The 288,358-nt window shown below is 42.5% G+C and overlaps 1 protein-coding gene across 2 annotated transcripts; it reads right to left on the minus strand.

Annotated features, from left to right (window-relative positions):
• Positions 1-9,107: 9,107 nt before the first annotated feature.
• LOC134351044 (histone acetyltransferase KAT6A-like) lies at positions 9,108-207,118 on the minus strand. Of its 2 annotated transcripts, none has more exons than XM_063057046.1 (17): positions 207,030-207,118; positions 204,803-205,759; positions 110,793-110,901; positions 105,845-105,960; positions 99,439-99,520; positions 95,128-95,260; positions 88,791-89,650; positions 86,593-86,711; positions 65,465-65,580; positions 55,175-55,316; positions 54,050-54,211; positions 48,621-48,714; positions 44,131-44,362; positions 39,888-40,068; positions 27,495-27,770; positions 18,152-18,452; positions 9,108-14,340 (listed from the first exon to the last, which is right to left on the minus strand). In XM_063057046.1, the coding sequence occupies exons 2-17, from the start codon at positions 205,400-205,402 to the stop codon at positions 11,741-11,743; spliced, it is 6,123 nt and encodes a 2,040-aa protein (XP_062913116.1). In that variant the 5' UTR covers positions 205,403-205,759; positions 207,030-207,118; the 3' UTR covers positions 9,108-11,740. The 2 variants fall into 2 exon arrangements, with proteins under 2 accessions (XP_062913116.1, XP_062913117.1); XM_063057047.1 differs by having other exon boundaries at positions 9,111-14,340; positions 89,331-89,650.
• Positions 207,119-288,358: the final 81,240 nt, after the last annotated feature.

The following is a 288,358-nucleotide window of genomic DNA, read 5'->3' on the forward strand; positions in this document are numbered from 1 at the left end:
TAAAGGATGTAATGCCAAGACTTTAAAGGACGTTGGTCAGAATGCCCTTGGAGTATTGTGAGCAAATTTGGGCCCCATATTTTAGAAAAGATGTGTTGACAGAGGAGGTTCATGATCATGGTTCCAAGAATGAAAGGTTTAATGTATGAGTGCTTGCTAACTCTGGACCTGTACTCGCTGAAGTTTAGAAAAATGAAGGGGATCTCATTGAAAGCTGCCGAGTTTTAAAAGGCCTAGATAGAGAGGATGTCCGACACGGCCTCAGAATAGAGGGACATCCATGAAGAACAGAGGTAAGGAATTTTTTTAACCAGAGTACAGTGAATCTAGGCCTGTCCCCTAAAACCCTCACTAATTTTTATAGATGCACTGTAGAAAGCATTCTTCTAGGGTGTATCACAACCTGGTATGGAAGTTGTCCTGTCCAAGACCAGAAGAAGCTGCAGAAGATCGTGAACATGGCGCAGCACATCACACAAACCAATCTTCCGTCCTTGGACTCACTTTACAGTGCACACTGTCAGAGCAGTGCTGCCAGGATAATCAAGGACACAACCCACCCAGCCAACACACTTCTCGTCCCTCTTCCCTCCAGGAGAAGGCTCAGGAGCTTGAAGACTCACACGGCCAGATTTGGGAACAACTTCTTTCCAACTGTGATAAGGCTGCTGAATGGATCCTGACCTGGATCTGGGCCGTACCCTCCAAATATCCCGACCTGCTTCTAGGTTTTTTTGCACTACCTTACATTCCCTTTTCTATTTATGATTTATAATTTAAATTTTTAATATTTACTATCGATTTGTACTCCAGGGAGCACGAAGCGCAGAATCTAATATCACTGTGATGATTGTACGCTCTAATATCAATTGTTTGGCGACAATAAAGTATAAAGTATCTGTGGAATTCATTGCCACAGGTGGCTGTGGAGGCCAAGTCATTGGGTATATTTAAAGCAGAGGTTGATAGGTTCTTGATTAGACAGAGCTTCACAGGTTATGGGGAGGAGGCAGGAGAATAGGGTTGAAAGGGATAATAAACCAGCTATGATGAAATGTTTGAATAGGTTCGATGGGCCAAATGGCCTAATTTCCCACTATGTCTTATTTGACTGTTAACCAATTTATCAACTTTTCTGTGCTTTCAACTATCCCTTCTTAATTATATTTAAGTTTGTTCTGGAGCACAAGTTTCTGATCCTTATTAAATGTACTTTTTATGAAAAGTTTTAGTTATGTGCACTTCAGTACATACATTTTGCTACATTAAAGACAAAGGCACTTCACTGAAAAGATATTAATTTATTAGTAGTAAAAGTATGATTTACTCAATAGATAAAAGTTATGAAAAAAGTTTGGACAGTCTTGATATATCCACTGGAGTTCAGAACAGCAGGGACATACAAAACTTTGATGGGATAGATATGGAGAATTCGAGGATCAGAGGTCATTACAGTATTTTTAAATTAGGGGGTTTCCTACTGAACACAGAGATCTCTATAGCTTCTATCCTATGTTATGCAACCTTGTCTAAGTTAAAGATGAACTCTTGACCTCACAATCAACCTCATCATAGACTTTGGACCATTGCATTTTCACTGTAACTGTGACACTATATTCGGCATTGTGATTGCTTTTCCCTCTAATCACCTCAAAGTACTTGTGTGTTGAAATGATCTCTATGAATGACTTGCTTTTAGTCACTCTATCTCAGTACATGTGACAATAAGCCAATACCAGGTGAGATTATATCTTTTTCTCAAGAAATTATGAGTGTTTGCAACATTCCCTCAAAGGCATGAGATAGGAGCTTGCCCAGGTGGATTGGAGGAGCATACTGGCAGAGATGACGGCAGAGCAGAAATGGCTGAAGATGCTGGGAATAGTTCACAAGGCACAGGGCAGATATGTGCCACAGAGGAAGTTGTTCTCAAATGGCAGGGGTCGGCAACCATGGCTGAAAAAGAAAGTTAAGGACTGAGTGAAAGCCAGGGAAAGGGCATATAAGGTAGCAAAAGTGAGTGAGAAGTTGGATAATTGGGAAGCTTTTAAAATCCAACAAAAGGCAACTAAAAAAGCTATAAGGGAAAAGATTAAATATGAAGGCAGCCCAGCCAATAATATAAAACAGGATAGCAAAAGTTTTTTTCAATTATATATAGAGTAAAAGGGAGGTGAGAATTGATTTGGACCACTGGAAAATAATTCTGGTGAGGTAGTAATGGGGGACAAAGAAATTGCAGATGAATTTAATGGGTACTTTGAATCTGTGTTCACTGTGGTGGACCCTAGCAGTTTGCCAGAGGTCCATGAGTGTTAGGGAGCAGGAGTGAGTGCCATTGGTATTACAAAGGAAAACGTGCTAGGCAAACTCAAAGGTCTTAAGGTGGATAAATCACCTGGTCCAGATAGACTACATCCCAGAGTCCTGAGAGAGGTTGCTGAAGAGATAACGGATGCATTGGTCAGGGTCTTTCAAGAATCACTTGATTCTGGCATGGTCCCGGAGGACTGGAAGATTGCAAATATAACTTCACTCTTTAGAAGGAAGGCAAAAGGCAGGAAATTATAGGCCAGTTAGTCTAATGTCAGTGGATGGGAAAGTGTTGGAGTCTATTATTAAGGATGAGGTTTCCAGGTGCTTGGAGACAAATGATAAAATAAGTCAAAATGAGCATGGTATCTGTAAAGAAATTCTTGCCTGACTAATCTGAGTTCTTTGAGGAAGTTACAAGCAGGGTGGACAAAGGAGAGGTAGTAGGTGTCATTTACTTGGATTTTCAGAAGGTGTTTGATAAGGTGCCACACATGAGGCTGCCTAACAAGATAAAACCCTATGGCGTTACAGGAAAGATACTGGCAATGGATAGAGGAATGGCTGACAGGCAGGAGGCAGTGAGTGGGAATAAAGAGGGCCTTTTCTGATTGGCTGCCGGTGACTAGTGGTGTTCCTCAGGAGTCAGTATTGGGACCGCTGCTTTTCACATTGTCAGTGATTTAGATAATGGAATTGATGGCTTTGTGGCAAAGTTTGTGGATGATACGAAGATAGGTGGAGGGGCAGGTAGTGCTGAGGAAGCAATGTGATGGCAGCAGGACTTGGAAGAATGGGCAAAAAAGTGGCAGATGGAATACAGCGCTGGGAAATGTATGATTATGCATTTTGGTGAAAGGAACAATAGTGCAGAAGATTATCTAAATGGGGAGAAGGTTCAAACATCAAAGTTGCAGAGGGTCTTAGGAGTCCTCGTGCAAGACTCCCAGATGGTTAATTCACAGGTTGAGTCTGTGGTAAAGGCGGCAAATGCAATGTTGGCATTTATTTCAAGGACAGTAGAATACAAAAGCAAGGAGATAATGCTGAGCCTTTATAAGAGAATAGTCAGGCTGCAGTTGGAGTATTGTCAACAGTTTTGGGCCCCATATCTCAGAAAGGATGTGCTGTCTTTGGAGGAGGTTCACGAGGATGATTCTGGGAATGAAGACGTTAACATATGAGGGCGTTTGGCGGCTTTGGGCCTGTACTCACTGGAATTTAGAAGAATGCGCGAGGATCACATTGAAAACTACTGAATGTTAATGTTATAAGAACTAGATAAGGTGGATGTGGAGAAGATGTTTCCTGTGGTGGAGGTATCCAGAACTAGAGGGCACAGCCTCAAATTGAGGGGTCACCCTTTAGAACAGAGGTAACGAGCTTTTTGTTTTAGCCGGAGAGTAGTAAATCTGTGGAATACTCTGCCACAGATTGCGGTGGAGGCAAGTCTGTGCAAATATTTAAGGCAAAGTTAATAGTTTCCTGATCGGTCAGGGTATCAGGATATGGCAAGAAGGCAGGTGTATGGAATTCAGTGGAATCTGGGATCAGCCATGATGAAATGGCAGAGTAGACTCGATGGGCTGAATGACCTAATTCTGCTCCTATGTCTAACGGTCATTGGAAGCTGAGCCTTTGAATATTTCTTAAGGAGAGGGAGACATGTTTGGGATGAAAGATGAGGTTATAGTTAGAGTAATCATGATACTATAGAACAAGCTCGAGGAGATGAGTGGCCTGCTCCTAGGATGTATGGTGCTCTGTTTTACTGACTTTGAGAAGGGGGTGAAACTTTTCAGGACACGACTAATCTTCTGAGTGGTGCATAATGTGCATGATCTTCCATGGATTAGTAACAGGCAATGAGGCTGGTTCAGTATGGGGATTTGTGAAGGCATTTTCTTAATGCTGATAGACTAGGAACTCTGTAGCAGCTTGTCTCAATGTTTATAAATGACAAAACAAAACATTCAAAAAGCCTAATGGAATCTGTAGTAAGGCAATTATTAAATTATAGATAATTTTAATATTGCTATAACACTAATGCTATTGGTTGTCAATTCAAGATGTTAATATTGTGTGGGAATTATACTTTAGTTGCACAGAGCTCTGGTCAGACTCCATCAAATGCAGCTTGTTCAGTTCCAGGCACTGCATCTCGTTAACAATATATTGGTCTGAGAGAAGATGCAACAGAGAATCCCTTGAATTACACAAGAACTTGAATGGTTAAAATAAAAGGACAAGTGGTATACAACAGTTTAGAAACCACTGAGTTTTGAACATTGAGAGAGCTTTAAGACATAACAAATTTGAACTAAAGTCAGGCAATTGATTCCCCCAGGAACTAGAAACACATTCTTAGAGTCTGCTCATTTTGCACTGAGATCCAGAAACAGCTTATTACACTGTGGCAATCTGTGATTTCATCCCCAAAGCAAGGCTGTAGCTGAAGGGTCAAAGTACAATGTCCAATCTGAAGATTGATTAGATTTGTATTTGGTAAGGGTCTCATGAGAAATGCAGGATACAAGTTCAAATGGTTCCATTTTATATGAGAATTCTTGCTCTTTGCAGACATCGATGAAAAACAAGAGTACCCCAAAGAATGCACACAGAAAAAACGTTAGAACCCCAAAGCCCCTGGAACAAATTACCTCCGTGGACTCAAAGAGTGAAAGTTGCAGAAAGGCAAGGGTTAACAATGTCCATGCAAGGATAGATTATCGATAGAGTGCAGAAAGCCAAGGCAAGAAAGGCCTTTGAAGAGCAGAGCTTCCCTTTGCACACCAGGAGTCTGAGGATGAGATAAATACAGGGAACACAAACCAACTAAAAGACAATTTCTTTACAAACTTCAAAATATCATTGGTTGTTAGCTTGTAGTTTCTATTGACTTTTAACACCTCTATTGTGAACAGTGATTGATCTTGCAACTAAGGAATTCGAACATAACAGTTTACCCAATGGTCAACATCCGTAACTGCCAGTCAATTCTGTATAAGAATGGCTTTTCTCTATTCAGACTTAAGAACAGTGTGGTGACAGGGGCCACACAGTTCTCCTTGAGCATAAGTCTAAAAAAATGTATAATTGAGGAATGACAGTGAGTTTTCGGAGTCCAGTTAATTGGAGGTGCTAAAAGGGTGAATTATCTCACACCTGCTCTTCCACTCCAAGCCCCAGCAGATGAAGGTAACTGACTGCAATATGGCAACTATCCTTTGCCCTTCCATACCTTGGGGATACCTTCCACTTCTAGTAGCTTGTCCTGATCCACTTAACATATTTGCACAATGCAAGCCTATTCTTCTACAGAGGCACAAAGAAATCTGTACTTGAATTATGACAGAAAAATTCTAGTTGAAGGCATGCTTCCCAAACTATGCTGAAATGGTTATACATTGTGAGTGACATTGCCAGAGTGGACAGGGGGCATCAGTTAGCAAGAGCAGATCAAGTGGAATGGAATGTGGGGTAAGTGTGAGATCACCAACTTCAGTGCATAGAGTGGGAAAACAGAGTAATTTAAAATGTTGAGAGACTGGGTAATGTTGATTTTCTTGGTGTGCTTACATATACAGTGCCTACAAAAATATTCACACCCCTTTGAAGTTTTCATGTTTTACAACATTGAATCACTGGGGATTGTGGTTTTTTTTTTAACACTGATCAATAGAGAAAGACTCCTTTGTGTCAAAGTGATCTCTACAAAGTGATCTAAATTAATTACAAATATAAACCTCAAAATAATTGATCGCACAAGTATTCACCCCCTTTAAGCCAGTATTTAGTAGAATTTGCTTAGGCCACAATTACAGCTCAAGGTTTTGCACATCTAGACGCTGCAATTTTTCCTCATCCTTCTTTACAAATCTACTGAAGCTGTCAGATTGCATGGGGATTGTGAGTGAACAGCCCTTTTCAAGCCCAGCCACAAATTCTCAATTGGACTGAGGTCTGGACTCTGACTTGGCTACCCCAGGACATTAACTTTGTTGTTTTTAAGCTACTGTATTCCTGTGTAGTTTTGGCTTTATGTTTGGGACCATTTGCTGGAAAACAAATCTTCTCCCAGGTCGCAGTTCTCTTGCAGACTGCATCAGGTTTTCCTCCAGTATTTCCCTGTATTTTGCTGCATTCATTTTACCCTCTACTTTCAAAAGCCTTCCAGGGCCTGCTGCAGTGAAGCATCCCCACAGCATGATGCAGACACCACCATGCTTGGAGTGTTCTTTCGTCTTCATGGTGTAGTTTTTGCGAGGACACAGTTTCACTGTCCAGACATAGGTGTATTTTTTTACTACCAATCAATTGAAACACTTTGACTGCACATGGTGATCTCCAATTTTGTGATTTCTAAAACCAAATGGCTGCACCAGTGATAATTTGGTGCGTCAGATTAAAGGGGGGTGAGTACTTAATGCAATTATTTTGTTTTATATTTGTAATTAATTTAGATCACTTTGTAGAGATCAGTTTTCATTTTGACACAAAAGAGCTTTCTGCATTCACCAGCAACTTTTATGTGTGTTGCTTGAAATTCCAGCATCTGCAGATTTCCTCGTGTTTGCGTTTTTCTGTTGATCAGTGTCAAAAAAGCCAGATTAATCCACTGGGATTCGATGTTGTAAAACAATAAAACTTTGGGGGGTGGGGTGAATGAATACTTCTTATAGGTGTTGCAGATCATTGAAATCCAACATGCAGGTGCAGCTAGCAATTAGGAAGATGTTAGTCTTTATTACGAGAGGTCCTGAATACATGAGTAAATAAATATTACAAATACATTGCACCTTGGCCGAGACCACACTTCGAATACTGTATGCATCGTTGGTCATTTTACTTAGAAGATAAAACGTACCTATCTCAGGGCAATGAAGATTCATCAGTCTAGTTCCAGAAGCATCAGGTCTGTCATATGAATGCTGGAGGAGACTTAGCCAGTTTTCGCTAGGGCTGGGGTTCCCAACTTTTTTATGCCATGAAGCCTTACCATTAACTGAAGGGTCTGTGGACCCCAGGTTGGCAGCTCTGCTCTGGAAGAATTACATAGTGATCTTGTGGAACGGAAAAAAAAATTCAGCAAAGTTTGATGCAGGGAAATGAGGGAGTTCACAGCTAAGGCGACCCATTATTTAAAAAAAAAATTAGGAATTTAGGATTGAGATGAGGGAAGATTTCTTCCACTTGGAGTGTGACGGATCTATGGAATTCACTCTGAAGCTGCGCAGGTTCAGTCATTGAGGTCATTCAAAACAGAGATTGATATCTTCAGAGTATTAAGGGAATCATGGAACATGAGGAGTGTGCAGGAAAATGGCACTGTGAAGGATCTGTCCGCTCATGGCAATATCTAGAGAAGCTGTTCATAACATAGAAGAGGGAAGATATTTTATTTTGGTTCAAGAAGAGATGCAGAATGTGGGTGAGAGCATGGCCTTAAGTGATAATTTGTGGATAGATTCTGAGGGGCAATCCTGAAGTCTCAGATGCTGGTCACTTAGCCTTTGGACCAAAGAATGACAACCAAATAAATGTTGTCCCTGGGCAACGTAGTTCCAATTTTAAAAGGTCCATGAGTCATTTCTGTACAAAAGTCATCCAATATGGTGAAGAAAGATATCAAAAGATCGTAACAGAAAATGGAATTACTAAAAGTCAAGAGAGGAAACAGGTACTGCTGTTTGAAGGAATGAGCATATGTAAGTATATTGGACGTTTCAATTTAATAATATTATGGCTCGTTTGAATGTAAACGTATCCACAAGTCAAGATCTCATAAACTGGAGGAGAACTCTACCAATAAAGCAAAACATTTTCAGAGCTACCAGTGGTGAACTTTAACAGTGGAATTAATTAATACTGAAAACCACACTGCCTTTTTAATGCTATAGCAAACCGGTTGGTCCCTTGAGTGTGTTGTAATATGGAACATTGCTGACTGTATGTACGAGCAAAACATAAACAGATCTAATGGTTAATTGGATTCAGACAGAGCAAAACTAGGCAGTGGTGGATGCAACACAATAAATTGATCATGTGCAGGACAGGTAGATTAACATCAAGATATTTGGCAGCGGCTGCCCTTTCATTCAACCAAACTAAAATTGTGTTGAACTTAATGCTTTTATAGGAGAGGATAAAAGTACAAATGCACACTCAGTGTCCACTTTATTCAGTAGAGGAATGGAACCCAGTGTAGTTTTCCGCTGCAGTAGCCCATCCACTTCAAGGTCCAACATGTTGCATGTTCAGAGGTGCTCTTCCACACGCCATTGTTGTTACGCGTGGTTATTTGAGATTCTGTCACCTTCCTGTCAGCTTGAACCAATCTGGCCATTCTCCTCTGACTTCTCACGTTAGCAAGGCATTTTAACCCACAGAACTGCCGCTCACTGGATATTTTTTGTACTATTCTTTGTAAATTCTAGAGCAGGGGTTCCCAGCAAACCACTTGGTTATTGGTAGGGGTCTATAGCACAAAAAAGGTTGGGAACCCCTGTTCTAGAGTCTGTTGTGCATGAAAATCCCAGGAGATCAGCAGTTTCTGAGATACTAAAACCACTCTGTTTGGCACCAGTGATCTTTTCACAGTCAAAGTCACTTAGATCACATTTCTTCCCCATTCTGTTGGTTGGTGCAAACAGCAACTGAACTTCTTGACCGTGTCCGCATGCGTTTATGCAAGTGCTGCTGCCACATGATTGGCTGATTAGATATTTGAATTAACCAGCAGGTGTGCAGATGTATCTAATAAAGTGGTCACTGAGTGTATATCTGCAAACTTTTAATGAAACAAAATTATTGCCGCCTGACACTGTTTCAAGAACACTTGATTTTCCAGTCGTACCTTTGGTGAAAATACTGTTGGGTCAGCTCAAAAGACAGACATCCAAAATGGCTCAACATAATTTATTTATGTTAAAATGTACAGAGGTCTTTGAAAGTACTTGCTAGAAAGAAAAATGATATTACATACAAGGGAGATGAAGAGGGAGTGTGGCCAGTGCTTGGCGTCTGAATACACAAGCCATGTTGTTCCCTCCTCTTAGCTTACAGTCACCATGTACAATTACAAAGGCTACAAAAATGAAAGCAATATAAACAGACATGAATATTCAGCTTTTTACATGCGGCTTGGAGGCTGGAGGAGGTCTATTCACACACACTATAAGTCTGGAGAATTTATTTTCTTAAAATAGCTTCAATATTCTACAACAAAGATAGAAAAACTCTAGAGATGGAATGAAATGTGAGTTGTTTAAAAGGCATCTGAGAATCACTACCAGTGAGCTTCAGTTAAGATTACCCAAGTTTAGCTGCTAAAAATACCTCTTAACAGAATTGAAAAATGACAAGTACCAATATTATGTAGGATAAATTCATTTTTAATATAGAAAAACATTTTCTATAATAATCCTAAAGTCAAAATGAGCCAGTTTAGCTTTCAAAAAAGGAAGCTGCCTGATCCAACAAAACCAAGAGCACCAGAAACAATGAAAAGGGGGAAAAAGAAAAACTCTTCTTTGTCTATCTTTAATATATCTGGTGCTCTGGGCTAAAACTGGTTTGTTTTTTTTTCTCTTTTCTTTTTTAAAAACATCTTCCCTTCTCCCTCCCACCCCACCCCAAATCAACAGTATTCCAACAAACACACTTGAAGGCCAGCCCAGAAGTGTGGAGTGGTTTTGATGGACATTAATTCCGACAATGGGACACACTATGAATAAAAGTAAGCCATCAAGTGACATTAGGTCACAGGACATACATGTGGCTTGTGCCAAATATGCATGTTTTCAAAACTCCTGCCCACCAACTGCGGAAACATTTTACGTCACATTCTCTTTACGTTAACGCATGAAGTTACTCTGACGGTGGGCAGAGAGAATGGTGTGATTGGTGACGGACTGCGTGCTGTGGGCCTGCAAAGTGCACTGGTGACATCCGTCTCTGAGCTGGCGTGGACGGCCAGCCTCAATCCAACACCTCCTATTCCTCCCCTCCCCCTCCAGTATCGTACCACTCGATCTGACACGGGTTACCTGGTGGTAGGCATCAGAACAGAGAGCCCGTTGCTTGTGATAACCTGACTGCACATCTCTCTGACAGTTCAGTACCATTCACTACGGCTCACCTCTTCTCCCTTCTCACGCTCAACGTGTCCTCCGCTAGATGACGATTTTCCTTTTCGATACCCACAGCTCTGGGATTTGGGGTGGCAGGGCTTATCTTCGTTCTGTACCTTCCCTCACTCTGTCATGTTGATGCATATACTCTTACAACCCATTCTCTGCTTCCACTGGGAAGAAACCCAAGGATTCCTGAACAGCGTCAAGTGGTAGCAAGCAAGAGACAAGATGCTCCTCTCCTTAGTTAAGTGACTCCTGAGCTAATCTTGCCACTTAGTGAGCTAATTGAAACTTGATTTGGAAGCAATTAAAATACATGTGATTATAAGGGGAGTGGGGCAAGTGAGGGGGAGGGTGAAAATATTAACTTAGCTTGCAAACATAGCAGTCTTTTGCATTTGATAAATACTCTTACAAGGGAACCAAATATACACAGTCTGACAAATCTGAATAGGCTTCTCATGATTGAGAAATTTATGTAAGAAAAATAAATTGGAAATTAAATGTTTTAAGCCTCAAATGTTTCAGGACCCTGGGCTGTCCTTCGAAAGTGCCAGAACAAATACTGTCAATTCTCATAAAAAAATAAAGGCGTACGAGTGAAATGGCTTGCAGTGACACAAGAAGCAATGTTTAAAACATAGTTATAACATACGTGAAAATGCTCTTGGGCCTGTTGCATGCTGCGCTAGAGTCAAACTCAATACCAACGGGGGAAAAGGGTGCCCTCAGCATTAAGGTCCGAAGTCCACAAGCGCACAAGCGATCCGGTTTCACCTACTGGCACGGGGTACAGTGAGATCAATAAATTACAGCCACACCTGCAACAATATCACCAAGGCAGAGTATGAGATAAGTGCCTCCTGCCCTGTGCCAAGTCAATGAATGGGGACCATGGATAGTCCTCACTCTGGGCTCACATATCTATGGACTCTATAAAAATGTGGACTGCACACACAAACTGAAAGATTAAAAAAATTAAAAATATAAAAAGCAGATAGTCTTTCATTTCTACAATTCATTAAGTAAGGCTTCTTTTAATTAAAAGATTTCTTGTGCATGGTTCCTTAAACCATTTTTTTCTTTTATTGAATTCTGTTGCAGAATTTCTTTTCTCTTCCTTTTTTTTTTCTCTCTTGGGATTGGGAAATTAAGGCCAAGGTGCTCCGAACATGGCCCTAAGCAGTTCATGAAATTCCTATGTCTACAGCAACCGTTCTATTCGAAATTTCCATTATTTCGGCTGTCGTCAGTATAAACAGTGGCTCCTATGGCGCCTGCAGAATCTCCCCTCATCTTCTCATGTACGGGCTGTTCAGTGATTGCTTGGACATACCGGTGTTCATGTAACTGTGGTGAGAGGGGCCTGTGTACATTACGTTGCCATGGGAATTGGACTGCATGTGCTGCTGGCCATATGGCTGGCTCCCCATCATGCCCATTTGCATCTGCATAGGGTACTGGGCCGTCTGGTTCATGTAGGCCGCGTTGCCGTGGTAACTGCTGTTCATCATCGGCTGGCTCATGCGGTAGCTCCCCATGGGGTTCAGCGGGTTCATGTTCATGGAGTTGACGTTGTAGGCAGGGGCGGGCATCAGGTTGACACCCATGTTCATGCCCCGCTGCACCGTGATAGCGCGCTGGGCCAGCGCCGGTGTGTTGCGGCCGTAGATCTGTTGCTGGTGTGCGGCCGTGGCAGCTGGCAGGGGCGCCGACTTGGAGCGGTTGGAGAGGTGGCCCTTGGCGGGCATCTGGCCCTGCAGCCGCTGCGCGTGGGGGATGCCCAGGTTGGACGCCGGCATGTTGCACTGGAGGAGGGGCGAGGTCAGGTTCATGGACGGGGGCGTGGTCAGGTTGGGAGGCGGGGTCATGGTGGCCTGCGCCTGGGGCGCCGCGGCCAGGGCGTGGGGTGCGGGGGCGAGCTGGGCCAGACCCGGGTTCGACAGCGACACGCTGGTGGCATAGGAGGTGACGGCGGCCGAGTGGCTGTAAGGCATCGCATGATGGTCCATGATGGTGTTGGTGAGCTGCTGGAGCCGGGCCAGGCTGAAGTTGGCCGAAGGCTGCGGGTAGCCGCCCGTGCCGAAGTCCCCCTGGCCCATCCTGTCATACAGGCTCATGGTGGTGGTGTTGGAGGACTCGGGGATCTCCATCAGGGCCATGGGGGGCGTGGTGAAGCTGTTGCTCATGCTGCACTGGGACAGCGGCTGCTGCTGCTGCTGGGGCTGGCCTTGGGCTTGGGGCTGGGGCTGGGGCTGGGGTTGCGGCTGGGGCTGGGGCTGGGGCTGGGGCGGCGGGGGCTGCGGCTGCTGCTGGTTGTTGCTGGGGGGCCTCTCGATGGCGCAGCTCTGGGGCGACTTCAGGTTGCAGTTGGCCGGAGGGGCCACGGTGCTCTGTTGCATCATGCTGCAGCTGCTGTTCATGCTGGTCATCTGCTGGGTCACCACACAGCTGTTTTGTGTCAGACTGCCCGAGGAGGAGAGGCCGCTGTACGAGCAGCTAGTCTGGGAGGTGTTGTTCCCGCATATGCTGCCCCCCATGGTAGAGTCGTAGCTGCTGGGGTTTTCATAGTTTTCTGTGGTGCTCTCAATGCTGCCCAGGTCGCTGAAACCACTGTCGACCACCTGCTGCGAGTGGTCGGACACGGAAGGCACATCCATCATAGGGCTCGTCTCCATGTTCTGCATCGAGGGAGCCGAGAGGGAGCCCTGCTCGGGGCTTATCTGCGTGTAGCTGCTCTCCAGGGCCGGCATGCTCGGGCTGTTGACTGAGCGGACTGACTGGCTGGGGTGGGACTGCACTGAAGAGATGGGGCTGTTGTGCCCCGACTGTTGGCAGTCCTCCACCATGGTGATCTGCGGGCTTTCCTCAGCTTGGTTGTAACTCTGCAGGTTCTGGCAGGCTTCCAAAGTCTCGGCACAGTCCTGGTAGGCACCGTCCTGCTCGCTGTTTGTTTCCTGTGTCAAGGACTGCACAGCCTGCACTGTTTCTAGATCAAGTTCACTATGCGATATGTCCTCCTCTTCCTCCTCCTCCTCCTCTTCGTCCTCCTCCTCTTCTTCCTCCTCTTCCTTGAACTCTGGGATTAATGTCTCCTTATTGTCTGGATCATCAACACGATCTTCATCTGAAGGTGGCACAATCTCAGAGTCCAGCGACGTGTCATTTACTTGTTCCTCTTCAGAGTCCGCATCTATCACATTTTCACACTCGATATTTTTATCTGGTGAGGTTGTCTCTAAAAAACGTTCTTGGATTGGAGATTCCTCTTTCATGTTCTCTTTTGCACTTTCCTCTACTTTCTTGTCTTCAGGGTCCAAATGCCCTTCATCTTCATCGTCAGCATCATGGTCATCGTTCTGGTTGAGCTCTTCCTCCTCTTCCTCTTCCTGCTCGTGCTCTTCGTCAGTGTGCGCCTCTTGCTCCACAGATTCGGGTTTCTCGTCGTTCTCGTGGTCAGCCTCCTGTTCCTCGACTTTGGGTGCTGGACTGTGAGAATCGTGGGGCGTCCTCTGCACGTCGCACGACACCTCTTCCTCCAGCTCCTCCTCATCCTCTTCTTCCTCCTCATCCTCCTTTTTGTATGCCAGAGGCAGATCTGCTACTTTCGGCTCCACGACCGAATTTCCCCGCTCCTCACCGCGGTTTGGACGGCCTTGCTTCAGAACACCACTGCCTGATGGGGTGCAAGCGTTCTCGAGTGCAGTATTGGATCGGGCAACCTTGAATCCCGGCTTACGGCCTGGCTTTTTCTTCCATTTGATTGTCCCCCGCTTCACACCTTTTGGCCATCCTCTCTTGCGCTTCAACACCACGGGTGGGGATTTGGGTAGGGAAGGCTCCTTGACTTTCCCTTCCCTTACAGAGACCAAGGATTCAAGTGCATTCTCTCCTGAAAAATGAAGGAAACAGGAATCAGAATTCAGATTTAGCCAGGCTGAAATGCAAGTGAAGCGGTAAATGATCTAAAACTGAGATAATCTTAATGGAATATTAATAACATTCCACTGTACTTCAACAGTTATACAGCCTAGTCTCTCAAACAATCAATAACATCAATCATTTCCCCTGTGTATTGACAAAATGAGATTGCCCTTGCTAACACAGAAAATGCTGGAAAAATTCAGGAAATCAAGCAACATCTGGGCCATGCCATTTTTCACACAGCTACCATCAGACAGAAGGTACAGAAGTCTGAAATGCAATGTAACCATGTTCAAGGACAGCTATTTACCCCTTCGACCATAAGATACTTGAACCAACCAGCACAACGTTAATCACCTCAGCATACAGCAAACTGTGACTACCTTGATAGCTTGCACTACAAAGGACTTTGTTTTATTTTTGTTCTAAACGTGTTCTTTCTGGGAAAAAGTGTGTACAGTTTATGCTTATGTTTTACGTTTTGAAAATGTTGCTTATCTGATGCTATGTCTGTAATGTTGCTGCAAGATTTTCATTGCTCCTGTGCCCACATGTACTTGTGTATCTGACAATAACCCTTGACTTTGACTTTAAGCATGTGTGTAAAGAGAAGCAAAGTCAGGAACTCAGTGGAGGCTTGCACTAAAATGCCGAATTTATCGTTTGCAGTAAGGCAGGATGAAGGGAAAATAGGAAGGCAAGTAGTGCCTTAGAGGGCTCAAGCATCAGTGGCCACTTTATTAGGTACACCTGCTCGTTTATGCAAATATCTAATCAGCCAATCACGTGGCAGCAACTCAACGCATAAAAGCATGCAGACATGGTCAAGAGGTTCTGCTGTTGTTCAGACCAAACATCAGAATGAGGAAGAAATGTGATCTAAGTGACTTCGACCGTACAATGACAGGGTGGTTTGAGTATCTCAGAATCAGATGGTCTCCTGGGATATTCACACACAAGCGTCTCTAGACTTTACAGAGGATGCTGCAAAAAAACAAAAACCATCCAGTGTGTGGCAGTTCTGTGAGCGAAAATGCCTTGTCTATGAGAGGGGTCAGGAGAGAATAGCCAATTTGGTTCAAGCTGACAAGAAGGTGACAGTAACTCATGATGAGAGGAATTGATCGTGTGGATCAATAGGCTTTTTCCCAGGGCTGAAATGGCTAGCACGAGAGGGCATGGTTTTAAGGTGCTTTGAAGTAGCTACAGAGGAGATGTCAGGGGTAAGTTTTTTTACGCAGAGAATGGTGAGGGCGTGGAATGGGCTGCCGGCGACGGTGATGGAGGCAGATACGACAGGGTCTTTTAACAGACTCCTGGACAGCTACGTGGAGCTTAGAAAAATAGAGGGTGATGGGTAACCCTAGGTAATTTCTAAGCTAAGGACATGTTCGGCACAGTTTTGTGGGCCGAAGAGCCCGTAGGTTTTCTGTGTTTCTAACTCCATTAACTATGCCTTACAACGTACAGAGAAGTGGATGGGCTACAACAGCAGTATCCAGAAGTAGAGAAGTGTACCTAATAAAGTGGGCACTGAGTGTAAATGGCTTGGACTCAAATATTAGTCAGCCCAGAAGAGTATTAAATTTCTTTCCTTGGAAGATATTTGTGAAACATACAGCTTTACATAAGCTGTAAAATGTACTTTTGCTCTTCCCCTCCCCACCAGTGCCCAGTGTAAGGCCCATAATCACTGGATTAAATTACAACTTCTCATTAAATTTTGACTTTTAGTTCAGTAGTTGGTCCATTATAACTACCTCACATATTCACTATCAGCTCACAAATCTGGAAAACCAAGTGGCATTTAAATGTCCCTTCCGGTTTGAAGTGCGTAAATATTATTCATAGGAATCTCATTGAGGGAAGATCTCATTGAAACCTATCGATTATTGAAAGGCCTAGGTAGAGTGGATGCAGAGGCGATGTTTCCTTCAGTGGGGGTGTCAAGGACCAAGCGCACGACATCAGAATAGAAGAATGTCCGTTTAGAACAGAAGTGAAGAGACAATTTTTTTTTCAGCCAGAGGTTTGTGAATCTGTGGAATTCATTGCCATGGCTGTGGAGGCCATGCTATTGGGTATATTTAAAGCAAAGGTTGATATGTTCTCGATTGGTAAGGGTGTCAAAGGTTACAGGGAAAATGAAAGAGAATGTGGTTGAGAAGGACAATAAATCAACCTTGATGCATGGCAGACTCGATAGGCTTAATTTTGTTCCTATGCCTTATGGTCTTATGGAAATAAAGCCATGAAGATCCAGAGATTATGTAAATAACTTCAGACTTTACAGATGGTGTTAACATCAAACTACCATAAGCAATTATTAAACTACCTTAGGTTAACATTAACCTAAGACTAGCTAATAAGAACTTCAACAAAAGATGATGGTCTTGCTCTTAGTAAGAGCAGGAATACGATTTTAAACAAGGTGGGACAGCAGAAACCTGATTGGTTGAGGACTGAGACTAACCAATCAGGAGGGTCAGACGATGGGAGTTGAGTATATATGTCACTGCAATTAGACATGCCTCACCATCATCTCTGATTAAGATAGCAGAGTCTGTCATTGAAATGCCAGTTAAAATCAACAACTGGGCCCGGTTGGAAGCCCAGGAAGAGTTTATGCGTTATATATGTTGGGAAAGCACTAGATCCTTTTTTATTAAACTACCATGTCCGAAGAAAGGTTACCACAAATCTCCTGTAGCCCATATGGTGTGCCTTGTACTGCAGCACAATTCTAGTCTGCATGACCTTGGCCTTCTTTAAATGATGTTTAGTGTGATGGTTCTTAACCTGTCTTGATTCAATGCTACCAAGTCACAGTGAAGTGAAAGGGGCCAATACTCAGTCTCCTGCTTACTTCAGTTTAAGTAATTGTAAATAAGTGAAGAACGCTCAGCACCTATGCTCTTGTTATGATACATCATATAGACTTAGATTCCCAATGATCTTTACCTAACACAACCTCTATAAATATCCTCTGATCACACTGGTGATGGTTTATTTCCAACGCCCACATACAGAGTGCTACCTTGTATACGCTACACATTCAGGTGATCAATGATGTGCATAATATAGGTGCATTACAACCAATCCTGGGTAGTATTTTCAATGTACATTGATGATATTTTGTGTACTGAGAAACTTTCCTGCTGCTTCTTGCCTGCTGAATTTCAGAAGCACGACAACGTTTCTGGCATGATGACAAGTGTGGGAACAGAGTTCCTGAGCAATCTTGTGATTTAAGCTAATGAGAACACCACTCAAGTCTGACCTTCTTACCAACCTTTTAGATACCAACATGTTTGATTAACCAGTACCTTTTTTTTTGCACAGAGATCAAACAATTTCCTCTTTCCAGGTCCCACCTTGATCTATAATCCTTGATTTCTTTCTTGTCCAAAAAATCCATCCATCCCAATAATTGATTAAATTAATCCAGACTATTAATTCCATCTTGCTCCTAATATCTTTTTACATCCATTATCACAAAATTTCTCTTTTACGGCATTTGTACTGACTGAGCTATCTTTTCCTTTCCAAGGAATATGCTTAGTTCACCTCAAATTTGGTCATCCTCAAATGTCTTCCATTCCTGTGTTAATAGTTTATCTTGCAGTCAGCTTTTCCAATCTACTAGTTTTGAATCTTTCTTGAGATCAATTCTTCCTCATTTCAGAATCTTCATTTTTGATATTTTTGATATCTTTCCACAATAATTTAAAAGGTAATTCAAATGTTGTCAGTGAAATGATAATGCAGTGGTCAAATACCTTGAACTTCACTGGCATCATCTTCTTCTTCTGCAGTCTTTCTCTTGGAGGAAGTGCGTTTTCGGATTCCATCACCCGGTTCCAAGCTCCTGAAGATACGACCACCCCGATGCTCCTTGTCGTTCCTCTCATCCTCTTCCAACTCGAAGGTTGGTTCCAGGTGTGGCATTGGCGGCTCTGTGTCGGAATCATCAAATGGTTCATCCAGCACCTCGGTCGTCTCAGAGATGGTCTCTGTAACGACACTGCTGTTGTGCTGTTTGCGCTTCCGCCCACGTTTCTTCCGGTGAATTACCACTCGCTAGAGAGAGAGAAACAGATTGTTCAATGGGTGACATCAATTAAGTTATGATTTAAAAACATCACTACCTACTGGAACATGTGTGATTGCAAGGTAAATTATGTCTGAATTTTTAAACCAAATCTTAGTTGGAAAATACTGGAAACACCCAGCAGGTCAGGAAGCATCTTTGAGAAGACAACAGGAGTTACCGTTGATGACCACTCAGCAGAACATTCTGGAAAACGTGAAGTGTTAATACCATCTCTAACACATTTGATTTTGGTGTTTCCTGCAAGTTCTTATTTCTACCACTTGCAATATTTTGTTTCCCGATTACACAAGAACTCAGAAACGTGAAAAACAATCAAACATGTTGCATCATGACTGTGTCGTACTTCAAGATTAAGGCCGAATTTCAACTTAGAGTCACCTTTCAGTGCCGTCCCCACATTGCTCTCGAATGAACTCAACAGATAAGCTTCTAAGGACCTTTGGGGTAGATAATTCCAAAGATCCTCCACCTTAAGGGTGAAGCAATTCTCATCTAATTCCTAAACAGTTCGCCTCTTAGTCAAAGGACCCGGCTGGTGGCGTAGTGGCTTTCCATCCGTGCTGGATTACGAGCTGGCGATCTCTTTGGAAAACTCACCCGGCAGAAGGCAATGGCAAACCACTGCTGTAACTTGCGTCTTAAATGGCTCCCCACTACGTCAGAGAGGCGTGGAGGGAAATCATCCACTAACCGGAGAAACTCCGGATGCAACATACCTTTCCTTTTCCTTAGTCAAAGACTGTAGCCCCTCATATTAGAACAACAAATTCCCTACATCCAACCTGTTAGCTCTGTAAGAACATTGCAATTTTGAAGAGATATCCCATGAACTCGAGATTTCTGTATTAAGTTTACTTAATCTCCCCTCACAGAGTAAAGCTACAATCGCTGGCACTAGGCTAGCGAGTCTTTGCTATATTCCTGCAATAGCAATTACTTCCTTTCTTAGGCAAGGAGACCAAGCTATACACTGTCCTCTAAGTACCTATCCAATTGTGATACAGCATTCTTAATCCTGTATGTTTTAATAATGAAAATAAATACACTATTTGCCCAATCAATAATCTGCTGCAACTCTACGTTGGCTTCTGCTGACTTATCTACAAGAATGCCTAAGGCCCCACTGAATATGCTACACAGTCCTGAGACTCTTAGAAAATACACTGTCTATTTTGTGCACAAAATGAAGGACTCTACATTTTACCATATTACATTCCATCTACACTGCTCTCACCTACCTACTCTCATGGTTCAATTCCCCCTGAATGCTATGTTTCTCTCCTACCTGCTCTCATAGTCCATATCCTCTTGAAGCCTACATTTCTCACCTAGACGCTTCACTTGGTCCATATCCCCTTGAAGCCTCCATACATTCTCCTCCAGACACTCAAACCCACCTACCTTCAGTATTACCAGAAACATTTAGTTCCCTCAGCCAAATTGTTAATACAGAAAGTGAATAGCTGTGGTCGGTTAACTGCAATATCTCACTAGTCACAGCCCACTAATCTGTGAAGGCTTTATTTACATTCTTTGCTTTCTGTCCAACAACTAATTCTCAATCACTGCAAATACATTATCCTCACTTCCTGCACATCGAACTGTCCTTCATTTATTATGTTAGTTACCTCTTTAAAAATTTCACAATAATAGTCACAGATAAGTCTCATAAATGTATGCTGATGTGTTTATTTTTTGTACCATTTTACACCAGTTTATGTTATTCTAAGTGCTACAGATGAACCTTTACCTACCTCTCCCAATTCTACACCTTACCATGGAACTTCTGGTTAAATGACTTCTAAAGCAGGGAAGGGAAAAACTTCCAAAAGTACAAACTCTGTAAATTCTCCCTTCTCTGCTATAATGGTGCCGAATAGTACAATACCCGACATAAACCAACTCACAACTTCAGGTGAAACACAGCAGTGCCCATGCTGTTTATAACCAGCAAAATCAAAATTATTTTACCAGCTTGTGACAGTGGAGTAAGGTGAACAAAGGATTAAATTTCTTTTCATCCAATAAACTCACTCAGCACCAAAATGTGGCAAACACTGCCACCTAGTGTCATTCAAAAATATGAAAAAACTTCTGATAATTCTTTTCATTTGGTAACAAAGATGATTCTCCATGACCTTACAAGCTAGGTAGCTGGTATTTCTTTGATATTTCACATTCTTACGTTCGCAGAGGTCCCAAATGACAACAAGGAGGAAGTGAAGAGGATGTTTCCTCTTATGGGGGTCACTATTCAAAACCAGAGAGTCACCTTATTACCTAGAACTATACAGCACAGGATGCCTGTGCCAAGCATGATGACAAATTAACTTCAGTCTCCACCTGCACGTGATCCATTCTCCATATATTCATATGCCTATCTAAAAACCTCTATAATTTCTGCTTCCATTGCTATCCCTCGCAGTGACCTCCAGACACCCACCACTCTGTGTACATAAAAATGGTCCCACATATCTCCTGTAAATTTTACTTGTCTTAAAGGTTCCCAACTTTCTTTATGCCATGAACCAATACCATTAAGCAAGGGGTCTGTGGGCCCCAGGTTGCAAACCCCTGCCTTAAAGATATTTCTCCCTGGGATAAAGATAAGATGAAATTTCTTTGCTCAAAGGGCTGGGAATCTTTGGAAAGCTCTTGTTGAAAGGCCAATGTATATAGAACCGTTCAATTTTTTTAAGGCAGACCAAGATTTATCTGTTTTTGTTTATTCATGGTTTATCGGTGATTCTATTATATTTCTTTACTGTAATTTTCCCTGTATACAGTGCCTATAAAAGTTTTCACCCTCCCTTCAAAGTTTTCATGTTTTATTGTTTTACATTTAATTTGACTTTTTTGACACTGATCAACAGAAAAAGACTCGTGTCAAAGTGAAAACATATCTTTAAAAAGTGATCCAAATTACTTACACAAAACACAAAATAATTGCTTATGTATTCGCTCCCCATTAATATGACACACCAAATCATCACTGGTGCAGCCAATTAGTTTTAGAAGTCACATAATTAGTTAAATGAAGATCTGTTTTTGGAGAACTGTGTGCAATCAAAGTGCTTCAATTGACTGTAGTAAAAATACACCTGTGCCTGGAAGGTCCAGCTGCTGGTGAGTCAGTAGCCTGGCAAAAACTACACCATGAAGACAAAAGACCACTCCAACTGAAAAGGTCATTGAAAAGCACAAGTCAGGAGATGGATACAAGAAAATTTCCAAGTCACTGAATATCTGTTGGAGTGCAGTTAAGTCAATCATCAAGAAATGGAAAGAATATGGCACAACCATAAATCTGCCTAGAGCAGGCCATCCTCAAAAACTGAGTGACTATGCAAGAAGGGAACTAGTGAGGGAGGCCACCAAGAGATCTCTGGAGAGTTACAAGCTTCAGTGATTGAGATGGGAGAGACTGCGCATACAACAACTGTTGCCCTGGTGCTTCACCAGTCACAGCTTTATGGGAGAATGGCAAAGAGAAAGCCACTGTTGGAAAAAACTCACATGAAATCTCAGCTAGAGGTGCCAGAAGGCATGTGGGAGACTTTGAAGTCAGCTGGAAGAAGGCTCTATGGTCTGATGAAACCAAAATGGAGTCTTTTAGCAATCAGACTAAATGCTATGTTTGGCTGCATCATGCTGTGGGGATGCTTCACTGCAACAGGCCCTGGAAGGCTTGTGAAGGTAGAGGGTAAAAAGAATGCAGCAAAATACAGGGAAATTCTGGAGGAAAACCTGATGCTGTCTGCAAGAGAACTGCAACTTGCGAAAAGATTTGCTTTCCAGCAAGACAATGACCCCCAAGCATAAAGCCAAACCTTCACAGGAATGGCTTAAGAAACAACAAAGTTAATGTCCCGGAGTGGCCAACTCAGAGTCCAGACCTCAATCCCGTTGAGAATTTGTGGCTGGACTTGAAAAGGGCTGTTCACTCACAATCCCCATGCAATCTGACAGAGCTTGAGCAGTTTTGTAAAGAAGAATGGGGAAAAATTGCAGTGTCCAGGTGTACAAAGCTGTTGCAGACCTATCCACACAGATTTAAGGCTGTAATTGCTGCCAAAACTACATCTACTAAGTACTAACATGAAGAGGGTGAAAACTTATGCAATCAATTATTTTCTGTTTTACATTTGTAATTAATTTAGACCACTTGATAAAAATGTGTTTTCGCTTTGACACGAGAGTCTTTTGCTGTTGATTAACGTCAAAAAAATCTAAATTAAATCCACTGTAATTCAGTGTTGTAAAACAATAAACATGAAAATTTCCAAGGGGTTGATTAGTTTTTATAAACCTTGTATGCCTGCAAGAGAATGAATCTGAATCTTGGGTATGGTAACAAATAATAAAATTTACTTTGAACTTTGAAATCCACAGAGGGTGGTGAGTTATCTGCCAGAAAAACTGGCTGAGATAGCTACAATAATATCATTCCAAAAGCACTGGGATGAGTACATGGAGGGGCAGGGCTTAGAAAGATATGGGTTGAACACAGGAAATTGGGATTAGCTGGGTGGGCACTCAGTGAACAAAGGGGCTGTATCTCTGCTATAGAGCCATGCTCTATAACTCTTTAAGTTAGGTTCTTGACAAGCAGAGGGGTTAAAAGTTCACTGGAAAAGACAGTAATCTGTAATTTAGATTACAATCATGACCTCATTAGATGGTGAAGTAAATTCAAGAGATTGAGTTGCTTCTTCCTGCACCTGTTCCAATAAATTCAGAAATTTTGACTGGATGGTGTAGGGGATACCTTTTTAATTCTCCTTATCACAAAATGTTTGCAATTTGGAAGAGGGCCACTTGGCCCATTGAGCCTGTAATATTTCTATGCAAAAGCAGTCCAACAAGTTTTACTCCCCATCTCATCTGCACAGCTCTAAAAATTATTTCTGTTCAGATAATTATCCAGCTCTCTTTGGAATGTAATAATTCAATCTGCCTCCACTATTCACCCTGGTAATGTAGTCCAGAACCAAATGGCTCACTTATATATAAAAGACATTTTCTTTATTTTTGTCACAGAAAACTATTTGTGAATTAACCCATTAACCTGCTGTAATTCCATCAGGTATCAATAATGTACAATTCACTATCATGAAAGGCTAATACTAAAGATGTCAAAAGACCAGAAGAAGCTGCAGAAGATCGTGAACACGGCGCAGCACATCACACAAACCAATCTTCCGTCCTTGGACTCACTTTACACCGCACGCTGTTTGAGCAGTGCTGCCAGGATAATCAAGGACACGACCCACCCAGCCAACACACTTTTCGTCCCTCTTCCCTCCGGGAGAAGGCTCAGGAGCTTAAAGACTTGTACGGCCAGATTTGGGAACAGCTTCTTTCCAACTGTGATAAGACTGCTGAACGGATCCTGACCCAGATCTGGGCCATACCCTCCAAATATCCGGACCTACCTCGCGGTTTTTTTGCACTGCCTTACTTCCCATTTTTCTATTTTCTATTTATGATTTATAATTTAAATTTTTTATATTTACTAATTTTAACTATTTTTAATATTTTTAATATTTAATATTTGTAATCCAGGGAGTGTGAAGCACAGAATCAAATATCGCTGTGATGAATGTACGTTCTAGTACCAATTGTTTGGCGACAATAAAGTATAAAGTATAAATCGAGTGGCATATATGAGGTGGATGATGACAACCTTTTATCCAGGGTGGGGGTATCTGAAACTAGAGGGCATAAGAGGGGAAAGATTTATAGGGCACCTGAGGGACAACATTTTCCACACAGAGGATGGTGTAGAAAGAGTTGTCAAGAGGAAGTGGTAGAGGCAGGTATCATTACAATGTTTAGAATATATTTGTATAGAAAAGGCTCAGAGGGTATGGGCCAAATGAGACTATTTCAGCTATGCAACTTGGTTGGCATGGTCAAGTTGGCTGCCAAGGCTGGTATCCCTACGAACATCTCTGAAAGTGATATCTCTGAAATTGTAAATTTTTTTCTTGTATTTTCCTTGTAGTCTAACTTTCCTCGGCTTTCTTGCAGTTTTATATAATCACCTCCACACTGTACATGTAATTATTCAGTGAATTTTCTAGTAACTGCGGTATAGTTGCTTCTGCATTTTTCTAAAAGCTTCTCAGTTTTTCTGCAGTAAGGGTCACAACATTTGAACCTGACTATTTTATATGTTAATTGTTATCACTGGAATTTTCTGATCTCTAGTCTGAGCATGAGATGACCATGACTTTCTTTTCTTTGTTCTCTTGGTTCTTCCTTTTGTTCTCGTAACACTTAATGAAATGGCCAAAAGGAACAGGTTTTATGCCTCATTCTTGACTTCTGAGCCTCTGGATCACAAAAAAAACCACCAGGATTCAACATTGGGATTGGATGAAATAACTAAAGCTGTAAATTTAAGACAGGAGAAGTAATGGGTGATGCTGATGTCTGTGTTGTACTTCGGTAGAACCAACCAGGGTAGGTAGTACACAGTAACTGTTAGGACACTGAGGAGTGTTGTAGAACAAAGGAATCTGGGGATACAGGCCCCTTAGGCACTGAACGTGGTGTCACTGGTAGAGAGGATCATAAAGAAAGCTTTTGACACATTGGCCTGTATCAATCAAAGTACTGAATACAGGAGATGGGATGTTACGTTGAAGTTGTATAAGACATCGGTGAGGTTTGGGTATGCATTTTGGTCATCTGCCTACAGAAAAGACGTAAATACGGTTGAAAGAATACAGAGAAAATTTACAAGGATGTTGCCAGGGCTGGAGAACCTGAGTTATAAGGAAAGATTGAACAGCTTAGGACTCGGAACATAGATTAAGGGGAGATTTGATAAAGATTTTCAAAATTATGATGGGGTATAGGTAGAGTACATTCAAGCAGGCTTTTTCCACTGAGGTTGGGTGGGACTACAACTAGTGGTCATGAGTTAAGGGTGAAAGGTGAGAAATTTAAGGGGAACCTTCTTCACTCAGAGTGTGGTGAGTGTGTGGAACGAGTGGTCAGCACAAGTGGTGTATGTGATCTCGATTTCAACGTTTAAGAGAAGCTTAAATAGGTACATGGATGGTAGAGGTATGGAGAGCTATGGTCTGGCTGCAGGTCGATGGGACTAGGCAGTTTAAATGGTTCAGCAGGGACTAGATGGGCTGAAGAGCCTCCTCTTGTGCTGTGTTGTCTATGACTCCATGTAAGATATTTATGAAAGTGTTAAACCAAGTGTTTAACAGTATGGCTGTAAATATCAGCACTCATGAGACCATCTGGATTGGCATTTAACTAGTTTGGCATGATCTCTTTGCAAATTATTTGCTGTATTTAATGTGCAGAAACTGTAATCAGGTTTCACTTTTTGTGAAGACAAAGGCTTATTACTGGTGACGTATCTGACAATCCCTGACCTTTCTCACCAAGGAAAGGAATAACAGAAAACATAAGGAGATGCAAGGTTGTACCTCCATCCCTGTCCTACTGTAATTCTCCCATGAAACCACTTATTCATGTTTCTGGATGTCCAACTCCATGGTAGCAGCCCTGCCTTACAGGGGTTTGAAAACTATTTGCTGCCACTGTAGATTTGCCACTTCTTGTAAGGTTCTGCAACCATCTAATATTGCTGTGTACCTATAAAGATTAGCTTTATTTGTTTCAGGAACATTGAAACGTACAGTAAAATGCACTGTATGTGTCCACCACCACAGGCTGAGGATGTTATGGGGCAGGCAAGTGTCGTCTTGCTTCTGGCGCAAATATAGCATGCCCACAACTTACTAACCCTAACCTGTGTATCTTTGGAGTGTGGGAGGAAACCAGAGCACCTGCAGGAAAACCACATGGTCATGGGGAGAGCATACAAGCTCCTCACAGATTTCAGCCCCAATTGCTGGTGATGTGAAGCCTTATGTTAACTGCTACCCTGCTGTACTTCACAAGTTTTCCCCATTCTATCCTTTCAGTTAAGAGTCCTCCATTGTGACCATGAGGACAAACCTATAAATTGGAGGAGATTTTCCTAAATAGAATGACCAGATAAATAATTCTTTCCCGAACAACAAAACATAGAGCCTTGTTCAAAATGGCCAGGCTACTAAGAAGCACAGCATTCGAACCAAATGAATAGTTGGCATTTTTGTTAATAGTCTGTGGACTTTGCTATGCAAGGAAGCAGTAGAGGTTATCCATTTAAATATATTTAAGATATAGTTAAACAGAACTTTGCATAGTAGGAGAATTAAGGGTATGGAGAAAAGGAAGGTAAATGGAGCTGAGACCATTACCGGATTAGTCATAATCTGACTGAACGATGCAACAGGCTCGACAGGTCAGATGGTCCACTGCTGCTTCTACTTCCTATGTTCAAGTCTATGCTTAGGACAGCAGAAAGGATACGAAGAATATTGCTCAGGTTTAAGGGGAGCTGGCCGAGTATCCTGCAGAATACTCACACACAGATTAGCCTTTTGAACTACTATTAAACTATAGGCCAGTCAGAACTGATTTTTTTTTTAAAGAAGGCAACACGAATAGTCGGAGGATGCCATTTGGCAAATTTTTGAAGACAGGTAAGTATAGCACTGGACCACTGTACCTGCAGGAGGAGATTTACTAATCATTTGTACAAGTTAAAACTAATTCCTTTGTTTTACTCTTTCACACAATCATTAATTCCCCTTTGCTTGAAGTATTTATCCAGTTTTCCCCTAAAAATGCAACTTTCTACCTTGAACACTGTAAACACTGTTAAGCATTCTAGACTCCAGCAATCAACTGTGTAAGTAATGCTGTTAAACTTCACTCTCCAAGTGGCATTCATGACATGATGATCTCTAAAAAACATTACATTTATTCCATCTGTATAATGGTTACTACCTTACGCAGTTATCAAGAAAACAACCGAAGTTTCATGTGAATTCTTAGACACATTTTGTGCCATTGGACAAAAAAAAAGAGTACAAAGTAGAATCCTTTTACTCTGGAAAACAAAAAGCAACTTTTCACCACCTTACCTTCCTCTTTACGCCACGCAGTGCAGGTTTGGTGAGTACAGGTGGAGAACTTGGCCTCGCCTCATCACCTTCTTCATCCTCACCATCTTCCTCCTCCTCTTCACTGCTTTCAGTGAAATGCTTCCTTTTGTTTTCACCATTAGGCACAGGGCCTTCCGGGGAGACATCCTGCCGAGTTTTGCAGCTTGTGGCACATGATGCCATCTGCCTACCATTCTGGACTGGCGCATAACCATTGGGTTCCTTCTTGTCCCACAAATCGCCCGCGTTTTCATCCTGTTGCAAATAAATCATATTTAGGGAATGAATTCACTTTCATATCTGGGTTTTCCTCTTAACTCTTGAATCACTACCAGCCCCCATTAAAGAGTGTAAAACTAATAGAATGGGTGCCTTGATTGAGACACAAGTGCATATCAAGTGACTCACTTGTTCTGTTCCTTAGTAAGGCATGACCTGAATCTCTGCCGACAGCAAAATCTCGGTATAATTACATTAGTTGGAGGGAAGATAATACTTTCATCTTACCTTTTGAAAGCCAGTGAAATGGAGCCCAAGTAGAGGGAAAGTGTTAGATGGTCTGCTACAGAAAATTAGATCTTTACTTGTGATTACTTTGTTCAATATACCACAGAACTGAGTGATGAACCGTGACTTCATTCAATTTTCAGAACCCAACCCTTCTCTGCGTTGTGTCTGGGCAACAGCATCAGCTTATCTTTCATAAGGAGTAAAGCACTAGGGGTAGCTTTAGGATGCACCTGAGCAACCTTTTTAAGGATGGGGTGTTGTGTCCTGTACATTTCCTGGCCTGTGCTTTCACTTTAACCTGTGTTGCAGTTCCCTGGGACACCTGCAATGACCCTTCCGCTGTCAGTACCTGCTGGTAGATCATTCCCACTCCCTATCTCCCACCCTGCAGCCAGCACTACCACACCACACAACATCCTTTTTCCCTTTACCTTAACTTTAATTTAATAAATATCTTTTGTTTGCAATTCCTGTTGTGGGCCGACTCCTTGGTGTTACTTCCTGAGAACCCAGGCTGTAACAAAGATCAACTGGCTGGAGTGTTCACTGAGACCTTCAACCTCTCGCTTTGGCTGTCTGAGGAACCCACCTGCTTCAAGCAGGCTTCAATTATACTGGTGCTTAAGAAGAGCATGGTAACCTGCCTCAGTGACTATTGTCCAGTAGCACTTACATCCACGGTGATGAAATGATGAAACATATCAACTCCCGTCTGAACAACGACTTGCGTCTGCTACAACTGACCCAGAGCAGATGCCATTTCATTGGCTCTTCACTCAACTCTGGATAGCAAAGGTACACACATTACAATCTTCTTGATTAATTATAGCTTGGCATTCAATATTATCATCTGCTCAAAACTAATCAATAAGCTTCAAGACCGTGGCCTCAGTACCTCCTTGTGCAATTAGATCCTCGATTTCCTTGCAGACCCCAGTCAGTTCGGAATGGCAACAACATTTCTTCACAACCTCCATCAGCACAGGTGTGCCTAGCCCCCATCTCGACTCACTTTACACTTACGGCTGTGTGGCGAGGCACAGCTCCAATGCCATATTTAAGTTTGCAGACACCTCTGCGGTAGGCCGAATCAAAGATGGTGAAGAATCAGCATATAAGAGAGAGACTGAAACTCTGGCTGAATGGTGCCACAAATCTTACTCAATTTCAGCAAGACATGGAACTGATTACTGACTTCAGGTGGAGAAAACTAGAGGTCTATGAGCTAGCCCTCACGGGGGATCAGAGGTGGAGAGGGTCAGCAACTTTAAATTCATTGGTGTCATCGTTTCAGAGGATCTGTCCTAGGCCCAGCACGCAAGTGCAATTATGAAGAAAGCACAGCAGCACCTCTCCTTCCTTAGGAGTTTGTGAAGATTCAGAATGACATCAAAACATTGATAAATTTCCACCGATGTGTGGTGCAGAGTATATTGACTGCTGCATCACAGCTCGGTATGGAAACAGCAATGTCCTTGAATGGAAAATCCTACAAAAAGTAGTGAATATGGCCCAGTCCATCACGGGTAAAGCCCTCCCCACCATTGAGCAGAACTACATGAAGCGTTGTCACAGGAAAGCACCATCCTTCATCAGGGACCCAGACCACCCAGGTCATGTTCTCTTCTCGCTGTTGCCATCAGGAGTCTCAGGGCTCACATCACCAGGTTTAGGTATAGTTATTACCCCTCAACCATCAGGGCCCTGAACCAGAAAGGATAACTTCATTTGCCCCATGACTGAACAGCTCCCACAACCAATGGACTAACTTTCAAGCACCCTTCATCTCATGTTCTCATTGTTTGTTTGTGTTTATTCATTTATTAATTCGTTCCTTCTTTCTTTTTGTATTTTTACAGTTTGTTTTCTTTTTCACCATGGTTGTCCACACTGTTGGTGCAGTCTTTCATTGATTCTATTATGGTCATTGGATTTATAAAACCATATGATATAGGAGCAGAATTAGGCCATCTGGCCCATCAAGTCTGCTCTGCCATTTTATCATGTCTGATCCAATTTTTTTTCTCAGTCTCAATCTCCTGCCTTCCTCCCGTATCCCTTCATGCTTGACCAGCGAAGAATTTATCAACCTCTGCCTTAAATAGATGTAATGATTCGGCCTCCAGCTGCCTGTGGCAATGAATTCCACAGATTCACCACTCTCTGGCTAAAGGAATTCTGCACTTCCATTCTAAAAGGACAACCCTATATTCTGACACTGTGGCCTCTGGTCTTAGACTCTCCCACCATAGGAAACATCCTTTCCACATCCACTCTATCAAGGCCTTTCACCATTCAATAGGATTCACTGACGTCACCCTTCATTCTTCTGAATTCTAGTGAATACAGTCCCAGAACCATCAGATGCTCTTCATATGACAAGCTGTTCAATTCTGATATCATTTCTGTGAACCTCCTTTGAACCCTCTCCAGTTTCAGTACATCCTTCCAAAACTGCTCACAATACTCCAAATGAGGCCTTGCCAGTGCTTTACAAAGTCTCAACATTACATCCTTGCTTTTATATTCTAGTCCCTTTGAAATGAATGCTAACACTGAATTTGCCTCCCAAGATCCTTTGCATCTCAATTGTTTGCATTTTCTCTCCATTTAGAAAATAGCCTTCCCTTTTACTTTCTCTATGAAAGTGCTTGATTATACACTTCCCACCAGTGTATTCCATATACCACTTCTTTGCTCATTCTCCTATAATGTCAAAGTCCTCTGTAGCCTCTCTACTTCCTCAAAACTACATGACCTCCACTTATCTTTGTACTGTATGCAAACTTCGCAAAAAAGCCATCAATTTGATCATCCAAATCATTGATATGTGGCGTGAAAAGAATCGGTCTCAACACAGACCCCTGTAGAACACCACGAGTCACTAGCAGCCAACCAGAAAAGGCTCCCTTTATTCCCACTCTTTGTCTCCTGCAAATAAGCCACTGGTTATCCATGCTAGAATCTTTCCTGTAATACCATAAGCTTGCAGCCTTGTCAAGCAGCCTCATGTGTGGCACCTTGTCAAAGGCCTTCTGAAAATCCAAGTATACAACATCAACCAATTCCCCTTTGTCTATCCTGCTTATTATTTCTTCAAAGAATTCCAACAGATTTGTCAGGCAAGATTTTCCCTTGAGGAATCCAAGGGACTAAAGCCTATCTTATCATGTGCCTCCAAATATCCCGAAACCACATCCACTCCAGCATCTTCCCAACCACTGAGGTCAGACTAGAAGAAGAAGAAGAAAGTCCTTAACTCCCAGTGCAGTCATCGGGACGCCGTCATGACAGCGTTATTTTTTTAGCAGGCTTTCTTATTTTTACGAGGCCAAGTTGCTAGCTCAACGCTCAACCCAGCACGGATGGAAAGCGTGCGAGGAAGCTGGCTGGATTCGAACTCGGGAGCCTTCACTTTGAAGTCCAGCGCTGATGCCACTACGCCACCAGCCAGCGAGGTCAGACTAACTGGCCTGTAATTTTCTTTCTTCTGCCTCTCTCCCTTCTTGAAGAGTGGAGTGACACTAGCAATTTTCCAGTCTTCGGGAACCATTCCAGAATCGAATAATTCTTTTAAGATCATTACTAATGCCTGCACAATCTCTTCAGCTACCTTGTTCAGAACCCTGGGGTGTACACCATCTGGTCCAGATGACTTACAGTATCTACCTTCAGACCTTTCACTTCTCTCTAGTAATGGTAACTTCACACATTTCATAACCCCTGACACCTGGAACTTCCATCATACTGCTAGCATCTTCCACAGTGAAAACTGATGCAAAATACTTATTCAGTTCATCTGCCATTTCCTTGTCCCCTATTACTACCTCTGCAGCATTGCTTTCCAGTGGTCCCATATCCACTCTCACTTCTCTTTTACACTTTATGTATCTGAGGAAACTTTTGATATCCTCTTTAATATTATTGGCTAGCTTACTTTTATATTCCATCTTTACCTCTTTAATGACTTTTTTAGTTGCTTTCTGTTGATTTAAAAAAATTTTTTTTGCTCTATTATATGCCCTCTCTTAGGCTTTTATGTTTGCTTTGACTTCTCTTGTTAGCCAAAGTTGTGTCATCTTGCTTTAGCATGTTTTTTTCCTTTTTGGGATGCATATAACTTGTGCCTTCCGAATTGCTTCCAGAAATTCCAGCCATTACTGCTCTGCAGTCATCCCCCACCAGTGTTACTTTCCAATCAATTCTGGCCAACTCCTCTCTCATGCCTCTGTAATTCCCTTTACTCCACTGTAATGCTGACTTTAGCTTCTCCTCCTTAAATTTCAGGGTGAATCCAATCATATTATGATCACTTGCCCCTAAGGGTTCATTTACCTTAAGCTCTCTTATCAATTGTGTTTCATTGCACAACATCCAATCCAGAATAGCTGATCCCCTAGTGAGCTCAACCACGAGCTGCTCTAAAAAGCCATCTCATAGGCATTCCAGAAATTCCCACTCTTGAAATCCAGCACCAACCTGATTTTCCCAATCTACTTGCATATTGAAATCCCCATGATTATTGTAACATTTCACTTTGGGATGCATTTTCTATGTCCCGTTGGATGCATTTTCTATGACCACATCTTTCCGACTGTTTGGGAGTTTGCATCTAACTCCCATCAGGGATTTTTATAGAGTATACCTGCAAGAAAATTAATCTCAGGGTTGCACATGTTGACCTGTATGTACTTTGATAATAAATTTATTTTGAACTTTGCACTCTACATCAGCAAAAACAAGGAAATGATTGTGGACTTCAGGAAGGGGAAGTTGGGAGAACAAACGTAAGTTCTCATTGAGGGAGTCAGTGGTGGAAAAGGTAATCAGCTTGAATTTCCGGGTGTCAGCATCTCAGAGGGTCTGTCCTGGGCCCAACACTTTGATTCAATCACAAGAAAGCATGCCAACAGCTCTACTTCATTTGGAGTTTGAGGAGATTTGGTTTAGGACCATAACACAACCCCATTCTCCTGCCTTACCATACCCCCTCATAACCTTTGCTACCCTTGCTAATCAAGAACCTATCAACCTCTGCTTTACATATACCCAATGATTTGGCCTCCACAGCTAGAGGTGGCAATGAATTCCACAGATTCACCAACATCTGGTTTAAGAAATACTCCTTATGTCTGCTCTAAAGGGGCATCCTTCTATTCTGAGGCTGTGCTCTCTGGTCCTAGACTCTCCCACTATAGGAAAGCACCTTTCCACATCCACTCTATCTAAATCTTTCAATATTTCATAGGCTTCATTGAGATCCCTCCGCCCCTGCCCCATTCTAATAAACTTAAGTACAGGCCCAGAGCCATCAAATGCTCCTCATACATTAAGCCCTTCATTCCTGGGATCATTCTCATAAACCTCCTCTCAATCCTCTCCAATGCCAGCACATCCTTTCTTAGATGAGGGACGCAAAACTGTCCACAATATCCCAAGTGCAGACTGACCAATGCCTTATAAAGAGAGGGGAACGTGTTTGTGTCCTTGAGCAAGGCACTTAACCACACATTGCTCTTGTGTCTGTGCGAGGAGTGGCGCCCCACACAGACTTCCAATCTGCGCCTTGTAAGGCATGAGAATGCCCGACACAGGCCTCTCATGGTCTGAGTGGACGTTCCCCCTTATAAAGCTTCAGCGTTACATCCCTGCTTTTATATTCTAATCCTCTTAAAATGAATGTTAGCATTGCATTTGCCTTTCTTAAAATTGGTTCAACCTGCAAGTTAACCTTTAGGGAATCCTGCACAAGTCTCTTTGTACCTCTTGGGTTTTGGATTTTCTCACCGTTCAGCAAATAGTCTATGTCTTTATTCCCTTTATCAAGGTGCATGACCATACACTTCCCTACGTTGTCACTCATCTGCCACTTCTTTGCCCATTCTCCTAATCTGTCTAAATCCTTCTGCAAACTCCCTGCTTCCTCAACACAACCTGCCCCTCCACCTATTTTTGTATCGTCTGCAAACTTAGCCAGAAAGTCATCAATTCTGTCATCCAAATCATTGACATGTAATGTGAAAAGAAGCGGTCCTAACACTGACAGTCACCGGCAGAACATTACTAGTCACTGGCACCCAACCAGAAAACATCCTCTTATTCGTCTCCTGCCAATGAGCCAATCTTCAATCCAGGCTGGTATCTTTCCTGTAATACCATGGGTTCTTGTTGAGCAGTCTCCTGTGCATCAGCTTGTCAAAGGGGTTTTGAAAATCCAAGTAAACAACATCCACTGACTCTCCTTTGTCTATCCTGCCAGTTATTGCCTCCAAGAATTTCAACAGCTTTGTCAGGCAATATTTCCCCTTAAGGAAACCATGCTGACTTTGGCCTATTTTACCAAGTACTCTTAAACCTCATCCTTAATAAAGTCACCACTCTTGCAAATGTCTGCAGATGTATGGTCGAGAGCATTCTGACTGGCTTATCACAGACTCACAAGAGGCTGCCAAGGGTTGTAGACTCATTCATCTCCATCACAGGCACAACACTCCTTACCATCGAAGACATCATAGAAACATAGAAAAACTACAGCACAATACAGTTCTTCGTACCACAATGCTATGCTGAACATGTACTTACTTTAGAAATTACCTAGGGTTACCCATAGCCCTCTATTTTTCTAAGCTTCACGTATCTGTCCAGGAGTTTCTTGAAAGACCCTATTGTATCCACCTCCACCACCGTAGCTGGCAGTCCATTCCACACACTCACCACTCTCTGCATAGAAAACTTACCGCTGACATCTCCTATGTACCTATTTCCAAGCACCTTAAAACTATGCCCTCTCGTGATAGCCATTTCAGCCCTGGGAAAAAGCCTCTGACTATCCACATGATCAATACCTCTCATCATCTTATACACCTCTATCAAGTCACCTCTCATCCTCCGCCGCTCCACGGAGAAAAGGCCAAGTTCACTCAACCTACTCTCGTAATCCAGGCAACATCCTTGTAAATCTCCTCTGCACCCTTTCGAAAGTTTCCACATCCTTCCTGTAGTGAGGTGACTAGAATTGAGCACAGTACTCCAAGTGGGGTCTGAACAGGGTCCTATACAGCTGTAACATTACCACTCGTCTCTTACACTCAATCCCATGGTTGATGAAGGCCAATGTACCGTATGCCTTCTTAACCACAGAGTCAACCTGCACAGCAGCTTTGAGTGTCCTATGGACTCAGACCCCAAGATCCCTCTGCTCCTCCACAATGACAGAGTCTTACCATCAATACTATATTCTGCCTTCATATTTGACCTACTAAAATGAACCACCTCACACTTATCTGGGTTGAACTCCATCTGCCACTTCTCAGCCCATTTTGGCATCCTATCAATGTCCTGCTGTAACCTCTGACAGCCCTCCACACTATCCACAACACCCCGAACCTTTGTGTCATCAGCAAATTTACTAACCCATCCCTCCACTTCCTCATCCAGGTCATTTATAAAAATCACGAAGAGAAGGCGTCCCAGAACAGATCCCTGAGGCACACCACTGGTCACCGACCTCTATACAGAATATAACCTGTCTACAACCACTTTTTGCCTTCTGTGGGCAAGCCAATTCTGGATCCACAAAGCAAGATCCCTTTGGATCCCATTTCTCCTTACTTTCTCAATAAGCCTTGCATGGGGTACCTTATCAAGTGCCTTGCTGAAATCCATATACACTATATCTACTGCTCTACCTTCATCAACGTGTTTTGTCACATCCTCAAAAAATTCAATCAGGCTCATAAGGCACCACCTACCTCTGACAAAGCCATGCTGACTATTCCTAATCATATTATGCTTCTCTAAATGTTCATAAATCCTGCCTCTCAGGATCTTTTCCATCAACTTACAAATCACTGAAGAAAGACTCACTGGTCTATAATTTCTATCTCTATCTCTACTCCCTTTCTTGAAGAAGGGAATAACATCTGCAACACTCCAATCCACCTGAACCTCCGTCATTCCCATTGATCATCGCCAGAGGCTCAGCAATCTCCTCCCTCGCCTCCCACGGTAGCCTAGGATACATCCCATCCGGTCCCGAAGACTTATACAACTTTATGCTTTCTAAAAGCTCCAGGACATCCTTTTTTTTTAATGTCTATATGCTCAAGCTTTTAAATCCACTGCAAGTCATCCCTACAATATCCCAGATCCTTTTCCGTAGTGAATACTGAAGCAAAGTATTCATTAAGTACCTCGGCTCTCTGCTCCGGTTCCACACTTTTTCACTGTCACACTTGATTGGTCCCATTCTCTCAGGTCTTATCCTCTTGCTCGTCACATAATTGTCGAATGCCTTGGGGTATTCTTTAATCCTGCTCTGGATTTCATGGCCCTTTCCATCTCTCCTAATTTCATTCTTAAACTCCTTCCAGCTAGCTTTATAATCTTCTAGATCTCTATCATTACCCAGTTTTTTGAACCTTTTGTAAGCTTTTCTTTTCTTTAACTAGATTTTAACAGCCTTTGTACACTACGGTTCCTGTACCCTACCATCCATTCCCTGTCTCATTGGAAAGTACCTATGCAGAACGCCATGCAAACATCCCCTGAACATTCGCCACATTTCTGTCATACATTTCCCTGAGGGCATCTGTTCCCAATCTATGCTTCCAAGCTACTGCCTGATAGCTTCATATTTCCCCTTACTCCAATTAAACACTTTCCTAACTTGTCTGTTCCTATCCCTCTCCAATGCTACGGTAAAGGAGATAGAATTGTGATCACTATCTCCAAAATGCTCTCCTACTGAGAGACCTGACACCTGACCAGGTTCATTTCCTAATACCAGATCAAGAATAGCCTCTCCTCTTGTAGGCTTATCTACATATTGTGTCAGGAAACCTTCCTGAACACACCTAACAAAATCCACCCCATCTAAACCCCTTGCTCTAGGGACATGCCAATCAATATTTGGGAAATTATAATCTCCCACCACAACAACCCTGTTATTATCACACCTTTCCAGAATCTGTCTCCCTATCTGCTCCTCGATGCCCCTGTTACTATTGGGTGGTCTATAAAAAACACCCAGTTGAGTTATTGACCCCTTCCTGTTTCCAACTTCCACCCACAGAGACTCTGTAGACAACCCCTCCATGACTTCCTCCTTCTCTGCAGCCGTGATACTATCTCTCATCAGCAGTGCCACACCCCCACCTCTTTTGCCTCCCTCCCTGTCCTTTCTGAAACATCTAAAGCCTGGCACTCTAAGTAACCATTCCTGCCCCTACGCCATTCAAATCTCTGCAATGGCCACAACATTGTAGCTCCAAGTATTGATCCATGCTCTAAGCTCATCCACTTTGTTCATGACACTTCTTGCATTAAAATACACATCTCAAACCATTGGTCTGAGCGCATCCCTTCTCTATCACCTGCCTATCCTCCTTCTCACACTGTCTCCAAGCTTTCTCTATTTGTGAGCCAACCGCTCCTTCCTCCGTCTCTTCAGTTTGGTTCCCACCCCCCAGCAATTCTAGTTTAAACTCTCCCCAACAGCCTTAGCAAACCTCCCTGCCAGGATATTGGTCCCCCTTGGATTTAAGTGCAACCGGTCCTTTTTGTACAGGTCACACCCGCCCCAAGGGGTCCCAATGATCCAGAAATCTGAATCCCTGCCCCCTGCTCCAATCCCTCAGCCATGCATTTATCCTCCACCTCACTCTATTCCTATACTCACTGTCACGTGGCACAGGAAGTAATTACGAGATTACTACCTTTGAGGTCCTACTTCTCAACTTCCTTCCTAACTCCCTGTAGTCTGCTTTCAGGACCTCCTCCCTTTTCCTACCCATGTTGTTGGTACCAATACGTACCACGGCCTCTGGCTGTTCACCTTCCCACAGGATATCATGGACGTGATTAGAAACATCCCCGACCATGGCACCAGGGAGGCAAACTACCATCCATGTTTCTTTCCTGCGTCCACAGCATCACCTGTCTGTCCCCCTAACTATAGAGTCCCTTATTACTGCGGCCTTCTTCTTTTCCCTATCCTTCTGAGCCACATCAAGAAGCAGTGCTTCAAGAAGGTTGCTCCCATCATTAAAGATCCTCAGGACATTCCCCTTATTTGTTATTACCACTGGGGAGTAAGTACAAGAGCCTCTACGCCCACCTTCAATGTTTAAATTACAGCTTCTTTCTCAGCACCATCTAATTCCTGAATGATCCCTGAACCCATGAATACTACCTCGTTATTTGTCTTTTGCACTATGTATTTTGTAACATAATTTTTTGTCATGTACTGTACTATTGCTACAAAATTGCAAATTTCATTAAATATCAGTGACAGTAAATCTGATTCTGATGGAACAGCCAAAGACTTGACAGGAACCAATTGTACTCAAAATGTTAAATACTCTGGTAAGATCCACAAAAGCTCAGCATATTGGAGAACTTACCAAAGCCGTTCGTGTTTCTTGGAGATTATATTAGAAGAACATCATGTCTGTCATACTCTGAAGCAACACTGTGCCAACATATTATACTGTCAGCCAATGGTAAACCTTTAAACTCACTCTGGCAAAGGTTTTTTAACTGACGCTAAAATGTTGCGGTCTCCTCGATCACCCTTGGTTTGTTTGGAACACAATGATGTTTGCACATCTCTTGGGAGAGAGTCACCTTTTCAGCAAAAGTTTTGGTGGTTGGCACAGAGGAGATTTACTGTGCTTAATGAGTTCAGATGAAATTCCACTCTTGCTGCATGCTTTATAGTCCAGGTGCAGGGCACTGGTACTAAGCAGAACAATTGTTCAGCATGGAATAGATTGTCTAAAGGGCCTACTTCTGTGCTGTAGATTCTGAATAGAACTGATTACAGAACAAAGTCAATTTAGTTTTCCAGTGATGCCTTGAAAAGTGTCAGGAGGTCAAATCCATCAAAATGTACTCAACACTATGATTCAACTGCTTGGACAAGAGCATATTTGACCCATCCTTTACAAATTACAAATCTGAATAGTGTTACATTTACATTCAACTCCCACACAAGTGAGGACCATGTAAAATATCATTGTGTCTGCTGCCATCTGATGACAATGCAGCGCACTTACACATGCAGAGGGGATAAAATTAAACCCTATTTTTGCTAGATTCAGAGGAAATTACTGGAGTATTATGGTTCTGTATTGCAACATATTTAATGTTAGGACAAGCACAACTGTGTGATAACTGAGGCCAAATTAAGTGGATTAAAGTTTAGGATGATAACAAGTAAATGTACAACATCTGCTTATTTAATGTGCAATTAAATAACCATGTCCTCCAAGAGGACCACAACCTTATCATGGTTTGGAAACTTGCATGCATCAATGACATGGAGGGCTATGTTGGCTGGAGTCAGGCCTTTAAGCTTTGGCTCTTTGTAGGGTCACCCATACCAAACAGATCAAAGACTTGAGGCCAGACTAAGAGTGGTCCACTAGTTCTCCAGGTTCGGGGGTTTAGGTCAGGGCTAACAACCCTGACTGGTAAAACAAAATAGTTACGGAAACAGCAATAGAGAAGCCTTCTAAATCTGAGTACAACGGTTTTCCTGAGTCTGCACCTAGGACTTGCATGACTCACAGTAGTCAAAACTGAGAGGAAGCGACTGACATGATGGAGGGAGCCCTGAACATCACCAGAGATGGAGGACCTTCATTGCCACCCTAAACACCAGTGGCGTAACGGGCAGCAAGTAAGTAAATAAATAAGTCACAGTTTACTCTCTCTGACAATTATGATGCTAGTTTTATATCTGGTAACACTTGGCTCAGATGGTGTATATTAGCTGTCTGATGCATCAATGAGAAAGAGAATCAGAGAGCCTTTTTCCACTGCTTGACAAGAACACTGACTTCTCCTTTGAACAGTTACCTTTAATGCCGGAGTCTCTTCTTCCTCCTCTTCATCCTCCTCTTCCTCTGACACTACCGTGTTTGAAAAGATTAAAGGCGTCCATCGTAAGCTCTCAGGATCAACTTCAATCTGACGTGGATTAGCTTTGAGCTTTGCCATGTGCTCCTGGATCAGTTTTTCTCGACGGATGACCAGAAACCTTTAACGATTTAAGAAGAAACACATCAAAGGGCATTGTGCAGCAGATGCACAATGAATTTCAGAATGCACCAGAGGACCACAGCAGCAGGAGTATAGGTATGTAACTATGCTTTTGGGTGTTGGCTATTTAGTCCAACAACATTTGCTTCAATTAATAAAAATATAAGCCATTAGCTGTTATTTATTTCTACCTCTGACAAGAAGGCTGAAGGAGGACATGATTGAGGTTTATAAATTACAAGGGGATTAGATGTATAGTAGGCAATAGGTAACTTTTCACCAACAGAGAGGGATTTTAAAATTAGAGGGGATAAGTTTGAAAGTGTAAAAGTTCAGAAGGGATCCAAGAAGAAATATTTCGCCCGAAGTATGACAGGAATATGAAAAACATGCCAGAGCGGGTGGTGGAGCTATGCACACTCAGTTTCTAAACAAGTATTTAAAAACACAATTACGGAAAGATGTTTGAAAGAAGGGCAGAACTGGCAGCTTAGTGTCGAGGGTTAGTACCATGCTTTACCGTACCAGAAACCCGGATTCAATTCCTGCTGCCGTCTGTAAAGAGTTTGCACATTCTCCCCGTGATCGCGTGGGTTTCCTCCGTGTGCTCCGGTTTCTTCCCACAGTCCAAAGACCTACCGGTTGGTAGGTTCATTGGTCATTGTAAACTGCCACATGATTAGGCTAAGGTTGAATTGGGAGGTTGCTGGGCGGCACGCTCTCGAAGGGCCAGAAGGGCCTATTCCGCGCTGTATCAAAAATAAAAATAAGCATTCCAGGGTATACAAGTTTCAGGCCTGATAAGGGGGATTGCAAAAGGTGAGGGGAGATGCACTGCTCATTTGGGGTAACATAATGGAAGAGGATATCCTGAACTCATACCTGTTTCAACTGATAGGATATACTCATATCAAATCATCTCTTTGACAAGAGCAGAATCAATGGGCCAAATGGACTAATTCTGCTCTCATGTCTTATGGTCTAATTAAAGAATGATATTACTTTGCAAACTCGCCAACAGTCAGTGGGAATTAGAGAAATAGACATGTAATCAAGTTGTTGAAAATCTAAAAGCAATAGGGTTCTGAGAGTGGGGATTTAAATTTTCCCGAAATAACCGGAGTAGGTTAAAGTGGCAAATGAAATACAATGTTGGAAAATGCATCGTCATGCACTTTGGTAGTAGAAATAAACGTACAGACTATTTTCTAAACGGGGAGAAAATCCAAAATTTGAGATGCAAAGGGACTTAGGAGTCTCTGTGCAGAACACCCTAAAGGTTAACTTGCAGGTTGAGTCAGTGGTGAAGAAGGCAAATGCAATGTTAGCAGTCATTTCAAGAGATTGAGAATATAAGAGCAGGGATGTGATGCTGAGGCTTTATAAGGCACTGGTGAGGAATCGCCTTGAGTATTGTGAACAGTGAACAGTTTGGGACCTTTATGTAAGAAAAGATATGGTGGCATTGGAGAGGGTTCAGAGGAGGTTCACAAGGATAATTCTGGAAATGAAAGGGTTATTAAACAAGGAACGTATGATGGCTCTGGGTCTGTACATGTTGGAATTCAGAAGGATGGGGGGGGACCTCATTGTAACTTTTCGAATGTGGAAAGGCCTAGACAATGGGGGGGGGGGGGTGAGGGGAGAGTCCAGGACAAGAGGGCACAGCCTCAGGATAGCGGGATATCGATTTAAAAAAGAGATGTGGAGAAATTATTTTAGCCAGAGGGTGGTGAATTTGTGGAATTTGTTATCAAATGCAGAAATGGAGTTCAAGTCTTTTGGTGTTTTTAAGGCAGAGATTGACATGTTCTTGATTAGGCACGGCATCAAATGTTACACAGAGGAAGCTGGGGAGTGGGGGTCAGCAAGGGAAAAAAGGATCAATCATGACTGAGTGGCAGAGCAGATTCTATGGGCCAATTGGCCTAATTCTGCTCTTATCTCTTATGGTCAGCACAACATCATGGGCCAAAGGTCTGTACAGCGCTGTACTGTTCTACTGTATATGCTGTGACTAAGATCACCTTAATGTAATAGGGTCAGATGGCGTGGAATTTGACAAGAGCATCTTAGAAAGTTTTTGAAACAGTACTTCTAGATATTTGGGTGGTGGGATGGAGATACATCTCTACCAAATGAGATGCAAGGTACCGCTTCTCTCCATTAGCCTGCAGGCCACCCCTGGGCAAAGTGTAGCACCTACTTAGCAATCCCCACCCCCGACGCGATCAGGGTCACGTGAAGCCATGGGAGCAGGAGGCGGATGGCTGTATGAGTGGCTGGTGTATATCACAAGTCCTGGTTATGTGACCACAGATGCCAGGCTGACAACCTCTGAAGAGTACTGATAATGATTGGAGTCACCCACCTTCTAAAGACACTGCTCAGAAGGCGGCAATAGCAAACCACTTCTGCAGAAAATTTTACCAATAACAGTCATGGTCAAAGACCATAATTGCCTATGCCATACGACAGGTCACGTAATGATGATGACTACTAGGGCTGGGGCAGGACTCAACCTTATCTCAGGAAATTGAAACTGGGAAGGTGATGAAAGTGTTGGTAAGGAAACACTTTGGGAATAGTAACCATAATACCGCAAGTTATGGAAAGGGGTAGGGCTGTTCCTCTTATTAACGTCTAGAATTGGGGGGGAGAAGCATAAGAGAGCACCTAGTGAAAGTAGATTAGGAGCAGAAGCTTGCAGATAAAATGACAGTTGGCAAGAGGGGGTTGGTTAAAAGAAAGTTAATATGAGTTGAGGGCAAGCATATGCTGGTAACTGTAAAAGACAAAGATAGAAAGATAAGAGAACCTTGACTGACAAAATATTTTGAGGATTTCATTCAGAAAAAATAGGGAATAAACGGCAGGACCATAAAATGTGCAGTAGACAAATTAAAAGAGGAATCAAAGGAGGAAGAAAGGTTGGAAGGAATATCCTAGGCAAGTAAGAGTAAGGAAAATCCTAAGATGTTATTTTTTTAAAAAATTTATTTAGATACAGCAGAGTAACAGAACCTTTTGGCCCAGTGAGTCTATGCCACCCAATTACACCCCCATGTGACCAATTAACCTACTAACCCATAGGTCATTGGAATATGGGAGGAAACCAGAGCACCAGGAGGAATCCCACAGGGAGAATGTACAACAACAGGGGATTGAACCCAGGTTGCTGGCACTGTAATTGTGTTATACTAACTGTTACACTACGGCGCCGCCCCTAATACTATTCTGCCAGTATTTCAGAAGCAAGAGAGTGGAACAGGCTTCCTAATAGACCACAGGGCTAATCTGTGTATGGAGTTAGGGGATGTGCGCAAGGTCCTAAAAATTATTATTCACACTATTCACATTAAAATATTATTCACCAAGGAGAAAGGCATAAAGAATAGTGAGTTCAGAAAGAGATGTGTGGTTAATCTGGAAGGAGTCAGTATTAAAAAGCAGGAGATGTCATCAGATACGAGGGTTAATAAATCTCCAGGGTCAGATGAGATCTATCCTAGGCTGTTTTTCAGTGCAAGGGAAAAGACTGCTGTGACACTGTTGGAGAATTATCCTTCTGTTAAACCCAACTGACCTGCCAGAAGACTGAAGGATAGTTATTTATTCTAGTTTAGAGAGACAGTAGATGAGCAAAAAGCCAGCATGGACATGGTGGTCCAAAGAGCCCAACTCTATGCTGTACAACTCAATGATGGCATAGAAGGCTACGGACCAAGTGCTGGTAAACAGGATTGGTATACGTATTAATGGACACTGTGGGGCAAACAGCCAGTCTCTGTACAATATGACTCTATAACAACTTTTATTTACTTACAACCTTAAGAAAACCAGCATAAGACACTCTGCAAGTGCATCATTAAACAAAAATGCACTGGACTACAAAGGGAGATAAGAGGGTTGAGAACCACAGGCTTGGTCAGACAGAGCACTTAATCCACCACAAGCCAAAAATTGCTTGGTTTTACTACTCACAGTATACTTTGTAGAAGGGGAGCAAGAAAAATCAATGGAAGTAAAGTCACTGACGAGCAACGGGGCACCGACATACCGGTCATTGCGGAACTGTAACATCTTTAGATGGTGGAGGATTGTGGTGATGTCCTGGGGGCAGATCCCCGTTAGTTTGCTGAGCTTCTTGATGCTAAGTAGCTTGTCATGGCATTGGTGAAGGCACTCCAAGATCACACTCTTCCAGTAGGCCATGTAAGAGAGTCGGCCCAGGTCAGATAGGGGCTTCTCTGGGGACCCAGCCTGGCCTTCCCGCTTCGAAAGCAAATAACCTGAATACACAAAAGTTTCACGTCGGTCAGTTTTCAAAAACAATTGTCAGACCTCAAACAAGAGCAGAAAAGCTGAGCCAAATTTGACATTCAAAGAATCTAGCTTAATACGTCAGCATTTTGCACACAAGGGATTCTGCACCACGGAAGGAAGGAAATGTGCTTTTTAATGACCACAGAGTTACAGCGAGTTGAAGAGGCCAATCCTGCCTCAGACTTTAGTAAATTGAATTCAACTATGACTTAGGTGCTGCAAAGTGAACCACAGGCAATAGAAATAAAGCATTCAATGAGTTAACACACAGTACATCCATTACCCACAGCTGGTTTACAATATGGCCCTGGCAAAAGACTGGGAACTAACTGTCCAACAGTCTCAGCTGCAAGTTCTACACACAGGGAATTGAATTGAATTGAAATAATAGGTCTGGTTGGTGTATTAGCTCCTGAATGAATAGCAGACAGGTGGAGGAGTAAGGAGCGATGTGTGATGGAAGTGAGTGAGTCGTGGAAAATGGGATGAGGTCACCATATGCGGGGAGTGGAAGAATAACTGCAATGATGAGGAAAGTGATATCAGGCAGAGGAAAAGAAACAATAGGAGACAGAGATGGTAAAATCTGCCGATGCTGGAAATCCAAGCAACGCACACAAAATGCTGGAGGAGCTCAGTCCAGGCAGCATCTATGGAAAAGAGTAAACAGTCCACATTTCGGGCCGAGACCCTTCACCAGGACTCAAAAAAGTCTGAGGGCAACAGAGATCCCAGAGGGGGAAAAGTGAGAGAAGGTTTCACTGAACTCCCATTGAAGGGAAGATTTAAACTTTATCAGGGTAGGCATCCCTGGAAGAGACTTCTCAGTAAGAGTAGTAACACAAACATGATAAAACCTGCAGATGCTGGAAATCCATACATAAAATTCTGGAGGAAATCAGCAGGCTAGGCAGCATCAATGGAAAAAGAGCAAACAGTCGACGTTTCAGGCCGAGACTCTTCATCAGGACTGATGGCCCTTCCGGATAAAGGGTCTTGGCCCGAAACGTCAACTGTTTACTCTTTTCCATTGATGCTGCCTGGCCTGTTGAGTTCCTCGAGCATTTTGTGTATGTTGTCAGTAGAAGAGAGAAGTGGAAGTGGATCAGAGAAAAGTCAGCAAAAGGTAGAGAACAACAAAAGTAGGTTATGAACTAGGGAGGGCTGAACAAGGGGTGGGAAAACAGAAGACAGATAAATGAAGATGTGGGAGGGTGGGTTTTTTTGGTCTGTGAAAAATCACTATTGTATTCATTTATTTAATTTTTTTCCCCCTTTTTTTACACTACAAGCTGTTTTGCAGTCTGGAGATATGGTGAAGCTGTCACAACCAGCAGTCTAACATGTTAAGACACTTTCACAAGACAAGCGCTCCATTCTGAATAACTGTTAGAAAGTGGGCTGTTTGTGAATATTGTTATAATTCGGCCACTGTTTCCAGTACAGAGCAACCTGTGAAAGGAAAACCAGTGTCAATGTGCATTGCCCTCATACCTTCCAACTGCAAGATAGCATATGCCACTTATAAAATGCCAACTTTCCAAAGCATTTACTGGATGAAATTTGATGAAGACTCCACAGAAATTGTGGGAAGCCAGTAATTACATTTCATCTTTATTCCCTGAAAAACCTGACTGTTCAATTCAGTGATAAATAAATTCAGGTCACTTTTGTCCTGTTTTATCATAGTCTGGGGGGGAGAATATTTTTCTCCATATTGTTTTGATGGTGCTCCTTCATTCTAGCTTGGATTTTGCACCCAGTTTCTTTGCTGGTGACAGTTAACTGTTGTTAAAGAAAATTAGTCAACCTTCTCCTATCATCCCAAGGGTTTAAGCATGTTTAAAATCTATGTGTGTAATCTTATCAGGCTCCATTTGCATTTCCTGTACAGCTGTGCTGCAGTACAGTAAGTGAGGTTTGAGGTAAAGATTTCATTCTAGGCAAAGGTCGTTTACTGGATGTTCACACATGGGCAACAGTCCTCCAGTAACATTTAATCTTGTTACACATAACCTTAGAGGAGATTTTGCAATACTTTGTCAGAAAGCGTGCAGCTGAACCAGATCATTCTGTGGCTGCAAAAAAATGGAGAAATAAAAGACAGCAAATGTTGGAAATCTGGAGCAACAAACAAAGGCAGTTGAAGACTACAGAGGGTCAGGCAGCATCTATGAAGGGAAATGGGCAGTCAATATTTCATCTGTAAGGGTCTTGATCAGGGGTTCCCAACCTTTTTTTATACCATGGACCAACATCATTCTTGATCCAAAACATCCATAGATGCTGCCTGACCTGCTGAGTTCCTCCAGTGCACTGATGCGTTGACAGAAAAATCAGTTTATGCTTTGAATCATGCTTATGTAGCCTGTCACATGGCACGTGTGTATCCAACTCTTCCTTTTCACCATTTTTAAGGGTCTGCTTTATCTGGATCTCCACATAAGGTACGGCATTAAGAATGTGCCTTACACTCAGTATTTGTGCAGATGGTAAACATTTCAAAAGAGGACTTTCACACAATTTTTGTCTCTGGAGGGAAAGGTACGTTTTGCTGGACATAAGCAGGCATCCATGGAAATAAGAAAATGGTTTAAGGAGTGAGGACTATTACTGAATTTGGCATGTATTTTCTGCAATTGCTTGTAACTCAAAAAGAAGATTTAATTAAATCTAATGGACTTGATCGCCTATAGCAGGGGTCCACGGACCCTTCGCTTAATTGTATTTATCTATGGCATAAAAAAGGTTGAAAACCCCGGCCTATTGGATAAACCAAAGTTCTGTCATTGTAATCTGGTCTAACAGTACGAATGATGCAAGTAAACAGAACATATATAAGATAGAACATGCAAGGTCAAGACTCAAGCATAAAATAAAATGTTTTTAAATTTAATTATGATTGTGCCTATTGCTCCAAGTTCAAGAGTATAGTCATAGAAAAGTACAGCACAGGGACAGGCCCTTTGGCTCACCTAATCAATAGCGAACTATTTAAACTGCTTACTCCCTTCAACTTGCACAAGGACCATAGCCTACCATTCCCTTGCCATCCAAACTTCTCTTAAATGCTGAAATCAAAATTGCATGCACCACTTGCACTGGCAACTTATTCCACACTCTCACAGCCTTCTGAGTGAAGAAGTTTCCCCTCATGCTTCCCTTAAACCTTTCACCCTTAACCCATGACCTTTGGTTGCAGTCCCACACAACCAGAGTAGAAAAAGCCTGCTTGTATTTACCCCTCATAATTTTGTATACCTCTACCAAATCTCCCCTCAGTCTTCTATATTCTAGGGAATAAAGTTCTAACCTATTCAATCTTTCCTTATAACTCAAGTCCTCCAGTGCCAGCAACATCCTTGTAAATTATCTCCTGACTCTTTCAATCTTATTTACATCTTTCCTGCAGGTCAGTGACCAAAGCCGCACACAGCACTCCAAATTAGGCCTTACCAATGCCTTATACAACATCAACATAACATCTCAACTCCTGTATTTAATACATTGATCTATGAAGACCAATGTGTTAAAAGCTTTCTTTGCGACCCTACCTACCTGTAATGCCACCTTTAATGAACCCTGGACCTGTATTCCCAGATCTCTTTGTTCTACCACACTCCTCAGTGCTCTACGGCTCACTGTGTAAGACCTACTCTGATTGGTCATCCCAAAGTGCAATATCTCACACTTGTCTGCATTAAATTCCATCTGCCATTTTTCAGCCCATTTGTCCAGCTGGTCCAGATCCTGCTGCAAGCTTTGATAGTCTTCCTCGCTGTCCACTACACCTCAAATCTTGGTGTCATCCATCATCCAGATCATTGATATGGATGACAAACAACGATAGACCCAGCACTGATGCCTGCGGCACTGCACTAGTCACAGGCCACCAGTCAGAGAAGCAACCATCTACTATCAATCTCTGGCTTCTCCCACAAAGCCAATGTCTAATATGGTTTTGGGTTTGTAGGAATCTAAAAACCTTAAAATGCCACTAATCAAAAAAATCTAACAAATGTCAGCTAGCTGTATTCTGGGAAATATTATTGAAGTTAAGGCTGTTGCTCAGATTTATTCCAATTGCTTGGAATGGAACTGTATTCAATACTTCAAACACTGCCTTGTGCATGGGGATACACATCACTTGTTACTCATTCAGGATTTGATCACAGCTCTTTATAAAGAAAATGTTTTCATAAATTTGCTACAATATTCACTTACTGAAGTCGATGAGAAACCTTCCATATCCCTTCCTCTGGTACTGGGGAAGAATCATGATACAGGACACATTGTATTTCTGCTGGCAATGCTTCTCCTGAAATGAAAGGGAGAAGTAATGGGGGAAAAAGAGAACATTAGCAAAAAAAAACAAATATAGAGTGCACATTAACAGATACTAACACTCCAGGTTAATTCCCAAGTTTTATTGGATATGAGTTCAAAGTTTGCCATAAAATTATCAGCTTTCTACCCCCAACTATCCTCCAAATGGTTTGTGGTATTTTACAATGTAACATCTTTGCCAGAAAAGCAACATGTACAGATAATTTATTACAGAATTCACCAGGTCCAGGAATAATGAATGTTCTTTCTGGGTTTACATAAATTAGAAACAAACATTTCCTTTTCTAAAAATAATTACTGAGTGCAACCTCTAGTTTTGGCCCAGTAGATTTCTAAGTAGTTCTGTGCACCCAAAGGCTCATGGACAGCAACAATAACTGGCAGCATTAATGAGCATCCTGTTGTGACCTAACTTGCATAATTTCCCTGCTCTGATGTTCTTTGTGTCGACTAAAAAAGAAAAAGCATCCTGCAATGTACCTTTAACCACCTCATTATTGTGCCCTGCTATCTTTTAGGATATGTGAACAGTTCTTCTGTTTCCCTACACTCTCAGTAATCTCCTATTTATTATATACACACATTGGTCACTGTATTCTGTACACCTGAATATCTGTTTGCTAATGCAAATATCTAATCAGCCAATCATGTGGCAGCAACAATGCATAAAAGCATGCAGACATGGTCAAGAGGTTCAGTGGTTGTCTAGACCAAAGATTAAAATGGGATAGAAATGTGATCTAAGTGACTTTGACTGCAGAATGATTGTTGGCACCAGGCAGGGTGGTTTGTGTATCTCAGAACTGCTAAATCACCCAGGGTTTTTCTAGTGTTTACAGGAAATTATGTGAAAAACAAGAAAAAAAAACAATGAGCAGCAGTTCTGTGGGTGAAAACACCTCATTAATGAGAGGGGTCAGAGGAGAATGGTTGGACTGGTTCAAGCTGACATGAAGGTGACAGCAACTCAAATAACCACGTATTACAGAATGTCAAACCTTGAAGTGGATGGACTACAGCAGCAGAAGACCAAACTAGGTTCAAATGCTGTACCTGATAAAGTGGCCACTGAGTGTATATTCCCATATTATATAATCCCGAGGGTTGACGCATGAGGAGCATTTGATGGCTCTGGGCCTGTACTTGCTGGAATTTAGAAAAAAAGAGGGGGATATCCCATTTAAACCCATAGAATATTGAAAGGCCTATACAGGGTGGACATGGGGATACATTTCCAATAGTCATGGAGTCAAACACCATGGGGCACATTTCTGAATAGAAGGACATTGCTTTAGAAAAGAGATGACAAGGAATTTCTTTAGCCAAAGGGTGGTGAATCTGTGGAATTCTTTGCCACATACAGCTGTGGAGACCAAGTCTCTCCACCTCTATTTAAAACAGAGGTTGATAGGTGCTTTATTAGTAAGGGTGCCAAAGGTTAAGGGGAGAAGATAGGAGAATGAGGTTGAGAGGGAAAATAAAGCAGCCATGATCCATTGGTGGAGGAGACTCAATGGGCCAAATGGCCTCCTAATTCTGCTCCTATGTCTTACGGTCCTGTCATGTTCCAACTTACACAATACATCACCTCACACTTCTCAGAGTTAAATTTTATTTGACACTCATCTAACTACTGACTATATGATCTATATCTCGTTACAATCCACAGCTTTCCTCCTCATTGCCAACAACAAAGCCAAATTTGTACCATGTGTAAACTTCCTTATGCCTGTGCATTGAAATCTAACTTATTAATCCTCCCGGGAGGGGAGAGAAGATGGTGGCACAACGGCAGTGCGTGCAGCCACTTCGGTGATGAATATCTGTTATCTGTCAAGCAGGGGACCGTGCACAATTCTGATTTGATGGAGACAGATGTGAGAGCACAGCAGAACATCTGGAAAACTTCTGAAATGCCCGCTTCGCTGCCGCTGCTACTGTGTGGTAACTGGAATCTCCGGAGCTGAAAGCCTCGAAATCCTCGGCTTTGCGTGTTTCAGCGGCCAAGGAGAGGTCGAAGGCGCTTGGCAGAGGATGGCGCTCGGGAGGTTGTATCGGAGAGACCGGTCGGAAGCTCGAAGTTTTCAGACGGATGGACTCAGTGTCGGCTGGGGTCGGCTGCTTCCAAGGTATCGGCAAGTTGACGGTGCCTGGAGGTTTATGGCAGGGAGTTTCTCCCTTTTGCCACCTGCTATCTGGGACTCGGGAGTCGATCGACTCAGGACTTTGAGACTTTTTTTTACTGCGCCCAAGGTCTGTTCTTTATCAAATTATGGTATTGCTTTGCACTGCTGTAACTATATGTTATAATTATGTGGTTCTGTCAGAGTTAGTCTTTGGTCTGTCTTGTTTTCTGTGATATCACTCCGGAGAAACATTGCATCATTTCTTAATGCATGTATGCATTTCTAAATGACAATAAAAGAGGACTGAGTGTTCTCATAATCTAATATCTAATTCAAAGAGTAAGGGGCTAAGCATTGGGGTTTATCCCAATACTAACAGCACCCAGTGACAAAAGTTTCCTTTGCTTCCTGTCACTGGGCCAGCTCTGGATCCAATTTGCTATGCTCTGGAACCCAAGGGTTGTTATCCTATATAACAATTTGCCATGTGGAACCCTGTCAACAGTCTCACTAAAATCCAAGGAGACTACATCACACATTACTCTTGTTGAACTTTCCTTGTTAGTTTAACAACAAATTCAATCAGATCAGCAGGCCTTTAGTACCCTAGCTTCATTTATGTCTTTCTAAATTTAGCTTTATACAGCTTTAATAATGTGCCCAAAAATGAAGTTAAACTAAGTAGCCTGTAGTTAATTGATTATCCCTTCTTTCTTTTCTAAATAAAAGAACAGTCTTCTAATACTCTGGAAACACTCCTATACTGAGTAAAGATTGAAAAGATAAAGAACCTCTTCAATTTTCTCCTCTTAATCACTTTAATAGCTTGGCATAGATTCATTTCAACTGGGTGTGATGACTTATACATTATTAAAGACCCTGAACGTGTTAATACTTTCTATCTTACTATATGAATCCCTTCCAATATTTTGTCCACTTTCTCCTAACAGTGATAGACTGCCTTCTTCTTAAAGCAAACACCATGGTATGGTAGCATAGCGGTTAACACAACACTTCACAACACCAACTCTGTAAGGAGTCTGTACATTCTCCCTGTGACTATGTGGGTTTTGCCCAGGTGGTCGGGTTTCCTCTCATATTCCGAAGATGTACCTTTAGGGTCAGTGAGTTGTGAGCAAGCTATGCTGGTGCTGAAAGCATGACCACACTTGTGGGCTTGCTCAGCATAATCCTGGCAGATTTGATTTTACGCAAATGATGCGTATCACTATATTTTGACGTATATGTGACAAATAAAGCTAATCCAGATTATTTAATCATATACGACTTCTTTTGGTTCCTGTGAGCATCTATTCTTACTTTAGTCACACTATTGCTTTCTAAACTCATTTCTTTTTATGCCATGCTTCAATAAGAGCTGAAACAATTTATTAGCTTCTGTTTGTGCCTTCAACCTATCTGCCTCCTTCACTTCAGCACAGTTTGGGTCCATTTTTGTCATACTTTCCAATTTTTGTTTGTTCTGCCTTCCATTCCCAGGTCTGCTTTGCCCTTTCTGGATCTATGCTAAGCTGTACCATTCCATTGCCCATGCTAATTTAAATCTCCTCAACAATACTGACAAGTTAGGTTGCAACCGTAGAAAGAGTTAAGTGCACCAAGTTCCTGGGAGTTCACAACACAGATGACCTCACCTGGTCCCTCAATATCAGCTTCCTGAATAAGAAGGCACAGCAATGCCTCCACTTCCTGAAGAGATTGAGCAAGTGAGGCTCCCCTTCTCCACCCCACCCCCATTATAACTGAATTTTCCAGGAGCACAACTGAAAGTGTCCTGACAAGATGCAACTCCATATGGTATGGGAGCAGCAAAGCATCAGACCGGTAGTCCCTACAAACAATTGTGAGAGCGGCTGAGAGGATCATAGGGGTCTCCCTACCATCCACTGGGGACATTTATCAGGAGCACTGTGTACGCAGGACCCTTAGTATTATCAAGGATCCCACCCATCCTTCCAGCATCCACTTTGACATTCTACCATCAGGCAGGAGACTCCGAAGCTTAAAGACAAGAACGGTCAAGATGGGAAACAGCTTCTTCCCTCAGGCCATTAGGCTTTTGAGCTTCCTGCTACCTCACATTTGAATGTCACCAGATAATTTGTACTGAACCCTACAGTATTTAATTTATGCACTTTACTTTGTATATCTATACGTAATTCATTTGTAGATCTAATTCTTACTTTCGAATTTAGTGTGTGTTACATGTGTATTAATGAGTACCACTGTGATTTACACCCTGGTTTGGGAAAACGTTGTTTCGTTTGGCGGAATACGTGCATGTAGTTAAATGACAATAAACTTGGTTTGACTTGTTGAGATATAATGAGCCTGGCTGTGGAGGTCTCACCCTCCGAAGGATGAGTGGAGAAAGACCGTGTCACTCACAATGTGTCGGAAGCTGCAAAGAGGTAACCCCAGGAAGTCAAGGTTGAGATAATGAATAACTTTGACCTGATTGCCTCAGAAGCCACAACAGAGCAGAAGGCCAGCCAGATGGAATTGCGAGCAATGGGAAAGGAAGATTGGAAAGGGATACTGGAGATGCAGAAGTCAATGAAACTAAGTGAAGTCTTTTTTTTTTAAATGGTAGGGGATTAAAGATCATAAAGCTCATCACCCAAGGTAAGAACTAGTAGATCTCCAATGGTTGTTTTCAGGTCCGGTCTGGGGCAAGGCATGAGCTTGAAAAACATTTGAAGGGGCCAGTGGAACTGTTGTGGGCTATGGTAGACATACTGGAAGCCTAATACTGGAATCAGCTAGAACTCTTGCCACTGCCTTGGACATGACAACGGTGGTCACAGAACAATGAGTTCAGCAACCAACTGACAAAATGAGCTAGGTTATGTTACCTAACACAGGACTGGTTTCAGAAAGTTGTGGAGCTCAATGCCAGAAGTTCTACCAACAAGCTCAAGACAATAACTAGAATCAAAAACATGTTGTGAAGATTAAGTGATGTAATCATGAGAAAAATGGAAGGCCATTTGGGAGGGAAGGGTTACATTGATCTTACAGTAAGTTAAAAGGTCAGCACAGCATGGTGGGCCAAAGGGCCAGTACTGTGCTACAATGTCCTATGTTCTAATCATGACAATTGCCTGTTGTCTTGCACTGTCCACTTATTAGCTTCCAGTAAAAACAGCAGGGACTCACCTTGGAGAAGTAGCCCACAAGATGACAGCCCTTGGTGTCGTTCTGAGTCAGCACATAGAACAGGAAGGGCTCAACATCATAATACAAGGTCTTGTGGTCAAGGAAGAGCTTGGCCAGTAGACAAAGGTTCTGACAGTATATGGTACTGATGTTCCCATCCACCTATAATTAAAAGACAATTGATGGAAAAATTATTTTAGATTAGGTCGGTTCCTCTTTAAGGAGGAAGAGCACTTGATTATCAAAGACACTTTTAGAAACAATTGTCATTCAAAAGACTCATTTTGGGTGACAAGGTTGAAAATTTTAACTTACTGAAATTAACTCACTAAAATTGTCTCTACAAAGAAAGGAACCATTAAAGTTATTTCCACAGAACAGATCCTGAATTTTAATTGATTTCCAATGAAAAACAAACCAAACTGAAGCTCTCATTGAATTCAAAAGCATTCAGCAACTTAATAGTAGTTTCAAATTTATAGTACAACGATGCAATGTCACTCAAGTTTTGAAGATAGTTGACGCTGATTAGATTACATACATTGTGGAGGGAAAACCATGTGTTATGTAGAAGGTGAGGAAAGAGTGTAATTTGCAGTGAGCAGAAGGTAGAGAGAGGAAAGAAAGTAGAGAGGTTGGGGAAAGATTGTGGCTAAAGGGGGGAGGAGAGATGGGCTTGTGGGGACAGGACTGGGGAGTACAAGAGCTTGTTTTAGGGAGATTGAAGGGACAATCAAAAGGAGATTGACAGAAAGACTACCGTGGCAGATGGAGTTTGTGAAGGGTGCGTTTCTTTGTATGCTTGCACGTGGACTTGTGGTTTGTGTGAATTAACGTGCAGGACTTTTGCACACTTGTACATTTGTGGCATATGTATGCTTGCCTTTGGGGGGGTAGGTGTGAGACTGAGATACAGATGTATACTTGTGTGTGGGTGTATGGTGGTTTTTGCTTTAAATGGACAGTTACAAGTACCATTGCCTGGAACCACAGAAACAGTACCCAAAGACTGTTTGGAATATGGTTATCTTGAGTGTTAATCTGCGTCACAGTCTGACCTCTGCATTATAATTCAGTAGCTCCATGGCGGACCCATTTCATGGAAGTCAAAACCATGAAACTTACTTCAAACACGGAGATGTTGTCTTTCCTGTAAATCTCATTTGCTGGTGGGTGAAACCAATTGCATTTCTTCATGTGTTGCTGCAAAATGCTTTTGCTCTTCATGTACTTGAGGCAAAATTCACACAAGTATAACTTCGGCAGCCTGCGAGAAATAGATGCAGAGATAAGGACACTGTCAGAAAAAAATACGCTCCAAAATCCAACCTGATATCATGCTACTCATCCTCCCATAACACTAATTATTTTATGTGTAGATCCATGGAGAACATTCAAACACACATCTCCTGCCTACTCATAAACACAAGAGATTCTGCAGATGCTGAAAATCCAGAGTAACCCACACAAAATGTTAGAGGAACTCAGCAGGTAAGGCAGCATTTATGGAGAGAATAAACAGTCGATGTTTTGGGCTGAGAACCTCCAAAAGGACTACCTATTTCATTATCCCGCCTACTCATGGATGTTTTGTTTTGTACTTGAAGGTCAACTACTCATGATCAGCTATGTTACAGGATATTAACTGCAATATAAGGTAGAATATTGGGGTGGCAGGAAATGCAGGAGGTATTGTGGTACAGGTGAATTATAGATTCTTAAGCAAGCAATCTAAGATTCTTGAGCAAAAAAAAACAACTGGAGGAACTCAGTGGGTCAAGTTGAGACATTTCATCTGGATCCCTGTACAGTTCTTTAAGTTACAGGCAGACACCCAGTTATACCTGAACTAGAGTACATTCTCTGAGAAGCAGGCAGGGGCCATGGCCTCATGGAGGATGGGCAGGGGCCGTGTGCTCCGAGGGGCGGGCAGGGGCGTGTGCTCCGAGGGGCGGGCAGGGGCGTGTGCTCCTAGGGGCGGGCAGGGGCGTGTGCTCCGAGGGGCGGGCAGGGGCGTGTGCTCCGAGGGGCGGGCAGGGGCGTGTGCTCCGAGGGGCGGGCAGGGGCCTGTGCTCCGAGAGACGAGAAGGGAGATAGCCTGTAAGAGATGGGAAAGGTATATACCCTCTGGGAGATGAAAGGGACATTGAGAGATAGGAAGAAGGATACCCTCTGGGGAGAAGAGACTAGCTTAAAATTAATTTCAGGTTTGCTGTCAACAATGTGTTAATTCCCCAGATTAAGTAAGCACTATAATCTTATTATTTAGTCCTGTAGCAAGTATGATTAAAATCTCAGAGAGCAAAACTGGGAAAAAAACAAAGGGTAGAAAGGTGACTTGGCATTCAGACAAACTGCATCAATAGTTAAATGAATGGTCAAAGCATGTAGAGGCCTCAAGATTCCTATAGATACTACCATATTCTCAGTGGGCTGTGGTATCAGCTCTCCCCTGCAACCCGGAGTTAAAAGTTACTTATAGCCCTAATGCATGTAAGATTACAATAAGTTAAATAAAAATGGAAATGTGCAAAAATGTTCCTTAATACCACTGTCAATTAGCTTACAAAATGCCTCCAGCCATTCATCCACTAACTTCTTCACAGTCCAAAGGAATGTGAACAAAATGTAAAATTATACAATACAGTTTTCGGTTCGTGTATTAGAATTTCAAAGTAAAAACGATGATATAATAGGCACATGTCGAATAGTTTAATTTAAAACCCTAAAGTGATGCCTTTCAATGCAATGTACTTGCTCCTTTCTAGGTACAAGCTGTTTCATCACACAAATGCATCCAGAGAGAAACCGCACCAATGTTCCAAATTGCTCAGAACCAACTGTTTTAAGCCCACAAAACCAGTACATCTTAGCAGGATTATATTTGTACCCTACCTGGTGCAGCCTCAGTTATTTACTCTTGTGTCCTCAGTTCATATACCCCATTGAATTTAAAAAGAAAATCCTGCTCCAATTGCGTGGGCTGGGAACCTCCCCAGTGTATACGTTGGGATACGAGTGATCTGGAATCCTGGCAAAGAACTGCTGTTGGCACTTGGACAGCAATCAATTGTCCAGTAGTTCAATGTGGAGATGCTGTTTGTAAGGGCTTGGTGCTGGGCATATGAAGACCACCTGTGCAATGCTTCAGTTCCAAGACATGGGGTTCAGAGCTATACCAAGGCAGGCACACTGTATGTTTCCATCACTGGGGACTGACAGTGCCACAGAGAATTCTCTGGACTGGGTTAAGCTTTGGAGGCAAACAAAGAGATGGGGAGAGACAGCAGACCCATCGCATCCAGTGCTGTCATAACTAGGGAATTAGTCAATGTGTGGAGCAACTGCTTCAGGCCCCCCAGTAATGGCCCTTGTTCACCATGCTGGCAAGGGTGCAACCTCAAGCCCCACATCTCAGTGTTGAGCAGACACACTGCTCTCCCTGGCCTGCTCTACACTAGCCCGCACTGACAGGCTTTCCACCCAGAGCCAGTGGCAATGCGTTACACTGGGAGCACCAGTGGAAAGCAGTGATTCATGCCTGGTTCCCACTACTGCAGTGAGGAGAACATCCAGTTCATAATGTGAGCATGATCCCTTTTCAGCAGATGCCAATAGTGCTCTCATTCCTGGAAGCACAAAGCGATACAGTCTTAAGATCCTTTTGTGTATGCAGATCAATGGGAAGGAGGTATTGCTATTGATTAAGCGTTACACTACTGTCATATACACCCAGTGGCCACTTTATTACGTTACTCCTGTACCTACTAAAGTGACCACTGAGTGTACATTTGTGGTCCTCTGCAGCTGTAGTCCATCCATCTTAAGGTTCGACATGTGCCTTCAGAGACGCTCTTTCGCACACCACTGTTGTAGCGCACAGTTTATTTGAGTTACTGTTGCCTTCCTGTCAGCTTGAACCAGTTTGGCCATTTTCCTGACATCTCTCATTAGCAAGCTGTTTTCACACACCGAACTGCTGCTCACTGTTTTTTTTTTGTTTATAGCAACTCTAGAGACTGTTGTGTGTGAAAATCCCAGGAGATCAGCAGTTTCTGAGGTACTCAAACCACCCCATCTGGCACCAACAATCATTCCATGATCAAAGTCACATAGGTCACAATTTGTACCCATTCTGATGTTTGGTCTTAACAAAAACTGAACCTCTTGACCATGTCTGCATACTTTTATGCATTGAGTTGCTGCCGCATGATTGGCTGATTTTCATTAATGTGCAGGAGTACAGGTGTACCTAATAGTGGCCACTAAGTGTACTCTAGGGCTCAAATGTCACATACTCATAATATCTGGGTTTACTGGATTTACTCTATGTACTTCATTCTCATTATTTTTCCTTACAACAGGGAAGGCCATGTAGTACACTTCATCTCTGTTGGTTCTCAGAATAACACTATCAATCCCATTCCCCCCTATTTCCCTTAATCTCTCTAAAATATTCAACAACTCCCTCCCAATTCTCCAACCATCCACCTGCCCTAGAATCAGTGTACAGTGACCAATTAACCAGTCAACCTGCAGGTCATCTGGGATTTGAAAGTAAATCAGAGTAATTGGGAAGCCCATGAGGTCTCAGACAGAACATGCTAACCCCACACAGAGAGCACCCAAAGATCAAACCTTGGTCACTGGAATCATGAGACAGTAACATGAACTGGTGAGCCACTGGGCCAAAATTGGGGTGACTGAATTTAATGGAAGTGCACATAGACATTGCTGACACGCAGGAAGCCAGTTGACCTCAAAGATAACAACCTCGTATTCGATAAATAGGATTTAACAGGTGTCTACTGTAGACAATACACAGAATCCTACAATACATGAACAGATTTTTCTTAGCTGCTGTTAATTTTGTTATATTGTGGAATGTGACTTCAGGCACCCAAAATACTAGTTCTTTACTTTACAAACTCAACTCCTATTTACAGTTTGTCAGCTCAGAGCCACTGAAGTTTCCAATAATGTGATACATCTCTGGCAGTAAACACTTTCAGTAACTGTGAGACTAAATACATTGTTATCTATGTACTGATATCAAGAATAAACTCGTTTACATAAAGATAAATCCAACTGTATATGGAATCATTACCTAACAAAACAGCTTGAACTTAGTCAATAACATCCGATTCTCAATATTCATCATCATGTGTCAAGTTATTTGAGGAAGACTATCATGGTCCCATGACTATGATAGTTCTTGGCAAATTTTTTGACAGAAGTGGTTTGCCACTGCCTTCTTCTGGGCAGGGTCTTTACAAGATGAGTCATCCCAGCCATTATCAACACTCTTGAGAAATTGTCTGCCTGGCATCAGTGGTCACACAACCAGGGCCAGTGAAATGCACCAGCCTCTCATACAACCATCCACCTCCTGCTTCCATGCTTCCTTCACTTGACTGTGATTGAGAGGGCTAAGCAAGTGCTACACCTTGATCAAGGGCAACCTGCAGGCTAGTGGAGGAAGGAATACCTTACACCACCTTTGGTAGAGATATATCTCCGCCCCGCCACCTTAGCCAATAAATATGCGAGAAGAAGTGACTGAATCCATTCAGCTAAAGAGACACAAGCAGAACCACAGTTCCATTGCAAAACATCCTTCAGGACAGCTAAACAATCACCTAACTCTCCACCTTCTATTTTCTTTCTCTGCTTCACAATTCAATCTTGCTGCATGTTGACCATCTGTGCGTCTGTTTCAGTCAACATTCTGAGGTAGGCTGAAAACCGGTGCCTCCCTCCGTTTATTGCTACTTGAGGCTGGCAGGGACTGTGATTCTATTTCCTCAGCTCAGGATTGCAAACACCGGATACTGGTGTATGCCTGGTGCTCAGAACTGCAAAGAGCCAATACTCTGAGGAATAAATTGAGGGGATTAAATCGAGAAGAAAATCATACCACATTAAAGAGATTTTTTTTATTTTCCCAAAACAAATTGGTTCAATTTAATTAAATACACCAACTGACAACACTTTAAAGTACTGATATCAAGGACAATAGACAGTACTTGCTTTGACAATATCAGCAAGGGTATGGCCATTTTTGCATGTTAAAGGCTTGATTTGCTGTAATAAGGCTGGGAGCTGCAATTCATTAGTTATACCACTATCTACTAATGGGCACAATCAGTGTTGCAGCATACTTCAATACTGATAAAGGAGATCGCAACCTAATTTAACCACTCGGTTGTGTCTCTTTGATTTAATGAGCTCTTTATACCTTATTTCAACATAAAATGCATTGGAGCGCTGATGATGAGCCTCATTAAAGCACATTGCAATGGACAAACAGAAAATGTGTGACAAGGGATTGGCGTATAATGAGCTAAATGCTCAGTGTTCAGGGTAATGAAAACCATCAGTATTGTATGTTTAAGTGGTAAGATCATGAATTCCTGAGAGCAGGATTTAATTTGAAGTAGTGAGATCCAATATTGAGTGAATAAGTGGCAAGCGGCTCTATGTAAGCACAATACAAGTGACAGGGAAAGGATTTGGTCCATTGTGCACACCTAGAAACTGCTGCGGTTTGAATAGTTAAGGCTACAGAGGGAATCGGCAGCCAGCACTGGTAAACAAGCTGCTCTCTGCCCAATCAGAAATAGCTTGCCTGCTAGGGCAATGGCTTGTAAGATTACTTGGAGCTGAACAATTAAATATCCCAGCCCTCGGCAAGGTTTCATTTGTAAAAAAATCAGTTCACAGTGCCCAGAGGATCACTAAGTCTCCCGCAGGGGGTTGATTTGCTTCCTGTAGAGCAACCATCATTTTTGATTCAAGATTACTGCACTAAGACCATCATCTCCCCCGACCCCTCCCCCAAGCTCTCCCTCTCACCCTAGTTTACACCCTGCTTCTGAAACAAATTTCATTACATATGCCAGTGATATTAAATATGATTCTGATTCTGAGCAGATATTTTATTTCATGATACAGCGCAGAGTACGCCTTTCCAGCCCTTCGAGACACGCCGCCTCAGCAGACTCCAACACAATTAATCCTAACCTAATCACGGGACAATTTACAATGACCAATTAACGTACCCGGCGGTACGTCTTTGGATTGGGGGTAATTGAAGCACTCAGAGAAAAACCCATGCATTCCATGGGCAGGACATACAGACTCCTCACAGTGGGTACCAGAAGTGAACTTTGAACTCCAGAACACCCCCAAATGCAGTATCATCGCACTAACTGCTACGCTACAATGGCAAGCATATTAAGGCAGCAAGTTAACACCACTGGACTGGAACAATCTAATGTCCTGAGGGCTGAACCAATCACTACTGTAACTGAAGAGGGAGTCTCATTCTGATTTTATACACTGAAACAAAAGTTAAAAATGTATATATTTTAAAGGAATCAATATAATTTAATGGAGAAAATTAACAAGAGTTATCTTCTGAGGAAGGCATTGTGTGTGCAAGACAATATTTTCTGAAGACGACTACTGAGACACTGCTGCATGATGTCATTTAGCTTAATAACAAGGACAAAGTGTAATCACCATCTGGAGGTTTTCACCCTGTGGTGAGGCTTTAACAATAACCTTCCACATGAGGCATGTGATTAATAATCCTCATTCTGTAAAGTAATTCTGAGCAATCATTGAGTCATGAGTCATACAGCACGGAAACAGGCTCTTTGACCCATGCTGACCAATGTGCCCTTTTCAGTTAGTCCCTCTTTGCCTACATTTGACATATATCCCTGTAATAATTTTCTTATCCATTTGTACCTATTCAAATTTCTTTCAAATGTTGTTGACGTACCTGCCCCAACTACTTCCCCAGGCAGCTCATTCCATGTACGCACCACCTTCTGTATGAAGAAGTTGCCCTCAGATCCCCTCAATTCTGTCAAGTACTATAAACACTGCATTTAAAATCAATCTGGAACATTGCACATATTCCTGTTCTCCCACGCCCATTATTCAGTAGGTTATTGGTGATGCACAGTATGAACCACATTCCAAATGAACTTTTAATTCCACGTTAAAACAAACAATTCCCTCTATTTTTTACTCGCTAGCAGGTCACCCTTGGGCAAGGTGTAGCACCTGCTTAGCACCCTCCCCCCCAGTCAGTATCACATGAAGCCATGGGAGCAGGTGGTGGATGGTCGTATGAGCAGCTGGTGCATATCACAAGTCCTGGTTATGCGACCACTGATGCCAGGTAGACAATCTCTGAAGGGTATTGATAAAGGCTGGGGTCACCCAGCGACACTGTTCAGAAGGCAATGGCAAACCATTTCTGTAGAAAAATTTGTCAAGAACTATCATGGTCATGGAAAGACCATGTTCACCTATGTCATATGACATGGCACATAATGAACGAACAAACAAACATTGAAGTATGTAATGCAATTTTGATACTGATTTTACCTTTTAATGTGTTGTCTACATTACAAAGAGAACAGGCCAAATGATCAGACATTCCCTTTTGCTCCTTCCCCCCTCACCCAACCCAACTCCACCCCTTCCCAACATTAAAGAAAAATCAACAAACTAAATATTAAGGTAAATTTTTAAAAAGACAAATGCTGAACATCTGAAAATGCTGGAAACTATTCAGCAGGGCAGGCTGTATTTATGGATAGAGAAACAAGAGATCTTTTTTTTTTTAGATAGCCAGGAAGGTTGATGAGGGCAGGGCGGTAGCTAACTGGATACAGAATTGGCTTGAGGGTAGGAAGTGAAGTGTAATAATGGCAAGTTATTTTTCAGACTGCAAGCCTGTGATGGTGGTGGCTCAGTGCTATCCCACTGCCATTTGTCATCTATGTCAACAATCTGGAAGAGAATGTACAAGTTTTGGTCAGTAAGTTTGCAGATGACACTAAAATAGGTGGTGTCACAGACAATAATGTCAGGATTTAGAGAGGGATCTTGATCAAGTGGGCCAAGAAATGGCAAACGTAGTTTAATTCAGAAAAGTGTAAGATGTTGCATTTGGAAAGTTAAATCAGGGTAAGACATTCACAATGAATGGCAGGGCCCTGGCAGTGTTGTAGAACAGAGGACCTAGGGTTAACTGGTTCCCTGAAAGAGGGTTCACAGGTAGACGAGGCTGGTGAAAATGGCACATTGGCACTTGGTGAGTACAGAAGTTAGGATGCTATGTTGCAGTTGTAGAAGACATTTGGGAGACCGCATTTGGAATATTGTCTTCAGTTTTGGTCGCCCTTCTATAGGAAAGATGCCGTTAAGTTGGAAAGAATGCAGAGGACATTTATGAGGATGTTGCCGGGACTCATGGGAATGAGAAGCTGAGCAAGTTGGGACTTTTTTACTGGAGCATTAGGAGAACAAAGTCTAATCTTATAGAGATGTATAACATCATGAGGATCATTGATAGGGTGAACGCACATAACCCTTTTCCCAAAGCTGGGGAGTCAAGAACTGAAGAGCATAGGTTTAAGGTGAGAGGAGAAAAATTTAATAGAAACTTGAGGGACAACCTTTTTACCCAGACAGTGGTAAGTATATGAAATGAGCTGCCAGGGGAGATGGTTGAGGCAGATAAATTAACATTTAAAAGGAATTTTGACAGGTATATAGAGATGAAAGGTTTAGAGCTGAAATTCACAAGCTGGGGTCCATGGACCCCTTGCTTAATGATATTGGTCCATGGCATAAAAAAGAGAGATATGGAACAAACATAGGCAAATGAGACCAGCTTAGTTGAGAATTCTGTTTGGCATAACCAGTTGGTCCAAAGAGGTCTGTCTCCGTGCTGTATGACTGTAAGAGCTCTGATTTTATTTGGATGAATAAAGTGTCTTTGACCAGAAACATGATTTGTTTCTCTTCCTACATCGTGGCCTGATCTGCTGAGTACTTCAGCACTTTCTGTATTTAAATTAACCTAAAGCATTAACTCTTTCCATCTCACTAAAGGAACTATCTTTAATGGGATGGAAAGAGTTGCTGCTATTGTGCCTTCGCCATAATAGGTCTACGGCAGATGTAACCTCACTGGCCCTCCACTCAGCCTTGGTTCTACTGGACAATAGTAATACCCAAGTCAGGCTGCTCTTTATTAAATACAGTTCAGCATTCGATACAATCATACCCTCAGTTCTAATCAACAAGCTCTGAATCCTGGGCCTCTGTAACTGGATCTTTGACTTACTCACTGGGAGGCCACAGTCTGTGCTGGTTGGAAATAACATATCCCTCGCACTGACAACCAACACTGGCACACCTCAAGGATGCATGATTAGCCCACTGCTCTACTCTCTCTACACCCATGATTGTGTGGCTATGCACAGCTCAAAAGCCATCTATAATTTTACCAACGACACAACTATTGTTGACAGTATTTCAGATGGTGATGAGGAGGCAAACAGGAGGAAGACTGATCAGGTGGTTGAGTGGTGTCGCAGGCTAACCTTGCACTCAACATCAGTAAGACCAAGGAACTGATTGTGGACTTCAGGAAAGGGAAATCAAGGAAACAAATACCAGTCCTCATCGAGCGATCAAAAGTTGAAAGGGTGAGCAGTTTCAAGCTCCTGAAGATCTATCCTAGGCCTAAAATATTGATTTAATTACCAAGAATACAGGATAGCAGCTATATATCATAAGAAGTTTGAGGAGAATTGGTATGTTACCAAAGATACTCTCAAATTTCTACAAATGTACCATGGAGAGTGTTCTAACTGGTTGCATATCTGTCTGGTATGGAGAGGCCACTGCACAGGATCAGAAAAAGCTGCAGAAAGTTGTAAGCTCAGCCAGCTCCAACATGGGCACTAGCTTTCCCAGCATCCAGGGCACCTTCAAACAGGTGATGCCTCAAAAAGGTGGCATCCATCATTAGTGACCCCACCCCCCCCCCATCACCCAGGACGTAACCTCTTCTCATTGCTACCACAAAGGTGGAGGTACAGGAGCCTGAAGACACACGGACAACATTTCAGGAACAGCTTCTTCCCTTCCACCATCAGTATTTTTCCCTCTCTTTCTGCACTACTTAGTTAATTTCATTTGTAAATATAAATAAATGTACTTAATTAGATAAATAGAAGCATATATATGTGTACGTATTCGTTATTGTAATTTATAGTTTAAATTATTACATATTGCAATGTACTGCTGCCACAAAACAACAGATTTCACAATGTACGACAGTGATATTAAACCTGATTCTGATTCTATCTGATATGACTAGCATAACCAACATTTTCATCTTTTATTTATCATGGAAAGAACTCAATTTGACATAGTGTTCCACTGCTTTAATTGGAAATGTTGTTGGCATCAAACCAAGGTCACTGAGGTCAGGCCCCTGGACAAAATTCAGTGACAGCTGCCTCTCCATTATAGCAACTGGTCTATTTAATCAGTTTCAAATAATCAACAAGAAAATGAGAATGCTCGCACATACTGTACCTGGTATATTCCTGGGGATATGGAGAGGAATACCAGGTCTGGATCTCATATTTTCCAAATTCAATAACAGACGGTGAGCGGACCTGTGGATCTGGTGGGCCAGTGACTCCAACTTTCTGTTAAAGAAGAAATTATGCATATCAAATATTAGAGTTTTTGATTTTTTTTAAATCCTGGAAGTATTTTTCTACAGTAAATATAGGTTATTAGAAAAAATTACACAGGAAATATAATTATTAATTCTTCAGTAAAGAGACAACCAGCACATCACTGTTTATCTAGTGTTTGGCCTACAATTGTTTTCCACAGAAAAATACCATCACCATGACTCATTCTATTAATAGGCATTGCTTAACTTTCACTCAGTATGCACTTGCATGAATAACCAGCACTGCTGCCCTTTTGCTCTTTCCTGCCCTTAAATAAAGAAAATGCTGTTATTATGTTCACTTCTGGAGCATTAAAACATCTTTGCAAGATTTTCCAGTGTTGATTTGGCTCAACAAGCATGAAGAAATGTGTTTATGCTGGCAGCCTTTCCATTACAGAATGTAATGTAATCACCAATTGTTTGGCAGTTAGCTTTTTGCCGTGACAAGCAGTTGGCCATGCAACAATCTATGACAGGGCTTCACCACTTTATCAAACACTCCCCAATGTAGTGAGGCAGCAGCAAGAAACTATAGCTGCCATGGAAGAGAAGTATAAAAAGGGAGAGTGCTCCAATCTTTACAGACAGGATATTTAAATCCTGGTATATGAGTCAATGCCACAGAGGGTGCTCTGTGCCCAGTGGTCCAGAAAACCATTCAAGAATAGCCAAATCAAAACAGAAGCAACAGTTAACAACTCGAGAACTGTCCAGCCAAATTTCATGATTTCTCATTACTACCAGTATGTAGCCTAAAGACCCACACTCAATGTTGTAGTAACAGGTTCTTCTCCTCTGCCATCAATTTTCTGAATGGTCCATGAACACTACCTCACTATTCTTCTTTTGTACTCTTTAATTTGATTTTAACTTATAGTATTTGTTTTTTTAAGGTCTTGCACTGTACTGCTGCCACTAAACAACAAATTTCACAGGATTTGTTGCAATGGGACCTGGCAGCATTCTTACTCTGGGTCAGACACACAGCAATGATAATATGATGGAATTTCTAGGCATTAATTTGCTCCAAATCCATCCCTGTTAGAACCTTACCTGCTACTCTTTGTTTTGAACACAAGTGATTCTGCAGATGCTAGAAATCCTTTCCCCACTTCTCCGCCAGAAGTGGGGAAAGGAGTTGCAAGAATAGCAGTGGCTCAGGAGAAGACAAGTCAGCTCTTACCTATGAACGGTGGTGGACAAGATTGAGAGGATCTAAGGAAAGGCTAGGAGAACAAAGCAGTAGAAGAGGATATCCATGAATTCCATCAATGGCCAAATGGACAAACGCACCCTGATAAATTAAGCCATAACTGTCAAGCTGAGCTTGAGCTCCTAGACTGTACTGAAGTAGCATTCGGAACACAATTTCTCTCAGAAAACTGAGTTAAGTGGGATGGAGAAATAAAATTTAGTGTGCTTGTTCAAGAAGCTTGTACATGGAGATCAGGTTTGGGATTTGACCATGTCATCTTCAACAACCAAATAGCCTACAAATATAGAACATCTAGGGTTACAGTTAAGCAGGACATAAAGGTATCAACTGAAACCAGAATCATCTCTTTACCACTAACAGAAATTTGACATCAAAAATCCATTCATCAAACATATGGGCTGTTTTAGAGATTCCAGCAGATTTAATCCTTATTCTTATATTTCTGTATATTGTACAAGCAGGAACATCTCAATAAATACAGGGAACCAGTGGAAATATTAAGATTAATAATTGCTTTAAGAGCATATTCATGCTCATAGACACTCATGTGCATGTAACATCCATATCTAAAGGTAGATAAGTTAAGGCTGATTTATACTTGTGCGTCAACTCGACGCCGTAACCTACGCAAGTGGCCTACGCGTGTTGTGAGCATTTATACCTGTGCATTGGTGTGTCTGCGTCGCTGTGCAATTCGGGCACGTCACGCATGGGCACACACCTGCCCGTGCAAGACTTCATGGTCATGGCAGTCTTTCTCGGGGTAAACAAGTTTACAGCGAGCGTCTTTTTTCGTAAAAGCGAAATGTGTCCTCCATAATTTCCGAGGTCTGTAAAGCTTTATGGAAAGCATTGCAGTCAGAGTTCCTTCCCTGCCCTTCAGTCAGCCAATGGGAAGCTATTGCAGCGTAGGAGGAAATGCGATGCTACCAAGCGGACCAATCACAGTTGTTGCGGTCTGCGTTGCTGCGACACATAGTTACATTTTGGGAGGTGCGTGTCAGGCTATGGCATAGGGATCCGCGTAGGCTCTGCGTAGGGTTTGCGCTGACACCGTACCTACAGCGTCCAGTTGGCGCACAAGTATAAATCAGCCTTTAGACAGCATTAAATAACTCGTGGCCATGGAGTAAGACAAACTTTTTCAGAAGTACTGCAACACAAAGACTGTGTGTAATTTCCCTAATGTTTATAATACAAATTCAAGTTCATCAAACGAGAATACAAGTTTGACTTTTCAGAATTACTGTGACTTAGTAAACAGAACTATTAAATATACATTACAATCAGTGATTTTGATCAATTTAACTGAGAATTTATATTTGTGAATCACATTCTCCCTTCTTCACAGTAGAGACCAAAAAAAACAGGGAAAATTGTAAAGCATGAAAAAAAATCAAAAACTGAAATATCAGCACTTCAAAAGTATTCATCCCCCTTTGTTCAGTACTTAGTTGAACCACCTCCCACAGACATTACAACCAGTAGCCCTTTTAGAATAGGGTCTATTAGCTTTGCACAATGTGATGGAACAAGATTGCGCATTCAAAAGGTTCAAAGATTCAAAGGTTCATTTTATTATTAAAGTATGTATGCAGAATACAACTGAGATTTGTCTTCTCCAGACAGCCATAAAATACAGAAAACCAGAGAAGTAGTTGAAAGAAAGCCATCAATTCTACACCCCTCACAAGAAAAGAAAAATAAGCAAAAATTTGCAAATCCCTAACACCCCCACACAAAAACTAATAGATCAATCCAACCTCCAGTCCATCAATCAGCAACAAGAAAGAACGGGTGAGAACACGAAAGAAACAGAACTGTTGGCCATGGCGGAAGGGTCAACAGAACTGATAGAGGTGAACATGAACTACAGTCCAATCCATCAATCTCAGAATTTCAATAACATCTCCGAGAGCATCGGGACCCAGCACCCGCTCCAATTGCATTGGGAACTTGTTGTAATATTGCTTAAGCTGTGCCAGGTTAGTTGGGGATCAGCAGTGAACAGCAATCTGAGGTCTTGCCAGAGATGCTCAGTCGGGTAAAGGTCAGGACTCTGACTGGGCCACTCAAGAACATCAATTTTCTTCAGTTGAAGCCACTCGTGGTTGCTTTGGCAGCGTGCATTGGGTCATTGTCTGGCTGAAAGACAAGCTTCCTCCCCAGTTTAAGCTTTCTGGCAGAGGATAGCAGGTTTTTATCCAGGATCTCTCTGCATTTAGCAGCTTTCATCTTCCCATCAATCCTGACCAGATTTCCAGTCCCTACTACTGAAAAGCAGGGTGTTACCTTCACCATACTTTACAGTAGGGATGGTGTGACCTGGCAGATGTGCAGTAATAGATTTACACCACATATACTGCTTAAAAAAAAGCATATCCTTGCCCATAAACATTACATAGAAGATACTACAACACTAAGCGGTATGTGTGGCATAAATCTAATACTGTGCATCAGTTTTTGAATTTTTAATTTTTCATGCTTTAAATTTTTTCCTTTTTTTTAGCTCTATTGAAAAAAGGGAGCATGTGATTCATAAATAAAATTCTCAGTTGAATTGATCAAAATCTATGGTTGTAATGCTCATTTCTGTGAACAAAGGTTGGGGGGGGCGGGGTGCTGAATACTTTTTCAAGCCACCATACGCTAGTAAACCAAAAATAAAAGTTGGCGAAATAACCTTGTATCTGGAAGTACACGATATTGAAGGTCTACTCAGCTCTGAAGTCTTGATTAAGACCTGAATTCCCTGTTGTATAGGCCACTTGTGTAAACTACCTGCCAAATCTTGTAGTTTTAATAGTGTGCACTGCCAAGAACACTCGTTTGCTCTTTTAGCTTTTTTTTAAATGACATCTGTTAAGCATATTTTAATTTTACAAGAAGAAAAATAATCTGAATCAAATCCACCCTTTAGATTTAATCTGTCCTTCATGTAACTTGAGGCCTAAGGCACCTAGATTCAAATTTCAGAAAATGCACAAGCTCCTTCCAGAAAATACAACTATATTACAGAAACAAGGACATAGAACCTGGAAATCCTCAAAACACAGTGAAGTGATGTCCAAATTATTTCTTTGAATGTAGAAGATGGAGTGATCTTATGGAGCTGTACAAAATCAAGGGGGATATAGATAGGGTGCCCTCAGGGTTGAGGGTTCCAGAACTAGAGGGCATAGGTTTAAGGTCAGAAGGGAAAGATTTAATAGGAACTTCAGGGGCAACTTTTGTTTTAACACAAAAGTGGTTTGTCAAATGATCTGCTAGGTATATGGGTAAGAAAAGTTTAGATGGTATAGACCAAATCCCAACAAATGGGACAAGCTTGGATGGGGCATCTTGGTTGGTATGGACCAGCTTGGGGCAAAGGGAGTATTTCAATGCTATCTGACTGAGTCAAAGACAGAGATAGAGTGTATGTGCCAGGGAACAAGAACAAAAGGATATAGGTTTAAGTTGAGAGGGGAATAATTTAAGAGGAGCTTGAGGGGCAACTTTGCCACCCAAAGGGTGTCAATACATGGAATGAGCTGGCAGAGAAGGTGGTTGAGACAGGTACATTTTCAACATCTAAAACAGGGATTCTCAACCTTTTTTACACCATCAACCAATAAAATGAAGCAAGGGATCCATGGACCCCAGGTTGGGAATCCCTGATCCAAAAGATACTTCAACAGGTACCTGCACATAGATATGAAAAGCTTAGAGCAGGAGTTCCCAACTTTTTTTTATGCATGGGCCCTTACCATTAATTGAGGGTCCATGGGCCCCAGGATGAGATCCCCTGGTTTAGAGGGATATGGGTCAAATATGGGCAAAAGGGACTAGCTTAGATGTGACTCTTGGTTGGCATATACCTCTAAGGTCCCATTGCCATGTTGAATGACTATAATACAGTAGAACAAACAGTTATAACAATACTTTTAATGTACTCCAACTGCTCAAGGTGTTGTTTAGAATTATCATACAAAATTCAAGACTAAACCACACAAGAGGAAATTACAGCTTTTGACCAAAAACTTAAGTCACAAAACTGGCTTTTAAGGCAACTCTTCAGAAGACTTGGAGAAGTTCCTCCAAGGCTTGAGGCAGTTGATGGTGGAGTGAAAAATATTAAGGAATTATTTCTATTTCTTAAGTAAAGTCATGCTCCCAGTGACAGATGCCCTACCAAAATAAAGTAGTAATACTTCCGTCAATAGCAGCTTTGCAACGTAGAAGGTTGAGGGGGAACTTGATGGAGGTATTTAAAATTATGAGGGGGATAGATAGAGTTGACGTGGATAGGCTTTTTCCATTGAGAGTAGGGGAGATTCAAACAAGAGGACATGAGTTGAGAGTTAAAGGGCAAAAGTTTAGGGGTAACATGAGGGGGAACTTCCTTACTCAGAGAGTGGTAGCTGTGTGGAACGAGCTTCTGGCAGAAGTGGTTGAGGCAGGTTCGATGTTGTCATTTAAAGTTAAATTGGATAGATATATGGACAGGAAAGGAATGGAGGGTTATGGACTGAGTGCAGGTCGGTGGGACTAGGTGAGAGTAAGAGTTCGGCACAGACTAGAAGGGCCGAGATGGCTTGTTTCCGTGCTGTAATTGTTATATGGTTATATATGGTTATAACATCTCATAAACCTCTCTTACCAACTTCTGTTAATTATAGCTTCCTCTTATCATGCATCATGCTGACAAAGTTAGTTGATTTTGACTTCCTAATTGTTTCTTCTTTTCAAACCTCAGTTGTCCTTTCCTCTGCCTATCCACTAAGAACAAGCTCTTCTCAGTTGCAATTGTGCTTGTATTTATGAATGTAGCTTGCAAATGTTTTACAAAAGGGCACAACACATTACTTTTAAGCTTTATTTTCACCACTGCTGCTTTATTCTCACTCAAATAAATACTGGAAAAAGAAGTTTATTCCAATTTGTTACTTTGGTCTTTGACATAAATGAGTTCTTCACAATCCTAATCCATGATCGGGTGCTTTCCAGTTTGCACACACACTATTCTCTGTCTTAAAGGCCTGCCAATGCACCTTTCCATTTTTCCTGGCTAATCTTTCTTTCTATTCTATCAAACTGATGTGGCACCTTAGATCAATAAAAATGACTCATTTCCCATTAGGTATATTCACCTTCTGATTTTTCTTTGTCCATTTATATAACTACTTCAAACCCAGTTACATTCTGCTCAGTTTCATCCTAATGCTTTCATTCTGCAACACCCTAATTAGCCCAACTTTGTTTCACAATACTAGGTTCAACATTGCTTGCTTTCTTGTTGGTCAGAAGCAAACAGGTTGAGAAAATTCTCAAGAGTACATTTAGGGACTCCTCACCACCCGTCATTCTTCACTTTCCTGGTATACATTTGCAGAACTGAAGTAAAGGCAGGAGGAGAAGATGGCAGCGCGACGCAGTGCGCACAGCTCTCCGGTGAAATGATATTGTATTTGTTAAATAGGGTACCGTGCACAATTCTGATTTAATGGAAACAGCCGTGAGAAGCACGGAGGAACATCTGGAGAAACTTCTGAAATGCCCAGTTCGCTGCCGCTGTTACTGTGCGATCGAGAATCTCCGGAGGGGAAGGCCCCAAAATCCTCGGCTTTGCCTGCTGCTGGCGGCCGGGGCTGGGGTTGAAGCACTTGGCAGAGATGGTGCTCGGTGTTGGAGGGCTGGTCAGAGGCTCTAAGTTTTCGGACGACTCAGGTTGGGCATGGCAGGGAGAGTCTTCTTCCTTCTCCCGTCTGTGTGAGATGTGGGACATTTGAGAGACTTTGAACTTTTTTTTACTGCGCCCATGGCCTGTTCTTCATCAAGTTATGGTATTGTTGCACTGTTGTAACTATATGTTATAATTATGTGGTTTCTGTTAGTTTTTCAGTCTTGGTCTGTCCTGTGTTTCTGTGCTATCGCACCGGAGGAATATTGTATCATTTCTTAATCATGCATTACTAAATGAAAATAAAAGAGGACTGCGTGTCCTCACAATCTAATCTAATAACTTAATCCAACTATAAGTGTAAATTTCACACTGTTATATGAAATTTACCAGAGTGGCTTCTCAATTGTCCGTGATGAAACAATCTATGGTAAACATCTAAAGCAGGGGTTCCCAACTTTTTTTTATGGACCCCTACCATTAACCAAGTGGCTCGTGGAGCCCAGGTTGGGATAATCTGATATAAAGGGATTTTACTTCTTGCTTCTAGGGCTAGGTAGTGTTGGAACGTTCCTCATCCAAACAAAGCCATATTTTCAGTGAACTTCTTTTATACCCTTTCTCCTCCCTTAGAATTTTTTCGTGGTTATCTTCAAGTGGGAGTCTTGTCAGCTTTCCTGATGTGTCACAGAAACGTTCATAGACATTATCATGAGTGACCACAATGAATACAAGGCAGCATCACAAGAGATATCAGAAATAAGTGCCCATAGGTGCTCTTGAGATAATCTGAACTTTCCTTAGGGATAATCCTATATATACAAACCTAGCTATACAAAGATAACTCACTAATAGTTTATACCAAAGGCACATGTTTGAACATGAATGCCATTAGTCATTCCCTTAATGTTGGAGCCTTAAGTAATGCTTTAGCATGAAATGGTATACTGCATGATTCAGTTATTTTGGGGCAGGTACTGCAACAGGTGTGCCAACCGGTGGTGTAGTGGTATCAACACCGGTCTTCGAGACAAGTGGTCCTGGGTTTGAACCTGGTTGGCTCCCTGCACACTTTCCATCCATCCATCCGTGCTGGGTTGAGTGTCGAACTAGCAACTCGGCCTCATAAAAAACAAACAACTGCTAAAGAAACAGCAAGGTTGCTGCCTGTTGCGCCAAAAGTCGTGGAGAGGAACAACACTGCAACAGGTGAGTTACGCCATTTATAGTTTTAATACAGGAGGAAATTTTTTTTGACGACAAAACACAGTGACGAGGAGTATGGGTGTGGGACATGCTCCTTAAAGATAAAGGTTCATTCAGCATCCTTACATTCTGGCAATATTCACCATGTAACATCATAAAATTAAAAACAGGGACATTGTCTTATTGAAAAGAACAAGTTGCAAGTTTCTGCATTAACATACAGCCCCTAAAGAAGTTGAAGTTTTGAGCAGAAAGAATGCATTTGCAGTTGTGAGGACAGCTCCACTTTAAAGCAAGGCAAAGAGTTGCAGTCACTGGAAATCCAAAGTAAAAGCAGAAATTCCTGTACTTCGCTAGCCTAACAACATCTGTGGAAAGAGAAACAGAATAGACTGACTACTTCCAGCATTTTCTGTTTTAATTCTACTGCTGGGAGCTGTAATTTCTTTTCAGGTTGCACTTTCTCAGAATCATATTCCATGTTATGAAAAGTATAAATTTATATTTGAAATTTTCTTTTGTTATCACACAACTGGTCAGGGGATCATCTGATGGCAATATTTAAAAAAGTTAAAGAACAGGACAGGCCATGACAGGGACTAAAAACTTTCATGAGGTTCCCATACTGAGGAGTTACTGAAAGACCACAAAAAAATTCACAAAAATACTTCTTACATATGGCTGAGAGAGCTGAGTTCATTTATAAGTTTAGAAGATAGTGCAGAAAATGTGTTAACAATCAAGTTCAGATCAGTTCAGCAAAAGAAAGAAAGGGGGATGTTTGGAGATGGGAAAATGGTGGGTGATGATTAGATCGATAAGCTATGCAAATTGGCACTGCAGTGTAGTGGTTAGCACAATCACTTTAGAGCGCCAGCAATCACCAATAGTTGTGTGATTTCTGCTGCTTTCTGTAAGGAGATGTACATTTTCCCGTGAGCACATGGGTTTCCTCCCACATTCTAAAGATGTATAGGTTGAGGATAGTAAATTGTGAGCATGCTATGTTGGTGTGGGAAGTGTGGCGACACTTGCGGCCTGCCCTAGCATAAATCCTCGGACTGTGTTGGTTGTTGACACAAACCATCACATTTTACTGTTATGTTTGGATGTATGTGGGACAAATAAAGCCAATCTTTAGAAATAAAAGACTGATTAGATTGAATCAACCATTCTCTTGCTTCACAACAGGAATTCTGCAGATGCTGGAAATTCAAGCAACACACACCAAAGTTGCTGGTGAACGCAGCAGGCCAGGCAGCATCTCTAGGAAGAGGTACAGTCGACGTTTTGGGCCGAGACCCTTCGTCAGGACTAACTGAAGGAAGAGTTAGTAGGAGATTTGAAAGTGGGAGGGGGAGGGGGAGGGGGAGATACAAAATGATAGGAGAAGACAGGAGGGGGAGGGATGGAGCCAAGAGCTGGACAGGTGATTGGCAAAGGGGATATGAGAGGATCATGGGACAGGAGGTCCGGGGAGAAAGACGGGGGGGGGGGGAACCAGAGGATGGGCAAGGGGTATAGTCAGAGGGACAGAGGGAGAAAAAGGAGAATGAGAGAAAGAATGTGTGTATAAAAATAAATAACGGATGGGGTACAAGGGGGAGGTGGGGCATTAGCGGAAGTTAGAGAAGTCGATGTTCATGCCATCAGGTTGGAGGCTACCCAGACGGAATATAAGGTGTTGTTCCTCTAACCTGAGTGTGGCTTATCTTTACAGTAGAGGAGGCCGGGGATAGACATGTCAGAATGGGAATGCTTCTCTTGCTTCTTTGTTTTCCCACTAAGTCAGCTCCATCATGAGCACCAGCCCTCAGGACATCGTCAATTTTAGCCATTCCTCAAAAAGGCAGCATCCGTCAATAAGGACCCCCCTCACCCGGGACATGCCCTCTTGTCATTGCTATCGTCAGGAAGGAGGTACAGAAACCTGAAGGCACACATTCAACAATTGAGGAATAGCTCCTTCCCCTCTACCATCTGATTTCTGAATGGACATTGAACCCACTACTTTTTAAAATTTTTATACGATTTTAACTACTGTAATTCACGCTTTTTTTCTCTATTATTATGTATTGCATTATACTGCTACTGCAAAGACAATAAGCTTCACGAAATATCTCAGTGTTACTAAACCTGATTCTGATTACTCTGCAAAACAGTTTTAGTTTGAAGTTCAGACTAAAAGAATTATATATTCTTATTTCAGTCAATTATTCAGATAGCAGAACACTGACACAAGTACAAAATAAATGAAGAAATTTTAATATGCACAAACAACTGCAGCGCCAGTGACCACCGCCAGGGGTTCGATTCCCGCCGCTGTCTATAGGGAATTGCACACTTTCCCCATGATTGCATGGGTTCTTCCCACATTTTAAAGGAGGAGGGTGAGGGTTAGGGTTAGTGAGCTGTGGGCATACTATGTTGGCATCAGAAGCTTGGCACCGCTTTTGCAAGCTGCCCCAATCCTCCGGCTGTTAGTCATTGACGCAACTGATGTATTTCATTGTATGTTCTGATGCTTTGATGTATATTTGACAAATAAAGATAATCTTTATAAATAAAACATAAAGCCATTTAAGAACGAGAGGAATAACAACAAAAAAAAAGCAAGAAAAATCAAGACAGACTGTATGGAATTAAATGGACAGCATGTGTTAAATCCTCGATAGGGATATAAAACAATACAAAGGAGCACTTTTCTCCACATGGGCCGTCATGATGCAGTTATTTCATTCTGAATTAGGTGATAATTTAAGAAAAAGAGACCATCATTACCACATGCGTCTGTGGAAACAAAGGAAAATGCTTCATCTCTGGGGGAAAGCTGATCATGAATACTGAGCAAAACCCTGCAATCGTGCTACTTCTAATCACAAGCACAAACGTCTTGATAATTTAAAGACATTGGCTCTCTTTCTGCTGGCCCTAGTCATTTCTAAACCATAAAATTTATATCACATGTACACACTGATCTAAACCATAACTGGTTTAATTTTCTAGGAGGAAGAGCTCGTCGTCACACAGATCATTACAAAAAAGCACATCTTCAAGCTGAAGGGAGATTTATGATACAATTTATGTGCGGAAACTGCATTCAGATTTCATGGCTTTTGCATCACAGTAAGAAAGATTATTGAAGGTACAGTAAATACATCAAATTACCCACACTGACTTCTAGACTACTGCTTCCTGAAGGTTTAGTTTTCTCTAATGTACAATAATATTGCAAAGGCCATGTAGCCCATCTAGGTCAATTACCTTGCCAATCTATCTTCTCCTCGTTAATGAATGAATGTGGTGGAGTTAATTTTGGTAAACAATCCAATATGTTTGATTTTGTGTAATCATGCACCACAGAAAAACATTAAGAACAAGAACAATGTCATTTAGGGAAAGGATTTCTCATCTTCACTCACTCTGGGAATGTGCTTCATTCCCAATTAATACCTAAAATCAGAGGGAGGTCAGGAAATCCTATTTATTTATTTAGTGATGCAGCATGGTGTAGGCCTTTCCGGCTATTCAAGCAACACCGCACCAGCAACCCTCAGCAACCCCAATTAACCCTAACCTAATCTTGGAACAATTAACCTACCTGGTATGTCTTTGGACTGTGGGTGAAACTGGATGTACCCAGAAAAACTCCACACATTCCACGGAGAGAACGTAGAGGTACTCCTTACAGAATAAAATCAGAATTGAATTCCGAACTCCAGAACGCCCTCAGCATCACGCTACTGTGGTGCCCCCAAGCCCTTATCCAGAGTTGGAAACACCCCGTGTATACTTTAGTTTGCAACTACTGAAGAGTTAACACATGAATAGCTCAATACCATGTGGCTAAAGAGATCAACACTGGTGCTTACAGAGCCATGAAACTCCTTGTTCCTCTTCAGGACTAATAATCCAAAGATAAGGAATAGGTCATGTAGGACTGAGATGAAGAGGACTTTTCTATCTTTGGTATGGGTCTGCGGAATTCTCTTCCCAAAGGACTTCGACTGCTCATCAGTTAAACATGTTCTAGAGAGAGACTACTGCACATAGAATATGAGGAGGTCAAAGCTCAAAGTAAATTTATTATCAAAGTACATATATTTCACTATATAGTCCCGAGATTCATTTTCTTGCAGGCATGGTCTTATGGAACGAGTGTGGCTCTCTCCTGTTTTTAGTTAATTTATTACCTAACTCATCAATATCCACATTATTCTTCTCTTCCTCGTGTGTTAGTGTTGGATACATGAGAACAATATGCTTAAAGTCCTCCAGAGGTTTCTCCTGAATTCCCCATTTCATGCTAACTTAATGCTGCCCTCCCACAAAAGCAGTAAAATCTACATCAAGGATATGTGAAAGTTTAATATGATATCACTAAGATCTCTAACTCTGTTTTATCTTTTCTGGAGAAAAGCCATGGCTATTCTTCTCTCATAGCTATAATCTCTTCATTCTGGTGTTCCCTCAAGCTAATTCTTACTTTTGGCATTTTTCATAATTGTTTAATGCTGCAAGATGAACAAAACTTTCCAATGCAACACACACAAAATGCTTAAGGAACTCAGCAGGTAAACAGCATCTATGGAAGTGTCGGGCTGAAACCCTTTTTCAGGACTAAGAAGGAAATAGGAAGACACCAGAAAAGGTGTCCAGAAAAAGGTGGTGGAAGGGGAAAGAGGCTAGCTGGAACGTGAAAGGGAAGCCAGGTGGGTGGGAAAGGTGGGAAATGAAAGAATCTGATAGGAGAAGAGAGTGGACCATAGGAGAAAGGGAAGGAAGAGGGGATGCAGAGCAAGTGATAAACAGGTAAGAAGAGGTAAAAGGCCTGAGTGGGGAATAGAGGGAGCAGAAGAGAAAATATGTTCATGCCATCAAGTTGGAGGCTATCCAAATGGAATATAAGGTGTTGCTCCTCTACCCTGAGGGTGGCCTCATCAACTTTCCAATCTTGTTGCGCCAGTACTGAACCCCAATCTCGTTTGCTTCTTTTGTGGCTTATTTGTGGTTAGTTTTAGTAATTTGTGCATCTACATCTTCTGATCCCTGAACTTCATTTTCTACAGAATTTATCCAGCTTATTCTTTACATCAGAACATACTAATCCACACCTACCAAAATTACATAAAAACATAAATGCCATCATCAGCATGTTTTCTAGAAACCCACATTGAGTCATAGTAGTTGGAGGACAATAGGTAGAACTCGGCGTCCTCTCAGAATTCAGCAAGTCATTGTGTAGTACCCCAAAACTACACCAAGTAATATGGACTAACCTTTCAACAAATGTGATTGAGTGAGACACAAGGCTGAAACAGACCTGTATCTAAAAAACTGCAAAGCCCTGGGAATTTGATCCAGTGCCTGCTTACTCCATTCTCAGTTACTTCACAGAGAATAAATTACAGAAGGTATAGATCGCCAAGGGCTGATTAACCAATGACAGAATCTCATGAGCCAATAACGACGCTGTAAAAGCAAAGACCTGTTCATCAATACTACCTTTTCAAAGAAAACAAACTGTATGAACTTACATAAACATAAATCTGAGTACAAAAGTTTGAAATAAAGTTCCTAGGAGCACCATTAATCTTCAGTTTGAATTACTTTGTTTATAGCATTCAGGCTTCAATAAAATTTTTTTGTCTTGACACCACTCTGAGGGCATATGAGCAGAAACAAAAGAAGACCATGGTTCAAGACAAAATGAAAGTCACTGAGTGATCAAGTGCAAGAACAAATTTTCTAAGCAAGACATATTTATACAATTGAGAAATGTAGATGAATAATGGCTAGTACAAAGAGGTGAGAGGGCAGGGTGAGAACCAGAATCAGATCTATTATCGCTGACACACAGTATTGTGCAAATGTCAAAAATATATATTGTGGAGGGGGATGAGGGGGGAGGGGGAGAGAGAGCGTGCACTAGGGTGGCTAAGACCTTTGCACAGTACTGTATTTGTATTATGCATTGCACTGTACTGCAGCCACAAAAAAAAACAAATTTCAAGACACATGAGTGAGGGACGATAAACCTGATTCTGACACAGATCTCTACTGTGGACTGAGAGTGGGAAGGAATCAGGAAGCACCAGAGAGAGAGACATTCTGTAATGCTCAATAAGCCAAATGTCTGGAATCAAATTACTTTGCCTGGAGTCTCAAGACTGGGTGTGTATGCGCCTGTGCCACCACCCCACCCCACCCCGCCCATGGCATCCTTTTTTGGTGCCTGTCCCACACCCCTCCCATGGCACTCCACCCACGCTATTCCCAACATCCTTTGCTCCCGCCGGATTAACAAACTTGCTCTCCGCTCCAAGTTGACAAATAAGAGTACTGTGTAAAAATCTTAGGCACCCCAGCTATATAAATGTGCCTAAGACTTTCGCAGAGTACTATCTGCTGTGAAGTTTGTTATTTTGTGAGGCAGGTGATAGATAGAAGGATGCAAGATGGGGGGGCTGATGAGCAGATGGAGCCGAGTGGGGGCGGGCAGAGGGGGGAGTTTAGAGACAGAGGCAGGTGGATGATGTGGAATCAGATAAGGAAGGATGATAGGTATCTGCCCATCATCCCTCCTTTATCTGCTCCCACATCACTTTCTAGCCTCCATCTCTCCTTCCCCCCCCCACCTGGCTCTTCTCCAAAATGTTCATCGTATCTGTTTCTACCCATCAGCTTCTATCTCCACCCCACCCCCACCACCCACCTTCCACACTTGGTTCCATCTACCCATTATCGCCTCGCTCTACCTTTCAGCCCAGGGCTCTCCTCTCTCTCGCCTCTTTATACTGGTCATCTGCCCTCTGCAATCTTTGCCCTCGTGCCTCCTCGAACCTAATTTCCTACAGTAGTTTATCTTTGCTCCCAATTCCAGCACCTGAAGCTTTTCTTCACCACCTTATTTTTTAAAGATTATTATTATTATTATAATACAATCGGGGTATGGCTAAGTACTTCTTTTTGCAAGCGCTTATTCTTTATTCCAAACCAAAGTAGAGCATCAACATTCAGGGAACGATTCTGAGCACTGAACACTGTGTTTTCCTCCTTCAAAATGCCAGGAGTTTCTTGGTGAGAGTGGCAAGGTGAAACTGTTCTTAGAAATACATGAAGATTCACAACCGATTTCAGGAAGTGTGCTTTTCTGTACAATTGTAGTCAAATGTCCACCTCAACGGATCCTTAAAAATCCTTGGATAAAAGTTCAAAGTAAATTTATTATCTATCTATCTAAAAGTATGTACACTGTACATCACCATATACTACCCTGAGTTTTATTTTCTTGAGTGCATTCATAGTAGAACAAAGAAATATAACAGAATCAATGAAAAACTACAAAGGCTTACAAGCAACCAATGTGCAAAAGAAGGCAAACTGCAAATACAAAAAAAAACTAAATAATATTGAGAACATGAGCTGTGGAGTCCTTGGAAGGGTGCATGGGTTGTGGAATCAGTTCAGAGTCGAGATGAGTGAAGTTATCCACGCAGGTTCAGGAGCCTGACGGTTGAATGGTAAAATCATGCTATTAATCACTGCAGGTCTTACAAAAACCATTTCAGAAATCCAGAGGCCTACAGAGTTTAATAGACTAACAAGTCAGTAATTTATTTCTTCATCATGTTAGAAACTTCCAAATGCATGGACTTAACTTCAATTCAGCTAATTTAAGATTAACAGCAATTGACAACCTGGTAACTGTATCTTCCTTGTCAACTCACAAGGGAGCTGGAGGAATGCAGCCGGTCAGGTAGCGTCTATGGAGGAAAATAGTTAATTGACATTTTGTATCGAGACCTCAGCGGGCCTGGGGAAGCACTAGATTAAAGAAATGGGAAGCAGCAGAGACCACAGAGGGGGACCAGTGAGATTGGGTCTCGGAAGAGTGGGAAAAAACCTCTTCTGGACAGGCATAACCTCGAGGAGATTTTGCAGTGGTACAATAAACTATATCTTTCTGCCCACAATGAAACAATACATCATTCAATAAAGACTGACAATTGAAAGAATGTGTCTTCCTGAGCCAATGCACATGTTATCAGACTATTTCCTATGTGTCTTCACCTCTCTTCCAAACTGAATTCCATGCGGGAATGCTGACATTTGGCTCCAATACAACTGCTTAAACATGAATATGCGAACACAGGAAAAGAACAAAAATTTGAAACGTTACCAGTTTTACTGAACTTTATCGCGAATAAAAAAGCCTTTCCTTCTGAGGAGGAAAGAAACGCAAAGATTTACACTCTCATCTATTTGCAAAGGAAATGTGAGTTAACTTGCTGGCCACTGAAACGCCACAGCAGCTGTGACACTGATCATGTGATCAGTGCGCAGCATATGATTTCAACGAAGCAAACACACTGGGCACACAGAACAATACTGGCAGTCTGCCTTAATCCTTTGAGGATCCAAAGCATTTGTTTATTTCAGTTTTCTCCACAGTACACATTAGCCTATAATCAATAGTGGTAGACTATATATTGCTAAACATGCTGGGAGAAGTACTTACAAATTTGGGTTAAACTTCGTATTTCCCCTCCCACCTCTCAAAATTCAAGCAGCTGGCATGGGAGCAACTAGTAACGGCTTCTCACTGATCACCTACTTCAGTTAATTTGCTAGCCGATGAACAAATGGATTCCCTCTCCTCACCAAGACACAAGAGCTATTGAAGATGCTGGAAAATCTAGAGCAAAACACACAACTGTGCTGGAGGGACTCAGCAGGCCAGACAGCATCTATGGATGGGAATAAACAGTCGACATTTTGGGCCAAGACCCTTCATCGGGACTGGAAAGAAAGAGGATAAGTCAGAGAAGGAAGCAGGGGGAGGAGAGGAAGAAGTGAAGGTGGTAGGTGATAGGTAAAACTGCGAGAGAGGAAGGGGTGAAGTAAAGAGCTGGGAAGTTGATTGGTGGAAGAGATAAAGGGCTGGAGAAGGGGCAATCTGATAGGAGAGGGCAGAAGACAATGTAAGTAAGGGAATAGGGAAGAGCACCGGAGGGAGGTGATCAGCAGCTGAGAAGGTATGAAAGGGAAACGGGAATGGGGAATGGTAAAGGAAAGGAGGGGGGTAATTACTGGAAGCTTGAGAAATCAAAGTTCATGCCATCAGGCTGGAAGTTACCCAGATGGAATTTAAGGTGTTGCTCCTCCAACCTCAGTTTGGCCTTATTGTGGCAGTAGAGGCAGCCATGGACCAATGGGAATGGGAAGTAGAATTGAAATGGATGGCCAACTGGAAATCCTGCTTTCTATGGTGGACAGAGTGAAGATGCTCAATGAAGTGGTCTCTCAACACATGTCAGGTATCCTCATCAAGACAACAGAGATGAAAGCGTGGCTTGCTGAGAGAACAACTGCAAACCGACTTCAAGGTTTGGTTGTTATCATCTACATGATATCAGAATTACTGTCAGTGACTGCAGTCTATAAGGAAGATCCGCTTCCATCCTTGGCAAAGTGGTCCAGACCAATCTGTGGAAATCAGCTGGGAGGACTGCACATACTTGCGGTGCTCGCCATAAGCCTCGTTGGCAGCACTTATTTCTTTGTAGGTCTGACCCACTCTAAAGACAAGCAGACAAACATCAGTTTGACATACTGGGGGAGTTGTTAAACCAAAGCCCCAGAATCATACTCTAGCCATTGCAATGACTTATGCAACCGTCAAGCTTTGTCATGTGTTGTTCATGTGAAGCACTTTGGACACTTCAAGGGGACCACATTCAAGAGGATTTCTTGATTGCTATTTAAATGGATCTCAGTACAAGACCAAGGGCAAATTATAACCAAATGCCAACATTTTGGCCAAGCTTTGAGGCCAAGCAGGAAGGAATTGCAACAGCTAATTAGTGGATTAGTCATGCAAGTTAAAGTATTAAGTGAAAATCTCTGTTACATTCTGCACTGTGTGACATGGCTAATACTTCACTCAAATGTTTAGCAATCCTACTGTCGGAAAACAGCAGGTTGGCCATCCAATAAGGAGGAGGGGCATGCACGGATGAGGATGTCCTAGTTAAAATAGCCATCCGTGGGTCCTGGAGACAGGTAGCAGAGTTCCGCCCTGGATGACTGCCTAGCAATATTCAGGGAGTAAGCCCAGACCTGGGTAACAGTAGAAAAAGAACACATGGTATCCACAGGTAACATTGAGGTGTTCCGAAACTAATGGGCACAGCAGGGGAATAAATGCCATCCTTGATGGGGATGGAAATGCGTCAGTTTAGTCTGTGTTCGTCATGGTTTGCTGGCATGTTTGTAATATAATTGTATAATAGTACTATTGTGCTTTGAATTTATAATAAAGGTATTTTTGTAAAAAAAATGATTCAACTTGCAATGGTCGTAGCTCATTTCAGAATGCAGCTTTCAGGTACCCACTGATCCGAATAGTTTAAAAAAAACTTACATTTTCTACACTGATTGAGGTAAATATGCCACTAACAAACTTCACTGACCTGAATTACCTGCGCTAGCTTCTGGACAATCAAAATAAGAACTCACATCCTTGTGCTCAAAAACAACTATCTTTGTAACCACCGCCATCTCCGCAATCAGTGGAGGGTTTGCGTTCCTCTGAGCTTTGCCTTCACCTCAGCTGATGTCTGTGCCTTCAACTGTCCATGTTCCAAACTCTGGATGTTATCACCTAATATACCTCTCTCTCTTTTCTGTTTCTCAACACTTCCCGCTCTTTAAAGCCTCTCTCCTTCTCCTAAGCCAAGTTGTCTCATCTAATACCACCTTCATGGGCTCAGTTTCATTTATTTGCTATGATCACACTCCTTGAGAGTTCTACTATTATCAGGGATGCTGTATATTTTTTGTTATGAAGTTTTGAAGTAATTGTTGAAAGTTGATAAGACAAAAACAAATAACAGTCCCCAATGAGTGGATGTTTATTCTTGGTTCTAGTATGCCTTACAAAAGGTTCCTGAGAAGCAGAAGCTGTTGAATCAAGTCTGAAGTAACTATGTGTCTTAGGCAGCAAACTGCTCATTCCTCACAGCAAGTAGAAGATGGAATGAGAGATGAAGGGGAAAACAGAAGATAGACTTACAGTAGGAACCAGAAGGAGAAAATACATCTCATCTAGATGTGAAAACAGAAAACAGTGGAAATACTCAGCAGATCAGAAAGTACTCCGTGGAGAAAGAGTGTTAATGTTTCACGTCAATGAACTTTCAATCATTCTGATGAAAGATCACAAACCTGAAATACTAATTATTACTCTCTTCACAGAATGAAAATACCATAAAACATAAAAGTCCAATTAGATCATACAGCCCATTTGAGTTTGCTCCACGATTCCAGCATTGCTGATGTATTATCCCTCCCAACCCCATTCTCCTGCCTTCTCCCCATAACCCCTGATGGGCTTACTAACCCACTATGCAGTCTCAAGCATTTCCTGCATTTATTTTTAGATGTCCAGCTTCTGCAGTATTTTGATTACCACCTGGATGCTCACATAGTGGCTAGCACAACGCTTTACGTTCCCTGCTTTCTTCCCACAGTCCAAAGATGTACTGATGGTAGGTTAATTGGTCATTGTATATTGTCCCAGGATTTGGCTAAGCTTAAATTAGGGGTTGCTGAGCCGTGTTGCTCAAAGGGCCGGAAGTGCCTATTCCACGCTGTATCTCAATAAATAGATAGCTAGATAACTAAATAAATAATGTGGGTGTGGGAGCTTTTCCCAATAGCAGCAGCTCCAGTTTTCCAAACCACAAGTATTTATACAAAACGTCAGGGTACATTCAGTATTTACTAATTTGATTAATATGCTACTGCTACGCAGCTGCTAGTCAAATCAAAATCAAAGAAAGCAAATTTAACATCAAGGTACCTACAGTACCCTACAGTACTATACAAAAGTCTCAGGCACCCTAGCTATATGGATGTTCCTACGATTTTTGCACAGAATTGTATGTATTACCATATACTAGCTGAGATTAATTTTATTGTGGACATTAACAGGAAAATGATGAAATGCACATGAAGGTTATTTTCAAAGGCCATATCAATGATATTTTGAACAATGGGGAAGTTGGAGATTAGACAGGAAAATGAATGAAGCACATGATTAGCCATGATGTTACTCAAATACAAAGGAAGACTGAGTGGCATTTTTGCTGGCTGCTCACATATTCCTCAGAATCAGCTTTAATAAGCTGGTGATAGTAAACCTGATTCTGATTCTGCTCCTGAGTTTCAGAAGTGGGACAAAAATGTCCATTTTCTATTGATCAGTACTGCTGACCACGAGGTGAGGTGTTTTCTGTTGCATCAAAGCTGCACCAGTTGACGCGAAGATCAACAAAGTGTTACTTTCATGCATGTGGTCTCACAATACGGATATGTAATTCTATCGATCTATATTTAGCATTTCTTACTCTCCGCTGCAAAAGTTAATTTTCAACCAATTATTATGTTGCTGGAACTGGGCCAATTGCACTGTCAAACTCAAATTACCCATTGTTTGTAGTTTTGAAAACTCTTTGGGAATAATGTGAGTGCACAGCTTGCACTCAAAAATTCCTCTACAGATATAATTACCAGTCTCACTGGGTGGTTCCGAGTTCTTCACACTTAACTATTCTCTTATGGACAATATCCTTGACACATCAGATGACAATTTCCATTTGCAAACATTCCACTGCATTTTACTTCCGAGTGCAAATTAGCATTCAGAAGCAATATTTCTGTATTGAAATTAATTTTACTCTAATCAACAAGGCACATCTTCATTTCCTGCTAGGCTCATATTTTTCTTTGTATGAGATAAAAATAAATCGCTGATCCTGACGTCAATACTTGCAACTTGAGCCAGCTTGCTAGCAAATATGCACCAAAAACAATATGCTAGATCTCACCTCCAATGCAACTTCCTGAACATGCTGAAATAAGTCTAGGTCTTTCTCCGTCACAGTGTCTTTGCTCAGCGATTGATCATCGTCGTTTTCATGTTTGCAGCCCCACAGGCCCTGATTGTCTGCAGATTCAGAAGAAGAATGTATTAATGAAGGGACTTTCCTTCAATAACCTCTCCTCCCCCTCCTGCATGTGGAGAGGCAGAACGAGGAACAGACAATGTTAATGTGTTAATATAGTTGCTGAAAATTAGTCAAACCATGTTATGGCACTTACTTCCTCAAAACTTTTGCAACCAACTTAGGGGATAAATGACAGGTAAATTAAAATTGTTCTGTTGTCCATTAGCTTGATTTCAGATGCCTTGTAATGCTTGCTGCTGCATCTAGAACTTCGCGTATCCTTTCCCATTCAAACAGTGTGAATGTCAGCTCCAATTTGACAGCCGATGAGCCGACAGAGGATGCACTGAGTGTGGTTCCTCCAGCAGCCGAGCTCTTGACTCCGAACTAAGCGTTTCAGAGTTCTAATGCTGAAGGTCTGGTGAAACTCACCTGTCTCAGATGGTTCTGCACCATTTCCCAAACAACAGACTGAGACGAAGCATTCTCAAGACTCTGCCTCTTGAACAGGCTTCCCTGGAGGTAGACATCAGAACATGGGTTGATGTGCCCTCCCATTCCCTTTTTTCTCTCACTGGGGAAGCACCTCAACTCTGTTCGAAGCATCCTTTACCATGCATGAGCTAAATCCAGGAACTCACCACTGGCAGGGCGTGGCAAAGTTCATTAAGAAACTGAAATGATACAATAAGCCTACATAACCAGTTAAAATAAAAAAGCAGAAGTGCCGAATATAGTCAATGTCAATTACAATAAAGAAATATCATGTAAGCAAACTAATACAAAATGCAACATGAGACACAGCAAAATGCGATAGCGGCTAGAGTCAAGTAGATTTAAAAGCATATTTAGAGTACAAAAATTAGAATGAACCACTTATTTGGCTGAGATACTAAGCCAGTTACCTCAGTTCAGATTTTTTTTATCTCCAATAATTTCCAAGCCTAATCAAAACAGAATATCTAAGAAATATCCACAATATAATCTTGGCAAGCTGACCCTGCAGTGTGGCACACTGGTGCAGTAGCCTTTACCACAATAATATTGGGGATGGGTGGGGCCATGCTTTCCAAGACAGAGGCTCAGTGCTCCAGCCTTGACAGAGATGGGGAGTTTCAAACTCTCGGAACCAATCTACATGACTGATGCAAGCGCCACAAATGCAAAAGGATGGGTGACGGTCATACTGCACCCTGGGAATTATGCGTGGGATGAAAGAGGATTGGTGGGAGAGCAATTAAAGGGGGTGAAAGAAGACTATAGTTGCCATTTTCAACTTAAACAACAGCAAGGTCATGATCACTATGAACATTCTGGAAGTACACAGGTAACTCACAGAGAGATCAAAATGACCCATTTTGTCCTACTCCTACTGATCCTCGTGCTCAAATCCTTTGAATGAAAAGTAATGGCTACTATACGTAGTTTTGTAACAAACTATAAATAATTGCTGGTCACTTGCCCTTATCAATCTATACATGGCAGGAATATTTTTGCCAACTTTACACTGGGAATATTTTCCACTGTAAATGGATGCTTTTGCTCATGCCATGAAAGAGACGCCCGACATCAATGGTGCTAACACAGCTCCTTTAACGTGCATTTCATGTCACTACATTTTTTCTGGACCAGTTGGAGGCAGCCTGAAGTGACTGGGTGCGCGGTACTGTTCTTTTGTGCTGTAAACTCAGTCACCTCTCTATATTTTCCACAAGCCAGCCAAATTAAACACTTCAGCAATTAGAATAAACACCGCAAACACTGGAAGTCTCAAACTAAGGCAGAAAATATACAGGATGCACAGCGGGTCTGTCAGTTTTTGACAAAGAATAGTTGTGCTAAGAGGTCAAAAGGTTAATCTACCTTTTCTCTGTCTGATTTTGATGGACCTGCTGTGAGCCTTCTGTTTGCCTGAAGGGCAGAAATGATTCGGTACAGAGCTACTTTCATGGCATAAGCCCCCCCCCCCCACTTCCTCTTTAAAAAGACAACAGCAACTGAAGCACCCCAAAATCAGCGCAATATGAAGCCAAATTCTAGTGCTAGCGATGCGTGGCGGTATGGCGTTCACATCTTACCCTTGTACTCGGCACTCAAACTCCTTCCTAATTCCACGTTTCCCTTTCTGGGCCAAAGGATCTCCTTTCCGTGTCTCACTTTACAACGGCTGCCCCTTATTGCTTTCTCTCTCACCGAGAAAGGCAGGAAATAATGTGACCGCGGTTTAACCGCCGTTTCTACGGGCGCACTGAGTTGCAGGTAAGGTGAGGATTGTAAAGTGCAACCATCTTTCATGCTACTGTCCCAGTGGCTCGGGAGATCAGTTCTATCAGTGGACGGACATGGCTCACAAGGTGTAAGGCGAGGAGGAGTTAATTCATAGTCTGTTTCACCACTGACATTGGGAGTACAGGATGAGGAAGGAGAGTCAACTGGTTCCCTTCTTAACTTGGGCATTCTGCACACACTTAAATGGTCAGTAAGTGTCATGTCACTGAAGTTACCAACAGGGTTATTACGGGAAGATGGTTTGAAGCTATTTAACTGCCAGCTTGGCGCTGGTAAAGAAACCTCAGGCGATACTGGGCATGCAGGGATTAATGAGGGCAGTGCAGTACCTGTGGGCCATGTGCCGCTGTCAGAAGTGCTTGACTTTCGTGGCCCCTTTTTCTTGAGCCTGTATTGCTCAGCTAAGTCCAGCAGTTCACCCCGTGGCTTGCGGCCATCAGGCGAAGGGGTGAAGAATTTGCTAAGGCCATCAATGAGCCCTTTGGTTTTCTTATTCATTTTCAGACGGGAAGATTTGCTGGTTCGTGAGTTCAACACACTCAGTCCGTCCAACCGGCCCGACTTAGATGAAGGGATTGCCGTGATTTTGCGTTTGCGCCCTCGACCTGGACCTTGTCTCTCTTTGTCGAATGACTGAGAACCTTTCGATCTGTGGAAGAAGAGAGGATCAGCTGAAACTAGGGTTCGGTTACTCAAAGCTCTTCTCCATTTACTGTCAAATTGCAGCTTGCAGTCATAAGACCATAAGACATAGGAATAGAATTAGGCCATTTGGCCCATTGAGTCTGTTCTGCCATTCCATCATGGCTGCTATATTATCCCTCTCAACCCTATTCTCCTGCCTTCTCCCTGAAATATTTGACACCCTTACTAATTAATAACCTATCAATCTCCACTTTAAACATACCCAATGGCTTGGCTTCCGCAGCCATCTGTGGCAATAAGTTCCACAGATTCAGTAAAAGAAATTCCTCCTTATCTCTGTTCTAAAGGAGTACCCTTGTATTCTGAGGCTGGACGGTCACGTCCTATAGGAAACATCCCCTCCACATCCTCATTCTCCTAAACTCAAGTGAGGACAAGCCCAGAGCCATCAAATGCTCCTCATATATTAACCCTTTTGTTTCCAGGATCATTTTTGTTATCCAACAGAATCCACAGGACCAAGGACACGTTCTTCCCCTGGCTATTGCAAGGTTTCCTTCCTGTGAAGTGTTCTTATCGCAGACTGTTTGCAAGTCAGAAATTCAGCCATGAACTGAGTTCCTTGGCAGCAGGAGATGTCTGCAGACCCACAACAGCTGGCAAATCCATCCTGCTGGGCTCCCAGAAGCTCATTCATAGGCCAAGTGGTTGCAAGATGGAGAGGAGCTGTCATCACTAGAGAGTTTGGAATTCAAGTCATTCCATGAACATTTGAAAAAAAAATCCATGTTCATGACTTCCAGGGATTTTTTTGGACTGAATACTTTGGGAGTCACCATACTCATTTGGATGCAGTGAAATATTCAAAGAGCAAGTTTCAAATTAAACACCTTGTGAGAAGCTCCTCATCTTTAATGACAAGGTTCAATCTGGCTCTTCATATGGAGCAAATGAATAATCTCCTCTATGTTGGAAAACAGTCATGAGCTAGCATACACTGTGTATCTATCATTCACTATATTTTGCAAAGGTTGAAATGAATGTTTCAGGATAGTTGGTGCAGGGAAGTCCAAAATACTCGTTTTGGTGGGGGCTAATTTTGATGATCGGAGACTCAGTTATGTTTTTTTTAAAAATAGTGGAATTTGAAATCACAACTAACTTGACTTTCAAAATTTATTTTTATGGGAGTGGGGAGACGTTGGTAAATAGGGTTGTTGGAAGATATTAGGATGCCCTGAGGTCCAGAATTCAAGAGCGAGGATGTAATGCTGAGGCTTTATAAGGCATTGCTGAGGCCTCACCTTGAGTATTGTGAACAGTTTTGGGCCCCTCATCTTAAAAGAGATGTGCTGGCATTGGAGAAGGTCCAGAGGAGGTTCACAAGGATAATCCCAGGAATGAAAAAATTATCATACAAGGAATGTTTGATGGATCTGGGTCTGTACTCGCTGGAATTCAGAAGGATGAAAGGGAGATATCATTGAAACCTTTCATATGTTGAAAGGCCTGGACAGAATGGATGTGGAAAGGATGTTTCCCATGGTGGGAGAGTCTAGGACAAGAGGGCACAGCCTCATGATAGAGGGGGACCCTTTCAAAACAGAGATGCAAAGAAATTTCTTAGCCAAAGGGTGGTGAATTTGTGGAATTTGTTGCAAAGTGCAGTTGTGGAGGCCAGGTCGTTGGGCGTATTTAAGGCAGATTGACAGGTTCTTGACTGGACATGGCATCGAAAGTTATGGGGAGAAGGCTGGGAACTGGGGTTGAGGAGGAGATTAAAAAAGGATCAGCCGTGATTGAATGGCGGAGCAGACTCGATGGGCCAGATGGTCTAATTCTGCTCCTATGTCTTATTATAGAAACAGAGAAAACCTACAGCACAATACAGGCCCTTCGGCCCACAAAGTTGTGCCGAACCTGTCTCAACCACTTCACTTATTTGGGTTGAACTCCATTTGCCACTTCTCAGCCCAGTTTTGCATCCTATCAATGTCCCGCTGTAACCTCTGACAGGCCTCCACACTATCCACAACACCTCCAACCTTTGTGTCATCAGCAAACTTACTAACCCATCCCTCCACTTCCTCATCCACGTCATTTATAAAAATCACGAAGCGTAAGGGTCCCAGAACAGATCCCTGAGGCACACCACTGGTCACCAACCTCCATGCTCTATGGTCTACATTGCACTGACTAGCATTAATATTTCACAAAGGTGGTTAATACATAGGGCCAAAGCACTTTAAAATAAAAACAGTGACTGCAAACTGTGAATATGAAGCAAGGTAAAGGCTGAATTATCTCATTTCATTCAGCTTTGAAGCAATTGACCCAAAGACAAGACTGAAACGTCTCCCAACAAACCACAATACGCTAAGCAATCGGAGAGTGAAATGTATGATTTCCATGTGGGGATAGGTATTATTGGTCCAGCAATAAGACCATACAGCTGAAATCACTACATTGTTGGGTGCAAACAGCTGCAGAGTGGAGAACCTTAGGATATTTTCATGAAGTGTCACCCAATCTTTCTCATCCACACTCTCACTGTAGGCTGGCAATAAACTTTGGCAAGTTATTTTAAATAGTACAGGAGGAATTCATTATTGTAAAACTTGGAAACTGAAAGAAACAGTCACAATTTGCATTTAAACATTTTTTCCTCATCCAGATTTCCCACAGTCGCTTAATGGCAAACTTCTTCTCTAGAGCAGGGACTGAACCTATTAACATTGTCTTGGTGAGAACAGTACTACCAAATGAGTCATGGTTGACATGCAAAAACAAAACTACAGTGGATTCTGGTTAGTTGGGCCATCGGTTAATCAGGGCAACCGCTTTTTTGGGACAACTCTTAAAGAACAAAAACAAATCGAGGAAATAGCTGGGACTCCTGTTGTTTATTTAGGACACTATGCTGCTTAATTGAGGCAGGATACTGTTGCTGAACATTTTCTAACTAGCATCAGTCGTGTGCATGCCACATGCTCGTGAAGAGCGAAGTTTTTAAATAGCTTCACTTGCATATTTGTGTTCAAAAGACAGTGATTTTTGCTACTGATAGTTGGCAAATAACAAACAGTAAGACAATTCAGAACTGTTTTGTTTACTGTGGTTTCAAAGCTTCAGGCTTAGAGATGCCGGAAACAGCCAGGATTGAAATTGAAATGACTTCACTACTTCAACAAGTTAAGGACTATGAAGAGTTTGAATGTATCAACAACCATCTTGAATGCTACAATGAAAAAGATGATTTGGAGGATGCAATCGTTAAAAGCACTGCTTGAAGGGAATTCATTATCTACACTCAGTGTCTGTGCTGATTTTGTTCATTTATAGTCAATACAGTGAATAAACTCCTCTGATAACTATTAGGAACTAATGCACAGTTTTACAGTATTGTAGTAGATTTAGTACTCAGTTAAACGGTAGTTTATCTTTTTTATACCATTTTTAATTATTTCCATGGAACTTCAGCTACTTGGCACAGCTGCTTAATTGGGCCAAAATGTGCTGGTCCTGATGTGCCCCAATTAACTGGAATCTACTATATATCATAAACTCAAGAGATTGTGCAGATATTGAAAATCCAGACTTACAAAACATCATGGATGGTAACTATATGAAGGGCTATGGTCCCAGTGTAGGCGAATGGGAGTAGGCAGTTTAAATGGCTCGCCACAAACTAGATGGACCAAAGAGCCTGCTTCTGTTCTGTAGCTTTCTATCACTCTATGACTCTAAGTGCTGGAGGAACTCAGAAGCATCTATGGAGAGGAGTAAACAGCCAACTTCATGGACCAGGACCCTTCAGCGGGGGGGGGTGGGGGGTGGAAATGCCAGCATCAGAAGGTGGTGGCAGCGGAATAAGTACAACTAAAAGGAGATTGGTGAAACCAGGTGAGGGGGAAGATAGATGGATGGGCGAGGGAAAAGGAAGTGAGAAGCTGGAAGGTGTATTGTATTCATCCGTGTCTATACCTGTGCAATAATGTAATGACTGCTAATACAGAATCTGTTACCAAGTGTTAAAAATATGACAAACCAATTTTACTGGCAAACAAGTTGCCAATTTAAATTCAACAGAATAAATACAAACCAATTCTAGAACTGCAGTTCAAGCAAAAACTTCTGGGAAATTCAAAATTGTACCTCAGGTGTAATCACTTGCTTTGTTTTGAGTGATGGCTTAAAGTCTTGCTATTTGGACTAGCTGTTTGCTTTTAACTCCTGCTACTTTTGCTGAAGTTAGGAATAAACTACAACAGGAAGTGTGGGTTTTACAGAAACATAGTGCTATATAAAGTGTTACAGCAGTGTCTATTTATAAGCAGTAATTGCACCCCAGTAACATGGACGGACTCAGATCCTGCAAGTGCTGAACATGTGCAGGGACTTAAAAATCAATACTTAGGTGAGGATTATCCATTTCATTCTCAGGCAAGCTGTGAGGTAAACAATTGCTCTTCGGAGATCTTTTCACTGTCTCTCTCACTAGGACTGCAAAATAATTAAATATGTTTGCTGAGTCTTCAAGGCCTTTTCTCTTGGGGTACATTCAACAAACTGTACTTATTCTGAACATTAGGTAGTCCCACAGCTCCTGTCAACCCTGAGAAGCTCTGCTCAATTCCATACTCGCTGTGGAAGCTGCTGCTCCAGCAGCACCACCATCTAATCACACAGGTTACAGCTTGGTTATAAATAGTTTCCTTTTGTAGTTCACTGGCCACTTTACAAAATCAATCCCCATTAGAAGTCAAAGCAATGTGTGAGTTTTGGTGGACTTAGGAGCTTAGCCTCTACACAAGAGTACTGCATTCTGTTTTCTTTATACTACCTTGATGTCATTACGAAGGGCATGATTTGTCTGGATGACAGGCAAAACAAATATTTTTCACTGTATCTTGGTACATGGGACAGTAATAAATGGTTATCAAAAATAATCTAGCAATCAACCTGCATGGAAGTTGCTAAAACATTTCAGGTTAAAGACCTAACATTGGACATCTCTATAAAGTCACTTTCATGAAACCCTAAGGCTGTTTTGCTCTTCAAAAATGCAGTTAACTTGCTAAGTATGGCCAGACTTTTCTGTTTTATCCCAACAGTAAACCATTAATTTACCTCTTGAAATAGTTCATGGCCCAGACTCTATTTTGCCTTTCTGCTAAAAGTGATAAAGTGGCTGGCATGCATTTCATGTCATTATGTCTTGGCAAACCAACGTAGCACAGCAGTGATCAGAAAGCAAAAATAAAACCTGGAAATCTGAAGTAAAAATACTAAAGTGAGAAATACTCAGCTGGTCAGGCAGCATCCACAAAGAAATGCTGAAAGATTAACTCTTGCTTCTTTCCGCAAATGTGCTGCCTGAATTTCCGAGTATTTCGCAAATTTCTCATTTCTGTAGCTCTCTATGCAGAGAATACCTGACGAAACATTCCAAGACAAGGCTTCACTTTGTGACATACTTACACTGTTGTTTTCTTTAATCTATTTTTTGAGTGCCCTATTGCAGTTGCATAGCGCCTTTTAATCTGTACCGCTTTCTTGTGTAACAGCTTTCTTCCCTTTTTCCGTGGCCGACAAATCTGACACACCCACATGCCTGTGAGGGAATTGCAAAATCAGATCATACTGTTCGCTTTTATTTACAGCAAAACTTACAATCCAAAGTTTACAAAGCTTGGAAACTATGAAAACAGAACACCAAGGCAATTGTGTCTTGTGATTATGCCTCGAAAGGGAAAAATATTTCTCGGCCTCTATATTATGTTAATGGCAGAATTATTGGATTTGTAAAGGGGATCCATTAACTAATTGTTTGGCAAATGCCAACTTTGTGCATCAGAAGAGCCAAAGTTACAGGGAGAGATTGAATGGTTGAAGACTTTATTCCCTAGAGCATTGGAGAATGAGGGGAGATTTGATACAGATATACAAAATTATGAAAGGCATAGATACAAGTGGGCTTCTTCCACTAAGGCTGGGTGAGACTAGAACTAGAGGTCAAGTGTTAAGGATGAACGGTGAAATGTTTAAGGGGAACATGAGAGGAATCTTCACTCAAGAGGATGGTGAGAGTGTGGAACGAGCTGCCAATAGAAGTGGTGGATGCAGTTTTGATTTCTACATTTTTTGAGAAATATGAATAGGTACATGGAGGACTATGGTCCAGGTACAGGTCGATGGGACAGGACAGAATAATAATTCAACATGAATGAGGTGGCCAAAGTGCCTGTTTCTGTACTATAGTGTTCTACGACTCCATAAGTCACTTACAGTGATATAAACAGGTGCCTTCCATGTAACCAGGAACCATTGCATTTCGAAGATTATATACATCACTAATTGAACAAGTGTCGAGCACTGGTGCTCCCATCAACTTGGGTGTCAAAAATTGACAATGAGACTCTGGATGTACAAATGCTGCACTGGACGGTGCAAATCTTTCTAATATACTCCGACTGCGCATCAGACTGAGAATTACAAGCAGTATTAGTCATGTATAGAAATGGATCAGAACACACAGGATGTTACTATTCTTTTGAGTTTTAATCACAGAGAATGTTTTGTCCAATTATAATCAACTGTTCTAATGCCGGTGTTTATCCAAACAGCTATTAAATAATACAAAAAGAACAGTGTGATTCAAAGGAAGTTATATCAGTTGGTTTAAAAACGCAAACACGAGGAAATCTGCAGATGCTGGAATTTCAAGCAACGCACATCCGCTAATGCCCCACCTCCCCCTCGTACCCCATCTGTTACTTATTTTTATACACACATTCTTTCTCTCACTCTCCTTTTTCTCCCTCTGTCCCTCTGAATATACCCCTTGCCCATCCTCTGGGTCACCCCCCCACCTCCTTGTCTTTCTTCCCGGACCTCCTGTCCCATGATCCTCTCGTATCCCCTTTTGCCTATCACTTGTCCAGCTCTTGGCTCCATCCCTCCCTCTCCTGTCTTCTCCTATCATTTTGGATCTCCCCTTCCCCCTCCAACTTTCAAATCCCTTACTCACTCTTTCTTCAGTTAGTCCTGACGAAGGGTCTCGGCCTGAAACGTCGACTGCACCTCTTCCTAGAGATGCTGCCTGGCCTGCTGCATTCACCAGCAACTTTGATGTGTGTTTCTTCAGTCCTTTGTCACTTCCACGTATCACCTCCCACTTCTGACATCATTCCCACTCTCACTCCCCTCCCTCACCTAGCTATCACTTGGATTCAACCATCACCTGCCAAGCTCTTGCTCATCCTTTCTCCCACATTTTTTAACATTGCAAACTCCCCTCTTTCTTCCTAGTCCTGATGAACAGCCCTGACCCAAAACACTTCCTTCCTAGCGTGTTGGACCAGACAGTCAGCCATTCTTGTCTGGTGCGTAGTGTCAGGATTGGTCTCCTTTCGGATTAACCGGGTCACGATATGAACATTCCTGACTCAACCCTTGTTTTTTTGTACGAGGCCGAGTGGCTAGCTCGACGCTCAACCCGAAACGGATGGAAAGCGTGCTCGGGGGTGGGGGGGGGGCCCCGACTTGGATTCGAACTTGGGAGCCTCCAAAAGTCCGACGCTGATGCCACTGCTCCTTTGTGCGTTGTTCCACATTACTAATATGTGATAACTGTGACATTACTGATGCAGGTTCCTTAAGGTTGTTATAACCGAGGGAGGTCATGGGAACAAGCTCCCACCACCTATTAAATGCTCCCAATGACATGTGCCTCAAATAGTCTTTGACAACCAAGTCCTACTCCTGACTTTTACATGTGGCTTAGCTACAAAGCCTGGTGGAACCGTTTCTACTGACAGGAAAAGGGGCAGAGGTAGGTTACTGACACCTTAAAACCAGTCATTTCGGGCAAATGAGGCTCGTCAGCTGTGGTTGGCTGCTCACCTAGGAGAAGGAAAATTTGAAACCTCCACTGCCTTGCGGCTATACCCACTCATCTTCAGGAGTAAACCCCAAGGAAAGGTCTAGAGCTGGAGTCCCTAAGGCAGTCCTATGTTGAGTTCAATGCTGACTGGCAACTCCTGCAATGCGCTGGTGCCAAACTGTATTGGTCTCTGCTGTCCTTTGGATTCATCAGCTATGTGGAGAAGAGGAGCCTGCAACATGGGCAACAATTTGATCTCCATGTCGTACTGCCTTGCACATCACGTAGACAGCCAGGATACAGTATCCATGGTCGACACCGATCAACAGAGGGCCTCAAGTCAATAATCCAGAGAGAAAGGAGTTTAACAAACTGCCCTTCAGAGAATTTGCAAAATCAGTTATAATGTTGGCTTAACGGGCCAGTTGATTTTATTCATCACAAGTTTCAACTGTTTCCCTGGGTTTCCTGCCAGTTAGGTTTTTATATACAAAAAATACCCCATTATTGCCACAGGGAATTGAAAAGGCACAAAGATGGGTAAAGAGGAAAAGGCCAAGTTATCAAATTATGACAGCAAAACATTTTAAAACTGTCAGTTGTTCTATAAGATGCTATCCTTTAATCACTAATATAAAAAGCTGCCCTGCTGCTGCTTTTAGGAATCCCCAATTCATTTTAAGAAATATTTTTGAGGGCTGCATTCTGCAACAGCCTGCAGTTTTTGCGCAAAGTCTAGTTGGTCTCTTATCTTCAGTGACAAAAACACTTAACATTTATTAGCAAATACAATACTTGAGCAATCAAAAACAATGAAACATTTATTTGCGCGAACCTACTTTGACCAGAATTACTCTCTGTGGGAGAACAGCAATAGACAACTGAAACCACCACAAGAATCAGGCTTGAAATTTGTTGTACAAGTGACTACTTAATGGGCTGAATTTCATCATGGGTATATTTTAGTTACTGAACCGGTGTTTAGAGGCAGAATTTCAAATCCTATCATGACAGCAGGGGAATTAATTTCAAACAAGCTAATTGTTCTAATGATATTAAAAATGAAAACACGAGGAAATCTGCAGATGCTGGAATTTCAAGCAACGCACATAAAAGTTGCTGGTGAACGCAGCAGGCCAGGCAGCATCTCTAGGAAGAGGTACAGTCGACGTTTCGGGCCAAGACCCTTCGTCAGGACCTGTGTGTTGTTCTAATGATATATTTGATTCGGCAAACTTCAAAGTACATTTATTATCAAAGTAGTCATAGTCATACTTTATTGATCCCAGGGGAAAATGGATATATGTCAGCCTGAGATTAATTTTCTTGCAGGCATTCAACAGTAGAAAAAAAGAAATACAATAGAATTAATAGAAAACTACACAAAAAATAAAAACCGACATACAATGTGCAAAAGAAGGCAAACTGCAAATACATAACACATCATAATATCAATAAATAAATGGATAAATCAATCAATCAATCAGAACACAGAGTCTTGGAAAGTGAGTGCATAAGTTGTGGAATCAGTTCAATGTTGGGATAAATGGAGTTATCCACGCTGCTTCAGGACCCTGATCGTTGAAGGGTAATAACTGTTCCTGAACTTGGTGGTGTGGGACCTGAGGTTCCTGTATCTCCTTTCTGATGGCAACAGTGAGAAGTGAGCATGGCCTGCATGGTGGGGGTCCTTGATGACGGATGCAGCTCCCTTGTGCCAGCATGAGAAGAATGTTTAAACTTCACCAAACCTACTTTCCTTTCCCAGCCTGGCCTTGAATGATATACATAGATAAACATTACCAATCTTAACTCCCCTCTCAAGTTATTTAAGGTTGGGTAATGAAGCTTGACCTTGCCAGTGTTATGCATCTCTAATGAATGGATAATCAAAAGAGAATTCCTACCTTTGGGCATCCTGGTAAGAGGTGGATCACAACATTCCATGTGAAAACCTCGATCACAAGAGTCACAGAACAACATGTTATCCTGCAGAGACAGAGTGATAACGATTATTGTAATTTATTTGAAAATAGAACCATCACACATCAGACTTTACTGATTGCCACAAAGACTCAAATACACTAGGGTGGCTGGATTTACAAGATTCACCCAATAAAAAAATAGTTTCTTTGTAATTTGTTGAACAAAGTTTGTGAAATTTTAATCTAAGCAGCCAATTCCTGGCTTTTTCCTATTAACTACACAATTTAAAGATATTGATCAGCAGATTATGAGCCACAACACAAAATCCATGCTATGGTTTAAAAACAATAATTTTAACAATATTTACAGGCAGATATTACACAAAAAATAGAGTAACAACCATCATAATAATTACACGTAAACTTGTTCACCTTCAATCAAAACTCTGCTCTGGGAGAAAATCCCTTTTCTCATCAGAAAACTGTGCCATATTTATCTTTCCATCACCTTCAAAGTCTGACTTACTAAAGATATTCTATAAATGTAAGTTGTTCTTGCCAACATAATAAAAGTAACAAATTTATTCTAGGCTTTAAACTGAGTAAAATATCCCATTGCAATTCTTGCAATTCACAGAAGCATTTATCAAAGAAAATGAAAATAATAATACAGGTGAGGAAACGTCTGACCCTGAAACTTCAACTGTTTATTCCTTTCCATTGATGCTGCCTGACCTGCTGAATTCCACAAGCATTTTGTGTGTGCTGCCTTGGATTTCCAGCATCTGTAGATTTTCTTGTGTTTGTAAAACATCTTAAGGTCATTTTAAAAGAGAAAGGGAGGGAAAGCCAGAGAGATTTCAAATATTTGGGTTATATAGTAAAAACGATGCCACTGATGATGGAGCAATGAAAATTGAAGAAGTGCACAAGCCCAGGACCGGAGCGGCTCAGCAGCCACGACATTAGAGGTGGTCTCGAAGACTAAGAGGCCAAAAGGTCCTTAGAGAAACAGGGATGAAAATTTTAACATCACAGGTAATGACTAATTGAGAATTACAGGGAACCAGCAAAAAACTGAATGAACAGGACATGACGGGCAAATTGACAGCAAGGTTTGAGTTGAGTCGAGTCAAGACAGAGGTTAAAGTTGGAGATTGACAGAACAGCATTGGAACAGTGCCGGCAGAATCCAGGGGTTTGTCTGCAATTGGGCTGATTTCCCTACTCGTTCCAACATCTCCAAGATTCCTTCACGAGACCTGCCACATTTTAAGATAATCAGGTATAGGAGCAGAGTTTAGCCATTGCACCAATCAAGCCTGCTCCAGCATTCAATCATGGCTGACCATTTCTGACCAGCACTCAATAACTTTACGAGATATAGGAAACATGTTAACAGTTTTTTTTCTTTGAAGGTTGTAGCTTAAAGAATGAATTTCCACTATTTACCATGGCACTCAGAAATTTTAATTATGTATCCATTTTCTTATTGATCCATTCCACAAATCCACTGTATAATTCTAACATAGTGCCCAATGCCATTACAAGCGTCTCACTGACTGAGAGTCATTTAGATGTTTAGATTTCACCTCATCTACAATATATGTGTTATCAAAAGATAATTCACTGCATCAGCACAAAATATTGTAACTTAATCATTCTGATAGCTTATTTCATCACCCGAAACCTTGGCTGAAGCTCTGCTCTCTAAGATAACAAGCCTCCCACATCTAATTCTATTTTTGCTGCTGGTGCAGTCCCTACTTGGTTAAACTGCTGCCCTTGAGAGCAATGTTAATGAGAAGTGGACTAAAATTTTAAGGCTTTTAATGTTTCGCTGACATAACCAGACTTCAAAGCTAAATAGTCTCTTTTATTCCTCTTTAATGTATTTGGTACCTTCAGACAGCCATCTTTTCAATCCATTTTCAATCATCATTACTGGTTTCCAAGGCTCCAGAAATGTCTAGCATTACAAAATGCAACCCTCAAAATGAACAGTTCAGCTAAGTTGGTACATACCCAAAACTCGAGGGTAAACATGACAAAATGGGCTTGTTTATCACTGAAGAGGGCTGTGCATCAAACCACTTAACAAAGCCATCAATAATTTCAGTTAAAATTTATTAAAAACCAAAGCAACCCCACACAAAACACTGGAGAAACTCAGCAGGTCAGGCAGCACCTATGGAAAAGAGTAAAGTCGACGTTTCAGGCCGAGACCCTTCTTCAGGAGCTTTTAGCACACGTAAAAGATAATGAACTGCTTAATGTACTGTGGCACAAAAACTTGTTTGATTAAACAAGAAGAACTGACCAAGGATTATATCAAGGAAATTGTGTGACATGGAGGTAAGAAAATGTCAGTAATTTTTTTAGGTTCAACGCAGGAGTTCCCAACCTTTTTATTTCATGGACCCCTACCATTGAGGGAGTCCGCAGACCCTAAGTTACGAACCCCTGGTTTAATGTTTTCTTCCTGTTATTGGGTAAATTATTCTGATCTTTCACAAAACTGCCATTGAGCGGGAAGTAAAAGAATGAACTGCTGCCAAACACAAAGAATCCAACAAGGGCTCCTTGTTTGAATATGTGCAACATGCTGCTTCTTTCAATTTGCACATTTGAACTTCAACACCACAACACCAGCGACATACCTACACTCACCAGCATCTCACCTACATGTGAGACTCCATATGCTCTCAGAACACAATCCAGGTCTGAAGCAACTCAAGACTGCCACTGTTGTTGAGTGTATTCCACATTGTAATGAATTAAGTGTAATACATCACAGTCACTATCAGACTTTGCAGAACCCCAACACTATTCAACAATTTCTTTTTAAAGTCTTGGGATAAAATTTATTTGAACTTCTGCAACTTTAACTCCAAATGTAGCTGCAGATGAATGGAATATCTGATGGCAGATAGGTTAATACAAAGGATCTAGTCACAAGTATGGCTACAAAGAAGGTAGGAAGTAATAGGCAGATAATGAAGGTTTTTCTATGACAGTGACAAAATGTTCTGCTCTGAGTGATTTCGTGTTTCACCCAGAGGTTAGTGAATTTGTGCTCCTGATTCCTTCATCTTCAGCCCTTTACCTCTTCTATCCATCACCTCCCAGCTTCTCACTTCATACCCTCCTTCCCCCACCCATCCAATTTCCCCCTCAACAAGCTTTCACCCATCACATCACCTGCCAGCTTGAACTCCTCCCCATCTTATTCATTTACTTATTCTGGGTTCTTCCCCTTTCCTTTCCAGATCTGATAAAGTGGCTCGACTGTTAATTCCTCTCCAAAGATGCTGGCTGGCCTGCTGAGTTGCTCATAGAAACACAGAAAACCTACAGCAAAATACAGGCCCTTCAGCCCACAATGCTGTGCCACACATGTACTTACTTTAGAAATTACCAAGGGTTACCCATAGCCCTCTATTTTTCTAAGCTCCAAGTACCTATCCAAGAGTCTCTTAAAAGACCCTATTGTATCCGTGTGTGTTACAGTGAATTTGTGGAAGTGGGCTCCAAAGACCCAGTCACTGAATAGATCAAAGGCAGAAGCTGATAGATTTTAGACAATAAAGGAATCTAGGGATACGAGGATGATGCAGGAAAGCAGCACTGAGGTGAAAGAAATATCACATTAGATAAAGATGCTCTACTCCCTCAACTCAGTTCAGGTGGGCTAAAGAGGTCACTTAAAAGAAAACAAGTACTTTGTGGTCTTTGATCCAACAAACATAAACCACAAACATCATTCACTTATAAGGGGCTCCCTATAATCCTGTTTCTTCTCTCTTACCTCCAACCTACCCATCACCCAAACACTCCTATTGGGATTCCTTCCCCATCAGTTCCTATTGGCCACCCTACCTCCCTTATTCAGTTCCATGTTCCACCACCTTTTCCTACCAGATTCCATCAGTTGCAGCATTTTGTTGCCCCCGCCTATCACCACACAGTCTCCATCAGTATTTCACTCCTCCTCACATGGATCCACCTATCGTTTGCCAATTCTCCAGATTCAGAATTTTTATCACACGTACATTGCAGCCTCAAGCTGTGGTGTTGCCAGCTTACAGCCACCAGGAGGGGGGCGCCGGAGCCAGTGCACTCCACTTGGGGTGGTGCAGTACAGCATCCAAGTTGGAGGCAGTTCTGCCTCCCCAGTATTTGCTCAGCAGAAGACAAGCTGCATTGTGGTCGACTGCAGATTTCTGCAGCATTCCTGGACTCAGGATCTGAACTATCTTTCTTTGTGTGGCTGTATTTTACTGATATCTTACCTGTGCTTGCTACCCTGTATATGCTAAGTGTGCTTTGTACTGTGTGTGACTATTGGTACCATGTTTTGTACCTTGGCGCCAGAGTAAGGCTGTCTCATTTGGCTGTATTCATCGGTATTCATGTATGCTTGAATGACAATTAAACTTGCACTGGGGCTCCACAGGGGACTGTCTTGTCTCCCTTTCTCTTCACCATTTACACCTCGGACTTCCATTACTGCACAGAGTCTTGTCATCTTCAGAAGTTTTCTGATGACTCTGCCATAGTTGGATGCATCAGCAAGGGAGATGAGATTGAGTACAGGGCTACAGTAGGAAACTTTGTCACATGGTGTGAGCAGAATTATCTGCAGCTTAATGTGAAAAAGACTAAGGAGCTGGTGGTAGACCTGAGGAGAGCTAAGGTACCGGTGACCCCTGTTTCTATCCAGGGGGTCAGTGTGGACATGGTGGAGGATTACAATACCTGGGGATACGAATTGACAATAAACTGAACTGGTCTAAGAACACTGAGGCTGTCTACAAGAAGGGTCAGAGCCGTCTCTATTTACTGAGGAGACTGAGGTCCTTTAACATCTGCCGGATGATGCTGAGGATGTTCTACGAGTCTGCGGTGGCCAGTGCTATCATGTTTGCTGTTGTGTGCTGGGGCAGCAGGCTGAGGGTAGCAGACACCAACAGAATCAACAAACTCATTCGTAAGGCCAGTGATGTTGTGGGGATGGAACTGGACTCTCTGACAGTGGTGTCTGAAAAGAGGATGCTGTCTAAGTTGCATGCCATCTTGGTCAATGTCTCCCATCCACTACATAATGTACTGGTTGGGCACAGGAGTACATTCAGCCAGAGACTCATTCCACCGAGATGCAGCACAGAGCATCATAGGAAGTCATTCTTGCCTGTGGCCATCAAACTTTACAACTCCTCCCTTGGAGGGTCAGGCACCTTTAGCCGATAGGCTGGTCCTGGACTTATTTCATAATTTACTGGCATAATTTACATATTACTATTAACTATTTATGGTTCTATTACTATTTATTATTTATGGTGCAACTGTAACGAAAACCAATTTCCCCCGGGATCAATAAAGTATGACTATGTCTATGAATTAAACATAGAGTGAAATGTGTTGTTTACGTTAACAACCAAAAGATGTACTGCGGGAAAAAGCTGTTGAGAGCAACTATTGCTCTCTTTCCCCTCATGTCTTTATACTGACTATCTCTGCCCTGTCTTTCAATCCAGATGACAGATCTCGTCCCTAAATATAAACCGTCCATTTCCTTCCACAGATGCTGCCTGACCTGCTGTGTTCCTCCAACAGTTTGTTTTTTTTTGTTCCAGATTCCAGCAGTCTCTTGTGTCTTCATTAATATATCAATCATTTCCTAGCTACACACAAGATATAGCTGCCCAAATGGCAAATAACTTTGCCCACCATTGCCACGTACTTAAAGGCATTCAGCAACATACCGCCCATACTTGCTTACCTCCCATTACACTGCTGGCATTGAGGGCAGCAACGAAGGTCCTCCATTTCTGGTGTTATTCACGACTCCCTTCATCATGTCAGTAGCCTCCTCTCGGTTTTGACTACTGTCAGTCATGCAAATCCCAGGTGGAGACTCGGGAATATCATCGTACTCAGATATAGAAGGATTCTCTATTGCTGTTTCTTTAACAATCATGTTTTACCAGTCAGGGCCGTTAGCCCTAAGCTGGACCTCTGAACCTGGAGGTCTGGTGGACCACTCTTAGGCTGCCCTCTACGCTCTGACCTGTTTGGCAGGGTGACCCTACCAAGAGCCAAAGCAGAAGGTCCTGACTCCAGCCAACATAACTCTCCAGGTCATTAAGGCACACAAACCTCCAATCCACGACAAGGTTGTGGTCCTCTTGGAGAAGTAACATAAGCAATGATATTCTTTATTGCTTATTACAAAAAAATGATGGATTTTACTAGCCTCAAAAATAAATCTTATCAGTGGCAACACCAGAAATACTCAATGAATAGTTTTCGTTCTGCAGCCACTTGCCCCAGAATAACTTGCTACAGGTTTAAAGATTTTCGTCACATGGATTGAAGGGCGACTTACAGCATTTTTCCCCTGATCCCGACAGGTGCTGCATGTCTTGCATTCGATACACTGCCATCGTAAGGCCTTCACACGAGCTGTTAGTTCCGCAGAAAATTTCAAACAGGACGGATGACCTGGGAATACAGCAAGAATTATGGTGAGTGTTTCATCCAGACATACATAGCCTTTATTCACATGGACATACAAAATCATAAGTCATTCAAGAACAGAAGAGATTCTGCAGTTACTGGGAATCCAGATTAACACATTCCATAGAGTGAAGGGGGTGGAGGAAGAGGGGGTACACACTCACAGGCTCCGGGTCAATGATTAGTTACTTTCTTCACTTTTTAAGGCTGTTTACAACTGCAATTCAGTGTGACAAATGTGTGCCAAACACAAATTTTAAATCTACATATTTGTAAATCCTCTGTGGCTTTATTCATTGGATTAGTAAACATGAAGATACACTATCAACATTTTAGGAACAGCATCTTCCCCTTTGCCATCAGATTTCTGAACGGAGAAAGAACCAACAATATGAACACTACCTCATGATTTTTGCTCTCTATTTTATTTTATATATATATATATATATATATAAAATTTATGTTTATTCATTTCCATGGATACTGCCTGACCTGCTGAGTTTCTCCAGCATTTTTTGTGTGTGTTAGTCTGGATTTCCAGCATCTGCAAAATCTCTCATGTGTATAATTTATAGTTTGATTTTATGTATTCTATTTTACTGCTGCCAGAAAACAACAAATTCCATGACATATGTCAGTGATAGTACACCTGATTCTGATTCAAGCAAATTAACAAGTGTGGGGCAGCCTATGTTTTACTGCAGCTGAAATTAAGTTTCTATTAGAAACTGGAAAGGAGATTTTGCTTTGATTTGATTCTTTCATCAAATGTAGATGTCATTTGCATTTATTATCCATGCTAAATAGTGTATTTTCAGGTTTAATTTATATGACTTTCCCACATTTTTAATGGTAAGCACAATTCAGCAGTAGTTATTGTGTTTCGTTATGAATGAAATGACACGCTTGTCTTTTCATGCCAAAGTTCCAAATAAAGCCAATTGGAAAGGTGTTCTAGGCATTGTGTAGCTGAAGTACTGAACTGCAGTGGATATTTGGGTGCCATGGTAGTACAGCGGTTAGCGCAATGCCGTTACAGCTTGGTGTGTCGGAGTTCAATCCTGGCATACTCCGCAAAGAGTCTGTATGCCCTCCCCATTGAATGTGTTCCTTTCCTCTGGGTCTTCCAGTTTCCTCCCACACTCCAAAGATGCACTGGGTAGGTCATTGCAAATTGAACAGGTTAGGGTTAAATTGGGGTTGTCAGCGCTGCTGTGCAGTACGGCTCAAAGGGCCGGAAGGGCCTATTCTGCGCTGTAGCTCTAAATAAAAATAAGTAAAATAATAAAAGTATTTAAATGTTGTGATGGCACTTTGGGAGCATAAAAATAATGGGAAAGAGCTGATGAGATGTGGAGATATTGGATAGAATCCCTGTTCTGGTCCTTTAAAATATCCAACAGGGAGGATGGGAACTGTCTTTGGTGTTGAAGCCCTGGGAGAAGGCTTTGGAGTGCCAGGGAGGAATGTACTGCAGCAGAGAGCTGTTTCTACAAGTATTTCTTTCAATCAAACCCCAAAGAATTGCCAACCCATACGTTTCCATAATATGACGGCAACTAATGTGAAGCCTTGCAACCCATCAGAATGCTCTCACTGCATATCTGTAGGAATTTGCTGGTCTTCAGTGACACACCACATCTCCTCAAACTCCTAACGAAGTATAGGCTTCTTCATAACTGCATCAATGTGTTGGGCCCCAGAACCAATCCTGAGGTGTTGATGCCCAGGAAACCCAAGATTAGAGGGGACACAGTAATTTAAAGCAGAGTTGGGTGAAAGCTTCTCACAGAGGGTTGTAAAACTGGAATTCTCCACCCCAGAAGGCCAGATCGTTGGGGGTATTTAAAGAAGAGATGTATAAATTTCAACAGTACCAGGAAATTGAAGGCTATCAGGAACTTACACAGAGGGACAGATGAGGCCTGAGGTAGATCAACTGTGATTATATTGAATGACAGGACAGGCTTGATACTGCCTCTTCCAATGACAGGAGAGAAAACTCTTCCTGTCATTTGTACAATTATAACAAAGTATTTAAATAATCAGTTACAGTTTAAATTGATGAATTTTGGATCTGTTCAAACACAAGGTATTATTCCTTTAAATAAAATATTCCAAAGATAAGCATTTGACTTAAGTTTAGGATTGTTTTAATTTGAGTTCCTTTTGAGGAAGCAATATCTTAATCTGAATTAAACTGACACTAATCAGCAAGGTTGAAGTTGAGTAAAATGTTTCGCAAGAAAACAAAAATATTCCTAGGTTAAAATTGATGGTAGTTTGAAAAACAGAACTCTATCAGGGATGGACTGCAGGATCTCACAAGCTGCATGTGCACGTCCTGTGTGGTTTACTGAATAATTTCAAAGCTATTCTGCCCACACATTCTATGCTAAGTATGTCACCCACAACAAGGAACTCTATCAGGCAATTTGTAATCAGCAGATATTATGAGATGCAGGAAATAAATTGTGTACATTCTTTTTACATCTATCTGTACTTCCTACTGGTCAGATTTCTTTTCCTTTGAGAGGAAAACTTGTTCCACGCTTGGATAATGCAACCATTTAACTGAAGTGCATGTATATCGAAGCAATGCTTTATTTGACTTAAAGGTTACCCTAATGCTCCAAAGACTGTCACAATTAGCTACTGTCACCATTTAAATATGTTATTTCCTTTGATCCAATTCAACTGAGGTGCCCTGGAAGAGATGCACACCAATGCTCAAGATGTTAGTTCTCGTCAATCAATGTTACCTAAATGCATAGCAAAACACAAAACATACTGGAGGAACTCAGCAGGTCAGGCAGCATCTACGCCAACTGTTTAATCTTCTCCATAGATACTGCTTGATCTGCTGAGTTCCTCCAGCATTTTGTGTGTGTTCCTCTGGATTCCCCCAATCTGCAGAATTTCTTGTTTTTACCCAAACCCATGTCACTCTTCCTGTTCTTGTATCTGCTTTTGTCAAACAAAATGCTTTGCTGTCTCTTTCCTGCGACCTTCCCACTGGCATTCAACCACCTTGCCAGTTTCCAACCAACATCTCTCAGATCTACTGTGGCCATTACTTACCAAGCAGCAATATAACAAAAACATTGTGATTTGATTTCCTATCTTCGTTCCCTGTTTTTGATTAATTCAGTATACTACCTGAGAATTGAGACTTTAAAAGCCTAATATGGCTTATCCAAAATGGCAGAGACCTCACTCTTGAGATAGAACAGGATTTAAATTTAACTCATGGAACCATCTTTTTAACTACCTCAACACATAATTATTAGTTAGGGAGAAAAGTAATAAGAGCAGACAGAACTACAAAGGAAATAGCTATCATAATTAGAATTGACTTTTGAACTAAGTAAGGAAACACTAGAAAACATCCTGACACAGAAGATCCTGTTCTCCACTATTTCTCTACTTAGATAGGGAATTATTAGAGATCTCTATATATTATTGTGTGAACTTATTATTCAGTTACATAATGGCTTTAAATATAATATTGTACTGATTGAGGAAAAGGCTGCCCAACTTTTATACAGCTAAGCTGGCTTGGGATCTGCAAGGTTTTAAATGGAAAATACTGTATGTGTCCATCTACCAAAACAGGTCTAAAGCTTCAAGATGGCAATTTTCTGCAGCAGGCAGGGAGTCAGATAATGACTATGACTAAAAGTTAATATTTGAATTTGACAATCTAGGTCATTACTGATGCCTGTGTAAGACATGAAAATTGGGGAACAAAAGAGAGATAGCTAAATAAAAGTTTGAGGTTAATTTATTATTGTCACCGTATACCACCTTGAGATTCATTGTCTTGCAGGCATTCATAATAGAAAATATAACAGAATCAATGAAAAACTGCATACAAAAACCAATATACAGAAGAAGACAAACTGCACAAATAAATAAATAGACAGATACATAGATGGATCAATACCAAGAACATAAGTTGTCTTACAGGTTGCAAATTGCAGCAATAACAGTTCAGAAGATGTGTTGCATATCTCAAAGTTTTGTGAGCTGACAAGGGAAAATAAATACAAGATGCAGAGAAACACAGAAAGAGAATGAAAATAAGTGACAAAATAGGGATAAAACAGGAGAAAGAGGCACAAAGGGGAGTGCCATGGAGGTCCAAGATGAAGACGGAAATTTAAAAAAAGAGGAAAAAGGAGAAGAGATATGAAAATAAGAAATAAGCACATGGAGAGAAAGAAGCAATAATCATAAAAGGGGACCTGGAAAGAACTTGTGAGCTTGGATCAAAAATAATTAAAGATATGGGAATAGGAGAAAGAAAGTGAAAGTGAAAAACTGAGACAAGCACAAGGGTTTAAAGAAAAACAAATCTTGGTTAAACTGTTGGAGAAGGCAGCATTCCAAATGCCACTTTAATGAGCAGGATTTTGAAATGTTTTGCATAATGTGCCTGTCATCTGGCATGAGTAAAAACAATAATTAAATTTCTAATTTCTTTCCCTGGCTCTGGAGGCTTGAAGTTAGCTGCCCTTTGTGGGGTCATGCAATCAATCATCTATTATAATGCCTACTCTGGACTCCAGGCACCAATGGAACAGGAAAACAGGGAGTTGGGGTGAATTTGTTGCTCTTCATATATGCTTTCAGCCTAGAACCCCATGTTGCAATAGGCTGAATTCTCAGCATCACTAAAGCAGAAGCAGAGAAACCACACACAGAACCTTTAACCCAAAAGGATACTTTTGTCAGTAACTTAAAACTTCCAAAGATTCACCCAGCAGCACTAAAAAAGCGTTAGATATTATCAAAAAGTTTTGAAGAATACATACCGCTATTACCGCAGTCTGCACAGGAAATTAGTTCCTCGCGTTTCTTTTCTCGGTTCTGCTCTTTTGTTCCAAGACAAAATCCACAGATTGGAATTGGCTCCGCACAGGGCTATTGGTGGAAGAAAACAGATGTTTTCAAGAGCTGTACATCAACATTGTCAGCACATTTGCCATTAGTGTCAATGGAGCACAGAGCCAGGGTTTTATAAAGAACTAGATGTTGTCAACTAAACTAATGACTCAACAAGCATCCAAGTATCATTGTTTTGGGGCAACCCCCGCTCTGTGTGACAGTTGGCATGAGATCTGGATAGTTCATCATGTGAGACAGATAAACTGTCATTTAACATCAAATGCACACCCAACCACCAACTGCCCCCCCCCACCCTTCCCCAGCCCCTGCTGAGTGCCAACTTTGGTTCTTAAATCAAATTCCCAAGTGGGGATCAAAGCCAAAGTGGCATCTCAAAAGTCAATGCTCTAAATAAAATTACCTCGGTGTGCCATTTCATTTTGGAAGTCTCTCCGTCACGATTAAAATAATTAAAATTACAATTGTTCTTGCTCAAATCTTTAAAAATTGCCAACTTGATTACAAAGCATCCAAGAGATCTATCATAGGTTTAATATAGTTTTCTTTGATGGATGTTAGCAACCATTTTCATACTGTTATCTGCCACATGAGAAATAGTTAGACATTTTATTTTGGCAATCCTGCAGACTTCAAATTCTAAAGTTTGAGTGCAAATCAAAAATTGAGTACTTAATACACAAATTATCCAGAGCTTAGTCTAAAAGGTAAAGCTTTACCAATACATCCATCCTTCTTTTCAAGATTATCAAGTTTCAGTCACCTCTCTGCTCACATGCAAATTTAACAGTGTATTGATACTGTTACTGTAAACCGAACAAAACATAGCAAGGTGCTTCACAGGAGTGTTATCAATTATCGTGCTCTTATCTGTGAACCTACATGGAAGGACTTAATAGAATCTTACAACGAAGAAACATGGGTGTAATGGCAGTGTAATAAAGGCTGGTAATGCTGGGAAGAAACAGCAACTCAAACAGCATTTATCAATGTCGGTAAAGAGCTGAAGCCTCAAGTCATCCACCTGATTTTCCTTCTGATTTAATGCAGCTGCAGTTTTTTTTTTGCTATCGGTATATCACTGTGCTTTGAAAACAAATCAATACGAAAGGCTTCCTGAACATATTAACACTGGTGAGAACAACTTGGAAGGAATGTGACCCACCACACAGCAGGCAATTTTGGACCCTTCACATTCCCTGTTGACAGAGAACTTATGCTGTGTTCTTTTCAGGGAACCAACAAACCGGCCTACATTATGGCCATTTATTGCAGAAAATTAAATAATCTGGTTTTATGCAGTGCATTGCTCAGCTGTCCCAGGGTTATTTCCAGCCAGTGAATGGTTTTCAAAGCACTGTGAAATGAAAAAATATATAGCGGCAAAGTTTTAAAACTACAAAATACTGCAAGCTGTGCAGTACTCTAGCTGCAGCAGGAAAGATCACAAAGCACTCCAATGGGTCATTAGGACAGATCAGCACATCGTTGGGACTCAACTACTGGACCTGCAGACAATCTGCAACACTCAGTGTCTACGGCACGCTTGTAATATCATGAAAGACCCATCTCAATCAGTAAAGTGGCCGTTCAATCTCTCGCCATCTGGTAGGAGATACAAAAAGCATCTTAGCCAAGACAGTGCAACTGAAAAACAGCTTCTTCCCAAGATCTAATGTACAGCTAAATAATGCTACACCCTGGCTTGCCAATGACCTTTGAGTATTTATAGAGTGTTATTATTTCTTTTAAATTAATCCATACCACATGTATTGCAAATATCTGTTTTTGCACAGATTGGAGTAGCACTGCAATCTCATTGTCTTGAGCAATGACAATAAGGTTCCTATTCTGACATGCCCTCCTCTACTGCTGTGACGAAGTCACACTCAGGTTGGAGGAGGAACACTTTATATTCTGTCTGGGTAGCCTCCAACCTGATGGCATGCACATTGATTGAGACAATAGACAATAGGTGCAGGAGTAGGCCATTCGGCCCTTCGAGCACCACCATTCACTGTGATCATGGCTGATCATCCACTATCAGTATCCACTTCCTGCCTTATCCCCATAACCTTTGATTCCACTATCTTTCAGAGCTCTACCCATCTCTTTTTTGAAAGCATCCAGAGACTTGGCCTCCACAGCCTTCTGGGGCACAGCATTCCATATATCCACCACTCTCTGGGTGAAAAAGTTTTTCCTCAACTTCGTTCTAAATGGCCTACCCCTAATTCTTAAACTGTGGCCTCTGGTTCTGGACTCCCCCATGAGCGGGAACATGATTCCTGCCTCCAGCATGTCTAATCCCTTAATAATCTTATATGTTTCAATAAGATCCCCTCTCAGCCTCCTAAATTCCAGAGTATACAAGCCCAGTCGCTCTAATCTTTCGACATATGACAGTCCCACCATCCCGGGAATTAACCTTGTGAACCTACGCTGCACTCCCTCAATAGCAAGAATGTCCTTCCGCAAATTTGGAGACCAAATCTGCACACAGTACTCCAGGTGTGGTCTCACCAGGGTCCTGTACAGCTGCAGAAGGACCTCTTTGCTCTTATACTCAATTTCCCTTGTTATAAAGGCCAGCATGCCATTAGCTTTTTTCAATGCCTACTGTACTTGCATACTTGCTTTCAGTGACTGATGTACAAGAACACCTAGATCTCGTTGTGCTTCCCCTTTTCCTAATTTGACTCCATTTAGATAATACTCTGCCTTTCTCGAACTTCCACTAACCGCTTACACCACCACCCCTCACTTAACTGTACCCCATTCCCGATTTCCTCTCTCACCTTATCTCATTACCTGCCCAGCACCTCCCTCTGGTGCTCCTACCCCGTCCCTTTCTTCCAGGGTCTACTAACCTCTCATCAGATTCCCCCTTCCCCGGCCTTTTATCTCGTTCACCAATCAACTTCCCAGCTCTTTACCTCACCCCTCCCTCTCTTCCAGTTTCACCCATCACCTACCACCTTGTACTTCTTCATCCCCTCCCCCACCTTCTTACTCTGACTTCTCATCTTTTTTCCCAGTCTTGATGAAGGGTCTCAGCCTGAAACGTCATGTTATACTGTTTCCCATGCTGAGTTCCTCCAGCATATTGTGTGTGCTGATTGGATTTCCAGCCATCTGCAGATTTTCTTGTGTTTGTGACAATAAAGTTCCACTCTATGCTAATGTGTAGATGAACTGCATTGGTGAAGGGATATAATGCATGAAGAACAAGGGAAGAGTGCTCCAGCTCTTCAGTGTCATAGAATGATCCATCTGAAGGGGCACACAATTTAAGGTCTCATTTACCACTGAATACAGTATATTTTTATATATCATTTTCCTTCCAATACAGAAAGCTGCCTTCCATACAACTCTCGGGGAAATCTCATGAGTTCTATTCCCCCACTTACTTCCTGGTAAACCTTTTATCTCGCTCTCTACTCAACTCAACCTCCTGCTACCCACCAATGCCATGGGTAATTCAGTGGCAAATTAACCTGCCAACTAGCACATCATTAGGCTGTGGGAAGAAACAACCTGGTGTGGGAGTACCCATATTGTCAAGGCAACAATGAGCTTGGATCACAGGAGCAGGGAGACCTGTTGCGCAACCGTGCCAAAAAAATTCACGTGAAAGGACATCAATTTAATGTACCAACATGCAAAGGGAAGTTCCTCACCTTATTACATAAGAAACATTTGTTTACAACTTATAAAGTTGTATATCACAGAGAAAGGCTCCTTGGCCCAACAAGTCCAAGCCAAACTTTCTACCCATTTACACTACTCCTAGTTGCCTGCATTAGGACCATAAATGCCTATCTTTCATCCCTTTTTGTAATATCATTTCCTCTATTATTGTTGATCTGCAGACTCCCTCACTGAGCCCATCTGCTCCTTAGTGCTATCACTCTTCTGAGATGGTTTCTCATTTTCTATCTGCTCTCCCAGTTACCCACCTGCCGGCTGTATTTACCAATGTCTCGACCTCTGTAGCAATCTGGTGTACAGTCTACCTCAGAGCTGCGGGTGCCTTGCCGACATCATCACTGACCCACGTACTAAAAGCACAACAGATTTACTGCACAAGATATATTAAGCCGAGATCATGACAAGAAGGAAAATAGCACTATTGCAAAGGTTTTTAAATCACCTTGAAAATGTAAGAAGGGTCTCCCAAAAAAAACAAATATATGGTGTACTAAAATATAGTTGTGTTGACTCTGGGATCATTTGCATAATTTATTATTTCAATATATTTGCATATCTTAACCTGCATCCTTGACACCAGATCATGGTAAAACTCAATAATAGAAGCTATAATTAACATTAAAGTACTCCTCTCTGACCTCTGTTTCTAATACTCCTATTAATGGACCATCTACCCACAGAATACTCCAATAGGAATGGTTTTCTGGAAAGAGTTTTATGGCGCTAAAAGGAAGGAAATTCAAAGACAAAATAAATGTCATTAGATTTGCGTGGCAGCCTACAGAACTGCTGGGTAACAGACACGACCTCATGCTGTTCCATTATAAACAGCAGGTGGTGCAGCTTCAAACCAATCTGAGAGCTGCTCCCCAGCTGCCCAAACCAAAGGCAAACACAGTGCAGAAAGTACTTGATACCTCTGGAATAGCTTGAGGAGGAGACACACCCAACAAGCCAGCAGGAACATGGGCACATTCAACCAAAGACCAAATAATCCGATAGGAATCTTTAACACTTTCTTTAACAAGAGAGATTATATTGAATTCTTCTTTAAAAGATTGCTTCTTGGGCCTTTACTCCCCTTTTTAGACATCAAAAGGCAGCTTCTTCTTACATGCCACATTCTGCTCAAAAGCTACCACTAGAGGTCACCAACTGCAGTTACATGGTTGACCAGGCCAATCATTTCAATACAAATGCAAGTATTTCCATTAAGAAATAACAAGAACAGCACAGGGCAGAGGTCTATAAACCCTCCGTTCACGTGCTGGCACTTCGTAAGAACAGCCGTAATCAGTCTCGCCTTATAATACCCAGAGGATGGAGACTGGCTGATGAACAGGAAGCAGAGACTAGAGGCACAAATGGGTCTTTTTCTTGTTGGCAAAATGTAGCCAGTAGCAGGCTACAGGGTGGTTATCATCATTATGTGCCATGTCACATGACATGAGCGAGCATGGTCTTCGATCTTGATTGTTCCTGGCAAATTTTTCTAAAGAAATAGCTTGTCGTTGCCTTCTGGTGGGTAGTGTCTTTACAAGACAGGTGACCACAGCCATTATCAATAATCTTCAGAGACTGTCTCCCTGGCGTCAGTGTTCGCATAACCAGGACTTGTGATGTGCACCAGCTGGTCGTACGACCACCCACCACCTGCTCCCATGGCTTCACGTGACCCTGGTCAGGGGGGCTAAGTAGGTGCTGCATATTGCCCAGGGGTGACCTGAAGGCTAGCAGAGGAAAGGAGTGCCTTACACCTCCTTTGGTAGAGACTTATCTCCACCCCACCATAGGGTAACACACACAAAATGGTGGAGGAACTCAGTGGGTCAGACAGTTTCTATGGAGAGGAATAAAGAGCTGACAATTCAGGCTGAGACCTTTCACCAGAACTGGAAAGGTATTGGGCAGAAGCCAGAATAAGGTAGTGAGGGGAGAGAAAGGAGTGCAAGCTAAGTGATAGGTGAAACTAGGATGTTAGGTGGGTACAGAGGAAACCACGGGGATTGATTCTGGGGGATCAATCTTTAAGAACTTATACAAATCACCTGCAGGCCCAGAAGGGGTTGGTACGAATGTGCTGATTGAAAAAAAATGTAAAGATGCATAACGATGCCACAGAGGGTTGTAGATAGGTTTATTAAATGGGCAAAATGCTAGGAAATGGTGTATATAAACCTGAGGAAATGTGAAGTTACCTATTCCAGTTGGAAAAGTTAAAAAGGAACATGTTTTCTAAATGGTTTGGGATTACAGGACGCTGAGATGCAGGAGAATCTGGATATCTCAGTGCATGGTCTGCAAAAGGCAGATCCAGCAAGTAGTTAAGAAAACAAACTGAACCACATCATTTACTGACAGGGAAATGAATACAAAAGAATAAGGAGCCTGTGCTTTAGTTATGTGGGGCTCCAGTGAGACCATATCTTAGTACATGGATCCAGAAAAGCCACTGGGCTCACAAGTTGAAGACTGAAAAGATTGGAAAGTTGAAGAGAGAAGCATTGACAGAATGACAATAGCTATAAACATTATTTATAAGGAATTACATAAATCTGTGTAAAGATTTCTTGAAAGAGTTGAATTTCAATTTGCACAGGCCACAAGTTCTAAAATTGTAGGAAGGAAACTGCTTAGATATTTTAACTTGGTATTTTAAGCTGTGTTTCCATGCATTAGGGTTCTACATATATGGAATAATTATTTCATATTTTAATGGGAGATATATAAGAATCTTTATCTCTACTTTCATCTATGTTGTGGCGATGTTCAATAAATAGACCACAGGCAACTGAAAAATTCTCAGAATAAAACATCTGTTAAAGTTGGTCAGTCTTACTTCATACCCACTCAGAATTACAGGTGTTGGACACATTTTTGCCCTACTTAGGCAAAACAAAGACTTGTATGGTTAAAAAATCCACTCTCAGCACCAATCCCAATTACTTCCAGGACCTTCATAAAAGCCTTTTGCAAACCATTCACCAGGACATGAAATTTCCATCTCAAGAGTTCTGCAATCACTCTCCATCTAGAAAATATACTTCACTTTTTATTTTCCTGCCCCAGAAGACAATCATTAAAAGATGGGCCATAATTATTCCCATACTTCTTCAAACTAAAGTCCTGGTTCCATCAGATGGAATTAACAGCTACGGCCAAAGTTTATCTGCTAGGTTCAAGATACTTAGTGTAAATGTTCTCAACAAGGAAGAGAAAAAGTGTTGCATGTACTGATCTAACAGGAGAGATCAAGAATCAAAGCTAAACATTGATATTCTTTGGATATAAAATAACACAGTACATCAGCTATCTGAAGCAAATATAACCCATAGAAAGGCAAATATTATGCAATATAGAGTATGCATATTGTGGAAGGGAATTGCTGGAATGCTGGACATGATATTTTTTGGACTTTCTCATGGATTTAGATATGGTTCAACACAGGTGGAAGTACTACACTGCCGTACTCTGAAAACTGGTTACCAGACACAAAGCAGAGTGGAAGTAAACAAATCTCAAGTTTGTGGGCATTGCAGTGGTGAGTGCTTGGAGCCCTGGCATGCTGAACAATTTAACCGAGGGAACCAAATATTGTATTTCCAAGTTTTCTGACAATAATCAACTACTCTGTCAGAACGGAGAGGATGCAACAAAGTAGCAACACAAAATGGGCAAGAATAGAGCCGATGGAACATAATGCACAAAAATGTGAGGTCATCCACTTTGTTGTGCATGTCAGAAAGGCTGAGTATTTATCAGGTGGTGAGAGACAGGACAGTGTCAAGGAGACTTAAGTGTGCTTGCACATAAATCAATGAGGGCCAACATGCCAACCCGGCAAGTGATGAGGAAGGTAAATGGTATGCTGGCCTTGATTATAAGACCATAAGATATAGGAGCAGAATGAGGCCATTTGGTCTAACGAGTCTGCTTCACCATTTCTATTTTCCCTCTCAGCCACAATCTCCTACCTTCTCCCCGTAACCTTGCATGCCCTGACTAATCAAGAATCTATCAACCTCTGCCTTAAATATACCCAATGACTTAGACTCCACAACTGCCTGTGGCAACAGAATCCATAAATTCACCAGTCTCTGGCTAAAGAAATTCCTTAACTCCATTCTAAAAAGATGCCCCTCGATTCTGAGGCTACAACCTCTGGACTCAGACATCCTTGCTTTTATACTGAAATGAATGCTAATATTGCATTTGCCTTCCTCACCAAAGACTCAACCAGCAAATTAACCTTTAGGGAATCCTGCACAAGGACACCCAAGTCCCTCTGCACCTCAGATTTTGAATTCTCTCCATTTAGAAAACAGTCCACACTTTAATTTCTTCTATCAAAGTGCATAACCACACACTTCACAATACTGTATTCCATCTAAAACTGTCGAAGTCCTTCTGTAGCCTCTCTACTTCCTCAAACTAGCTGCTCCTCCACCTATCTGCACCACAAAGCCATAAATATAATGCAAAAAGTAGTGATCCCAACACAGACCCCTATGGAACACTACTAGTCACCAGCAGCCAAACAGAAAAGGCTCGCTTTATTCCCACTCCTTGTCTCCTGCCAATCAGTCACTGCCTTCCTGTAATACCAGGGGATCTTAATTTGTTAAACAGCCTCATGTGTAGCACCTTGTCAAAAGCCTTCTGAAAATCCAAGTACACCACATCCACTGATTCCCCTTTATTTATCTGCTTGTTATTTTTTCAAATAATTCCAACAGATTCGTCAAGCAAGATTTTCCCTCAAGGAAACTATGCTGACAATGGCCTATTTTATCATGTGCCTCCAAGTACCTAAAACCATATCCTTAACAATCAGCTCCAAAAGAGTTCAACCCAGGTAAGTGTGAGGTGGTTCATTTTGGTAGGTCAAATAGGATGGCAGAATATAGCATTAATGGCAAGACTCTTGGCAGAGTGGAGGATCAGAGGGATCTTGGGGTCCAAGTCCACAGGACACTCAAAACAGCTATGCAGGTTGACTCTGTGGTTAAGAAGACATACAGTGCACTGGCCTTCATCAATTGTGCGATTGAGTTTAAGAGCCAAGAGGTAATGTTACAGCTATATAGGAAACTGGTCAGACCCCACTTGGAGTACCGTGCTCAGTTCTGGTCACCTCACCACAGGAAGGATGTGGAAAACTATAGAAAGGGTGCAGAGGAGATTTACAAGGATGTTGCCTGGATTGGGGAGCATGCCTTATGAGAATAGGTTGTTGAGTGAACTCGGCCTTTTCTCCTTGGAATGGCGGAGGATGAGAGGTGACCTGATAGAGGTGTATAAGATGATGAGAGGCATTGATCATGTGGATAGTCAGAGGTTTTTTCCCAGGGCTGAAATGACTAGCATGAGAGGGCACAGTTTTAAGGTGCCTGGAAGTAGGTACAGAGATGTCAGGGATAATTTATTTTATGCAGAGAGTGGTGAGTGCGTGGAATGGGCTGCCGGCAACGGTGGTGGAGTCGGATACAATAGCGTCTTTTAAGAGACTCCTGGATAGGTACATGGAGCTTAGAAAAATAGAGGGCCATGGGTAACCCTAGGTAATTTCTAAAGTAAATACATGTTTGGCACAGCACTGTGGACCGAAGGGCCTGATTGTGCTGTAGGTTTTCTATGTTTCTAACATCCTCCCAACCACTAAAGTCAGACTAACTGGATTATAATTTCTTTTCTTCTGCCTTCTTGAAGTGTGGAGTGATAATTGCAATTTTCCAATCCTCCAGAACCATGCCAGAATGAATTGATTCTTGAAAGATCATTATTAATGCTTCCACAATCTCTTCTCAAATACGAGAGGATTTGAATGCAAAAAATCTCACAGCAATAGTAATAACTCCATACTGCCACCGGGTCTCATCGCATATGAAGCAACAGTAGCGTTATATTGTTTACTTTGTAAATGCACCTTATCCTAAATCTCAATCTTCTGGAATTTACATATTTTACTACCTGTTAACTTATTTGCGGTAACATTACTTTATGTAGTGTGTGAGTTATATGTACTGTGCTGTTGCATCTTAGTCCAGAGGAAGGTTGTTTTGCTTGGCAATACACATGTATGCAGTTGAATGACAATAAATTTGAACTTGAACTTAATTCTAAACTTGACAGGTTAAATGCTTCCCTTGGCTAAGGAGCTAGAATAATATGTTAGAACTGAGATGAGGACAAAATTTTTCAGTGTGGTGAATCTTTTGGAACTCTCCAGTGAAAATCGAGCTTATTGTCATAGGCAATGAAAAATTTGCTTGCAGCTGCACCATAGGCAGATAGCATCAGAAGAGCAGCGTTCACAAGACAAGCATAAATTACAGATAAATTATACAAACTTTTTACAAGGAAGAAGGTTCAGGGGATGAGAAGATTTGGTCAAAAGATATGGGGATAGTGGTAGAAAATGGCACTGAGGTAAATCAGTCATTATTTTGATGAAAGGCAAAACAGTCTCAAAGTCCACTCTGACTCTTATTTTGAAAAAGGCATTCTATACATTCAGTGGCCAATTTATTACATGCTCATTAATTGAAATATCCAATCAGCCAATCAAATAGCAGCAACTCAATGCAAGAAAGCATGCAGACATGGTTCAGTGGTTGTTCAGACAAAATATCAGAATGGAAAATAAATGTGATTTAAGTGACTTTGACCGTGGAATGACTATGGCAGTTCTGTGGGCAAAAACGCCTTGTAAATGAGAGAGGTCAGAAGAGAATAGCCAGACTGATTCAAGCTGACAGGAAGGTGACAGCAAGTCAAATAACGACACGTTACAACAGTGATTGGCAGAAGAGCATCTCTATGGGTGAAAATGCCTTGTTAATGAGAGAGGTCAGGGGAGAACAGCCAGACTGGTTCAAGCTGACAGGAAGGTGACAGTAATTCAAATAACCACACATTACAACAGTGGTCTGCAGAAGAGCATCTCTCAATACACATGTCCAACCTTATAGTAGAAGAGCTACAGCAGCAGAAGACCACACTGGTTCTACTTCTCTACAAGATAAAATGGCTGCTGTGAGTATGTATTTGCATATGTCAAAATAATCCTTCAAAATAGACTCAAGAAATCTACCCTTTACCAGACAGTTGTAACAAGACATGGAATTCAGCAGGTGAGGGATGAAAGCCTTGAACCAATTTCTTCAGTAATGTGACAAACTCAAGCTGCATTTTCATCCACAGGAGAGGACACTGCAAGTGCCTCAGCGCGTTTATTTAAAATGGCACGTTGCCCATGAAATTACCTTCTTCACCAAAAAGTGTCAGCAGACTATGGCCAGCCCGTTGCATGTCACGGTATAAATTGCACTTGTGACAACATTCATGCAATTATTATGTGAAATCAGCATATAGTGACACCTTCACCAGCAACCGGCCTCTGCACATTCCGGCTGCGGGGCAGATTACTGAAGCAAACTGCAGTCTGATTGCCACAGTGTGTACAGAGGGCAGGACGGATCCACAGGAAGCTGACATCCTAACCTCTTTGCCTCAGGGATCGGAGCTCCATAACCCATGGCAATAACAATCTACTTAAATTGTTTGATCTCAGAGTCGGTAATCCCTGGATACAGGAACTAGTTCGAGAGCTCAGAAAAAAAAGGACCTCTGTAGGACTTTTACCCGTTGCTATGACCTGCATTTGAAATCCAAGCCAAACCAAGCATTGGCTGCTGATTAATGTCAGCCAATGTCATCTCATGGAGCAAGTGTAGACAGTTAACAAATATACTTGATCTCTAAAATCAGAGGGGACTACTTCAGTGCATCACAGAAATGTGTGAGCGGTCAGAGTTCATACAATCTTTACAAAGCAAACCAACAACACTCCCCACTAAAAAAGATGCTCACTGCTATCAATAATTTTTCTCTACAGCTCTATACAAGCACCTTACCCATTAGGCCCCAAACTTAAAGGTAGAATAACCTCGAAAGAGTGGACGTGGAGAGAATGTTTCCTGTGGTGGGGGAGTCTAAGACCAGAGGACACAGCTTCAGAATAGAGGGATATCCTTTTAGAACAGAAATAAGGAGGAATTCCTTTTAGCCAGAGGGTAGTGAATCTTTGGAATTCATTATCACAGGCTGCTGTGGAGGCCAAGTCATTGCGTATGTTTAACGCAGAGGTTGATAGATTCTTGATTAGTCAGTGCATGAAGGATAAACAGAAGACGGCAGGGAATTTGGGCTGAGAGGAAAAATGGATCAGCCATGATGGAAGGGCAGAGCAGACTCAAAGGGCCAAATGGCCTAATTCTAAATCTTACGGTCTAAAAACTTTATGAAGCTCTTTTGACGTGGAACATCTAAAAGATGCTTCATAAAATTCAAGAAATAAACTTAGCTATTTAGCATCATTTTCACTCTATGGAGGTCCCAAGATGTTTTAAAGAGGACCTCAAGGAATGCAAAGTGTAATACAGGAAACAGCAACCAATTTGCATACAGCAAGCTCCCATGTATAACAGCATGCTAATAACCAAAACATCTGAGGGTTTTTGCAAAGTTAAGTGTGGATAAATGCTGCCATCAAATTTCTGAATAGTCCAGGAACTCATGAACACCGCCTCACTATTTTTATATTTTATAAATTGCTGTTCTAAAAGAAAAACACATTAATCAGGTCTTTTTGAAAGAGAGATGGAAGGGAGAAGAGATTTAGCCTGAGAACCCCACGGCATGCAGTATGCATTGCAAGGATGCTGTTACAAATGCTGAAGAAAGTGAAGTTTTAAAAAAAATCAAATTCTAGCTACCGAAAGGTTGACTAGTTGTACACAAGAATGAAATGGCATAGAAAGGGAAAGGATTTGTTTAACACAAGGATGAAAATATGTGTAAACTGGACATCAGGGAAGCATATTGATCAGTAAGAAACGAAATAAACTTTAGGTTGGATCTACAGCGAGACAGATTACAAGTGACAGCACATTAAGTAAGTTTATAGAACTTAGATAAATTTATGGAATTCACAGCAGATGCAATCTCACTGGCTTTCCAAAGCCTTAGACCACCAGGATAACAGCAATATCTACATCAGGCTGCTGCTTTTCCTTATTAAAGCTCAGTGTTCAACACTATTATCCACTTCGTACTAATCAATAAGCTTCAAACCCAGGTGACTGTGCCTTCCTCTGCAGCTGGATCCGTGATTTCCTCACCAGGAGACCACAGTCAGTGCGGATCAAAAATAAATCACCTCCTTGCTGACAACACAGGTGCATCTCAAGGATGTGTGCTTATCCCACTGCTCTACCCCTCTACACTCACGAGTGTGGCTCAGCACAGCACAAACACGCCATCTATGAATTTGCTGATCACTCAGCTGTTGTTGGCATCATCTGAGATGGTGACGAGGAGGCGTACTGGAGTGAGATAGATCAGCTAGTTGAGTGGTGTCACAACAACCACCTTGCACTCAACATCGGTAAAACCAACAAACTGATTGTGCACTTCAGGAAGGGGAAAATACACACACCAGTCCTCTTTGAGGGGACAGCAGTGTCAACTTTCTGGAAGTCAACAGCCCTGAGGATTTATCCTGGGCTCAATGTACTGATGCAATTATGAAGTAGGCGTGCCAACAGCTATACTTCATTAGGAGTTTGTGGACATTTGGTATGTCACCAAAGACTCTCACAAATTTCCACAGATGCACTTTGAAGAGCATTCTGACTAGTTGCATCACTCGTCTGGTAGAGGTATGATCCATTGCACAGGATCAAAAACAGTTGCAAAAGGCTCTAGACTCAGCCTGCTTCATCACAGGAATAATTCAACCAACCATCAAGGACATCTTTAAAAAGCAGTACCTTAGAAGGTGGCATCCATCATTAAGGACCCTCACCATCCAGGACCATCCAGGACATGCCTCTTCTCATTACTACCAGGAGGATTTATTAGGATCCTCTGGGATTATTGCAAAGAGGTGGTACAGGCCTGAAAATGCACATTTAATCTTTAAGGAACAGCTTCATGAAACAACAAATTTCATGACATAGTTCTGTGACAATAAATCTGATTCTTAGTCTGGAAAGTAAGAGCAGGGACGTAACTATCAGATAGATTGAGACAGGTCATGTGGAGAGTCATGGAATTAGAAATCTGGGTCTGAAGATCAGTTTTCAATTGAACAAGTTGCAGATACTCCCTCAGCTAGTGAACAGGAGGTGACTGGACTTAACGGTCAAGAAACAAAGATGGTGGTAATGAGTTACTAATTTAGTCTTACCAATATTACTCTGAGGAGAATGGAACTTTTTGAGAAGAAATGAGTCCCAATTAAATTGTATGTAATTTTGTCACCTCGCAGAATTCTCCCAAAAAGGAAAATAGTATATTCTGGACCATGGTGGTTCTTTTCTCCGTGTAGAATCCTGTTACCAAAAATTATTTTGGTACTCGCGCCACCAGGTTTAGGAACAGTTACTACCCCTCAACCATCCGGCTTTTGAACAAACAGGATAACATATATATATATATATCTCTAAATTAATAAGATCAACTTCACTTGCCACATCATTGAACTGTTCCACCAATGGACTCGCTTTCAAGGACTTTTCATCTCATGTTCTCATTATTTATTGGTTATTTATTTATATCATTGTTTCTTCTTTTTTGCATTTCCACAGCATGTTGGCTTCTGCACTAAGATTGAAAGCCCTAGTTTGGCAGTTGCTCATTGATTCTGCTATTGTTACTATTCTATAGATTTGTTGATTATGCCCACAGGAAAATTAATCCCAGGGTTGTATGTGGTGACATATATGTACTTTGATAATAAATTTACCTTGAACTTATCTTAGGGTAGACATATGTAGCTAAATGACAAATTTGTGAATTCGTGAATGCAAAAATAGTACTGTCAGATTTGAAGCAAGTCTAAGATTCAGTGACAGTGAGTCACTACACGAAGCAATGAGCTTTTTGCAGTGCACATTACCGAAATAATGGCAAATTGCACGACTAGTCATAAGTGGATTCAAAAAATATTGAATGGAATTCCAAATTACTGAAAATATTTGATATCTTAAATTCTTCATACAACAGATTTACCTTCCTATATTTGCTTCTCCCCTTAAAAACGCATCATTCTGCTATTTGCTCCATTGTGTAGATGGGTGCAAATTTTTGTTTGAAAACACTCCTGTGATATGCCTCTAGGCATTCAATTCTCTGGAAAGCATAACAAGCTGTTATTGATGTTCAATTCTTACTTTGTATTTTCCCAGAGGAAATAATGGGTTAAATGACTATTCTTAAAGAATTCCCTTCACTTTGCTTCAATGGATTCTAAGATGGACTAAGAGACTTATGCAGGATCCTCTGTCTCTGTCAGAAATGGAGCCGGAAGAGTTACTTGGGGTGTTCAGTACTCTTTGCACGTGGTTTCCAAGTATTCCCACTTGACAGGCACAAGGTGCTCCTGGTCACTCTTTCTCCACAAGCTAAGAATTCGCAAAAGAATGTTGCAAATCTTCCCCTCAAGGTGGCTTTGAAAATATCCTTAAACATTTTCTCTGCCCTTTTAGAAATTTCTTGCTATGGTGAAGCTTGGCAAAAATAAAGCATCCCTTTTACCAGTGGCAACCACACTGGATAATAGACCCATCAACAGAACCATAACGGGATCCAACTGCTCCTTGTCCTGTACTTGTGCCTAAAGGCTGATGTATACGTCAGCTACCACAGTGAGCTCCAGAGGGCTATAGGCTGAGGCAGCATCATCATGAGCACTAGCCTCCCCACCATTAAGGACATTTTCAAAAGGCAATCCCTCCAGAAGGCAGTGTCTATCATTACGGACCCCGGTCATCAAGAACATGTCCTTTTCTGATTGCTACCATCAAGGAAGTGGTACAGAGCCTGAAGACGCACACTCAAGATTTTAGGAACAGCTTCTTCCTCTCTGCCATCCGATTAATGAACAGTCAAGAAACCCATTAACACTACTGCACTATTTTGCTCCTTCTTCACTCAGTAATTGTTTTATATTATTGTAACTTGTAGAATTCTTTTTTTGTTCTGTATTGCACTGTCTTGCTGCCAGAAAACAACAAACCACAACATAGTTACAAGAAAAAGTTTGTGAACCCTTTCCAATTACTTGGTTTTCTGCTTTAAAATATGGTCTGATATGAATGTCAGTGACAATACACCTGATACTGATTCAAGTCTATGCCCAATTGCAAGGGTGTTCAAGGTGACTGCAGACTAATCTTTGCCACACTGATAATAACACGTACAACTAATGGCCACATATCCAAATTGTTACCCATACGCTCACTTATTCCACTCTCTCCAACACAGACACACACTTTTTGCCCGCAGCCTATCCATTAGCCCCCAGAATTGCCGCTTCTCCACTGCCCTTCCCCTCTCCACACCATCATCCTGCCCTCACTGACACTGTGCTCCTCCTTCTCACTTCACTAAACCTCTCCACACACCAGTCACTACTAATCATACATATTGTACAGTTAAGATGCCATGCTAAGATCCAAAGTCCTCAAAGCTGCAATCAAGTCCCACCACAGTGGTCAGAATTCCCAATAACTTTTAAGCCAAGATTTTTAAAAAGCTGAAGGATACACAGACATTCACACAGCCACTGAGGATCTTGCATACATAGCCACCATTACTTTAAACATCTGTAGAGCAATCAGCTCAAGACGATTTCAAAGGTTTGTTACCTTCACTTATTAACTTTTGTTGGGCTTAATGAAACAATTTGTTGGGCTTGACCATCAGATAGTGCTTTGAACACAATGGAATGCTTCGATGGTCAGTGCTCTCAAATTCCTAATTTTTTTTTTAAAAAAGGAAGGAGGACTATGAGCTGGACAGGCAGATGCAAAGGCACACCCCAGACTGGATCTCCGAGCCAGGAAGTCAGTCAGCCTTGCAGATTAATTTCCTCGTCATCTAACTGGCTCCTCTATCTCAGTTACTTAACTGATGATGCCAACATACCCTGTGAACCAATGCGTAATTCCAGAGAAATACACTAGAAGTTATGTAACAAGTCTCAGCACTGTTCTATGTTATTATCTGGCACAAAGACGAATAATTTTCCATTCTGAGAAATTGAGAAAAACTCAAAAATGTATACACACTGGTTTTTCTAGACGGAGACATTTTGTGGTGTCTGTCACTCAGCGGGTTTTCCCCAGCGGTAGCATTAAAATGACCACTGTTATTCAGGCTTTCCTTAATACCTCTTTCAATGAGGCTCATGAATCCATACAGATAGATGTATCTACGAGGCAAATAGACGTCTGACATCACAGAGAATAAATAAATTGTAGTTTTTAAACAGTATGTCCAAATAATTGCATTTATTCCTCCCCTTCCATCAGAAAAGGGCTCCAACCTTACACTCCAATCATACAAGAGAAATGGCTTAATTCAAAATCTCATTAATTAGAAGCAGCCTTGGATTCTTTGCTTTGGACTGTACCCTCCAGACCAACTATCCACCAGTATGGGAAGGTCTCTCATATTGTCACTAATGTGGCAACTTTGCCTTCTGCAAACAGTATGACAGCATACCAATGAGTCCAAATGGCAGATTCTTACAGCTGTCAGGACTTTAAAAATAAGCATCTATTATAAATATATAATAAATGTTAGACAGTTCACCAAATTAGTCTGCTGTACCATTCCATAAATTCATACTTGATCTAATCTTGGCCACAATTCTATTTTCTGCTTGCTCTCTATAACCATCAATTCCTATGTAGTCCAAAGTTCTATTCTGTATATAATTGAGCAGTGGGGTAAAGATGCTTCTCTACCAAAGGAGATGTAAGACGCTCATTCCCACCGTTAGCCTGCAGATCACCCTTGGGCAAGGTGTAGCACCTGCTTAGCCCCCACCGATCAGGGTCAGGTGAAGCCGTGGGAGCAGGTGGTGGATGGTCGTATAAGCACCTGGTGTATGCCATGTCCTGGTTATGCCACCATTCTCACCAGGCAGAAAATCTCTAAAGAGTATTGATAATGGTTGGGGTCATCTGTCTTGTAAAGACACTGCCCAGTAGAAGGCAATCACAAACCATTTCTGTAGAAAAATTTGCCAGGAACAATCATGGACGTTGGAAGACCATGATCACCCATGTTATATGACATGGCACACAATGATGGTGATGATGATGATGATGATGATATATTTAATTACTTGAGATCCACACGTTTCCTGGGTAATGAGTTCCAAAGATTCACAATGGTTGGAGAAGAAACTTCTCATCTTGGTCATAAATTGGGATCCTTTTATCCTGGTTCTAGATGACCCCACTTAAGAAAGCAACCTCTTAGCAAATACACCATCTAGTTCCTTCAGAACCAAATGTTCTAATAAAGTTAGCTCTCACTCTTGTAACCTCAGTATAGGCACGACTTTTCCACCATAAGGCAATAATATGGGTAGAAGAGTGTGCCACCAATTCACCTCATGTTGTCATTAAAGATCTGCATTGAGGTGCAAGGTTATAAAGTAGTAATAGTTATGTACTGAGAGATACAGCATGGTAAAAGGCCCTTCCAGCCCAACGAGTCTGCGCTGCCCAATTAACCTACTGGTCCACGTGTCTTTGGAATGTGGGAGGAAACCGGAGCACCTGGGGGAAATCCATGTGGCCACGGGGAGAACTTTCTTACAGACAGCAAAAGAATTGAATCTAAGACACTGGTGCTGTAATAACAGTCTACTAACTTCTATACCACTGTGCCACCCCATATCTATGGTGTACACGATCATTCCAACCATAATAAGATTTGATCGTTGCATTTTAATAGGAGTCCAATCCTACCCTTTCTTTCTTAATTAAGTAAAAAGTTGTTAACATTTTGGCAAACTCATCTACTAATTTTTTTGGAAGGAGTTCAATTTACTTTAGTCATGAAATAACCATTTTCAGATATGGCAAACAATCCATATATAAAGGTCATGTGAAAAATATTCTTTAAAAAAGATCTCAGAATTAAATAGAACTATTTATCTTGAAGAGAAAGGAAGGGGCAGTCAAAGGAGTTACTGATATATATCCTGGACCTCAATAAAACAAAAAATTCAAGATAGACTTACATATTGTAGATTGTCCTGTGAATAGGCTAGGGTTAAATAGGTAGGTTGTTGGGTGACGCGACCTGTTGGGCCAGAAGGGCCTGTCTGTGCTCTATCTCTAATTAATAGATAAACAAAAAAAACCACAGAAAATACTCTCAAATGCTCTTGGCTTTTCAGCTAGATTACTGAGCTAAAATACTTAGAAGACAATCTCGATTTAACTATCCTTTATGTACATGAAATGCTGTAGGAAAGCAGCATCCATCATCAGAGATCCACTCCACTCCTCTTCTTGCTGTTGTCATCAGGTATAGGGTTCAAGTGATTCAGGACTCAAACCAGGTTCAAGAACAGTTACTATCCCTCAACATTCAACTCTGGAATGAAAAGGGATACCTACACTCACTTTTTTGACAATGGCTATCTTTGAGATGTTTCCCACAACCAATATCTCAGTTTAAGGACACTTTATTTCATTGTCTCATGTTCTCACTATTTATTGCTATTTATTTATATTTGCATTTGCACCCTTTATTGTCTTCTGCACTCTCACTGACCTTTCATTGATCCTGTTTTAGTTACTACTCTATAGATTTGCTGAATATGCCACAGGACAATAATCTCAGGGTTGAATATGGTGACATAGATGTACTTTGATAATAAAATTTACTTTGAACTTTGAACGTAATTGTCTCATAGAAAACAGCCAATACACTTGGGACAGCCACTTAGACCAATGGCATAAAAAAAGCTAAACTACAATTCACTTGATAGAGGTGTTGAAAGATGACGGACAGTGCATGAATGAATCCTCACACTATCCAGGCTCACTAATTCTTTCTAGATTTCTTTCCTGGCTCCCTTTAGAAGAATAAAACCATGCCACTGATACATTCTCAATGCATTGTGTGTAATCAATTTAAAGAAGATGTGGCAATAGTTCTACAATGGAATGAGGCTTTGTTAATAGAGTGCAAATTTATTTTACTTTTAACTTTGATTTTATAAAAACGTGTTTCCCCTTGCAGCTTGTGTTTAATGTTCCTGTAGCATCCTGCATCGATCTGCCTGAGGGAGGTTGCTCAGCCAAATCTGTCCTGCACCATCCCCTTTGGAGATACACAGGTGCAGTCCAGGGTGACTTGTACTCCCATTTTTAATTTCAAGGAGCAGATGCTGCAACTCACCAGCCTGCACAGACGAGATCAGAAACACACCGTATGATGAACCTGTGTGGAACAAAGCTTCACGCTTCAGCACCTGAAGTTTAAAAATAACATGAATGACAAAGCCATAACATTGTGGAAGGCCCTCTGTAGTTCTGGTAAATTGTGTGGCTTCTTCTTGAGATTTATAATATTAAAAGGCGCGGTATTTCCATATGACACAGAAGTAGCCATTTTACACCATTATATTGGAAAACCCTATTCCTCACTAATTTTTCCTATCATCTATTCTCCCTACATTTCCCCTCAACTCCCCAACCCTATCCCTCGGTTCTATTACTCACCTGTACACTGGTAGCAACTTACAACAGCCAATTAACCTCTTGACCACCAAGTCTTTGGGATGTGGGGGAATAAACAGAATACCCAGAAGAACCACACGCAGTTACAGAGTATATCTTCATCACACAGCACTGCAAGTCCGAATTGAATCTGATTCACCAGAGCTGCAAAGTAGCAGTTCTGCTACCCACACCACAGTGTTACCCATTTATTGTCATTGGCAATGCCAAGATAACCAATACATGGGCACCCGTGGCTGTCAGATTTGAGGTCAATTCATTAAAAAATTAGGACATAATCTTGAGAGTAATTGATCTGTACATAATCCACCTTAAAATAAAGTACAACCAGCAAAAGACCATACTAGCACTGGGTTACAGAGATCGAAGAGAATATTTTGAGTTATAAAGTGAGGTCACACCTCCTTTACCCAGTTTCTTTATTTTTTGGTGAGAACTGCAACCAATCTGCATTTCATTTTCACAAGTCAGGAAACAAGCCAAGCAAAGTAACCTACCCCAGTTAACCTCTGTTGCCAGGCTTGATTACTGCAAAGCAGAAGAAAATGACTGTGCCAAAATAGCCCATGATGAATCTTCCCTAATTTTCCACCCTTAACTAATGGATATATAGAGACTTTATGTTTGCCAAGTGCAGCATCGCATTAGAAGATGCGATAGATTGCTGCTGATTGCATTGCACTGGACAGGAATTGCAAGTGTTATTCAATGTAGTGGCTGGGATCAGGATAATTGATACTTAAGATGGGAACAATCTATCAGCAATGGCCAATATCGAATGTGTTGACTGGTATAAGCTTCAGTAATTTCAAGCCTGTGTTTCAAGAGCTTTGCAGAAGATAGTACCATTGTAGTGAAATAATGCTTACATCTCCCTACATCGGATATTTTGCCTCACCTTAAATTCACGATAATTTGCCAGGATAAATACAAACCTTCATGAATAAAAATGACCATGGAAAAATAATAAAATCAAGTTCTTTCTTTTCCAATATTTTTTATTGATTTCTATATAGAAGAATACAGAGTCCAAGAGAATACATATTATAAAACAAAAGAAAAAAATATAATAATACCAGATACAGTATATCGAATCACATTAATGAACTCCTTACTCTATATTCATATAGATTAGATTAAATTGTGTATTAGAATATAAACAATTTTATTAAAGAAAAAGATCGACACCCACTGCCAAAGTCAAAGCTGTTTGGGAAAAATAAAATCAAGTTCAAGTTTAATTGTCATTCAACCATACATGAATACAGCCAAACAAAACAGCGTTACTCTGGGGCCAAGGTGCAAAACACAGCACCAACAGTCATACACAGCACAAGGCACATATAGCACATATACTGTAAGATAGCAAGGAAGCCGGCTGGGAGTGTGACATCTGCACCGGACCTTGAGCCAGATGGTCCAAGGTTCAAATCCGGCTGGCTCCTTGCATGCTTTCCATCCGTGCTGGGTTGAGTGTTAAGCTAGCTTCTCATAAAAATCAGGCAGAAATGCTAAAGAAAAGGCAAGGTTGCCACCCAATGCACCTCAAGTCTCAGAAAGGAACAACAACAAAGATAGCGAGCACAGTAAAATACAGTCACACAAAAAAATCCAAGTCCCTGAGTCCATGAGTGTTGCAGCAAACTACAGCTGAACACAATACGGCTTGTCTTCGGTTGAGCAAACAAACAGCACAAATTCCAGCATGGACGCTGTGTCATGCCACCTCAATTCCAGTGGAGTACACAACTCTGATGCATCCCACAGGCAGCAATAAATAGCCGGCACCGAGCTTAAGGCCTAGACCTCGCTACGACTAAGGCCACATAGCCCTCTGTCATCTGCCCCTGCAGTTTGCCATTAAACCAATGAATTGGACTTTCAGCATTCCTCACCACCAATGTCCAAAAGAGTCCTGGCACTCACAAGAAAAGCGACTAAGACAATCACTCGCTGTTAAGACTGCATATTGCCACTGTGCACCCACTTGGACTCTCCAGCGCAAGCAGAGGCACAATCTCCACCAAGTCCAGCTCCTTCAGTGTCTCTGCAAACAAGCAACTCGCTGACACAGTAGACCTGCAGTACATAAGTCCTTAATGTCCAGTAGGGTCTTGCAATCATAAAAAATCTGAGTGTGCCGCTATCTTACCGGAAGCTTAAAATGTGTTATTTACATATCTTCATCAAATAACATGTCTTAATTTGACAACCTCTACAAAGTTAGGTTGCACTCAAGATCCTCACAGCTATTTAATTCCTGTTGAGCAGATGAATGTAGCAACCAATTTGTCCAAAGTAAGGTTACAAAAAATAATATATAATGTTCCATAAATTTCCTTATGTACTATTTTGCCAAGGGACAACCAATGGAGGAATTTCACCATTATTTAAACACTGTCATGGAAATTTTTACATTCCGGTGAGCAGGCAAATGGGGCGTCAGTTTAATGTCTCATCCAAAGTGCATAAAACAAGATATTTGACACTAATTTTGGGTTTGACAAGCCAATAACTGTGTAAATGTTCGGTAATATTTCAGCAGTGTGATATGGTGCTAATGCAAGACACAACTGCTCATCTGATTCAAGTTATGAGTGAGATTATGGCAGCAGCACGGATTGCTGTTCATTTAATTGTCACTTACACATAATAAGTGAATGAAGAGTGGATTAGTTTTCTTTCTTTAGTTTAGAAATCAAGCCTGCTTTCAGAAGCAGGCCACCCAGTCAAATATACTTAGTCCAAGTGAGTGAGGAAATAGCGTTCAGCATTTGCAGAGCATAGGCTGTATAACTCCCACCTCCAAACAAGCCTTGCTCTAGTGGGGCAGGTCATAGAGCTCAAAAAGCTACTGCTGTGATCAGAGCTCAGTGCTTCACCGTTCCCCTCCACTAAAGCAGTGGCATGGAAATGCTATATGTAACTGTCCGATTAACACTTGATTTGACCCACAGGCCAAAAACATGCCTTTGCCTTCTTCTACAGTAATTCGTTAAAAAAAAGTAGACTCTTCTCAAGTTCACTAAAGCAAACCACCCCCATAAGCTTGTTTCCTATTACAACACAAGTGACAGTGGACAACATGCACTTAGATCCTTTGGAGTAAGCCCAAAATAATTAGTTTGATCACAAGATACATTTTGTTTTCGCAAATCAACATTTGCTGAACCACTCACATTAAGGCAGTAGTTGGAAGTTATACTTCTTTAAGATTGTCCTGCAAATATTCTAAGAGGAAAATGCATTAACAAATTGAATAAAATGTTTAATTATCAATGCAACAGCATTGTATGGGGAGACAACCAAACTACAGTGTGGGTACATCAAGGCAGATGGATCAGGCAGTTTGGAGAGAGGTGCTAGGGACTTCAACGAGTAGAGGTTGCCAGAGTAAATTAGAAAGGTAGGTAATACAAGGGCAGGAAAGCAGCTTCCCCCCCCCCCCACTACCCACGACATGCTCTCTTCTCGCTGCTGTCATCAGGAAGGTGATATAGGAGCCTCAGAACTCGCACCACCAGGTTCAGGAAGTTACTAACCCTCATTCATTAGGTTCTTGAGCCAAAGGGGATAACTTCACTTGCCTCCATAAACTAAGGGCTCACTTTCAATGACCCTTCAGCTCATGATCTCGATGTTTATTGCTTATTTATTTATTATTATTTCTTCTTTTCGTATTTGCACAGTTTGGTGTCTTCTGCACTCCAGTTGAATGCCCTAGTTGGGTGATCTTTCATTGATTCTGTTATGGTTATTACGCTATTGATTTAGTGAGTATGCTCACAAAAAAATAAATCTCAGTGTTTGATAATAAGTTTATTTTGAACTTTAAGGGCACTGCAGGCTAGTTTTCCTATAACCTGGAGTCACTCGGAATGGGGGACGACAATGGGAAACACCCAGGATTCTATGACGAAGGTGGCACTAGTCAGGCTTAAAAGGAATAAATGGTTTGAAATGAGTAAGTTTAAACAGGATACAGTGTGAAAGCAGGAAAAGGGCATGAGAGGAATGAAAACATCGAATTAAGAATTGAAAAGAGTGAAGAGTGAATGTTGTGTAGACATGAGCGTATAGGTACTGTACTGTGAATTTCTGCATCGGGGTGGGCAGGAGGAATAACATCAAAACTGCAAGTTGCTGGTCTCCACTGTCACTGTTGCAGAGTGACCTCTCTCTCCTTCGATGGAAAGACAGAGCCTGTCTGGAGTGCTGCATTATTGACTGTAGTTTATGACTGACTCTGGATCAAGGTCTTGTTGGGGGGCTTTTGGGATTGCTTACACGGTTGGGGGAGGGGAGTGGAGGGACAGAGTTTCTGCTGGCTCAGGTGTGGGTAGAAAGGGGAGGGTCAATGCTTGTGTGGTGGGAGGGACGCAGGGCAGGCTATGGGGTTCTGTTGTTTCTATCAATTATTCTATAGGGTTTCTTAGTTTTGCGGGTGTCTGTGAAGGATAGGAATTTCAGGTTGTATGCTGTACACTCTGATATTAAACTCAACTATATGAATAAACTGTTGGACAAAAGGAATGGCCTCACTCTGTGGTGCACATTTTCTATGATGGCACTGAACAATGGTCTCCATCATTTTCAATGGAAGTGGGCGAGTCTGCTGAGGATAGAGTAACAGATACTCTGTTACAGTGGTTTTATGGGTCTTAGTGAAGTAATCTTACTAATCTGGGAGAGATGGGGGGGCGGGGCGGGAGGCACTGTAAGCTTTCCCAGGATCTGACAGCTTTAAAAAAAGGAGGAATCAGAACATTTGAAGAAGTATGGCAAGGGGGCTTTGGGAGTATTTTATTCCCTTGGATTTGTTAAAACACTAATATGAAACAGAGTCCTGGGTAGAGCAGAATATAAAGAATCTTGTCTCAGTCTATGGTGCCTCTGGGAATTTTCAGAGGAAAACAAGCTTGTCTGGCGTCAGTCGGTCACACCCATGACCTCCACCTGAACTGCAGGAGCAGGAGGGCGTATCTATTCATCTGGATTTATTTCCTGAAAGTTTTGCTCAGTCGATTAAACAACACACTAGGGCAGCGATCCGTGTATGGTAGCTGCTTGATGGCCACTCAGGAGTCTAAAACAGCATGTGCCTTTCTTGAAACTCCTTTGAACGGCACAATTAAACATAGAGCTACCAACCCTGTCACAGGCGTGAGATTCTCAAAGGCAAGTTGAATACAAGTGTGAAGTGTTTGTTACCATTAGAAAACAAAAACAATTTAAAATGGCATCAGTTACTTGCGTCAATAGAGACCACTGCCCCCTGCTTTAATCGGACTTGATGCCATAATATAACTGATAGAGCTTTTGTAAATCTATGACATCTCAGTCATCTTGATAGTCTCTATGTAACAATCTGAAATGTGTTGTACTTATTAGAATACAGTAATTCAACAAGGAAGAGACAAACCAAAGCTCTGTTTATAAAGGAAGTCACTTCCTCCAACAAAATAAACTGATTCTGGACTCCAGTTTTTAATTAGATTCAGCCACTAATAACTACAGTGATCAAGAATCAAAACCACACTCAGGTTGGAGGAACAACACCTTATATTCCGTCTGGGTAGCCTCCAACCTGATGGCATGAACATCGATTTCTCAACCTTCCGGTAAATGCCTCCCCCCTCACTATTCCCCATTCCTGTTTGTCTCTCTCACCTTATTTCATTACCTGCCCATCACCTCCCTTTAGTGCTCCTCCCCCTTCTCTTTCTTCCATGGTCTTTTATCCTCTATTAAGATTCCCTCTCCTCCAGCCCTTCATCTCTTTCACCTCTTACTTTACCCACTCCCCCTCTCCTGGTTTTCCCTATAGCCTGATTTATACTTCTGCGTCAACTCAATGCCGTAAGTACTCCATTGCCGCAAACCCTATGCAGAACCGACGCGGATCCCTACGCCAGAGCCTGACGCGCACCTCTCCCAAAATGTAACTGCGCATCGCAGCAACGCAGACCGTAACAACTGTGATTGGTCCGCTTGGTAGCATTGCATTTCATCCTACGCTGCAATAGTTTCCCATTGGCCGACTGAAGGACAGGGAAGGAACTTTGGCTGCAATGCTTTCTATAAAGCTTTACAGACCTCCGAAATTATGGAGAACACATTTCACTTTTACGAAAAAAGAGCTAGCTTTAAACTTGTTTACCCCAAGAAAGACTACCATGACCATGAAGCCTTGCACAGGCAAGTGTGTGCCCATGCGCGATGTGCCCAAATTGCAGAATGACACAGACACACTAACGCACAATATAAATGCTCACAACTCGCGTTGGTCACTTACGTAGGTTACCGCGTCAAGATGACGCAGAAGTATAAATCAGGCTTATCACCTGCCACATTGTACTTCTTCCTCCCCACCCCCACCATCTTACTCTAACTTCTCATCTTCCTTTCCAGTCCTGATTCAGGGTGTCGGCCTGAAACGTCAACTGTTTACTCTTTACCATAGATGCTGCCTGATCTGCTGAGTTCCTCCAGCGTTGTGTGTGTGTTGTTTTGGATTTCCAGCATTTGCAGATTTTCTCATGTTTTTAATTTATCATTTACATATGTTGTGAAATTTGCTGTTCTGTGAAAGCAGTACAGTGCAGCACATAAATAAATAAATAATACAAAAAATGAGGTAGTGCTCATGGCTTCATGGTACATTTCACACATCTGATGTGTGACCTTCCAAACTTCAGAGCAAACACAGACATGAAACAGAAACAAAACAAAAGGGCTGGAAAAAAACTCACAGGTCAGGCAGCATTTTTTTAAAAGGGAAACAGCCAACGGAGGGAGATTTTTAAAGGTTTCTGACACTGGCATCAAGTAGATGGGTGGTACAGAAAGCAATTGGCAAGTTTGCCATTGTTGGTAAGGGTGTTGAGTGTAAGAGTAAATAACGCAGTTGCTACAAAACATTAATCAGAGTATTATCACAGTTCTGATTGCCCCATTATAGGAAGGATGTGAAGTGTGTGTGAAGGGTCCAGGAGAAATTTACCAGGATGATGTCTAGATTTGAGGGTATAAGCTTAAAGGAAAGATTGGATAAACTTGGGTTGTTCTCCCGAGAGTGTCAAAGGCTGAGATGAGATGATAGCGGTTTTTTAAAATTATGAGAGACACAGAAAGGGTAGACGTCCATCAGGCTCCACGGAAGCGTAGCGGTTAGCATGATGTTATTACAGCTAGGGACATTCCAGAGTTCAGAGTTCAAGTCAAAGTTCAAACCACAAAGTAAATTTTATTATCAAAGTACATATATGTCACCATATACAACCCTCAGATTAATTTTCCTGTGAGCATACTCAGTAAATCTATAGAATAGTAACTATAACAGGATCAGTGAGAGATCAACCAGAGTGCAAAAGACAACAAACTAAGCAAATACAAATGTAAATTCTGGTAACACACATAAAAGTTGCTGGTGAACGCAGCAGACCAGGCAGCATCTCTAGGAAGAGGTGCAGTCGACGTTTCAGGCCAAGACCCTTCGTCCGTTCTGCAAGGAGACTCTGTACATCCTCACCGTCGAATGAGTGGGTTTTCCTCTCACAGTCCAAAGACATACTGGGCAAACTGTGCCGTGATTGGGTTCAGGTTAATCGAGTTTATCAGGGTGTTGCAGGGGCGGCATGGCTCAAAGGGCAGGAGGGGCCTACTACATACTGTATCACTAAAATAAAATAAAAATAACATCTTTCTCCCAGGGTAGAAACATCAAATACAATAGGACATGTTTTTGATGTTAGAGGGGTGAAGTTTAAAAGTGATGCAAGGGTCAAGGCTTTTTTTTTATTATTACGCAGAGAGTGGTAGGTGCCTTGAATGGGTTACCAGGACAGTATGCGAAGCAGTCAGTTTGGTGGAGTTCAAGAGGCTTTTGAGTAGACACATATGAAGGGAATGAAACATAGGTTCCCAACCTGAGGTCCATTGACCTCTCGGTTAATGGTAAGGGTCCATGGCATAAAAAAGGTTGAGAACCCCTGGAATGGAGGGACACGGATGATATGCATATACAGTATAGTATAAACTAACATCAAGAACAGCACATTGTGGTTGTATAGTCTATCCAGTTCTGTATTGCTCTACACAGCTTGTTTTTGATTTTCATGACTGGCATGGATTCAGCATAGTTATTTTACAATGTTGCACAACGTTTTACGATACCTAGCGACTCCGGTTCAATTCACGCTGTTGTCTGTAAGAGTTTTTACATTCTCCCCGTGACCGTGTGAGTGTCCTTCAGGTGCTCCCGTTTCCTCGCACAGTCCAAAGAACTACCAGTTAGTAGGTTAATTGATCATTGTAAATTGTCCCACGATCAGGCTAGGATTTAATCAGGGGATTGCTGGGCAGTGTGGCTCAAAGGGCCAGAAGAGCATATTCCACACAGCATCTCCACAAATAATTTTTTTTAATGCACTTATGACCTCTTCTCTCTAGCTTTCGCCTCTCTAACTATGTGTAATCACCATTTTTTTTTTCTTTTTGCTTCTTTCTATCCTCGTGGGCCGCCTGAACGCAGATGCACCACAAACATCCGTTTTGCCCTCCAGGACTTTGCAGTCAAGCAAAAAGCCCACAGAGATTTTCATGCCTTGAGATGGTATTGCTGGAGCTGTGGTAATCATGATCTCACGGATGAGGCTCCCGCCAGGTGCAGGAGATGGTAGGTGAAACCAATCCCAGATGTTTCTCCAGAGTTTCATATTTTATGGACTGACACGCAACAGCTTCATCAGTTACTAAAAAGCCAGAAACTGGTGTTAAACACATTGTTACAGCTAAATTCCACATTGACATCATCATCCCTCAATGATCATGCAATCCATGTTCAGTTAGTTCATAGCACTCCTGCTGCTAAATCAGAGACCCACAAAAAGGATTTAAAGAGATAAAGTAGCCCTGCACATATTGGGACTGACAGATCTAGCACACATCTGGGTATATAACTGCATTTTCAAAATTCTTTCTTAAACACCTTTCAAACACTAATGAAAAGACCAGCTGGTTGTTTGCTCTTATTTACAATTTATAAGCTGTTTATGGAGAATACATAATTGTTGAGTTCAGAACACAAACAGATTTTCAAAGTAATTGGTTGGGAAGAACTCTGGGGCTTTCTAAGTATTTATCAAGAATCGGGATTAATAAGGCACTTTTCCTTTTCATAGGTGCATGACAGATCGAAGTGTAAAGTAAAATGTATCAGGTTATGTGACTGTAGTAAAGCCAGAAAAAGGAGCAAGAGTCTTCAGATCTTTGACCTCAATTCCACTCTCCAGCCTTGTGCCCAAACCTTTAATCTTCCTGTCATCCCGAATTTTTTGCAGCTTTGAATATATCATGGGAAACATCCACACAAAGCCTAGCATCTGTCCCTTTAGGCCCCTCATAAGTTCCATTGAGATCAACTCTCATTATTTTAAGCTCCAGAGAGAAAAAGCCAATACTTCCTTGTTGCACAATCCCCTCATCCCCAAGGATCAATTTGCTAAAACTACATTTCCTTCATCAAAAAAGGAAACCAAAACATCCTCAGAGCATCATAGTTAAACAGTACAGACACAGGCCATATAACCAAAGTAAGCTATCTACCCATGGTGGTCCCATTTGCCTGTGTTTGGCCCATATCCCACTAAAGCAGGGATTCCCATCTTGGGGATTCGTGGACCCCTTAATTAATGGTATTGGTCAATGGTATAAAAACAGGTTGGGAATCCCCTGCTCTATAGCTTTTCTATCCATTGCCAAATGTGTTTTAAACACTGGAACTGTACTCACCTCTCCAGCTTCCTCTGACAGCTCACTACATGTATCCACCACACTTAGACACGGCCTCAACAAAACTATCAAAAAAAAGGACTCAAACGATTTGATGGGAAGGGAATGATTGAAAACAGACAATGATGCAAGTTTTGAAGAGTATATGGTTGTATGACAATAAACTTGAACTCGTAAGACTTCCAAACTCTTGCATTCCAATCCCTTTTCAATAATGGCAAGGTAATGCTCCCATTGGAGGCGAGGTGGAGATAAGTCTCTACCAAAGGAGGAGTAAGGTGCTCCTTCCCTACAGTGGACTGTAGGTCACCCTTGGGCAACAGTGTAGTACCTGCTTAGTCCCCTGATCAGTGTCACAAAAAGCCATGGGAGCAGCTGGTGGATGGTCGTATTAGCAACTGGTACATATCACAAGACCTGGCTATGCAACTACAGACGCCAGGCAGACAATCTCTGAAGAGTACTGGTAATGGCTGGGGTCATCCGTTTTGTAAAGACACTGCCCAGAAGAAGGCAATGGCAACCCATTTCTGTAGAAAAATTTGCCAAGAACAATCATGGTCATGGAAAGACTACGACCGCCCACATCACATAACAACAAATGAATGCTTCGTCGAGCACCTCCACTCCGTCTGCCACAACAGACAGGATCTCCCGGTAGCCACCCACTTCAACTCTGCTTCCCATTTCCATTCAAATATGTCCATACATGGCCTCCTCTACTGCCATGATGAGGCTAAACTCAGGTTGGAGGAGCAACACCTCATATACCGTCTAGGTAGTCTCCAGCCCCTTGGTATGAACATAGAATTCTCCAACTTCCGGTAATTCTCTCCCCCTCCCTTCTTCTATCCCTATTTCACTCTACCCCCCTCCCCCAGCTCCCTCATGGTTCCGCCTCCTTCTTCTACTACCCATTGTTTTCAGGGCTGTGATGTCATTGCTTCCCCTCCCCCACCCCTTTGTCTTTCAAATTACTGGTCTATCATCTGACGCTACAAGCATTCTTCAAATCCTTCCCCATCTTTCATTCTTCAGTCCTAACGAAGGGTTCCGGACCGAAACGTCGACTCATTGTTTCTGACTGATGCTGCCCGACCTGCTGAGTTCATCCAGCGTACTGAAAGTGTTGCTTTGATCTTTTACAGCATCTGCAAATTATTGTGTGTGAACAAACGAATGAATATGGAGTGACAGTATACAATTTTTCCTCAGCAAGCAAACATCACCCTCTTCAGCCATCTTACAAGATATCAGGCCAAAATATATCAAGGTTGTTGAGTTATTTTCCATTTGGGTATAAAACAGAATTGGCAGAAACCTGGGAGCAGGCTGTTCACTTACTCTCTCAGCTGATAAATAGATCTAAAAACAAGGGAAAACACATTTGAAAAAAAGAATGAAACAATACATATTACCTTGGGTCTCATGAAATTTCAAAACCCAGCAGCTTAAACCACAGATAGATGTTGTACATAACCCATGCCACACAGCTAAATATCCCAACAGCTATGAATATTCAAAGTATTTTTTTTATTCTGTTCAGTGAAGTGGGAAAGAGCTGTTTAAAGCAAATGCTGCCATTGACATTTCAAGTAGACTTGGATTCCAACTATTTCCACTGTTGTATAAGTACCACATTAAGCAAAACACAAAAGAACAATGGTAATTAGACTTACTTGAGAGTAAAATTCTCTGATTTTCTGTTACTACGCAATGCCTTTTTTACTTTAACATTATCCAAAATATGAAGTAAATGATGTTGATCACAACTGAAATAAATGATGCAGCTACTTATACAAAATAAAATGACTCGAGGCATTTGATGGGAAGAGAAAAATGACTAAAGACAGACAAGGAGGCAAGTTTTGAAGAAATTTCTGAAGAGCAAAGGGGTGAGAGGACAAGGCTAAAGAGATTTTACGCACTTCACAGCTGAGGTAATGTGGTGTAGGGAGGAAAGGGTGCATCACATTCTACAAAACAATAACTCTGCTAAGTCAAGGCACTATCTGATGCCTCCAATCCATGAATGGGAGTTGGATAGAAGTACAGATGTTGAAGCCTCTGAGGAACTAAGGAAAGAGTGTCAGCTTGTACCAAGGTGATACAATACCTATGCAGGACAAAAACAGACCAGAGGATTTGAAGCGGATAGAGCTTAGGAATATTTTTGAAAAACTCGTCTTTGATGTGGTAAAGGCATGGATTTCAAGGTAAGAAATATATTAGATAACACTAAGGAGGAAAAGGCATTTTGATAATAGAGAGGACTTACTATTAAAATGCAAGCTCAGGAAATTGAGCCTGCACATCTGAAAATGGGGACAAGGAAACCTTAGTTCAGAAAAATCAATGCCACAACCTCAAAACACTGTCAACTGAAGTGCTATCACATTAATAGCCCTGGTAATTCCAGATGCATCCAGCTTCAACTCTCGATTTTAAAAAATGTTTTTTAAAGGGCAACTTAAATCTCAAGTACTAGATTTAAATTGTCAGTCCCCACTCTCACAAATCTTTCAAGTACAGTATCATACAAACCTAAAGCAGCACAATTCACCAATGTACCGACTACATCAGCAGCACTGGTGCAAGGTTATGACGCTATAAATGATAAATTTCTAACCTCAATCAGATTGCCACGTTAGTTTACAAGAGATGATCATGTCGTTCTTAATCTTTTCCTTACTAACTACAACATGGCACACTCAGTTTTCTGCTTAAGATTTTACCCCCGGTTCTTAACTTTCAGTTCTGTACTTGACTTCAATGTACAGTAAAATTTAGCTCGATGATCCACCCTAAGTGCACCTAAACAGCTCTATTCAAACCCAATGAAGTAATCTTTGTGGCTATTACAAGGCACCTCCAAGCCTCTTATAGTATTATAAATGGCTTCTTTCCCTATCCTTGGAAATAATTTGCAAAACTAACTTCACTTGCCCTATCACTGAACTATTCCTAAACCTATGGACTCATCATCAAAGACTCTTATTTATTTCTTATTTATTATTCTTCTCTTTATTTTCTTTCTTCTCTTTCTTTTTGTATTTGCCCAGTTCGTATTTTTTTCCCCACGACTTTTGTCATCTGTCCTATTGGGTGCAGTCTATCATTTGCGTTCCTAATGTGTTTCTTGAAATAACTGTCTTTGCCCACAAAAAAATTATTCTCAGGGTTGTATATGGTTACTATATGTACTTTGATAATAAATTTACTTTGAACTGTAGGTGGATTAAGGTAGACAGAAATTATGAGACAAATTTAATCAAAACACTGATGAATTATCATATTGACATGTCAATTATCATATTGACACGTCAAAGGAAATGTCATTTTCTTTAGATCAGTGATAACTCATTAGTGCTTCTGAGAAAGGTTATCTAAGTAGGATCATAATTTTGCAATTGTGGGCATCATCTCCATTGTAGAGCATTAGAAGTATCACACATTGAATTAAAAGCTTGATAACACAACAAACAGTTAAAGACAATACCAAGAGAGTTTATAAAATGCCGTTACAACCCAGAAAATGGATTGCATTACATGTGTGAAATTCTATTTCAATGCCAATTCCTTGATTGCAGAAGTGTATATTTTTCCCACTTGTAGGACTGTGCACAATCAAGGAGGCACAAATCCATATCCTGTGGTCTAATAGCCCGAGCGAAATGAGTAATGATTTTCACTCTGGTAACAGGAAAACCCAAGACATCTAAAATGGGCCAAATGTCCCATGAATCTGAGCAGTGACTGCCAGACTACTTGGTGAAATTGAACAGGATATTAAGGAAAGTCAAAAGCATAATATATTATCATTATATTATTATTACTAATAACTGAACTGGAACATTTGCAAACAAGTTCCAGCAGACACCACCTTCTGGAAAATAAAATGGAAAGTTCCAATATTTGTGTTTCAGTTTTAGATTACTGGCAATTTGTTTTTTAAACTTCTCAGTAAAGCAAAAGATAAAATTTTAAGACACATACACTCAATGTTTTAGGAACAGCTTCTTCCCCTCTGCCATCAGATTCCTGAATCGGCAATGAACCTGTGTAAACTAACTCACTACTTTTTTTTCTTTTTCTTGTTTTCATTTTGCAGTACTTACTTAATTTATTCTAATATGTATTTATTATTGCAATTTGTAGGGTTTTTAAATGTCCAAATGTACCCTAATACCCTAGTATACTGCTGCCAAACAGCAAATTTCATGACATATCCCTGTTAAATTAAACCTAATACTGATTCTGATTTATTTCTAACGTGTGATTATGGACTGAGATGAGATTTGAGGTGTTCCTGCAATTACAGTTACATTCACGGTACACATTTTGCAACTTGGTCTTAAATACAAGAAACTGAACATAATCTTTTGCACAACATGATATAAATAGATTTCAAGAGAGAAACATCCGGTAAGTAAACTGGTTTAGATGGTTTCTATTTTTGTCTGTTCAACCAGAGTCCAAAGAGGATCATAATATTTTCATTGTTCTGTGAGTAAGAAGTTTTTGTAATAGCCTTAAACTGGAATATAGCTTTTAACACCAATTAAAAATATGGTTTGCCCAGTCCTTATCAGTTATGATTACCAAATCAGAAACCTGTCATTACAAAAGGAAGAAGTCAGCCAGTCAAGCAGCATCTGTGGAAAAAGAAACTAGTCAATGTTTGAAGGGTCAATAACACTTCCCCAGAAGTGGGGGAGAGTAAAGGGTTTTCAGTTTTCAAAGCAGAGCTATGGAGAGTAGTGAGATGCAAGACAAAAGACTAAAATGGAGGTTCCAATCTCTTAGTTCCATCTCCATAATCCAATTTTCCAATTCCAGGTAACCCACACTCCAGATCTTCTCCCACAGACACTCACATGACCACCTAGATTCCTTCTTTATTTTTTCACATATTTCATTATCTCCTTCCTCCCTCACATGGTCCCACCTGCCCATCATCCCCAACTATCTGGTTCCACCTATCACTTGCAGCCTCTGTTACCTGTTAGAAATGTATCAAATCATGAGGGACATCAATAACATGAATGCACACAGTCCTTTCTCCTCAGAGAAAAGGAATCAAAAATCAAGAGGTCATAAGTTTAATGTGAGAGGGAAAATATTTAAAAGGAACCCGAGGGGCAATTTCTTCATGCAACGGGTGCTGCACATATGGAATGAGCCACCAGAGAAAGTGGTTGAAGCAACAGCTTAGTTTGGCATCTTGGTCAGAATGGACAAGTTCATGGAAAGGCCTTATTCCATGATGTATGTGACTAAATGTGATAGCTAAATGTGGCAATCTTTCCTCTGCCCTCCCAGTCCTGATGTCAATATCAGTCTTTTACCCCCATTTGTAGTCACTGTCTTAACTGGGGCCATACACCGCAGTACTGAATGTTCCACATTCACAGCTCCATTTAGACATTTTGCTTCAGATTCCAGTATCTACAGTTTTGTTTGGTTGGGTTGGGTTGGGTTGTTCTCCAATCTTGGCAATTTACTTGCAAATGTTTCATCTCCATAATGTTTTGTCATCACTGCATTGTTGTGATGCGCCCTCCAAATGCTTGTCCTTTACATTTTGCTTCAGATTCCAGCAACTACAGTTTTATTTGTTTTACAATGATGGGAGGAATGGAAGAAGAAATAAAACTGTAGCAAGATAGAAGCTCAGAACTATCAAATGCTATTTTCTTATGTAAATTCATTTTCATGAGACACTTGCATTGCTGACGAAGCCAACACTTTAACATCTTCCCTCTCACTGTCCTTGATATGTCAATGAAGATCTCCACCTTCTTGAACCATTGCAGTTCTTCTGAATCAATTACTTTAATCAGTTTTGTTGGGTTGGAATTCTGATTCGGATACAACACGTTGACATTTTGGGTCAAAACCCTGCTTCAGGGCGTCAGCACTTCACTTCACAAAGAGATGCTACTGAACCTGCTGACTTTCTCCACTAGGTTGGTGGTTGCTCCAGGTGTCAGCATCTGCAGCAGTCGCTTGTGTCTCCACTTCAAAGGGCAATTCAGCATCACCCTTTGCTTCGGCCTGCAAGAGCATACAGGCCAGACTGAACAGAGCCAACCACCAACTGAATGACAGCTGGTTATTTCCCAAGTTCATAATCAAGACCAGATAAACACCCTATTGTAGCTTCCTAGTTGTTGTCTTAAGGAGGGAGCAGAAGATGGCGGCGCAACGCAGCACCCGCGGCCGTTCCGATGATATCGTATGTGTTAAATAGGATGCCGTGCACAATCCTGATTTGATGGAGACAGCCATGAGAAGCACGGAGGAGCACATGGAGAAACTTCTGAAATGCCCGCTTCACTGCCGCTGCTACTGTGCAATCGAGAATCTCCGGAGGGGAAGGCCCCAAATCCTCGGCTTTGCCTATTGCCGGGGCCGGGGTCGAAGCGCACGGCAGAGATGGTGTTCGGTACTCAGTGTCAGAGAGCTGGTCAGAGGCTCGGAGTTTTTGGACGGACTCAGAGTCGGACTGTGATCGGATGCTTCTAGAATGCTGCATCGGCAAGTTTGCGGCGCTGGAGGTTCACCGTCTGCGTGAGATGGTGGGACTTTCGAGAGACTTTGAGACTTTTTACCGTGCCCATGGTCTGTTCTTTATCAAATTACAGTATTGCTTTGCACTGTTGTAACTATATGTTATAATTATGTGATTTTTATCAGTTTTTCAATCCGTCTGTTTATGTGTTTCTGTTGATATCACTCTGGAAAAACATTGTACCATTTCTTAATGCATGCTCTACTAAATGACAATAAAAGAGGACTGCATGTCCTCATAATCTAATCTAATCTCACTATACTGGGGTGTACAGCCTTGTTAAAATGAGAGCTGCAACAGGGGGTTCCATGGGAAAAATAAGAGAGTCTCTGCCATCGATTGTGATCTCTGCAGCATAAGAATACAACCACATAAGATGCCCTCCATTAGCTAATACCAGACGTGTTTCAGTTTCTGGGCTAAAAGAAGACATCTATAACAGGTAGTCAAAATTGCCCAACGCTTCACCAGCACCAGCCTACCCCTCATCAAGGATATATGCATGTATAGAAAGGTGGCAGAAAAGGGTCAGTGACATCATGAGGGAACCTACCCACTTAGCATCCACGCCAGGACCACCAGACTCAAAAACTGTTACTTTCGCCAAGCAGTAAATCTTCACCCACTAATCCAGCACTCCTCACCCCACACCCACTATTTTATCATGTCCTGTCAGAATCACTTTATACATAGGCACTTCTGTGCCTAGCATCACTTTATGGACATACGAATAATCTATGAATATAAGCTATCTTATGTATTGATATTTATTGTATTTTTTTATCTTTATCTTATTGCGTTAATTTTTTGTATTGCATCAGATCTGGAGTAACAATTATTTTGTTCTCCTTTACACTTATTTACTGAAGGTCGATGAGCCAGTCCTCATGGGGCAGGGGTGGGGGGAAATCAAAGGTGGAGAGGGTCAGCAACTTTCAATTCCTTAGTGTTATCATTTCAGAGGATCTGGCCTGGACCCAGCATATAAGTGCAATTACAAAGAAAGAAGTTTGCGAAGATTCAAAAAGACATCTAAAACTCTGACAAACGTCTATAGATGTGTGGTAGAAAGTATATTATCTGGTTGTACAAGTCTGTGGTGGCCAGTGCTATCATGTTTGCTGTTGTGTGCTGGGGCAGCAGGCTGAGGGTAGCAGACACCAACAGAATCAACAAACTCATTCGTAAGGCCAGTGATGTTGTGGGGATGGAACTGGACTCTCTGACGGTGGTGTCTGAAAAGAGGATGCTGTCCAAGTTGCATGCCATCTTGTACAATGTCTCCCATCCACTACATAATGTACTGGGTGGGCACAGGAGTACATTCAGCCAGAGACTCACTCCACCAAGATGCAACACAGAGCGTCACAGGAAGTCATTCCTGCCTGTAGCCATCAAACTTTACAACTCCTCCCTTGGAGAGTCAGACACCCTGAGCCAACAGGCTAGTCCTGGACTTATTTCCTGGCATAATTTACATATTACTATTTAATTATTTATGGTTTTATTATTATTTATGGTGCAACTGTAACAAAAACCAATTTCCCTCGGGGTCAATAAAGTATGACTATGACTAGGTATTATGGCCTAGTATGGAAACACCAATGCCCTTTAGCGTAAAATCCTATATAAGGTTTAAAAAAAATACAACCCAGCCCAGTCCAATCACAGGTAAAGCCCTTCCCAGCATTGCGCACAACTACATGGAGTGCTGATGCAGAGAAACCGCATCAGCACTCCATGTATCTCGGTGGAATACGGACTCTGACCATATTCCACCGAGATACAACACTGGGCGTCATGGGAGGTTGTTCCTGCCTGTGGCCATCGAACTTTGCAGCTCCTCCTGTGGAGGGTCAGACACTCTGAGCCAATAGGCTGGTCCTGGACTTATTTCCATCTGGCATAGTTTGCATATCGTCGTTTGATTGTTTGTGGTTTTTGCTCTATACTTATGCTCTATTCTTGGTTGGTGCAGCTGTAATGAAACTCAATTTCCCTCGGGATCAATAAAGTATATCTATCTATCCATCATCAAGGTCCCCACCATCCAGACCATGCTCTCTTTTTGCTGTTGCCATCATGAAGGTGGTACAGGAGCCTCAGGATTCACACCACCAGGTTCAGGAACCATGAGGCTCTTAAACCAGAAGGGACAGCTTCACTCACCTCATCATGAAACAGCTCCCACAACCTATGGACTCAATTTCAAGGACTCTTCATCTAATGTTCTTGATAGTTACTGCTTTTTATTCTCTTTTGTATTTGTACAGTCTGTTGTCTTTTGCACCTTGGTTGTTTGTCCATCCTGTTGGGTGTGGTCTTTCATTGATTCTATTACGGTTCTTGGATTTACTATATATGCCCACAAGAAAACAAATCTCACAGTTGTATATGGTGACATATACGTACTTTGATAATAAATTTACTTTGAACTTCGGAAATTACATTAAACAATTTTGAATCTTCACGAATGATTCAAGGCCGCCTGAATTTATATGGATAAGGTAAATTAGCTGAAGAAAATCACAATTATAAATAACTTGTATTTGTATAATGCTTGTATTTTGGTTCCACACATGTTTATATAGCTGGAAATGATGAGAAAAGCACCATGCCTAAGCTGTCAGCCATACCCAGCATTGATCCAATGACTTCAGTTTTGCAGACAATCAGAAGTGACTCACCTGCTGATTTTCACTTCCTCCCTGCAGAGAGATATTTAGCCTCTGCTCCCTACACGTCAAATTAGCAAACAACCATGTGATAAACTGTGCCCAAAGCCAGCCTCCTACCTCTAATACGACAACATACAGGAGTATCAATGTATAAACGCCACTACCCTTGCAGCTCTAAGATAGCAATGATCCATCACTCTGAGAAATGAACCATTTCTCCTTTTGGGCAGCATCTGAAATTCATATTCTTCAATTAGACCTCCGAGAGGAACAAGAGTTATTTTTCCAAATTACTGACAGTACCAAAGGAAGTAGACTCTTGAGTGTTACCTCATCAGCAATGCAAGATTTGATGTTTATCCCTCAAATCTTTTTCTTTCCTGTTGGTGCAAATCGCACTGTCCCTATTTGTGCAGCAGAGGAAAAGTACATGGAAGCACCCGCCAGTAATAATTATCCACACCTTTCAGCATTTCACATACTGTGCCTGGCCTGTCAGCACCTTAAATACAGGGCAGTTTATGGGAGGGGAGCAGTATGAAACTGAACTTCATTTCACATATTGAGATGAAAGGATTGCCAATGTGCAGGCCTTGTCTTAAACTTTATTAAATATTCAATTCATAATCCCAAGAAGCTCTTCAATTTTAGAAGTATTTTAAACAATTGCAATGTGATACTTCTATTTCTCAGTCCTACCAATGTACACACAGTCAGCTTCAATAACTGTTAAGTGATGGCTCTCTGAAGTCTAATGGAAAAAATATTTTGTGGAAAAAGTCAAGACGCTTGAGCCAGAGATATTTTGTTAAACATGGTGCCAAACTCTAAGCAATCAAGTCAGCATTAATAGGAAAGACTGGAATATGTATATCATTAAGCCATATGAGAATGGAGTAAGAAATACTTCAGCCTGGCAAAATCTGACCCTCCTGCTGCCCTATGCTAGCTCTTAAATCCAGTTGCTGATACACAAGACAGCATCCACTCTTACTGTAGAATTAATCCTGAAGCAAAGAGCCCTTACAATTACCTCTGTAGGCAGTAGATGGAAACTCACAGGAGAATCAGTGAGGTAAAGTTATACTGAGAAATAAATTATTTGCAAATATGTAACAGATGAACCAGGACAACTTCACAGGAAACTTTTAGGCAAACTGTGACATTCCTCAATGAGCAAATGCCCCTGGGAGCATATGAACTGATAGGATCAGGCCCGAGTCCTCCAGGTCAAAGACTGCTTAACTTCAAACCAAGTGTTGATCAACAGATACAGACAAGTCACAGAAATATTACAGCCTGAAAGAAGGCTGTTCAGCCCAATAAGTCCACATAGGAATTAAGTCAAGGAAAACCAGCTGGTCCCAATCTCAAACCCCTATCCCCAAAGACTCATTTCTTTCAGATGCTTATGCAACACTCTGTTGAACTACAATTGAACTTTCCTCTACTACCCTTGACAGGGGTTGCACTGTCTAAAAACAACTCCTCACATCATTTTTGTTTTTTTTACCAATGACCTTCACTCTGCCTCCTAATTCTTGACTGTTCTACCAATAGGGAAAAATATGTCTCCTTCATGACTTTAAAATTTCTCTACTAGACCCTGTTTGAAGAAGAGCATCACCAATTTTTTAGACTATCTGCACCACTAAAGCCTTTTATTTATCTACTTGTTTACTTATTGACTGATTGATTGATTGACAGACATACAGTACAGCATGGAGTCAGCCCTTCTGGCCCTTTGAGCAATGCTGCCCAGCAATCCCCCTATTCAATCCTAGCCTAATCACAGGATAATTTACAATGACCAATCAATCTACCATCAGTTACATCTTTGGACTGTGGGAGGAAACCAGAACACCCGAAGGAAATCCACATAGTCATGGGGAGAATGTACCAACTCCTCACAGGCACTGGCAGGAATTGAACTGAGGTCGCTGGTATTATAAAGTATTGTGCTAACCACTACATTACTGTGCCACGTCTGGATCATTTTTGTAGATCTCTTCAGCATCCTCTCTAAAGCCTTTAATTCTTTCCTAAAGTGTGGCACCCATAACTGGACACAGTACTCCAAAAGGGCCAAATAATGACTTGTCACGCTATTGCTTCACCACAACACTCATCACAACTTCCCTAAACAATGCTCTGTACCTTAGAATCCTATGTTATTTTTTAGAAAATACTTTCACACACTTCAATTTCACAGAAAGCCTAGTCTCTTGCCAAATCAGATAGCCTTGTTCAGAATTTAACTGGTGCCATCACGTCTCTGACATTACTTTCAATACTGTCTAGCCACATGCTAACCAACATGCAATCTAAAATTTAAAAAAACTGCAGAAGCTGGAGATGTACAAGAAGCAGAAAATATTGGAAATAATCAGCAGATTAAAATGGCAACTGACTAATTGGCGGAGTATCTCCAGCATTTTTTGCATTTTTCAGAATACATACAGTTAAAAATTAAGACTTTTCTTGCCAATCCATATTTACTGGAACAAATTCAAGGCACCTAATTGGCAAAACCTGTAGCTAGTAATGGTAAAATGCACTAACTTTCTAAGCTTTCTGTTCAAGATCATGCAGAAGTAACTGACAATTCAATTTTCCAGGTGCCCTGCAATCACATCTGCCACTAAGAACTGATTGATTGAGTGGATAAGTCTGTAATGTAATAACAGATTAGATTGAGCATCATTATCATTGATTAGTGTGAAATTTCAGATGTTGCAACACCATTACTGAGTTTTCAAACTGCAGCTCAATAAGCAGGGCTTAAATCTATTATTTTCCTTTATTTATAAACGCATCTTCAGATAGAACATCGTGAATCCCAATGCAGCCTCCTCTACGTTGGGTGAGACCAGTCATAAATTGGGAGGCCGCTTTGTCGAGTACATCCTCAACATCTGCCACGAGCAGGACTTCCTGGTGGCCATTCCAGTTTCCAATTCTGACAAGGTGATTCATGGCCACCTCTTATGCCAAGATGAGGCCACCCTCAGAGCAACACCTTATAATCTGTCTGGGTATCTTCCCACCTGACGGCATGAATATCAACTTCTCCTTCCAGTCACTGATTTTTCACTTCTTTTCACTTGTCCATTACGTCCCCCTGGGTCCCCCTCCTCCTCCCCTTTCTATTGTCCACCCTCCTCTCATATCAGAGCTCTTCACCTTTCCCACCCACCTGACTTCACCTATCACCTTCTAGCTATCCCCTTCCATCTTCTTCCCCACCCCCCAACCCTTCCCACCTGTTTTATTCTGATATCTTCCCCATCCTTCTCAGTCTCGAAGGCCTGAAATATCAACAGTTTATTCTTTTCCATAGATGCCACCTGACCTGCAGAGTTCCTCCAGCGTTTTGTATGCGTTGCTATGAATCATGATTGCTGGAAAATCCTATTTGCTAATCAGTTATATTTTTCAGAGATACAGCACAGTAACAGCAACAAGTCCATGCTACCCAATTACACATACATGTAAACACGAGGAATTCTGCAGATGCTGGAAATTCAAGCGACACACATCAAAGTTGCTGGTGAACGCAGCAGGCCAGGCAGCATCTCTAGGAAGAGGTACAGTCGACGTTTTTGCCCCATGATCCTCTCATATCCCTTTTGCCAATCACCTGTCTAGCTCTTGGCTCCATCCCTCCCCCTCCTGTCTTCTCCTATCATTTTGGATCTCCCCCTCCCCCTCCCACTTTCAAGTCTCAGTTTTACTAGCTCCTCCTTCAGTTAGTCCTGATGAAGGGTCTCGGCCCGAAACATCGACTGTACCTCTTCCCAGAGATGCTACGTTCATGATGCTGGCCTGCTGCGTTCACCAGCAACTTTGATGTGTGTTACACATACATGACCAATTTTGGATTGTGGCAGGAAACCAGAGCACACAGAGGAAACCCACACACAATAATGGGGAGAACATACTAACTCCTTACAGGCAGCAGAGGGAATGGAGCCCAGATCGCTGGCACTGTAATAGCATTACGCTAACCACTGTGTTACTATGCCAACCCAGTTCTGCCAGCATTTTAATTGTGGTTACTCACAGTGGTTCTAACATTCATGCCGAGGGAATATTTAATTTCTAATAAATAAGTTAGTATCAAATAGCCATCAGCAGCTAACTAGATACTGTACTGCAACTTCGTAGGTTACCTTTATCATCCTCTTCTGCCCATTCTTCAACAGATTTCATTCAGGCAGAAGCATTTGCTGTTACCATAGAATCAGAATATTCTTATAATTTAAAAGCAAACACATTATTAGAACATTCCACTAAAACATTCTCACCAATTGTTCAGTTTGAGAATTAGAACTGGTGGTCATCAAAACCCAACCAATGGCATGATCACTGTTCCTACAGATTATTTATAGCTCTTGGAATATTCTACTATCTGCCTTGATAGATACACATATTTAAATCTCACATACACACGCACACACTAATTTACAAAAGATACATAATACAATTTTGCCACTGGAATATGTGCAAAATTACAGTAAATAAAAAATGTCTTCTTGCTTTCCTTCTGAACAAGGTAGCGTAACAATTAGCGCAACACGATTACAGCTCAAGAGATTGGAGTTCAGAGTTCAATTCCGACATCATCTGTAAGGAGTCTATATGATATTCACTTGGAATGCATGTTTCCCCCGGATGCACCCATTTCCTCCCACACACCAAAGAGGTACTGGTTAGTAGGTTAATTGGTAATTGTAAATTGTCCCATCATTAGGCTAGGGTTAAATCAGGGGTTGCTGAGCAGTGTAACTCAATGGGCCAGGAGGGCTTTAGTTCAAAAATAAATAAATAAATAAATAACTTTGATTGCTCTGGGTCCCCAACCTTCTTTACGCCACAGACCATTTCCATTAAGCAAGGGGTCAGTGGATCCCAGAGGTTGGGAACCCCTGCATATGATTATTGATCTGGCTCTGGTCATGGTGATAGTTTTAAATAATGAGGTGTAGCAGCTCATGTGTTTCTTTCCCGCTATATTTAAATTATCATCTAATTATCATTGCTGTCTGCCATTTTATAAAACATCAGCACAGAATAAAAACATGCTAAATAAAACAATTTTATTAACCCCAAATAATGTTTGAAAATACAGTAAATTTCTAGTTAACATAATGTCACCTTCTTCCCAAGATAAATAAAAATTTGGTTTTTATGATGTGATTTTAACCCCAACATCTTGTCTGCGTTTTACTCTGAATAATAAATTGGTGTTACTTATCCTGCTATCTGACAAGGATAATTCCAAACAACTTCCAATAATCATTTTTCAAGTAATCCAATTTTGTGGACATCAATCTTCAAAATTTTATTCCGTCTCTTGGTTTAAAAGTTAGAATACAAGTGAAAATTACAAAAATTATTATAATAATCTCAATTTACTTCTCAACTCAGTGCTTCATTCTTACTGTTCTCTAATTGGTGCTAAAATATAAATTAATTGAGATTTTAAGCTGTAATTATGACTTTGATATGGTCCAGGAAACTCAAAGGTCTCCAAAAATAACCATTCTCTATTCTATCCAGGCAAGGTATTAAATCAATTTGCACAGAAAGCGATCAGTGTTTCTTCACTGCAGTTTTAAAAAATTCATGTGCTTTGAAATGTGGACATCTGGGTTTCATCTACAGAGCTGAACAGTTGAGCCTTTACTTGTCAAATACTCAAATCATTAACCAATCCAAAAGTTGGCCAGGTGTTGATGCTTGGGCTTCATCAGAGCCTAGCTAATACTCTGAGCTTTGGTGTGTTGTCACTAGACTTAATGCATTTTTATGGCTGGTATGTTTTAGGAAATATAGATTTTGTGGAATATGTATCTTATGCAATGCTTTTACTGGGCTTCTGCTCTATACACAACCAAAAAAAACTGATGGTATAAATTACATGTTGCTATATCAGCATCAGAAAACACAGAATTACAGATGTACCATCTTCCAACAGCTGCACACAGCCATATTTACTTCAGTCTTGTGAATTGACTCATCATTTGCCAAGAGGCTGTTAGGAGGACTCTGCCAAAATTGGTAGTGTGAGGCATACATATCACTGTTTGTCTGAAATCAGAACTACCAAGCACTGTCCCTTGGTTCAAGCACCGTGTTCTCACCACTACCAAAGAACTAGGTGTGATCAACATACCAAAATGATTTTAAAAGACAACATCCACAAAATTTTGTTGACAAGGTACATTAGCGATGGTCTTCCTTAACAGCAAAGATTAAGGAGCATGGTTTGTTTCTGTTTCCTATGTACTAATTATTTACATACAATACAGAATCTTCAATAAATTTGACTGCAGTAACTTAAAGCCTCTACATAACAGAAACGAAGAATCTTCATCCAATGTAATTCACTGCACGTGGTGTTAAGAAACGCTGGGGAGCAATGGAAATAGCAAAGGCTAAGGGATGAGACAAGATCCCAGCTGTAGCATGGTAAACTTCCTTTCAAAAAAACCTAGATGTGTCTCTAACCAAACTGCTCCATTACAAATCACAACACTTGATCTAACAAGCAATGAGAAAGTTTGCCCAGGTATGTCCTGGTCAGAATGCAAGACACATAAAATCCCAGTAAGTAGCATTCTTTTATTCTACTCACTATCAAAGTGATTGAAGGTACTGTGGACAGTGGTAACCTCTTCACTGATTCTCAGTTTGGGTTTTCACACATTCAGATTTGTGAATAAAAAAATCTACAAAAAACTGAATTCCAGACTCTTAAGATTAAAGTAGCATTCTCCAGCCCTGGTACAACTGAAGATATTAGCACTGAGGAAATTAATACCTCTTTTGTTCTACAAGATGACTACGCTAGTTGAAGGTCGATCATCCCAATTCCAGGACAATGCAATAATATTTCCTCAGGACCAATAACATTTCCTTTCACCAATGACCTTTCTTCCACCATTAGTCAGCAGTATGAGTTGTACACTACTCAAATGCACTGTCTTTTATTCTGTTTGTAAATCTTCGTGTGTAATCTGGCCTATGCCTATTTTGAGTACATTTACAAGGAAGAAAGCAGCATCCAGGCCACACCCTCTTCTTGTTACTATTATCATATAGGAGGTGCAGAAGCCTTAGGAACCATATCACAAAGTTCAGGGAACAGTTACTACTCCACAGCCATCAACCTCCTGAATCGACATAGATGAACTTCAATCACCACTACTCTCTGAATCTATGACCTACAGATTCACTTTCAGAACTCTTGTAAAAAGTCATGTTATCAGTATTATTTCTGTTTGCACACTGTCGTCTTTTGCTGACTGTTTGCATCTCTTTGACAACACCCAGAATAACGCTGCCTGCTTGAATGGCAACTCAGCTACAAATTAAACAATCACTTCCTTCACTGTTGGTACATCATAGCCACAGTACATAACATCGACAAAAAAAACAATGCATTTACTTCCTTAGACCATTCTAATAAAGGCTTAAAATCCCATGACCTTGACCATCAAAATAGATAAGGCTGGAGTTAAATGGCAACACCAACCGTCCAGCTTTCCTTCAAGCCACACACCATTCAGACTAGGAAATACACTGCTGTTCCTTCATTGCTGACACAAAATCTTACAACTCTTTAAACAGCACTGTGTGAGTACCTTCATCAGAGGATGGCAATGGTTTAAAAGGCCAGTTCATCACAGGAAAAGCCCTCCCCACTATTAATCACATCTACAAGGAGTTCTGCTGCAAGAAAGCAGCATCCATCATCGAGCATCCCCACCATACAGGCCAGGCTCTCTTCTCGCTGCTGCCGTCAGGAAGGAGATACAGGAGCCACAGGTTCCTCACCACCAGGTTCAGGAACAGTTATTACCCTTCACCAATCAGGCTCCTGAAGCAGCATGGATAACTTCACTCGCCTCAACTCTGAACTGAATCCACAACCTACGAGCTCAATTTCAAGGACTCTACAACTCATGCTCTCAGTATTTATTAATTATTATTTGTTACTTTTGTATTTGCACAGATTGTCTTCTTCTGCACACTGGTTTTTGCCAGCCTATGCTTGTGTGTAATTTTTCACTGATTCGATCGCATTTCTTTGTTCTACTGTAAATTCTGCAAAAAAATGAATCTCAGAGTAGTACATGTGACATATACATAACATACTTCGATAATAAATTTACTCTGAAGTTTAGAAAGCATCTCGCCACACCTTCTCATCAATAATTTCCAAAGGATAATAATTGTGTTGTTAGTAGCACCTAAATCCCAATATTAGAATGATATATAAAATCTTCTGATGAAGAGCCTCAGCCTGAAATGTCAACTGTTTATTCCTCTCCATTGATACTGTCTGACCGGCTGAGTTCCTCCAGCATTTTTGTGTGCGTTACTCTGGGTTTCCAGCATCTGCAGAATCTCTTGTTTGTAAAATTAAAAAGTGTTGAAAATCCTTCCAGCGACACTGGTTTAGCACATGCTAAAAATAACTTCTTGTTATCAGCAGACAATTTCTCCCACAATAAATAAGGATTAATATTTCAGGTATGAGTTGCAATTTGGACTAATAAGCCTTTGCTAGAAATTACTCTCAATAAAATCAAAAGTAAATCCTAAATAATCTTAAAACTGATTTCCTGCGCAGATTTGAACAAACGTGACGTTCTCTAAACACAATAAAACAATCAAAAATGAACAGAGGTGCACAACCTTAAATGGCTGTGTTCAATTCGCAGCCGGTTCTGTTTTCCAATATAACACTCTCAGCTCATGAAGCTGCTCGAGTCTCACTCTGGGTGCAGACCTCCACAATCGCAACCAGGTGGCAGGTGCACAATCAAACTATTACAATGCACAGCGTGGTCCAGGGTTTTACAAACAGCAACTTGCCAATCTCAGCCAGGCTGCGAGCAGCCTTTGAGGCTTTGTCGACTGCATCTGAGTACACTTTCAGCAAGCAGGCTGTCTCTCAAAAAGCAGTTAACTCCAAAGAGAGTTGGTAAAAAAAAACATGCTGAGGCCTAGAACTAAGGCATGCCTTTCACCCAAAAAAAAGACTACAGAGTGGGAACAGAGGAAAAAGACTGGAGAAATGAAATTATATATTACATTTTTAAAAATATTTGATGTTGGGACACATTTCAGAGTCCATTTCAACAATGTTTTCGCCCAAGCAGATATAACACGAGAGAAAAAATTCTTCGAATAAGGGTCAAGGAATATAAAATATAAAATCCCTTCTGTAAGTAGAAGTGGATAAATGATGAATCATAGGTCCAAGTCCATGCTCTTCAGCTGCCAAGGACTGCATTGGTATGCAATCAATAGCCTGAGGCAATGAGTCATAGTTACACCCACCAGAGTTCCACTCAGTATTCTTCACTAGATAGATCTGACACAAAAATCGACAAAAAGAAACAATTTATGGCCTCAGTACTCGGGCTCCCATGTACATTGACATATAGACAGCACACATATTTGAAGCTGAACCGTAGTTCTCATTTATACTGAACCAAAAAAAGCCCTAGATTCTATTATTTTAAATATACTTTTTAAATTATTAATTGCTGGTCAAATATTAAGAGCCAAGGTAAAACAGGTGAGAGGAATTTCCGCGCATGAATCATTGGATGAAATGACATAACTTCTCGCACATCCAATATGAATGAAAGGGCCGTGACTCCGATCCAAGCTCCTATTGCCACTCCAGAAAAGCCACAAGAAACAACTACTGAGGAGCTGATCTGATCCGTTTCTCTGAACCGGAACCAAAAAACCATCACAATGCTGATGAAGGATCGTGGCCCAAAACGCCGATTGTTTATTCTCTCCATATATGCTGCCTGATTTTTTTGTGCGTTTGTTGGTATTTCTACCATGTGTCTGACTTACAAAATCAGAATCAGGTTTAATATCACTGGCATATGTTGTGAAATTTGTCTTCTCTGCAGAGGCAGTACAATGAAATACATAATAATAAAAGGTAAATTACAGTAAGCATATATACTAAATAGTTAAATTAAACAGGTAGTGCAAAATAGAAATAAGTAAGTAGTGAGGTAGTGTTCATGGGTTCAATGTCTATTCAGAAATCAGATGTCAGAGGGGAAGAAGTTGTTCCTGAATCGTTAAATGTGTGCCTTCAGGCTTCTGTATCATATTCATGAAGGTAACAATAAGAAGAAGGCATGATTTGGGTGATGGGGCATGACTGTCTTTTTGAGGTATTACTTCTTGAAGATGTCCTGGATACTATGTAGGCCAATGCCCATGGCGGAGCTGATTAAGCTTACAACTCTCTGCAGCTTATTAATGGTGAATATTATTCCACTATTTTGATGCAAATGTATTCATGGTGCATCACTTGCAAGTGATGATCAACAACACAAAAGACTGTTCCCTAATGAAATAGTCCACATATAATTATATCCACAGTGTTGCTTTAATAAACTATAGACAAGTGACCCAAGCTACATTACTTACATTCCACAACAATTATATTTTTAAAGTGCACATATACATATCTGACTAACAAAGAGTCAATTATTTTTATATTTGTCAGGAAAGGTGACAGAAGTGAGGCCTGAAAACCAAACGTCAATCACTTCATCTGTCCTTTCAACCATGAGAGTAATGGCACTTTTCCAAAGGCCAGTCCAATTTACTAAAGTAGAAGATGTCAAACATGAAAAGAAGTGGTCTGTGATTTCAGCTAATAAAGCAACAAATAACCAAAGTATTAGAAACCACAGCACCAACTTTCCAATTCTGATCTGTATCCACTGAAAATTATGAAATAGATGGAGGACATGAACAGGACTGAGGACAATAAAGTACCCCACATTATTACATCAGACGCACGTCAACCTAAATTCAGATAGGGTACAAATGGACTGGCATAAGAAAGGCAAGATAAATCTACCTGAAAGCATCCCTGACCCTGATCACATTGTTGTTGGAAAGTTAGACAAGGCCATTAGACACAAAATGCTGGAGGAACTCAGCTAGTCAAGCAGCATCTATGGAAGGGAATGAACAGACGATGTTTTTGGCCGAGACTCTTCATCAAGATTTGGGGTCTGGCGGTACATTGGGATCTCAGCCCTAAATGTCAACTGTTTATTCCTCTCCATAGATGACTAGCTGAGTTCCCTCTAGCAGTTGTGTGTGCTGCTCAAGATTTCTAGCATTTGCAGAACCTTGTGTTGAGCCAAGACCATGTTGAGCTTGGTTGCACAGAGTGGTTTGCACATGAAGAATGACCGTATGTAGGGTACTTTGGAGCAAACAGTTTCTTACTGAACCATGACTTGCATTTCCTAGTACTACATCACTCCAATTATGGTTGGCTGGGAATGGGTAACACTTGATGTCATCTATCACTTTTTCTATTGACTTTAGTAACACAGATTATCCCTGAATCAAAAAGTCTCCAACTTCACTCCTCTGATTCCTGAGTTGATGCATGCACTGCATAGCTTTTCAAGTGTGAATGTAAGCAGCAAGACTAATAGCTATTCAGACAGAAGACATCACAGGCAAACCCAACCTGGCCTTGTCCAACTTAAAATAGGCAGCACAATAATGCAATCAGGATCTTTGAAGATGGTTTGACTTACATTTCACATCACAGTCCAATTGTACCTCACCCCAAGTGAAAACTGAATACATCAGGGAAGTCTAAATACCTTCTGAGGACAACTCACAATGTACATTCATTGGCAATTTATAAGAAATGGATCAACATACATCAAAGTTGCTGGTGAACGCAGCAGGCCAGGCAGCATCTATAGGAAGAGGCGCAGTCGACGTTTCAGGCCGAGACCCTTCGTCAGGACTAACTGAAGGAAGAGTCACTCTTCCTTCAGTTAGTCCTGACGAAGGGTCTCGGCCTGAAACGTCGACTGCGCCTCTTCCTATAGATGCTGCCTGGCCTGCTGCGTTCACCAGCAACTTTGATGTATGTTGCTTGAATTTCCAGCATCTGCAGAATTCCTGTTGTTTGCGTTTATAAGAAATGGATGATGGGTTGCAACTTGTCATGCTTGGAGATGGTAGATAATCAGTAGCAATTTATCCTTCATTTGTTTTGCAATGTTAATCAATCACCCAGTTAAAAGATGTGGCTTCTCTTTTGACACCCAGACAACTATGACCTACACTCAGTGGCTCACTTTATTAGGTACACCTGCTAGTTGATGCAAGTATCCAATCAGCAACTCAATGCATAAAAGCATACAAACATGGTCAAGAGGTTCAGTTGCTGTTCACACCAAACATCAGAATAGGGAAGAAATGTGATCTAAGTGACTTTGACTGTAGAATGATTGTTGGTGCCAGGCAGGGTGATTTAAGTACTTCAGAAACTGTTAATCTGGTACTTTCATACACAACATCTATAGCTGACAAAGAATGGTGCAAAATACATAAAACATCCAGTGAGCAGCAGTTCTGTGGGTAAAGAGGCCTTGTTAATGAGAGAAATCAGGGGAGAATGGCTAGGCTGGTTCAAGCTGACAGGAAGGCAACAGTAACTCAAATAACCATGCGTTACAACAGTGGTGTGCAGAAGAGCACCTCTGAGCACATAACATGTCGAACCTTAAAGTGGCCACTGAATATGTATTCTAGGTTTAAACAGATGTACCGTATGTGAAAATGGCAACTAAAAAACATGGATTCCAGCTTTGACCAGCTAATGTTATGGAGGAAAGGGAAGCAATAAATTCAATGACCATAACTGCTTCAACCAAGCAGTGTACTTCATCAGAGGTCAACTTGGCGAAGTTTAATTTATGAAGAACCATTTTCTTCACAAGATACAAAACAAAAGAAACTATTAAAAGGAACTTCCTATATGTGTAACTGTAAACAACAGTGAAGGTCAACAGGAAGAAACTTCCAAACTTTATTGATAACCCATTCAGAAAATCCTTTGTGATACATGAAGGCATAAAATGTGCAAAAGTGTGTAGTACAGGAGAAGGTAATTCAGTGAATTTGCATCTCCATTTAGTCCCATTCTCTTGTCATTCCTAAGAGCCTGAGATTCTTTTCCCTTCAAGTACTTAACCAATTGAAAGTTATTATTGAATCTGTTTCCACCACCTTTGCATAAAGGTGCATAAAAGATCACAATAACCAACTGCATGAACAAAAACCTCATCTCACCTCTGGTTCCTTTGCCGATTAAAGTAAACATTTATCTAGCATTTTCAACACTGCAAAATTTCTGAAGCTATTTCACAGAAGCATTATCAAGCAAATGTTGACACAACACTATTTTAGGGCAAATGGCCAAATGTTTAGGTCAAAAATATTTGGCTTCAATAAACATCTCTATTAGAGGAAAAAGAGCCAGAGAAATGAACAGGAAGCAAATTCCAGAGCTGATGCTTTGGCAATTGAAAGCAGTCACCAATGGAGTAACAAGCAATTAAATTTGGGATGAGCTAGAATGGGAGCACTGTAGACACTGTAAAGGGTTTAGTCAATAAGACCATAAGACATAGGAGCAGAATTAGGCCATCTGGTCCATCGAGTCTTCTCCGCCAATCAATCATAGCCAATCCTTTTTTCCCCTCCTCAGCCCTACTCCTCACAATCTTTGATGCCATGTCCAATCAAGAACCTATCAATCTCTGCCTTAAATGCACCAAACGACCTGGCCTCCACAGCTGCCTGTGGTAATAAATCGCACAAATTCACCACTCTCTGGCTAAAGAAATTTCTCCACATCTCTGTTTTAAATGGTTACCCCTCCATCCTGAGGCTGTGCCTTCATGTCCTAGACTTCCCCACCATGGGGAAACATCCTTTCCACATCTACTCTGTCTAGGCCTTTCAACATGCGAAAGATTTCAATGAGATGCCCCCTCATCCTTCTAAATTCCAGTGAGTACAGGCCCAGAATTATCAAACATTCCTCATATGATAAACCTTTCATTCTCGGAATCAACCATGTGAACCTCCTCTGAACTCTCTCCAATTCCAGCACATCTTTTCTTAGATGAAGAGCCCAAAACTATTCGCAATACTCAAGGCCTTATAAAGCCTCAGCATTACATCACCGCTTTTGTATTCTAGACCTCTTGAAGTGAATACTAACATTGCATTTGCTTTCTTCACCACTGACTCTACCTGCAAGTTAACCTTTAAGGGTTCTTGCACAAGGACTCCCATGTCCCTTTGCATCTCAGATTTTTGGATTTTTTCCCCATTTAGAAAATAATCTGCAAATTTATTTCTACTACCAAAGTGTATGACCAAGCATTTTCCAACATTGTATTTCACTTGCCACTTTCTTGCCCATTCTCCTAATCCATCTAAGTCCCTCTGCATCCTACCTGTTTCCTCAACACTACCTTCCCCCCCACCAATCTTCATATCATCTGTAAACTTGGCAACAAAGCCATCTATTCCACCATCTAGATTACTGATATACAGCATAAAAAGCGGCCCCAACACTGCCCCTGTGAAACACAACTGCTCACTGGCAACCAACCAGAAAAAGATACTTTTATTCCCACTCGCTGCCTCGTACCAATCAGCCAATGCTCTAACCATATTAGTAACAGTCCTATAATACTATGGGCTTTCTAATTTGGTAAGCAGCCTCATGTGTGGCAGCTTGTCAGTGGCCTTCTGCAAGTCCAAATACGCAATGTCCCATTTATCTATCCTACACGTAATTTCCTCAAATAATTTGAACAGGCTCGTCACGCAAGATTTTCCCTTAAGGAATCCACGCAGACTTTGTCCCATTTTGTCCTGCATCACCAAGTACTCCACAACCTCATCCTTAACAACCTTAACAACTGATTCCAACATCTTCCCAACCACTGAGGTCAGGCTAACTGATCTATAATTTCCTTTCTGCTGCCTTGCTCCTTTCTTAAAGAATGGAGTGACATTTGCAACATTCCAGTCCTCTGGCACCATGCCAGAGTCCAATGAGTTTTGAAAGATCAGTATTAATGCCTGCAGTCTCTACCGCTACCTTTTTCAGCACCCTATGGTGCAGTTCATCTGGTCCAGGTAACTTGTACCCTTAGGTCTTTCAGCTTTTTGAGCACCTTCTCCCTTGTTAATAGTAACTGTACTCACTTCTCTTCCCTCACACCCTTTAACATCTGAAACACTGCTAGTGTCTTCCACAGTGAAGACTGATGCAAAATACTCATTTATTTCATCTGTCATCTCCTTGTCACCCGTTATTATTTCTCTGGCCTCATTTTCTAGCAGTCCTATATCCACACTCATTTCTCTTTTTTTTTTAAACATACTTGAAAAAGCTTTTACTATCCATTTTGATATTGTTTGCTAGCTTGCTTTCCTATTTCATCTTTTCCCTCCTGATGATTCTTGTAGTTGCACTCTGTAGGTTTGTAAAAGCTTCCCAATCCTCTGTCTTCCCAGTTTTGTTTTTGCTTTGTTGTATGCTCCCTCTTTTGCTTTTACATTAGCTTTGACTTTCCTTGTCAGCCATGGTTGTACTGTTTTGCCATTTGAGTATTTCCTCATTTTAGGAATATATCTATCCTGCACCTTCCTCATTTTTTTCAGAAACTCGGGCCACTGCTGCTCTGCTGTCATCCCTGCCAGCACCTCCTTCCAATTTACTTTGGCCAACTCCTCTATCATACCACCACAATTTCCTTTACTCTGCTGAAATACTGCTATGTAAGACTTTACTTTCTCCCCATCACAATTCAAATTGAACTCAAACATATTGTGATCATTGCCTCCTATGGGTTCTTTTACCTTAAGCTCCCTGATCACCTCCAGTTCATTGTATAACACTCAAATTCAGTATAGCATGGTTTAATCATGCTGAAGAAAATTACATGTGTTGGGATGCAAGTGGGAGACCATAAAGGTACCTGAAAACAAAGGTCGAGAGACTTTAAACATGTTTTAACCTCTCACTAGCACCTCCAACTTTTCCAGAACTTCTTGCTTGAATTCTTAAAATCAAGCTTATGCCCCTGCCACTATTCTACTGCAAGTGGCATTCTACCTTATTGCATTATTGTGTCTAAAGTGCTTATGCTTCCTTATGCAAACTTCAAATTAAATTTATAACCAGAGTACATATATGTCACCATATACAACCCTGAGATTCATTCTCTTGTGGGCATACTCAGCAAATTTATGGAATAGTAACTATAAAAGAATCAATGAAAGATCAACCAGAGTGCAGAAAACAACAAACTGTGCAAATACAAGTATAAATAAATAGCAATAAATAACAAGAACATGACATAACATGATAAGAGTCCTTAAAGTGAGATCATTTGTTGTGGGAACATCTCAATGGATGGGCGAGTGTAAGTATCCCCTTTTATTCAAGATCCTGATGGTTGTGGGATAGTAGCTGTTCTTGAACCTGGTGGTGTGAGTCCAGAGTCTCTTGTACCTTCTAACTGATGGCAGTAGTGAGAAAAGGGCATGGCCTGGGTGGTGGGGAACTCTGATAATGGATGCTACTTTCCTGCGACAGTGTTTCATTTAGATGTGCTCAATGGCTGGGGGGAGGGCTTTACCTGGAATGTACTGGGCCAAATCCACGACCTTTTGCTTCTTGTTCGATCCCTTGATATCAGTAATGGTGCCATCCTCTGCCTCGCCCTACCACTGTTCAGTTGGTGTGCTGTGCGGTCAATTCCTTTCTTATCTATTAATCGATAACCAGACATCTCTGCCAAATGTTTCTCATTCCAATCTCATACATTGATGACATGTTTTCCAGCCACACAAAGTGAGGAAGGCGAATCAGTAATGGTAATTAATTTAATAGTAACAACAGAAACAGGCTAATGATGAATTTACAATCAACATTTCAGAATCAGATATAGTGTCACTGGCATATGTTATGAAATTTGTTCTTATGCAGCAGCAGTGCATTAGAATACATAATAAAAATGGTAAATTACAAATACATATAAATGTTATATACTTAAATTAAGTAAGTGGTGGAAAAAGAGGAAAAAAAAGTAGTGAGGTAGTGTTCATGGGTTCAATGTCCATGCAGAAATCTGACGGCAGAGGGGAAGAAGCTATTCCTGAAATGTTAGGTGTGTGCCTTTAGGCACTGTAACTCCTCCCTGATGCTAGCAATGAAAAGAGGTCACGTCTTAGGTGATGGGGATCCTAAACGATGGATGCTGCCTTTTTGAGGCATTGCTCTTTTAAGATGTCCTGAATGCTGGGGAGGCTAAGTGCCCATGATGTAGCTGACTGAACTTTCTGCAACTTATTGTGATCCTGCACAGTGGACCCACCCCCCATACCAGACTTTGATGCAGCCAGTTAGAATGCCCTTAATGATACATCCGTAGAACATTTCATTGTAAATGTAGTGCATGACAAACAGATGTGTGTTCCTTTAAAAAGTTGCATTTCCTTGTGTTTTTACTCAACTGAGTGATCTACTGTAGATGGTACTCATGGTGACACACATAAAAGTTGCTGGTGAACGCAGCAGGCTAGGCAGCATCTATAGGAAGAGGTATAGGCAACGCTTCGGGTCGAGACCCTTCATCAGGACTAACAGACGAAGGGTCTCGGCCCAAAACGTCGACTGTATCTCTTCCTAGAGATGCTGCCTGATCTGCTGCGTTCACCAGCAACTTGTTGCTTGAAATTCCAACATCTGCAGATTTCCTCGTGTCCTGTACTCATGGTGCATCTGTTACTTCTTCAATAGAGATGCCACTAAAAATGTACTCAGATCCATCCATTTCCAATTTTCTTTATTAAAAACCAAAACAACTGAAAAAGACTTCAGTTAATTGAACCAATTAAATTGTCTATATAGACAAAAACACGTTATAATGGGCAACCACAGTTGAAAACTGGATGTGTCCGCCTGAGGCCGAAGAAAACAGCCTGTCTTGGGGTCTGATGACTATATATGTGGGTGGGAGGAAAGGGGCTTGATTTGCTGCTGCTGTTATGTTGTTTGTTGTGGTCTGAGTTGTTCTGCCGAACATTGTGGACATGCTATATTGGCTTATACTGGATTGTGTGGCCTAACAGTCATAGAAAAGTCCAGCACAAAACGACACCCTTCGGCCCATCTAGTCCACGCCGAGCCTTTTAAACTCCCTTCTCCCATCGACATGCACTGGGACCATAGCCCTACATACCCCTACCACCCACATACCTATCCAAACTTCTAACTGTTGAAATCAAGCTCACATGCACCATTTGCACTGGCAGCTCACTCCACACTCTCACATCCCTCTGAGTGAAGAAGCTTCCCCTCATTTTCCCTTTAAACGTTTCATCTGTCACCTTTGACCCATGACCTCTAGTTGGAGTCCCACCCAACCTCAGTATAAAAACCCTGCTTGAATTTACCCTATCTATAACCCTCATAATTTTGTATACCTCCATCAAATCTCCCCTCAATCTTCTATGGTCCAAGGAATAATGTACTAACCTATACAATCTTTCCATATAACTCGGGTCCTCCAGACCTGGCAACATCATTGTAAATTGCCTCTGTACTGCTTCAAGCTTATTTACATCTTTCCTGTAGGTAGGTGACCAAAATTGCACACAATACTCCAAATTAGGCCTCACCAATGTCAACTTGGGTGGGCTACCCCCCAACATATCCTTCGGTGTGTTGGATGTTAACGCAAAAGATGCACTTCACTCTACAGTTCGATGTACACATGATAAATAAGCTTGTATCTTGAATGTTGAACACAACCATTTCCACAAGCCAGGGAAGCACAATCACCATTCTGGTCGAGATGGGTGATTAACTGCCATGCTACCCAGTGGAACCGAAGAATGGCTTGGTCCTATAAGCAGGCAGAGCACTCAAGCTGTTGCCCTGTTGTTTGTCTGTTATAAAATGATTGTGCTTTTGCCCCACCTCCCCCTCGTACCCCATCCGTTATTTATTTTTATACACACATTCTTTCTCTCACTCTCCTTTTTCTCCCTCTGTCCCTCTGACTATACCCCTGGCCCATCCTCTGGGTTTCCCCCCCCCCTTGTCTTTCTCCCCGGACCTCCTGTCCCATGATCCTCTCATATCCCCTTTGCCAATCAACTGTCCAGCTCTTGGCTCCATCCCTCCCCCTCCCCCTCTCAAATCTCTTACTCACTCTTCCTTCAGTGAGTCCTGACGAAGGGTCTCGGCCTGAAACGTCAACTGTACCTCTTCCTAGAGATGCTGTCTGGTCTGCAGCGTTCACCAGCAACTTTGAAGTGTGTTGCTTGAATTTCCAGCATCTGCAGAATTCCTGTTGTTTGTGCTTTTGCAATTATTAGTTTCAGCATCACTTCTTGATACCGGCAAACTCCACAGGTCTTATGGCTATAGCTCTTTGGGTAATGCAGAACTCACAAACCATTACTCACAAGACAGGAAATAAAGTCAGCTCTCATTGAATTTACGTGAAAAGAAAATAAACACATTTTTCAGCTGGTGTTTTCACATGTAGATGGCGTGTAGAGAAAATTACAAGGACCATTTTCTAGAAATACAACACCTGTAACACAAGGGTCATCTTTCTAACAAGGAATGTTGCTTCTATTTTTACCTCTCACAGATAGAAGGGAAATTTCTTAACTTAAATTCCTTTTAACTTCCAAATTGTCCCAAATTTGCCCACATTATATATATTTTCAGCCCACTCTATTAATGGCCTAACCTTTTTCATTTAAAATGGGAACGAGTTTTCCACAATGAGTTGTACATACAGGAACTTGGATTCTTGACATGAACACACACACACAAGGTGCATTTGTGAAAAAGACTTGGAATGGATAGGGATAAAAGCCTGTAAGAATATGTAAGTGGCACATTGTGCTTGGAGTGTATCCCTTCACAGGGTTCAATTGTACACAGTAATGCTCTACACTAACCTGTATGCATTCTCGTGTTCCATGGTTCTGGTGCTCCAGCTACAGCATCCAGAATGTGATGGTATTTTTTTCAGAGACACAGCACCAGGTACTGGGGGAGGTGGGGTGGACTACTGAACCAATTTCCCCCGGGATCAATAAAGTATGACTATGACTAGGATTGAAATAAGGTTAAACTTAGGCAATTCCATTATGGGCATTAGCCCCCCATAGTATCTAGAACATCTTCAAGGAGCGATGGGTTAGAAAGGCAGCATCCATTATTAAGGACCCCGCCCCCCAAATCACCTAAATCATGCCTTGTTCTCATTGCTACCATCAGAAAGGGCACATACTCAATAATTCAGGAACAGCTTCTTCCCCTTTGCATCCGATTTCTGAATGGACACTGAACCAATGAACACTACCTCACTACTTTTTTTATTTTCGCAATACTTATTTTATTTAACTATCATATATATAATTACTGTAATTCACATTTTTTCCATTATTCTGTATTGCATTGCACTGCTGCCTCAACGATAACAAATTTCACAACATGATGCCGGTGATACTAAACCTGACTCTGATTCAGACCTAATGAGCCCATACTGCCCAATTAACCTACTAATCCGTATGTCTTTGGAATGTGAGAGGAAACCAGAGCACGTAGAGGCAACACAGGATATGGGAAGAATGCTGGCAGAATTGTACCCGCATCTCTGGCACTGTGATAACGTTACCCTGCCAATCTACTATCTAGGCAAGTTGAGGCTGCAGTAAAAACATCTATTCATTGTTAATGTCTCTCATTCATACTGCCCATTAAGAATAAATATATATATTAAATAATTTTTATTCAGGAGCACACAAAAATTAAGGATTACCTTAAAAAGACTATGATAAAAGTACTTGTACAAAAACTAATCATATTGTTAAGTATTTAAGTATGCAACAGGATCACAAAAATTCTCTAGACCACTCAATCAAAAATAAATAAGGCATAGGTACACACTTATGACTTGCACTGTAAATAGGCCACTTATATCAACTTAAAGTCTCTAGCTTCAAAATACACAACCACAGTTCTCTTTCCTGCCTATTGTCAAGCAAGCCTACAGCTTACACAGCAGGTGGTCTCAAAATTTCAGACTAAACCCTTCACTGATACTTAAAGTAATAACTGCTTTCAGACATACATGAAGCAATTTTAAAATCACAAACAGCAATATAATGACTACACAGAAACGCTTGCAACTATTTGACACGTAGTAAAAGAGAACAAGTTCAATTGAAGTTTTCTGATTAGTTTGATCATGGTATTTCCTGTGATGTTCTAATAAACACATGGATCAGACAATCAAAGGGAACAAATGGGAGATCACGTGGGAGTGGTGCTGTGAACCAAGAGACGAGGAGGTGGGGGGGGGGTGGTGAGGGGACAATATTACGAAATGCATGATTACACTAAATAATTCCTGGTCCCTTCCTTAGCTACAGGGATGAACATGTCAACTGATAGTGCATCAAACAAACATCAAACATTTGCGAATAGCCACAGAGGCACCAAGATAAAGCAAGGTATTGCCTATAGGGAGAACAAGGTTTGGACGGCTATCTTTCACTTTCCAAGCATTCTTTACAGTGCATGTGGAATGCAAACAGGCCACCCACTATCTCTGTGGCAGAACACCAGGAGATTAGCACAACCAATGGTTTACCAATGCAGGAACAGGAAACAATTAGGTACTGAGAGAGACACTACATTACTGGAGTTCCTGGACTGCCCGAGTCTCTCTGATAACAAATGAACACACTGCAAGATAACACACACAAAATGCTGGAAGAACTCAGCAAACCAGGAAAAGAGTAAATCGTCAACATTTCGGGTTGACACCCTTCATCAGCATTGGAAAGAAAGATGAGTCAGAATAAGAAGGTGGGGGAAGGGAAGTATAAGATGGTAGTAAAACTGGGAGAGGGGCAGGGGGTGAAGTAAAGAGCTGGGAAGTTAACTGGTGAAAGATAAAGGACTGGAGAAGGGGAAATCTGATAGGAGAGGACAAAAGACCCTGGAAGAAAGGGAAGGAGTAGGAGCACCAGAGGGAGGTGATGGACAAGTAATGAGATAAGGTGAGAGAGGGAAATGGGAATGAGGAAGAGTGGGGGGGGGGGGCAATTACTAAAGAAACCAATGTTCATGCCGTCAGGTTGGAGGCTACCCAGACGTAATATAAGGTGTTGCTCCTCCAACATGAGTGTGGTCTACCCTCTCCTATCCCTTGTCCAGTCCTTTACCTCTCTCAGAACCAGAATCAGGTTTATTATCACCAGCATGTGACATGAAATTTGTTATCTTAATAGCAGCAGTTCAATGCAATACATAATATATACAAAAAAATAAGTAAATCTTTATTCAGTATACTTTATACAGTATATGTATATTGAACAGATTAAAAATCGTGCAAAAAACAGAAATACTATATATTTTTAAAAAGTGAGGTAGTGTTCAAGGGTTCAATATCCATTTAGGAGTCGGATGGCAGAGGGGAAGAAGCTGTTCCTGAATCGCTGAGTGTGTGCCTTCAGGCTTCTGTACCTCCTACCTGATGGTAACAGTGAGAAAAGGGTATGCTCTGGGTGCTAGAGGTCGTTAATAATGGATGCTGCCTTTCTGAGACACCGCTCCCTGAAGATGTTCTGGGTGCTTTGTAGGCTAGTATCCAAGATGGAGCTGACTAGATTTACAACTCCCTGCAGCTTCTTTCGGTCCTGTGCAGTAGCCCCCACCCCCCCCCCCATACCAACCCATACCAAACAGTGATGCAGCCCGTCAGAATGCTCTCCACGGTACATCTATAGAAGTTTTTTGAGTGTATTTGTTGACATGCCAAATCTCTTCAAATTCCTAATAAAGTATAGCTGCTGTCTTGTCTTCTTTATGACTACATCGATATGTGGGGACCAGGTTAGATCCTCAGAGATCCTGACACCCAGGAACTTGAAACGGCTCACTCTCTCCACTTCTGATCCCTCTGTGAGGATTGGTATGTGTTCCTTTGTCTTATCCTTCCAGAAGTTCACAATCAGCTCTTTCATCTTACTGACGTTGAGTGCCAGGTTGTTGCTGCTCCACTAGTTAGCACATCTCACTCCTGAACGCCCTCTCATCACTACCTGAGCCTCTACCAATAATGGTTATATCATTAGCAAATTTATTGATGGTATTTGAGCTATGCCTAGCCACACAGTCATGGGTATATAGAGAGTACAGCAGTGGGCTGAACACACATCCCTGAGGTGCACCAGTGTTGGTCGTCAGTGAGGAGGAGATGTTATCACCGATCCCCCAGATTGTGGTCTTCCTGTTAGCAAGTCAAGGATCCAATTGCAGAGGGAGGTACAGAGGCCCAGGTTCTGTAACTTCTCAATCAGGATTGTGGGAATAATGGTATTAAATGCTGAGCTATAATCAATGAACAGCATCCTGACATAGATGTTTGTTTTGTCCAGGTGGTATAAAGCTGAGTGGAGAGCCATCAAGACTGCATCTGCTGTTGACCTATTGTGGCGATAGGCAAACTGCAATGGGTCCAGGTCCTTGCTGAGGCAAGAGTTCAGTCTAGTCAAGACCAACCTCTCAAAGCATTTCATCACTGTAGATGTCAGTGCTACCAGACAATAGTGATTAAGGCAGCTCACGTTATTCTTCTTAGGCACTGGTATAATTGTTGCCTTTTTGAAGCAAGTAGGAACTTCTTCCCGTAACAGGTTGAAAATGTCCTTGAATACTCCCACCAGTTGGTTGGCACAGGTTTTCAGAGCCTTGACCAGTCAATCCACCTTTGAAGCCTAGAGGCAGGAGTACTTAGTCAGTAGCTTAGAAACCCATAACCTCCACTAGCTAGAAGGACAAGTTTAGCAAAAGCATGGGAAGACCACCACCTACAAGTTGTCTTCCAAGTCGCACACCATCCTGACTTGGAAATACATCACCATTACTTTACCCATCGCTGGGTCAAATTCCTGGAACACTTTCCCCCAACAGCATTGTGGGTGGACTCACACCTCAAGGACTGCAGCAGCTCAAGGTGGCAGCTCACCACCTCCTTCTGAACAACATAGTGTGTGGGCGGTTACATGTTGGTTTCACCTGCAAAGCCCATGTCCTTTTAATGAGTTTTTTATAAAATCAAATTCAATAAAATGTTTGTCTATTTCAACCTTTGATTATTTTTTTCCAAGCTCAAAAGAGTATTGACCCAGTCTGCTTATCACTTCTCATGGGACAAACATGCCATCCCAGGAATCTACGTGGTGAACCTTACACTCTTATATTGTAAGCATATCCTTCCTTAGTTGGGAGATCAAACTTCAACTTTATATTACAGACAGTCTCAGCAAGGCCCTATAAATCCAGTAAAATATCTTTAACTTTTTTATTCAAGTCCTTTTACAATAATGCTCGACTTCTATTTGCTTCCTAATTATTTACTGTTGTTGCAGCTATTTTCAGAATCCCATGTAAGATCTCACCAAACAACAACACGTTTCAATTTCTCAGGTTGGAGAAACAATAAACAACAATCCATTTTCTTAACAAAGTGGATGAGTTGACATTTCTCCACATTATGTTCTCTAAGCCATGCCATTGGTCCGTCCAGTTCCCTCTGAAGTCTCTTGTGCATCCTCGTCAAAATCCTCATTGCCTTCCAGAGTTATGTCATCTGTGAATATGCATATATCACATTGGATTCCTCTGCCGCCCCAGCTAAATCATTGATTTCGATCATGAACAGCTGGTGCCACAGTGATGGCATCTGTGGCACGCTAGTAATCAAGTCCTCCCAACTAGAAAATGGCTCGTTTATTCCTACACTGTTTTCAGTCTGTTCATCTATCTTTAACCTATGACAGTACACTAGCCCCCAATCATGTTGCTCTAATTTTAAAATACTCTTGCTTGGAACCTTATCAAAGGCCTTCTAAAAATCCAGTATATCAAGTCCACTCATTCTCCCTGATCTATTCCTCTAGTTACAACCTCAAAAAAGAAAATCCTCAAACACCACTTTCCTTTGGTAAATCATGTTGCTCTGTCTAATCTTATTTCTGAAGTACTTTCATGCCACTGCCTTAATAATTAGACTCTCACATTTTCTCTACAACTGATGTAAGATTACTTAGTTTGCAGTTCCTCATTTTCGCTCGACCTCCATTCTTAATTAGGAGGGTTAAACTGCAACCTTTCATTCTGTCATTCAGAATCTATTGAAGTCAGAAAGCTGATAACCAGCTGAATCTCCATCACAATCTCTTTTAGAACTCTTGGATTAGATAATCAGATACTGGAGATTTATCAGTTTGCCATTCCACTAATTTCTCAAAGACTTCTATGAATAGCTATATCTATACCACTTTGTCATTTTCCAGTCAAAAGCAACATATTACTTATAAACTATAAATTAATCATCGATATGTCAGACATTGCTTGCTTACAAACATAATGTGGTTTCCCAATCTGCCTTACCCAACCCAATTTTATAATTCTAAAGCCAACTACAAAAAGATCCAAGTCTGAGAATGAGCAAAATAATTTTCACTCTTTATACAATGTTCTATTACAGGATTTTATATTTGTCTCAAAGCCCCTTAGCTTCAAACTTTCCATCACATTAATGCAATCACGAAGACGGTATGCCAGCATGATGCTTCGTTAGGAGTTTCAGGTCTGGTTTTTCACAAATACTATCAGATTTCTACAGATGTACCACAGAGAGCACTTTGACTGGTTACATCATACCCCCCACCCCTACCCCCCCCCCCGGCTAGGAAGGCTCCAATGCATGAAAAGAGGATCGAAAAGAGCTGCAAAAGGTACCTAAGGACTCAGCCACCTCCATCATGGGCACAACCCATTCCATCATCAAGGACATCTTCAAAATTTGGTGTCTGAAGAAGACATCATCCATCATTAAGGACCCTTACCACCCAAGACATGATCTTTTCCTATTACTACCATCAGAGAGAAGGTACAGGAGCCTGAAGACTCACAATCGACGTTTTAGGAACAGCTTCTTCCACTCTGCCATCAGATTTCTAAACTGTCCATGAAACTCATGAATGGTACCCAGTTATTTGTCTTTTCTGCGATTTTATTTTTTTTTAATAGCAACTTGAAGTATTTTTTTTGTCTTGCACGGCTACTACTAAACAATAAATTTCATGACATAGGTCAGTGATGATAAACCTAACTCTGTTTCTCATTGCCCAGTGACTCATTGTTTCCTCAGTGATCTAGATAACAATCACCTATACAATCCAGCAAACCATCCTCCAATTATTACTGAGTTTGATTTGCTCAATGCTTATCAAATTACCTCATTGAATGCATCTCTAAAATTTTGATTTGTACATCGCCGTATTCTTTGAAGGCCCTTTAGACAGCTTTTAAATCAAACCAAACTGCAGATCCTGCTATCTAAAATCAGAATGGAAAATGCTAGAAGGTTTCGGATCAGGAGACACCAATGGAAAAAGGAGTTCAAAGGACCCCCAAAATTCATATCGAGAAAGTGCCAGACGTTGATTTTAAGTTGTAGTAAAGTGAGGAAGGATTTGACAGAACAATGTGATTGTGGCTGAGGTCATCTTATCGTTTATGGAGCAGACTGGTCAAGCATTTAGTGAAGGCACTTAGACAGAAATAAAGAAACAAAGATGTTAAAAGCAAGGAAGTGCATATCTGAGCTATTGCTCAAATCAGGAATCAAAATGAGAATGCTGCAAGTGCCCAGATCAGACAGTGTCTGTGGATGTAGAAAAGCTGAGTCAGATGGGTAGCCTTGGAGCAGAACTAGTCATTGCAGGTCACAGACAGAGAGGTTAGAGTGGGAGTTGGTTTGAAAATTAAGGTCACAAGTAATGAGCAGTTCAGATTTACCATCATGGTCGCACTGACATGCCAAATTGATCATTTGATTTGTATTTGGTTTCTTCCTTGTAGAGGTGAGCACACCGTGAGAACTGTAATTGCTGACACCACAGGCATAAGCCCTCCTTCCAGTTTTCATCAGACCTGATGCAAGGTCTCCGACTTGAAACATTAATCTGATTTTCTGTTCAGGGATGCTGCCTGACTTGCCGAACATTTCCAGCAGTTTCTGAATCAATTACAATCTTCTGAACTATGATCCTTTCACTCTGTTCCCTTTATCCAATTTTTCACTGTCATCTGATTCCTTTCCAATATCCCAAAATATTTATTTCCCAACCTTAGTCACCTTACCACTTCATCATCATAATAACTATTAGATCATATCCATTTATTTCCATTTGTGCCAATAATTCATCTACCTTATTATAAATTTGTATTCATTCAGATAACGAGCCATCAGTTTTGCCCTTAACCATTTTCTCTTTGCTTAGATTCTAACTGGCAGTATACTCTTATGTTGTTGTTCTCTGTGCTTACAACCAATGGTCAAAGGATGTTGGGAATGGCAAAGGTGGAGCATCGTCGGAGAAGTGTGGGACAGATGGCAGAGGAGAAGTGTCATGGGCAGGGAGGTGGCAGATACACCCAGTCCTGAGACACCAGTCAAGGTCATCTGATTCCAAACAATTGGTTTATTGATCATTACAGAATGTCTCTCTGCTGCTTCCTGCTCCCTCCCCTCTCCCTTCCCCTTTTCCCAACCATGATTCCCCTCTCCCTGCACCCTTCCCACTCTCAGTCCACAATATCAGAATCAGGTTTAGCATCAGTCACATGTCACAATTTTTTTTGCTGCAGCAGCAGCAGGACAGTGCAATACATAATATTACTACAATACTGTGCAAAAGTCTTAGGTACCCTAGCTATAGATAGATAAATAGATACTTTATTGATCCCAAAGGAAATGAAGAGTGTCACAGTAGCATTACAAGTACACAGTATATAAATATTAAAAGAGGAGAAAGAATAAAAAATAAGTTACCTCAAACAGTCTAACAGGAGGGGGTCATCACTTCCCCAGAATAACCTCACATAGTGCTCTTTGGAGCAGCACAGTTGTTTTAGTCTATTACTAAAACTGTTCTCCTGTTCAGCCAAGGTGGCATGAAGAGGGTGAGAAACTTTGTCCAGAATTGCCAGAATTTTCCAAAGGGTCCTTTGTTTTACCACAGCCTCCATTATGTCCAGAGAGAGCCAGCCTTTCTAATCAGTTTACTGAGTCTGTTGGCATCACCCGTGTTGATGTCTCTGCCCCAGCACACCACTGCATAGAAGACTGTACTGACAACAACAGACTGATAGAACATGTGAAGGAGAGGCCTGCATACTCCAAGGGACCTCAATCTCCTCAGGAAGTAGAGGCGACTCTGGCCCTTCTTATACACAGCCTGAGTTGGTGCTCCACTCCAGTCTGTCATCCAGGTGCATCCCAGGTACTCACCACATCCACATCCTCACCATCGATTATAACAGGGAGCACTGCAGCCTTTGTCTTCCTAAAATCCATCACTATCTCCCTAGTCTTTCTGATGCTGAGCTGCAAATGATCCACCATTTGACAAAGTCCTCCATCAGGGCCCTGTATTCATTCTCCCATCCTCCCTTTATACACCCAACTATTGCTGAGTAGTCAAGAGAATTTATGCAGATGACATGACTAAGTATAGTATCTTAAATCCGAGGTATACAGGGTAAACAGGAAGAGAGCCAGTACAGACGATGAAAGCAGATTCTCTCACAACATTAAAGTATCTAGGCAAATACTTGAATTCCAAGGCATAAAAGACTACAGACCTAAAGTGAGTAAATGGATTTAGTGTTGCTAGAAAGAGTGTCAAAGTGCCTGTTTTCATGCTGTACATGTCTATTCCCATAACTACATCACATCTGGTCACACATTCCTGTCTCACTTGATTGATATATTATGCAATATTTAATCAAAGTATGAATGCCTCCTGGAAAAGTGGCCAGGCCATTTCCTTGCTCTTGTTCCATTGCCATGTCTGAATCATAGACTTTGAACTACAGACACCTACTTGCAGAGCTGATCACCATGAATCACACCAGCTTCCATCAGCTCCCACATATTACAGCTGCAACACGCTGTCTTCCTCACCGTGAAGGCAAAAGAGTATAGATGATGGAGTCTTGGACAAAAAAAATAATGCTAGCGAAACAGGTCAAGCAGGGTTTGTGGGGGCAAAAGGTGCAAGTGTACATTTTGCGTTCAGACCCTGCAATAGAACTCATAATGTTGGGTCTCGACCTAAAATGTCGACTTACATATTTTGCTTCCCCAGATGCAGTTAACCCATTGAATTTTTCCATTGTTTTGTTGGGCCTGCCAACTATGGCTAATCTCCTAGGTAATGCAGCAAGGAAGACTATGGACATTGGAAACCTGGAGGAATTCAGCAGGTCAGGTAACATCCATGGAGGGAAATAAACAGCCAATGCTTCAGGTCAAGACCATTCACCAGGAACTAAAGGACCTTGTTTTGGTTATTTGCGCTTATGTGCTTTTCCTCCTGCACAAAGGCATAAAATACATACGCAACTTCAATTCAAACCCAATGTCCACGGTTGTTGCCAATTGTGCCTGCAGAAAGATGTGGGCTTTGATGGCAATCTCATGGCTTGCTGCACGCGATTGATAAGATACAATGGTACTTTACTTTCAATTTGTCATTTCTTGTGCCTTTTGTAATACAGTCATAGAATCATAAAGAAATACAGCACAGAAATAGGCCTTTTAACCCATCTTGCTGAAACCAGTTACACTGGCTACTCCCATTGACCTACATACCCCTACTATCCACATACCTATCCAAACCTCTTAAACGTTGAAATCGATGCTCACACACACCACTTGTGCTGGCAGCTCATTCCAGTCTCTCATGACCCTCTGAGTGAAGAAATTTCCCTCATGTCTCCTTAAATTTCTCACCTTTCACCCTTAACCCATGACCTCTGGTTGTAGTGTTACCCAACCTCAGTGGATAAAGCCTGATTGCACTTACCTGACCTATACCCCTCATAATTTTGTATACTTCTATCAAATTTCCTCTCAATATTCTAAGTTCTAAAGAATACAGTCTTAACCTATTCAATCTTTTCTTATATCTCAGTTCCTCCAGACCCAGCAACATCCTTGTAAGTTTTCTGTACTCCTTCAACCTTGCTTATATCTTTCTAGTAGGTAGGTAGCCAAAACTACACACAATACTCCAAATTAGGCCTCACCAATGTCTTGTACAACTTCAACATAGCAACAACAGCAGCAGAGCAACTTCAAACCCATAAACTCTGATAGGCACACTTTCAAATTTCCAATATTTAGAAAATTCTTCAATATACCTTTCTTTAATCTATAGTGGATGGGCCTACTTAATTTAATTGGACTCCATCTGTCACAGTTTTGCCCACTTAATCTGTCTTTTTGCAACCTCTTGCCTGCTGTTTACTGTGCCAGTCTCTAAACGTTGTCAGCAAAACTCAAATAAATGGCTCTCTATTCCTTCATCCAAATATTTATAAATATAGTGGTCGGGTACAGGATTTCTAAGCAACAGCCAAGATCAACACAATACTCCAGCTGGCAGACTCGACTTGAGAGGGCTGCTTTTTTCCAGTTCTTTTAATCAGGAGAGATGAGAGTAATTTTTAATCTCATTACCACCACTCTGTTTAAGATCAATACATCCTGCAGATCAAAACTTTGATCTATCTTGTCTGACTGCAGAATTTGCTTGCATTTTCATGCTGATGAGCCCTGCCTGGTGATCACATGAACTTCACCGAATCCTTATCTTCAGAGTGGTGCTGAAGCTGAGAAAAGTTATTAAATGTCACGTTAGCAAGTGGCTGGAATTTATTGTTATCTGAAGACTTTTTTAAAAACTCAGCAGCAACCCTGTCTAACCACTAGGTCACCTCCAGGTGCCAAAACAACTTTCCTTTCTTCCCATGAAATTCCCAAGGAGACAGATGGCAACCGAGTGGGAAGAGAGCCTCTCCCCCTGGACAGCAATTACTTTCATCTCCAGTGATGAGATATGAATCAGGGACAGACAGAGAGAGGAGACCTGCTTTCTAACACTTGTAAGGATCCATTCAACTAAGTTTGGCCAAGCTTGACTAGCAAAGAACTTTATTTAACTTTGATATAGATGTATTCATCATTCAGGGTGCTTGCCCCAGACAAAGCAGAATGTTTTATGAACACAGGCATGTAATAAATCGTACTAGGTGATATGACCCCTTAAGTCCACCCTATCATTCAATATCTCTACCTCAAATCCACTTTCCCATGAGATTCTCATATGCCCTAACTCCCCTTATGTTCAAAAACCTTTCAAATGAAATATTCTCAAAATAGAAAACTCCGGAAATATTTGTATCAGGCAGCTTCTGTGAAGGGAGAAAGGGAGAGTTAACATTTTACTTCATGAATTTTCCAACAGAAATGCAATAAGTTAGCATTAAAACAGGTTTTAAGTTGCGGAGAAAACAGGAAGAGAGACCAAAGAGAAAGGTTTGTCGTAAATCAGAGCAGGAAATTTTGAATCTCTTAAGTGGTAGTGGCTGAAAGTCTGTGTAAAAGCAGGCAAATAATGAAAGGGGCAAGTATAAATAGGATATGAATTAAGGCCAAATTAACACGGGTAAAGAAAGTTAAATTATCGAAATATGAGCTACCAGCTGGAATGCCTGATTAATCGAAAATGTTGATTTCCTGTAACTGCTGACTAGGATGTTACATCAGAAAGAGAGCTGCTATTTTGCCAGCTGATGTTTCAATTTGTTGCCGCAGCTTCGGAAGCCAAAGACAAAGATCAGAGTGGGAATGTGATGAAAAGCTAAGGTTACAGATAACTGGAAGCTTAGGATCATGAGTTTGGAGTCATCAAAAGTTACAAAGGACAGAAGTTGAGACGGTGGGGGGGGGGGGGGTGCGGTGCAGTGAAGGACAAAGTCCAAGAAATAGTACAGCCCTTTTGAGAACTGACCCTGACACCTTGGACAGAGGAAAAACCATCACTGAAAAAAATGTTCACATTAATGAAGCAACCAAGGAGCACATAGCTGGAGAATTCCAAAAATTCAAAACTTTTCAAGAAAATTCCATCTCAGCCCAAAGCAGGCAGCTCTACTACCCAAGATTACACCTCCCCCCCCCATCTCATCTTTCTAGCAGGTAAGCAGTGTAAATGTAAGTATAATCTTAAGAACTTTATGATTCTGTACTCATGGGTGGCGGGGTGGAGATATGTCTGTATCAAAAGAGGTGTACGGTGTTCCATCTCTCTGCTTGCCCAAGGCTAGGCAGACAATCTTAAAAGAGTATTGATAATAGTTGGGGTCACCTGTCTTGCAAAGCCACTCCCTGGAAGAAAGAAATGGCAAACCACTTCTGTAGAAAAACTTGTCAAGAACAATCATGGTCATGAAAAGCAACACACACAAAATGCTGGAGGAACGCAGCAGGCCAGGCAGCATCTATGGAAAACAGTAAACAGTCAACATTTCAGGCCAAGACGTCAACTGTTTTCTCTTTTCCATAGATGCTGCCTGGCCTGCTGAGTTCCTCCAGTATTTTGTGCGCATTGCTTTGATTTCCAGCATCTGCAGATTTTCTCTTGTTTGTGGTGGTCACAGAAACACCACGATCACCTACGTCATACAAAGCACATAACAAACAATCTCCCAAAGTGCAGAAAATACAGGTTCAGTCTACTAAATAGGAAACTAGGGCACTTAATTGTGTAGCCATCCCAAACTATCAGCAGCCAGAAAGTGCTCACAATGATGATATATGGAAAATCCAGAGTCTATTCTTACAATAACCCATAAGGAAATCCACAATCCCAAAAAAAGCCTCTCTCATAAGTTAACAATAAGCAATAATATTTTGCCACAAGATTCAACCCTCGTGTTTATAATGGTTTTATGAGTATCACCCAATATCAGATGGTACAATTCAAAATCAATTGCCTCAGCAGATCTGTGTGTTTGCTACAGCATCTGTGATAATTCATCTTAGTTGCCACCTGTCATCAAACATTTCCATTTGAGCTTGGGTCGAATAATTCATCAGCGCGAACAATCTGAAAACAAAACTTGCAAGCATAAGATGCTGTAGATATAATCTTCAGTTTTGAGATAATATGTATCCTGAACTACAGCTTCATGAGACAAAAAAAATCAAGGCAATAGTCTCAGTGACAGATTTTATTCTTTGGTGTAACTGATGTGGGGGGGGGGAGGTGGCGGGAGTGCACAACTCCATTTTTCTGCTGGGCTTTGAACATTACTTTCTTTCAAACCTCACTGCACAGAGTTGACAGCAGCACCTCCGACAAGAATGAGGCAGCAGTGCAATGGTGCTCTGCTCACTTACCGGACCACATGTTAAACCACCGTTCATTCAGACAGGATTTGATGGTAGACCAAATCCTTTGAACAGCAGACTTGCTTTACTGCAACTAGGTAAAACAAAATGCATTTTGTGCAAAGCAATTCTCACCATACCTTTGGTCTGTAGAGGTATTTTTTTACGATACTGCTTTTGCAGATTCATTCTGTCAAGCATCTCTTTGGAAATGTAAGAGACAGCACAGTTCGGCCAAGAATAGATTACAAAAATATGCACCCAAAATACAACCAACCACAGTTCATGATGGCCCTATATTGAGTTGATTAATTCCGTGCAAACAAAGAGCTTCAATGTACATTTGGCAAATAAAGCACACCTTTAATTTTGTTTTCTGCAGATTTTTATACGGCATATATACCTAAATGCTAAAAAATACTTCCATTCAAATTAAAGAATGGGAAGACAGGAAGGATAACATCAAGTGATAATGTGAACAGGAGCACATTGTTAGAACTGTCAAGAATAAAATAAATCAATAATTATTTTAATGACTATTGATTTTAATGACTCAGTTGCACAATAATGGAATACCAATAGTTATGGTTGCAATGTGTAAAAAAAATTTACCATGATTATAAGATAAGATTTATTTATTGAGATACAGCATGGAATAGGCCCTTCAAGCCACACCACACAACCACCCCTGATTTTACCCTGGTCTCATCACAGGATAATTTACAATGACTAACTAACGTATCAACCGGTATGGCTTTGGACTGTGGAAGAAAACCAGAGCACCCAGAGAAAACCCACGTGGTCATGGGGAGAACATTCAAACTCCTAATGGCGGGGGGGGGGTGCAGGAATTGAACCCAGGTCACTAGTACTGTAAAGCGTTGTGTTAACCACTACGCTACTATACAATCCCGGTAGAATTCTCTCACACTATAATTCTATACTCTCAGAGGCTCTCATCACAACTTCTCCAGATAGTCCCAGAGTGCTCAGATATCTATATTACTCCAATATCAAGCTTCTTGCATATTCTAACTTTCCTTTGCCCCAGCAGGGACATAAAAACAGACAAAGACCTGTATCTGTGCCGTATTGTAGGTCCCCTGCAAACAGAAACAGGTGAATTGATTATGGGGAGCAAGGACATGGCAGACCAATTGAATAATTACTTTGGTTCTGTCTTCACTAAGGAGGACATAAATAATCTTCCAGAAATAGTAAGGGACAGAGGGTCCAGTGAGATGGAGGAACTGAGCGAAATACATGTTAGTAGGGAAGTGGTGTTAGGTAAATTGAAGGGATTGAAGGCAGATAAATCCCCAGGGCCAGATGGTCTGCATCCCAGAGTGCTTAAGGAAGTGGCCCAAGAAATAGTGGATGCATTAGTGATAATTTTTCAAAACTCGTTAGATTCTGGACTAGTTCCTGAGGATTGGAGGGTGGCTAATGTAACCCCACTTTTTAAAAAAGGAGGGAGAGAGAAACCGGGGAATTATAGGCCGGTTAGCCTAACGTCGGTGGTGGGGAAACTGCTGGAGTCAGTTATCAAGGATGTGATAACAGCACATTTGGAAAGCGGTGAAATGATCGGACAAAGTCAGCATGGATTTGTGAAAGGAAAATCATGTCTGACGAATCTCATAGAATTTTTTGAGGATGTAACTAGTAAAGTGGATAGGGGAGAACCAGTGGATGTGGTATATTTGGATTTTCAAAAGGCTTTTGACAAGGTCCCACATAGGAGATTAGTGTGCAAACTTAAAGCACACGGTATTGGGGGTAAGGTATTGGTGTGGGTGGAGAATTGGTTAGCAGACAGGAAGCAAAGAGTGGGAATAAATGGGACCTTTTCAGAATGGCAGGCGGTGACTAGTGGGGTACCGCAAGGCTCAGTGCTGGGACCCCAGTTGTTTACAATATATATTAATGACTTGGATGAGGGAATTAAATGCAGCATCTCCAAGTTTGCGGATGACACAAAGCTGGGTGGCAGTGTTAGCAGTGAGGAGGATGCTAAGAGGATGCAGGGTGACTTGGATAGGTTGGGTGAGTGGGCAAACTCATGGCAGATGCAATTTAATGTGGATAAATGTGAAGTTATCCACTTTGGTGGCAAAAATAGGAAAACAGATTATTATCTGAATGGTGGCCGATTAGGAAAAGGGGAGGTGCAACGAGACCTGGGTGTCATTATACACCAGTCATTGAAAGTGGGCATGCAGGTACAGCAGGCGGTGAAAAAGGCGAACGGTATGCTGGCATTTATAGCGAGAGGATTCGAGTACAGGAGCAGGGAGGTACTACTACAGTTGTACAAGGCCTTGGTGAGACCACACCTGGAGTATTGTGTGCAGTTTTGGTCCCCTAATCTGAGGAAAGACATCTTTGCCATAGAGGGAGTACAAAGAAGGTTCACCAGATTGATTCCTGGGATGGCAGGTCTTTCATATGAAGAAAGACTGGATGAACTGGGCTTGTACTCGTTGGAATTTAGAAGATTGAGGGGGGATCTGATTGAAACGTATAAGATCCTAAAGGGATTGGACAGGCTAGATGCGGGAAGATTGTTCCCGATGTTGGGGAGGTCTAGAACGAGGGGTCACAGTTTGAGGATAGAGGGGAAGCCTTTTAGGACCGAGGTTAGGAAAAACTTCTTCACACAGAGAGTGGTGAATCTGTGGAATTCTCTGCCACAGCAAACTGTTGAGGCCAGTTCATTAGCTATGTTTAAAAGGAAGTTAGATATGGCCCTTGTGGCTACAGGGGTCAGGGGGTATGGAGGGAAGGCTGGGTTCTGAGTTGGATGATCAGCCATGATCATAATAAATGGCGGTGCAGGCTCGAAGGGCCGAATGGCCTACTCCTGCACCTATTTTCTATGTTTCTATGTTTCTATGTTTCTATTGCCCTGTGATGATATGAGCAGGAGTCAGCCATTATGCCTGCTCCACCCTTCAGTACAATCACAACTGATTGCACAGTCCTGTGCTCTCCCTATTCCCCCCTTCATGAGAATGTGACACGTGGTCCTCCATGTTCTATCAGAGCAAATATCCTCCCTGCTACCAGTGTGTCCAAACCCATCAGATCCCTTCTTAAACTTCTGAACTTTGTTAAGCTTATACAGTAATTATTTTCAAGTGCAATGCTGTAAAGGAAGGAGTAAGGAGCCAGGTAAGTGGGGCTGGGAATCCAAGGCAGGCGAGGTGGGTGAGAAAGGCAGGCAGAGGCAGCAGGCGGAAACCAGGAAATCAGGTGAGTTGTTGGGGGGGGGGTGAAGAAATCGGGGAGAAAAAGATGGCGAACACAGAAGAAAGGGCAAGAGAGAGTATATACAGTATTTTCTATAACATTTAATTTCCTGTAACGTTTTAATCTCCTGCAACATTTGACACGGGTCTACAAAACTCTGTAGGGTACAGATAGGGTAAATGCAAACAGGCTTTCTCCACTGAGGTTGAGTGGGACTATGACCAGAGGTCATGGGTTAAGGGAGAAAGGTGAAAAGTTTAAGGGAAATTTCTTCACTCAGGGGGTCGTGATATTAGGAACGAGCTTCTAGCACGAGTGGAGCATGCAAGCTCAATTTCAATGCTTAAGAGAAACCTGGATGGTAGGGGTATGGAGGGCTACTGTCCTGCTGTAGGCTGATGGGAGTAGGAAGTTTAAATGGTTTCAGCATGGACTAGATGGGCCAGAGGGCCTGTTTCTATGCTGTACTTTCCCCGTCTCCTACTCATACTGCATCTCCCATCTTTGGTCAAATGAATCAGAATCAGAATCAGGTTTATTATCATTGGCATGTGACGTGAATGGTCAGAACTCTAGATATCCTTCTGACCATGTTTAACTATACCTTGGTGGACTAGTTAACTACACCTTTCAAGTTGGATAGATTTCTGCAGCTTCTCATTTCTCACCTCACTGAATTCACTGTTACAATATGCACAAATACTACACTCATCCTAGTCTGATCTTATATATTTCCGTGCAATGTGACCAAGATGTAGAACAAATTAGCAAGTACCTGTAGGTTATGTATCTGAGTATCTCTGTTCACACTCTGAGCCAAAGATACTTGGATCGGACTTATCTCCCACATTCAAGTTTACCCCATTTGGTCTTGTTTTCCACATACTCCCACATGCTGTCACCGAGACCCAGGACCTGCATTTCCGTGACTGTCCATAACTTCATTCACCACTACTCTGAACTGATTTGATGACCTACAAACTCATTTTCAAGGACTCTTTACAACTCATGTTCTCAGTATTATTTTTATTTGCACGGTTTGTCTTCTTTTGGACATTAGTTGTTTGTCGGTGTTTGTTTATACTGTATATAGTTTTTCCAGAACATTTTATTTTCTTTCTTTTTTCCTGTAAATGCCTGCAAAAAATGAATTTCAAGATAGTGTATCACAACATCTACATACTTTGATAATAATAAATTTACCAAGGATAGAAACACAACAAAGACAGTAATTATGAACTGCCTCAGGTTTTTACTAGCTACTGCAAATATTTGGTGCAAGAAGGCACCCAAGAGTCTCGGCCTAAAACATTGACTGTTTATCCCTCTCCATGGATGCTGTCCGACCTGTAGAGTTCCTCCAGCATTTTGTCTGTGTTACGCACCTGATTTTCACTATGCACTCTGTGTTTATGACCTCTGTGAGACCATCAGCAGATAACTTTCACATTTACAACCCATTGAGTCACCAGTAAAGGGCCCAGACTGCTTCTTTCCTGCAGTAATTACTCGATATTATAAATAGAAGCAATAAAGTAAACAAGAAGGCAAGGTTTCCCATGGCTGGAGGAGCAATAACCATATCTAAGGCAATTAGCAAAAGCAAAAGGTGACTCAAAGATGTTGCTTTCACACATAACTGGACTGTTTGAATGTTCTACGATTCAAACCTGTGAGACCATTTCTGGTCTACTCACTGAATATCTGGTCATCACTTTACAAGACAGAATAATGTTACAATATTCAGAAAATATAACAGCACAGAAGTGGGAAATTTTGCTGGCATGTTATGCAAAATGTTTCCGTCAAAGCTAAGATCAGAAATTAACGAATTTAAACTGTAATGAATTAATTAATGTTGCAAATGTACTGTGATTGAATTGGTGAGTGGACGTCCATATCTTAATAAAGAGAGACAAAGATGCAGCCACTAATGACAGAAATTGATCTGAGCTGGAGTGCAAAGCAATAGCTTGTACCATGAATTCTGAAACTGCTTCAACCTTTGCTGAAGCATTTTATTTCCTGTAGTGGCTGCAACTTGCTGAGCTTCTACCTCCTCCACAGGCGGAACGAGAGAAGAAAGCCTCTGAAAGAAGTCATCTCAAACAGGTGGACATTACGTTGATTCCTCGCCCAGTGCAATAGCAAGTTAAAAGCTACAATGATCAAAGTGAGTCTGTATTCCTGCTAAGGAAACATTACAGCTATTATGAATCTATCACAAACAATGCCCTTTCAAGTCTTACAAGAAACCGGAAAAAGTAACATCAGTCTTAATTAAGTAGTTGAATCAAACACAATACTCAGACCAAACACTGTCAGTAATTCAGAGTTTCTTGCAGGCTATTTGGGTTTTTGCAAGTTTTATTCCCAAAAGTAAAGTGTAAGTTTACCTCACAAGTAGGAATTCTGAACAAAAACAAACATCACAGACATCCATGATGTTGAATGGAAGTGGGCTGTGGATAACCCTCGAGATCTTATCTCATTAAGTTGGGAAATCTGAAAAGTTATACTCAAATGACTTTGAAGCCCTGACTTTGTAAACACAGCACTTAATGGCTGGACACAAAACAGCCATCAGTTCTCAGCTGAAGTAAACTGTAGAGAGAACATGCTCACATAATTTCATTTTATACTCAGCTATTATTAAAAATGCAGCCAGGATACTACACCACAAATAAAACACTTCAAATTCGAAATATCCAAGCAAAATCGCACAAACATTAATATCCACAAACAAACTGTGCCCTAACCTAGAACGACAAGAAGGACTGTCTCTATCTAAACTGGAGAAAAGCTGGTGAATCCATCAAAATATCAGTTGAGCACTAGACAACGGGGTGACCCGTTGAGGCACCCTTTGAGAGAAGGGTAGTGCAGTCTGATGTGACCAGAATGAACATCAATTTTCTGGAATGCTATTGGTATTGCTTTGCTTTGGAAACTGAAGTAGAAAACCTCAGTTTATTAAAGAAGAACGACGCATAGCAAAGCCTCCAACCTGATGGCATGAACATTGACTTCTCTAACTTCTGTTAGTACCCCACCTCCCCTTGTACCCCATCCCTTATTTATTTTTTTTCCTTTCCCCTTTTTCCTCTTTTTTCTCCCTCTGTCCCTCTCTCTAGAACTCCTTGCCCATCCTCTGGGCTTCCCCCCCACCTTTCTTTCTCCCTAGGCCTCCCATCCCATGATCCTCTCCCTTCTCCAGTCTCATATCCCTTTTGCCAATCAACTTTCCAGATCTTAGCTCCATCCCTCCCCTCCCTGTCTTCTCCTATCATTTCAGATCTCCCCCTCCCCTTCTTAAATCTCTTACTATCTCTTCTTTCAGTTAGTCCTGACGAAGGGTCTCGGCCCGAAACGCCGACTGTGCCTCTTCCTATAGATGCTGCCTAGCCTGCTACATTCACCAGCATTTTTTTTATGTGTGTTGCCTGAATTTCCAGCATCTACAGATTTCTTCGTCTTTGATCCTGGAGTTGCGCGGCCCTGGCCTCATCCGATTCTTGTTCTCTCCCTCTCCTTGCTGCTTCCCGACAACATTTGGTGTCATCTCTTGATCATAATGTCCCCCTTCCCTTTCTACGCGGCATAATTAGCCTGACCTTTTTTTTACCCTAACGCTGGATAGAAGATACGAAGCACTAACACTAAAGGATGCTGATTATTGTTGGTAATGTAGTTGGCGCTCTCCTAAATGGACGTGATATAGTCACCGCTGTCCTTTGACTGCAACAGAGGCTTTTATGGGTGTGTCGGAGTACGTCATTACAATAAGATTTAATTATCTCTTATTGATGGGTGGCAGTTTGATCTGTCCCAATCCTGCACATGCTGATGGTGATTAGCAGAATGTGACCCCGCGATACAGAGCTGCTGAGGCTGGCCGTGCGCATGTGTCGGGCTGTCGCATCCCGATTTCCATGATGGCCAGTCGGCTCTTGGGTGAAAGCCAGCCTGTTGAGTTTTGGCGAATGAGCAATTTTATACAAATATATAACCCTGAACTCTGCCTGCATTCTGTAAGTTAGTGCATTTTAATTCGATTTAGCTAAAAAAAGTGCCGCTGTAATGCACCATTTGTGCTAATTGGAGGTCACAAACAGACAGAGCATGAGAGTTTTAGTAGTATATAGATTAGATTCAGATTTTTCCACATAACATTATTTGGTGTGCATTGTTCCTGAGGCATCAGAAACACCACGAGGATTTTCAACCACGCTAAATACTACCTCAGTTACATATTAGGACAATACACACTAATGAAGAGCAAACACAGATCACACAAAAAAATACAGAACTTTATTTCCTTATAGTAAAGGTGTTGCTGGTAGTGCCAGAATTTAGCACCCATTCCTAATTGCCTTTGAGGTGATGTACTGAGTTATTAGGGTGGCAGGGTGGAGATACATGCGTCTCTACCAAAGGAGATGTAAGGCATTCCTTCTCTCCGCTAGCCTGCAGGTTACCCTTGGACAAGGTTAGCACCTGCTTAGCCCCTCCCCCATCCTGATCAGGGTCACGTGAAGCCATGGAAGCAGGTGGTGGATGGTCATATGAGCAGCCGGTGCATATGACAAGTCCTGGTTACACCAAGCAGACAATCTCTGAAGAGTATTGATAATGGCTGGGGTCACCCGTCTTGTGAAGACACTGACCAGAAGGCGGCAATGGCAAACCACTTCTGCAGAAAAATTTGCCAAAAGCAATCATAGTCAAGATCATGATTGCCAACAGCATACGACACAGCACATAATGAATGAATATACCAAAATACAGAGAAAAACTTTGTTTTGCATGCCATCCATACAGATCATTTTGTCTCCAAAAAGAAGGAAATGGCAAACCACTTCTGTAGAAAAATTTGCCAAGAATAATCATGGTCATAGACCATGATCACCCAAATCATTAACACAGCACACGATGATGATAACTGAGTTATCCTCTTTACCTGCTGCAGCCCAAGTTGTGCAGGTGCTTACAATTCCCAAGACAGCAATGGCCAACACCTGAGAACACCCATTTAAGGAAATTGCACCTCATTAAGGAATTTTCACCTCAGGCCTAGGTTTTTTTTAAAAACACAGAGAGTGATGGGTATCTGGAAAACACTGGTGGGGGTGGTGGCAGAGGCTGATACATAGGGACATTTAAGAGACAGCAAGACCAAAGAACTGATTGTGGACTTCAGAAAAGGCAATACAAGGCAGCACACACCAGTCCTCATAGAGGGATCAGAAATGGAAAGCACCAGCAATTTCAAGTTCCTAGGTGTCAACATCTCTGAGAATCTATCCTGTGCCCAAGATATTGACGCAGATAAAAAGACACAACAGCAGCGATATTTCATTAGAGGTTTGAGGAAATTTGTTTCATCACCAAAGCCACTTGTAAATTTCAACAGATGTACTGTGGTGAGCATTCTAACTGATTGCATTACCATCTGAGTGTTTGGGGGGGGGGGGGCGGTTGCTACTGCACAGGATCGAATTAAGCTACACAAAGTTGTAAACTCAGTCAGCACCATCATGGGCACTGGCTTCCCCAGCATCCAGGACGTCTTCAAGGGGCAACCTCAGAAAGGCGGCATCCATCGTTACCCACGACATTCCCTCTTCTCATCGCTATCATCAGGAAGGAGATTCAGGAGCCTTAAGGCACACACTCAATAATTCAGGAAGAGCTTCTTCCCCTCTACTATCAGATTTCTGAATGAACACTGAATGCACGGACACTACTCACTACTTCTTTTGCCCTCATTTTATTGCACTTTTATATAACATATAAACTAGCTAAATTATATATATACACACACATACATACACACACACACACACACATCTTCATCCTACTGTAATTTTTAAAATTATGTATTGTAATGTACTGCTACCACACAACAAAAAATTTCACAACGTATCCCGGTGATCTCAAACCTGATTCTCTTTGGTAGGCACATGGATACAAGAACCCCCATCACCCAGGACATGCCTTTTTCTCATTGTTACCATTAGGAAGGAAGTATAAGAGTCTGAAGTCACACACTTATTCCTCCCCTCTGCCCTCTGATTTCTAAATGGACGTTGAACCCATGAATGCTACCTCACTACTTATTTATTTCTTTTTTTGCACTACTTATTTAAAATACACACACAGAAAAAAATAATTATAGTATGTATTTATCATGTATTTCATTGTACTGCTGCCGTAAAGCTGACAAATTTCACGACGTATGCCACTAATATTATTAACCGGGTTCTGATTCCCAAAAAAATGGAGGATTATAGGCTATGTAGTAGGGAAGGGTTATATTGATCATGTAGTAGGTTTATATTGGTTGGTTCAATATTGTAGGCTGAAGAACCCATACAGTGCTGTACCAGTCAGTCTATGTTATAATCTATGTTATAATACGCAGTTAGCATTCCAGGATTTGGTACAGCAGTAAGGAAAGAATACTGATATACTTCCAAATCCTGACGAAGGGTCCCGGCCCGAAATGCCGACTGTACCTCTTCCTAGAGATGCTGCCTGGCCTGCTGCGTTCACCAGCAACTTTGATGTGTGTTACTTCCAAATCAGAATGTTTTTTCTGGAATTTGAAGGTGGTGGTATTCTCATGTGTTACTGCCTTTGTCCTTCCTTTGCATCAGTTTGGCTTAGTTCTCAAATTGCTATATTTAGGATTACACTAGTAGCAACCAGCTACTAGATTAGTATATAAGCTTAGAGGGACCTCTCTATTCAAATCCAGGTTTGAAATAAAATAGTATCTAATTCAGCAGCACACAAAAAATCAGGTACATATAGTATTTTTTGTGCAAATACTTGAATGACAACACATCTTCATGCACTTCTCATTAAACTGGCAAGATAATCCTGAACTCTAATGATTGGGTTATCACAAAGGAAATGTACACAAAATATGAAGCTTGCATAATAACAAAGTTAAATTAATTACTACCTCACAACAATTACAAGATATCTGTAAGGATTTTTCAGTTTTTAGGATAACAGGCTAAAACAAATTAAAGAATTGTTAAAACATATTATATCTGTCATTGCCCCATCCATCACTTTCCCTCATTCACTTCTGCTTTATTTTCTTAAATACTCAGTTTCTCACATTAGATGGCAAAGGCAAAGTCATCTGTGTCATCAACACTCAGCGGCCACTTTATTAATTCCTCGTGTATCTAATAAAGTGGCCGCTAAGCATACGTTCATGGTCTTCTGCAACTGTAGCCCAATCACTTCAAGGTTTGATGAGTTGTGCATTCAAAAGTGCTCTTCTGCACACCACTGTGGTAACGTAGTTACTTTAAGGCACTGTCACCTTCCCGTCAGCTTGAACCAGTCTGGCCACTCTCCTCTGACCTCTATCAGTAACAAGGTGTGTCACCCACAGAACTGCCACTCACTGGATATTCTGTTTTTCGCACGATTCTCTGTAAACTTAGAGACTATTGTGCATGAAAACCACAGATCAGCAGTTTCTGAGAAACTTAAACCACCCCATCTGACACCAACAATCATTCAACAGTCAATGTCACTTAGATAACATTTCTTTCCCATTCTGATGTTTGCTCAGTACAATAACTGAACCTCTGTCTGTCTGTATCTTGTTTTACGGCGGTTGGCAAACTGAACCTCTTGACCACCCTGCATGCTTTTATGCATTGAGTTGCTGCCACGTAATTGGCCAGTTAGATATTTGCATTAACGAAGTGTACAGGTGGCCACTGAGTGTATTCTCCTATTCAAAATGTAAGTTGTCCATTTTCTCATCCACTAAAAATAAGTTGATTTTATGATTAGCAGTTCATCTGGAATAGTCTACTCAGAACAGATCAATGGTGAAGAGTGAAGGGAGATGGATCCATCTGCTATCCTGAATCAACACAAAGTGAAAGGACAAGTGTTTCAACATCAGGTAAGAACAATCAATCCAGACAGAAAAATTTACTTCTATTCTCCAATGTGGGAACTACGTTGATTCAACATACTATTGGCTTGCAACATTGCTGCAGTAATAAGCCAGTGTGGGTCACTTTCTCACACTCTGCTGCAAGGTAATGGTTTATACCACAGCCACATTCTGCAATTGAACTTAACGTTTCTAGAAAAATCTGAATAGAAATGAGCACAAGGCAACACAGGATGCAAACTAATATAGGACTGCAACTATTATCAAATACAAAATCAGACTACAGTGCACAGCATGATTTGTCCTTTCCATTTTGTGCAAGCCTTAAACACTCGCAAACCAAAACAACGAGCAAAGTTTGTTACTCTGTTTGAGGTGATTTATTTTGAATAAAATTAAACAAATCATTTTCCTTCACTTGCCTCCACTTCTTTGCCACTTATACTCACCTGGATGAAAACTGTTTTTTTAAATGCTTGGCTAGAACAACACAGGGTGGTCCTTAGATAAAATGGAGTAGCCTGCCATTTCAACTTTCATTTCTCTCTGTAATAAATATCCATAACACAAATTACGACTGTTCCTCACCAGCAGTATGTGACAACATACTCAAGAAAAATTGTTTGGCTGATTTTTTATCTCACTCGGTCTCTCACTTGATGAATTAGTATTCCTCTATATTCAACATGGGCTGAGGGCAGTAGGCACATAGGATATTGAAGTTATTGTCCATCACCAAGAATAATACATCAATGTACAAAGTTGGCCAAGCCCAAAGGACATGGTGTCATTGAAATGGGCCCTTCTGTTTATCACATCCATGCCAACCACTCTGCATATCTATACCAATCCCATATGTTCATATTAGGTTCATGTCCTCTGTACCTTGTCTACACAAATGCCTGTTTAAATATCTCCCAGCTGTAGTGACTGTCCCTGATTCCACCACCACCTCCAACAGGGGTACAAAAATATCAGTATTGGTATTGGTTTATTATTGTCACATGTACCAAGATACAGTGGAAAAACCTGTCATGCATAGAAAGTGCACTGCAGGTAAACATTAAAGTGCAAGAGCATAACAAGGCAGGATATGAGGTCAGGAGTCCATCTTATCATACAAGACGTCCATTCAAGAATCTGATAACAATGGCTTAGAAGCTGTCCTTGAGCCCAGTGGCATGTGCATTTAGGCTTTTGTATCTTCTGCCTGATGGAAGAGGGGAGAGGAGAGAATGTCTGGGTGAATGGGGTCTTCGACTATGCCGGCTACTTTACTGAGACAGTAAGAAGTATTGACACTGGTACTGGTAATGGTTCATTATTGTCACATGTACCAAGATACAGTGAAAACCTTGTCTTGCTTACTGTTCATACAGATCAAATCATTACACAGTACATTGGGCTAGCATAAGGCAAAACAATAACAATGCAGAATAGAGTGCAAAAGCTGCAGAGAAAGTGCAATGCAGCTACTCTATACGTAGAAAAACTTTCACCTCAGATCTTTTAAAAACTCCTTCCTCTCACCTTAAGCCTGCATCTTGATTTTTCATGCACCTACCAAGGGAAAAAGATTCTAAATACCTACTCTATGTCAAAGGCAAAATGGGCTTGTGGCAGCAGTCAAAGCCTTCAGAACTAAAATAATTTGTCCTCCTAAATGTGACACATACATTTGTCCATAACCCTATATTCAGCTCTGGGGTAAAGAATTCCAAAGGTTTGTGACCCTTGGAGAAGGAAGTCTTCACAATCCCTTTCTTAGGTAGCCCATTATTCTGAAACTATGTCCATAAGACAATAATTAGGCTATTTTAACCCTTGAGTCTGCTGCACCATTTTCCCTTTCAATCCTATCCTCCTGCCTTCTTGCCATAAAATTTGATGCCGTTACTAATATATGCACAATGACTTGGTCTCCACAGCCATCTCTGACCAAGAAATTCCTCCTCATCTCTGTTCTAGACATGTAGGTCTATTCTGAAGCTGTGCCTTCTGGTCCTAGCCTCTCCCACAACTGGCAACATCCCCTGTACATCCCGACTATATAGACCTTGCAAACCCAGTAGGTTTCAATATGATCCTCCTTCAGTATTTCACTAATGTTGACCCCACAAGAAATATCCTCTCAGTGTCTAACCTGAATACTTCTCCCTTGAAACTTATAAGCTCTGTTCATTTGTTATGTGCCATGTCGTATGACGTGAGTGATTATGGTCCCATCACCAGGATTGTTCTTGGCAAATTTTTCTACAGAAGTGGTTTGCCATTGCCTTCTTCTGGGCAGTGTCTTTACAAGACGGGTGAGCCCAGGCATTATCAATACCCTTCAGAGATTGTCTGCCTGGCTTCAGGGGTCGCATAACCAGGACTTGTGATATGCACCAGCTACTCCCATGGTTTCCAAGTGACTTTGCTTAGGGGTTCTAAGCATGTGCTACGCCTTTCCCAAGAGTGACCTGGAGGCTTGCGGAAGGAACAAGTGCCTAACATCTTCTTTTAGTATATCCACCCTGCCACCCAAGTATAAGCTTCAGTGAGATCAATTTTCATTTCTTCAAACATCAACCTGCTCAAACTATTCTTCATAAGGCAATTCCTGCATCCAAGGGAATATCCTAACGAACCTGTGCCCATGCAAGCCTTAGCAACTCCCTGTACAATTGTACTATTCAGTTCCTTTTGTAATAGAGGCCAACCAACATACCAGAGATAAATAAATTCTGTAACTCCACATCACCAGTATGACCAAGCTAGGAGAACAATGTTCAATAAGAAATGTGGCAGTACTGGACATATTCAAAAACGAGAGGATTTGGTGAAGTTAAGACACATGGTAAACAGCTTTCTATCCATGCTGGGTTGAGCATAAGCTAGCAACTTGGCCCCGTTAAAAAAGTCAAATGGTACAGAAACAGCAAAAATGCTGCCCAAAAGGAACAACAATTGGGAAAATGTGGGGAAGGCAGTTCCACACACGCTGGTGCATCATGATTACAAATATATATAACATCCACAAGATGTACTTCAAAAGACCAAGCCTTTCTCAACCACACCTAACTTAACCAGAATCCCCCAGCAATGACAAGTGCGAAGAGCAGAGGGGACACACTGACGCAAACAGATTAAGGTAACTTCTCAAGGGAACTAGGGTGGGATGCACATTTTGGTGCTTTCGATGAGGTGCACATTTTCACCTTCCAGATTCAAACTTCATGAATGTTTACGGTTTTCCTTCAAGATGCTCATCATGCGCTCTGCCTGAATTTCTCTGCGCTTCCATTAATCACCCACTCAGACGCTAAGGACAGCCTTACAATAAAGACCACGTTCAAAGCAAAAAGTAGCAGCAGATTCAATTTAATACAAGCAAATTCTCTTTTCACATGAAACATAGCAGCACCTGTTTTATTAATGTCATTAGATCACTGGCCTCAGTGAAGGAAAAGAATAATTGCCTGGCAATTAAGCATGCCTCCAAACTCCTGGAGAGAGACAGCTAATTGGTGCCGGCGATAGGGGGACAAATGTTGAGAATTAATACCATCTCAAAGGAAATAACATTAAGTCACATGACACATTACAGTAAATACTTTCCAGCATAAAAACTGCTTTATAGCAAATTTAAAGGACAACAATGCTCTATCAGAAACCACACCACAAAAAGGATCTGATACCTGTCCACACAAGAACAGCTGAGCAAATTAACTCCATAGTATAGTGACACTGTCAGGACCATCCATAACACAGGCCTATTCCGCACTGTATCTCAACAAAAATAAAAAATAAAATCATGTTTATTTCAATTATGGTATTTATGCGGCATCAGATCTAGAGGCACGGTCATTTTGTTCTCTTATCCTTGTGTACTGAAGAATGACAAGAAACAACCTTGAATCTCGAACAATTAGGGTAAAATAGGTGTCAGACTTTGATGCACTATCATTAATAACTACCGCACAGCCTCTGTCCACCATACTCACGCTTCTACACAATAAAACCCACGCTGAGACTTCAATATTTTTTTGGATTATTTAATTTTCTTTCTGTAAGCTTTCAGCAACGTTAACATAAACCAAATGCCCCCACGCAAGTGAACTGTCTAACATTTTACTGCATATGGAGCAGATGTTCTCAGACACTACAGTGCTGGGGGGGGGGGGGGATGATGAAAAGTGTCACAATATCATTGAGCTGCTCCCACCCTTATTCACATGTTTCAGCTATTTCCTTCACAATTTCTCCCACAGCTCTCACCGCCTTCGCCTACAGGTTGCAATTAGACAGACTCTGCTGTAAGATTACTGCCAAACACATCCAGTCACTTGGTCACACTGTGCTGTCCACGGCCAACTTCTGTAAATCTTCTATTAGAGCACTTCTACTCGCTCCACTTGACAGAAGCATCAAATGTTGTCTCCCTGCTGCTTCAGCGTTAACTCTCAGACATCAATCTCTCCTGACCGCTGTGAACCTTTGCAATTCCTCTTCCACCCCTAATGGTCCAATTACCCACTCTCCTAAAGAGGAAGCTGACCTTTCCAGTTCAGTTCTGCAACCTGGTTCGTTTTGGTGAGAAACGTGTGCACTTCGCAAACACCTTTAACAACAATCTGGCACTTCTAAACATCATAAAAAACCTGGGCATTTGATTGCCCAACTTCCTGTCAAATTGCTCCACCAGCGTTGCCTTTGAAATCGAATTGGAACAGGCCATTCCCACCTCCAATTTCTCCTGGACTGTTGTTGATGCCTCTCACCTACATCTTAAATACAACGAAAATACCTGTTTGAATGTCTCATATCGGCACCTCCTTCATAAACATAGTCACAGTTACAATCCAGTTTTGATGGCTCCATTCTTCACTGTCCTTCAACCATCAAGTTTTTTTGATGAAATATCAAATTCAAATATAATCCTTATATCCAGTCAACTGCTTAAGATTCAAAACATTACATTTTCACTTAATTCAAATTCTCTTCCTCAACAACTTCTATGTTTATAAAGCCCACAAGACTCAATTCCAATTGTACAGAAATTATTTAACTGCCCCTCTTGTTCCCTCTATTTATTTCCAAATTTTGAAATTAAGAACGCCCATACATTTTTAAGCACCAAACTGAAGAGATTTTAAACACATTCAATTTCTCCTTTTCCTGCAATTGTCATCTGCAACCAAACCCTTCAGCCACCAAATCATTTCCCATTCTTCTTTATCCTATGGAACCTGCAACAAGTTGGTAACAGGTTACCACAATACATAGGAGCAGAATTAAGCCATTGGGCTCATCAAGTCTACTCCATCATGACTCATTTATTATCCCTCTCAACCACATTCTCCTTCTCCCTGTGACACCCTTATTAATCAAGAACCTATCAACCGCCGCTTTAAATGTACCCAATGACTTGGCTTCCACAATGAATTCCACAGGTTCACCACCTTCTGGCTAAGGAAATTCCTCCTCATCCCTGTGCTAAAGAGACATCCTTCTATTCCGAGCTTATGCCCTCTGGTCCTAGACTTTCCCACCATAGGAAACATTCTTTCGATGTCCACTCTATCAATGCCTTTCAATATTTGATAGGCTTTAATGAGGTCATCCCCTCCCCCACATTCTTCCAAACTCCAGTGAGTACAGGCCCAGAGTCATCAAACTCTTCTCATACATTAACTCTTTCATTCCTAGAATCATTCTCCTGAACCCTCTCCAATGTCAGTTATAAAGTGCTAACAATTTATAATTGGATTGCATTTCATAATAATCAAAATCAGACACCAGAACGTGTTCTGTGACTGAAGCCAATAGGTTTGATAGAACTTGGGACATATTTTTTGTGGTATGGTTCATTCATGGGCACAAACAATTTCACACATCTTAAGGCTGAGTGAGGCACTGTGTTGACCGGACAGTGGTATCAGTTACAAGCCCCTTGCCAAAAGAAGCTTCAGTCCATCCAGATCCTAAACTTGTGAGAGCCGGAATCCAAATTATACACTATTTTAAGACCACTGATCTGTGAGTGCAAGTTTACATGCCTATCTTCATGACATTTTTGTGACTTCCTTATTGAGAACAACCTCATTGTAGGGTTTGGAGGCTTGCGTGCCTCAATGACCCAGACAGCTATGCTGGCTGGATTCAGGGCCTTTCTGCTTTGGCTCTTGGCAGGGTCAACCATGCCAAACAGGTCAAAGAGTAGAGGCCTGACTAAGAATGGTCCACTGGTCCTCCAGGTTCAGGTGTTCTACTCAGGGCTAACAACCCTGACTGGTAAAACAAAACAAAACTGCTACGGAAACAGTAATGAGGAATCCTTCTACATCTGAATGTGATGGTGTTGCTAAATCTCCATCCGGGACTGACAGTGGTGAAACCAGAGAAGAAGCTACTGACAAGATGAAGGAAGCTCTGAACTACACGAGAGATGGAGGACCTTCATTGGTGCCCTAAGCACCAGTGGCGTCATGGGCAGTAACTAAGTAAATATTGAGAGCTAAGTAGCAGAAACATCATCTCCCTCACCTGTCCATCCTCAGCCAAACAATGTCATCACTGGATCCTCGTCCCAAGTTCTCCCCACATCCTCAAACACCACTGTGGCAACACAGCAATACGCCCAAAACCATTACATCAGGGCACCAGGCTAGGAATAATAAATGGGCTCAGCCACACCAGCATTCCAAAACCAAATTATTGCCACCTGTCATCATTGCAACCAATAGTGAAAATTCTTCCCTATTTCAAGCATAAAAGTAAGAATAAAAATGATGTATCATCCTTATGCTTTACCTTGCAAAGTAAACAATCACAAAAATGAACCTTTTTAGCATACTGTCAACTATCAAGAACAGAAGACAACTACAATGTAGTCATACTGCAAAATGACACAGCTGTAGTTGGTTTTTAACTCAACTTTATCTACAGATCTTGGTGTCATCACTGCAAGGACTGAGGGGACATTCAAAACCAGAGTTTACTGTCTCTATCCTGTCCCCAACGTGTTGATACAGCAACAAAGAAGGCACAACAGCAGCTATATTTCATTCAGAGTTTGAGGAGATTTGGTGTTACCAAAGACACTTGAAAATTTCTACAGATTGGAGAGCATTCTAACTGCCTCAAAAAAGCAGCATCCATCATTAAGGATCCCCAGCACCCACACCATGCCTTGTTCTCATTGCTACCATCAGGAAGGAGGCACAGAAACCTCAAGGCACACACCCAACAATTCAGGAACAGCTCGTTCCCCTCTGCCATCTGATTTCTGAACGGACATTGAACCAATGAACTGCTTTTTTATTTCTATTTTTGCACTACTTATTTAACTATTATATATACACATATTTACTATAATTTGTATTTTTAATATTGTGTATTGCATTGTACTGCTGCCGCAAAGACAACAAATTTCAGGACATATGCTGGTGATATTAAACATGGTTCTGATATAAAAATTCAGACCAGACCTAAAGACCCAAATATAACATTGCAGCTGAATTCAAAGGCAAAGTACAATCCAAAATTGGGAACAGCAAGAGTTAGAGCATAACACTGCACGGCAACAGGCCCTTCTGCCCAACTCATCTATGCCAAGTTCACCAATTTTGGCCCACGTCCTCTAAACATGTATCTACCTGTCCATGTACCTGTCTGAATGTCTTTTAAACAGTTATTTTACTTGTCTGTATCACATGCTCCATTCCACATATCTACCACCCTGTATGGAAAAATTTGCTCCTCAGATTCCTTCTCCATGTTTCCCGCTCACTTTCAACTTGTAGAGGTTGAGTACCCCTTATCTGAAATGCTTGGTGCTGGGAATGTTTCAAATTTCAGATCTTGGGATATACAATGAGATAGCTTGAGATCGCCATCATTTCCAACACTGAGTTAATGTGCTACTGGTAAGCAGTCTTCATCTTACTCTTGTTCTTCACACACGGAACTGTTCAGCATGTTAGATTTTCATCAGTGACGACCTTAACAAACGCAATAATGTATTTCCCTGTTGCTTCATGATCAGCAGATGCTTTATCACAAACCTTCAAAAAATTAATGACGTGCATTTTCTTAAATTTCTGCATCCAACCTGCTGAATATTCACAATTAATTTCAATTTTTAGTCTGTTGTGATAGATCTTTGCTTGTTTCATGCTAGGCATACCATTAGGTAGCAAATGTTCACTGCGACACTGACGAATCCACTCTTTCAAATCACAACCAAGATCTTCATATTTCACTTTATGCCATGTTTTTTCTATTTTTCATTAACTTCTGCTCATTACATATGTGAGGTCACTTCTCAGAACTGTCTGTGGTGTGCAGGGACCTGCACGTCACTTGGGAATCTTCCCAGCTCCTTGCTGAATTTCCTATTTGTGACATCATGTCAGCATTCCAAAAAAAATATTGGATTTCAGAGGTTTTCGGATTTTGAAATTTCATATAAGGGGTACTCAACCTGTAGTATAAATTGCAAAGCACGCATCTACCTGCTCGTTTTAATGACTATATATAATTTTCTAATTTTTTTTCCACATGAATTCAATTCGGAAACTGCAATTTCTCCACTTTACTATGCCAGCCTGGTTCACAGGTAGCTTTCCTATCTCCAAGGTAAGAAGTTGCAAAGTTCACGCCCCCTCTCGGGCCTATAGACTGACAGTCCAGTTACATTCTGAGAACTGCACTATTAGAGTTGTGAACTCTTAGATGATATAATGCCCAGTTTATGTCCTAATGGATTGAAAAGATCTTAATGAGAATAAGGAATTTGTATATTCTAGCAAAGAATGACCACTCAACTATCATGACCAAACCCAGATATAAGGTCATCACTTTTATGGTGACACTCGCTGCCTGTAAATTCACTGCCTCGTGTGTTTGCATGCAGAGGTAAGTCACTGGATTTAAAAAGCCATAAGATATCCTGAGAAAATGTAAGCCTTTTAATAAATGGAAATTCCTCACATATCTGAAAGAGCAATAATTGCATTCATACTTTTCAACACACTGGACACCATGAAGTTAATTACTGTACTGTTATGAGCTCAATAGTGAAATGGGTAAATGAAGGCTAACCTTTATGTTGCAAACTTTAGTATCAAGCTAACAAATTAAGTCTAGTGGATTTCCTAATTTCACACCTTCACAAGCACCAACTCTAACATGACAAATTGTCACCTCTAGACTAACAAAAGACCCACCCACTCTTAAAAAAAATGCACAAACAGATAAAGACAAAGTATCCCATTTACACTGCAAGTCCAAACTCATGGTAACACGGAACTAAACCCTGAATGGGCTCATCTTGGAAATTTCTGGAGATTTAAATGAACAATTCAGCACAATAAACATGACCAAATGTGTAAAGCAATATATCAGTTGTTATTCATTGCGACACAGAATGGATCTCAATCAAATTGTTAGTGACCTGCAGCAGTATCATCTAAAACCAACAAATACAACAGCCAGTGATCTAAGATGCAAGAAACCTCCAAGCATTGTACCACACATGTTGCATTGATTTGTGCACTGCATTAACACCCTGATGTCATCCAAAAGGCATCTTGTAGAAACATATTCATGACCAAAAAAATGCCTTTAAAATCAAACATAAATACCCTCAGATAAATAGTCAGGAAAATGCACAAGAACCACAAATGTTCCACAGCTTTAGGTTAGTGGTATCTACAAATTTTGGCATCAATTTCCCTCCTATTGCAATAAAAGTATTTATAAAGCCTACTTGAGTGATAAATCAATTGCCCACGGTCACAAACCACTTAAGCAACAAATTTAACTGCTGATCACGTCCATCATAGCTATCGGATTTGATATATCTCTCAACTGCAGAGAACCTTCTTAGTACTTGGAAGTATTTGAAAATGCTACTACGGCCCTTCCCATCCCACCTAGTAAAAAGCAAGTCTCACAAGTCATGTCGGAAGTACAGGAATTAAGTACACGATTAGACACCTGGTCAAAACCTACCATCTGCCTACTTCCTACTTCCCCAGCATCACAAAATTTATACAACCGTCTCTTTCCTTCCTTGAGCATCAAAGTGTGACACAACCATCTGCCTTTATTCAAAAGCCACCTACCTTATCCTTTTCATGAGTCAGGAGGCTAACAGGTGGAAGGCAGGAGATCGAATCGTGGCCCTGCTTGCTATCGCCGCCCGATTTGCCACGCAAGAGCCGATACAGGGGCCCGTCCTTGATAATTCTGCCGTGGCTTATGGCGCGTTTCAGGGACAGCCTCAGCTGCTGGTGGAGGGCTGAGGATGCACCAGCTCCAAACACTGCTATCACATCCTTCTGAGCCCTCAGGTACCGTTCAATGTTCTTCAGTGATGACCCGTTGGGCTCTGACAAGCCTTCTATTGCCCTTTTGAGAAGTTTATTCCAATCGACATTGTGTTTAGCATCTGACTTGGATTGATTCCGAGGCTTGGGGAGTACAATCCGTCCTGGATTGTCTGGATCCTTGTAAGAATTAAGTCCCTTATTTGTAACCTTTAAGATTGTCCCGTCTTTGACACTCAGTTCCAGTTGTTCCAGGACAGTTTTTCTGTCTAATCCATGGGATGAGGCAACAGCATGGCAAATCCTTTCCTCCGAGGGTCTCTGTTTCTGCTTTTTCACTTTTTGGATTGCCTCCAGAATCCACTCGGTGTACAACGGATTTGCCAGTTTTACCATGGCTGATAACTCCCAGTATCCACAGAGTGTTACCCCTTATCTCTGTGCTGAATCAGTTCCACACATAACAAAAATAGATTTCTCGGAATAAAGCAGTTCACCATAGCATTGACGTTTTTCAAATCGAAGCCAATTTCCCCTCTCTCTCAACCAGGTCTATTTCTCACAGAGAGAATACGAGAGGAACAAAGATGCTCTTCTTCACAAAATAGCTTTATTGAAATGCACGATTTATACAATCCCAACCTTCTGTAAAGGTCCCAAAACTCCAAACCATCAGAAAGCCTCCATTCAATTGCCTACACAGGCATTCACACCGAATGTAATGCAAGATGAACACTAGGCAGAACTACGCACCTGGAGGAGGAAACACAGAAATTACACTTTGAGTAAAGGAAGAGGTAAATGCAATACTGTGCAATGGTGTACTTTGCAATAATGAGTAGATAGGAGGGGAAGGAGAGCGCTACGGGGAGCAGTGAAAGGGGTAAAGATTGCAGCGACTTTTAGGAAGAGGCTGAGGGTGTTACAGAGGGAACACAGGGGAGGTTTCTAGGAGGTGTAGGTGATACAAGTGCAGCAAGGGTGGACGATACGGGTGGAAAGCAAGAGCATCTATGGCAGTGCAGAAGGACGTAGATGGTATTGAAGGGGAATGACAGGGTGAGGAATGAAGGGTTACAGTCGGGATTCCCAACCTGAGATCCACGGTCCCCTCAGTTAATGGCAAGGGTCCATAGCATTAAAAAAGGTTGGAAACCCCTGGTTACAGGGAGCAGGGACCAGGATGGAGAGCGATTTGGTGCAAAGAGCAGGGTAGGGGATACAGGATGGAGGCTAAGAGCAAGAGGGCAGGGAAGAAATATGGGCATAAGGTAGTACAGTGAGCAAGGGGAGGGGAGAAGGATGGAGAGTTGAAGGGCTGGAGGGAAAAGAGGAGAAGAAAATTGGGGCAGAGCGGTGGGGTAAGTGTGCAAAGGTGGAAGGAGAGTGGCAGGAGAGTAGAGGTGCCGGGCCAGAAGGGGGTGCAGGATGTGAAACAGAGAGCAGCCCGGAGAGCTGCAGCAGCGCATTTAAATGCCCGGGCTGTAAATAAGGGCCAGCGGCCAGTCAGCCCGGTCGCTTCCCTTCTGGCCAGGGACCGGCACCTTTTGTTTACAGCCCAACACCGAGGTTCCGGCGCGTCGGGGGCCGCAGGTGGCTGCCTCGGCCGCCCCAAACACAGGCTGCTTTTCAGCGTAGCATCCCCTCCCCCGCCGCCACTGCCACAACAAGCGCCCATTCTCCGCTACGCCACAACTCAGAGACCGAGGCCTGCGGCCTAGGCCACGGTCGGCGGCCGCCTGCCAATCGGCGACTCTCCCACCGGAGGGGGCAGCTCGGTGGCCGTCGGCAGCCCGGCCTGGCTGCAGCAGCCCCGACGTCGACCCGGGGACACCCCCCAAACGCTCGCCCTGCGCTAGGCCGCAGGCCCGAGCGGCCCGGGCTCCGGTGCTGTCGCGGCGCTGCGGTTGCGTTCGCCATCCAACCGGCCAGCCTCGCTGCTATCGACAGGAGGCCGGTGTCCGCTGCCAGGCGAAGCCGGAGCAGTGCGGCGGAGCCCCAACTCGGGGCGGAGTAGACTCACCCGAAGCGCAGGAGAGGGAGAGACGGCGAGCGCCGCCGCCATCTTCCAGAGAGCAGGCAGCGGCGGCGGCGGCGGCGGCAGCAGCGAGGGGGCGGCAGAGAGAGAGGGAGAGAGGGAGAGAGGGGAGGGGAGGGGAGGGGAGGGGAGGGACGGCAGGGAGGAGGGGAGCGGGGGGAGAGAGAGAGTAGGGGGGGATGAGATGGCGTGAGGGTGGTGTGTAGGGGAGGGTGAGGTGAGGATGAGGAAAAGGATTGAGGGAGGCGAGGAGTGGGTGGTGGGAGTTGAGGAGATGGAAGGGATATGTTAGGGGGAAAGGTGTGAGGAGAGGAGAAGGGGAGGAAAGGGGTAGGAGAGAGGGGAATGAGTGAGAGGAAAGGAGTGATGGTTTTGGTGGAGGAGAGAAGCTGAGGATGGGAAGATTGAGGGAGGGAAGAGAGGAACAGGTGGTTGGGGAAAGGAGAGAGGAAGGGTGCAGAGAGGCGAGAGGGTAAGGGGAAAAGGAAGGGGGTAGGTAGGAAGGAGGGAGGGGACTGAGAGGAGTGGAAGCTGAGGATGGGGATGAGGATTGGGGAAGGGAGAAGGAAGAGGGGAGTGGGGTTGGGTGGGAGGAAAGGAGGGGTGGTTGGGAAAAGGATTGAGGGTGGGGAGTAGAGGAGATGAAGGGGCAGTTGGAGTAGGGGAGAGGTGTGAGGAGAGGGGAAGGAAGTGGTGAGGGAGGAAGGGGAGGGGAGAAGGGAAGGGGTGAGGAAGAGGGGATGGGTGAGAGGAATGGAGGGAGGGGGTTGGAATGGAAGGGAAGCTGAGGATGGGGCAGAGGATTGAGGGAGGGTAAGAGGAATGGGGAAGGGAGGAGTGGGTGGAGGGGAGTAGAAGAGATGGAGGGGAGGGGGAATGGGTAAGAGGGAAAAGGGTGTAGGGGAGGAGGAGGGAATGAGTGTTGGGGTGGGGGAAGAGGTGGGTGGGAGAAGGAGCAATGAGGGATGGTGGGAGGGGGAAGGTTGTGAGGAAGGGAGGGGCAAGTGAGTGGAGAGGGGAAGGGAGGGGGATTGGGAGAATTAGTGGTGATGGAAGGAGAGGGGAAAGGAGATGGAGAGGTGGGGAGGAGTAGGGGAGGGGGAGGAGAGTAGTAGAGGCATGGGGAAGGAGTAGGGGAGGCAGAGGAAGGCGGGTGGAGTAAGGGAGGGGGAGGGGTAGGAATAGGAGAGGAGGGAGGGGTGAGGTAGGAGAAAGGGGCAAAAGTGGAGGAGGATAAGGATGAGAACTTGAGGGTGAGAAGGGAGGGTGGTGGGGTGAGTGAGAGAGGGACATTGATGACAGAGGATGAGATAGAATAGAAAAGGTGGTGGGTTAGAAGAGGTGGGAGGAGGCAAGGTTGGGAGAGGGGAAGGCACATCTGGAGAGGATAAGCAAATTAAAGAGCGCAGGGAAGGAGAAGGTTAGAGAAGGAAAATAGGCAGGAGGAAGAGGAAAGGTGGTAACGGTGAGATTAAAATATGAGATAATAGGGAAGGTGCAGACTGGTCTGGGTAAAGGAGAGTGTCAACTGGATAGAGGCAAGGAGGGTAGGGTACGGAAAGTAGAAAAGGAGTGGGAAGAGCAAGTAACATAGTGGAACTGGCTGGGGAGGTGATGATTGGAGAAAGCAGGGAGGAGGACAATGGAGAGGAAAGGGGAATGAGTATTGGGAAGCAGAGGTTGCAGGGAGAAAGGAAAATGTGAAGGAGATGGGGTTTGGGAGCTTGTGGCAAGGAGTCAATATAAGGGATTGTGGAGAACAGGAAGAGGGGTGGAGAACTGGTTGGAGAAGGGATTTTCGTTGAGACTGAGTGGCTCAGGTAAAGAGAGCTCGTGGAGGAAATGAAACAAGAATTAGGAATTAATTGAGCTGAGAGACGGAGGACAGGCAGAGAGATGGAGACGAGGAGAGAGAGTGGCAAAAGGTGGGGAGAAGGAAAGATGTGAACAAGAGGGAAAGTAGAGGGGAAGGGGTGGTGAGAAAAGATGATGAATGGGGGAGGTTGAGGGAGGAAAAACAGGGAAGAATAAAGAGGATGAGTGAAGATCAGGAAGTCAAGGGAAGGTAGTTGGTGGAGAAAGGAAGAGAGAAGAATCAGAATCGGGTTTATTAGCACTGACAAATGTCATGAAACTTGTTTTTCAGCAGTAGTACTGTGCACCAAGAGAACACAATAGTGAGGTAGTGTTCATGGACTATTCAGAAATCTTATGGCTGAGGGGAAGGAGCTGTTCTTAAAACATTGCTTGTGTGTCTTCAGGCTCCTGTATCTCCTCCCTGATGGTAGTAATGAGAAGAGGGCATTTCCTGGGTGGTGATTGTCCTTAATGATGGATGCCGCCTTCTTGAGGCATCATCTTGTGAAGATGTCCATGATGGTGAGGAGGTTAGTGTACATGATTGCATTACAACCCACTGCAGCTTATCCAAACCTGTGCAACGATGCCACCATTCAGAAGGCTGTCTACGGTACATCTGTAGAAACTTGCTGGCATCATTGTAACATAACAAATCCCCTCAAACTCCTAATGAAATATTGCTTTTGTGCCTTTTTTATAATTACATCAATATGTTCGGCCCATGGGTGGCAGGGTGAAGATATGTCTCTACCAAAGGAGGTGTAAGACACCCCTTCTGTCTGCTAGACTGCAGGTCACTCTTGGGCAAGGTGTAGCACTTGCTTAGCCCTCCCCCCCACCACCCCCCCCCCCGATCAGGGCCACATGAAATCATGAGAGCAGGTGTTAGACAGTCATATGAACAACTGGTGCATATCACAAGTCCTGGTCATGCGACCACTGGCACCAGGCAGACAATCGCTGATGAGTATTATAATGGCTGGGGTCACCCGTCTTGTAAAGATGCTGTCTAGAAAAAGGCAATGGCAAACCACTTCTGTTGAAAAGTTTACCCAAGAACAATCATGATCAAAGACCATTTTCACCCACGTCATACAACACAGCACATAATGATGATTATGTTGGACTATGGATACATCGTCAGAGATTTTGAACCAATGAACTTGAAACTGTTCACCCTTTTCACTATTGACCCCTCACCGGTAAGTGTTCTCCTGACTTCCCCTGCCTGAAATCCACAATCAATTCTTTGGTCTTGCTGATGTTGAATGCATGGTTGTTGTGGTGATGCCACTCAACAAATCAATCTATCTTACTCCCATATGCTGCCACATCACCATCTGAGATTCCAGCGACAATAGATGTGACATTGGTGAGTTTATAGATGGCATTTCTGCTGTGCCTAGCCACAAAGTCATGGGTGTAGAGAGAGTAGGGTAGCAGGATAAGCACACATCCTTGAGGTGCACCTGTTGATTGTCAGCAAGGAGGGGAAGTTGTATGATGTATAGATTCAGATTCGTTTATTGTCATATGAGGGCACCAAGATACAATGAAATTTTGAGCACATCTACAAAGAGTGCTCTCTTCTCACTGCTGCCATTGGGGACAAAGCACCAGGTTCAGGAACAGTTATTACCTTTCGACCATCAAGTTCCAGCACCAGAGTGGACAACTTCACTTAGCTCAACTCTGAACTGATCCCATAACCTATGAACTCAGTTTCAAGGACACTATAATTCACATCCTCAGTAATTAAAAACATGAGAAATTATGCAGATGCTGGAAATCCAAAGCAAAACACACACAAAATGCTGAAGGAATTCAACACTTAACATTTCAGCCTGAGACTCTTCTTCAGGACTGGAAAGGAAGGGGGAAAATGACAGAATGAAAAGCTGGAGGGGGGAGGAAAAGGAGGATAGCAAGATAGTAATAGGTGAAGGCAGGTGGATAGGAAAGGCTAAGGGTTGGGGAGGAAGGAATGTGATAGAGGCGAGTGGACCATAGGTGAAAGGGGAGGAGGAAGGGACCCAGTGGGAAGGTAATGGGCAGCTGAGACAAGGTTAGGGGCCAGAATAGGGAATAAAGGAGGAGAAGGGAGGCAAAATTTTTTACCGGAAGGAGAAATTGATATTCCTGCCATCGGATTGGAGGCTACCCAGACAGAATATAAGGTGTTACTCCTCAACCCTGAGGGTGGCCTCATCTTGGCACAAGAGAAGGTCATAAACTGACATGTCCGAATGTGAATCGGAACTGGCCACTGGGAAGTTCCACTTTTGGTGGATGGAGCAGCGGTGCTCGATGAAACGGCCCCCCAATTTACAACATGTTTCACCAATATAGATGAGGCCACACTGGGAGCATCAGACACAATACACAATCCCAGCAAATTCACAGGCAAAGTGTTGCCTCACCTGGAAGAACTGTTTGGGGTCCTGAATGGAGGTGAATGGAAATGTGTAGCACTTTGGCCGTCTGCCAAGACAAGTGCCGGGAAGGTGATCAGCGAGGAGGGATGAATGGCCAAGAAAATCATGGAGGGAGTGACCTCTGTGGAAAATGGAGATTGGGGGGGAGGAAAAGATATATTTAGTGGTAGGATCTCTTTAGGGATGATGGAAGTTGCAAAGAATGATATGTTGGATTCAGAGTCTCATGGATTGGTAGGTAAGGACAAGAGGAACTCTATCACTGTTGAAGAGGTGAGAAGGTTGGGTGAGCACAGACATTTGGGAAATGGAGGAGATGCGGGTGAGGGCATCATTTCACAATATGTTTTGAAGTACATGAGCTTGACGGATTGCTTATCCCATGCCTGCAAGAAATTTGGTCTGTCCATCAGCTTGAAAAAGACAAACACCTTGGAACAGAACGTGGAGGCACCACCAGTCATTACCATTGATACCTATAAACTGGATGTTGTTCATCAGCTCACATACTAGTGCTAGTATGCATTATCAGTGACAACCTCTCCTTGGACCCAGAAATTGACAAGCACATTGGGAAGGCTGCAACAACTCTTCTCTGCCTCAGCACATAAGTCTGGGAGAACTCTGAACCCTCAGTCAAAACAAAGATGGCAGTGCACAACGCTTGTGTCGCCAGCACACTGCTGTACGCAGCGAGACCTGGACAACATAGGCTAAATGGGAGAGAAGGCTCAACACCTTCCATTTAAGGTGCCTTCATTGCAACTTGGGCATCTCCTGGGGAGACAGAACACCCAATGCTGAGGTTCTCTTTCGTGCTGGCCTCCCTAGCATGTACAGCCCGCTCAGGCAATGCCGGCTAGGCCATATCTGCCACTTGCAGCATGATGGCAGCCCAAAAGACATCACCTGCTGTGAGCTGGCTTCATGCCAGACAACCACTGGCCACCTGCAACTGCACTACAAGGATGTCTGCAAGTGAGGCGTGAAGACACTGGACATCAACATTGAGTCCTGGGAAGAACTTGCAGCCGACTGCACCAAGTGGAGAAGCAAACTGAAACAACGTCTTAAGTCAGGCGAGGAGAAATTCCTGAAAGCAGCAGGACAAATGGGCCCACAGAAAGGAACACCACATCTCCAGCAGAGCTGAGAGCACTTCTCGATGGGACCTTTGCAAAAGAGACTACCACACTCACTTTGGTCTCGTCAGCTGTATGGTTTACTATTTATGGTTTTAATACTATTTAATTATTTATGGTGCAACTGTAACGAAAACCAATTTCCCCCAGGATCAATAAAGTATGACTATGACTATGACTGTAGACTACGCAGCACTAACAACGTAGATAGCGAGGTCGCAGCATCCATGGTCGACCTCGACCAATGGAGGGCCACGCGTGTCACAAATAAGTCTGAATCTGAACATCATACGAGAGGAGAGAAGTTGGTGAGGGATCGTGAGAGAGTGAAAGGGCGCCTGTACTGAGAGTAGCAATGAGAAAAGGAAGAATGAGAGGGTGAGAGACAAAAATAAAGTGAGACACTGGGAAAGAGTGACAGAGCAGAGACAAGAATGAGGGAGAGAGATTGAGAAGCACAGGCAGAGTGTGCATAGAGGGATGGAGGGCAGGGAGAGGAGTGGTGAAAGAGGAGGAACACAAAAAAGGAGGGCAGATAGCAAGCAAGAGGGCACATGAGAGAGAAATGCACTGAGGAAACATATAGTGAAAGCATTAGGGAGGATGCATATGGTAAGAGTGGCTAGCAGATGAAGGAGATGGAATGTGGGGGAAAGGGGAGGTGAGAGAAACTTGAAAACAGAAAATCAAAATCTGGGGTCAAGGCCCAAAGGTCAAACCTGTGGTTGACAAGTCCTGTGGTTGATACCCAGAGCTTAGTGAGCCCAGAGGTAGAAAGAACAAAAGGTCTAAGACCGGAGTTGGTGAGTCCAGAGGCAGAGGGCGAGTTCACGCCAGGGACTGAGCTTGGAAGCCCAATATATGGAGTTTGAGAGTCCAAGGCGTGTGTGTGTGTGTGGGGGGGGGGTGGAGGGTGGGAAGGGGACCTGTACTTTCTGCTTTTGTTTTGATTTGCTCTGTGATTGTTGTTGATTCTTGTATTGTTCTGTGTCGTATGTTGTGTTAAGCATTGTGGACATGCTATGTTGGCACCGGAATGTGTGGCAACACTTGTGAACTGCCCGGTTGTTAATGCAAATGGCACATCTTCACTGTATGTTTCAATATATTGTGAAAAATAAATCTCAATCTCTCAAAGGATGAAAGAAGAGTGACACACACTACAACAGGTATATTTACAAACATACAGAAATAGAGCCAAGTGACAGAGTACAGAGCAAGACAGAGAGGAAGGAGGAAGTGGGGAGGGTTAGTTCATTCATTATGTACCGTGTTGTCTGACATAAGCGATCCTGGTCTTTCCATGCCCATGATTGCTTTTGGCAAATTTTTCTGCAGAAGTAGTTTGCCATTTTGAGGGTAAGGTGACCGTAAGTGTGGATATAAAGAGATCAAGAAAACATAGGAAAGGAGTAAGCAGAAAGCAAGGGGAGAGTGAGATAGACCAAAGAAAAGAGCAAGATGACAGTGACTGTACAGATAGTTGGGGAGAGAACTGAGAAACAGTTGACAAAGAAGGTAAGTACCAAGGAGAAAATGAGTGATGAAAAAGACGGTGATTTTTTTTTAAGTGTTTTGATTTTTCAGGATCTGGGGACTGCTACCAAGACGAACATGTTTTTGAGGCAGTGATGAGAGTGGGGCAGCAGATATTGTCTATGTGATTCAAGTAAAGCATTTGATGATGTCCCTAATGGTAAGCTGATCCTGAAGATTAAGATACACGGTGAATTGGTAATTTGGAGTCAAAGTTGGCTTGTCCACAGAAGACAGAGGGTAATGGTAGAAGATTATTATTCTGGCTGGAGATCCATGTCAAATATTGTTTCACAGAGATCAAACGTAAAGGAAAGCTATAATATACAAACGTTTGTACATCTAATGGCATAACCCTTAACAATATTTAGATATACAATAGACCTTGGGGTTCAGATCCATAATTCCCTGAAAGTGGCCATGCGAGTAGATGGTAAAGAGGACATATAGCGTGCTTGTCTTCATTAGCCAGACCATTGAGTAGAAGAGTAAAGAAATCATGTTGCAACTACATAAAACTTTAGTTCTGCAGCACATGGAGCATTGTGTGTATTTCTGGTCATCCCATTGCAGGAAGCGTGTGGAAGCTTCGGAGAAGGTGCAGAAGAGGTTTGCCAGGTTGTTGCTTGGATTAGAGAGGCATGAGCTATAAGGAGCAGTTGGGCAAACTTAGCTGTTTTCTCCAGAGAATCAAAGGCTGATGGGAGACCTCATAGAAGTTTAGCATAGAATGGGTAAATGGAATCTTTTTCTCAGGGGAGAAATGCAAAGTATTAGAGGAGACGCATTTAAGATGAGATGGAAAAACTTCAAAGGAGATGTGCACAGCAGGTTTTCTTTTACACAGGAAGCGGTAGGTGCCTGGGATAGTGGTGGAAGAAGATATGATAATGGCTTTTAGATAGGTCCATGAATACATAGGGAATGATGGGATGTAGATCATGTCCTCTCAACATCTACCTGGCCAGGCTCTCAGGTCGTGACCTTATAGTCAAATACACAAGTACATGTGGGCATAGGTGCAATGAAAAGTTTACTTGCAGCAGAATTACCGGCATATGGACTGGAGGGCTGAAGAGCCTGCATCTGTGCAGTATTGATCAATGACTGAGTGTATGCCTTGTTTCCTAAATAATACACAAATCCCTTCAGAAATCTAAGCCAAAGGTCTGAAACTCCAGCTGAGGTGAGGATGTTCTGGTTGTTGAAGAGGCTCCAAGCTCAAACAGTCCCCAAAGAAACGTCTGACTCAGAGGAAGCAGATTCCAGGTACTTGATCCTCCAGCTCTGCTGCTACTTGTTCCCAGAAAGGCCAACTGATTGGGTTCAAAAATGCTGCAAATCCTGCCAACAAGGACAATGTTGGAGGCACAATACTTACAAGAAAAATAAACATCATACAAAATTATGAAAGAAAGCACACAATTAGAACATAGTCCATTGGAGGGGGAGGTTGGGAGTTTTGTTCCTTTTTCTTTTTCGTGTGGGAGGGAATTCTCAATGACTTCCATGGTTTTTCTGTATTTTATGGCTATCTGGAGAAGACAAATCTCTGAGTTGTATTCTGCATACATACTTTGATAATAAAATAAAAATTTGAACCTTTCGTATTGCTATAGTGAGGTTGTGAATAAGGTTACGCAGGTTGATTCTCGAACTGAATGATTGAAGATAAATAGTTATTCTTGAACCTGATGGTGTAGGACTTCAGAGTCCTGTAGCTCCTGCCTTCTTGGGGCAATGCCTCATATAGATGTTGTCTCTGTGATATATTAGGCTGAGACCATTATGCTCTGCAGTTTTGTTTGTTCCAGCATATTTTGCAACTGCTGGACCAGGCTAGGATGCAACCAGTCAGGATACTTTCACCAGTATATCCACAGAGGTTGTGAGAGTTCTATAGATTCAACAAGATCATATATTATTCCAGAGTACAGAGAATACATTCAATATCTAGTCATGGGTGTATTGTATAATCTTCCTTGGGTATGAAGACTGAAACTGTACAGAACAATGGGTCTTGCCAAATCCCTATCTCATTGCAGCTAGACTCACTGACTCTTGGACTTTTAACTCCCTTTGCAATGAAGGGCAATTTTATTTATTTTATTGAGATATGTGCAGATAGACCCAGCCGGTACTTCGAACCAGGCCACCGATTTAACCTTAGCCTGATCACAGGACATTTTGCGATAATCAGCAAATGTACCAGCCGGTACGTCTTTGGACTGTGGGAGGAAACTGGAGCACCTGGAGGAAAACTGCGCAGTCACGGGGAGAACATACAAACTCCTCACAGACAGTGGCAGGAAATAAACCGGGGTTGCCAGTACTGCAATGTGTTGTGCTAACCACTATTCAACTGTGCTGCCCTATATGAAGGGGGCCTGATCTGGAGCAGAACTAGGAAGAGCACAATGTAGAAAGAGAAAGATAATGTGTTTATTTGTTTATTTGTTTGTTTATTTATTATTATTAATTTTGTATTTGCACAATTTGTTGTCTTTTGCACATTGGTTGTCTGTCCGTCCTGTTGGGTGCAGTCTTTCACTGATTCTATTGTGAGGGTTGGATTTGTTGTGTATTCCCACAAGAAAATGAATCTCAGGGTTGTACATGGTAACATATATGTACTTTGAATAAAATTTACTTTGAATTTTGGACCTTGTAGGGGCCCTTCACAGATCACATGAGTGAAGCAGCAGATAGAAATCTTCATGCCTGCAGCGTAGACTAAGTGACAGAAAAAGAGGACCACAGTGTCAGAAACAAAGACAATGTAAAAGTTATTATCAAAGGACATAATGCTGAGGCTTTAAAACAAACTGGTGAGGCCTCACTTGGAGTATTGTGAGCAGTTTCAGGCTCCTTATCAATGAAAGGATGTGCTGGCATTGGAGTGGATTCAAAGGAGGGTCACGAAAATAATTCCAGGATTGAAAGACTTATCACAAGAGGACTGTTTGATGTTTTCTGGGCCTGCACTTGCTGGGATTTAGAAGAATGAGGGCAGATCTCATTAAAACCTATCACATGTTTAAAGACCATGATAGAGTGGATGTGGAGAGGAGGTTTCCTATGGTGGTGGAGTCCCGGACCAGAGGAGAATAGAGGGACATCCATTTAGAATGGTGATGAGAAGGAATTTCTTTAGCCTATGGGTGGTGAATATATGAAATTCATTGTCGTAAGCAGCTCTGGAGACCAGGTCATTGAGTGTATTTAAGACCGAGGTTGACATGTTCTTGATGGGTCAAGGAGCGAAAGTATACAGGGGGAAGGCAGGTAAATGGGAGGGAAATGGATCAGACAAGGGTAGACTTGATGGGCCGAATGGCATACTTCTACTCCAATGTCTTCTGGCCTTATAGCATCATATATTACCTTGTGATTCATTTTCCTCCAGGCCCATTCATAGTAAAACAAAGCAAAATACAACAGAATCAATAAAAAAAATTTCACACAAAGACTGACAAACAGCTGCTCACTGGATGTCTTTTTTTTTGTTTTTCACTCCGTTCTCTGTAAGTACTAGAGACTGTTGTGCATGAAAATGCTAGAGCAGCAGTTTCTCAGATACTCAAACCACCCCATCTGGCACCAACAATCATCCCACAGTCAAAGTCACTTAGATCACACTTCTTCCCCATTCTGATGTTTGGGCTGAACAACAGTTGAACATCTTGACCATGTCTGCATGCTTTTATACATTGAGTTGCTGACTGGTGATTGACCGATTAGATATTTGCATTAATGAACTGTACAGGTGGCCACTGAGTGTATTCTTCCATTCAAAATGTAAGCTGTCCATTTTCTCATCCCCTTAGTAAGTTGATTTTATGATTAGCAGTTCACCCGGAATAACCTACTCAGAACAGATCAACAGTGAAGAGTGAAGGGAGATTGATCCATCTACCATCCTGAATCAACACAAGGTGACATTATCAAGCAGGTGTACTTAATAAAGTGGCCACGTAGAAACTCCACTGAATTCACCTCCAGGCCACTTGGTATTCTGATGGAAATGGTCTTCCAGTCCCTTAGCAGCATCGGATCTAAATCTTGGCTTATTACCCCACAGTAACACCACACCGAATGATCACAGCCACTTTGTCAGGCAGTGAGGGACAGTTAATCAATGCTGACATTTTGTGAATGAATCAACAAAAAGGAGAGATGAATGGCTGAGGTTCCTATCAAGTTATCCTGAGGAAGTTCATGTAGGTTCAAAGGCTTGAAGTCCCACACTACCAGGTTCAAGAACAGCTACTTCCCTTCAACCATTTGGTTCTTGGACCAACCAGCATAACCCTAATCACTACAATTTGGCAACACTGTGACTACTTTGATCACTTTTCACCAAAATGGGCTTCTTTTTGCTCTGTTTGTGTTCTTTCTTGAAAAAAAATTGTACCATTAACATCTAATTCGTAATTTTCTTGTAAAGCACAAGAATCCAGTTTAAACTGGTGCTGGTGACATTCAGCAATTATGTGCTGGTGGCCAGTGAAACAAAGAAAACGACTAACTACTTTGTTAATCACACCTTTTCTGGTAAACCATCACTGCAAACAATAACCTGTAACTTCCCTTTGGAGACAGAGGTGATTCGACGCAGCAGAACCGTGGCGAAGCGAGGCAGTGGAGGGCCCATCACTGGAAGTGAGGAAATTCCCAAGGTTCAGTCGATTTAGGTGTCGGGCCGAATTGGAAAGGTCAGGTACAGGCTGAATTGAGACGGCAGGGACCAGGGTCCAGGCCCCAGAGCATATCAAAGCAACAGAACGCAATGTTTGAATGACAATTTAACGTCAGGCCGAATTAGAGGGGTCTGGTACAGGCTGAATCGAGGCAGCAGTGTCCAGGCCCCAGAGCATATCAAAGCAACAGAACTCAATGTTTGGATGATTTAAGCACCAGGCCACATTGAAAAGGTCAGGGTGTTGGGGCCAGAGGTGAGGGATGGGCTGGTTCAGCTCACTGCTCTGTGACGTTTATTCGGCTCTGCGCTGATCTGAGGCTGTTGCTTTGCATCTGTGGACAGACACTCTTTCGTGGACATCAGTTCTGAATGCTATTTGCTTGCTTTTAGTGTTAGCACAATTTTTTTTCTCTGTACATTGGGTTCTTTTGGGTTTCTTTGTTTTGTGCCTGCCTGCAAGGAGACAAATCTCAAGGTTGTATCATGTGTACATACTTCGATAAGAAATGTATTCTGAACTTGGAAATGCTGCTTATATGATACCATGTGCCTGGGATGCTGTAAGATTTCCATCGTCCCTCTGCATACCTGTACCTGTGCAGAAGGCAATAAACTCAACTTTGACTTTGGGCTAGACCGGAGGAGACACAGGGCAGCATCCTATACACACACCAGATAACTAAGCAAGTTGTACTTTAAGAGAAGAGCAATGGTGGGAAGCGAAGGGAAGTAAAATAATAATTTGGAACAAAAGGAATCTATCAACACAAAAAGAACTTTGGAAGCCTCACGTGGAGCTGAAGAGAAGGAGAGGCCACAACATCGTATCCTTGATGCACGACTAGCATTTGTCTGATGTCGAATAGTGCTATGCATAATTGAAACCTGATTAGCATATGATGGATTTTGATTTACCACAATTTAAGATCACATGGCTAATTTATAACAGCTGCTTGAAACTGTACAGCACTCCATAACTCCTCTCTCCGAGCCAGCACGGCATGGTGACTCCTTCCTGAAATAGGTTCCCCTGCACCCTTAATTGGCTTTAGATTCCTCCTGTGTGAACAGTCTACCATTCCAAATGAAAGAGTGAAAATATTTTTCACCTGGCTAAACCTTGTGTAGGGTACAAAGTGTTCAAAAAACCAGCTTGCACCAGCAAGGCATAGAAATGAGTTGGCACAGTGGCCTAGCGGTTAGCACAAAGCTTCACGGCAGCAGCTGTAAGATCAGGGTTCAATACGCACCCTGTCTGTAAGGAGTTTGTACATTCTCCCCGTGACCACGTGCGTTTTATCAGAGTGCTCCACTTCCCTCCCATGTTACAAAGACATTCAGTTAGCAAATCGTGGGCTTGCTATTTTGGCGCTGGAAGTAGGGCGGCACTTGTGGGCTGCTCAGCACATGCTCACTGATTTGATTTCAAAATAAATTTATTATCAAAGTGCATATATGTCACTGTATACAACCCCGAGATTCATTTTCTTGAGGGCATTCACAGTAAATACAAAGGAACACAATAGACCACACATAAGATGGTCAAACAACCGATGTGCAAAGAAAACAAATGGTGAAAATACATAAAAATACTAATAATAAAAAATAAAAATGCAATTACTATCATATGAGATGAAGAGTCCTTGAAAGTGAGTTCACAGGATGCAGAAACGGGTGGGTGATTTGATGTAAGCGACGCATTTCTCTGTATATTTCGGTGTACTTCTGGCAAAGAAAGCTAATCTTTATCTTTAAGTGAACCTTAAGTCTTGTTTAGTGTTCACATCTCTGGAATTTTTATCCCATAGGTTTGTGGAGACAATTAAAAAGCAAGAGAAGATTGTGGCATGATGGATCACAGTATGATGCCTAATAATGCCATATTATCATCCAGAATACATACTATTTCCCATCACCCAAGACATGCCCTCTTCTGATTACTACCATTAGAAAAGAGGTACAAGAGCAGCAGGATGCACACTCAACGTTTTAGGAACAGCTTAGTCCCCTCCATAATAAGATTTCTGGATGGTCAATGAGCCCATGAACACTACCTCACTACATTGGCACTCTTTTTTGCATTACTTATTTATCTTATATATATATTTCTTACTGTAACTTAGGACCTGAAGGCAAGATTGCCGTAGTGTAGGGAAATGAGAGATTGTTGTGTTCTGTGTTTGAATGAGACATGGCTTATGCCCAGCATGCCAGAAACAGTGATCATACCTGAAAGCTTCTCGGTTCACACAATGGATCAAACTGCTGATTTGGAAAAGGTGAAAGGTGGAGGTGTGTGTTTCATGATAAACTCTCAGTGGTGCTCTGAAGTGACAGTCTGGCAAACTCATGTTCCCCCAGTCTTGAAGACTTAACAATCAAGTACTGTCCATTCTATTTACCTAGGGAGTCCTCCTCCATAATCCTGACCGCAGTTTACATATGATCAGTGGCCAAAACTATAATCAAGCACTTGAAATACTACATGATGCCCACTCCAAACAAGAAACAGCCTATCCCAATGCATTTCAAATCATAATGAAGGACTTCAACCAGGTTTGTTTGAAGAAAATGTTGCCCAGTTACCATCAGCATACAACCTGTAGCATCAGAGGTCCCAATACACTAGGCCACTGTTATACTAAAATAAGGAATGCGTACCATTCTACACCAGACTGCACTTTAGTAAATCGGATCGCTTGGTTGTCCTTCTCCTACCAGCATACAGGCAAAGGCTAAAGAGATTTGGATAACAAAAAGGTGGTTGCAGGAGGCAGAGGAATGGTCACAGGATTGTTTTGAGTCAGAGGACTGGGCTGTGTTCAAGGACTCATCTGTGGATCTGAATGAATACACCCTGGTTGTCACAAACTTCATTAAAACATTTCTAGTCAAGTGTATCCTCAAAATCATTTGAAGTCTTCCCCAACCAGAAGCACTGGATGAACCATGAGATCCACATTCTGCTGAGAGCCAGATCAGAGGCATTCAACTCTGGTGACCAAGAAAATTACAAGGTGTCCAGATATGATCTCTGGAAAGCCATCCCTTGGATGAAGTGGCAATTCCGAATAAAACTTGAATCAACGATGGATGCACGACAGTTTGTGGCAGGGCTTGAATACTGTGATCCCTTATAAAGTTAAATCAAGAGACATAAGCAACGACAGGGCTTCGCTTCCGGATGAGCTCAATGGCTTCTATGCTCACTTTGACTGTCAAAACATGGAGGAGCTATCATAAATTCCCGCAGCTCCCGATGATCCTGCGATTTCAGTTTCTGAGGCTGACGTGTGAGCAGCCTTCAGGAGGACAAACCACATGATGAAACATATCAACTCCTGCCTGAGGAGTGACTTGGACCCGCTCCAGTTTGCCGCCCAGAGCAACAGGTCCACAGCAGATGCCATTTCATTGCTTGCCACTCAACCCTGGAACATCTGGACAGCAAAGATGCAGACATCAGGATGCTCTTTATCCACAATGGCTTGACATTCAGTACCATCATCCCTTCAAAACTATTCACTAAGCTTCAACACTCTGGCCTCAATATTTACTTGTGCAATTAGACCCTTGATTTCCTCACTTGTAGTCAGTTCAGATTGACAACAACATCTCCTCCACAATCTCCATCAGCACAGGCTGTGTGCTAAGCACAGTTTCAAGTCCATTTCCAAGGTTGCTGATGACACCACTGTCATAGGCTGAATCAAAGGTGGCGATGAATCAGCAGACAGAAGCAGATTGAAAATCTGGCTGAGTGGTGCTGTAATAACAACCTCTTACTCAATGTCAGCGAGACCAAGGAGCTGATTATAGACTTCTGGAGAAGGAAATCAGAGATCTATGAGCCAGTCATCACTGGAGGATCAGGGGTAGAGAGGGTCAACAACTTTAAATTGGTCTGTGTTATTATTTTGGAGGATCTGTCTTGGGTCCAACATAGAAATACAATTACGAGGGAAGCACAGCAGGACTTTGCAAAGATTCGGCTTGACATCTATAACTTTGACAAACTTCTGTAGGTGTGTAGGGAGCGTATACTGATGAGTGGCATGATAGCCTGGTAAGGAAACACCAATACCCTTAAACAGAAAATGGATTTGGCCCTCCCCACCGCTGAGTATGTTTACATGAAATGTTGTTGCAAGAAAACAGCATCCATCATCAGGGAGCCCCACAAACCAGGACATGTTCTCTTGCTTCTGGAGATACAAAAGTCTCAGGACTCACACCTCCAGATTCAGGAACAGTTATTACCCCTCATCTATCAGGATATTGAACCAAAGGGAATAACTTCACCAACTTCACTTGCCCCTTCATTGAAATGCTCCCACGATCTATGGACTCATTTCAAAGACTCTTCAAAACATATTTTCAATACTTATTGTTTATTTATTTATAATTATTATTTCCTTTTTTTGTATTTGCATACTTTGTTGTCTCCTGGCTGAACGCCCGCATTGGTGCAGCCTTTATCTGATTCTGTTATGGTTATTATTCTATAGATTTATTGAGTATGCCCACAAGAAAATGAATCTAAGGGTTGTATATGGTGACATATATATATATATATATATACATATACATATATAGTTTGATAATAAATTTACTTTGGACTTTGGTATCTCTAAATTAAAGTTGAATTAAGAATTTTAAAAATCAAAATGAAATGAGTGAATTTGGGGTTGTTCCTTTGGTGTCTACATTTAAAAATTAGATGGGAGATATCACAGGTCCTGTAGTGATGAGGGGCTGTGACCAATCAGGCTGACTCGAGAGGTTACATTATGTCAAAAGCTTTGTCCGAGGATCCTCTAGAATTCAAAGCAGCGAAAGGCTGATCTCACATTAAAAGAAAAATATGCTTGCTGGATGAGGAACACATCCAAGATTTTTTTTTTGTATATGAAAGCACACTAATAAAATCCTAGTTCACACAAACAGGCCTCTGCCGATTACGATACCAGACAGCTCTTGGATTCAAACGCCGTCAATAAAGTTGGGTCTGCAGCAGGACCTGGTCGGCCCAACTCACGAAGCTGCGTTGTTCTAAAGCAGCAACACACAAGAAATCTGGGCTCGATTTGTTTAAATGTTACCGTCCCACTGAGTGCCCTTTGGCAGAGCTACAGGCACATTTTTGTGGGATTTGATCAGAGGTTTTCCTCAAACATACAGATTCTCTTGGTAATTACCCCCTTCCCACAGGCAGACTTTTAGTAGATGTGAAATTCTGACAGTAGGCACCCCACCTTTTCCCTCCTCCCCCTCCTCCTCCCCCTGTCCCCATCCCCTTCTCCCTCTCAAGTATCCCTCTTTCCTTGTATAATGAAAATATAGGGAAACATGATGAAGTTCCGAATGCAGGCAGGTAGAGGTGGTCGGGGCAAGTGTCTCAAATTGCTGTTTAAATTGAATTAAATCAAGGGAGAAACATTCTTTGGAAAATATGAATAAAAAGCTAGAGAGTCTAATTGCTACTAAATGGAAACATTTAATGTTATACCATACACATTCGAAAGATAATAAAACATGTGACAAACTTCCCCTTAAAGCTGTCCAACGAACATTAAATAAATAATGTATTCCAGAGAACACCCATTTACACTCAAGTTTTCTCCATCATCAGAGATCTCCACCACCACCCAGGCCATGCTCTTTTCTCACTGCAGCCGTCAGGTAGAAGGTACAAGAGACTCAGGACTCGCACCACCAGGTTCAAGATCAGTTAAAATATTACTCCTCAACCATCAGGCTCTTGAATAAAAGGGGATAACTACACTCATTCTATTTCTGGTGTTCCCTCACTTTAAAGAGTCCTTACCTTGTTATTTCATGCTCTCATTATTTAGTGCTATTCATTTATATTTGTATTTGCATAGTTTATTGTGCATTGATCCTGTTTATAGTTACTGTTCTATAGATTTCGCTAAGTATGCCCGCAGGAAAAAGAATCTCGGGGTTGTATGTGGTGACCTGTATGTACTTTGATAGTAAATTTTATCTGACTTTGATTCAATGGTTCCATTTAATATCAGAGAATGTATACAGTATACCACCTGAAATTCTTACCCTTCACAGACAGCAATGAAACAGAGGAAATACCCCAAAGAATGAATGACAGAAAAATATTAGAACCCCAAAGCCCCCCACCCTTCTCCCACGCACCAGCAGCAAAGCATCAACCCTCTCCCCACCTGCCTCAGCAAAAGCATCAACATCCCTCCAGCTGCCATAGAAGCAATAGCAAAGCACCCAAAGAGACCATGATCTAGAGTCCATCAAAGAAAACACTGTCTATCCTAACACTTCAAAATCCCAAGGTTAATGAGGGAGAGAGTAGGAGAGGCCAACAGCTTGCTGTTCCAATGTTGCAGCCTGCAGCATTGCTTATTTCAATAGCGGCGTACACTACTGTCTTGATGTTGCGATCTCTCATGATGCTTCTGATTCAAATATATCATTTGTGGACCTGACCTGATATAGATGTTTAATTCAATGCAGATAATTAATTCAGTCCATCACGGTTAAAGCCCTACCCGCCATTGCGCACATCTACATGAAACACTGTTGCAGGAAAGCAGCTACCATCATCAAGGACCCCCATCACTCAGGACATGCTCTCTTCTCGTTGCTGCCATCAGGACGGAGGGTACAGGAGCCTTTTGACTCACACCACCAGGTTCAGGAACAGTCACCACTCCTCAGCCATCAGACTGTTGAACCAAAGGGAATAACGTCACTCAACATCTCTTGCCCCATCATTGAAATGTTCCCACAACTGATGGAGTTTCATTTCCAAGGATTCTTCATCACATGTTCTTGATGCTTATTTATTTGTTATTATTATTACATTCCTTTTCTAGGCCCACAAGAAAATGAATCTTAGAGTTGTACACAGAAACATATTTGTACTTTGATAATAAAAAAATTTACTTTGAAATTTGAAGTTCGAATTCATGAGTTTTCACTCAGCAAGTGAAATAGGGGACCGCGTTGTCGAGCATCTTCGCTCAGTCTGCAACAAGCAGGATTTCTCAGAGGCCAACCATTTTAATTCACTGTCCATTCCTGTTCTGACATGTGGTCCATGGCCACTTCTACATCCACGATGAGGCCACTTTCAGGTTGGAGTAGCATCACTTCATATTCCATCTGGGTAGCCTCCAAACTGATGGCATGAACGCCAATTTCTCTGACTTCAGGTAATTTCTCCTCTCTCCCCGTCCTCTCTTTATCCGTCCCCATTCTGGCTCCCCTCTTACCCCTAACCTTTCCCTCACTTGCCTATTATCTCCCTCTAGTGCCCCTCCTGCTTCCCCTTCTCTGCTGCTCCACTCTCCTCTCCGATCAGATTCCTTCTTTTTCAGCCCCAGCTTCTTACTTCAACCCCTCTTTCCCACCCACCTACTTTCCCCCTCTACTGGCTTCACCTATCATCTCTTAGCTTGTATCCCTTCCCTTCCTCCCCACCTCTTATTCTGGCTTCTTTCCTCTTCCTTTCCAGTCCATAAGACCGTAAGATATAGGAACAAAATTAGGCCATTTAGCCCATCGAGTCTGCTCCGCCATTTCATCATGGCCATTTCCGCCATTTTCCTCTCTGCCCCAATCTCCTGCCTCTTCCCCATATCACTTCATGCCCTGACCAATCAAGAATCTATCAACCTCTGCCTTAAATATACATGAAGATTTGGCCTCCACAGATGCATGTGGCAACGAATTACACAGATTCACACTCTCTAGCTAAAGAAATTCCTTATTGTCGCCATTCTAAAATGACAGCCCTCTATTCTGAGGCTACGCCCTCTGGTCTTAGACTCTCCCACCATAGGAAACATCCTCTCTACATCCACTCTATCAAGACCTTTCACTATTCGGTAGGTCTCAATGAGGTCACCCCTCATTCTTCCGAATTCTAGTGAATACAGGCCCAGAGCCATTAAATGATTTTCTTATGACAAACCATCCAATCCTGGAAATCATTTTCATGAACCTTCTTTGAACCCTCTCCAGTTTCAGCACACCTTTTCTAAGATGAAGGGGCCACACCTGCTCACAATACCAGTGTAGCCTCACTAGAGCTTTATAAAGTTTGAGCATTACATCTTTGCTTCTATATTCTAGTCCTCTTGAAATGAATGCTAACATTGCATTTGTCTTCCTCACCACAGACTCAATCTATAGGGAATTCTACACAAAAACTCCCAAGCCCCTTTGTACCTCAGTTTTTTTTGTATTTTCTCTCCACTTAGGAAGTAGTCAACTCTATCATTTCTTCTACCAAAGGGCATGACCATACACTTCCTGACACTGTATTTGATCTTCCATTTCTTTGCTCATTCTCCTAATCTGCCTAAGTCCTTCTGTATCCTCTCTACTTCCTCAAAACTACATGCCCCACACCTATCTTCATATCGTATGCAAACTTTGCAACAAAGCCAACAACTTAAATCATTGACATATAACATAAAAAGAATTGGTCCCACAGAGACCCCTGTGGAACACCACTAGTCATTAGCAGCCAGTCAGAAAAGGTATCCTTTCTTCCCAATCTTTGTCCCCGCCAGTCAGCCAATGCTTTATACATGTTAGAATCTCTCCTGTAATATGATGAACTCATAGCTTGTTAAGCATCCTCATGTGTGGCACCTTGACAAAGGCCTTCTGAAAATCCAGGTACGCAACATCAACCAATTCTCCTTTGTTTATCCTGCTAGTTACTTCTTAAAAGAATTCCAACAGATCTTGTCAGGCAAGATTTTCCCTTGAGGAAACTATGCTGACTACGGTCTATTTTATCATGTATCTCCAAGTACCCTGAGACCACATCCTTAATGATCGACTCCAACATCTTCCCAGCCACTGAGATCAGACTAACTGGCCTATAGTTTCCTTTTTTCTGCCTCTCTCCCTTCTTGAAGAATGGTTCTTCTGGGACCATTCCAGAATCCAATGGTTCTTGAAAGATCATAACCAATGCCTCCATGATCTTTCCAGCTACCTCTTTCAGAACCCTAGGACGTACACCATCTGGTCCAGGTGACTAACCTATTTTCAGACCTTCCAGTTTCCCAAGAACCTTCTCTCTAGTTATAGTAACTTCATACACTTCATGCCCCCTGACACCTGGAACTTCCACCATATTGCTAGTGCCTTCCACAGTGGAGACTGATGCAAAATACTTATTTAGTTCATCCATTAATTCAATGTCCCCCATTACTACCTCTCCAGCATAATTTTCCAGCAGCCCAATACCCACTGTTACCTCTCTTTTTACGCTTTATGTATCTGAAGAAGCTTTTGGTATCCTCTTTAATACTACTGGCTAGCTTACTTTCATATTCCATCTTTACCTTAATGACTTTTTAGTTGCCTTCTGTTGGTTTTTAAAAGCTTCCCAATTCTCTAACTTCCCATTAATTTTTGTTCTATTATATGCCCTAACTTTGGATTTTAGGTTGGCTTTGATTTTGCTTGTTAGCCACAGCTGTGTCATCATTTCTTTAGAATACTTCTTCCTCTTTGGGTCATATATATCCTGTGCCTTCCGAATTGCTTCCAGAAATCCCTGCCAGTGTTCTTTTCCAATCAATTTTGGCCAACTCCTCTCTCATGTCTCTGTAATTCCCTTTACTCCACTGTTATACTGATACATCTGACTTTAGATTAGATTATGAGGACACTCAGTCCTCGCTTATTGTCATTTAGTAATGCATGCATTAAGAAATGATACGATGTTCCTCCAGTATGATATCACAGAAACACAAGACAGACCAAGACTAAAACTGACAAAAACCACATAATTATAACATATCAAAGTTGCTGGTGAACGCAGCAGGCCAGGCAGCATCTATAGGAAGAGGCGCAGTCGACGTTTCAGGCCAAGACCCTTCGTCAGAGGGTCTCGGCCTGAAACGTCGACTGCGCCTCTTCCTATAGATGCTGCCTGGCCTGCTGCGTTCACCAGCAACTTTGATGTGTGTTGCTTGAATTTCCAGCATCTGCAGAATTCCTGTTGTTTTAATTATAACATATAGTTACAACAGTGCAAAGCAACTCCGTAATTTGATAAAGAGCAGACCACGGTCACGGTAGAAAAAAGTCTCAAAGTCCTGATAGCCCCATTATCTCACGAAGATGGTAGAAGGAAGAAAAACTCTCCCTGCCATGAACCTCCAGCGCTGCAAACTTGCCAATGCAGCACCCTGGAAGCACCCGACCACAGCCGACTCTGACTCCGTCTGAAAACTTCGAGCCTCCGACCAGCCTTTCGACACCGAGCACCGAGCGCTTCGACCCTGGCCCCAGCTGCCAAGCAACAGGCAAAGCCGAGGATTTGGGGCCTTCCCCTCCAGAGATTCTCGATCGCACAGTAGCAGCGGCAGCAAAGCAGGCATTTCAGAAGTTTCTCCAGGTGTTCCTCTGTGCTTCTCACGGCTGTCTCCATCAAATCAGGATTGTGCACGGCATCCTACTTGACAGATTACAGATATTCATTAGCTTTAGCTTCTCTTTCTCAAATTTCAGGATGAATTTGATCATATTATGATCACTTGCCCCAAAGAGTTCTTTTATCTTAAACTATCTAATCCATTCCATTTCATTGTACAACACCTGAGGAGACTGAGGTCCTTTAACATCTGCTGGACAATGCTGAGGATGTTCTACGAGTCTGTGGTGGCCAGTGCTGTCATGTTTGCTGTTGTGTGCTGGGGCAGCAGGCTGAGGGTAGCAGACACCAACAGAATCAACAAACTCATCCGTAAGGCCAGCGATGTTGTGGGGATGGAACTGGACTCTCTGACAGTGGTGTCTGAAAAGAGGATGCTGTCCAAGTTGCATGCCATCTTGGACAATGTCTCCCATCCACTACATAATGTACTGGTTGGGCACAGGAGTATATTCAGCCAGAGACTCATTCCACCGAGATGCAACACAGAGCGTCATAGGAAGTCATTCCTGCCTGCGGCCATCAAACTTTACAACTCCTCCCTTGGAGGGTCAGACACCCTGAGCCGATAGGCTGGTCCGGGACTTATTTATTAATTTACTGGCATAATTTACATATTACTATTTAACTATTTATGGTTCTATTACTATTTATTATTTATGGTGCAACTGTAACAAAAACCAATTTCCCCCGGGATCAATAAAGTATGACTATGACTATGACTATCTAATCCAGAATAATTGATCCTTCAGTGGGGTCAACCATGAGCTGCTCTAAAAAGCCATCTCGTAGGCACTCCAGTAATTCCCCCTCCTGTAATCCAGCACCAAACGGATTTTCCCAATCTACCTGCATATTGAGGTCCCCAATGACTATTGTAACATTTCCCTTTTGGCATCTCCCATTATAATTTGTAGGCTACATCCTTCCTACTGTTTGGGGTCTGTATACAACTCCCATCAGAGTCTTTTTACTCTTCTAGTTCCTTACCTCTATCCACAATGATTCATCACCTTCTGACCTGATGTAGGATCTTGGCCCAAAACATCAGGTCCTTATTCATTTCCATGGATGCTGTCTGTCCAGCTGAGTTCCTCCTGCACTCTGTGTGCGTTACTCTAGAATTCTGGCATCTGCAGAATCTCTCGTGTTTATCACCAAGTGAAATACTTGCTCACAAATTAGGGGCCAATAAATATAGTCGGTTCTGATGAACTTCAGAGAACTTTCCTCTGGAGATTAAATAAATTGGGTGGAGTTCATGGTAAATTGAACTATATCTGGAGTGCAGTTCAGATAATGAATCTCATCCTCTCTTAATATTGCTCAGGCTCATTTCCTTCCTGAGCTCCTTAAATGCATTGTTACCGTCAGGCTTTGCAATCACCTCTCCCACACACTACTTTTATAAATAACACACACAATATGCTTGAGGAATTGAACAGGTCAGTCAGGACTGTTGAAGGGTCTCGGCCCAAAATGTCAACTCTTTATTTATTCCTTTCTGTAGATGCTGCCTGATCTGCTGAGTTCCTCCAGCATTTTGTCTGTGTTCCTCTGGACTTCCAGCATGGGGCAGCGTGGCAGAGTGATGGTTAGCCCAACACTTTATGATACCAACGACGCACAGGTTCAATTCCTGCTGCTGTCGGTGAGGAGTTTTTACGTTCTCTCTGTGACCGCATGGGTTTCCTCTGGGTGCTCCCGTTTCATAGAAACATAGAAACATAGAAAATAGGTGCAGGAGTAGGCCATTCGGCCCTTCGAGCCTGCACCGCCATTTATTATGATCATGGCTGATCATCCAACTCAGAACCCAGCCTTCCCTCCATACCCCCTGACCCCTGTAGCCACAAGGGCCATATCTAACTTCCTTTTAAACATAGCTAATGAACTGGCCTCAACAGTTTGCTGTGGCAGAGAATTCCACAGATTCACCACTCTCTGTGTGAAGAAGTTTTTCCTAATCTCGGTCCTAAAAGGCTTCCCCTCTATCCTCAAACTGTGACCCCTCGTTCTGGACCTCCCCAACATCGGGAACAATCTTCCCGCATCTAGCCTGTCCAATCCCTTTAGGATCTTATACGTTTCAATCAGATCCCCCCTCAATCTTCTAAATTCCAACGAGTACAAGCCCAGTTCATCCAGTCTTTCTTCATATGAAAGACCTGCCATCCCAGGAATCAATCTGGTGAACCTTCTTTGTACTCCCTCTATGGCAAAGATGTCTTTCCTCAGTTTAGGGGACCAAAACTGCACACAATACTCCAGGTGTGGTCTCACCAAGGCCTTGTACAACTGCAGTAGTACCTCCCTGCTCCTGTACTCGAATCCTCTCGCTATAAATGCCAGCATACCATTCGCCTTTTTCACCGCCTGCTGTACCTGCATGCCCACTTTCAATGACTGGTGTATAATGACACTCAGGTCTCGTTGCACCTCCCCTTTTCCTAATCGGCCACCATTCAGATAATAATCTGTTTTCCTATTTTTGCCACCAAAGTGGATAACTTCACATTTATCCACATTAAATTGCATCTGCCACGAGTTTGCCCACTCACCCAACCTATCCAAGTCACCCTGCATCCTCTTAGCATCCTCCTCACTGCTAACACTGCCACCCAGCTTCGTGTCATCCGCAAACTTGGAGATGCTGCATTTAATTCCCTCATCCAAGTCATTAATATATATTGTAAACAACTGGGGTCCCAGCACTGAGCCTTGCGGTACCCCACTAGTCACCGCCTGCCATTCTGAAAAGGTCCCGTTTATTCCCACTCTTTGCTTCCTGTCTCCTCCCACATTCCAAAGATGTACTGGTTGGCAAGTTAATTGGTCATTGTAAATTGTCCCATGATTAGGCTACTGTTAAATCTGGGCTGGAAGGGCCTGCTCCGTGCTATGGCTAAATAAATAAATAAATATCTGCAGAATTTTAGAATATGAATTATCTTAGATTATGAAGACACGCAGTCCTCTTTTATTGTCATTTAGTAATGCATGCATTAAGAAATGATACAATATTTCTTCCGGTGTGATGTCACAAACCACAGGACAGACCAAGACTGAAAAAACTGACAAAACCACATAATTATAACATATAGTTACAACAGTGCAACAATACCATAACTTGATGAAGAAGTCCATGAGCACAGTAAAAGTTCAAAGTCTCTCAAATGTCCCACAACTCACGCAGACAGGAGGAAGAAAAACTCTCCCTGCCATGCCGACCACAGTCCAACTCTGAGTCATCCGAAAACTTCAAGCTCTGATCAGCTCTCCGACACCGAGTACTGAGCACCATCTCTGTCCGAACGATTCAACCTCAATCTCGGTCACCAACAGCGGACAAAGCCGGGGATTTTGAGGCCTACCCTCCGAAAGATTCCCGACCATGCAGTAACGACAGCAGCGAACGAGCGTTTCCGAAATTTCTCCAGATGTTCCTCTGTGCTTTCGCGCCCCTCTCCATCAATCTCATGTGTATCGACTTTTTGAAATAGATTCAATCGCATTTCTGTTTGATCCTCAGTGATGAGAACAGCCCAAAGTTCAAAGTTCAAATTTATTACTGAAATATGTATATCATATACAACCTTGAGATTCATTCTCTTCCTGGCACCCACAAAACAAAGAAACCCAATAGAATCCACAAGAAACCCCACACAACGAAAACTGACAAACATCCATTCAACAAAAGAGGACAAATTGTGGAAGCGGTAAAGAGACTTAATACATAGAACGAGAGCTCCTGAGTCCTCGAAAGTGAGCCCCTAGGCTGCAGAGTCCATTCAACGCTGAGCTGAGAGACGCCGGCCCAGGCGCCCAATGGCTGCAGTCAACAACTGCTCCCGACCCTGGCGGCGTGGGAGCCAAAGCTCTGGTAGTAGCGAGAAGAGAGCGAGACAGGTCAGATGCAGTGCAGACAGTGACGAATACCAGCTTGTTTCCTGTGCTTGGTCTTCGATGCTTTAATCTGCTTCGAGGCTTTAATCGGCACGAGTAATGGAGCCGTGCGCAGGTTTATTTTCCGCACGAGCCTCGCCACAGCATCCCCCCTCAGCGGTGGTCTCCCTAGCCACACCTGCTTATCGTAAGATTGCCAATTCATTCAGATAGTTTGAAAGTACATTTCTTAAATGGAAATTACAGGCTGCGGATTGCAGTGATTGTAGTTCAGAAGAAGTATATCTAGTAAAGTATCTAGTGCAGAGGTTCCCAACCTGGGGTCTACGGACCCCTCAATTAATAGTAGGGGTCTATGGCATCAATGAAGTTGGGAACCCCTGATCTAGTAGTTCCCTGTTCAATCACTAATTTACAGTACTAATTGTCCTCTACAACTGCAACCAAAGTCACTGTATGACCTAATGTTCTCCAGCCCTTCTTCAGTACTTGACATTACCGACAATTTTAAACTTTCCTGCTGTCTCACTTTCGTCATTTCCTTTCTGAAGTCTCCACATGCCTCCAGTCTGGTCTGGACGGTACATTGCACTTTCAATCTGACTTCATTTCCTGCTTGGCACCTTACCCAGACTGAGCCTGGTCCACGGACCCTGAGCTGCACTGGAAGTCCTGAATCATAATAATAGCAAATGTCACGAGGTGCGGGGCGGTGAGACATCCGGTGATGGAGGTCAGGTGGATCTCAAGGAGAGAGAAAAAAGAAGAAGTCTATCTCTTTCACCTCCACTTGCCCATTACTGGTGCACACCTTCCACTGGTTCCACTCCCTTTATTCCACGCTTCACCTTCCTCTCCTATCAGATCCTCTCAACTTCAGTCCTTCATCACTTCCATCTGTCTCCTCCCCGTTTCTCATATAATTCCCGCTTAGCCCCCCACCCTCATCTGCCTGCCACTACTCTCACCTGGATCCACCTATCACCTTCCAGATCCTGCCCCTTCACACTTCCTTGAAGATGTCCTGGATGTTGGGGAGAGTAGTGTCCATGACAGTACCTTCTCATACAGGTTTTTTCCACTCTTTCTTTCTATTCTGATGAAGCGTCTCGACCTAAAATATCAATAGTCCTTTTCCCTCTATAGAAGCTGCCTGACACATTGAGTTCAACCAGTGCTTTGTGCACTGATCCAGATTTCGGCATCTGCAGTCTCTTGTGTCTCCATATTTAATGGCGGGACAGGGTTGTAGGGCTTGGTGGCCGTCTCCTGCTCTATTTTCTTGTGTTCTTATGTCACTCTCCTCCAAGAGGACCACAACCTTCTCGTTGGGTTTGGAGGCTTGGATGCCTCAATGACTTGGAGAGTTACTGCATGTTGGCTGGAGCCAGGGCCTTGCATTTTGGCTCTTGGTAGGGTCACCCATACCATTAGGTCAAAGAGTAGAGGCCAGATTAAGAGTGGTCCACCAGTCCTCCAGGTTGGGGTTCAACTCGGGGCTAACAACCCTTACTGGTCAAACGAAACTGCCATGGACACAGCAATGAAGAATACTCCTGTACCTGTGTGCGATGGTATTCCTTAGTCTCCACCTGGGACTTTCATGGCTGACAGTAGTGAAAACTGAGAGGAAGTTACCAGCTACTCAGAACCACACCTGGAGCATAATAGAGAAGACAGATAGAGATGGAGAAACTTCATTGCTGCCCTGAACACCAGCAGTGTAGTGGACAGGAAATAAGTAAATTATGTCACTCCTATTCAGGCACAATATTTTCTGACACAGGAATCAATTTCTGCGTGCAAAGTTCAGTAAGTGTGTCAAGATAAGTACATCTTTCTTGATTTTGTGGCTATCTGGAGATAAAGAATTTTGGAGTTGGATACTTCGATAATGAATGTTTCCTCCTACTGTCAGCCTGGATGATGCTGTGATGCTCTTTCGATAGTTCTGTTTCTTTTGTAGCTGATCTAGTCAAGATGGCGCCAAGTTGCGGTCTCCATTGAGGTCATGGCTCTAACTTGCTTTTTTTTGGTTCATAGGGATGGTTTTGGAAACAGGGAAGGGAGTTATGGATCATATTAGGATTTAGGGACAGGGATTTGGAGGAGTTATAGGATAGGTTGGAATCTAGGCCAGTGAGTTTGAAGGCCAGTTACATGGATATAGGACACGGACAATTGTGGCCAGATGACAGGCTGCCAGACCAGCGAATTTGAGAGCAGGTAGTCCCACCCCCAGGGTCAGCCAGTCATCAGCAGGTACCGGGATCGGATTTCCATGTAGGAAGGAAGCACAAGGGTCGGTGACCCCCAAGGTAAGACCAGATTTTGGAGTTCAGGGTCCTCACCAGTGTTCTCGTCCATTGCCATCAGCAAGGCCTGGGGTTAATAGCAAAGACTAAAGCCTGAAGATCGATCGGAAGTCTGGAAGTTGAGGCCTAAACCCTGGGACTGTGAGTCCAGTGGGTAAGCCAGAGGCCTGATCTCTGTGAGTTCACAAGATCACTGGAGGCTAGAAGTCCAGACGTGATCTGTCCTGGGGTTAGAGGACTGTCAGTGTGTGTATGCGGGTAGGTGGGTGGGTGAGAAGGAGGTAAGAGGCTTGTTTTGTTGTTGTTTATGCTTGTGCCTCCTGCAGATACTACCAATCGTGGGAGAAATGGGCCTACCATGTATTAGACTGAGTCCTCTATTCTTTGCAACTTCTTACAGCCCTGTGCACTTGAATTGCCATACGATTATACAAACAGTCAGGACACTTTCAGTGATCCCAATTCCCACCAAAATCTCCAGGGGTAAAGTGACCTCATACCACATTTTCCCAGATTCAGTCCTGACCGCTGATATTGTCATGGGCACAGCCCTCCCATCATCAAATAGTAACTCCAGGAGATGGTCTCAGAAAAAAAACATCAAAGATCCCCACCATCTTCTCACAACTACCACTGGGCAGAAGGTATAGAAACTTGAAGTCCAACATGACAAGGTTCAAGAGCAACTATTCGGCTCCTGAACCAACCTGAACAACTCTAATCACTACCTCAGTATAGCAACACTATGTTATGTTTTTGTAACCCTAAAACATAAAACTAATTGAAATAAAAACATGGAGCCAGGAGGTGCCTGTTTTAGGTTTCATTTTATTTTTAGTGAAGCATGCCCATATGACATGGTGACGTGATGACGTATGCCATTCGCGTTTAACCCATGATGAATTATGTAAACAACAAAGAATAATTTATCAAAGAATGTATTTACAATATTACTCAAATATTAATGAGTACATAACACACTGTGACCAGTGTGACCACTTCACATTACGATGGACCTTGTTTTGATTTGTTTTAATGTTGTATAATTTACATAATTTATGCTTATCTCTCTCCCTTTCCCCTGCTGCTCCTGAAGGAAGGTTGCTGTGTTTGGCCTCTCTCTCTCCCTCGATGCTGTCGGACGATGGTGCCGGAGTTCCAGGTCTTGGGCAAGGTTTAATCGACGCAGTTTGTGGATTGGACTCTGTAGTTCACGTTATGATGTGTTTCTGGTTTCTGGGTTGCTAGTTTGGGCGATTTTGAATAGGGGCTGCCTGCAGATATTGAACCCTGAGCTGAACTGAGTACACCTGGACTCAGTCAATTTTGTGATTTAAGTTCTGTGTTTTTTTTTGTTACCGTTTGTGTGATTTGTTTTTTTTTTACCTCTTGGGGTGGGTTGATATTTTTCTTTGAACAGGTTCCATGGTTTTCTTTGTTTTGTGGCTGTCTGTGGGGAAGACGAACGTCAGGGTTGTATACTGCATACGTACGGAGTTTGTGACCACGTAGGTTCCTCTGGTCTCCTCCCACATCCCGGTCCATGTGTAGGTTCTCGACCGGAAGCATTAAGTGTCTATTTCCCTCCTCAGATCCTGCTTGACACTGAGTCCCAAACACATGCTAGCTGGTAGGTTTCCTGATCACTGTAAGTTGTCCCGAGGTGTAGGTGAGAGGTAGAATCCGAGGAAAGTTCACGGGAATATGGAGAGAACAAAATATGTTCAGCTGGGATCAGTATCAAAATGATTGTTTGAAGATCAGTGCAGACTAGGTGGGCTGAATGGCCTGTTTTCATGCTGCATCTTCTGTGACTCTATGAGCTGTTCAAAGGGGTCACAATGCCCAAAGATTGGCCAGCCCTGACTCTTGCAACCCTGACTGCATTCATCGCGACAATTACTCTCTTAGTGAAGCACAAAACAATCCCACTGATGACTCTGTTTTTAATATAAAACATATTACCCCTCTGCTCCACAGAGTGCGAGCACAGTGCCAAGCTGGAGCCTGAATACAGCACTTTATTGCAGTTAACGATGTGTCTCAACTGGGGTCAACGTTCCACTTTCTTACAAGCTGAACGGCGTCCAAATGATCTGTGGAAGACAGGAAGTAAAATAGCTGTTCCATGGGATCGTGTTCAGGGAATAAATGAGTGGAAAACATTGCAAACTCGTTGTGATGTTTCTATTTCTGCGTCTTTGTCTGAGCGGGGTGGTTGTTATTTGATACACTTCATAAAAGCTGCTTCAGTTACAACAAATCACATGGTTCCACCAGTGCATTCCAAATACCCAAATCCAAAAGCACCAATTACAAGCGGAGTATACCATGTTTGCATTTGTAACAGCTTGCTATAGTTTGCACCCACCCCCTCCCCACCAAAGCCCTGAGTTGCTTTCTCTTTGCAACCCAAATTGCTCCTTCGGCAGTCCATTTCCATGAATTTATTGTTTTCAATTTTGTGGTCCTAATGAATGACCGCTGAACATTTCTGGCACAGTTCAAGAGGCTTTTTTTTAAATTTTCCTGTAAAAATGTTTAAAAGTTGCACAGCATTTGTCAAGTGGACACTTTAAATTGCCCCCAGTGTGCAGGTGAGGATTAGAATTGGCGAGACAGTTGTTCAGAATGTGGGAAAGTTAATGGTTACTGCCTGTGATACCACTAGCATTTAGGCCAGCAATGAAGGTCCTCCATCTCTGTCTGTCCTAGGCCATCTTCTCTATTGTGCCTCAGGTGTGGCTCAGGGTCCTTCTTTCAGCCTCTATGGTACGGCGCCAAGTTGTTTTTGGTCTCCCGTGTTTCATCCGCCCTTCTGGGGTCCCATGGAGTGCTGTCTTGACGACGGAGTTGGTCTCTCTTCTCATCACGTGCCCAGTCCATCTCCAGCGTTCCTCGTGATGATGGTGACCATGTCCTCTTGGTGACACTGAAGGTGTAGGGCGTGCCTGGAGATCTTTCTTGGCCAAAAAATACATAGGATTCCCGGTAAAGATGTACCGGTTGGTAGGTTAATTCTTCATTGTAAATTTTCCTGTGATTAGGCTCAGATTACATTGGGGGATTGTTGGGAAGCGTGGCTCGAAGAGTCAGAAGGGCCTATCTTAATAAATCTTAATAAATTTTTTAAAAAAGGACCTTCCAGAGGCTCATGGTGTGGAATGATGGCAGCTGGGCAAGGTCACCCTCTGTCACGCACCAGCATTCTGAACCGTACAAGAGCGTGGACACAACACAGCTCTGGTACACCTTCACCTTGGTGTTGGCACTGTACTTGGGCTGAGGTTACGGAGAAATTTACCAGGGAATGGGATCACTGTGTGAATTGGCATAGGCTCAATGGAACAAAATGACCTTCTTAGATATTGTATGGGAATGTATTATAAATGCTATAAACTATACTATGAAATTATAAACTATAAATCCACATAAGTAACTTTAGCATATGCAAATTCCTTATTGAATTTAACAGAGGAGTTGTTGAACGGAATTAAGTCTTGTCCTTTAGGTGGGATATTGAATGCCACTGGAAAGTTGAGACAACAGAGGAATATGGAGAAGCAGGCAAGGGAACAACCCCACATTAACATCCACTTCCTCACCTGTAATTACAGAACTCAGAGTCCAAAAGTCTCTGGGTGCAAGCCAATATAAAGGCAGTGGGATAAAAGTTGAGATTCACCATTAGGCAAATTACTGGGTTAGCAGATCACAAGATTATTGGCAACAGAGAGTTCTAGAGTTTGCAAAGTATTGAAGTAAATTTATTATCAAAGTGCTCACACGTCACCAATTACTACCCCGAGGTTCATTTTCTGGCAGGCATTCACAGTAGAAATGAGGAATACAACATAATCAATGAAAAACAATGGGGGAGTCAATAACCAGAGGTCACAGCCTCAGAATAGAGGGCTGTCACGAAGGGTCTGATCCCAACATGTTGACTGTTTACTCTTTTCCATAGATGCTGCCTGGCCTGCTGAGTGCCTCCAGCATTTTGTGTGTGTTACTCAGAATGGAGAGTGTCCATTTAGAATAGAGATGAGGAAGTTCTTTAGCCAGAGAGTGGTGAATTTGTAGAATTCATTGCCAGAGGCGTTTGTGGAGCACAACTCATTGGGTATATTGAAGGCAGAGGTTGATAGATTCTTGATTGGTAAGGGCATGAAGTGATACAGGAAGAAGGCAGGAGATTTGGACTGAGGGGGAAATGGATCAGACATGATGAAATGGTGGGGCAGACTCTATAGGCCAAAAAGCCTAATTCTACTCCTATATCTAATGGTCTTATGGTCTTAAAAACTACTCAAAAATACTGTCAAACATATGTACAAAAGAAGACAAAGATGTGCAAATAACAAAGTAAATAAGTAAATAAATAATACTGAGAACATGAGTTGTAGAGTCCTTGAAAGTGAATCCATAGATTGTGGAGTCGGTTCAGAGTTGAGCTGAGTGAAGTTATCCATGCTGGTTCAGGAGCCTGATGGTTGAAGGGTAGTAACTGTTCCTGAACCTGATGGTGTGAGACTTAATGCTCCTGTGGCTCCTTCCTGATGGCAGCAGTGAAATGAGAACATTGCCTGGATGGCGGGGGGTGCTTGAAGATGGATGCTGCTTTCTTGTCGCAGCATTCCTTGCGGACGTGCTTGATCACGGGGAGGGCTTTTCCTGAGATGGGCTGGACTGTGTCCATCATTTTCTGTCAGCTTTTCAGTTCATGAGTGTTTCCATACCAGGCCATGATGCAACTAGTCAGGAAACTCTCCACGGTGCTTCCATAGAAGTTTGTCAAAGTTTTAGATGACATGCCAGATCTCCAGAAGGGAGGAGAAGATGGCGGCACGACGCAGCGCATGCGGCCTCTCCAGTGAAATAATATTGTATTTGTTAAATAGGGGGCTGTGCACAATCCTGATTTGATGGAGACAGACGTGAGAAGCACCGAGGAACATCTGGAGAAACTTCTGAAATGCCCGGTTCGCTGCCGCTGCCACTGTGCGATCCAGAATCTCCGGAGGGGAAGGCCCCGAGTCCTCGGCTTTGCTTGCTGCTCGGCGGCCGGGGCAGGGTCGAAGCGCTCGGCAGATATAGTGCTCGGTGCTCGATGTCAGAAGGCTGGTCGGAGGCTCGAAGTTTTCGGACGGACTGAGAGTCATACTGTGGTCGGGTGCTTCCAGGATGCTGCAACAGCAAGTTTGCGGTGCTGGAAGCACACGGCAGGGAGAGTTTTCTTCCTTCTACTGTCTGCGTGAGATGTTGGGACTTTCGAGAGACTTTGAGACTTTTTTTACTGTGCCCATGGTCTGTTCTTCTATCAAATTACGATATTACTTGCACTGTTGTAACTATATGTTATAATTATGTGTTTTTTGTCAGTTCTTCAGTCTTGGTCTGTCTTGCGTTTCTGTGATATCATACTGGAGGAACATTGTATCATTTCTTAATGCATGCATTACTAAATGACAATAAAAGAGGACTGCATGTCCTCATAATCTAATCTAATCTGCACAAACTTTTAAGACAGTAGACCTTATGACGAACTCTGTGAAGAAGAAAAAAAACTTTGGAGTCAGGAAGACATATGTAGCGAGGCTCATGAATTCTAGGATGAGAGGGATGCCCTATCACCGGCAGTTAAGGAAAATAGATCCACATTCTTTGAAGTTCAGAGATTGAAACATGTAGGTAAATTGATCAACCATTCTAGTCAGCTCCCTCACATCCCTCTATCCAGTACCTCACTCACTGCTCTGCATTGTAAACACTATAAACCACATTTTATAATACTCATTACAATGTAATTACATGCTGGTATTTATGCACTCTTTATTCCATATCCATTCTTTAACCTCTAACTTTAATTTACGTATTTCCTTATTCTTTATAATTGTTGAATGATGTATTCTTGTTGCATAATATGCCAACACAACACATCAAATTCCTAATACATGTAAATGTATATGGTAAATAAAGTTGATCGTAGACCCTATACAGATTACAGAGGAGGAGGTGTTTGCTGTCCTTTGGCAAGTTAGAGAGGATGAATCCCCGGGGCCTAACAATGTGTTCCCTCAAACCTTGTGGGGGGCAAGTGCAGAAATTGCAGGGGTCCTAGCAGAGATATTTAAAACATTCTTAGCCACAGGTGAGGTGCCAGAGGATTGAAGGATAGCTGATGTTGTTCCATTGTTTAAGAGAGGCTCTAAAAATAAGCCAGGAAATCGTAGGCCTGTGAGCCTGACATCAGTAATGGGGAAGTTATTGGATGGTTTTCTAAGGGACCAGATATACAGTATAAGTATTTGGATAGACAAGGATTGATTAGGGGTAGGCAACATGGCTTTGTGTGTGGTACTATAGGTGATGTCTAATCAATATTATAGAGTTTTTCGAGGAAAGTTGATGAAGGCAAGGCAGTGGATGTTGTCTACATGGATTTTAGTAAGGCCTTTGACAAGGCCCCACATGGGAGGTTGTTCAAGAAGATTCATTTTCTTGGCATTCAAGATGAGGTGCTAGGTGTGTTGTTGGTTATCATCTGGATGATGATATGGTAGTCTGGATCAGCAAATCTGTGGATGACACCAAGGTTGGGGGTGTAATGGACAGCAAGTTAGACTACTAAAATTTGCAGTGGGATCTGGACCAGCGGTAAAAAAGAGTTGTAAAATGGCAGATGGAATTTAATGCTGACAAGTGTGATGTTTGCACTTTGGCAGCACCAACCAGGATAAGACTTACATGGTGAGTGGTAGGGCACTGAAGAATGCGATAGAATAGAGGAATCTGGGAATACAGATCTATAATTCCTTGAAAATTGCATCATGAGCAGATAGGGTTGTTAAGAAAGCTTTTGGGACATTCGCTTTCATGAATCAATGTACAGCAGTTGGGATGTTATGTTGAAATTGTACGAGATGCTGGTGAGGCCTCATTTGGAGTATTGTGTCCAGTTTTGATCAGGAAAGATGCAAATAAGATTGAAAGAGTGCAGAGAAAACTTACAAGGATCTTGCCAGGACTTTAAGGACCTGAATTATAGGGAAAGGCTGACTGAATTACGACTTCATTCCCTAGAACGTAAAAGATGAAGGAGAGATTTGATAGAGGTCTACAAAATCATGACAGGTATAGATAGGGTAAATGCAAACAGGCTTTTTTTCACTGAGATTGTGTGAAACTCCAACCAGACGTCATGGTTTAAGTATGAAAGGTGAAATGTTTTAGAGAAACATGATCTTCTTCACTCAGACGGTGGTGAGAGTGTGAAACGAACTGCCAGCAGAAGTGGTGGATCTGGGTTCGATTTCAATATTGAAGAGAAATTTGGGTAGGTACATGGATAGGAGGGATATGGAGGATTAACGAATTTCACAGCACATGCCGGTGATAATAAACCTGATTCTGGTTCTGGAGGGCTATGGTCCGGGTGCAGTTTGATGGGACTAGGTGGATTAATGGTTTGGCATGAACCAGATGGGCTGAAAGGCCTGTTTCTGTTCTGTAGTGTTCTATGGCTGTATGACTCTATCCCTGATCCTTGATAAAAAGATCCTGAGAGTGCTTGATATGGTCAAGGTGTTCCCACTACTATAAGAAACATAAACAACAAAACATTAATACAAGATTAGGAGGCAGCCATTTAAAACTGAGGTGAGCAGGAACTAGTTCTGACCAAAGTTCAGTGATAGCCCAAGTGCAGAGGGAGCGACACAGACACAGAACGAACAGTTCTCGGAGTTTTAATACGAACTGCACAGACAATAAACGCCAGGCCAATAGGGCCGCGAACTAAAGATTGTTGAACTAACTAAAGACTAACACCTTCACTGCGACTCAAAAGCACTAACCTAGAACTAAATTAATACTGCTCCTTAACAGCGTTATATAAATCACTTATCTTCTTTCCTGGAACATGGACTAAGATAAGCAAGGAGCATTGTCGTCGCTGTGCTTCAATTAGGTCTTGACAAGACAGAAACAAAAGGAAGGGAGTTATAAATACAATAACAAAGAAACTCTAACTGGCTGGAATGTGTGCATCCTCGTATGCATGATTGTCGTCTTCTTTCAGCTGCCCGCCTACGGGAGTGCCCAGACTCTGTAGCAGCGTCTGCAGTCGCGACATCTTCTGTCAGAGGGTGGTAGGTCTCTGGGATTCTCTATCCCAGAGGGTTGTAGAGTCTGGATCATAGTCATAGTCATACTTTATTGATCCCGGGGGAAATTGGTTTTCATTACAGTTGCACCATAAATAATAAATAGTAATAGAACCATAAATAGTTCAATAGTAATATGTAAATTATGCCAGTAAATTATGAAATAAGTCCAGGACCAGCCTATTGGCTCAGGGTGTCTGACCCTCCAAGGGAGGGGTTGTAAAGTTTGATGGCCACAGGCAGGAATGACTTCCTATACGCTCTGTGCTGCATCTCGGTGGAATGAGTCTCTGGCTGAATGTACTCCTGTGCCCAACCAGTACATTATGTAGTGGATGGGAGACATTGTACAAGATGGCATGCAACTTGGACAGCATCCTCTTTTCAGACACCACCGTCAGAGAGTCCAGTTCCATCCCCACAACATCACTGGCCTTACGGAATGAGCTTGTTAATTCTGTTAGTGTCTGCTACCCTCAGCCTGCTGCCCCAGCACACAACAGCAAACATGATCGCACTGGCCACCACAGACTCGTAGAACATCCTCAGCATCGTCCGGCAGATGTTAAAGGACCTCAGTCTCCTCAGGAAATAGAGACGGCTCTGACCCTTCTTGTAGACCGCCTCAGTGTTCTTTGACCAGTGGGGGTATTTAAAGAAATGCATACCGTTTTGAAATATCAGGAAACTAAGGATTAAGAGAAATTAGCACAGAAGAGAAAGTGAGATCAGCCATGATGATATTGAATGGTGGGATGGCTGAAGGGGGCCAAATAACCAACTCATCCTCCTACTTTCTTTTGCTTTTACATATGACATAAGAAACATTGGACAGGCCAGCCTTATATCTGCTGGGGTCTATAGATATAGCATAATATAGCATGGCATTAGTCCCCTCAGCCCAACTCGCCCATGCTGACTGAGATTCCATTATTTGAACCACATTTCCCATCTACGTCCTTGTTTGAATGTGTTTAAACCCTGTAATTGTGTCGGTTTATACCACTTCCTCCGGCTGCTCATTCCACATATTCACCACCCTGGGTGGAAAAATATGCCCCTCAGATCTCTCCCCCTCACTTTCAGCTTGCGCTATAACTTGCAAAGCAGTTATCTGCCTGCTTGATCTGATGGCTATATGCAATCCTCTGATTTTTTTTTCAGATGAATTCAGAAGCCGCAATAGCTCCATCACTTTCCTTTACTATGACAGCCTGGCTCACACGATCGCATTTCCATCTCCAAGATAAAAGGTTTGCAAAGTTCATGCCACCCCCTCTCGGACCTACAGAATCACAGTCCAATTACACTCTGGGAACCTTTTAAATATTGAGAACATGAAATGAAGACTCCTTGAAAGTGAGTTCATGGGTTGTGGAAACATTTCAATGATGGGGCAAGTGAAGTTGTCCTCTTTGGTTCAAGAGCCTGGTGGTTGGGGGGTAGTAATTGTTCCTGAACCTGGCGGTGTGAGTCCTCTTCTCAAAAATGTTGCAACTGAATCCACATCCACCACTTCTGTTGGCAGTTTGTTCCACAATCGCACCACTTTCTGAATATACAGTTGTGAAAAAAATTGACATAGGTTGAAATAATAGAGGAAAATTTAAACAGAGCAGTTGTAAGTGTATTCTATTCCCCTATTAGACATATTGACACCTCATGTTCTTCATTATTCATCGTGGAAAGAGAAACCAGTGAATGTTTCCGATTGAAAGATGTTCTGATAAAGGGTCTTCAACATGACAGGTTTTCTTTCCACAGATGGTGCTTGACTGGCTGAGTTTTGCAAGCATTTGTAATTTGTTTCAGAGTTGCACTATCTCGCCTTTGCTCTTTTTATGCTAACACAATGAATTGGTTCACGCTACCTCAAGTTAAACTTCATGTGCCCTGTGTTGGACCATGTTGTTTTAATGACAATTTAATTTAATCACAATTTTCCGGAGGGATACAGAAAAAAAAAATCAGAATATATGACCAGAATTCATTTTTATTCAAATTCACAAAGAGATAATTTGACCGTTATTACATTATCATTGGTATGATCTTACTGTGTGCACATTGGCCACCAATTCCTTAATCAGTGGCCACCGATCATGACATGCATCATTGGCTAAATGAAAGACGTTTTCGAAAATGCAAGCTCTTTTTCAATATCTGTAACAGAGCCTGGGGGGGGGGGTGTGAACATATCCTCAGTTGCATCCCTGAACATTAACTGTGATGGTCAGCATCTTGCAAGATTGTGTGGCAACAAAAATTCTGGGTTACATTACTGGAGTACAGTACTGTGAGGTCAAGTGGATCACTGTATAACCACGTGGTATAGTACTGATGACAAATATGTCATTATACAACAGTGGGGTACAGTCCTGGTGGGGACATGTCTGTCACTGTATAACCGTGGGGTATAGTACTGTGGGGACAGGTCTGTCACTGCATAACCATGGGTGGGGACAGGTCTGTCACTGTATAACCGTGGGGTACAGTACTGTGGGGACAGGTCTATCATTATATAACCGTGGGGTACAGTACTGTGGGGATAGGTCTGTCACTGTATAACCGTGGGGTACAGTACTGTGGGGACAGGTCTGTCACTGTATAACCATGGGGTACAGTACTGTGGGGACAGGTCTATCACTGTATAACCGTGGGTTACAGTACCATTGGGGACAGGTCTGTCACTATATAACCGTGGGGTACAGTACTGTGGGGACAGGTCTGTCACTGTATAACCATGGGTTACAGTACCGGTGGGGACAGGTCTGTCACTGTATAACCATGGGGTACAGTACCATTGGGGACAGGTCTGTCACTATATAATCGTGGGGTACAGTACTGTGGGGACAGGTCTATCACTGTATAACCGTGGGTTACAGTACCGGTGGGGACAGGTCTATCACTGTTTAACCATGGGTTACAGTACCGGTGGGGACAGGTCTGTCACTGTATAACCATGGGGTTGTTTCCGAAGGTGGGAGAAATTCTTGGATCTCACTGGCCACCTAGCACATACGTTAATCTGCATTGTCTCACCACAGTTTGCTTTCCTCAGTGGGGGAATGGGGATGAGCTATTGTCCGAACTGCAGATTGGAAACACTGCAGTAGGAACGACAACACAAAGAAAGAGACCAGATCTAAGACTGGGATGTTGGAATTTTTGGACAATGACGACTGGTCTCTCCGATAACCTCCAAGACACTTGGAAGACAACTGTAATAAGCGAGGGGCTCAGGTGACGTCACATGGACACAGACACGTCTGGCTGACTCACCCCAACACTCTTTGCTTTCCGTTCTCCTAGAGCACGCATTTAGCACAGTGACAGAGGGGATCTACCTCCACACAAGATCAGATGGTATGCTCTTTAACCTCACACGCCTAAGCGCCAAAACTAAAGTGGGTGAGGCTATGATCAGATATGATGTTTGTCGATGATGTCACAAGCCACACTCGGGAGCAACCCCGGAGATTGATGGGTCACTCCTCCCGGCAAGGAATTTGGCCTGACTCTCAGCCCGAGAAAGGAAAACATCCTGGGACAAGACTGGAGGCACCATGGGTCATTACTACTGATAATTACAAGCTGGATATTGTTCATCAGTTCACATACCTGGGGTCCATCATCAGCGACAACCTTTCCTTGGACGCAGAAATCAACAAGCACATCGGGAAGGCTGCAACAACTCTTCCCTGCCTCATCACACAAGAACTCCAAGCCCTCAGTCAAAAGAAAGATGGCAGTGTACAACGCTTGTGCCACCAGCACAATGCTGTACGCAGCGAGACCTGGACAACCTGGAGAGGGTCCAGAGGAGGTTCACAAGGATGATTCCAGGTATGAAAGGGTTATCATACGAGGAACGTTTGATGGCTCTGGGTCTGTACTCGCTGGAATTCAGAAGGATGAGGGGGAATCTCATTGAAACCTTTTGAATGTTGAAAGGTCTAGACAGAGTAGATGTGGAAAGGATGTTTCCCATGGTGGGAGAGTCGAGGACAAGAGGGCACAGTCTCAAGATAGAGGGGCACCCTTTCAAACAGAGATGCAGGGAAATTTCTTTAGCCAAAGGGTGGTGAATTTGTGGAATTTGTTGCCACAGGCAGCTGTGGCCAGGTCATTGGGTATAGTTAAGGCAGAGATTGATAGGTTCTTGATTGGACATGGCATCAAAGGTTATGAGGAGAAGGCCGGGAACTGGGGTTGAGAAGGGGATAAAAAAGGATCAGCCATGATTGAATGGCAGAGCGGACTTAATGGGCCAGGTGGTGCAATTCTGCTCCTATGGTTTATGGTCTTATGGCCTAACATACTTTGCTGAACAGGAGTGAAGGCTCAAATCCTTCCATTTCAGGTCCTTTGTCACATCTTGGGCATCTTCTGCAGAGACAGAAAGTGCCCAAAGCTGAGGTCCTCTCTCGTGCTGGCCACCCTGGTGTGTGCACCCTGCTCAGGCAGAGTCGGCTGCGCAGGTTGGGCCACATCTGCCACATCCCAAAAGATATCCGCTGCATTGAGCTGGTTTCAGGCAAGAGACTCGCTGGCCACCTGCAACTGCACTACGAGGATGTCTGCAACCAGACCAAGGAGGCACTGGATATCAACAATGAGTCCTGGAGGATCTTATAGCCAACCTCACCAGGTGGAGAAGCACGCTGAAACATCATCTTAAGTCAGGCAAGGCAAAATTCCTCAAAATGATGGAAGACAAACTGGCCCATAGAAAAGAGCACGGCATCTCCAGCAGAGTCGAGAGTATTTATAGATGCCATCCTTGCAACAGAGACTGTCACTCTCACATTGGTCTCGTCTGCCACGGACGGTGCTGCACCAACAATGCAGACAGCTAAGATGCAACATGATGGTCAACCTTGACCACGGAGGGCCAGCACAGTACAGGTGAGGACAGGTCTGTCCCTGTATAACACTTGGTACAGTACTGGTGAGAACTGTTCTGTCACTGTATAACACTGGAGCACAATACTGCTGGAAACTGGCCTGTCACTGTATAACAGTGAGGTACAGTACTGGTGGGGATAGGACTGTCACTGTATATCACTGGGGTACAGTACTGGTGGGGACAGGACTGTCACTGTATATCATTGGGGTACAGTACTGGTGGGGACAGGACTGTCACTGTATATCATTGGGGTACAGTACTGGTGGGGACAGGTCTGTCTCTGTATATCATTGGGGTACAGTACTGGTGGGGACAGGTCTGTCGCAGTATAACTATGGAGTTCAGCACTGCTGGGGACATGTTTGTCACTATATAAACGTGGGGTACAGTACTGTTGGGACAGTTCTTTCACTTTATAACCATGGTGTACAGTATTAGTGGTTATGGGTTCACCAGCAAGTTGCAGCTGATTACTGACCAGATAGCCTAATCCCCAGGAGCTGCACAACAGATGGCTGCACATTGGCAGCCTTGGTGGGTCGCGAGCTTTTCCAATCCAAAGCTGTCGCTCCTGCTCCATTAAACAGCCTGACCAAGGACTTCCAGTTACCCAGCTGCCCTGCCAACCAGTCCACTGGCACAACTGATCTGCCAATGCTGCACCCCCACTCACGGATGAGCTGGGCAGACAGCCCATTTGCTGTCTGGCAGTAAAGGGTAGACTGGGAAGTAGAGTGTTTGCACTAGCTCTGGCAGCTGGTTGCAATTCTCCCATGCCAGTTACTCACAGCTGTACCTCTACAACAGAATATTATATTGTGCCACAGAATGCACACACTTCAACCTTGGGAAAAAAAAACACTGTCCTTTTCAAATAGCCTAGCAACTTACCCTGGACCATTCTACTTGAAATCAGCCTCGGGTCCAGGTCTGCTGGAAGTGTACGAGAATCTTCTCCAAGAACCGTCACCTCTCGTGGTGGAGCGGTTTGTGAGTTCCTGAGGTATTGAGAGTGACGGTGTCTGAAGCTGAGTCGTCTGACACTTGGCTCCTGGTAAAGTCATCCATGCCAGTAAGATCAAGGGGAAGGGTCCAGACAGAGAGTAATCCAACCATGACCTCAACGGTGGTGCTGGTGGAAGAGTATGATGTATCACAACGACAACAAAGGTGGAGGAGGACTGAAGCAATGAAAGGTCCCCAATCGTCTTGCACTCCACATCACTGTATCCTGGCCTTGATCTGTCAAGGACTATGTCGTGGCTGCCCATGCATCAGTCCCCCACACAGGCGTTCTCCATTACTACCACTGCAACACCTGAGGCTTGCAGCATATCAGACTCCATGAGGAAGGGCACCTTTACCCTCACCAACAAGCAGAAGCGGGAGAAGAGGACATGAGGAATCGGAGAACCATTTCGGTGTTGAATGTGGACTATTAGATCCTGTCGCAGGCCATCGCGGACCGGGTCAAGCTTTCTCTGGGACAGATGGTCCACCTGAACAAGACCTTTGCTGTACCTGGCAGGCAGATCTCTAACTGCCTTGAGCTACTCAGGGATACCATCGCCTACATGGAGATAAAGGGGGTGGATGCCTGCCTAGTCATCTTGAACCAGGAGAAACCATTCGAGAGGATAACATACATGTACGTGATGGACATTTTCTTCAAAATGGTGTCAGGGGTGGAATTCAGATCCAGATGGGTTTATCTTGTGTACACCAAAACATCCTGTGATTTCCCAGTGGCCACCCATTTCAATTCTACTTTCCATTCCCATTCCCATTCCGACATGTTAGTCCATGGCTTTCTCTACTGCCAGCATGAGGCCACATTCAGGTTGGAGGGGAAACACCTTATTTTCATTCTGAGCAGTTTCCAAACTGATGTCATGACCATCGATTTCTTGAACTTCGAGTAATTGTAACCCCCCCACTTCACTATTCCCCATTCTCGTTTCCTTCTCTCATCTTATCTCATTACCTGCCCATCACCTCCCTCTGGTGCTCCTCCCCTTTCCTTTTCTTCCGTGGTCTTCTATCCTCTCCTATCAGAAGCTCTTTATCTCTTTCACCAATTAACCTCCCAGGTCTTCAGTTCACATCCTCCCCCTCTCCCCCTTCACCTATCACCCACCGCCTTGTATTCCTTTCTCCCCTCACCATCTCTCCTTCCTGGTTCTGATGAAGGGTCTCTGGCTGAAATGCCAACTATTAAATCTTTTCCATAGGAGCTGCCCGACCTGCTGAGTTCCTCCAACATTTTTATGTGTTGCTTTGATTTCCAGAATCTGCAGATCTTCTCGTGTTTGTGATACAGTAAAATGTGTCAACCGCATTAACAACCAACACACCCGAGGATGTGCCAGGGGCGGCCCCCCCAAGTGCCGCCACACGTTCCGATACCAACACAAACAAGAGAAAACCTGCAGAAGCCGGAAATCCAAACAACACACACAAAATGCAGGAGGAACTCAGCAGGTCAGGCAGCATCTGTGGAAAAGAGTACAGTCGACATTTCGGACCGAGACCCTTTGGCAGGACTGGAGAAAAAGAAGATGAGGAGTAGATTTAAAAAGCAGGGGAGGGGAGAGTGAAGCAGAAGGTGATAGGTGAAGCAAGGAGGGAGGGCTGAAGTAAAGAGCTGGGAGTTTGATTCATGAAAGAGATACAGGGCTGGAGAAGGGGAGGACAGAAGGTCAGGGAAGAAACAAAAAGAGGGAGGGACAATTCCTTATATTCCATGTGGGTAGCCTCCAACCTGATGGCATGAGCATCGATTTCTCGAACCTCTGGTCATTTCAAACCCTCCCCCTTTACCATTCCGCACCCACATTTCCCTCCCTAACCTTATCTTCTTGCCTGCCCATCACTTCCCTCCAGTGCTCCTCTCTTCTTTTTCTTTCTTCCAGTACAATATGGAGTAAAAGCTATTGCCCATGCAGCAGGTTCCTGCTCTCCAGACAGCTGATGGGTCCAAAGGATGAGCAGAGACTGACAGAATTTGGCACCAGTGGTGTGCAGGAGTTGCCCGGAAGGATGGGAGCACAATAGGAGTAACATCACCAGGAGGTTGAGGCACGCAAGTCAAAACTGTCCTTGTACATGGACACTGTGACGTCTTCTGCTTAGATCCACCTGCGGCCAGTTTGAGAATGCTCAAAGGCCAGAGTCTACACCAAGAAGAGTAAAGCCATGTCCTTTGGTAACTGGTCTGACCAATCCAATGTCCCCTTGGCTCCCAGGTCTGACCACCTAAAGGTGCTGAGAATCTGGTTGGGGGTGGGGGGTGTCAAAACACTTGGATTTGGCCCAAGTATGGGGAGGGAGAGGGACACTGAAGCGGGTCAACAGTTCACTGACTTTAATGAGAATTGTCGCATAATTTGAAGGGAAAGAAAAACAATAAATGTTAGGCCAACAGGGCTGTTAACTAAAATTCTCAAAACTGAAAGTTAATGCTAACACTGCGAATGGAAACAATACCTAAATACAGAATGAACATCACTCCTTTCCAGCGTCAGTCTTTTCCGGACCAGGACGAAGGGAAACAGAGAGTGTAAACATTGCTGTGCTTTTGGTCAAGTCTCAACAAGACTACAACGAAAAGAAGGGAGTTCCGTTAGTCTTGCGAGACCATGGATCTGCGCCTGGAAAGTCTTCACTCTCCAGGGCGCAGGCCTGGGCAAGGTTGTATGGAAGACCAGCAGTTGCCCATGCTGCAAGTCTCCCCTCTCCATGACACCGATGTTGTCCAAGAGAAGGGCATTAGGACCTCGAACTCATGACCTTCAGATCGCTAGTCCAATGCCTTAATCACTTGGCCACATGCCCATAAAGGAGTTCAATACCACCATAATGAAACAGTAGCTAATGAGCACAACTGCCAAATCTGTTCCACAGCCCACCAGTGCAAGTACGTAGATCACACAGCAGAGTCCGTGGTTGTTTCAAGGGGTGCTGAGGTGTGTGGATGTGTAACAAGAACTGGCTGGAGCAGATTGGGATTTAAACAAAAACTGTATCTGTGAAAATTGAACTCTCTGTTAATAATTGGGAAGAAATTGGCTATGATGTGTGATATGCTCTCAGGGCTGCTGTACCTGGAGCACGCTTGATGTGTTCTCTGCCCCTCTGCCTCAGTAATCACTCAGGATGCCTTCCTGTTTATCCGAGATGGAGTGAGTCCATTGGGTCATGTTGCGCAAGTCCCCAGAGAATGGGGGGCAAAAGTACCCTCAACTTTGCCCCCATCCTGATAACCACCTTTATTTGTGGCTGTATCAGGAGATATGTGGATCAAAACTCTGTGTGCATCAAGAGTTACCGTGTGTCAAGGTTCTACCTGTCTCTGGTTTTGTGAAGGATAGCCCTGGCCCCTGAACTGAACAACTCCCAGTCAGCTTGTTGTTGTTGCTGCACTACCTATCCTGTCGTCAATCTCGTCCATCTCTTCCACAGTGGCATGAGTGGCCTTGTTCTGTCGAGTGGGCAGACTTCAATGCCATCCATTGTTTCAAGTGGCATGAAGCAAGGGTGCGCACTGCTTAATCTGTTCCTCACGTGTGTTCTACACCGCGCATTCGGCACCGTACGGCGTGGGATACATATATAAGGTACAGGATGGATGGATCATTGCCTCTTGAAGATGTTATCCATGCTGGGGAGGCTAGCGTCCATGATGGAGCTGCCCATTTAGAATTTATGGGACTTACTTCATCTTCCTGCCAGGAATTAGAATCAGGTTTGATTTCACTGGCACATGTTGTGAAATTTGTTAACTTTGCGGCAGCAATATAATGCAATACATGAATATATAGAAAACAAACTGAATTACAGTAAGGATATATATATATTGAATAGTTATATAAATAGTGCAACAATAGAAATAAAGAAGTGATGAGATAGTGTTCATGGGTTCAATGTCCATTCTGAAATCAGATGGCAGAAAGGAAGAAGCTCTTGCTGAGTCGCTGAGTGTGAGCCTTCAGGCTTCTGTACCTCCTCCCTGATGGTAACAATGAGACATGAGCATGTCCTGGGTGGTGGGTGTCCTTAATGATGGACGTCGTCTTTTTGAGGTCTCGCTCCTTGAAGATGTCCTGGATACTATGGAGACTAGTGCCCATGATGGGGCTGACTAATTTTACAACTCTCTGCAGCTTACTTCAATCTTGTGCAGTAGCCCCCCCCAGCCCCCACCCCCCCATACTAGACAGTAATGTAGCCAGTTAAAATGCTCTCCACAGTACATCTGTGGAAATTTGCAAGTGTTTTAGGTGACATACCAAATCTCTTCAAACTCCGCATGAAATATAGCTGCTGTCTTGCCTTTTTTATTGCTGCTTAGATATGTTGGTTCTCGGTCAGATCCTCAGACATTAGCACCCAGGAATTGCAGAACCCCAACCTGTTGCACAAGTTGTTACTCAAAAGAAGGGCCAACTACTTACTCAAAAGAATCCACGGGGATACCAAGGCTTTACTTACCGTAGGATTCCCAGAACGTTTAGCGCCAGTGATCGCCAATCAGGGTTTAATTTCAGCCACTGTTGGTAAGGTGTTAGTACGTTCTCCCCGTGATTGTGTGTGCGACGAGAGACCTCAGCAAGGATAGTTAGGACCCAAGTGCTAGAGTATCCAAGACTAGGATCAAGACTGAAACGAAGACAGGGCTCTAAGCTAGAAACTAGACGGGAATCCAAAGCTGAGCTGACAATTGAGCACCAAACCTCAGTTAAGGTGCTCCTTAAATATTAAACTCCTGGTGCCAAAACATGGCCGCCAATTAGCGGGGCAGGGCTGAGCCTTTAAAGGGACTGTGCCAGCTATCCATATTCCACAGAGTGAGAGTGTCTAAACCCTGGTGGCTGTTGTGGTTGGGTGTGTGTCGTAACAGTGTGAGCTTCTCCAGGTGTTCCAGTTTCCTCCCACATTGCAAAGACGTATGGGTTAGAGTTAATAAATCGTGGGCATACTGCGTTGGCACTGGAAGAGTGCAGATACTTGCTTGCTGCTCCCAGCACATCCCCGGACTGTGTTGGTTGTTGAAGCAAATGTCACATTTCACTGTGTCGCGTTGTATGACATGGGCGATCATGGTCTTTCCATTACCACGATTGTTCTTGGTAAATTTTTCTACAGAAGTGATTTACCATTGCTTTCTTCTGGGCAGTGTCTTTACAAGACAGGTGACCCCAGCCATTATCAATACTCTTCAGAGATTGTCTGCCTGGTGTCAGTGGTCACATAACCAGGACTTGTGATGTGCACCAGCTGCTCATACGACCATCCACCACCTGCTCCCATGACTTCACGTGACCCTGATCGGGGGGCTAAGCGGGTGCTACACCTCGCCCAAGGGTGACCTGCAGGCTAGCGGAGGGAAGAAATGCTTTACTCTTCCTTTGGTAGAGTCATATCTCCACCCATGTGACAAATAAAGCTAATCTTTAATCTTTAGATGTTACCTTCTTGAGGTTACTGATGGTGGGAAGGGATATGCCTGTGACGTACTGGACTGAGCTTTTTATATTCCTGTACATTCGAATTGCTGTACCAAGGAGGGATGTAGGGAGTTAATTCTTCCCAGTTAGAAGGAATATTCTTTCTGGTAATACAGGAGGAGCCTTACTATAGGCCCAGAGCTGGATAACAGACAGCAAACGTTTCACGTGTCGAGCACAGCGGGGGGTTATGCCAGGGAACAAGCTACAGTTAATGGAAATGCAGAAATGAACAGCTTGAAATCACCAACAGCAGCAAAGATCTCACAACCAATAGTCGAGCACTGCGTGCGCAGTGTAATTGTGTGACCTTGTAATTTCACTGTCATATAAACATCGTACATTGTCTAATGCAGTGATGGGTGTGAAGTGTGTTATGTAATATAACGCATCAGGGTGCAGACAACAGCACACGCGCAGACAACGGATCAATACATACTGCTAATGGGGGGGGGTCATTGCTCTAAAAGAAATAGATCCATACATTACACTTCCTCCCCCTTTAGATTAATGTAACATAAAACTGTACATGTACAAAACATTCAATTTCCCTTTCATAAACCCATATTCCAAATAAACATACTTTCACAATAAAGATCCATAACTAACTTCACAGTTCTAAAGGTTCAGTATTTTGGATGGCGCTCTGTTTCTTTCAGGATAGTGCCGCTGGACCTGTGGAGGGGCATTGGGTTTGGTAGGTGTCTTGTCTAAGACAACGTTCTTGGTTTTCGGTATCATGTTGCTGTCAGGGACATCATCTCTGAGAAGCAACTCCGGTGAGTGTAATGTGTCCATCTTGTTGGATGCAACTGACGCAGGTGTCTTCTTCAGTTGAGGATTCAGTATCTGGCCCACATGACGTCTCCGTGTCTGATCTTCAACATCCGCTGTGTACATCAGTGGTCCAGTTCTTGTAGCTATCCTACTTGGTGTCCACTTGTCTTCTTGGTAATCACGCGCTAGGACTTCCTGTCCAATGTCAAAACCCCTTGCTGCTTTATTTGGCTTCTGGCTGAACGGTTTATTCTGCACTTCTCCCTGCAGGTCTGGTTTCAGGAGGTCTATATGAGATCTCAGATTCCTGCTCATGAACAGCATTGCAGGGGTTTGATTAGTCATCGTATGAACAGATTTCTGATACACAAAAAAGGAAGTTGTCCACCTTGTGCTGTAGAGAAATGTCCTCCTTGTCCATCATTTAATGGACTTCTTGAAGGTTTGGATAAACCTTTCATGTAACCCTATTCATTGCTGTGTGGTGATGAGTTGACTTGAAATGTCTGATGTCATTTTTCTTCATGAACAGTCGGAATTCTTCTGACATGTATTGTAGTTCATTGTCACCCTACAATTTGTTCTGGTAGGCCATTTCTGGCAAAGATTGTCCTCGGAATGGAGACGGCCTTTGCTGAGGTGGTTGACTTCAACCTCCGGCCACTATGAATAAGCATCCACAGCAATCAGAAACATGGAGTCCATCAATGACCCAGTAAAGTCAATATGTATTCTTTGCCATGGGGACAACAGCCACTCCCATGGGTGTAATGGTGTCTGTGGGGATGCATTTTGAATTTTTTGGCATTCCAAACAGCTTTTGGCCAAATCTTCAATCTGTTTATCTATTTGTGGCCACTACGTGTAGCTCCAGGTGAGACTCTTCATCTTCACTGTGCCCAGGTGTCCTTCACGCAGATTCCCTAACACTCTGACGCATAGTTTAGAGGAAACCACAACACAAGATCCACACATCAGCATTCTTTGACATACAGACAGCTAGTCTCGTCTCGCTGAGAACTCTGGAAACACAGGGTTACCATAAAATGGCCATTCTTGTATGGTGATTTCATGGACTTTTGACAATGTTGGGTCATTTCTTGTTTCCCTTCGCATTTTGGAATTTGTTACCAGCAATGCGATGTGGCACATTTCTGTTGGGTCTCTGTATGAAGACTTTACTTCTTCAGTCTCCAATAGTGGAAGACATGACAGGCCATCAGCATTGCTGTGTTGTTTGATACACTTGAACTCTATGTCATACAAGTGGGCTCTTAGGAATAGTGCCCAACTTTGTAACCGGGTAGCAGTCATCACTGGAATTCCCTTCCTGGGACTGAAAACGAACACAAGGGGCTGGCGATCTGTCACTAGCGTAAACTCTTGTCCGTAGAGGTAGTAGTGGAACTTCTTTATTCCCCATTCTAGACTAAGAGCCTCTCAGTTGATCTGTGCATACTTGCATTCTGCATTTGTCAATGATCTTGAAGCAAATGCAATCAGATGTTCAGATCCATCTTTCATAATGTGTGACAAAACAGCTCCAATACCATAAGGGGACGCATTGCATGCCAATCTGATGGACAGGGATGGGTCATAATGGGTGAGCAGTTCACTGGATGTTATTAGTCTCTTTCTTTCCTTGAATGCTTTCTCGCATCTTTCTGACCATTCCCACTTTGCTCCTGTCTGTAACAGTCGTTCAATGGATGTAGCACTGTAGCAATGTTTGGGAGAAACCAGTGGCAGTAGTTTACAAGACCCGAGTATAACCCGAGTTGTGACACAGTTTCTGGTTTGGGTGCCTGTAGCACTGCTTCAATCTTCTCTTGTGACTTAAGTAAACCATGCTTGACAATGACGTGTCCACAACATGAGATCTCATTCTTTAAAACTCACATTTCTCTCAGCCTGGTAAGCACTTTACCAGGGTTGTGGAGGTGCTCTTCATCATTTTTGTCAGTCATGATGATGTCATCAAGGTAACGTTGTGATCCTGGGATCTCTGGGAGCACATGGTCCATTGCTCTTTGCCAAATTGCTGGAGCTGGAGTTGATGCAATGCCATAGATGAGACGATTATACTGGAACAGTCCCTTGTGAGGGTTGATAGTGAGGAACTTCCTGCTTGACTCCTCAACCTCCATTTACAGATAGGCTTGTGACAATCTTTTAAAACCTCTCCCCGCCTGCCAAAGATGCAAAAATGTCTTCTATTCATGGCAGGGGATACTGCACAGTACGCAGAACTGGGTTGATGCTCACCTTGAAATCCCCACATATGCGAACGGCTTCCCTTTCTTGATCACTGGGTCAATAGGCATGGCCCAATCACTCCACTCAACCTTGGAGAGAAGTCCAGATGCCTCCAAGCTCTACAATTCAGCATCCACTTCAGAACATAGTGCACAAAGCACTGGACACGCTTTACGGAATCTTGATGTTACTGTTTCATCCAGTTCAATTCTGGCCTTCATGCCTTTGAGTTTACCAATCTCCTTCTCAAACATTTTCTTATTAGCATTAAGCAGCTGTGCCAGTGTCTGGTTAATACTACCATTTGGGCTGCCATTGCCTATTGATGTCACAAGGAGAGCTTTGACTGAGTGCCAGTCTAGTTGGATTTTTCTCAACCATTCACATCTGAAAAGTGCTGGCCCTCCACTTTTTAATACATAAGGATCTAACTGCTATGTGTTGGCCTTCATACTTCACCTTCACCTTCAGTTTGCCTTTGGGGCGACACTTTTTTACCTGTGTAGATCTCCAACATGACTGAGGTCTTCTCTAATGGTATCTTAGAAAACAGTCTGTTGTAGTCAACCTCTGGAATTATGGACAAAGCTGGCCCTGTATCCAGCTCCATTTTCAGTCTTACACCAGACATATCTTTTGTGATCCAAATGATTTTGTGATCTGCTTCTAAGTACATAGTTCTAAGCATGGCAATTCACCTTTGTCAGACTCTATGTTGTCTGATTCTGTTTTACATTCAGTAACTTTATGCATTTACTTAGTTTTGTGTTTGAGACTTTTCACTCAGTCTATGTCACCTTGTCTGTGACACACAAGAAAATCTGCAGATGCTGGAAATTCCAGGAACCAGTCTTCTGAGGTAAAGAGAGTGGTACTGCCCCAGTCCCGAAGAAGGTTCTCAGCCTGAAACTCTTTTCCACAGATACTGCCTAGCCTGCTGAGTTCCTCCAGCATTTTGTGTGAGCTGCTTGTCTGCAGACTTTTTCTTTGAACCAAATCATTTGCATCATGGGAGAATTTTTGGCTGTTTGCACCATTCAGTGACATTTTGTGCATTTCATATTCTATCCACCTTTTCTGTAGTCCTGTTGCATCCTTTGCTGCAGTCTCTAAGGATATTGAAATGGTCAAAACCTATTCTAAGGTTAGGTCTCTTTTGGACGGTATCGTCTTTTGAGTGCTTTGACTATGCATGCCACATACAAGCCTATCCCTTAATGCATCAGAAAGTCCATTTATAAAGTCACAATTCTGGGAAAGTGTGTGCAGTTCTGCACTGTATTCAACAATGCTTTCATCTTTTGACTGGTTCCTTTTGTAAAATCTAAAACTCTCTGCTATTATCAGTGGCTTAGGCTCAAGTGACTTTGTAAAATTGTAACTATTTCATCGAATGTCTTACCTAGTGGCTTTTCAAGGGTTACCAGGTTGCATAAGAGACTATATGTTCTTGGGCCCTTTAAGCTAAGTAATGTAGGGGCTTTTCTTTTGCGCCTCCATGTTGTTCGTGTTACAATAAAGTTCCACCCTCTCGATATACGACTCTCAGCCTTCATTAGTGCTATCAAATTCATCAACTTTCCCGAATAAAGCCATTGCCATGTTATTTTCACTTTAAATTCAGTGCGTCTTTCACTGTTACTCACGTGCTCCTTTGTTAGCGTCCGTGACGACTTTCTTGTGCTGTTTAACTCTCGCTGTTTCATCCCGTAACTACTGGTGCAGTTCATGATATTTTCTGACATTCAGGTTTGTACTCATCGCCAATTTGTTGTGTCTGTGCAAAATTACATATCAATTAAATAAAAGCAAGCACGCGGGAGCTGGCTTTAACCGGTGTATTCACATTGCAGTGTGAGAGAGAGAGAGAGAGAAAACAATGTGCATGCGCAGACAACAGATCAATACGTAGTGCTGGGGGGGGGTGCGGTCATTGCTCTAAAAGAAATAGATCCATGCATTACAATGACAATCATGGCTGGTTCTTCGCTTGCGAAGATCTGGAGGGAAGTAGTCTCCTCAGGAGCGACAGCACGATCATTGGTGACTGTAGAGGTGCCCATTTTCCATCACTGTAGGACTTTTCTTCCTGCCTGCGCTACGTGGGTTTGTAGCGAGGATCAGTGCGCGCTCACACAGTTATACCACTGGACACCCGGTCGCGCAATGACATAGCAAACTCGGTAAGAGCAGGGACGCCATGCGAAGGCGTTGCTATGGGCACAGTAGTGTAGGAGAGTCCATGTGCCAGCGACCTCCTGCACAGCAAGCCAAACAGCGAACCTGCGACAATCAATGCACCTGGAAAGGAGAGGCTACAGAAGGCACTCCACCTTCCTTTGGTGAGCAGGACGTCCAGCCCAGGACTCACCCGTACCCAGGGAGGAGGTACAGGAGCCTAAAAGCACACGCACAACATTTTAAGAACAGTTTCTTCCCCTCAGCCATCAGAGTTTTGAGTGGACAATGAACCCATGAACATGACCTCACTATTTTTTTGCTCTCTTTTTGCATTTTTGATTTGATTTAATTATCTATATTATTATTGAGATTTATAGTTTTTTATGTATTGCACTGTACTGATGCTGCAAAACAACAAATTATACGAGATATGCCAGTGAAATTTGCCCTGGTGATTATACTCTGCGCACTCTCATTTTAAGGGAGGCTTGATTGTGAGTTTTCCACCGGGCAGTGCTGATTTAGAAATCTGCTGGGGTGAAGCTGCAGCAACAATTGCACTCCATCATATCTTTGCTCGCCTTTGACTTGAAACGTACCAGCCCTGTTTCACCTTGTTACGGCGGGAGTTTCTTTAAGGGGAGCATGTGACCTGACACAGCCAAGGGTAAGCGCTTTGCCGTGACAATCCCGAGATTCTCCCCCTTCTGCATCCCTGTCAAATGCTTACTGCTTCTGTACAATGCCCGTGGAGGAGGGATAAAAGTGGTAATTGTTATTGTTTGAATTGTGTCCATGACTGTCAGCAAAAGGCTACTTGGAAATCTATAAATCAATAGTACGAATCATTGTCCTGTCTACAGGGCTTTACACGGCAGCATTTAAAGAACAGCTAATGGTAAGATTAGTCACAGCAATGGATGGAGGCAGCATGGAAGTCATTGGAGCAGAATTCACCTGATTCTAAAACGCTGCTCTATCAATAACTGTGCCCGGACCAATGCGTCAGACGCAATGCACTTCCCTTGAACTTCTAGTCTAGGGTCAGCGTCTTGCAGACTTGAGAGTTCAAACTCCAGTCATTGGATGGTGTTGTGAAGGGGAGGGGGAAGGGTAAGAGGTAGCCTTGCTGTGTGAAATCCCCGGATTTCTTCGGGAGCGTTCATCATACGAAATTGATGGGCGAGTGCGCTCCTGGGTCCTCCTGTCCCTGGAGGTTTGAGACGTGCAGCAAGGGGGTCAGGTTCTTTACTCATTGAATCCGTCCCGACTTTCAAGAGATTAGTTACACTGTTCACATTGCATTTCCCCCCACATTCCTATCATTCCCCCCCCCCCCAGGACTCTACCACTTATCTACACACCAGGGGCACTTTACAATGGCCATCTAATCTCCCACCCGCCCACCTTTGGGATGCGGGAGGAAACGGGAGCAGCCGGAGGAAATGCACACATTCACAAGAAGAACCTGCAAACTCCACACGGACAGCACTGTCAGATTTGAACCAGGTCGCTGGAGCTGGGAGACAGTGACTGTTACTAGATGTGGCATTAGGCCACAAGAAATAGAAGCAGAATTAGACCATTCAGCCCATTGATTCTGCTCTGCAATCCTTCAGTCACACATGATCATTTCTTTTCTCAACCCCATTCTCCCAGCTTCTCCCCTTAAACATTAATTCCTCCACCCCACCCCCTTACCAATCAAATATTTATGAATCTCTCCCTTAAATACACCCAATGCCTCCATAGCTATCTATGGTAAGGAATTCCACAGATTTTCTATGAGCTGGCTGAAGAAATTCCCCTTCATCTCAGTTTTAAAGGGATATCCCTTTGTCCTGAAGGTGTGTCCAGAAGATCATAAGTCATGGGAGCAGAATTAGGCCATTCAGCCCATCAAGTGTGCTCCAGCATTCCATCACGGCTGATTTACTATCCCTCTCAACTCCATTCTCCGAGCCTTCTCCCCATAACCTTTGACACCCTTAGTAATCAATAACCTGTCAACCTCTGCTTTAAATATGCCCAACAGCTTTGACCTCCACAGCCATCTGTGGCAACGAATTCCATAGGTTCATCACCCTCTGGCTAAAGAAGTTCCTTCTCATCTCTGTTCTAAAGAAATATTGTTTTGTTCAGAGACTGTGCCTTCTGATCCTAGACTCCCCTGATATAGGAAAAATCCTCTCCGTGGCCACTCTGTCTATATGCAGGAGGTTTCAATAAGACATCCCACTCCAACTCCCATCCCCAATCTTTCTGAACTCCTTCAATCACAGACCCAGAGCCAAAAAACGCTTCTCATATGTTAAGCCTTTCATTCGCAAGATCACTACTGTTATCTTCTTCTGTGCCCTCTCCAGGGCCACCATATCTTTACTTGGATACAGGGCCCAAAATTATTCACAATATTCCAAATGCAGCCTGACTAATCCCTTAGAAACTCTGTCACCCTAAGTTGCTGGCCTTGAAGATAAAAAGAGAGACTTGCATTTATGTGGCAGCCTTAAACAACTTCAGGCTGTCTCAAAGCACCTTACCCTGAATCTTCACAGGCAATTTGTTCACAGCAACCTCCTGCAAACAGTAAAACAGCAATGAGCAAATCACCTGCCTTTGTGAAGTTAGTTGGTGAAAAAATATTGGCTGCGGTACCAGGGAGAAATCTGTTAGTCTTCAGAAACATTCCGACACCCACCTGAGAGAACAAGCAGGGCTCCTGTGAAAACAGGAGCAGGAGTAGGCCACTCAGCCCCTCCATCCTGCACTGATCATGGCCGATCTGCCTCACTCCTCAACTCCTGTGTGCCCATTCGCCATCATCTGGAATCACGCAGTCCCTCCTTGTGATCTGAACTTGCAACCTTCCAGGGTGGGGATCTTCACCGCACACAGCACCGATATCCTAGTTAATACCCCGTTAACCAATCAAATCAGGTTTATTACCACTGAAACTTGTTGTCTTGCGGCAGCAGTGCAGGGCAAGACATAAAAATAGCTCCAAATTACAAAGTGAAAAGTAGTGTAAAGGAGGAGTAGTGAGGTCATGTTTGTGGGTTCATGGACTGCTCAGAAATCTGATGGCGTAGGGGAAGAAACTGTTCCTAAATTGTTGCATGTGCATCTTTAGACTCCTGCTTCTCTCCCCTAATGTAGTAATGAAAAGAGGGCATGCCCCAGGAGGAAATAGTCCTTAGTGATGGATGCTGCATTCTTGAGGAAGTTTTTGATCGGGATTCTTTAGCTCACGATGGAGCTGGCTGAGTTTACAACGCGCTGCATCCTCTTTCAGCCCTGTGCTTTGGAGCCTCCATGTCAGGCAGTGATGCAACCTGTCAGAATGCTCTCCACTGTACATCTGTAGAAATTTACAGGTGTCTTTGGTGGGATACCAAATCTCCTCAAACTCCTGATAAAGTACAGCTATCGGGGTGCCTGCTTCAAGATTGCATCCGCATGTTGCTCTGAGATGTTGGTGCCCAGGGACCTGATGCTGCTCATCCTTCCCACTGTTGACCCCTGGATGAGGACTGGTGTGTGGTATCCCAACTCCCCCTTCCCAAAGTCCACAATCAATTCCTTGCTCTTGCTGACTTTGAGTGTAAAGTTCTGATCTGTCCAGCCAATCTATCTCATTGCTGCCATCAGAGATTCTGCCAGCAACACTGGCGAATTTATAGATGGCACCTGAGCTCTATCTCACCACACGGTCATGAGGGTAGAGAGAGAGTAGAGCAGTGCCTACAGGCCAAGCTATGCAGCTCTCCCCACAACACAACGCTCCCCTGAACAAATTTTGTGTCTGTTCATAGAAAGCAACACACACAAAATGCTGGAGGAACTCCGTAGGTCAGGCAGCATCTATGGAAATGAATAAACAGTCAATGTTTCAGGCTGAGACCCTTCTTCAGGTCTGAGGAGGAAGGGGGAAGACGCAACATTAAAAGAACAGCTAATGGTAAGATTAGTCACAGCAGTGGAAGGAGACAGCATGGAAGTCATTGGAGCAGAATTCACCTGATTCTAAAACGTTGCTGATTCTCTGTAGCCGCAGACAATAACTGGGCCCAGAGCAATGCACTTCCCTTGAACTTCTAGCCTAGGGTCGACGTCCCCAATGTGTGCTTCAGACCCATTGGTGGGTGTTCAGCCTCAGTGGAGCTCATAGTGTCTTCATAAAATTCTGCAGATTCCTCCATTCAGAGCCACCAGGAAATATTTCATCTGTTTATAGCTGGGCAATCAGAGACTCCAAACCCAAGCACCCTGAACCGAACCTGCCTCCAACATCTAAGCCCACACATGCCTCCAACATTCCCCCTGAACAGCATACCCATCAATACCCCACTAACACTCCCTCACCAGTAATACTGCAATGGCACCCCAGCAATGTCCCTCAAACAACCATTAATCAATATCTAATCAATACACCCACCAATGTCACAACCACCAACTCATACCCCCAATACCCCATGAACAACCACCAACAATATCCTCCACAAAAAAACACCAACCAACACCCCACCAAAACCTCCCATAAAAACACCAACCAATGACCCTACCAATAGTCTCCACAAAATACCACCAACTCAAATCCCTACCATTGCATTCAACAAAAGACCACCAACCAGCACCCCAAATACCTTCAACAAATAACCACCAACCAATACCCCCATCAATACTGCTCTCAAAGTACTATCAACTAACACTCCTACCAATATCCCACACAAAATATCGCCAACCAACACCCCACCCAATACCTCCCACAAAATACCACCAACCAGCATCCCCATCAATACCCGATAAAAACAATCAATAACCAACTCCCCTTCCAATTCCCTCCACAAGTCAACCAACATCACACCAATACACCACAACCACCAACCTGCACCCCACCAACCAACAACCCACCAGTTCTCCCCAGAAACACTCTATCTATACCTCCACAGACAATCCACCCCTACCAAAACCTTTCCCTACAAACAACATACTAATACCTTCAATCCTTCCATCATCACCCTCCAGTAGTATCCGCAAATACAACCCCTCACAAACCTCATCCACTCACCTGCAGCCTTGCCACTGTTTCTCCCATTTTTCCCTCCTCCACACCTACTTCACTACTCATGGGCTACAACTGAAAGGGGCATTCTGGCCCTGAGCTCTGGTGACACCATGTTGTACAAAATTGCAACTCGATCAGTATGATCCACATGTAGGATCGGTGGCCACCCATTCCCATTCTGACATGTCGGACCATGGCCTCCTCTACTGCTACAATGAGGCCACGCTCAGGTTGGAGGAGCAACACCTTATATTCCATCTAGGTAGCTTCCAACCTGATGGCATGAACACTGATTTCTCAAATTTCCAGTCATTGGCCCCCCTTCACCATTGCCCATTCCTGTTTCCCTCTCTCACTTTATCTCCTTACTTGCCCATCACTTCCCCTGGTGCTCCTCCCCCTCCCCTTCTTCCATGGTTTATCCTGTCCTTTCAGATTCTACCTTCTCCAGCCCTTTATCTCTTTCACCATTCAACTTCCTTGCTCTTTACTTCACCCCATCCCCCTCTCCCGGTTTCACCTGTCACCTACCACCTTGTACTTCTTCCTCCCCTCCCCCCACCTTCTCACTCTGACTTATCATTTTTCCCAGTCCTGATGATTGGTCTTGGTCTGAAACGTTACCTGTTTAATGTCTTCCACAACTGCTGCCTGGTCTGTTGAGTCCCTCCAGCATTTTGTGTGTGTTGCTCAGGGTCCAATTTTATTTACGGAACCCCAAAGAGGAGGGAGCCAATACAGTAGATCTGGGAACAGCATTTCATCTTCATCAACCTGTTGGAGAACTTCACATACACAGAGGAGGCAGTTACAACCAGACAGAAGTGTAAGAGGAACAGGTCAGAGGGGAAGATTACTAGCAGCCAGTGATTTGATTTTTTTCCTTCTCAGTTTGCATTGCTGTGGGTCTGGTCTGATTAGTGATGGAGATTTCTTCTTAGTTTGAAGCAAATGGGAGTCTCTTGTCTTTATGTGTCCCTGGGGCATCTGTGGATTACCTTTTACAGAGGACATTGACCACAGTGATTTGGCGAATTTACAGAAAAAAATCTATAAATACTGCTAAATCTCAAGGAAGAACTTGGTAATTGGAAAACTACACTAGCAATTGCATAATATCAAACTGTGTTCATGATAAGTGCCAGCATTCCTCTTCATACATTCAGACAAAGTGACAGAATAAACAATCGCCCCTCATTTCTTCGAACATAACCATATAACAATTACAGCGCGGAAACAGGCCATCTCGGCCCTTCTAGTCCGTGCCAAACTCCTACGCTCATCTAGTCCCACCGACCTGCACTCAGCCCATAACCCTCCATTCCCTTCCTGTCCATATATCTATCCAATTTAACTTTAAATGACAACATCGAACCTGCCTCAACCACTTCTGCTGGAAGCTCGTTCCACACAGCTACCACTCTCTGAGTAAAGAAGTTCCCCCTCATTTTACCCCTAAACTTTTGCCCTTTAACTCTCAACTCATGTCCTCTTGTTTGAATCTCACCCACTCTCACTGGAAAATGCCTATCCACGTCAACTCTATCTATCCCCCCCATAAGTTTAAATACCTCTATCAAGTCCCCTCTCAACCTTCTACGCTCCAAAGAATGAAGACCCAACTTGTTCAACCTTTCTCTGTAACTTAGCAGATGAAACCCAGGCAACATTCTAGTAAATCTCCTCTGTACTCTCTCAATTTTGTTGACATCTTTCCTATAACTCTGTGACTAGAACTGTACACAATACTCCAAATTTGGCCTTACCAATGCCTTATACAATTTCAACATTACATCACAACTCCAATACTCAATGCTCTGATTTATAAAGACCAGCATACCAAAAGCTTTCTTCACCATCCTAACAACATGAGATTCCACCTTCAGGGAACTATGCACCATTATTCCTAGATCCTTCTATTCTACAGCATTCTTCAATGCCCTACCATTTACCATGTATGTCCTATTTTGATTAGTCCTACCAAAATGTAGCACCTCACATTTATCAGCATTAAACTCCATCTGCCATTTTTCAGCACACTCTTCTAACTGGCCTAAATCTTTCTGCAAGCTTTGAAAACCTACTTCATTATCCACAACTCCACCTATCTTAGTATCATCTGCATACTTACTAATCCAATTTACCACCCCACCATCCAGATCATCAATATATATGACAAACAACATTGGATCCAGTACAGATCCCTGAGGCACACCACTACACACCGTCCTCCAATCTGACACACAATTATCCACCACCACTCTCTGGCATCTCCCATCCAGCCACTGCTGAATCCATTTTACTACTTCGATATTAATACCCAATGTTTGAACCTTCCTAACTAACTTTCCATGTGGAACCTTGTCAAAGGCCTTACTGAAGTCCATATAAACAACATCCACCACTTTACCCTCGTCAACTTTCCTAGTAACCTCATCAAAAAATTCAATAAGATTTGTCAAACATGACCTTCCACGCACAAATCCATGTTGACTGTTCTTAATCAGACCCTGTCTATCCAGATAATTATACATACCATCTCTAAGAATACTTCCCATCAATTTACCCACCACTGACATCAAACTCACAGGCCGATAATTGCTAGGTTTACTCTTAGAACCCTTCTTAAACAATGGAACAACATGAGCAATACACCAATCCTCTGGCACCATCCCCATTTCTGATGACATTTGAAATATTTCTGTCAGAGCCCCTGCTATTTCCACACTAACTTCCCTCAAGGTCCTAGGGAATATTCTGTCAAGACCTGGAGACTTATCCACTTTTATATTCCTTAAAAGCGCCAGTACTTCCTCTTCTTTAATCATCTTAGTTTCCATATCTACCCTACTTGTTTCCCTTACCTTACACAATTCAATATCCTTCTCCTTCGTGAATACCGAAGAAAAGAAATTGTTCAAAATCTCCCCCATCTATTTTGGCTCCGCACATAGCCGTCCACTCTGATTCTCCAAGGGACCAATTTTATCCCTCACTATCCTTTTGCTATTTATATAACTGTAGAAACCCTTTGGATTTATTTTCACCTTACTCGCCAAAACAGCCTCATATCTTCTTTTAGCTTTTCTAATTTCTTTCTTAAGATTCTTTTTACCTTCTTTATATTTCTCGAGCACCTCATTTACTCCAAGCTGCCTATATTTATTGTAGATCCCTCTTTTTCCAAACCAAGTTTCCAATATCCCTTGAAAACCATGGCTCTCTCAAACTTTTAACCTTTCCTTTCAACCTAACAGGCACATAAAGATCCTATACCCTCAAATTTTCACCTTTAAATGACCTCCATTTCTCTATTACATCCTTCCCATAAAACAAATTGTCCCAATCCGCTCCTTCTAAATCCTTTCGCATCTCCTCAATGTTAGCCTTTCTCCAATCAAAAATCTCAATCCCGGGTCCAGTCCTATCCTTCTCCATAATTATATTGAAACTAATGGTATTGTGATCACTGGACCCGAGGTGCTCCCCATCACATACCACCGTCACCTGCCCTATCTCATTCCCTAACAGGAGATCCAACGCTGCCCCTTCTCTAGTTGGTACCTCTATGTATTGCTGCAAAAAACTATCTTGTACACATTTTACAAACTCCAAACCGTCTAGCCCTTTTACAGAATGGGCTTCCCAGTCAATGTGTGGAAAATTAAAATCTCCCACAATCACAACTTTGTGCTTACTACAAATATCTGCTATCTCCTTACAAATTTGCTCCTCCAATTCTTGTTCCCCATTAGGTGGTCTATAATACACCCCTATAAGCATCACTACACCTTTCCTATTCCTCAATTCCACCTCAATAGCCTCCCTGGACGAGTCCACTAATCTATCCTGCCAGAGGACCGCTGTTATATTTTCTCTGACAAGCAATGCAACACCTCACCATCTTGCCCCTCCTATTCTATCACACCTGAAGCAACGAAATGCAAGAATATTTAGTTGCCAATCACACCCCTCCTGCAACCACGTTTCACTAATAGCTACAACATCATATTTCCAGGTGTCAATCGATGCTCTAAGCTCATCCACCTTTCTTACAATGCTCCCAGCATTAAAATAGATGCATTTAAGAAACTCTCCACCTCCCACTCTCTGTTTATCCCTAATGAAGCAAACAACTTTGTTATCTTTTTCCTCCTTCTCCCCTACATCTTCGGTCTAAGTGCTCCCGATCTCTGTCCCCTGCCTATCCTCCCTCACACACTGTCTACTAGCTTTCTCTATTTGTGAACTAACCTCCTCTGTCCTAGACTCTTTAATTTGATTCCCACCCCTCAACCATTCTAGTTTAAAGTCACCTAAGTAGCCTTCGCAAATCTCCCTGCCAGGATATTGGTCCCCCTAGGATTCAAGTGCAACCCATCTTTTTTGTACAGGTCACACCTGCGCCAAAAGAGGTCCCAATGATCCAAAAACTTCAATCCCTGCCCCCTGCTCCAATCTCTCAGCCACACATTTATCCTCCACCTCGTTGCATTCCTACTCTCACTGTCGTGTGGCACAGGCAGTAATCCCGAGATTACTACCTTTGCAGTTCTTCTTCTCAACTCCCTTCCTAACTCCCTATATTCTCCTTTCAGGACCTCTCCCCTTTTCCTACCTATGTCATTGGTACCTATATGTACCACGACCTCTGGCTCCTCTCTCTCCCACTTCAAGATATCTTGGACGCGATCAGAAATATCCCAGTCCCTGACACCAGGGAGGCAAACTACCATCCGGGTCTCTGGACTGCATCCACAGAATCACCTATCTCACCCCCTTACTATCGAGTCCCCTATTACTACTGCCCTCCTCTTCCTTTCCCTACCCTTCTGAGCTACAGGGCTGGACTCTGTGCCAGAGGCACGGCCACTGTTGCTTCCCCCAGGTAAGCTGTCCCCCCTCCAACAGTACTCAAACAGGAGTACTTATTGTCAAGGGGCACAGCCATTGGGGTACCCTCTGGTACCTGACCCTTCCCCTTCCTCCTCCTAACATTGACCCACTTGTCTGCCTCCCGTGTGACCACCTGCCTGTAACTCCTCTCTATCAACTCCTCACTCTCCCTGACCAGACGAAGGTCATCGAGCTGCAGCTCCAGTTCCCTAACGCGGTCCTTTAGGAGCTGCAGCTCAGCGCACCTGGCACAGATGTGGACGTCTGGGAGGCTGGGAGACTCCAGGGCCTCCCACATCTGACACCGAGAACAACAAGCTGCCCTCACACTCATACTTCCCCCCTTTCCTCAAATAACAAGAAAAATTGAAAACCAAATCTTCTTCGCCTCGCCCGTTTCCGCCTAAGCCCATTGAGCCAAAGCCCCTAACCTTCACTCTGCTCCTGGCTCAATCCGCTGCCCACAAAACGACGCTGCCTGCTATATAAGGATGTGTTCCTTTTAAATCTTCTGCTCTTCACTGCCCGATGTCACAGGCCTGCGCAGTCCCGCCTCTCTTAACTCTGATGAAAAAACAAAAAATTTGAAATGGTTTCTGCCGCGCTCCCGCTCCAATTCCCAGATTTCCCTCTCCGAATTAAACCTGAATCAGGATTTCTGACCTTTTAAATCTTCTGCACTTCACTGCCCGACGTCACATGCCAGCGCAGAACACTATTAGAATCATAGAACACTATCAGAATCAGAATCACTTTATTGCCAGTATGTGAATTGATTGCGGTTCAGTGCCAAGCATAAAACACGAGACAGTACCATAACAAACAACACAAGAGCAACCAACAATTTACAAGACAATAGGGCAAACAGCCATGAGCAATCAACAACACAAAAGTCAATAATCAAACTTAAATAAATGTGAACAGATGAACAGACTCAGTAATTATCAACAGAACCAGGAGAGCCGGAAAGAGGTAGCCACCAACTTCAACTCTGCTTCCCACTCCCATTCAGATATGTCCATACATGGCCTCCTCTACTGCCATGATGAGGCTAAACTCAGGTTGGAGGAGCAACACCTCATATACCGTCTAGGTAGTCTCCAGCCCCTTGGTATGAACATAGAATTCTCCAACTTCTGGTAATTCCCTCCCCCTCCCTTCCCCTATCTCTATTTCACTCTGCCCCCTCCCTCAGCTGCCTATCACCTCCCTCATGGTTCCGCTTCCTTCTACTACCCATTATGTTTTCCCCTATTCCTTCTTCACCTTTCCTGCCTATCACCTCCCTGCTTCCCCTCCCGCACCCCTTTATCTTTCCCCTTACTGGTTTTTCACCTGGAACCTACCAGCCTTCTCCTTCCCACCCTCCTCCCACCTTCTTTAAAGGGCTTCTGCCCCGTCCGTCTTCAGTCCTGACGAATGGTTCCGGCCCGAAACGTCGACTGATCATTTCCACGGATGCTGCCCGACCTGCTGAGTTCCTCCAGCGTGTTGTGAGTGTTGCTTTGACCCCAGCATCTGCAGATTATTTTGGGTTTACCATTTAACGGTTGCTGGGCAGGGACAGTTATGATATTACACCTGAGTGAGTCTTGTTGAGAAGCTGGAGAGCTACAGGAAAGAAGCTTTGGAGAAGACGTGTAGTCCCAGTGGTGATGGACTTGTAGTGTCTCCCTGATGGGAATTTGGTGAATAGGTGACAGTCATTTTCCCAGCTCTTTTCTTTGCTCTGGCAATGAAATCTACAGTATAGTACAGGCCCTTTGGCCCACAATCAAACCCTTCTTCCTACACAGCCCAGAGCCCTCCATTTTCCTATCATCTCTGTACCAATCTAAGAATTTCTTGACTGTTTCTAACGTACCCACGTCTAGCTACACCCCACTAGTGCATTCTAGACACTACCTCGCTCTGTGTAAAAATCCCACCTCAGACATCGTAGAATCAGAAAAAGGAATCAGGTTAAATATAACTGGCACATGTCATGAAATCTGATAACTTCATGGCAGCAGTACAATGAAATACATGATATATAAATAAATAGAGAGGGAAAAAAACCTTTGTTCCAGTAAGTATACAGTGTCCATAAAAAGTATTCATCCCCCTTAGAAATTTTCATGTTTTATTGTTTTACAACATGGAATCACATTGGATTTAATTTGGCTTTTTTGACACTGATCAACAGAAAAGACTATTTCATGTCAAAATGAAAACAAATTTCTACAAGTTGGTCTAAATTTATCACAATTATTAAGCACAAAATAATTGTTCATACAAGTATTCACCCCCTTCAAGTCAGTACTTAATAGATGCACCTTTGGCAGCAATGACTGCCTGTGTGGATCGGTCTCTATCAGCTTTGCACATTTAGACACAACAATTTTCCCCATTTTCCTTTTCAAAACTACTCAAGTTCTGTCAGGTTACATGGGGATTGTGAGTGAACAGTCCTTTTCAACTCCAGCCACAAATTCTCAATTGGATTGAGGTCTGGACTCTGACTTGGCCACTCCAGGACATTAACTTTGTTGTTTTTAAGCCATTCCTGTGTAGCTTTGGCTTTATGCTTGGGGTCATTGTCTTGCTGGGAAACAAATCTTCTCCCAAGTCACAGTTCTCTTGCAAATTGCATCAGGATTTTTCTCCAGGATTTCCCTGTATTTTGCTGCATTCGTTTTACCCTCCACCTTCACAAGCCTTCCAGGGCCTGCTGCAGTGAAGCATCCCCACAGCATGATGCAGCCACCACCATGCTTCATGCTAGGGATGGTGTGTTTTTGATGATGTGCGGTGTTTGGCTTCCACCAAACATAGCATTTAGTCTGATGGCCAAAAAGCTCAATTTTGATTTCATCAGACCATATAACCTTCTTCCAGTTGACTTCAGAGTCTCCCACCTGCCTTCTGGCAAACTCTAGCTGAGATTTCATGTGAGTTTTTTTCAACAGCGTCTTTCTCTTTGCCACCCTGCCATAAAGCTGCAACTGGTGAAGCACCTGGGCAACAGTTGTTGTATGCACAGTCTCTCCCATCTCAGCCACCGAAGTTTGTAACTCTTCCAGAGTTGTCATAGGTCTCTTGGTGGCCTCCCTCACTAGTCCCCTTCTTGCATGGTCTTTCAGTTTTTGAGGACAGCCTGTTCTAGGCAGATTTACAACTGCGCCATATTCCCCCCATTTATTGATGATTGACTTGATTGACTCCAGGGGATACTCAGTGACTTGGAAATTTTCTTGCATCCATTTCCTGACTTGTGCTTTTCAAAAACCTTTTTGCGAAGTTGCTTGGAGTGTTCTTTTGTCTTCATGGTGTAGCTTTTGCCAGGATACTGACTCAGCAGTAGTTGGACCTTCCAGATACAAGTGTATTTTTACTGCAGTCAATTGAAACACCTTGACTGTACACAGGTAATCTCTATTTTACTAATGATATGATTTCTAAAACCAATTGGCTGCACCAGTGATGATTTGGTGTGCCGTATTAAATGGGGCGAATACTTATGCAATCAATTATTTTGTGTTTTATATCTATAATTAATTTAGATCACTTTGTAGAGATCTGTTTTCATGTTGACATAAAAGAGTCTTTTTCTGTTGACCAGTGTCAAAAAAGGCAAATTAAATCCACTGTGATTCAATGTCGCAAAACAATAAAACATGAAAACTTCCAAGGGGGCCGGGTGAATACTTTTTCTAGGTGTGGTATATATCTCTATATAATCTTATAATCTCATACAATTCTATCAAGCCCTTCAATTATTGTAAGAGTGTACCACCCTGGAGGGCAACATGAGAATGAATGTAAGAATGAAAAAGCAAAATAAATATTTGTATTATGAATAAAGTTTACTTTGTTTAAAAAAAGATCTCTATCATCACCACTCATCCTCCCCAGAAAAGCCCAAGCTTGCTCAACCATTCCTTATAAGACATTAATCACGGCATCATCCTGGTAAATCTCCTTTACCTCCTCTCTAATGCTTTCCACATCTTTCCTATAATGAGGCGATCAGAACCGAACACAATACTCCAAACATGGTTTGCCTGGAGCAGGTTTCCCAATCTAGGAACTATGGACCCCTTGGTTAATGGTAGAGGTCCCTGGCATAAAAAAGGTTGGGTTCCCCAGACCTAGAGTATTTCTTTGAGAAGAAGATAGGAAACACACACACACACACTGATTCAGGAACAGTTTCTTCCCCGCTGCCTTCCAATTTCTGAATGGACATTAAACCCAGTGAACACTACCTTACTACTTTTAAAAAAAAAAATTCTGATTTTTCCACTACTTATTTTAACTTAATTATTTAATATACATATATATAATTACGGTAATTCATTTTTTTCCTATGCAGTATTTATCATGTATTGCATTGTACTGCTGCGGCTAAGTTAACAAATTTCAGGACATATGCCGGTGATATTAAACCTGATTCTGATTCTGAAGTATTATTCCACTGCTTGGATAAAACTTCCCAAGGATTATTGCAAACCTTGAGGCACTCTGAAAATGTTTATTCAGCCTTTTAAAGGCCTTATGTTACAGATATTCTGATACTGTCAAAAGTAGTGAATATCTTGAATTGCCAAGCCGAAGCAGGCCAAAGTAGATGGTTTGAGTATAGATAAGATGGTGGGAATTGTCTGCTTTTGTGTTGTTCACACCTGCAACTCTATCAGGTGCAGATTACCACAGGTTTTTGGGTACCCTCAACATTGGGACAGTGTTGGGCCTCGCCCTGAGTGCTGTGTGCAAAGTTCTGGTCACTACAATACAGAAGGGTGTGGCAGCAGAAGGGAAGATGATGAGGAAGTTTACTACTGTGGAGAATTTTGGCCATGAGGAGAGTTTTTCTGGGTAGGGGTTGATCTAGCTCTTCAATGAGCAGAGACTTCATTGTGCAACTGACACAAAATGCTGGAGGAACTCTGCAAGTCGGGCACCCCTTCATCAGAACTGGAAAGGAAGAAGGTAGAGGCCAGATAAAAAGATAGGGGATGGGGTGAGTCCTGATTTATTTATGTATTGAGATACAGCATGGAATAGGCAAGTGTCTCAGCCTGAAATGTTGATTTTTCTTTACCCTCCATAGATGCTGCCTGACCTGCTGAGTTCCTCTGGCATTTTGCGTGTGGTTTTCTCAATGTCCTGCATCTGTAGAATCTCTTGTGTTTTAAAGATTTCATTGTAGTATGGGAAATCGTAAGAGGTCAGAGGAAGATGAAAATAGAGGACCTTTTTCCCCTGGCAGAGACATTAGTGACCTAGGGACATAGTCCATTCCTTCATAATGTGCCGTGTTGTATGACATGGGTGATCATGGTCTTTCTATGACCATGATTGTTCTTGGCAAATTTTTCTACAGAAGTAGTTTACCATTGCCTTCGCTTGGCAGTGTCTTTACAAGACGGGTGACTCCAACTATTATCAATAATCTTCAGAGATTGCCTGGCGTCAGCAGTTGCATAATGGCAGGGTAAGGAGGTGGGTGACCACCAGAAAGGGTGGTGGAGCCACAAACCCTTAATGTTTAAAGATGTTCCTGGTTGAGTGCCAATGATAACCTCAGGGCTTACGAGCAAGCTGGTTTAAGATGGCACTGGTGACAAATTCAACAAAGAAACAACTAGTCACTTTATTAATCACACTTTCTATGGTTAGCAATGACTGCATACAATAGCCTGTACCTTCCCTGTCAGAGCTGAGCTTCTGGATCACCTGATAATTTTGCAGTGTGAACTGAAGCCTCAGAGGTGCAGAATGGTTGTGGCGCCGTGCGTACACGAAGGCAATTCGATGCGCAAGAGCCGAGGCAAGGCAGAATCAAGTTGCAACCTGGGCCCGAGTGCGAAGAAACACGTGAGGTTTGATCGATTTAAGTGCTGAGCTGAATTGGAAAGGTTGGGTGCAGGTCAAATCGAGGCGGCGGAGTCCAGACTGGAGAGCAGGGAAGGAGCCAATGTATGGTCATTGCTTGGGCAGAGCCCGAGCCCGAGAGCAAGGAACGACCTGAGATTTGTACGGTTTAAGCACCCAGCCAGATCAAAGAGGTCAAGGTGTCAGGGCGAGGACAGGCCGGTTCAGCTCGGAATTCTGTAAGGTTTACCCATCTCTGCACTGAACTGAGGCTGTGCCTGCAACAAACAGGCTTCTGAGTCTGCTTGGCTGTGAACTCACTTTCGTGAACTTCAGTTCTGAATGCTATTTGCTTACTTTTATTGTTTGCATGATTTGTTGTTTTTTTGTTCTCTGCACGTTGGGTGTTTGACATTCATTTCAATGGGTTCTGTTGGGTTTCTTTTGTTTTGTAACTGCCTGTAAGAAGACAAATCTCAAGCTTGTACAAAGTACACATACTTTGATAATAAATGTACTTTGACTTTGAATGTTGAAGATTTGGGAGGAGGGATTAGCCCAGATGCCTTTTTAATGACCACTTTGGACACAATCCAAAGATATTTATTTATCACATGTACATCGAAACCTGCAGTGAAGTGTGTCATTTTCATTAACAACCAACACAACCAAAGTCGTGCTGGGCGCAGAACGCCAGTGTTGCCACACATTCTGACGCCAACATAGCATATCCACCATACTTGGCAGAGCATCGCAAGCATCAAAAACAAAACAATGACAACAACGGGCCAAGGCCAGAACACAAAACAAACCCTTTCCCCCCATTGCCCCCACCCCCAAGCAAACACACACAGGTGTCCAACCCCAGGACCCCAACGCAGAGAATGGCCTCTTTCTGTACCATTAACACCTGTCATTTAATGAATTTCTAACAATCCTAGATTCAGATTCAAGATTGTTTCATGTCATTTCCAGTACACAATTGTAAAGAAGAATGAAATAATTGTTACTCCGGATCTGATGCAGCACAAAAACACACACAATAAGATATAGAACACAATAATAAAAAAACCTACAATAAATATCAATACATAAGGTAGCTCATATACCACTGCTACTGTGTGGTAACCAGCAATTCCGGAGCTGAAAGCCCCGAAATCCTCGGCTTTGCCTGTTTCAGTGGCCGGGGCGAGGTCGAAGGCGCTCGGCAGAGGATGGCGCTCGGGAGGCTGTATCGAAGGCGCTGGTTGGAGGCTCGAAGTTTTCAGATGGACGGACTCACTCCCATTCCATCATGTCAGTCCATGCACTCCTCTACTGCCACCATGAGGCCACACTCAGGTTGGAGGAGCAACGCCTTCTATTCCACCTGGGTAGCCTCCAACCTGATGGCAGGAACATCGATTTCCAGTAATTGCCTCCCTCTCCTTCACGATTCCCCATTCCTGTTCCCCTCTCTCACCTTATCTCCTTACCTGACCATCACTTCCCTCTGGTGCTCCTCCTCCTTCCCTTTCTTCCATGGTCTTCTATCCTCTCCTTTGAGAATCCCCCTTCTCCAGCCCATTACCTCCCGCACCAATCAACTTCCCAGATCTTCACTTCATCCTCTCCCCCTCTCCCAGTTTCACCTATCACCTGCCACCTTTCTCCCCTCTCCCCACCTTCTCCCCTTCCTCTCCAGCCCTGAAGAAGGGTCCCGACCCAAAATGTTGACAGTTCACTCTTTTCCATAGATGCTGCCCGGCCTGCTGAGTTCCTCCAGCATTTTGTATGGGTTGCTTTGGAATATTGTGTTCAGTCCTAGTGACCTCTTTATAGGAAGAATGCAGAAGATTTAGAGACTTACCAGGATGCTGCTTGGACTAGAGAATGTGTCTTATGAGGAGAGATTAAGAAAGCTAGTGCTTTGCGCTTTGGAGCAAAAGATGCTGAGGGGTGTATAAGACGATAAGAAGCTTACCGCGAGTGGTTAGCCAGGGAATTTTGCCCAAGGCAGAAATAGCTAATATGAGCAGGCATAATTTTAAGGTGACAGGAGGAAAGTATAGGGAGGTCATTTTTTGCACATCTGACAGGTGCTGGTGTCAGAAGCAGATACATTAGCAGCACTTAAGAAACTCTTAGACAGGCAAATGAATGGTAGAAAAATGGAGGGCTGTGTTAGAGGGAAAGTTTAGAATGATGTAAACACGAGGAATTCCGCAGATGCTGGAAATTCAAGCAACACACATCAAAGTTGCTGGTGAACACAGCAGGCCAGGCAGCATCTCTAGGAAGAGGTACAGTCGACGTTTTGGGAAGGGTCTCAGCCCAAAGCGCCGACTGTACCTCTTCCTAGAGATGCTGCCTGGCCTGCTGCGTTCACCAGATTTAGAATGATATTGGAGAAGGTTAAAACATCAGCAGCACGTCATGGGCTGAAGGGCCGGTACTGTGCTGTAAAGGTCTATGTTCTATGTTACCCTGTGGCTTCTGTCACCAAGGACACCACCACATGCACGTTCCACTCCAGAACATGTTCCGCTGTGATAATCGAGGCCTCTGAATCCTGCAACTCTCTCTCCAACAGCATCCTCGTAAGAAGCACTGCGCCAGTTCCAGAAGGCTGATTACCCCCAGTTTCTCAAGGACAATTAGGAGTGGGTAATAAGTGCTTGCCAGTGCTGGCTACTTTCCCAAAATTAAAGAAACGAAAACAAAATCAAGCCGTCTGATTGCGAAGTTGATAGGGGGGTGGTTACCTTGTGTTAGTGCCAGCACAAAGGATCTCTCTCTCTCTCTCTTTCTCTTTCACATGCACACACATTCACTCCCTCCTCACCTCCCCCTCTCTCTCTTCTTTTCCTTGTCTTTTCCTCTCTGCGGCTCTCCACCACTCACTGTTTCTCTCTCCCCCTCGGCTGCTCTCAATCACCCTTTCCTCCCCCTCTCTTGCTCCTTTCTCTCTCTTGTTCTCTCTCACATTCAAACATTCTCTCTCTTTTCCTTTCCCTCCCTTTTGTCCCTCTGTCTCTGCGGCCCTCGATCTCTCTGTTCCCTTCTCTCTTCTTCCTTCTCAAACCTCATCTGCTCTCTTTCTCTCTCCTCCTCCTGCCCTCTCCCTCACTCTATTTCTTTCTCTCTCACACTCGCACGCACATTCTCTCTCTCTCTCTCTCGCGCGTTCTCTTTTCCTGTCTCTGTCTTTTGGCTTTCTCTCTCTGCAGCTCTCCACCTCTCTTTGTTCCTCTCTCTCTCTCTACACATCTGTCCCTCCCTCGCTCCTCCTTGCCCCTCTCCCTCCCTCCCTCTTTCTCTTTTGACCTCTCTTCTTCCTCCACCTCCTTTCTGTCCACATCTCTCTCACTCCTGAATCCTCTCTCTCTCTCTCTCTCTCTGTCTGTCTGTCTCTCCCTCCCCCTCTCCATCTCGATGTGGTGATGTAACCACTACAACAGTGAAGGCATGCATGCACAGAGGTCAGAAGTGGATGTTGTACACAGGCCTGTCCGATCAGCTATCACAAATATACGGGAAGCTGTTTGCTTTCATTTCACGCCCCATTTTCTTGCACATTTCATGAAACCGAGAGGCTTTGATTGTGTTTATTTGAAAGAAATGCTCTTTTCAGGTTCTCTGTGATAATGAATTGGTTTTATACAAATCGATTATTTTCGGTCGATCAGAAATCCCTCCCAAAGTCACGGTCATCCCCCGGCTCTGGCCACGGACGCTCTGTGCAAAGCTGCCTTAGAACCCTTGCATCTGCCTGCAACTGCATGCAGTGTGACTGTGGTGCAGCAGCAAAAGGAAGCAAACTGCACAGGAAGCACGCTGACTAATTTACAGCCGCAGCTTCTGACGTGGCGAGCTTCTGGTTTGCTTTGTTGCACGTTGGAAGATAGCCAGGGAGGATAGAGACACCAGCTCCGTAGGTATGGCCAAGTTTCTCTGGCTCCAGAGGGAAGAGGGGTAGTACGGGAGAGAGAGTCCAGTTCTTCCACCCATCCGGGGGAAGGTGGGACAGACAAAGGAGCCGAGGGCCAGCGTCGTTATGGGAAATTCTCTCACGCAGTGTGCCAAGGTTTAGATTCATTTGGCTGGAAGACAAGCACTTGAAAACAGGAATGAAAAGGAGGGGGGAGAAAAGGTGGCAAAACGGTTGGGGGAGATAAGCAGCGCGGAGTCGTACAGCAGGAAAACAGCCCAACTCGTCCACACTGACCATTGTGTCCACCAAGCTGGTCCCAAATGCCTGTAACACACATCAAAGTTGCTGGTGAACGCAGCAGGCCAGGCAGCATCTCTAGGAAGAGGTACAGTCGACGTTTCGGGCCGAGACCCTTCGTCAGGACTAACTGAAAGGAGAGGTTCTCTTACCAGCTCTCCTTTCAGTTAGTCCTGACGAAGGGTCTCAGCCCGAAACGTCGACTGTACCTCTTCCTACAGATGCTGCCTGGCCTGCTGCGTTCACCAGCAACTTTGATGTGTGTTGCTTGAAATTCCAGCATCTGCAGATTTCCTCGTGTTTGCGTGCCCAGATGCCTGTGTTTGCCCCATGCCCCTCCAAATCTTTCTTAACCATTATGCTTATCAAAATGCCTTTCACTGTAAGTGTTGTTATTATAACTCCCTCAATCACCTTCTCTGCCAACTCATTCCACAGATGCACCATGCTCTGGGTGAAGAAGTTGCCCCTCAGCTCACTTTTAAATTTTAGCCTCTCACCTGAAGCCTTGGCTGTCCAGTTCATAGTTCTCCTTCTCCAGGACCTAGACAATGTGTGTTCACCCTAACTCCACCCCTCACAACTTTACACACCTTGATATGGTCCCCCCCTCAACCGCCTGTGCCCTGAGGAACAGATCATAAGATCTTGTGCAGAGTTCACTAAAGATTAATTTGCTGGTTGAATCAATGGTGAAGAAGGCAAATGCAAGGTTTGCATTCATTTCGAGAGGATTAGGTTATAAAAGCAAGGATGTGGTTTTATAAGGCATTGGTCAGACCACAGCTGGGTTATTGCGAGCAGTTTTGGGCCCTGTATCTAAGAAAGGATGTGCTGGCGTTGAAGAGTGTCCAGGGGAAGGTTATGAGGATGATCCTAGGAATTAAAGGGTTAACAAATGAGATGCATTTGATGGTTCCAGGTCTGGACTCACCTGAGTTTAGAAGAATAAGGGGGAATTTCATTGAAATCTACTAATTATTGAAAGACTTAGATACAGTGGACTTGAAGGGGATGTTTCCGATAGGACCAGAGGGCATAGCCTCAGAAAAGAAGCACATCTCTTTAGAACAGAGATGAGGAGAAATTTCTTTATCTGGAAGGTGGTGAATCTGTGGAATTCATTGCCACAGATGACTGTGGAGCCCAAATCAATGGGTGTATTTAAAGCGGGGGTTGATAGTTACTTGATTAGTAAGGGTGTCAAAGGTTATGGTGAGGAGGCAGGAGAATGGGCTTGAGAGAAAAGATAAATCATCCATGATCAAATGGTGGAGGAGACTCAATGGGCCGAATGGCCTAATTGCGCTTCTGTGTATCATCAAGGTCTTACAGACAGAGTTTCAGAATAATGGTTATTCATCTAAGATAGAGACTGTGAAGACCTTCTTCTCCAATGGTCATGAATTTTTGGAATTCTCCACCCCGGAGCTGAATATGATCGAACAGCAGAGCAGACGAGACGGACCAAATGGCCTAAGTCAGCTCCTTTGTGTCTACGTGCTCCCGTGTACCTCGCCGGTTGCCCCCAGCACATCCTTGGGTGTGTTGGTTGTTAATACAAATGGTGCATTTCACTGCATGCTTCGATGTAGATGCAATCAATAAATCTGAATGTTGTCTTAGGGCCTGATCAGAATCAGGTTTAATATCACTGGCACATGTTGTGAACTTTGTTAACTTTGCAGCAGCAGTTCAATGCAGTACATGATAAATATAGAAAAAAACTGAATCACAGTAAGTATATATATGTACATTAAAAAGAAATACAGTAAAATGTTCTGGAAAAACTATATACAGTATAAACAAACACCGACAAACAACTAATGTCCTAAAGAAGACAAATGGTGCAAATAAAAATAATACTGAGAACATGAGTTGTAAAGAGACCTTGAAAATGAGTTTGTAGGTCATCAAATCAGTTCAGAGTAGTGGTGAATGAAGTTATGGACAGTCATGGAAATGCAGGTCCTGGGTCTCGGTGACAGCATGTGGGAGTATGTGGAAAACAAGACCAAATGGGGTAAACTTGAATGTGGGAGATAAGTCCGATCCAAGTATCTTTGGCTCAGAGTGTGAACAGAGATACTCAGATACATAACCTACAGGTACTTGCTAATTTGTTCTACATCTTGGTCACATTGCACGGAAATATATAAGATCAGACTGGGGTGAGTGTAACTAATTGTGCACATTGTTAAAGGGAATTCAGTGAGGTGAGAAATGAGAAGTTGCAGAAATCTATCCAATTTGAAAAGTGTAGTCAACTAGTCCATCAAGGTATACTGTCAGAAGGAAATCTAGAGTTCTGACCATTCATTTGACCAAAGTTGGGAGGTGCACTGTGACTAGGAAGCAGAGGAAAGGAGAGTAGAGTTGTCATAGAATCAGAGAAGAGTACAGCATAGAACCAGGCCCTCTGGCCCATCTAGTCCATGCTGAAACCATTTAAACTGCCTACTCTCATCAACTCGCACCAGGACCATGGCCCTCCATACCCCTACCATCCAAGCTTCTCTTGAAGGTTGAAATCGAGCTTGCATGCTCCACTTGTTCCACACTCTCATGACCCTCTGAGTGAAGAAGTTTCCCCTGATGTTCCCCTTAAACTTTTCACCTTTCTCCCTTAACCCATGACCTCTGGTCATAGTCCCACTCAACCTCAGTGGAGAAAGCCTGTTTGCATTTACCCTATCTGTACCCTACAGAGTTTTGTAGATCCGTGTCAAATGTTGCAGGAGATTAAAACATTACAGGAAATTAAATGTTATAGAAAATACTGTATATACTCTCTCTTGCCCTTTCTTCTGTGTTCGCCATCTTTTTCTCCCCGATTTCTTCACCCCCCCCCCAACAACTCACCTGATTTCCTGGTTTCCGCCTGCTGCCTCTGCCTGCCTTTCTCACCCACCTCGCCTGCCTTGGATTCCCAGCCCCACTTACCTGGCTCCTTACTCCTTCCTTTACAGCATTGCACTTGAAAATAATTACTGTATAAGCTTAACAAAGTTCAGAAGTTTAAGAAGGGATCTGATGGGTTTGGACACACTGGTAGCAGGGAGGATATTTGCTCTGATAGAACATGGAGGACCACGTGTCACATTCTCATGAAGGGGGGAATAGGGAGAGCACAGGACTGTGCAATCAGTTGTGATTGTACTGAAGGGTGGAGCAGGCATAATGGCTGACTCCTGCTCATATCATCACAGGGCAATACGGCACAGATACAGGTCTTTGTCTGTTTTTATGTCCCTGCTGGGGCAAAGGAAAGTTAGAATATGCAAGAAGCTTGATATTGGAGTAGTATAGATATCTGAGCACTCTGGGACTATCTGGAGAAGTTGTGATGAGAGCCTCTCAGAGTATAGAATTATAATGTGAGAGAATTCTACCGGGGTTGTATAGTAGCGTAGTGGTTAACACAACGCTTTACAGTACTAGTGACCTGGGTTCAATTCCTGCCCCCCCTGCCATTAGAAGTCTGAATGTTCTCCCCATGACCACGTGGGTTTTCTCTGGGTGCTGTGGTTTTCTTCCACAGTCCAAAGCCATACCGGTTGATACGTTAGTTAGTCATTGTAAGTTATCCTGTGATGAGACTAGGGTAAAATCAGGGGTGGTTGTGTGGCGTGGCTTGAAGGGCCTGTTCCATGCTGTATCTCAATAAATAACTAGTTAAATTAAGTAGTGTAAAAACAGAATTTTTAAAAAAAAAGTAGTGAGGTAGTGTTCATGGGGTCAATGTCGATTCGGAAACCAGATGGCAGAGTGGGAAGAGGCTCTTCCTGAATCATTGAGTGTGTGCCTTCAGGTTTCAGACCGCAGAATTCATTCTGGGCATCTCCTTACACTGGAAACCAATATATTTCAGGAAGACCAAAGTAACAGAGTTGATGGTTTTCTAGTAGCTGGTGATGTTTACCTCAGCGTGTGTAGCACAGAGATGCAGAGGTGTTTATGCGTTGATCTGTGAAGGACTGCAGGACTGTAAATTGGAGTGGAGATATTTGTCTTCCTTGTTGAGGTGGAATTCACCATAGTCCTACACAGTTACTCAGCTTTCTATCAGTATGGAGCTAAAAAATATATAGAATTTTGCAACTGTAACACCAAACTTCCTCTTTGAGATACATTAACTCAAGAGATTCTGCAGAGGATGGAAGTCCAGAGGAAGGAACGCAAGATGCTGGAGGAACTCAGAAAGTCTCTGGAGGGGAGTGAGCCCTCACCTGGTCTCACCTGTCACTTGCCAGCTTGTGCTCCTTTCCCTCCCCCCACCTTCTTATTTTGGCTTCTTCCCCCCGTCCCCCATCGTAGGGCCTCAGCCTGAAATGCGCGCTGTTCATTCCTCTCCATAGACACTGCCTGAGCTGCTGAGTTCCTCCAGCGTTTTCTGTGCGATCCTCTTTATGCTTAATCCTCTTTCTTTCAGGCGTTGCCTGGAAAACCGTGGGAATTTTGAACATTGGCCTGGAAACAGCTGGTGACTCTGGATCCATTGGAAGCTGCAAGTCATTGAGATCTGGAATCCCAAGTGCCCGCTGATACATCAATGCGGACAAGCGGCAAAGTCTATAAAGGACACTGAGAAAGCATAAGGCCATAACTCACAGGAACAGAATCAGGCCGTTTGGCTCATTGAATCTGCTCCACCATTCCACCATGTGTTGGGCTCGTGGCCAAGTGGTTAAGGCATTCGTCAAGGTCACTAGTTCGAGCCTCAGCTGTGGCTGCGTGTTTGTGCCCTTGAGCAAGGCACTTAACCACACATTGCTCTAGTCTGTGCGAGGAGTGGCGCCCCACACAGACTTCCAATCTGAGCCTTCTAAGGCATGAAAATGCCCGACGCAGGCCTCTCATGGTCTGAGTCGACGTTTCCTCCCCTCCACCATTCCATCATGGCTGATTTATTATCCCTTCTCAACCCCCTTCTCCTGCCTTCTCCCCATAACATTTGATACCTTGACTAATCAAGAACCTATCAACCTCCACTTTAAATAAACTCTGCATTTCCCCCCTGGATGAGGTCAACGGCAATAAAGCAAACAGCAACAAAATATTTCAGTCTGTTATTAGCTGGAATCTGACTTGATTTTTTTTCTCTCTGCACACTGGTGTCAAAGGATTTGTTTAGCAGGTCATGCCTTTGTACTAATTATAATGATTACCGCTGTGCGAAATGGTTTGATTTTGTGAAATGTATAAATGATTGCTGCAAAGTAATGATAGTACAGAGCATGTTAATTGAAGGGCAGCACAGAAACTTACTGAGTTGGAAACTCCTGCTGAGTGCAAGAACAAGAAATCCAAGCAGAGAAATTCCTTATTACCGTCTAATGACTGTAGTTGCTGATAATGCAACACGGCAATTTAATACAAATGATTTGCCGAGAGCTGGGAGTGTGTGAGTGTGTGTGTGTGTGTGTGTGTGTGTGTGTGTATGTAGACTTCAGTCAGCAAGTCTGCCTGCCTCCTCTTGCATGTTGTCCTTGTACTGTCAGGGGAGCCGAGGGGACAGTTAATTTGACCATAGAAGCCTTGTGATTCATAGCACATTGTCCAAGAGCAGACTCGCATTAATGTCAGCTGAAAGGCTTGCGTGAATTCTCACGACTGCGGTTATTCAGCGGAATTATGCAGAATGCAGATGTAACACTGGTCTGCGTCACTGCCCCAGGTAATCTTGGAGCATGGTCACCTTGATTCGAGTATTAGACCGCATACGTGAAACACAAGAGTTTGTGCAGACGCTGGAAATCCAGAGCAACGCACACGAAGTGCTGGAGGAACTCAGCAGGTCAGGCAGCATCTATGGAGAAGAAAGAACAGTGGACATTTTGGGCTGAATCCCTGAGACTGGAAAGAAAAGGAGAGGACACCAGAATAAGGAGCTGGGGGGAGGGGAAGTAGTACAAGCTGGCAGGTGATAGGTGAAACCAGGTGAGGGGGAAGGTGGGTCGGTGGGGGGGGGGCCATGGATATAATGAGTAGCTGGGAGGTGATACGTGGAAAAGACAGCTGAAGAAAAAGGAATCTGATTGGAGAGGACACTGGACCATGGAAGGAAGGGAATGAGGAGGGACACCAGAGGGAAGTGATGGGCTGAGAAGAAGAGGAGAGACAGGGGCCAGAAGAGAGCATGGAAAAAGAGAAGGGGGAGGGGGAGAAATTACCAGCAGTTAGGGAAACTTACATTGCTCACTTACACTGTGGTCATATTTAACTTGCATTCCTTTCCTGGTGGTGTCTTGTTACTTGTAGCAGGAGTTAAGGGGAAAATTCATGACAATTACATTCGGGGAGCTCTTAACAAGAACTGAACCGAGCTCCAAGTCTCAGCAATATTACCATGTCAAGGTCATACAAGACTGAAAAAGCCTGCACAAAGTAGTGGATACAGCCCAGACCATCACGGGAAAAGCCCTCCCCACCAATGAGAACATCCATCCACAAGAAAGGAGCATCCGTCATCAAGAAACCCCATTATCCAGGCCACTCTTCTCACTGCATCCTTCGGGAAGGAGATGCAGGAGCCTTAGGTTCCACACTACCAGGTTCAGGAATATATTACCCTTCAACCATCAGGCTCCTGAACCAGCACAGATAACTTCACTCACCTCAACACTAAACTGATGCCACAACCTATGGATTCATTTTCAATGATTCCACAACTCATGTTTCCGGTATTACTTATTACTTGTTTATTATTATTATTTTATTCTCTCTCTTTTTCACTCTCTCTCTCACTGGTGAGTGAGAGTGTTGGTCAGGGGGCTTGGACAAGTAACGTGGCAGATTGTAACATCGAAACAGGGAGCTGTTGGTCTCCCCTCCTGTTGTGGTAATATTACCCTGTCCCGCACTGGTGAGAGGGAGGGCCTGTCTGTGATATCGAGGTGTTGGAATGGACAGTAGTTTTTGATGGGCTGTAGAACATGGTTTCTAGGGCCTTTGCTGTTCCTTGCATGGTGAATGTTCGTGGGGTGGGGTTAATGCTTTTGCTGGAGCTAAGGGGTGGGGGGAGGATTGAAGGTTTGGCTGCTGCTTGTGTGTAAGAGGGTGGAGAGGGTGGGCTTTGGGATTCTAACGTTTTCTCTCATTCATTCTTTTAGTTTTTTATTGCTCTGTTTAGTGGATGTCTGTGAAGAGTAAGAATTTCGGGTTATATACTATAGCACTCTCTGATATTAAATTGAACCATAGAACCTTTGAATTGGTAGTTTTTTTTGTATGTGCACAGTTTGTCCTTGTTTGCACGTTCACTGTTTTCCCATCTTGGTTTTTGTGTAGTTTTTCATTGACTCTACTGTGTTTTTTGTATCCACTGTGAATGCCTGCAAGAAAATGACTCTCAGGGGTGTATGTGGTGTCATATACGTACCTGGATAGTAAAATTACTTTGAACTTTGAAGTGTGAATACCACCATACCCAACGTTGGCAGAGGGCAGTTGGAAGAGTTTTGCTGCTGACTCATCCTCGGCCACCTGTTGACCACTCCTCTTACTTACGTCTTGCTAATTTTTTAAATTTTGTTTTGAGACCCGTGCTCTGTACAAGCAGACTCTGTTGGTAAGGTTACTGCTTCCGAATCTACAATGTTCTTGACCTTTCATGAGCCTCACGTTGGTTGTGGTCCTCTCCAAGAGGACCACAGCTTTGTCATAGGGTTTTGAGGCTTGTGGGCCTCAATGATCCAAAGGGCTATGCTGGCTGGAGTCAGGGCTCTATGCTTTGGCTCTTGGTATGGTCACCAATGCCATACAGGTTAAAGGGTAGAGGCCAGACTGAACACCCAAACCCAGTCCTCCAGGTTTGGGGGTTCAGCTCAGAGGCTAAAACGAAACTGTTATGGAAACAGCAAAGACAAATCGTTCTACACCTGATGCGACGGTATTCCTGAGTGTCTACCCGGAACTTGCATGACTGCCAGTAGTGAAGAGCTACTGACATGATGAAGGAAGTCTTGAACAGCCCCAGAGATGGAGGACACTCATTGCTGCCCTAAATGTCAGTAGCATTATGGCTGGTAGAGAGATATTGGTTGACAACAGAGTGGAGAGTCAAGTTGCTGGTAACTTGCCAAAAATTTGTAGTGAGCCTCCTTCTAATGTTACACGGAATGGTGTCAGCCTATCACCAT

Source organism: Mobula hypostoma, chromosome 8, assembly GCF_963921235.1.
Source record: "Mobula hypostoma chromosome 8, sMobHyp1.1, whole genome shotgun sequence".
Taxonomy (NCBI): domain Eukaryota; kingdom Metazoa; phylum Chordata; class Chondrichthyes; order Myliobatiformes; family Myliobatidae; genus Mobula; species Mobula hypostoma.

What these genes read in the sequence shown, in the direction of transcription:
- LOC134351044 (XM_063057046.1), bottom strand. Translation starts at nt 205,402, where the DNA reads ATGGTAAAACTGGCAAATCCGTTGTACACCGAGTGGATTCTGGAGGCA. An exon ending in AGATTAAAGAAAACAACAGT is followed by an intron (nt 89,651 to 95,127) that starts GTAAGTATGTCA and finishes CTTCTTCCACAG; the next exon opens with ATCGAAAGGTTCTCAGTCAT. An exon ending in ACAACATCTCCGTGTTTGAA is followed by an intron (nt 54,212 to 55,174) that starts GTAAGTTTCATG and finishes TTTTAATTATAG; the next exon opens with GTGGATGGGAACATCAGTAC.